General features: G+C 46.7%; 7 protein-coding genes, 1 long non-coding RNA gene and 1 pseudogene across 31 annotated transcripts; 5 read left to right on the top strand and 4 right to left on the bottom strand.

Annotated features, from left to right (window-relative positions):
* Window positions 1-22,538: 22,538 nt before the first annotated feature.
* Window positions 22,539-113,877, top strand: FAF2 (Fas associated factor family member 2). 7 transcript variants are annotated; one of them, XR_005358145.1, is made up of 13 exons: window positions 22,539-22,687; window positions 59,435-59,503; window positions 76,635-76,769; window positions 78,854-78,930; window positions 81,439-81,577; window positions 83,175-83,260; window positions 83,354-83,445; window positions 85,004-85,181; window positions 86,131-86,302; window positions 87,016-87,159; window positions 96,201-96,358; window positions 102,675-102,754; window positions 112,187-112,248. XR_005358145.1 is itself a non-coding variant. In XM_038534698.1 (12 exons), the coding sequence occupies exons 2-12, from the start codon at window positions 26,062-26,064 to the stop codon at window positions 92,782-92,784; spliced, it is 1,323 nt and encodes a 440-aa protein (XP_038390626.1). In that variant the 5' UTR covers window positions 22,559-22,687; window positions 26,000-26,061; the 3' UTR covers window positions 92,785-92,874. The 7 variants fall into 7 exon arrangements, 3 of the variants coding, with proteins under 3 accessions (XP_038390625.1, XP_038390626.1, XP_038390627.1); XR_005358143.1 differs by lacking the exons at window positions 96,201-96,358; window positions 102,675-102,754 and adding an exon at window positions 113,746-113,877 and having other exon boundaries at window positions 112,187-112,359; XR_005358146.1 differs by lacking the exon at window positions 102,675-102,754 and having other exon boundaries at window positions 112,187-112,324.
* LOC111095533 lies at window positions 85,159-92,973 on the bottom strand. The gene is made up of 3 exons (XR_005358147.1): window positions 92,533-92,973; window positions 87,411-87,542; window positions 85,159-85,198 (listed from the first exon to the last, which is right to left on the bottom strand). It is a non-coding gene; the product is annotated as an uncharacterized LOC111095533 (long non-coding RNA).
* On the bottom strand, window positions 93,076-129,833 carry RNF44 (ring finger protein 44). 11 transcript variants are annotated; one of them, XR_005358137.1, is made up of 15 exons: window positions 129,738-129,833; window positions 118,575-118,726; window positions 118,183-118,399; window positions 117,599-117,766; window positions 117,036-117,209; window positions 116,772-116,933; window positions 116,564-116,688; window positions 116,161-116,248; window positions 115,949-116,070; window positions 115,707-115,806; window positions 104,242-104,387; window positions 98,555-98,705; window positions 97,117-97,311; window positions 95,631-95,745; window positions 93,315-95,141 (listed from the first exon to the last, which is right to left on the bottom strand). XR_005358137.1 is itself a non-coding variant. In XM_038534694.1 (12 exons), exons 2-12 carry the CDS (start codon window positions 118,679-118,681, stop codon window positions 98,645-98,647), a joined length of 1,470 nt encoding a protein of 489 aa, XP_038390622.1. In that variant the 5' UTR covers window positions 118,682-118,726; window positions 123,972-126,264; the 3' UTR covers window positions 98,350-98,644. The 11 variants fall into 11 exon arrangements, 3 of the variants coding, with proteins under 3 accessions (XP_038390622.1, XP_038390623.1, XP_038390624.1); XR_005358136.1 differs by lacking the exon at window positions 129,738-129,833 and adding an exon at window positions 123,185-123,923 and having other exon boundaries at window positions 93,316-95,141; XR_005358135.1 differs by lacking the exon at window positions 129,738-129,833 and adding an exon at window positions 123,972-126,264 and having other exon boundaries at window positions 93,317-95,141.
* Window positions 108,265-108,753, top strand: LOC111095531 (annotated as a pseudogene).
* Window positions 129,834-138,285: 8,452 nt separating the features above from the next.
* On the top strand, window positions 138,286-174,393 carry CDHR2 (cadherin related family member 2). 3 transcript variants are annotated; one of them, XM_038534692.1, is made up of 33 exons: window positions 138,337-138,389; window positions 139,763-139,854; window positions 147,820-147,876; window positions 148,141-148,212; window positions 152,516-152,655; window positions 152,775-152,828; window positions 154,244-154,333; window positions 156,392-156,481; window positions 157,074-157,199; window positions 157,271-157,417; window positions 157,505-157,580; window positions 157,669-157,784; window positions 157,905-158,138; window positions 159,155-159,310; window positions 159,397-159,558; window positions 159,775-159,836; window positions 160,098-160,341; window positions 162,381-162,620; window positions 165,170-165,239; window positions 165,388-165,993; window positions 166,773-166,844; window positions 167,525-167,574; window positions 168,955-169,106; window positions 169,244-169,352; window positions 169,444-169,532; window positions 169,978-170,046; window positions 170,154-170,231; window positions 170,314-170,374; window positions 170,455-170,579; window positions 171,108-171,221; window positions 171,304-171,384; window positions 171,584-171,641; window positions 174,115-174,379. In XM_038534692.1, exons 3-33 carry the CDS (start codon window positions 147,825-147,827, stop codon window positions 174,250-174,252), a joined length of 3,933 nt encoding a protein of 1,310 aa, XP_038390620.1. In that variant the 5' UTR covers window positions 138,337-138,389; window positions 139,763-139,854; window positions 147,820-147,824; the 3' UTR covers window positions 174,253-174,379. The 3 variants fall into 3 exon arrangements, with proteins under 3 accessions (XP_038390619.1, XP_038390620.1, XP_038390621.1); XM_038534691.1 differs by lacking the exon at window positions 139,763-139,854 and having other exon boundaries at window positions 138,286-138,389; window positions 174,115-174,393; XM_038534693.1 differs by lacking the exon at window positions 139,763-139,854 and having other exon boundaries at window positions 138,360-138,443.
* A 957-nt stretch (window positions 174,394-175,350) lies between these two features.
* GPRIN1 (G protein regulated inducer of neurite outgrowth 1) lies at window positions 175,351-178,975 on the bottom strand. Its single transcript, XM_038535453.1, is given in 2 exon segments — window positions 175,351-178,438; window positions 178,937-178,975. Coding segments are annotated over 2 exon segments (3,069 nt in total). The 3' UTR covers window positions 175,351-175,408.
* A 16,874-nt stretch (window positions 178,976-195,849) lies between these two features.
* Window positions 195,850-205,021, bottom strand: SNCB (synuclein beta). 2 transcript variants are annotated; one of them, XM_038534689.1, is made up of 6 exons: window positions 204,727-205,021; window positions 203,972-204,101; window positions 201,162-201,203; window positions 200,838-200,956; window positions 196,873-196,962; window positions 195,850-196,501 (listed from the first exon to the last, which is right to left on the bottom strand). In XM_038534689.1, the coding sequence occupies exons 2-6, from the start codon at window positions 204,090-204,092 to the stop codon at window positions 196,469-196,471; spliced, it is 405 nt and encodes a 134-aa protein (XP_038390617.1). In that variant the 5' UTR covers window positions 204,093-204,101; window positions 204,727-205,021; the 3' UTR covers window positions 195,850-196,468. The 2 variants fall into 2 exon arrangements, with proteins under 2 accessions (XP_038390617.1, XP_038390618.1); XM_038534690.1 differs by lacking the exon at window positions 204,727-205,021 and adding an exon at window positions 204,243-204,384.
* A 10,900-nt stretch (window positions 205,022-215,921) lies between these two features.
* Window positions 215,922-219,141, top strand: EIF4E1B (eukaryotic translation initiation factor 4E family member 1B). Its single transcript, XM_038535452.1, has 7 exons — window positions 215,922-215,939; window positions 216,035-216,210; window positions 216,539-216,634; window positions 217,388-217,451; window positions 218,238-218,351; window positions 218,537-218,676; window positions 219,027-219,141. Exons 1-7 carry the CDS (start codon window positions 215,922-215,924, stop codon window positions 219,139-219,141), a joined length of 723 nt encoding a protein of 240 aa, XP_038391380.1.
* Window positions 219,142-221,087: 1,946 nt separating this feature from the next.
* Window positions 221,088-231,597, top strand: TSPAN17 (tetraspanin 17). 5 transcript variants are annotated; one of them, XM_038534684.1, is made up of 9 exons: window positions 221,088-221,344; window positions 224,680-224,730; window positions 224,820-224,966; window positions 225,782-225,952; window positions 227,694-227,819; window positions 228,459-228,506; window positions 229,153-229,269; window positions 229,350-229,411; window positions 229,956-231,597. In XM_038534684.1, exons 1-9 carry the CDS (start codon window positions 221,258-221,260, stop codon window positions 229,990-229,992), a joined length of 846 nt encoding a protein of 281 aa, XP_038390612.1. In that variant the 5' UTR covers window positions 221,088-221,257; the 3' UTR covers window positions 229,993-231,597. The 5 variants fall into 5 exon arrangements, with proteins under 5 accessions (XP_038390612.1, XP_038390616.1, XP_038390615.1 ...); XM_038534688.1 differs by having other exon boundaries at window positions 229,350-229,412; window positions 229,988-231,597; XM_038534685.1 differs by lacking the exon at window positions 221,088-221,344 and adding an exon at window positions 222,158-222,202.
* Window positions 231,598-236,232: the final 4,635 nt, after the last annotated feature.

The following is a 236,232-nucleotide window of genomic DNA, read 5'->3' as shown; positions in this document are numbered from 1 at the left end:
CAGATGGACTGTGAACACTGTGCCCATTGTGACCTCCATAGGCTGTTCTTCTCTGATTCCTGGAGACTTCAGTCTGTAACTGAGACAGCACGACACAGCATATCCACATGTGCAAATCCACTGCAGACCCTCTTCCCACTTTCTCCTTCCTTCTTGAGCCCAACTAATTTACCCATCAGCTGCATTGAGCTCCATGCTCAAATTATATAAGCTACTGGTCCAGATTATTCTGCAACTGTGCTTGCTCTTATACATCATCCTCATTTTTCTACTACATTAATATTAAACATCATCATTAAAGTTCTATTTTGGGCCATGTAGCATTTCTATGTGCTGGAGATTCCCAGTATCTTGACATCTCCATACAAGTCTTTGTAGACCTCTAAAGACAATTCTAGTTTTCTAATTCTCCATTTAACTGTGAAACTCAGTAATGGTCAAAAGACATCAATAGGGATCCCTGGGTGGCGCAGCGGTTTGGCGCCTGCCTTTGGCCCAGGGCGCGATCCTGGAGACCCGGGATCGAATCCCACGTCAGGCTCCCGGTGCATGGAGCCTGCTTCTCCCTCTGCCTGTGTCTCTGCCTCTCTCTCTCTCCTCTCTGTGCATTCTCATAAATAAATAAAATCTTTAAAAAAAAAAAGACATCAATAAATAAAGCTGGGTAAAACATATGGGGCAATCTCACAGAATCTAAATTCCAATTTATGAAGTCTATAGTGAAGAAATTTTTAAAACTTTTTTAAGGGAAAATTTCAAGCGTACATAAGAGTAGATCAAGATTCACATGCTTTGCCGACTGAGCCAGCAAGGTACTCCTATTTTAATTTTTTTGAGGAACTACCATACTGGGTTTCCACAGTGGCTATACCATTTTACATTCCCACTAATAATTTCTTTTTTTTTTAAGATTTTATTTATTTATTTATTCATGAGAGACACAGAGAGAGAGAGACAGACATAGACAGAGGGAGAAGCAGGCTCCCTGCAGGAAGCCCAATTCAGGACTCAATCCCAGGACCCTGGGATCATGCCCTGAGCCAAAGGCAGATACTCAACCCCTAAGCCATCCAGGTGCCCCTAAAAATTTCTTTTTTGTTTTGTTTTGGATTGCTTGATTTTACTTTCAAGGATTGGGGCTTTTATTTTTTTTTTAACTTTTTTCCAACTTTTTATTTTGACATAATTCCAGACTTACAGAAAATTGCAAATAATTCCCATCTGTCTTTCTTCCAGATTCCCCAAATGATAACATTTCATCACATTGGCTTTTATCCTTTTCTCTTCTATTTTTCCCATACTGATGGGGTGTAAATTGCAGGCATGATGCCCTCTTTATCCCTAAATATTTCATAGCTTTCATAAAAATAAAGACATTCACTTACATAACCACTATACAGTTATCAAAACCTAGATATTAATATTGATACAAAACCATTATCTAATCGACAGACATACCTTAGATTTCACCAAATGCCCGAACAAAAGAGGAAAAGAAAATCCCAGATTATGCTTGCAGTATCTGCTTGATCTCTTTTAAACTGGAGCCATTCCTCTCTTGGTCTTTCATGACATTGATGTCTTGAAGATTTCTAACCAGTTATTTTGTCCTTCAATTTGAATTGTCTTATGTGTCCTCATGGTTAGATTCAGCCTAAACATCTTTGGCATTTTTTAATAGAATTTTTTATATAAAACAAAATGGCCCTAGCCCAGCAGCAGGAAGAAAAGTTTTGAAACACGAGTATGTACATCAACGGTGGAAGGCACAGCGGATCTGTTTGGGATGAGGAGTGGGATGGGGGGGCAGCAGGTTACACAGGTCTCAGCTGAAGCCAGGGGGGCAGAAATAAGGTGCGTAGGTCCTAGGGCCCCCTGTGGCCCAGAAGCAGCAGCCAACAGCCCTCTTCTTCCCACCTGTGGCAGGGTTCAGTTGAGCGTGACACAGAGATAGAAGGTGGGCACCTAGCCCTCACCTCCCTGTTTCTGCCTGACCCAGGTCCAGCAGTCACCTTTGTCCTCTTCCATGAGACTGAGATCTTCACCCTCAGCCATGGAGATGGTGCCCTCACTGGATCCTTCAAAGTGGTAGATGGCCACACAGTGACCTATGGGCAATGCCGGTTCCTCCTCAAAATCCTCATCAAATTCCGTGTAGAGCTCTCTTCAGAGCTCTCCATGTTATCCTGTGACCCACTGTTGTTGCTGCTGCTGCTGTCTAGTGGGGCGCTGGCTGGGGGGTCTGGAGGCCTGGTGTGGCGGCCAAGGCTGTTCCCCCAGGTGCTCAGGACCCGGCTCTCGGCTTCTGCCAGCCAAGCCTCATACTTCTGCACTTCCAGTTTCAGCTGTTCAATGTTGTTCAGGGTTTCTGTGATCTGGGGCTCCAAGCTGGCAGGGTCTCCCATCTGGGGTGTCTTCTCATAGACATCCTTCATTTTCTTCAGGGCTTCTCTCTGGTCGACCTTCTTCTGCAGTTCACAATTCTGTTCTTCCAGCTGCTGCACAGATGTGATACTGAGGTCTCAGTGTGTCATATCAGGAAGCACATCATGGCAATTTGTCCAGTTACTGGTGATGTTAACATTGATCATTTGGTTAAGGTGGTATCTGTCAGGTGTCTCCACCACAAAATTACTATTTTCCCTTTTATAATTAACATCCTGTGGAGAGGTGCATTAAGACAGTGTACATTTTATGTCACTCCTAGAACTGTCACCAATTCATTCATTAGGGCACCTGTTGATTTTTGCGTGATTCGGGTGTTGTAATGATAGTTGCCAAATGGTATTTTTCTACTGTCATCATTCCTTATACACTTCTTGGTTGGCTTTCTACTATAAGGAAAACATTTTGTTTGTTCCAGTTTCCATAGTTTCACAAACTCTTCTTTTATCCCATGGGCTGTGATACTTTGCTATCATTATTTCTTTTAGTGTTCAAATTGTCCAAGATCGAGTCAGTGGGAGCCCCTTCAAGCTGGCTCCTGTGTTTTTATGTCCTTGTCATCTCTGAGCACTTTCTTACTTTCTGGCACAACAAAATGTTCCAGGCTTAAGGATAAGCCATTTCTACAAGGACACTTGGTACCTCTGAGTGAAAAATGAAGAAACCAAGATCTGCGTGCCAGGTGGGATCATTGCTATGGCTGCAGTTTCTCCTTCTCCTCCTCTGTCTTAATCTTTATCTGTGGTTCTTTCAACCACAGAACGATAACATCAAAACGCTTTCTCCCCGAAATTCCTCAGTGTCAGCTTTTGCTAGCCAGTATGCAAATTTCCCCAATTGTCCCTTAAATATCATTTTACTGTGAGTTTGCTCGCTTAGGATCCAAGCAAGGTCAACACAGTACAGATAGGTACAGTACTATACACAAATGTGGAGATGATAACAAAGTTAGTACAGTAATGAAATTTTAATTGCAATGACGTAATGTAATGAATGCCAGTGTGCCCGTCCTCCAGCCTCTATTGATAGTCATCAATATTTGGCCAAACTTGTTTCGTCCACACCCATTCTACTGCCCAGTGCTTTAATTCTTTAAAGCAAATCTCACATGGTCTATCAATTCCTGCGTAAGTACTTCTCTGAAAGAGAAGGACGTCTTTTTCTCTCCTGGAATCTAACTACAACATAATTATCACCAATCAAAAAATGTTAATGTTAACAATACCAGTACCAAATTGGATACAAATATCCAATCAGCATTCAAGTTTTCACAATTGTCATAAATTTTTTTGCAGTTGGCTTGTTAGACTCGGGATCTAAACAACGTTCCACAATGCATTTATTATGCTTCCTAGTTCTGTTGGAAAACTCAATTTTATGAAGTAAAATTTATAATCGATAAAGTGCACCCATGTTAATTGTACAATTCTCCAAGTTTTGACAGTGTTCCTATGTAACTACCAGCACACTCCAGATATGAAATATATCCATTACCCTAAAAAGTTCTGTTGTGCTTATTCTCGGTCCCCTCCTCCTGCTAAACACAACTCCTAGCCCCAGGCAACTACTACTTTCTGCTCCCACAGATTACTTTTGTTAGTTCATCCATGTTATTGTGTGTATCAACGTTTCACTGCTGTGTGGAATTCTGTAGTATGACTATAACATAAATTGTGTATCTTTTCACCTGTTGATGGACATTAGAATTGTTTCAAGAATTTGCTGTGGTGCCTAAAGCAATTATGAAAGTTCATGCACAATCTTTGTGTGGACATATTTTCAATTCTCTTGCATAGAAATTTAGGAATGGAATTGTTGGATTGTGTGAAAATGCATGTTTAACTTTATGAGGACCAGCCAAACTGTTTTCCAAAGTGGTTATACCGTTTTACGTTCTCGGATTGTTTTCTTATTGGTGAGTTATGAAGCTTGAACAGGTGGACATCATATAGAAAAAAAATGAACCTCAATCTTTATCTCACACCACACGCATAAATTACCTTGAAATGGATCATAGACCCAGACATAAAAGCTAAAACTGTTAGACTGTAGCTATATCTCACAAACTTTGATATATTGTATTTTAATTTTAATTTAGGAAAAATAAGTTTTAATTTCCATCATGAATTTTTCATTGATTTAGTCATTTATTTTTTTAAGAGAGAGAGACAGTGATAGCAACAGGGAGAGTGAGGTAGAGCACAAGCAGGGAGGAGAGTGAGAAGCAGGCTCCCCGCTGAGCAGGGGATGCTCAGGGGATGCACTGAAGGCAGACAGTTAACGAACTGAGCCACCCAGGTGCCCCAACTTAGTCCTTTAGAAGTGTGTTGTTTAATTTACAAAGATTTGGGAGTTTTACAGTGAATATTTTTTACATGATTTCAATAATTTGAAATTTTATGGGGCTTGTTTTATGACCCAGCACAGTCTATCATATGGTCATGAAAAAAATAGGTATTCTGCAGTTCTGGAGTACAGTAGTTTATATTACATAAGTTGAGGTAGTGGGTCATGTTGTTTGTCTTCTATGTACCTACTGGTTTGCCTTGTAGATGTTTTATCATTCACCGAGACAAAAGTATTCATGTTCTTTTGAAGTTTATTTATTTAAGTAATCTCTACATCCAACATGGGGCTCAAACTCATGACCCTGAGATAGAGTCGCATGTTCCTCTGACTGCTCAGTCAGGCACCCCTGAGAGAGAAGTATTCAAATCTCCAACTGTAATTGTGGATTTGTCCTTTCCTCCTTTCAGTTCTATCAGTTTTTGCCTCTTAGTATTTTGAGACTCTGCTATTAGGTACATGTACATTTTGGATTGTAAGATCTCTTGATGAATTTAATCTTTTACCATGATGGTAAGATTTTTTTATCCTCGGCAATACTCCTTATTCCAATATCTATTTGATCTGATATTAATATAGCCATTTCAGCCTTTTTATGATTAGTGTTTGCATGGTATCTTTCCCCATCCATTAAGTGTGTCATTATTTTTAAAGTGATTTTCCTTCTCGGGCATGGTGAAGCCTCTCCCAAGTGTGTTTTGGCACTCTGCTCTAGATCTGGTTCAGTTTTTCCAACTTTATCTTCATCTCTCCTGGAAAGCAGTGGCCACTGGCAATTGTCTGGGCAACCCAAAGAAGAAAGGAGGCAGGTCAAGAACTGTGAGTTGGTGCAAACTCTGAGTGTCTGCCAAGATGAGGCAGAGGTGGAAGGATTAGGTGAATGGAGATTTACTGGTTTAAATGGCTTAGCTACCTGGCAAAGGCACGCCTCGGAATCCACAATCTCACACGCATACAGTCGTGCCTAACAATAGGAAAGTAAGCTTGATCCTAAATCTGAAAACAAAGGCTGTGTCCAGTACTTGGACAGTCAGACAAATTGGATGGTGAGCTACAAAAGAGTAGTTTGCCTCTTGGAGTTAAACCCTTAGCAGAAAGATGGATTGATTCATCTGACTTGGATCTTGGAATTAAGTTCTTTTTTTTTTTTTATTGGTTTTTTTTTTTTTTTTTGGAATTAAGTTCTGAGGGACACCTGGGTGGCCCAGCAGTTGAGCATCTGCCTTTGGCTCAGGGCGTGATCCCTGGGTCCCAGGATTGAGTCCCACATTGGGCTCCCCGCAGGGAGCCTGCTTCTCCCTCTGCCTGTGTCTCTGCCTCTTACTCTGTGTCTCTCATGAATAAATAAATAATTTTTTTTTAAAAAAATTTGAAATAGGGATCCCTGGGTGGTGCAGCGGTTTGGCGCCTGCCTTTGGCCCAGGGCGCGATCCTGGAGACCCGGGATCGAATCCCACGTCAGGCTCCCAGTGCATGGAGCCTGCTTCTCCCTCTGCCTGTGTCTCTGCCTCTCTCTCTCTGTAACTATCATAAATAAATAAATAAAAAATTTTTAAAAATTTTGAAATAGAGCACCATCATTCTTTTCTTTTCCAGTTATATACTTAGTGCCCCCTGAATTAAGCCCAAGCTGACAGGCATCAAATCAGTGTGATGAAAAAATGTAAAGCTCTCAAACTATGGCAGGAACATGGGCAAATGTGAGTAATGTGTTGATGTGGGGGAGGGGGGGTCCCATTATTATTCTGTAAATTTAGACTTCCATATAGTACAAAGGAAACATTTATATAAAATGTCACTCAAGGGGCAGGTGGCTGGCTCTGTTGGTGGAGCATGGGACTCTTGATCTTGGGATTGTGAATTCAAGCCCAGGATCACTGAAAAATAAGATCTTTTTTTTTTTAAGATTTTATTTATTTATTCATAGACACAGAGAGAGAGAGGCAGAGAGAGACACAGGCAGAGGGAGAAGCAGGCTCCACACAGGGAGCCCGACGCGGGACTCGATCCTGGGTCTCCAGGATCACACCCCAGGCTGCAGGTGGCGCCAAACCGCTGCGCCACCAGGGCTGCCTGAAAAATAAGATCTTTAAAAAAAAAAAAAAAAAAAAAATGTTAGGGCGCCTGGGTGGCTCAGTCAGTTGAGTCTCTGCCTTCAGCTTACGTTGAGATCCTGGGGTCTTGGGATTGAGTCCCACATCGGGCTCCCTGCTCCATGTGGAGCCTGCTTCTCCCTCTCCCTCTGCCTCCCTTTGTCTCTCTCTGTCTCTCATGAATAAATAGATAAAATCTTTTTTTTTTTAATGTCAGTCAACATTAATAAGGCTCAAAAAAAATCCTTCCCCCCCAAATAGAACCAAAATCATAAACTGGAAAATTTTTTTTAAATAAAATAAAGTGACTTTCTTCTTGAAAGCATGTAGTTGAGTCTGGCTTTATTTATCAAGTCTGATATTCTTTGCCTTTTAATTGAAATGTTTAAACATTTACATTTAATATGTTATCTATCTGACTAGGTTAAATCTACTCCTTAGCTATTGATTTTTCTCTCCTCCCTCCTGCTTTTTGTTCTTTGTTTCTTTCTTATTGCCTGAATATATTTTAGGATTCAATTTTACCTCCATTATTGGCTTATTAACTATGCTTCGTTGTGTATTCTTTTTAAAGATTTTATTTATTTATTCATGAGAGACACACAGAGAGGCAGAGACATAGGCAGAGAGAGAAGCAGGCTCCCTGCAGGGAGCCCAATGTGGGACTCTATCCAGGGACTCTAGGATCATACCCTGTGCCAAAGGCAGATGCTTAACCACTGAGCCACCCAGGTGTCCCTCTTTGTGTATATTTTTATTGCTGTTGTTACTTGCTCATTTGTTTGTGATTGCTCTAGGTTTTATGATACACATCTTTAACCTACTGAATTTATTTTTTTTAAATGTAATATATTTCATTTATAAAAACTTGAAAACAGGGCAGCCCTGGTGACTCAGTGGTTTAGCGTTGCCTTCACCCCAGGGTGGGATCCTGGAGACCCAGGATTGAGTCCTGTGTCGGGCTATTTGCATGGAGCCTGCTTCTCCCTCTGCCTGTGTCTCTGCCTCTCTCTCTCTCTGTCTCTCATGAATAAATAAATAAAATCTTAAAAAAAAAAAAAAGTTGACAACAAATGGAAGGATAATTTCATTTCTTCCCTTCCATTTTTTTGTGCAATTTGGTTTTTGTGCATATGGTTTATTTTCTATTTTTTTTAAAGTTTTATTTATTTATTCATGAGAGACAGAGAGAGAGAGAGGCAGAGACACAGGCAGAGGGAGAAGCAGGCTCCATGCAGGAAGCCCGATGTGGAACTCAATCCCGGGGCTCCAGGATCACGCCCTGGGCCGAAGGCAGGCACTAAACCACTGAGCCACCCAGGGATCCCTCAACATATGGTTTAAACCATACACTGTATTATTGACATTTTTATTTAAATAGCTTATTATCTTTTTTTCTAATGTTTTATTGTGCTAAATACACATAACATGAAATTTACCATTGTAACCATTTTTAAGTGTGCAATTCAGGGCATTAAGCACACTCATATTGTTGTGCAACCATCACCACTGTTCATCTCCAGGATTCTTTTCATCTTATAAAATTGAAACTCTATATTCTTTAAACAATAATTCCCCATTCTCCCCTTCCTGCAAGTCTTGGCAACCCCCATTCTACTGCCTGTCTCTATGATTTTGAATACTGTATTTCGTGTAAGTGGAATCATAAAATATCTTTTTATGACTTCTTATTTCACTTAGCATAGTGCCCTAAAGGTCCATCCATATTGTATATATGTTGGAATTTCCTCCCTTTTTAAAGTTGAATAGTATTTCATTGTATGTATATACCATATTTTTCTTATCCATTTATCTTTTGATAGATACTTGGGTTGTTTCCACCTCTTGGCTATCATGAATAATGCTGCTATAAATATGGATATGCAAAATCTATTCAAGACTGTGCTTTCAAGTCTTTTAACTATACCAAGAAGTGGAATTGCTGTATCATCTATAGTTCCACAGCAGCTATACAATTTTACATTCCCATCGATAGTGTACAAGGGTTCCAATTTCCCCACATCCTTGGTAGTGCTATATTTTGTTTGTATAGCAGCCATCATACTGGATGTGAAGGGATATCTCGTTGTGTCTTGATCTGCATTTCTCTAATGTTAGTGTCATATGTGCTTATTAGCTATTTATATATTCTTTGGAGAAATGTCTATTCAAGTTCTTATCTCATTTTTTAGTTGGGTTTTTTTATTTTTGTTGTTGCATTTTAGGAGTTCTTTATAAATTCTGGATATTAATCCCTTATCAGATATATGATTTGCAAGTATTTTCTCCCATTCTGTGGGTTGCCTTTTTACTTTATTCACAGTGTCTTTTGATGCACAAATTTAAAAAATTTTCATGAAGTCCAATTTGTCTTCCTTTGGTGTTAAACCCAAGAAATCATTGCCAAATCTAATGAGAGGAAGGTTTTATGCTATATTTTCCTCTAAGAGTTTAATTTTTTTAGGTCTTACATTGGATCCTTTTTGAGTTAATTTTTGCATATGGTGTTAGGTAAGGGTCACACTTTATTCTTTTGCATGGGAAGGTCCAGTTTTTCCAGGACCATTTGTTGAAAAGACTGTTTTTCCCTATGGAGTAGTCTTGGCACCCTTGTCAAAAATCATTTGAATATATATGTAGAAGGTTTATTTCTAGGTTGTCTATTCTATCCCATTTATCTATTTGTCTATGTTGGCACCAATCTATTTTGATTATTGTAGTTTTGTTGTAAGTTTTGAAATCAAGAGATACGAGTCCTCTAGTGTTTCAGATTGTTTTGGCTATAGGGTCCCTTGAGAATCCATATCAACTTTAGAATTTTTTGTTGTTGTTGCCATGGTTCTCTTCTATTTCTGCCAAAATACTATAGAGATTTTGATAAGGTTTGAATTTACATTGAATTTGTAGATCGCTTTGGGTAGTATTGACATCTTAACATTATTAAGTTTTCCAATCTATGAACACTGGATGTCTTTCCATTTAGGTAGAACTTTTTAAATTTTTTTCCAGCCGTGTTTTGCATTTTTCATTATACACATCTTTCACTTCCTTGGTTAAGTTAATTCCCAAGTATTTTATTCTCTCTCTCTCCCTCTTTCTCTCTCTTTATTTTTTGGGGAGAGTGAGTGGTGAGAGGCAGAGGGAGAGCGAGAATATTAAGCAGGCTCCATGTCCAGTGCAGAGCCCAATTCAAGGCTCAGTCTTACAACCCTGAGATCATGACCTGAGCTGAAATCAAGAGTCAGATGCTTACCTGACTGAGCCACCCAGGTGCCCCTTTATTCTCTGTGATGCTATTATATATACATGGAACTGTCTTCTTAATTTCTTTTTCAGATTGTTCGTTATTAGTATAAAGAAATACGAATGAAACTAATGTGTTAACTTTGTATCCCTATGCCTTCTGAATTCATTTATCAGTTGTAATTGTGTGTGTGTGTGTGATCTTTAGATTTTCTACATATAAGATCACATCATTACAAGCAGATTATTTAGCTAAAGATTCAAGGGCAACTTCTATGCATATTCCTGTGTACTTGATCTTCCTAGCTCCTTCTTTCCAGTACCCTGCCCTGTAAACCCTAGGTACTTCAACTTTTCCAAACTCTTTTCTCTGTCTCCTTGAGTCTTGAGACCACCGGGTTCTGTTTGATTTCCCCTTTCTTACCAGCAATTTAAAAATTCCTTCAGGGGAAACCTGGAAAATCACAGGGCTCATCTTGTTTGTTTCTTTTCTTGCAAAGATCACAGTTCTGTGCTGTCTCTTGTCAATATCTTTTTTTTTTTTTAAGATTTTATTTCTTTACTTGAGAGAGAGGGTGAGGCAGAAAGACATAGAGAAAGACAGAGAGAGAACGAGTTGGAGAAGAAGCAGAGGGAGAAGCAGACTGTTTTTGGGACAGGGAGCCCGAAACAGGACTCAATCCCAGGAACCTGGGATCATGACCTGAGCAGAAGGCAGATGGTAACCTCAGCTGCCCAGGTGCCCCCTCTCTTGTCAATATCTAAAAATTCTAGCACATAGTTTGTTGAGTTTTCTGGTTGTTTACAGTGGGAGGGTAATTTTGAACCCTGTTCTTCCTTCATGGTAAGTGTAGAAAAGTAGGTGATTTGTGTCGGGCAGCCCGGGTGGCTCAGGGGTTTAGCGCCGCCTTCAGCCCAGGGTGTGATCCTGGAGACCCGGAATCAAGTCCCGTGTCGGGCTCCCTGCATGGAGCCTGCTTCTCCCTCTGCCTGTGTCTCTGCCTCTCTCTCTCTGTGTCTCTTCATGAATAAATAAATAAAATCTTAAAAAAAAACAGTTAAGAAAAAAGATTTGTGTCTGTAAAGGATTAAGGGATCATTGCTTATGAAAAGCAGAGTTAATTCTCATTAGAAGATGTGTGAGAGTTAGTGGAATTGCTGAAACTAGATAGAGACCATTTTTTGAACAAAATTTTCTTCTCCAAAGGAGTTGGAGGAGAACTTTCTGCTTGACAATGAAACACACATCCCCAAAGATGGAGACAACATTCTGGGACCCTGGCACTCTTTTTTTTATATTTGATTTATTCATTCATGACAGAGAGAGAGGCAGGGGAGAGAAGCAGACTCCATGCAGGGAACCCGATGTGGGACTCGATCATGGGAGTCTGCCAAAGGCAGACGCTAAACCGCTGAGCCACCCAGGGATCCCCCTGGTCCTGGCACTCTTGTTGCATCCTGGCTGGTGCTAGGTGGGGCACAGGATCCCAGAGGGGCAGAGTAGGAGGATTCCTCCACCGTAGTTGCTGATCTTGGAATTTCACAATTTTCCTGTGACATCCTTTTTTGTTTCTAAACTGCTTATTTCTGCTTTGAAAATTCAGGTCCTCACAGGCCACATGAAAGCTGTAGGGACATCCAACTAAAGGATCTGCCTGTGCTGGGACTCCCTCCTTATGCCTGAGCACTAAGTTGACATTTTCTTCTCTAAGATCTGCAACAGCCTTTCTTGTTCTCCCGACTTTTACTTCTTAACTGCCCCAAAATATAGTCCCACTTAAACCAAAGCACTTTCTCTTCCCGCCTCTCCCCACCTTCCAGAGTCCATATGGCAATATCTAGAGACTTTTCTTATTGTCACAACTTGGAGAGGTGTTACTAACATAGTGAGTAGAGGCCAGAGATGCTGCTAGGCAGCTTATAATGCATGAAACAGCCCCCCCCCCCCTCTCTCTCTCACACACACACACACACACACACACACACACACAAAAGAATTATCCAACTTAAAATGTCAGTAATGCCCAAGTTGAAACCCTGATTTAGAAGCTTGATCAGATGCCACATGAATATTTTTTGCAAGAATATTTCATATATACTGTTGGGAAATCCAACTGCATCATGTTACGTCTAGTTGCCCCTCTGTAATACTAAGATTGATCAACAGATTTAGGTGTTGTCAGCCTGATCCATCAATAATAAAGTTCTCTAGATCAGCTTTTCACCTCAGGTTTTAGCAGCCCTTGTGAGCTTCATCTAAATCGATTACTTTATTTGAGGTTTAAAAATTGTGGTGATCCTATTTTTGTCAGTATCTCTGTATTAGCTGGAAATTTTTAAAATTCAGCTTTAAGTCCAGTGTGGTTCACATACAGAGTCATGTTAGTTTCAGGCATACGATATTGCAATTCCACAATGCCTTATATCACTTGGTGCTCATTGCAACAAGTGCCCTCCTTAATCCCCGTCACCTATTTCACCCATCCCCCTACCCACCCTCTTCTGGTAACCACCAATTTGTTCCTTTTAGTTAAGAGTCTATTTCTTGGTTTCTCTCTCTCTCTTCCTCTCTCTCTTTTTCCTTTGCCCATTTGTTTTGTTTCTTAATTTCCACATATGAGTGAGATCATATTGTATTTGTCTTTCTCAGACTTATTTTGCTTAGCATTATACACTTTAGCTCCAACCATGTCATTGCAAATGGCAGGGCTTCATTTTCTTTTTTTATGGCTGAGTAATATTCCATTTGTATATTCCATTGTGTGTGTGTGTATATATATATATACATATATAGATATATAGATTAGATAAGATATAGATATACCACATTTTCTGTATCCATTCATTTATCGATAGAAACTTGGGCTGCTCTCATAATTTGGCTATTGTAAATAGTGCTACTATAAATATAGGGGTGCATGTATCTCTTTGAATTAGTGTTTTTGTATTTTATAAAGATTTATTTATTTATTTATTTATTTATTTATTTATTTATGAAAGAGAGAGAAAGTGCAGTGGGGAGGGGCAGAGGGAGAGGAAGAGAAACTCCAAGCCCACTCTGCGCTGAGTGCAGAGCCCCACATGGGGGCTCAATCTCAAGACTCTGGGATGACAGCCTGTTCTGAAACCAAGAGTCAGGGCAGCCCCGGTGGCGCAGCGGTTTAGCGCCGCCTGCAGCCCGGGTTGTGATCCTGGAGACCCTGGATCAAGTCCCACATCAGGCTCTCTGTATGATGCCTGCTTCTCTCTCTGCCTGTGTCTCTGCCTCTCTTGCGCTCTCTCTGAATGAATGAATCTTAAAAAAAAAAAAAAAAAAATGAAACCAAGAGTCAATTGCCCAACTGACTGCACCACCTAGGTGCCCAGTATTTTTGTATTTTTTAGGTAGATACCCAGTAGTGTGATTACTAGATTGTAGGGTAGTTCTGTTTTTAACTTTTTATGGAAACTGCATACTGTTTCCGATAGTGGCTGCATCAGTGCATTTCCACCCATAGAGCAAAAGGGTTCTTTTTTCTCCACATCCTCATCTACTCTTGTTGTTTCTTGTGTTTTTCATTTTATTCATTCTGACAGGTGTGAGGTGATATATCATTGTCATTAATTGGAAATTTTTGAAGAACTTTCACTAATTATCAGTTTGGTTACCCAGAAGTAGCAGAGAATGAGTAAATTCTTGATTATTTCTCTTAATTTGCCAGCTTTCAGAAAAAAATGAATTAATATGCTGATAATCTTCAAAAGTGATTATTGAGCTATTTGTCTGTGGGTTGTTGTTTTTGGGTTGGGTTTTTTTTTTTAATGTTTTGATATCATAATGAACTCCTGTACATATCTGATGTGTTTCAATTTGTTGTCAGCCTTATACTTTTTTAAAGATTTTTTTGTATAGAATTTATACATTTAACCACTTACTTGTCTGTGAATAAATTTTCCTGACCTCAAGATAAATTTTAATTTCCCTACTAGTTTTTCTGATAGTCCTACCTTATATGCCTTATTGTTAAAAACTAATAAATGCTTTGTGTCAATAAAAAAAATTTTATTTATTTATTTATTCATTAGAGAGAGAGAGAGAGAAGCAGAGACACAGGCAGAGGGAGAAGCAGGTTCCATGCAGGGAGCCTGACGCGGGACTCGATTGCAGGTCTCCAGAATCACGCCCTGGGCTGAAGGCAGTGCTAAACTGCCAAGCCACGGGGGCTACCCAGCCTTATACTATTTAAGTACCTTTATTTAGGTATAATTGACATACGACAAACTTTACATATGTAAAGTTTCCAATTTGATAAGTTTTGACATATATGTACACTTAGGAAACCCTCAGCACAATAAAGATAATAAATATACCCAATACCTTGGACTTTTGATGCTTGAATTTTCCCATCTTTGGCCCCTTGTAACAATTTGATAGCTTCTTTGCTTTTCAGTAAAGCAAGGTGCTCCTGGCTCATCTTGTACATTTCCTGTCCCAGACTCAAATTAGTTATTTCTTCCAAGAATTCTACAATCTATTAGTGTGAAGTGATATTTGGAAACTATTGTCAGGGTCCCTCAGTAGGTAAGTACTTTTTTATAGGGCTCTTTAGTCAACAGAACTAGGAAATATATATTTTTTGAACTAGAAAAATGCATTGTATTCTTACTAATATTTCTTTTTTTTTTAAGATTGTCATTTTAAGTAATTTCTATACTCAATGTGGAGCTGAAACCCACAACCCAGAGATCAATGGTTGCATGCTCTACTGACTGAGCCAGCCAGGTACCCCAACTAATATTTCTAATTCTTTTTTTATAAGATCATATTTATTTATTCATGAGAGACACACAGAGAGAGGCAGAGACACAGGCAGAAGGAGAGGGAGGCTCCCTCATGGAAGCCTGATGCGGGACTTGATCCAGGGAATCCAGGATCACACCCTGAGCCGAGGGCAGACGCTCAACCACTGAGCCACTCAGGGGTCCCTAATATTTCTTTCTTTTTTTTTTTTTTTTTTAAGATTTTATTTATTTACTCATGAGAGACACAGGGAGAGAGGCAGAGACATAGACAGAGAGAGAAGCAGGCTCCATACAGGGAGCCCGATGTGGGACTTGATCCTGAGACTGCGGGATCACACCCTGAGCTAAAGGCAGACGCTCAACCACCCGTCGTCCTGTCCCTAATATTTCTAATTCAAATTTAATATTACAATGTTTTCACTTAATCTCTTTGATTTGATTTTATTTATTTTATTAAAGATTTATTTATTTATTTATGATAGACAGAGAGAGAGGCAGAGACACAGGCAGGGAGAGGCAGGCTCCATGCTGGGAGCCCGACACGGGATTCGATCCCGGGACTCCCGGATGGCGCCCTGGGCCAAAGGCAGGCACCAAACCGCTGAGCCACCCAGGGATCCCCAATCTCTTTGATTTTAGATGTATTTTTCCCTTTCACTGAAAAATTGGTTCTGATGCATAACATATTCTTTTTACATGTGTATATAGTTTTGAAATAACAATATCAATATTATTACTGACACTGCGATTACAGAGTATCATTTAAGATTTCGTCACTATTCTTTCTGTTCTTAGAATATAACCTATGGAGAATATATAGACAAATCATGTGTTTTAAATTAACCTGAAATTGTTATTTTTCTCTGTAGTTGAGCCACTAACTTCATATACAGTGTCACAGCTTGGGTTCCATAGAAAACATAGCCTGAATCAAACGCTTACTTGTTTGTTTGTTTGTTTTTTAAGATTTTATTTATTTATTCATGAGAGACACACAGAGAGAGGCAGAGACACAGGCAGAAGGAGAAGCAGGCTCTCCGCAAGGAGCCCAATATGGGACTCAATCCCAGATCCCAGGATCACGCCCTGAGCGAAGGCCGCCGCTCAACTGCTGAGCCACCCAGGTGTCCCAAAAGCATACTCGTTTATACTTTACAGGGAGTGCAATCCCAGGGAATCAGGCATGGCAGAACCAGGGAGTGGGGCAGGGAAAGACTGAGGGCAATTACAAGGGTCTGGCTACTGCTTGATAGCAAATGTGTTGCTCCATCCCATAAATCTCTCCTGGGAGAGACCATTTACATGATTGAATCTCAAGATAGCTCACCATAGGGCAGGAAATGGGTCTTTATTTGGCAGATCCCATTTCTTATTTGTCAGGGTTTTGCTCCACCGGGATATTCATTGCCTTGCACTTCTGAGTTATGCATGTGTGGGCACCATGTTGACCTGTGATGTATTGTGCTTCAGTAGCAATAGACAGGCCATAGGGTAGGAGGCAGGAGGCTTGTGGTACATGTATGAGGTGAGGTGCTGTTGGATTGTGTCTGGCTAAGTTGGTCACCAGGGTGGTGACCAGACAAAATTGATGTAGAGTTGGCCACCATAGTAGTGGCTGTGGTGAAACAAGTGGCCAAGAGCCTTGGAGACAGATGAGAATGCAAAGATCTGAGGTAAAACCTAAGAGGTGTTTGATACAATAAGCTTTGTTGTACTGCTCAGTGCTGCTCCTTCCTCTCATTATGTCCAGTCCTGTACACAATATGGGTTCTCTGCCATTGTGGGGACAAAATGCCTTCACTTCTTCCGAGAGGGACAGTGCATGTCCAATCACTTATAAAAATCCCTCTAATGGTTACCAGCCACAACCTCTGTAAAGACTTAAGACAAGTGAGTCAGAGAAATCCAGTACAGCTCTCTGAACCTACATCTGGTCCCAAGGCTGTATGTGATAATCAAAGCATCTTTCCTCCATTACTTGTTCTAGATTCCTTCACTCTTGTCTTAATACTTCAGTTGGCCTGATTGCTTTCCAGTGTACTAACCCAGACTTTCATTTCTGAAGGGTCTGAGCCTTTAGTTGTCTTTCCTTTGTCAAGTTGTAGTTGTTACAATTGCTTACTTTCTGTTATTGCTGGGTATGGAAGTACCCAGAGATGTTCCAGTGAATCCCCCAGCCCCCAGACTTATTCCTCCTGACTCTACTGTGTATAACAGGAACACTGGCCCCTCATTGTCATCAGGGGCCTTGGCAGCCAGTATGGTAGCTCCACCATCTCCAGATCTACAACCTTAAAGGACACCCCAAGGTGTCCAGATGGTAATCAAAGCACCCATTTCAGTGGAACCCACAGTCTGTCCCCTGAGAACCATGCTCCTCCTCTCTGAATCAGAGAGAGCCTGAGATTGTGGGGACAATTTAAATGCATCTGGGTTATTTAAACCATCTGTAAATAGGTCTCCTGCTTTTCTTCCCTTCCCCAATTCTGCCAACTGAGGTGTTGTTTGAACTTGTTCTCAGTTCACAAATCATGTAATTTTTTATGGGCACGGGGTTTTAAAAAGAGCAATAAAATAACTGTTTTAAAGGTCATATGTTAGCAGCACTCTTTCCCCCATCACCCAAAAGTGATGTGGTCCTTCTTTTATCTTTTGATTTGAGATGCTCTAATTAAAGACCATCTCTCTATATCCCACAGACAGTCACTTAATTTTCCCATTTAGTTCCCATGGCTTTACTCCCATAATCATGCCTCCCACCCTATCCATAAGGCCCTGCTCTAGTGATCTAGCCTGGGCTATATATTTACAGACCTTGTACTCTGTGCCTGGTGTAGTTCTTAGCACTAAGGACTTAGTGGTGGCCCAAGCCGTCTTGGCCTCTGTTACCTTCATGGAATGCAGATCTGGGAAATAACAAATAATTAGGTAAACAAGAAAATAGCATCTAGTGGTAAAAGTGCTTTGAAGAAAACATAATATGTTTAGGTCTTCATTAAGCATATAGCACACGTGTGCTGAGATCTGAACGTCAAAAGGGGCCAGCCATGTGAGGACTCAAGGCAGAGGGCACTGCAAATGCAAAATCCCCAAGGTATAAATGAGAACAATGAGGTGAGGTTTGAAAGCAATGAGTTCCCAGTAATGAGGTCAGAGAACCAGTAGGGGCCGGATCACTTAGGGCCTGGTAGGCCACATTAGGGAGCTTGATTCCATTCCAAGGACAATGGGAAGCCAAGAAAGAGTTTTGAGTCGGGGAATGATAGGATCTGATTTCCTTTAGCAAAAAGATTCTTGGGGCACTTGGGTGGCCCAGCTGGTTGAGCATCAACTCTTGATTTCAGCTCAGGTCTTGATCTCATCATCGTGAATTCAAGCCCTTCATTGGGCTTCATGCTCGGCCTGGGGCCTACTTTACAAAAGAAATGAAAAGAAAAAGATTCTCTGGCAGCTGTGACAAGACTGAAGTAGAGAGGGATTAAGAGTAAAATCAAGGAGACCAGTTAATAGGTAACTACAGTGATCCAGGTGAGAGATGATATAGGGAGCTAATAGGGCCTATGTTACTGATACAGTCTACTACCAACTACACACTTTTGGTTCTCTATCATTTCCTGCCTGGTATTCCTGCTATAGACTAGGAGATTCCTGATGCCAGGTCATCCTGAGAACTAAGTAATTATAAGACAGTAACAAATGCATATTGAATCAATCTACATTACTAATTTCTGCAAAGGACTTTAGCATTGACAAAGCCTTTTTTTTTTTTTTTAATTGCATTTATCTGAGAGAGGGAGAGAGCATGAGCAGGGGGAGATAGAGTGGGGGGAAGCAGACTCACCGCTGAGTAGGGAGCCTGATGTGGGCCTCTATTCCAGGACCCTGGGAAAATGAGCTGAGCTGAAGGATTTTGATTCAATAGCACTGCTCCAAGAGGCAGAATAAAGGGGGAAAAATTATTCTTAAAGGAGAGGGCAAGCCACTAATTAATTACACTTTCCATACTTTTCACCTTGAATTTATCAAAAAATCATAGGTTTCTTCCAAGGCCAGCTTCTCCCATGACAAACAGAGGACATCAGGATTCTATTTAGGTCAGAGGGGCAGATTAGCAGCTCATAGGCTGGAATATGGCTCGCAATTATGGTTGACAGAGTGATTTACTTTTTTTTCTTTTTAAATTTTATTTATTTATTCTCCTTTGTTTTTTTTTTTAATTTTTTATTTATTTATGATAGTCAGAGAGAGAGAGAGAGAGAGAGAAGCAGAGACATAGGCAGAGGGAGAAGCAGGCTCCATGCACCGGGAGCCTGATGTGGGATTCGATCCCGGGTCTCCAGGATCGTGCCCTGGGCCAAAGGCAGGCGCCAAACCGCTGCGCCACCCAGGGATCCCAAATTTTATTTATTTATTCAAGAGAGACAAACAGGCAGAGGGAGAAGCAGGTTCCCCACAGGGAGCCTGACATGGGATTCGATCTCGGGATCGTGACCTGAGCCAAAGGCAGACAGATGCTCAACCACTAGGCCACCCAGGAGCCCGACAGAGTGATTTTCTTAAGACTGAATTAAGAAAAAAAAAAAGAAAGAAAAAAAAAGACTGAATTAAGTTATCACCATTTTAAAATGTGGAGATTTTATATGAAGCTCTAAACTTATAGATGCTCTTTCTAAATTTATTTTTAAAATTTTTTAGATTTATTTATTTATTATTTATTTATTTATTCATGAGAGACATAGAGAGAGAGGCAGAGACAAGGCAGAGGGAGAAGCAGGCTCCATGCAGGGACCCCGATGTGGGACTCAATCCCGGGATCCTGGGATCATGCCCTGAGCCAAAGGCAGACGCTCAACTGCTGAGCCACCCAGGTGTCCTGGTGCTCTTTTTTTAAATTTAAATTTTAGGTAGTTTACAGTGCAATATTAATTTATGGAGTAGTATTCAGTGATTCATCACTTACATACAACACCCAGTGCTTATAACAAGTGCCCTCCTTAAATACCCATCTAGCCCATCCCCCCATGCACCTCCCTCCACCAACCCTCAGTTGGTTTTCTATCATTAAGAGTCTTTATGGCTTGTTTCCCTCTCTCTTTTTCTTTTACCCCTTCCCATATGTTCCTCTGTTTTCTTTCTTAAATTCCACTTGAGTGAGATCATATGGTATTTGTCTTTCTCCGACATTTCACTTAGCATAATACCCTCTAGCTTCATTCACATTGTTTCAAATGTCAGGATTTCTTTTTTGATTGCTGAGCAATATTCCATTGTATATATATACCACCTCTTCTTTTTCCATTCCTCAGTTGATGGACATTTGTAGGTGCTCTTTTTTTTTTTTTTTTTTAGATTTTATTTATTTATTCATGATAGTCACACAGAGAGAGACAGAGAGGCAGAGACACAGGCAGAAGGAGAAGCAGGCTCCATGCAGGGAGCCCGACATGGGATTTGATCCCGGGTCTCCAGGATCGCGCCCCGGGCCAAAGGCAGGCGCCAAACCGCTGCGCCACCCAGGGATCCCTGTAGGTGCTCTTTTAAAAATGGGAACTTTTGGGGGCACCTGGGTGGCATTGTCGATTAAATGTGTGATTCTTGGTAATGGCTTAAGTCGTGGTCTCGGGATCATGAGATGGAGTTACGCTCAGGTTGGAGTCTGCTTGGGGTTTCTCTCTCTCCCTCTTCCTCTCCCCCTCCATACCACATGTACTCTCTCTCTCAAATAAATATTTTAAAAAATTAATAAAACTAAAAATGAGAAGTTCTAGGGGCCTGGTTAGCTTTGTCAGTAGAGCATATGAATATTAATCTCAGGATCATGAGCTCAAGCCCCAAGTTGGGTGAAGAGTTTACTTAAAAAAATAAAATAAATGAATTAGCTATAAAAAGAAATGGGAAGTCCTAGCAATACTGATCTTACATGTAAGCCATCAGCTAGGGCTAAAAAGCAGAATCCACCTTTGCACAGAGAATGAACTCTCCAGTTTGCCACATTGTGTTCTCTACACTGAGGCAAATTCTTACTGGTAGATTAAAAAAATAAAATATTTTTGTAACAATGTCTTAATTCAAAGAAAACAGAAAAGTAGACCAAGAAAGGATGTATTTCTTTGAGGAAGTGAAAAACATTCCATGGTTTTTAGTAGAACTACAAAGTTTATCTGTTGAAGGAATATATCTTAAACCAGAATTATGCAATAACTCCAGAGGGTGTATGATTTTACAATCTCTCATCTAGTTTGGCTGCATCCAACATTATCGAAGATATTGAATAGTACTAGGTCTCCTTTGCGGTTTGAGTTGATGTAAAAGGCACATCTGTTTACTTCCAAATTGACCTTAAAGGTCTAAGAAAAATTCAAGGTATTGCTATTAGTTATGCAGCTTGTGCCGACCTGGTTAAGATCTACATGATACAGGCCTGTAAGAAGTGCCCTTCCATCCCTTAATGTAGTCCTCACATAACTAACTTCAGCTTTCAAAGCACCTCTTGTCCTATCTTGCCTCATCAGACCTTTAAAGTGGGTAGGGGTGGGATTCCACGGATGCTGAGCCAGAGTGACTTCCCAGGTACACATACAGGTAGTCTGGGAAAAGCAGACACCAGACCCAGACCCCTCTGCCTTGTCCAGGCCTTCTGGAGGGGGACAGAAGCAGATGGCAGAAGGAAAAAAAAAAAAAAAGTGTAATTGAAAAAGAGATCTAAACAGAGGTGGCAGTTTGAAGGGTCAGGGAAAGTGCAAAGGAAGTCAGACAGTGAAGGGTAGAAATAAGGCAGTGGAAAGGGTGAGGGACTACCTCCAAGGAGATGAGCTGAGGCAGCATGTCTGTCAGTGGCCTCGGGGGAACCCCATTCCACCAATGGCAAAATGGCCCAGAGAGGAGGTGGTTTGTCCAAGGACGTCCAGCACTTTTCCAGGTGGGCACTGGACCCTGAACCCAAGTATCCCGATCCCAGTCCAGGATTTTCCCTCTGTCTATCAAGGGATGTCGGGCCAATGGGCCTGAGGCAGGTAGGGGTACAGTCACCACCTGAGTGGATGGAAAGCTCTGCCCAAGGCTGGTAGCGCCATTAACCGTCAAAGTCTCAGGTGGCCAAGTCCAAACAATCCTAACAAGCGACTCTGAAGCCCCGATTTTCACGTGGCTGAAGCCTTTCACAACTTACAGCTCCAGACGGCATCAGAAATACCTAACCACACTATTCAGGGTCTTTCGGAATCTCCTGAGAGATGGTCAGGCGCTCTTGAAAACGTCATGGAAGGAATCAAACATCAGACGCCCGATATTTTGGAACGGCCACAATCTCCTAAGAAATACTCTGGAATATGGGAGACTATGGGAAAGTGGTTTAGGAAACAGACGAAAACTGCCAATTGGCATTCGGGAATTTCCGGAGCTTCTCGAGGAGCCCTCGGGACCTCTCGGCAATTTGCGATCTTATTCAGGAGCCTTGGGTCTGAGCAGATCCATTCGTCGCCCACAGCGTTCAGAGCGACAGCCTCTCGGCCATTTACGGAAGTGTTCGGGATTGCTCGAGAGTGGCGCCCTCTGACGGCGGGAACTGTCACCACGAGCACCCCGGTGACAGAACGCGCAAAACGCGCAGACGCAGCTGCGCGCCCGCGGCCGTTCAGACCGGACGTGGTTGCTGCTGAGGTCATTTCCGGCGGGTGACGGTGCGGACGGGTCAGAAGCGTAGAGGCGGCGGCAAAATGGCGGCGCCTGAGGAGCGGGATCTAACCCAGGAGCAGACAGAGAAGCTGCTGCAGTTTCAGGTAGCAGCGAGTACTCGGTGCAGGAAATGCCGTCACGGGCTGGGGAGTGGGCCCCTGTTGGAGCCCAGAACCTCCCTCAGATTGGGCCCGAGATTCTCCTCAGATCAGCGGCGGCCCCCTCCCCCCCAGACGCCAACTGCCCTGCTGCTCCCGGCCCCCGAGCCTCTGTCGGTCCTCCGCCTTCCAGCCAGGACTGCGGCCCTCTCATCACCCCTCCGCGGGTCAGCTTCTCTGGTTTCCCTTAGCAACACCCGTTCTCTACCATTCTTCCCAGCCCAGTTACCCGTCGGACCCTCTCCGCCCTTCGACTCTAGTACTACCCAGATGCTTAATCCCCACCGCGGAGCTGGCCTCGTTTCGGGTCTCTGGAAAACCTACCAGGATCCCATGCTATTTCTGCAAATATATATTGATGGCCTCTTGGGTGCCTGGTCCTGTGTTGGGCGCTCTGGTGGGGGAGGTGGCAGACCTGGCCCCCGCCCTAAAGGTGTGGGAGGACACCACCTAAGGAAACCAGGCAACAATTTTAAGTATCAGTGGCTTCTGACGGGGTTTACTACCCTGGGCTTATTCCTGGACTCACGTTCTTGACAGTGCTTGACGTGGGTGGTAACTTGCAGAAATCTGCCTCCTTTTAGTGGTAGTCGTGTTAAGAACTTTTGGCACTAAGCACTTACTTCTGAGTTGGAGAAAACGATTGGAGGAGACCAATAGGGTGGGTAACCTTGGCCCTTTATCACCCTAATGGATACCAGTTTCCTTATTTCTAAAGTACTTCTCGTAAAAATGTCTACCCCCTAAGGATATCGTGAGCTTAAAATGAGTTTATGGATCTATGAAGGGCTTTGTAAACTGTGAAATGTTCCCAAGCGGTATTGCTACTATTCATCATTATTTAACTTAGGATAGAGTAAGTTAGTGGTACACTTTCTTCCGAATATAAAATGTGCTGAATATTCATTAATTTGGCATTATTTACCAAGAACCTTAGTGCTCAGGCACTGCTAGTTCAAATATCATTTATGGAGTACTTACCATGCTGTAAATACTTTGCTAAACACATAACATACTAGATCGTATTTAATACTACAAACCTTGAGATTCATGCTGTTACAAGGCCTATTTTACAGATGAGGAATATGAGGCTTAAGGAAGTAACATACTTAGGTTTCATAGCCAGTAAGTGGTAGTATCAGATTTAAAGCCAGATCCATCTTTCCAGAACCTTTCCTGAGCTCTTGACTTGAGAAATTGAGGACACAGCAAATTAGGATCAGAATGAATTAAACAATAGACAACCGGCTTCCTCTTCTTGGTGGACCACTTATTTCAAAGTTTTGTTTAATTTGGCAGGACATTTTACCCCTTACAGCTCTTTAGGGATAAGGTTCCAGATTAAGTATTCTGAGGTGATATGAATTATGTCATGATATACTTGGGCTGATGCTCCGAAGACATGAAAACGTAGTATTTCTGAGGTACAGTACATGGATACCTCTGTTTTGTCTTCATTGGACGCTTATATTGGTAAGAGGTGAGTAGTAGGTTAAAGTTGTATTAAGATTGCTTTGTGAGGAGTACCTTGATTGGCTTAGTCAGTAGAGCATGCAACTCCTGATCTTAGGGTTGTGAGTTCAAGCCTCACATTGGAGGTAGAACTTACTTTAAAAATAAAACCAAAAAAGTAGATTGCTTTGTGAAATTGGATTTACCAAGGCAAATGCATTTTGCATTTTTGTGTTCTTTAAGCAGTTGCTGGATCAGGTTCATCATTCAATTGCCATTGAACGTTCTTTGAAACTTACTAGATGTCAAGCATTATACCAGATATTTAATGTATTTTAACTCTTAAACCTCTTAACACTAAGGAATTAAGCCTCATTCGTTTTGTTAATGAAGAAACGGATTCTGAGAGATTAAATAACTCACAAAAGTATTAAGTGGCAGAGATTTAGAGATCCATACCCATAATCCTCTAACGTATAACCTACTGTAGAAGCAAGCTAACATACATACGTGAATAATGAGTATCTTGCGGTATATTCGTGCTTATAGTATGCTATGATATAAACAAAGTGCTATGGGAATTTATGGAAGGATAGGAATATTCCTGGAGGTAGGAGGAGGAGAGAAGAGAGGATGACCTAGTAGTTAACCATTTATTTATTAAGTATCTACTGTGCCTTAGGCATGGTGCTTGATAGTTTATAACTATTACACTTAATTCTCAAAATAGCATTATAAAGTGCCATAGATGATAGAGCTGCTCCTAAGTGAGGAAACCGATCTATTGAAGTATTTGCCTAAGTTCATTGAGCTATTAAATAGGATGGAATTAGAATTAGAACTGTAGTGGGTCTGAATCGGACTTTAAGGCTGGGTTCTTTCCACTGTACTTTGCTAATTTTGAAGGAGGAATAGAATTTCAACAGGTAGTAGGCAGAGGGATGCTCAAAGCTGAGGAAATGGCTCAAGCAATGTATGAAGATGGAATAGTGTGGAATGTTTGTTGTGATGGATTGAGAGAATTGGAAGTGGAAAATATGATTGGAAAGGTAAATTAGAGTCAGATTTTGGAGGCCTTTCAAAGCTTTGCAAAATGATTTAAATTTTACTCTGTATACATAGGGAGCCATCAAAGGTTTTTTTCAGCTAGAGAATAGCATAACACTTAAGTTTCAGGTTTCCTTCACTAACGCTTTGGAGTGTGTGCTTGGAATATCCATAGGAGTCAGGACAGAACCGGGTGGTACTGCTAGGCACGAATTCTCAATAATATTGCTTCATTTGATGTATTGAAATTAGCAAAAGTAAAATATTTTAGAAATCTTAGGTTTCCTCTGTTTCATTTTTTTTTTTTTATGACATGTGATTTGACTGGAACTTCCCAGAGTATATTTATCGTGTTTCTCAGACCATTTGATTTTTTCTAAGATTTTTTTTTTTTTTTTTTTAAGATTTTATTATCTATTCATGACACACAGAGAGGCAGGGGGAGGAGAAACAGGCTCCATGCCTGGAGCCCGATGTGGGACTCAATCCTGGGACTCCGGGATCACGCCCTGAGCCAAAGGCTCAACCACTGAGCCATCCAGGCGTCCCTCTAAAATTTTTTTCTAATTATCCTTTTCTTCTGTTTATTTTGGAACCAATTGAATATGAATGCACATGTTTGTTTTAAGCTGTTTCAAATGGAAGAGAATAGGTCTTAAGAGTTAATGCAGATATGGGTAGGGTTACTTTATTGAACCCCATTTTCCCAAATATCCAAATATAACAGACTCCTCTAGTGCCTTGGTTTACTGCTTTTAGGTTGCTGTTTGAACACCTGGAGAAAAATGACATGGACAGAGAGAAGGGACTAAAGGAGCTATATGCAAGGCCAGGAGGAAGAAATGATTCCTTTCTGCTTTTGTATGGGAGTAAGAAATTTCCTTCCCTTCCCTTCCCTTCCCTTCCCTTCCCTTCCCTTCCCTTCCCTTCCCTTCCCTTCCCTTCCCTTCCCTTCCCTTCCCTTCCCTTCCCTTCCCTTCCCTTCCCTTCCCTTCCCTTCCCTTCCCTTCCCTTCCCTTCCCTTCCCTTCCCTTCCCTTCCCTCTCTTTTCTTTTCTTTTCTTTTCTTTTCTTTTCTTTTCTTTTCTTTTCTTTTCTTTTCTTTTCTTTTCTTTTCTTTTCTTTTCGATTTTATTTGAGAGAGAAGAGAGTGTGAGCAAGGGGGAGAGGCAGAGAGAGAAGCAGACACTGCCTAGCAGGAAGCCCTATTGTGGGGGCTTGATCTCAGGACTCTGAGATCATAACTTGAGCCAAAGGCAGATGCTTAACCTATTGAGCTATCCAGGTGCCCCAGGAGTAAGACACTTCTTTCCTTTTAAATGAATATTAAGGTGTGATCTTTGTTCTTTTAAATTATAGAAAGTTAAGCCTGAACTCTGGCCTTAGAGTCAAGCTTCTCATTCACTTTAAAAATCTCTCTTTTTGGCTTCATCTCTTTATTACCTAAAGGAGAAAGAATAATACAATGCTCTTTGTTCATGTATTTAAAAAAAAATCAGAGAGATCAGTTTGAATTTTTTGCCCAGGAATTTGGTATTGTAGAAAAGCCATGAGCTTTGAAACTTGGGGCAAATCGGAATTAGCCTTTCAACTTAGCTTCTGATGAGTTCTGTGACCTTGGCCTTGTTCCCACTTTTTTGAATCTTTTCTTATCTATAAAATGGGGATACTATTACCTAATTCACAGAGATTTTGTTTTTTACTTAAAAAGAAATTTTACTTAATGCATACTTTATGCAAGTCAGCAATGTAAAATTATAAAAGGGTAATGAAATTTCATCTTATTTCCCTCTCCTCTTTCTCGGTTTGTTGTGTGTCTTTGTATACTTTTTTCTTTGTGTATATAGATACACATGCTTAATGTCTAAGTTCTCTTACTCTTCATTTGACTTATTAGTTGGAGCAGATGGCTTCTTTTTCCTAAGATCTGCTCTGTAATATGTCTAAGTATTTTTGTTTTTACCAGATGAGTTGTATTCTTGACAAGAGTCAGTTGTATTGCTCCCAAACCATTGTGTGCTGGTTATATTTGTCATAAAAATATAATACATAAGCCCGTAAAATATCACTGCAAGAGTTTTTATATGAAAACTAAATTAAATTCTTTGGAAAAGATGTATAGGATCAAGTTGCTAAAAAAATTGCTCTTAAGTTAGGTGTGGGCAGGATGGGTGTAAAGATAACTTTGAGAAAAATCGAGAATCAGTATTGTGCACTTAGTGCTTATTAGCAAGTGCTTGGAGTTCTTGCACTCCAAGAAATTAAGTCAGTGATTTATGGATATGGTTTATGCTAGAAAGGCTCCAAAGAATGCCAGTGGACGCATTCCCTAAAGAAAAGGGTAGGCTTTCATCAAAAGATTGCTGCAAAAAACCTAGGGTTTTATGTTTTAAATGAAATATTTAAGTAATGTATGAAATGTTTTTATTCCTCACTTTATGTCACTTTTTAATTGACTAGTAAGTCTTATTCTCATTGAGTAAGAGCTTTTGCTGTCTTTGTCTTAATAGAGGTAGGATCATGTTAAAATTATGAAGGTCAAAAAATTATGAAGGTCAGCACAGCACAGTAAGTTGTTATGAAGACCGGCTATGAAGTAAGACACCTGGATTTGAATCTTAGCTTCTCCAGTTATTAACTTTGTGACCTTGGGCAAGTTACTTAACCTTTCTGCTTTAGTCTCTTCATCTGTGGACTTCCTACTTCATGGGATTGTTTGAGTAATTAAATGTTAATATATGGAAAGCACTGGCAAATATTAAGTGAATGCTAAACATTAGTCATTTTTGGTTTGTAAAAAATTATGGAACAATAAGGTTGTTTTTTTGGTTTTATACAACTAATGTTAGGGATTATCCTTGTACCCAAACATTTATCCCATTCTCAATCAACTTTTTTTCAGTATCTAATATGTGCTAGTATAGTTCTGGGCACAAGATCCAATGGAATATTGAATATAATTCCTACCCTTGTGGGGCTCACATTCTAGTGGAGGAGAGAGAGAAGAGTCAAAATAAACAAATGAAATATATGCTACGTTAGATGGTGATAAATGCTGTAGAGAGAAATAGGGAATTTTGAGGAGGGAGGTGTTTGATTTTATTTTTTAAAAAGATTTATTTATTTTAGAAAGGTAGGGGGAGAGAGATATGTTGCTGAGTGGAGGAGGGGCAGAGGGAGAGGGAGAGAGAAAGTAGACTCCCCAGCATGGTGGGGCTACATCCCAGGACCCTGAGCTTATGACCCGAGCGGAAATCAAGAGCCAACCACTTAATTGACTAGCCCCCCAGGCGCCTGGGGAATGTGTGGGGGTGGGGGTGGGGTGGGTTGGGGTGGGGGGGTGTTTCATTTTAAATAGGATTATCAAGGGAAGGCCTTGCTGAGAGTCTGTCAATTGTGTGAAAACGTACTAAACAAATCATGTGGTACCTAGGGGAAGAGGATTGCAGATACAGGGAATAAGGCATACAAGAGTCCTAAGGCATGGCCTCAAGTGACTTTGTCCAGAAATGACAAGCAGGCCAGTGTGGCTAGAACTGAGGGAGGGTAGAAAGTAGTAGGAGCTAGGGTCAGAGTTGAAGGCAGGGCTAGTTTACAAATGGCCTTGTATTGTGAGGATTTTGGCATTAATTCTGAAGCAAGGCAGATTTTGAGTGATGACAAGATTTATGATTTCTTAGGGTCACTCTGGCTATTTTCTTGAGGATAGTATAAAGAAAAGTAAAGGAGGCATAGGGAGACCAGTAAGGAGATTTTTGCAATAATGCAAGACTGCTTGAACTAGTAGGAAGTAGTTATGAGGAATAGTTGGATTCTGAATATATTTTGAAGGTAAAATGGATGGGATTTTTCTAAGGAATTGTGTGTGAAGTGAGGGAGAAAGTGAGGATATCTCAGATTTTTGACCTAAGTAACTGGAAGTGGAAGAGTCATTAACTGGGATAAGGAAGGCCATGGGAGGAGCATATTTGGGTTGGGGAGTGAGATGAAGTAGCTCAGTTTTGGTCATGTCAAGTTTGAGGTTTCTATTAGACATTGAAGTGAAGATGTCTAAGGGGATATGCTAGTATTGAGTGCAGGAGAATGATCTAGGCTAGCAGTACAAATTTGGAAATTATCTGCATGTAGATAATAATTAAAGCCCTCCAACTGTTTGAGATCATCTGTGGAACAAGAACACAAAAAGAAATTTTGAGATTTGAAGGTGATTTTGTTATTGATGTCAGTTAAACATTTATTGAGTGTTTACAGTTGACCCTTGAACAACATGAGTTTGAACTGCACACATCCACTTATAAGCCAATATTTTTCAATAATTACAGTACTGTAAATGTATTTTTCTTACCATTTTCTTAATAACATGTGCTTTCCACTAGCGTACTTTAAGAATACGGTATATAATATATACATATAAAATATCTGTTAATCAGCTGTTTATCAGTAAGGCTTCTGTTCAACAGTAGGCTGTTAGTAGATAAGTTTGGGGGAGTCCAAAGCTATACTTAATTTTCAACTGCATGGCACTTAGTACTTCTGACTTCTATGTTCCTCAAGTGTCTGCCATATTCTATTCAAAGTGCCATAGATTCATTGTGTCTTTGATTCCTCTCAAAAAATAAATGGTGTAGTTTCTGGTACTGGTGAGTAAACTAGGATCAGTACATAATTTACCTAAGGTTAGTAGTGACAAGCTTAGATCTGATCCAGAAATCTGGATTCTTTCTTCCTCTTTCCTAGCCACTGCCTCTCCAGCCCTCAGTGTTGATTTGTTTTCAACTATAGGTAAGTGAATAGGACCAATAACAGTAGCTATGTGTTAAGTTTTTTTTTGTTTGTTTTTAAGATTTCTTTGAGGGAGAGCATGTGCACACGGGGGGGAAGGGCAGAGGGAGATGGAGAAAGAAGCTCAAGCAGACTCTGCACTGAGCACAGTGCAGACGTGGGGCCCAATCCCATGACTCCAGATCATGACCTGAGCTGATATCAGGAGTCAACCTTTTTTTTTTTTTTTTTTAATTTTATTTATTTACTCATGATAGAGAAAGAGAGAGGGGCAGAGACACAGGCAGAGGGAGAAGCAGGCTCCATGCTGGGAGCCCGACACGGGACTCGATCCCGGGACTCCAGGATCACGCCCAGATCAAAGGCAGGCGCTAAACCGCTGAGCCACCCAGGGATCCCCAGGAGTCAACCTCTTAACTGGTGGAGCCACCCAGGAGCCCTGCTGTGTGGTTGTTTTAAGAAAACAAACTGCAAAGGAAGTCAAAAGTATGGTTCTAATTCTGGACATCATCACTCATAATTCTCTTAACCTCTTCTACATAAAAGTGGACATTTTAAGTAGAAAGAAGAATTCTCAAAGGTGGAAAAGAATAGAGGACAGTTCTCTCATTTCCATACCCTGGAAATACAAGTGAGAAAATGGTAGAATGCTTCAGAGGAAGAATTATATTCAGAAAAAAAGCCAAGTTTCAGTTAGAATATAAAAGTGAAGATGTCCAGAGATGTAGTTATGGATATGGGGGATGTTACTGATATAGCAGACCTTTTGTATCTGTAGAACAGAATCCTAAAAATATGTTACTGGCTCAAAACATGTACTTTGTATGTTTTAATAGCTCCTGGTAGTCTATTTTCAAGGGAGTTTTGGTAGCTCACACTCCAGCCAATAGGATGTGAGAGGACCTGTTTCCCCATATCCTTGCCAGCATTGGACGATAGCTTTTTGAATTTCTGTCAGTATGATTAAAATTTTTTAAGTTTTTGTTTTATTTATTTATTTATTTATTTATTTATGATTTTATTTATTCATTCATTCATGAAAGACACAGAGAGAGGCAGGCTCCATGCAGGAAGCCCCACGCAGGACTGATCCCAGGACTCCAGGATCATGCCCCGGGCCAAAGGCAGACACTCAAACACTGAGCCACTCAGGCGTCCTGAAAGCTTTTGTTTTAATTTGCATTTCTAGTGGTAGTGGTGGTTGTAGTTTTTAGTTTCGGTTTCAGTCAAGTTTGAATAACTAGTGCAAGCACTTGTTTTAAGCTATTTCTAATAGGAAAGAATAAGGAACTTTAGAGACCGTGATTTGCTTTGCAGCCTCTTTTTTTATGTTAGTGTTCCTGGGTGTATGGGAGGTTTGCTTTCTGGCCAAGCTGATTGCAGAATAATCTTATTTTAAGATTGAATCCCATTGTTCCATAAACTTCTGATTACTGACAGATTGAGCTTCTTCTGGCTATTTACAGTTATTGTGTAAATTGCCTGCCTATCCTTTGTTCTTTTGCTGTTGGATTATTTGACATTTTATTATCAATTTGTAGTTCTTTATATTGGTCATGTATAGCAAATATTTTTCATGATATCCTTCATCTTTGATTTTGTTATCTTTCATTTACATTTGTTTAAATTGTTATCAAATTGGAATTTTTTTTCTTTCGGCTTTTGGGTTTTCAGGTTTGTTTTTTTTAAAGATTTTGTTTACTTATTCATGAGAGACAGAGAGAAGCAGAGACATAGACAGAGGGAATAGCAGGCTTCTGGACGGGGAGCCTGATGTGTCCGGGACCACACCCTGAGTTGAAGGTAGATGCTCATCCGCTGAGCCACCTAGGCGTGCCTGGGTTTTCAGTTTTTTTAGGAATGCTTCTACTTAAAAAAAAATAAGCTTCTACTTAAGTTATACAAATGTTCTCATTTGCTTTCTTTGAAATGTTTTATAGTTTTCTTTTTTTTTTGTTTGTTTTTGTTTTATAGTTTTCTTTTTAAAATCAGACCTTTAATCCATGAAGAACTTTATTTTTTGTATGTATAAGAACCTAATTTAACCTTCTTCCACTGGAGATTATAGGTTATTTGAATAATCCATGCCTTCCCCCACTGTGAGTAGTCCTCTTTATCATACTGTATTGTTTCATTAATTTGTCCGCTGGTACCATTACTGAATTAATAACAATAAGCTTTACACTGAGTTTTAATATCTGATAGGATAGGACTCCTTCCCTATTTATGTATTTTTTGAAAAATTATTGGTAATTCTTACAAGCTTTTTACTATGCATGGAGTGGGGCAGAGGGAGAAGGAGACAGAGACTTAAGCAGATTCCATGCTAAGTGCAGAGCCTGACATGGGGCTCGATTGCACCGCCCTGAGCTCACAACCTGAGCCAAAACCAAGAGTTGGACACTTAACTGACTGTGCCGTCCAGGTGCTCTTTATATACATTTAAGAATCATTTTGTGCTGTTGTGGCATTATTGGAATTGCATTAAATATGTGTATTAATTGGGAACTGGTTGATATTCAGGAATATGTGCATCTTTTTAAAGATATTTATTTATTTATTCATGAGAGACAGAGAGAGAGAGAGGCAGAGACACAGGCAGAGGGAGAGGCAGGCTACATGCAGGGGGCCTGCTTCTCCCTCTGCCTGTGTCTCTGCCTCTCTCTCTCTGTCTCTCATGAATAAATAAATAAAATCTTAAAAAAATATATACAATTTAATGGTTTTTGGTATAAAAAGTTGTGGAGCCATTACCACTATTTACTTCTAGAACATTTTCATCATCCCCAAAAGAAAACTGTGCCCATTAGTCACCAGGTTCATCCATGTTGTAGCTTATATCAGTACTACATTCATTTTTATGGCCAAATAATATTCCATTGTGTGAGTAAACCACATTTTGTTTATCTGTTTATTGGGCTTTTGGATTGCTTCCACTTTTCAGCTATTATTATTAATGCTTCTATGAATATTTATATACAAATTTTTGTGTGGACATGTTTTCATTTCTCTTAGTAGTAGAGTATCTGAGTGACTTGGTAACTCTAACTTTTTGAGAAATTGCCAACTTGTTTTTCCTAAGTACATCATTTTCCTGACCAGTAGTGTGTGAGGATTCCAATTTTTCCTCATCCTCACTAACATTAGTTTTAGTATGTGTGCTGCCAAAGCGAGCAGGTTAACTAACATATGTTAATCGTCCATCTTTGTAGCCATCCTGGTAATGAGGAAGTAGTATGTTGTTCTGATTTGCATTTCCCTAATGACTAAAATGATGTTGAGCATTTTTCATATGCTTATTAGCATTTGTCAGTCTTCTTTGGAGAAATACCCAAATTCTTTGCTCATTTTTTTAAAAGATTTATTTATTTATTTATTCATGATAGGCACAGAAATTGAGAGAGAGGCAGAGACACAGGCAGAGGGAGAAGCAGGCTCCATGCTGCGAGCCCAACGTGGGAATCGATCCCGGGACTCCAGGATCGCGCCCTGAGCCAAAGGCAGGCGCTAAACCACTGAGCCACTCAGGGATCCCCTCTTTGCTCATTTTTTTTTTTTAATTTTTATTTATTTATGATAGTCTCACAGAGAGAGAGAGAGAGAGAGAGGCAGAGACACAGGCAGAGAGAGAGGCAGGCTCCATGCACCGGGAGCCCGACGTGGGATTCGATCCCGGGTCTCCAGGATCGCGCCCTGGGCCAAAGGCAGGCGCCAAACCCCTACGCGACCCAGGGATCCCATCTTTGCTCATTTTTTAATTAGGTTACATGTCCTAATAAGTTGTAAGAGTTCTTTATGTAGTCTGATACAAGTCCTTTATCAGATATATGATTAGCAAAAATACTCTCCCATTCTGTGGGTTGCCTTCATTTTCTTGATGGAATCTATTGAAGTTTTACATTTTAATAAAACCTAATTTATTTGTTTTATCTTTTGTTACTTGTGCCTTTGGTGTCATATCTGTATCTTTTGGTGTCTTACATATAAGGTCTGATCTATTTTGAGTTAATAGTTGTGAGGTAAGGGTTTGACTTCATTCTGTTGCATGTGAGTATTCAGTTTTCCCAGCACCGTTTATTTAAAAGATGACTCTTGCCCTGTTGAATGACCTTGGAACCTCAGTTGAAAATCAGTCGACTGTAACTGTGGATTTATTTCTGGACTCTCTCATTTCTATTCCATTGATTTGTATCCTTATGCTAGTACTACACTGTTGACTATTGGCAGTTGTACAACAAATATGAAGTCATAAAGTATGAGTCCTCCAACTTTATTCTTTTTCAGAGTTATTTTGGCTATTCTGGGTCTCTTTCATTTCCAAGTGAATTTTAGAATCATGTCAATTTCTACATAAGAGGCAGCTAGGATTTTGATACAATTGCTGTTTAATCTGTAGATCAATATGGAGATTATTGCCATCTTAACAAATTAAGTCTTCCAATCTATGAACATGGGAAGGGTTCCTTTCATTAGTTTCTCTCAGTAATGTTTTATTGTCTTTTGTGTACAAGTCTTGCACTTCTTTGGTTAAATTTATTCATAAATATTTTATTTTTTTTGATGGTACCGTGAAAGGAAATGTTTTAATTTTATTTTTAGATTGTTCATTGCTAGTGTATAGAGTTTTATATGCTGATCTTACATCCTGCAACCTTATTGAACTCGTTATTAGTTCTATCAGTTTTTTTGTAGGTTTCTTATACCTGAGATCATGTCATCTGTGAATAAAATTTCATTTTTTTTCGATCTGGATGCCCTTTTTTCTTGTTTAATTGCTCTTTTACAATATTGAATATAAGTGGCAAGAGCAGACATCCTTGTCTTGTTCTAGATCTTAGGGAGGAAGCATTGTCTTTCACATTATTGAGTTAGCTGTGTGCTTTATCTTTTTTTTTAAGATTTTATTTATTCATGAGAGACAGACACAGAGAGAGAGGCAGAGACATAGGCAGAGGGAGAAGCAAGTCCCTGTGGGGACCCTGATGCAGGACTCGATCCTGGGACTCTAAGATCATGCCCTGAGCCAAAGGCAAACGCTCAACCACTGAGCCACCCAGGCGTCCCTTGATATGCGCTTTATCAGGGTGAGGAAGCTCCCTTCTATTCCTAGTTTAAGTTCTCATCATGAAAGGGTGTTTTGAGTTCTTAAAAAGATTAAATGAGATAATGCATGTAAAGCCCCTGATGCATAGGCACTGCCCAGGCCTCTCAGTGGGCAGGTCTTTACCTTGGGCAGGTCTCTTTTAGTTAGAAGCTGGGAAAGTGGTCCCCATCTAAGACTCAAGATCTGTGCTAGCCAGCTACTTTAGTCTTACTGTGGCTAGCACATCCTCAACACCCAGAGGAGGGAGAGCATCTTTCTAGTGCCCCTAACTCTACCCAGCTGTCCAGACCTCTCCCAACCCAAATGGGCTGTGATCCTGTTTTGTCCTATCTTAAGACATTGGGTGGGTGGTCCTGGAGAATGTTCAGTTGTATACATGGTCTTATATTTCTGTTTATTTTTTGTGGGAGTATTTAATAAAGGGTGGAATTGAGAATTTGCGAAATTGTTGTCTTTTTTATTTTTTATTTTCTTTTAAAGATTTACTTATTTATTTTAGAGAGTAAGCATGCATGCATGTGAAGCTGAAGGAGGGGCAGAGGAAGAGGGAGAGGATCTCAAGCAGACTCCCTGCTGAGCAGGGAGCATGATGCGGGGCTTGATCTCATCTCACAACCCTGAGATCACGACCTGGTCCAAAACCAAGAGTCAGATGCTCAACCAGCTGAGCACCCCCTGCCGCCCCAGGCACCCTTGTCCTTTTGAAAAATTGGAATTTAATATATAAGATAAATAACCAAAAATATGCTTGAAAGAGTACAAGTCCTTTCAAAAATGATACAGAAAAGATTTTACATGCAGAAGGTTTATTCAAATGTACACAATTAAACCTGTGATTTAGGAATTAAAAGTGTTGACAAACTTTGTAGAATTTCTTCACTTAATTCAAATTTAGCTTACAGTGTTAGTATCCTTAAGCACATTTCCATAAGCTTAATATCAGTACATTGTATTTCATTAGCTTTTACCTAGTCTTTTCACATACAAAATGAGGACATTCCAGTTCTCTCATTTCTTCTTTATTAAATAGGGATTCCTGTATAAAGATTTAATTTCCTCATCTATTTAGTTACACTGAGTTATAGTATGTATAGTAAAGGCAGGATAAAGATTTGATTCTTTCAGTTTTTTACTAGTTGTTAAATAATGAGTTGAATTCCTAGAAGTACTTCATCTAAAAGTAACCAGTGATGTTTTAAAAAAATTATTGATATGAACTCAGGAATTTAAACACATTTAATGTAACTTATTGCCATTGTGCTTTTTGAGGCTCAGATTGTTCCATCTTTGACAGTTGTGAGTTTCTTAGTTTCGCTTCTGATGACTTTTTTTTTTTTTTTTAAAGATTTTATTTATTTATTCATGATAGTCACAGAGAGAGAGAGAGAGAGAGAGGCAGAGACACAGGCAGAGGGAGAAGCAGGCTCCATGCACCGGGAGCCCAACATGGGATTCGATCCCGGGTCTCCAGGATCGCGCCCTGGGCCAAAGGCAGGCGCCAAACCACTGCGCCACCCAGGGATCCCTGATGACTTTTTTTTAATCCTCATGTTTACATAGTTTATTTTTTTCAGAGACACAAAAAAGATTTTCCTTTTGAGTTTGTAAAAACCTTATATTATTGCTCCTAAGTAATTTTGTCATATTGTCATGGCCCCAGTAATCTTTGATAGTTTTTTCTGATGTAAGATGTTTCAGAGTTATTTTCAGTAGATCTAGAATTTCTTTTTTAAAAAAAATTTTATTTATTTGAGACACACACACACACACAGATAGTGATAGAGAGCTCAAGAAGGGAGGAGAGGGAGAAGCAGGCTCCTCGCCGAACCCTGGACCCTGGGATCATAACCTGAGTCGAAGGCAGATGTTTAAGCGACTGAACCACCCAGGTGCCCCTCTTTAAAAAAAAAAAAAAAGAGAGAGAGAGAGAGAGAAAGAAAGGATAAAAAAGATTTTATTTATTTATTTGAGACAGAGCCTAAGCAAGGCGGGAAGAAAGAGGGACAAGCAGACACGACGCTGAGCATGGAGCCTGACCTGGGGATCGATCCCATGACTCCAAGATCATGACCTGAGTGGAAATTTAGTCAGCCACTTAATTGACTGAGCTACCCAGGCACCCCAAGATTTATTTGTTTTTGAGAGAGTAAGAACCAAGAGTGCGTGTGCGTGGGGAGAAGAGGCAGAGGGAAAAGAAGAGAGAATCTCAAGCAAATACCACTCTGAGCGCAGAGCCCAGAGTGACATGGGGAGCCCAATTTCACAACCCTGAGATCATGACCTGAGCCAGAACCAAGAGATGGTCACTTAACACTGATTGTGGGCCCCCCACCACCTCTTAAAAAAGATAAACAGTGATATGTATCACACCCATTTCTCTATCTTATTTATTTATTCATTCATAAGAGACAGAGGCAGACACAGGCAGAGGGAGAAGCAGGCTCCTCGAAGGGTGCCCGATGCAAGACTTGATCCCGGGCCCTGGGATCATACCCTGAGCCGAAGTCAGATGCTCAACTGGTGAGCCACCCAGGTGTCCCTCCATCTTCTTTTTATATCTAATGTCTCCTGGTAGTACTTGCATAGGGTAATAGGGAATTATTTCGCTTTCATATTCCCAGCTGTGTGATACTTTGTTATGTGGGTATATGTAATCTAGCCCCCTGTTGGTGGGCACTTGGGTTATTTCTCATCTTTAGCTATTACAAATGGTAGGGCAAATAAGTAGCCTTATGCATGACTTTGTTTTTTGCTGGTGTATCTTTGGGATAGATTCCTGAAAGATTTCTGAATGCTTATGTATATGCATCTGAGTATGTAACTCTTACTGCCAAATTTTCCTCCCTGAGGATTGTACCATTTTGTGTTCCCACTAACAATGTATGAAGGCCCCTAATAGTCTCACCAACAGAGTGTGTTGTCAAACTCTATAGTTTTTTCTGTCAGTTTGTTGTCGTTTTTCTTCTCTATTTTTAAAAGCTAAATACTAGGGATAAATTGTAAATATTATTTTAGGTCTTTTACTTTGTATATGGTGTTTTATTGCCACATACAAGGTTTTGGGTGTGGTGGGGGCTTATACTTTTAATATTTCTGTAAACTTAGAATTGTTCTAAGAAATAATATCTGGGTTTTTTTGTTGTTTTAAAATTTTATTTATTTGAGAGAGGGGGGAAGCACAAGTAGGGGGAGTGGCAGGCAGAGGGAGAGAGAGTAGGCTCCCCATTGAGCAGAGAGCTCCAAAGTGGGGCTTGATCCCAGGCCCTGGGATAATGCCCTGAGCTGAAGGCAGACACTTAACTGACTGAGCCACCCAGGCGCCCTTTTTGTATATCTTCATGTGACAAATACAGGTATATATGAACAAGTTGGTTCAGGTGTTCGAGTTTGGGGTTATTTCTTCAGAATGGGCTAGGCATCAGTGTTTTTGTACTCCTCTATGTGTTTTAAAGAATATTGTGTTATTGGCAGAGTAGTATAAATTCAAATTATTCTGAAGGGAGGGTTACCTGTACTGCAGATATTCTTTTGGAAGGAAATCTTTGCAGTGGATATTGATAAAGATTAATTTTGTCAATTTTCCTTTGGCTATTTGAGGGTCATTTCACATATTCAAACTCTGATTGCCATTTCTACAATATTTTTGCTTAAAATGGATAGCAAATATATAGTAAAGTAATAGAATTGAAGGTTTGATGTTAATTGCTTCTAGTTGTTTTTTTTTTTAATTATTATTATTTTTTTAAATTTCTATTTATTTATGATAGTTACACACACAGAGAGAGAGAGAGAGAGGCAGAGACGCAGGCAGAGTGAGAAGCAGGCTCCATGCACCGGGAGCCCGACGTGGGATTCGATCCCGGATCTCCAGGATCGCGCCCTGGGCCAAAGGCAGGCGCTAAACCGCTGCGCCACCCAGGGAACCCACTGCTTCTAGTTGTATATGTGTTTTTAAACCACCATTTTAAGAGTGCCAGAAGTGATAAATAGTAGAAATCACTGTGACCACTGCAGTGCATGTTGGCTTTGGATTTTTCCACCAAGGAAATTTTGAAAATTTCTTGTTGTTCCTAAATATGTTTAGAAGAGAAAAATCTCTTCATATCTTCATATCTGGGTTTTTTTTTTTTTTTTAAGATTTTATTTATTCATGAGAGATACAGAGAGAGACAGAGGCTGAGCCACCCAGGGATCCCATCTGGGGATTTTTTTTTTTTTTAAGTATATGTTTTAGTGTGTGTAAGTTCTATTGGAATTAAAGAAATATCACAGGAATCAAAGCTACAGCATAGGGAATATAGTCATTAGAATTGTAACAGCATTGTATGGTAATATGGTGATGGATGGTAGCTACACTTTTGGTGTGCAAAGGATAATGTATAGACTTGTTGAAACTAATGTAACTGTGTGTCAGCTGTGCTTCAGAAAAAATAAAAGTACTAAAGTTGAAGAGAAGTCAAAATCCACTACCCGCAATTAACCCTTCAATCTCTCTGCATTGTCTCTACTGTTATTTTTCCTTTAGACTACTTCAGTAACCTTATACTGATGCTCTTAATTTCAAGTCTCTCCTCTTTAACTTCAACTTTCCTACTTTTTCCAGAATATTTTTCCTAACATTTCATATCACTAAGATTATTTGCTCTGCATTGATTAGAAAGACATAAATCTTTACATCTCATAATCTGATTCATACTTCAGTGTCTAACCTCAAAATTCTATCCTTCCCCACCCTTTTTAAATTTTTTTTTTTAAGATTTTATTTATTTATTTATTCACGAGAGAGAGAGAGAGAGAGAGAGAGAGAGAGAGAGAGGCAGAGGCACAGACAGAGGGAGAAGCAGGCTCCACGCAGGGAGCCCGACGTGGGATTCCATCCCGGGTCTCCAGGATCAGGCCCCGGGCTAAAGGCGGCACTAAACCTCTGAGCCACCCGGGCTGCTAGATTTTTGTTTTTTAAAGATTTTATTTATTTATTTATTCCTGAGAGAGAGAGAGAGAGAGAGAGAGAGAGAGAGAGAGGCAGGCAGAGACACACACAAGCAGAGGGAGAAGCAGGCTCCATGCAGGGATCCCGATGCCGGCCTTGACCTGGGGTCTCCTAAGATCAGGCCCTGGGCTGAAGGCAGAGCTAAACCGCTGAGCCACCCGGGCTGCCCTAAAAGATTTTATTTTTAAGTAATCTCTACACCCAACATGGGGCTCAAACCCACAATCCCAAGATTAAGAGTTGCATATTCTATGGACTGAGCCAGACTGAGCCAGCCAAGTGCCCCACACCCTTTCCCTGTCTATTCCAACCATACTTTCGTGACTTTCTAGTTCCTCTAATGTAACATTCTTTTTCATGCCTCTGTGCCTTCACACATAATCCTCCCTTGCTCTGAAACACTTCCTTTTGCTGATTTTCAGCTTATTTTGTGTTTCCTTTACATTTTCCCTCCCCTGAAAGACTTGATTTGTTAACCACTGGTGTATGGTCATCATCACAACAATACAATTATGTATATGTTATTTTACTCCACAGGGTTATTGAGGATTAGTACTGTGATTTATTTGATGCACTTATTGGTCTATAGATGCTGAATTAGTATTTGTTGGTTACGTTGAGTAATTTACCAGAAGTCTCACTTAACCAGAGAGTTTTTGTTGTAGTTGTCCTTGAGTTTTTTTCTTTGTTTATTAAAGTATTTCCAACAGCATTAAGTACCCCATTTTTAGGAGAAAGGGGAAAACAAAAATCCAGTTAACTACATTCTCATCTTTGCAGCATGGTATAGGGAAAGAACTCCATATTAGGAGCTTGGCCATTTGAGATCTGTATGCTAGTTAATCCTAGGCCTCAGTTTCCTTATCTGCAAAGTGACTCTAATATTTCTAACTTTACAAGGTGGTAGGAATCAGTAAGAAATCACATATTGGGACACCTGGGTGGCTCAGCAGTTGAGTGCCTCCCTTCAGCTCAGGGAGTCCTGGATTGAGTCCCACATCAGGCTACCTGTATGGAGCCTGCTTCTCCCTCTGCCTGTGTCTCTGCCTCTCTCTGTGTGTGTCTCATGAATAAATAAATAAAATTTTTTTAAAAATCACATATTATAGTTTTTGGCTCATAGGTGCTTAAGAGTTGACTCTAAATCCTAGAACATTCTGTTTTGAAACTGAAAAGTAATAAGTTCTAAGATATTAACATTTTGTGATTTGATATAGATTATGCTTATATACACACACATATCTTATGCATGGCAAGTTCTAAAATGTGATTTCAAGTTATTTTGAAACATACATGGGGAGGAAACCGGGAAGGCCAGACTCTCAGATGACTTTTGGAAGATTGGTAAAGTTTGATGTCTTATAATATTAATTGTGAAGAGGAAAATAATATTTTCATGTCTCCCTAACCAGCTTTTCTGCTTGATCCTGAGTAGTGCAGTCACATTAGGAAAGGTTAGATAAGGCCAAAGTGTTTTTGTTCGTTTTTTAGTGGCATTGTGTTAAATTAATAGATACAGGGGTAAGAATTTAGTGAAAGGTTACTAATTTATTAATTTTTTTTCTTTTATTTATTATTTTATGATGGGGGGGGGGCAGAGACACAGGCAGAGGGAGAAGCAGGCTTCATGCACCGGGAGTCTGATGTGGGACTCGATCCCGGGTCTCCAGGATTGCGCCCTAGGCCAAAGGCAGGCGCCAAACCGCTGCGCCACCCAGGGATTCCACTTATTTATTAATTTGTTTTAAAATATTTTCTTTACTTATTCATGAGAGACACACAGAGAGAGGCAGAGACATAGGCAGAGGGAGAAGGAGGCTCCCTCTAGGGAGCCTAATGCTGGACTTGATCTCAGGACCCTGGGATCGCAACCTGAGCTGAAGGCAGATGCTTAACCACTGAGCCACCCAGGCGCCCCGAAAAGTAATTTATAAAAGTAATCAGAACCTTTTAAGCAAGTTCAAGCTCATCTCACAACACTTCACAAATGTCTTTTTATCCCTTTTTTTTAATGTGGCAAAATACATATAAAATTTACCATCTTAAACATTTTAAAATGTACAGTTTAGTCATAAATACATTCATAATATTGTACATCCATTGTCATTATGCATTTCCATGTCTTTTCATCTTGTAGAGCTAAACCATTTGGTAGCCCCCCCTTATCCATGGGAAATACCTTCCAAGACCCCCAGTAGATGCCTGAAACTGCAGGTGGTAACAAATCCTATATATACTGTGTTTTTTCCTACATATACATACCTGTGGTAAAGTTTAATTTATAAATTAGGCACATAACAGATTAACAACAATAATAAACTAGAACAATTACAGCTATGTTATGAAAGTTTTGTGAGTATGGTCTCTCTCAAAATACCTTATGGTACTGTACTTTTTTTGTGATGATGTGAGATGATAAAGTGTGTATGTGATGAGATAAAAGTGAGGTGAATAATGTAGGCACTGTGATGTTGCATTAGGCTATTAATAAGCTTCTGATGACACATCAGAAGGAGGATCATCTGCTTCCAAATGGCAGCTGACTGCATGTAACTGAAAACCACAGATGAGGGGAGATTACTGTACCTATTAAACAATAACTCCCCTTTTTTCCCTAGTGGCAACCATTATTCTGTCTGTATGAGTTTGCTTTAGATACCTCATATAAGTAGAACCATAGAGTATTTGTCTTTTTTTTTTTTAAGATTTATTTATTTATTTAGAGCGTGAGTATGTGCACACACAAGTGGGAGGGGCAGAAGCAGAGAGAGAATCTCAAGCAGATTAGATGCTGAGTGCAGAGCCTCGTGTGGGGCTTGATCTCAGTATCCTGATACCATGACCTGCGCTGAAACCAAGAGTCAGACACATAACTGACTGTGTCACCCCTATATTTGTTTTCTTGTGACTGGCTTATTTCCCTTAGTGTACTGTATTCATAGTTCATCCATGTTGTAGCATATTGTAGGATTTCCTTCCTTTTAAAGGCTTAATATTCCATTGTATGTAGGCACCACATTTAATCTTCTCATCTGTTGATGGACACTTCAGTTGTTCCCACATTTTAGCTACTGTGAATAATGCTGCTGTGAATATGAGTGTACACTGGCAATGTGCTTTCCTTTATTTTGTGTATATACTCAGAAATGGAATTGCTGTGTCATACGGTAATTCTTCTTTAAATTTTTTGAGGAATGCATGCTGTTTTCCATGGTGGTTTTACTATTTTACATTACCACCAACAGTATACAAGGGTTCTAGTTTCTCTACATGGTCACCACTACTTTTTATTTCCTGTTTTTTTTTAATAGTCACCATCCTGTTAGGTGTGAAGTGGTAGCCCATAGTTTGATTTGCATTTCCCTCATGATGTTAAACATCTTTTTGTGGATGTATTGGTCATTTTTATTTCTTTGGAGAAGTGTCTATTCAAATCCTTTGCCCATTTTTGAATCAGGTTGGTTTTTTGTTGTTAGTTTTAAGAATTCTCTATATGGGGGCACCTGGGTGGTTCAGTGGTTGAGCGTCTGTCTTTGGCTCAGGTCATAATCTTAGGTTCCTGGGATTGAGTCCTGCAGCAGGCTCCCCACAGGCAGCCTGCTTCTCCTCTGCCTATGTCTCTTCATCTCTCATGAATAAATAAAACCTTTATTTTTTTTTTTTTTTTAAATTTTTATTTATGATAGTCACAGAGAGAGAGCGCGGCAGAGACACAGGCAGAGGGAGAAGCAGGCTCCATGCACCGGGAGCCCGATGTGGGATTCGATCCTGGGTCTCCAGGATCACGCCCTGGGCCAAAGGCAGGCGCCAAACCGCTGCGCCACCCAGGGATCCCAAATAAAACCTTTAGAAAAAAAAAATCTCTTATAATCTGGATATTAATCCCATATCAAATGCATGATTTGCAAAAACCTTTTCCCATTGTATGTGTTGTCTTTTTACTCTGTCCATAGTATCTTTTGACACACAAATTTTTAAAATTTTCATGAAGTCCAGTTTGTCTTTTGTAGCTTCTACTTTTGGTATAATATCCAAGAAATCATTACCAAATCCAGTGTTGGGAAGCTTTTGTCCTGTTCTAAGAATTTTATTTTAGGTCTTATTTTAGGTCATGGATCTATTTTGGGTTAATTTTTATGTATGTGTTAGGTAAATGAGTGGGAAGAACACATTCCTGTGTTTCTTCTTTATTCTCATACTGTTAACCACATTCACCATACTTCTGACAGCAGATGTATGAGGTTTCCACACATCAAGCAATTCTAGATTCAGTTCAATTCAATTCTGATGCTGTCTACCTGAAATTAGCGTCAGATCCCACTAATGACTCAGTCTTACAAAACTACCCCTTTTAAGATTCTAATCACAAGTCTTCCAGACTGTCACCTGTACTGACCAGCTATAATTGAGGTTTCCATGACCTCCTCTTTGGGGATGATAATTTGTTATAATGGTACATAGAACTCAAGGGAAACACTTTTGTTTACTGGATTCTTACAAAGGATATAATAAAGGGTACAGAAGAATGGCCAAGTGAAGAGATACATAGGGCAAAGTCCAGAGGGGTCCTAAATTTATGAGCTGCTGTCCCTATGGAGTTGGAATGTATTGCCCTCCCGACATGTTAATGTGTTCATTAACTCAGAAGCTCTCTGAACCTTATTCTCTTTGGGTTTTTATGGAGGCTTTATCTTGTGGGTATGATTGATTGTTCGTGCTATTTCTCCCTTCCTTCTCTTGGAGAATGGGGGTTAGGGCTGAAAATTTCAAGCTTTTAATCAGGATGTAGTCTGGTGAGCAGTCTGTATCCAGGAGCCCACTGAGATCACCTCATTAAAACAAAAGATGCTGCTACTATACAGGAAACTCCAACGGATTTAGGATCCCTCTGCCAGGAACCAGGGTCAAAAACAAAATATTAGAACAAAAGATGTTCCTAGTGCTCTTATCACTTAGGAAATGACAGGGGTTTTAGGAGTTCTGTGTCATGAACTAGGGGCAGATAATATATATATAATATATATATATATATATATATATATAATCACAGTAAGGGTCCAACTTCGTTCTTTTCCATGTGGATATCCAGTGTTCTAGCACTATTTGTTGAAAAGACTGTTCTTCCTCACTGGATGATCTTGGCACCCTTGTCAATCAAGAATCATTTGGTCTTATTTACATTGTTTTACTTCTGGGCTATTTTCCAGTTGGTCTCTATGTCTTTGTACCAATACCACACTGTTTTGACTACTGTAGCTTTATAGTAAGTTTTGAAATCAGGAGATGTGAATCCTCTAGTTTTGTTCTTCTTTTACAAGATTGTTTTGGCTATTTGGGGTCCCTTGAGAGTCCATATAAATTTTAGGGCTAGTTTTTCTATTTCTACAAAAAAGTCATTGGAATTTTGAAAGGTATTGCTTTGAATCTCTAGATTGCTTGGAGTAGTATTGACATTTTAACACTATTGTCTTCCAGTCCATGAAAACTGAATTCTTTTCATTTATGAAGATCTTTTAAAATTTCTTTAATCAATGTTTTGCAGTTTTCTTTCACCTCTTTGGTTAATTTTATTCTTTTTGATATTTTTATGTTAAGTGGAATTGTTTAATTTCCTTTTTATATTATTTATATATTTAAGAGCAAGAGATAGAAAGGGGGGTGGGGGGGAGGAAGGTGGACAGAGGAAAAGGGAGAGAGAGTCTTTTTTTTTTTTTTTTAAAGACTTTATTTATTTATTTATTCATGAGAGACCCAGAGAGGCAGAGACACAGGCAGAGAGAGAAGCAGGCTCCATGCCAGGAGCCGGACGTGGGACTCGATCTCAAGACTCCAGGATCACGCCTTGAGTTGAAGGCAGACACTTAACCGCTGAGCCACTCAGGCGTCCCAGGGAGGAGAGAGAGTCTTAAGCAGGCTTCATGCTCAGCATGGAGCCTAACATGGGGCTGGATCTCAGTCCTGACTAAGATCATGACCTGAGTCAAAACCAAGAATCAGTCACTTAACCTACTGAGCCATCTGGGCACCCCTTAATTTCCATTTTATTTTTATTTTATTATTATTTTTTAAGATTTTATTTATTTATTCACAAGAGACACAGAGAGAGAGACAGAGAGAGAGGCAGAGACACAGGCAGAAGCAGGCTCCATCCATGTAGGGAGCGGGACCTGGGACACGATCCCAGGATTCCAGGATCATGCCCTGGGCCAAAGCCAGGCTCTAACCGCTGAGCCACCCAGGGATCCCCTAATTTCCATTTTAGATTGTTCATTGTTAGGGTAAAGAAATGCAACTATTATTTGTGTTGACTTTGTATCTTGCTACTTTGTTGAATCCATTTAATAGTTCTAACAGGATTTTTTTGTTTGGGACTTTTTTGGTGAGATCTTTAGGGTTTTCTACACATAAAAAATTATGTCCCAGTAGATTTTAAACATAGATCTTTAGTCTCAGCTATACCACTTGTTATTCCTAGGTAAGTGTATTCTTAGACAACTTACCTAACCTCTTTAATCCTTGACTTTCTCAGTGGTGAAAATAAGGGCTTTATTACAGTGCCTATTACATAGTAATAGGTGCTTGGTAAATGGAAGCTGCTGGTATTTAATTTGGGAGAGTTTAGTAATTAAATACGAATAATAAAGATCTGAGTGTAAGAGTTTTAGTTATAGATCAGAGACTGAGTGTGATTGCTTCTTGAAGGGACTTTAGATTCCATTTCTCCTGCCACTACCAGAGAGGGCATATTGCTTACTGCATAAAGCAAAGGTATCTGTGTAGTAGGAGGGAGGTAACAAAGATCACTGGTTATTGCCACGTTTCTCTCTAGGAGTAACTGAAAAGTTAAAATATCCATCCCCAACAACCTAGAGCCAACAATCCAATCAGAAGTTAGAGAGTACTTAAATTTCAACTGAGATTTCACATCAACTTCCTACAGTGTCTATTAGTATATAAACAGATGAGAGAGGTGGGAAGAGAAACACTTCTTAGTAAAGCACTCGAGTGACTACACTCGGGTAATCTAGAGTGTTACCGAAGCCCTATCCAAATCGTTGAATGAGACATCTAGTTAAAATACTATGCCATTTATTGTCTGTGATACCTTCTTTGAATCATACTTAAGTGATAGGTCAAGGATTACAGTATTATGGAAGTGGGTTGCCAAGTGGTGTTGCCATCCTCTTGTCTTCTAACTTTGGAGAGGAGATAGTTAGACCAAGGGTGAAATAGGAGAAGGATATAGAATAGTCCACACACTTTCTTCCAATTTCCCCTATGATCTTAGTAGTTAGAGATTGGTTGAGGTTCAGGGTATTTTTTTTTTTTTTGCCCTAAAGATACATATTACCTTCTTATTAATGCTATAAGTCAATTACAGTTTTGCCTAAATTGTGGTAACTAAATGCAGTATTATCCTAAATCCTTAGGAGAGCAATTAATGGAAAGGGAGTTAGCTCTGAGAGGAGGAGGAGGAGGAAGGAAGGAAAGATAATCTTGGAGCAAGGGATATTTCTCAGTTAAGATGGACCTGGATGGACCTGCCCAATAAAGGATTTGTAGTAGCAGTTGACATTAGACATTGGCCCTGGGAGATTAGAGGGAGAAAGAGGTCCCAAAATTAATATCCAGGCAGTAAAATTAACCTTTATATCCATGGCACCTATTTTATCTGGTGGCATCCCAAGTCATCTCAGATGTTAGTAAATCTGGATGTAAACCAGAGTTCTGAAAAGCAAGCCAGTTAGGGGATAAAGGTCAGCAGATTTAGCTAACCCTTATTGAGCGCTTGTGCTACCTGACTTGGTGTCTGGGGTACTTCTACGTAATTTCTTTTTAGAGTTTCAGCATTCTCAACTGATGATGGGTATGATGGCAATATCTATCTCAGAGGATTGTTGAGGAAAATGTAGTAAAAGATGGCTAGCATTCTGACACAAAGTAGGAGTAAATGGTGTAATGAGAAGAACAATATTTAAAGACAAGAGAGGTGGGGTGCCTTGCTGGCTTAGTGGAACGTGCAACTCTTGATCTGGCAATTGTGAATTCAAGCGCCTCATTGTATAGAGATTGCTTGAAAATAAATAAAATCTTTAGGGGTGCCTGCGTGGCTCAGTTGGTTGAGCAACCTACTCTTGGTTTCAGCTTGGGTCGTGATCTCAAACCTTGAGTTGGGCTCCATACTCAGTGAAGAGTCTGAACTTCTCCCTCTGCCCCTCCTCCCAGTCTGTCTCCTTTCTCTTTCTATCTCTCTAAATGGGATAAATCTTTTTTTTTTTTTTAAATGGGATAAATCTTTAAAAAAAAAAAAAACAGAAAAACTATAGAGATAAAAGTCGATTATGGCATAAGAACGGGATTCATTCAAACATTTTCTATTTGCTGAAGCACTTCACTGCATCTTGGGGATACAGAAATAAATGGGTTCTCTCCACAAAAGAAACTTTTCTTTTAAAAATTTTATGTTATTCTTATTTTTTAAAAGATTTTATTTCGGGATCCCTGGGTGGCGCAGCGGTTTAGCGCCTGCCTTTGGCCCAGGGCGCGATCCTGGAGACCCGCGATCGAATCCCATGTCGGGCTCCCGGTGCATGGAGCCTGCTTCTCCCTCTGCCTGTGTTTCTGCCCCCCTCTCTCTCTCTCACTGTGTGCCTATCATAAATAAATAAAATAAAAACTAAAAACTAAAAGATTTTATTTATTTATTCATGAGACACACACACATACACACACAGAGGCAGAGGGAGAAGCAGGCTCCATGCAGAAGCCCGATGTGGGACTCCATCCCAGGACTCCAGGATCACTCCCTGGGCTAAAGGCAGGTGCTCAGTTGCTGAGCCACGCACACGGCCCTCTTTAAAAAATTTTAAATTCCAGTATAGTTAACATATGGTGTTAAATTAAAAAGCAAATTCCTTTGAGTGCAGGGGGAAAAAGGGATACTTGGCTAGCTCAGTTGATAGAGCATGCAACTCTTGATCTTAAGGTTGTGAATTCAAGCTCCACTGGGCATAGAGCATAATTTTTTTTTTTTGAAGGTTTTATTTATTCATGAGAGGCAGAGAAAGAGGCAGAGAGACAGGCAGAGGGAGAAGCAGGCTCCCTGCTGGAAGACCATTGCGGGACTCGATCCCAGGACCCCGGAATCACACCCTGAGCCAAAGGCAGACGCCCAACCACTGAGCCACCCAGGCATCCGGGGCATAGAGCATACTTGAAAAAAAATAAAGCTCCTTTAAAAGTGAGTTACAGGCTTTTGAATTCTAAAGAAATTAATTTGGGAGAGGCTGGAAACCAGTGACTATGGTTATTAAACCAGCATTTCCTCAGCTTCTCTGTTTCACTGTCTTCTATAAGTGCCAGTAGCAAAGCTAATACAGCGTCTCTAGTCAAAACTAGTATTCTTTGTTCGAACAAGGTTAGCATTGCAGAACTCACTTTGGCATTGAAATGAGAATGAATACTGGCTTGAGACATATTTAGTTTTTTGACTCACATTGAAACCAAGCCCTATTTAGTGTAAATTGAAATAGTCCTTTCAAAGTGCATCTTGGCAATATCTATTAAGAACTTTAAAAATTATGTATATTCCTTGGCTCATTATTTTAATTGATTCCTAAAGGGCGAAATTCTAAATACAGAGAAACTTTTTAAGGAAAAATGTTCATTAAAGTGCTATTTTAATAGTGGAAAATCAGAAGCAGTTGTAACATCTGTATGTAAATTGTTTTGGACAATTGGAATATTACAGAGTTATTAAAGTGGTTACGAAGACTAATGTATAAGAGTAATTGATATAATAACTAAGAGTGCTCAAAATTGTATGCATCTAGGAAAGAGGAGTCTCACAGGGAAGAAAATATAGAGAGCTCCTCACCTGGTGACTGTAAACAGTGATATGGGAGATGGGGCTGATTAACGGAAAAGGAGTAGTGGAGGGATTGGTTCCAAGCCAGGAAAGAAAACACCAAAAGAGTCCTACAAAGATCAAAAAGCAAAAGTGGGGGAGGCCCGGGTGGATCAGCTGTTTAGCGCTGACTTCAGCCCAGGGCATGATCCTGGAGACTGGGATCAAGTCCCACGTCGGGCTCCCTGCATAGAGCCTGCTTCTCCCTCTGCCTGTGTCTCTGCCCCCCTCTCTCTCTGTGTCTGTCATGAATAAATAAATAAAATCTTAAAAAAAAAAAAAACAAAAGTGGATGAATTCTTATCAAGATGCATATAGTCTAGCAAAGAGAAGCAAGCCCATTAAGTAGTTCCCTCTATAATTAAAAAAAAAAGTTTGGAATGGAGGTTGAACCAAAACCTGAAATCAGGGGCGCCTGGGTGGCTCAGTTGGCTAAGTGGCGGACTCTTGATTTCGGCTCAGGTCATGATCTTAGGGTCGTGAGATGGAGCCCTGTGTCCGGCTCTAATCAGGGAGGAGTCCGCTTACTCACTCTCTCCCTCCATCCCTCTGCCCCTCCCCCTGCTCTTGCGCACTCTCTCTCTCTAAATAGATAAATAAACTCTTTTAAAAATCCCAGTCCCGGGATCCCTGGGTGGCGCAGCGGTTTGGCGCCTGCCTTTGGCCCGGGGCGCGATCCTGGAGACCCGGGATCGAATCCCACGTCGGGCTCCCGGTGCATGGAGCCTGCTTCTCCCTCTGCCTGTGTCTCTGCCTCTCTCTCTCTCTCTCTCTGTGACTATCATAAAAAAAAAAAAATAAAAAAAAAAATCCCAGTCCTTTTCTTGAGGTGCAGTGAACTGGAAGGAAATACTAAAATGTAAACCAGCTGTATTAATAGCTATTGGAACCACAGGGAAATGTCCCTCTTCCCCATCTTTCTCTAGTTTAATTTAAACTTTCTTTACCTGATTTGCACTAGGTTTGGAAAAAATACAAAACTGAGAAAAGGTAGTCAACTCTATCGGGGCTATGAGTGCAACTGTTTTCAGAGAGTGGGGTGGCAAATGAGTTCAACCATATTTTGCATATGACCTTTTGAATAGATCTCTATCCATCCTACTGGCCAGCATTGAAATCAGGGAGTCCATTAACATATGGTGCATTTAGCATAGAGTGCATTCATCTTTGGCAATCTGTTTGCTTTACCAGGAGTGTCTGAGTGGCTCTGTCAGTTAAGTGGCAGTCTTGATTTCAGAGTAGTGAGACCTGTGCCCAGCTCTACACTCAGCTGGGAGTGTTTCTCTTCTCCTCTCTCTCTCACCCTCTGCCCTCCCCCCACTTGCACTCTCTCTCTAAAATTAACAAATCTTTAAAAAGCCACTTTGCTTTACCAGCAGTAAGTTTTTCTCACAAAGAGATGCAAAATTATTTCAACAGTTTTCCTCATTGTTAGCAAATGACACAATCATTTAAACTTGAGTACATCTTAGTACTTCTCTTCCACCCTGCATCTTTATCATCCAGTCCTTTTGGCTCTAGCTTTACAATATACCCCAAATCTGTCCTCTTCTTTCCCTCTTCACTGCTACCATCCTATTCTAAATTGCCATTCTCTTGTCCTTGGACTTCTGTATAGTCTCTTAGCTAGTGTTTTTGCTCTCCTTCATGCCCTCTGCAATTAATTCTTCATACGGGCCGGAATGACTTTTTTTTTTTTTTTTTAATTTTTTTTTTTTTAACTTTTTTTTTTATTTATTTATGATAGTCACAGAGAGAGAGAGAGAGGCAGAGACACAGGCAGAGGGAGAAGCAGGCTCCATGCACTGGGAGCCTGATGTGGGATTCGATCCCGGGTCTCCAGGATCACGCCCTGGGCCAAAGGCAGGCGCCAAACCGCTGCGCCACCCAGGGATCCCCGGAATGACTTTTTAAAAAATCTACGTATGATCATGACACTTCTACTGGACTTAGAATTAAAGCTCTTGGTTCCTGATTCTCAGCCCTGTACATTAGAATCACCTGGAAATTCCTACTCCCCTCGGAAAAAATTTGTGCCACGGCTATGTACTCAGTGAGTCTGATTAAATTGCTTGTGGAAAAAAAATTAAAAAATAAAATAAAATAAAATAATAAAAATAAAATAAAATAAAATAAAATAAAATAAAATGCTTGTGGTAGAGGTCTAGACTTCTGTAGATTCCCCTCAGGTACTTCAGGTATGCAAGTCAAACTGAGAAATGCCACTCTAGATGAGTGTTCTCCCCTGCCTTCTGAGACCTTATTTGCCAGCTTGCCAAGTTTGTTCTGCATTAGAAGTGTTCTCCCACTTTTGTTTTTTCTTGCTCAAGTAATCTTTCTACTTCAGAATTAGATTTATAGAAAAGTTGGGAAAATAGTACATAACTCCCCATGTCCCCTGCACTCAGTGTTTCTTTTTTTTTTTTTTTTTAATTTTTTTTTTTATGATAGTCACACAGAGAGAGAGAGGCAGAGACACAGGCAGAGGGAGAGGCAGAGACACAGGCAGAGGGAGAAGCAGGCTCCATGCAGGGAGCCCGACGTGGGATTCGATCCCGGGTCTCCAGGATCGCGCCCTGGGCCAAAGGCAGGCGCTAAACCGCTGCGCCACCCAGGGATCCCTTCACTCAGTGTTTCTTATTAACATGTTACATCATTAATTTGGTTACTCTTGTTACAACCAATATTGATACATTAACTCAAGTCCCTACTTTAATCAGATTTCCTTCTTTTTACCTAATTTTTTTTTTTTCCTGTTCTAGGACCCCATCTCAGATACCATATTACCCTTAGTACCCAACTTTCCTTGGGCTCCTCTTGGCTGTCACAGTTTCTCAGACGTTCCTTGTGGTTTTTTTTTTTTTTTTTTAAGATTTTATTCATGAGAGAGAGAGAGGGAGAGAGAGGGGCAGAGACACAGGCAGAGGGAGAAGCAGGCTCTATGCAGGGAGCCCGATGTGGGACTCAAACCTGGGTCTCCAGGATCACACCCTGGGCTGAAGGTGGCACTAAACCGCTGAGCCACCGGGGCTGCCCCACGTTCCTTGTTTTTGATGATTTTGGCAGTTTTCAGGAGTACTAGTCAGGTATTTTGTGGAATATTCCTTAGTTGGAATCTGTCTGATGTTTTTCTCATGATTGGGTGACAGTTATGGATTTTTGGGAAGGAATACCACAGAGGTAAAGTGCTTTTTTATTATATCTTATCAAGGGTACATAATGTCAACACGATTTATCACCATTGACATTGACTTGATCACCTGGTTGTGGTAGTGTTGGTAGTGTGTTGTAGGGTTTCTCAACTATAAAGTTAATCTTTTCCCCTCCTTTCCCGTATTGTACTCTTCTGGAAGAAAGTCACTGCACATAGCTCACACTTAAGGAGTAGAGAGTTATGCTCTGCTTCCTTGAACGCATAGTATCTACACAGTCTTTTGGATTTGTTTTGCACAGGATGTTTGTTCTCCCATATTTATTCAGTTATGTATTTATGTGGACTTCAGGATATTTATTTTGTATTTATGATTATAATCTATGACTGTTTTGTATTTTGGTACTCAGATTTGGCCTCTGGCAGCTCTTTGAGTTGACTCTTCTTGATATACCTCCATCATTATGGGGTTCTTTGGGGCACTTCCTTACTTTTTGGCACTAGGAGATTCTCTAGGCTCACTTGTGTATTTCCTGCCCTAGTCCTAGGATCACCCATTTCTCCAAGGAACTTGGTTCCTTTTTTTGGAGAATGGTTTAGCAACTGAAATTTGGGCATTCTGTGTGCTTGTTACTGGTGTGTGTGTTGTGCTTCTAGGATCTCTGAGCTGATGGAGCAAGTACATATATACACTAAGTTAACTACTTCTGTCTATAACCATTCTGTATTAAACTAAACATGAGTTGATTCAGATGTCTCCAACTCTAATCCATTACCACATAGATCATTCTAGACTTCTTCTGCCCTTGGTTATCTGTAATTTCCCACTTCAACCCTGAGAAAACTGGCTCCCTGCCATCTGTTAACTTAATTGTTCAGTTCCTGTATATGGTATATGTGGGTTTTTTTTTTTTTAGATTAATTTATTTATTCACAAGAGATAGAAAGTAAAGACCTAGGCTGAGGGAGAAGCCAGCTTCCTGCAGGGAGCAGAATGCAGGACTCCATCCCGGGGCCTGCAGGGAGCGGAATGCAGGACTCCATCCTGGGGCCCCAGGATCACGCCCTGAGGCAGACGCGCAGACGCTCAGGCGCAGACGCTCAGACGCTCAGCTGCTGAGCCACCCAGGTGTCCCCCTGTATGTTTATAGATATAGTGGCTTTAAAATTAACACCCAGTGGCAAACAGCTGTATCCACTGGAGAACAGCTCTTATGTGGAGTTTCCTTTGCCTGTAGTCTTACAGACTCCATTCATTTCCACAGGTATTTACATTAGTTCCTTTATGCTTCACCCCCTTCATTGAAGTTGTTTCCATGTATTTATAACATAATTAAATTATTTTGTCGTACGTAATCTGTGTTCCATCTTAGGATCCTCTGACCTTTTAAATGATTTTTTTAAATTTAGTTGCATTAAGATTCACTCTGCTATAAAGTTCTGTGAGCTTTGACAAATACATAGTGTCATATATCCATTTGCACTTGTTGGTTTTGCACTTGTTGTCCTGCCCAGACTACTCTTTCTGCATATTTTTCCATGAATGGACCCTTACCTTTCACCAGCTTTCTGCTGAAATGTGTCATAGTGTCATATATCCATTTGCACTTGTTTTTGCACTTGTTGTCCTGCCCAGACTACTCTTTCTGCATATTTTTCCATGAATGGACCCTTACCTTTCACCAGCTTAGTGCTGAAATGTTAGCTCCTTTTAGAGGCTTTTCCTCAATCCAAAGGAATCCCCTACCCTAAAAGAGTGTTTATTTATTTGCTCTATGCGTGTGATTTGTTTTGGTCAGTCTGCCTCTGGTAGGATATAAACTTAATGAGTGCAGGAACTGAATTTGTATCCTGAGTATCTAGAATACTGGGTCAGTGAACATTTGTTGATAGATAAATAAATAGTCCTGTCCTAGGTGTGTCCATCATTGCATTATTCCTAGTGCATGGTTTTAGTACTCACCAGTAGTGATCAAAAGCAGGCTTGTTCAGTTGGACTTCCAGTTTACCCTGATGCACTACTTACAAGAGTTTTGCATGCAAATTAGGGTATTTCAGTATATTGAAGATATATTGAGCAATTACTGATCTCTCCTATAATGTTTCTCTTTTTCTAAAAAAAAAAAAAAAAAAAGTAAGTGACATATAGTATAATCTCTTGTCCTGGGTAGAACTATATATTACCATGAATTTCCTAGCCTGGCTATACATTAGGATTCATTGAGGAGCTTAAAGAAAAAAAAAAAAAAAAAAGATTCCTGGGCTTCATCTGTGACTTACTGATCTTCAGGAAGATTCTGCAAATTTGTGTTTTAACAGCCAGCTTAACATCTATTCAAAACATTTGGAATTTTAAGCGCCAAGGTATTAGTATGTAATGAGACTTGATGAGAATGTCTAGAGGATTTCAGTTTATAATGACAATTAGGGATCCCTGGGTGGCGCAGGGATCCCTGGGTGGCGCAGCGGTTTGGCGCCTGCCTTTGGCCCAGGGCGCGATCCTGGAGACCCAGGATCGAATCCCACATCAGGCTCCCGGTGCATGGAGCCTGCTTCTCCCTCTGCCTGTGTCTCTGCCTCTCTCTCTCTCTCTCTGTGACTATCATAAATAAATAAAAATTAAAAAAAAATTTTATAATGACAATTACCAAAGCTTACATAAAGGTCTTTTTAATTTGGACTTTTTCTATAACTTTTTAAGTTACTCTGTGCTATAGATATATCCCAGATCTTGCTCTCAAGGAGCTTGTATCCTCTGATAAGGTAATAGAATGAGTATAAATAATCATGGTAGGGGCGCCTGGGTGGCTCAGTGGGTGAAGTGTCTGCCTTCAGCTCAGGTCCTGGGATTGAGCCCCACATCGGGCTCCCTGCTCAGCAGGGAGTCTACAACCCCCTCCCTTCTGCCACTCTCCCTGGTTGTTCTCTCCCCCTCTTTCTCATAGAAAAATAAATTTCTTTTTAGAAAAATAATAATCATGGTAGAAGGTAGAAGATAATAGTTACATAAGAGAGATAGAAAACCATTTAGAGCAGAATGGCCATTCACCCTGAGAAGGTAAAAGTAGTCTAAACCTTTTATTTTATTTTATTTTTTTTAGATTTTATTTATTTATTTGAGAGAGAGCATGAGCAGAGGGGAGGAGGGAGAGGGAGAAGCAGACTCCCTGCTGAGCGGGTAGCCTGATGTGAGGCTTGATCCCAGGACCCTGGGATCATGACCTGAGCCAAGGCAGACACTTAAGTGACTGACCCACCCAGGCACCTGAGTAGAGTCTAATTCTTTTTTTTTTTTTTTTAAGATGATATTTATTTATTCATGAGAGACACAGAGAGAGAGAGGCAGAGACACAGGCAGAGGGAGAAGCAGGCTCCATGCAGGGAGCCCAATGCAGGATTTGATTCCCCGGACCCCAGGATTGCGCCCTGGGCTGAAGGTGGCGCCAAACCGCTGAGCACCCAGGCTGCCCAGTAGAGTCTAATTCTTAAAGAGAATGTATATGAGGAGGGGAAACCCTGGATGTCCCAGTCTTCTGCAAAAAGCTGTGAGAAAACTGGAAGTTAAGAGAAAAGTCGGCAGTAGCCAAATTGAGAAGAGGCCTGGAATGGTCAAAACTAAAGTCCAGACTGTTAGAACTGTGAAAGCCAGTGGTTCTTTTTTTTTTTTTTTTTTGTAAGAGGGCTGGGGAAAGACAGGGATAGAGAATTCTTTGTCTCTACACTTAGCACAGAGCCTGATGTGGGGCTCGATCTCATGACCTAAGTTGGACACTTAACCAACTGAGCCACTCAGCTGCCCCAAAGCCAATGGGTCTAATTAATAGAGCTCTAGAGTAATTAAAAGAGCTTTCCAATTTCAGTTTTGAATTTTGTACAGCCCCCGTGGTGCAGCGGTTTAGCGCCGCCTGCAGCCCAGGGCGTGATCCTGGAGACCCCGGATCGAGTCCCGCATCGGGCTTCCTGCATGGAGCCCGCTTCTCCCTCTGCCTGTGTCTCTGCCTATTTCTCTCTCTCTGAATGAATAAATAAACAAATCTTAAAAAAAAAAAAAAAAAGAAATTTGTTTTTTTTTTTTTAAAGATTTTATTTATTTATTCATGAGAGACACAGAGACATAGGCAGAGGGAGAAGCAGGCTCCATGCAGGGAGCCTGATGCGGGACTTGAGGCTCTGGCTGGGCTGAAGGCGGCGCTAAACCGCTGAGCCACCTAGGCTGCCCCAAAAAAGAAATTTGTACAGTATTTTAAACATAAAAACACTTTTTCCTATCAAAATTTACATATTAGTTGGGTTTTTAAAAAATAAACAATTGCATACCTAAATAATACAAACTTCAGGTTTTTTGTTTTTTTAAGGTCTGGAAAGGACAATCAGTCCAAAAACTAAGTCCCTTATGGTGCACATAAAGGAAACTAAATCTTTTATTATTTATTCTATTTAAATATTTTATTTATATATTCATGAGAGACACAGAGAGAGAGGTAGAGACACAGGCAGAGGGAGAAGCAGGATCCCTGCAGGAAGCCCGACACGGGACTGGATCCTAATCCGGGATCATATCCTGAGCCGAAGGCAGACACTCAACCGCTGAGCCACCCAGGCTTCCCTATTATCATCATTATTATTATTTTTAAAGACTTTACTTATTCATAAGAGACAGGCAGGGACATAGGTAGAGGGAGAAGCAGGTTCTCTATGGAGAGCCCGATGCAGGACTTAATTCCAGGACCCTAGGATCAAGACCTGAGCCAAAGGCAGATGCTTAACTACTGAACCACCCAGGTGTCCTACTAAAATATTTTAGAATTAAATCCTAAGGGGTTAAAGCGTGTCCATGGTTATAGGGTACAGAAATAAGGCGGAACCTCAGGCTCCTGATTCAGAAGTGCATGTTACCACAATATTGTGAGGTTGAGATCAGTCTCTTTCTCCTGCTGCTTGCTGGTTGTTAAGAGGAATTTCTTTAGAACAGAGACTTTATCCTATTCATTTCTGTATGTATCTTTTGGGCATAGTAAGCAGTATATAGAATAGACAATAACAATAGACATTTGTTATATGAAAGGATGGATGGATGGATGGATTTGGCTTTTGTATTAGACCTCAAAAGAAGTCTAGGATTTAGCTTTGTGCAAATTTCTGGTTATTATAAACTTCAGAAGAGATGGCAGGCCCAGGGATTAAATTAAGAGTCATCTGAGTAGAAAGGGCAGTTAAAGACTAAGAATTAAATGAGATTGTGGGTGTGGAGGTTGAGGCACCTGAGTGGCTTAGTTGGTTCAGTGTCTGACTCTTGGTTTTGGTTCAGGTCATGATTTCAGGGTCATGAGATTGAGCCTCATGTCGGGCTCCACGCTTAGTACAGAGTCTGCTTCAGATTCCCTGCTCCCCTCTCAGTACATACATATATACATACAAACAATCTTTAAATAAGATTTCCAGGGAGGGGGAGGTATAGAGAGATGAAAGGACATTCCATGTAGAGGGGTGGAAGACGAGGAGCCAGAGAAGGAACAAAGTGAAATCTGAGAACAGTCCAAGGAGAAGGGAAAAGGGAAAAATACCATAGGGAAATCTAAGTGGGACACCTGGGTGACTCAGCGGTTGGGTGTCTGCCTTCGGCTCAGGGCGTGATCCCAGAGTGTGGGATCGGGTCCCTCATCGGGCTCCCTGTGAGGGGCCTGCTTCTCCCTCTGCCTGTGTCTCTGCCTCTCTCTTTGTGTGTTTCTCATGAATAAATAATAAATAAATAAATCTTTAAAAAAAATAGGGAAGTCTATGAATAACAGACTCAGTTTTACACAGTTCATGTTATAAGGTAGGTTATATGCTAGTAGGCAAAATGATGTAAGTTATTGAAAGGCATTACCTTTTCTCAGGAAACTTGTATTTTTATATTATTATGTATTATAAACAAGTGTTGAATTAAAGAATATTTTGCTGGACCCAGTGGTTGAAGAAATATTTAATTTTTTTAAACTTAAATTTGAGAGGAGAAATTGATTTTAATCACTAGTTATCTTAATTGAAAGCCTTGAAGTTTTAAATGGTAAGAAACTCATTCTTTTGTTCTATAGGAGTAATACCTGCTATAACTGACTAGATAAATTCTGAATAGTGACATTTTTGCCATCTTTGAAGACCTATCTTCAATACTTTTCAATGTAGTTTCCCAGCAGCATTCATAAGTATTAGGGAAATATCTACCTATATACTGTTGGTTTCTCCCTAAGTAAGTTTTTGGTTTTTCCTTCTTTTCAGGATCTGACTGGCATAGAATCTATGGATCAATGTCGCCATACCTTGGAACAGCATAACTGGAACATAGAGGTATACTGGAATTCATTCTGAGCTTATTTCTTTTTTCCTGGTTTGATGAACCAAAGACCACTTTTCCACAGCAAGAATTCTCTCTTCATAGTTTCTTTTTCCTTCAAATTTATAACTCTTTAGTCTTTAAATGTGTAGGAAAGATAAAAATTATGATCACAGTGGACACCTGGGTGGCTGGGTGGTTGAGTGTCTGCCTTTGGCTCAGGGTGTGGTCCTGGGATTAAGTCCCCCATCAGGCTCCCTATGGGGAGTCTGCTTCTCCCTTTGCCTATGTCTGCCTCTCTCTCTGTCTTTCATGAATAAATGAATAAAATCTTTTTAAAAAAATTATGATCAAAGTTTATTATAAAATTAAGGGGCACCTGAGTGGCGTAGTGAGTTAAGTATCTGTCGTTGGTTCCAGTCATGATTCCAGGGTCCTGGGATTGATCCCTATATGGAGCTTCCCCCTCGGTGGGAATCTGCTTCTCTCTTTAAACCCCCCCCCCCCCCCAGATTCTCTCTCTCTCTCTCTCTCTCTCTCTCTAAGTAAATAAAATCTTTAGAAAAGGGCAGCCCCAATGGCCCAGTGGTTTAGTGCCGCCTTCAGCCCAGGTTGTGATCCTGGAGACCTGGGATCAAGTCCCGCCTCAGGCTCCCTGCATGGAGCCTGCTTCTCCCTCTGCCTGTGCCTCTGCCTCTCTCTATCTCTGTCTGTCATGAATTAAAAAAAAAAAAAAAATCTTTAGAAGAAAAGTGTATTATAAAATTTTATAAAAGATGATGACCGAGGATACCCCGTGGCTCAGCAGTTGAGCATCTGTCTTTTGCTCGGGGTATGATCCCGGAGTTCCAGGATCGAGTCCCACATCAGGCTCCTTGCATGGAGCCTGCTTCTCCCTCTGCCTGTGTCTCTGCCTCTCTCTGTGTCTCTCATGAATAAAATAAAATCTTAAAAAAATAAAAGGGATGATGACTGGGAAACCTGGGTTGCTCGGCAGTTTAGCGCCGTCTTCGGCCCAGGGTGTGATCCTGGAGACCTGGGATCGAGTCCCACGTCAGGCTCCCTCCTGGAATCTGCTTCTCCCTCTGCCTGTGTCTCTGCCTCTCTCTCTCTGTGTCTCTCATGAATGAATAAATAAAATCTTTTAAAAAATAAAATAAAAAAAATTAAAAAGGATAATGACCAGATCCCTCTGTGTAATGATCTCCCTCTTTATTTTTTTCTCAGTGGCTCTTTGGAAAAACTTGATTTTTATGTATTTGGTTTGTAACTAAATACCTTAATGTGAACGAACCTCTTATTGCATATTTTATAGTTTATTCTTTTATATTTTCTTGGTAGCTAGCTGTGTCATCTGCAACTCTTGATTTTTTCCCCCATATATAGATCTTTTATTTCTTTTACTTGATCATTGAATTTCTAGAACAACAGTGTCACTTAGTAATAATAGCAAACATTGGCCTCTAATGTTTTATTATCGAGTGTGATGTTGTTTTGAGATACATCACTAGAGATTAGTAAGCTCCATGAGAGCAGAGATTTTTTTTTTAAGATTATTTATTTATTTATTCATAGAGACACAGAGACACAGAGAGAGAGAGAGAGAGAGAGAGAGAGGCGCAGAGACACAGGCAGAGGGAGAAGCAGGCACCATGCAGGGAGCCTGACGTGGGACTCGATCCAGGGTCTCCAGGATCATGCCCTAGGCTGCAGGTGGCGCTAAACTGCTGCGCCACCGAGGCTGCCCCTATTTTTTGGTTTTGTTAATAACTGCTGTCTTCCTAGCATCTGAAACATTCCAGCACATCATTAGGCATTCAATAAATATCTGCCAACTATTTTCCAATTTTAGTATATTCATACGATCTCTGTTGAGATTACTGTTTTAATTATAGTATGTTAATTGAAGAGGGTGCTAGATTTCATAAAATATTCCTGAGTTATATTTAGTTATTCAACACACTTTTGAGCAACTAAATTCTAGGTCTGGCACTATACCAGAGAACAAGATTAATATCCTACTCCCGTGGAGCTTAATTCTAGATAATTTCAATTTGTAATAAATGCTGTGAATAAGATGAGTGTAGAAAATGTCACAGGATCTGAGAGTTATTCTAAATAGGGTGGTAAAGTAAGGCATTTCTGAGGAGGTTATATTTGAGCTGACACCTGAATGATGAATATGAGCATTTGGGGCAGGGAATGTGTTTTAGACAGAGGGAATGAATGATGTTGCTCTGTATGATAATTTTGTGCTATCTCCTTGTTAGATTTTTATTTCAAGCATGTGCTGGCTTTATAAGATGACTGACTTGATAAAATGAATTGAAAAGTGTACATAGCGTAGATTTGAAAGAAAGCACATGAAAATTTATTTCTGCCAATTTTCTTTTAACTTTTTCAAGTTTCCCCCCATCATTCATAATTTGCTATATCTTTCTCTTTTAATATTTTATTTATTTATTTATTTGAGAGAGAGACAGAGGACAAGCAGGGGAGGGGCAGAGGGAGAGGGAGAAACAGACTCCCCATTGAGCAGGGAGCCTGACATGGGGCTCAATCCCAGGACCCTGGGATCATGACCTGAACCGAAGGCAGATGTTAAACCAACTGAGCCATCCAGGTGCCCCTTTACTACATCTTTCTTGATAAGCTTTCTTAGAAGATGCTTTTTTCTCAGAGATTTTCTCTCTCTCTCTCTTTTTTTTTTTACATAGGCTATACAAAGGAACATATCTTCTGCTCTTTTCTGTATCTATTGTTGCCCCTTCTCTTTTTTTTATTTTTATTTTTTTTAAGATTTTATTCATTTGAGAGAGAGAGCTTGTGTACAGGTGGGGAGAGAAGCAGAGGAAGAGGGAGAAGCAGACTCCCCCTTGAGCCCATGATGGGCTTCATCCCAGAACCCTGAACTTATGACCCGAACTGAAGGCAGAGACACTTAACCAACTGTTTCACCCAGGCACCACTTCTTTTTTCCCTTCTTAATAAGTGAGACTTGATGGAGACTGGTTTATTTTATTGTTTATGTGTTTGGTTTATGAAAAGCTCTTGTATTTATCAGCTCCTTTTTTCTGTGCTTTTTTTTTTTTAATTTAAGAAAAATCTAAAAAAAAAACCCAAAAAATTAAAAAAAAAAATATTTTCACACTTCTTTTAGATCTGTACTCTTTTTTTAGCATATTGATTTTTATAGCTTGGTTAATTTATTTGTGTTCTTTCTTGCATTTAAGGTTATGAATTTCTTCTGAAAATATATTTTTAAAGTTTAGATTTTCTTTGACCCAAAAGTTATTTAGGAACATACATGGAATTCCTCATATCTTGTTTTTTTGTTTATTATTTTCATATTAATTTTTCATTTTATTTCATATAGATATGTATTGAGGTTTTTGTGTCTTAATAATGTTCCATTAACGTTATGAAATATATATGTGTGTGTGTGTGTGTGTGTATATATATATATATATAATTTTTTTTGTTTGTTTGTTTAATTCATGAGAGACACATAGAGACAGAAACACAGGCAGAGGGAGAAGCAAGCTCCATGCAGGGAGCCTGGTGTGGGACTTGATCCTGGGACTAGAATCATGTCCTGAGCCGAAGGCAGATGCTCAACTTGACACTGAGCCACCCAGGCGTCCCATGAAATAAATTTGTTTAATTCATATTTTAAAAGAGAAAAATATAAAGTGAAAAACCATGTACCTACCATCCAGCTCCTGAAAGCCAGACATTTTGCAATACTTATTTCAAATTTCTTTTAAACAAATAAGGGGATGCCTGGGTGGCTCAGCGGTTGGGCACTTGCCTTCTGCTCAGGTCATGATGCGGGATCCAGGATTGAGTCTCGAATCCGGCTTCTTCCGGGGAGCCTGCTTCTCCCTCGGCATATGTCTCTGCCCCTCTCTCTCAGTCTGTCTCTCTCATGAATAAATATAAATGTTAAAAAATATATATATATGGATAAAATAATCAACAAAACTAAAAAGAATGGGAGAAGATATTTGCAAACAACATCTCTGATAAAGGGTTTAGTATGCAAAATCTATAAAGAACTTATCAGACTCAACACCCAGAAACCAAATAATCCTGTTAAGAAATGGGCAGAAGACATGAATAGACATTTTTCCAAAAAAGACATCTCAGTGTCTAACAGACACATAAAAAGATGCTCAACATCATTCATCATAGGGGGAATACAAATCAAAACCACAATGAGATACCACCTCACAGCTGTCAGAATGGCTAAAGTGAACAGCACAAGAAACAACAGATGTTGGCAAGGATTTGGTGAACCCTCTTGCACTGTTGGTAGGAATGCAAACTGGTGCAGCTGCTCTAGAAAACACTGGAGATTCTTCAAAAAGTTAAGAGTAGAACTACCCTACAATCCACCAATTGCACTATTAGGTATTTACCCAAAGGATACAAAACTACAGATTGAAAGGGCTACATGCCCTCCAGTGTTTATAGCAGCATTATCAATAGCCCAAATGTCCATTGATGAATGGATAAAGAAGATGGGGTGTATGTATACACACACATACACACACACACACACACAATGGGATATTAGCCATGAAAAAGAATGAAATTTTGTGATTTGCAATGATGTGGGTGGAACAAGAGTGTATTATGTTAAGCAAAATAAGTCAGAGAATGACAAATGCCATATGGTTTTACTCATATGTAGAATTTTTTTAAATTTATTTTTTATTGGTGTTCAATTTACCAACATACAGAATAACCCCCAGTGCCCGTCACCCATTCACTCCCACCCCCCGCCCTCCTCCCCTTCTAGCACCCCTAGTTCGTTTCCCAGAGTTAGGAGTCTTTATGTTCTGTCTCCCTGTCTGATATTTCCCACACATTTCTTCTCCCTTCCCTTATATTCCCTTTCACTATTATTTATATTCCCCAAATGAATGAGACCATATAATGTTTGTCCTTCTCCGATTGACTTATTTCACTCAGCATAATACCCTCCAGTTCCACCCACGTTGAAGCACATGGTGGGTATTTGTCGTTTCTAATGGCTGAGTAATATTCCATTGTATACATAAACCACATCTTCTTTATCCATTCATCTTTCGATGGACACCGAGGCTCCTTCCACAGTTCGGCTATTGTGGCCATTGCTGCTATAAACATCGGGGTGCAGGTTGTCCCGGCGTTTCATTGCATCTGAATCTTTGGGGTAAATCCCCAACAGTGCAATTGCTGGGTTGTAGGGCAGATCTAGTTTTAACTCTTTGAGGAACCTCCACACAGTTTTCCAGAGTGGCTGCACCAGTTCACATTCCCACCAACAGTGTAAGGGGGTTCCCTTTTCTCCGCATCCTCTCCAACATTTGTGGTTTCCTGCCTTGTTAATTTTCCCCATTCTCACCAGTGTGAGGTGGTGTATCTCATTGTGGTTTTGATTTGTATTTCCCTGATGGCAAGTGATGCAGAGCATTTTCTCATGTGCATGTTGGCCATGTCTGTGTCTTCCTCAGTGAGATTTCTGTTCATGTCTTTTGCCCATTTCATGATTGGATTGTTTGTTTCTTTGGTGTTGAGTTTAATAAGTTCTTTATAGATCTTGGAAACTAGCTCTTTATCTGATATGTCATTTGCAAATATCTTCTCCCATTCTGTAGGTCGCCTTTTAGTTTTGTTGACTGTATCCTTTGCTGTGCAAAAGCTTCTTATCTTGATGAAGTCCCAATAGTTCATTTTTGCTTTTGTTTCTTTTGCCTTCGTGGATGTATCTTTCAAGCAGTTACTGTGACCAAGTTCATAAAAGGGTGTTGCCTGTGTTCTCCTCTAGGATTTTTTTTTTTAAATTTTTATTTATTTATGATAGTCACACAGAGAGAAAGAGAGAGAGGCAGAGACACAGGCAGAGGGAGAAGCAGGCTCCACGCACCAGGAGCCCGATGTGGGATTCGATCCCGGGTCTCCAGGATCGCGCCCTGGGCCAAAGGCAGGCGCCAAACCACTGCGCCACCCAGGGATCCCTCTCCTCTAGGATTTTGATGGAATCTTGTCTCACATTTAGATCTTTCATCCATTTTGAGTTTCTCTTTGTGTATGGTGTAAGACAATGGTCTAGTTTCATTCTTCTGCATGTGGCTGTCCAATTTTCCCAGCACCATTTATTGAACAGACTGTCTTTCTTCCGATGGATAGTCTTTCCTCCTTTATCGAATATTAGTTGACCATAAAGTTGAGGGTCCACTTCTGGATTCTCTATTCTTTTTTTTTTTTTTTATAAATTTTTATTTATTTATGATAGTCTCACAGAGAGAGAGAAAGAGAGAGGCAGAGACACAGGCAGAGGGAGAAGCAGGCTCCATGCAGGGAGCCTGACGTGGGATTCGATCCCGGGTCTCCAGGATCGCGCCCTGGGCCAAAGGCAGGCGCCAAACTGCTGCGCCACCCAGGGATCCCTGGATTCTCTATTCTGTTCCATTGATCTATGTGTCTCTTTTTGTGCCAGTACCACACTGTCTTGATGACCACAGCTTTGTAGTACAACCTGAAATCTGGCATTGTGATGCCCCCAGATAGGGTTTTCTTTTTTAAAATTCCCCTGGCTATTCAGGGTCTTTTCTGATTCCACACAAATCTTAAAATAATTTGTTCTAACTCTCTGAAGAAAGTCCATGGTATTTTGATAGGGATTGCATTAAACGTGTATATTGCCCTGGGTAACATCGACATTTTCACAATATTAATTCTGCCATTCCATGAGCATGGAATATTTTTCCATCTCTTTGTGTCTTCCTCAATTTCTTTCAGAAGTGTTCTATAGTTTTTAGGATATAGATCCTTTACCTCTTTGGTTAGGTTTATTCCTAGGTATCTTATGCTTTTGGGTCCAATTGTAAGTGGGATTGACTCCTTAATTTCTCTTTCTTCGGTCTCATTGTTAGTGTATAGAAATGCCACTGATTTCTGGGCATTGATTTTGTATCCTGCCACGCTACCAAATTGCTGTATGAGTTCTAGCAATCTTGGGGTGGAGACTTTTGGGTTTACTATGTAGAGTATCATGTCATCGGTGAAGAGGGAGAGTTTGACTTCTTTGCCAATTTGAATGCCTTTAATGTCTTTTTGTTGTCTGATTGCTGAGGCTAGGACTTCCAGTACTATGTTAAATAGCAGTGGTGAGAGTGGACATCCCTGTTTTGTTCCTGATCTTAAGGGAAAGGCTCCCAGTGCTTCCCCATTGAGAATCATATTTGCTGTGGGCTTTTTGTAGATGGCTTTTAAGATGTTGAGGAATGTTCCCTCTATCCCTACACTCTGAAGAGTTTTGATCAGAAATGGATGCTGTATTTTGTCAAATGCTTTCTCTGCATCTAATGAGAGGATCATATGGTTCTTGGTTTTTCTCTTGCTGATATGATCAATCACATTGATTTTTTTACGAGTGTTGAACCAGCCTTGTGTCCCGGGGATAAATCCTACTTGGTCATGGTGAATAATTTTCTTAATGTACTGTTGGATCCTATTGGCTAGTATCTTGTTGAGAATTTTTGCATCCATGTTCATCAGGGATATCGGTCTGTAATTCTCCTTTTTGGTGGGGTCTTTGTCTGGTTTTGGAATTAAGGTGATGCTGGCCTCATAGAACGAATTTGGAAGTACTCCATCTCTTTCTAGCTTTCCAAACAGCTTTAGGAGAATAGGTATGGTTTCTTCTTTAAACGTTTGATAGAATTCCCCTGGGAAGCCATCTGGCCCTGGACCTTTGTGTCTTGGGAGGTTCTTGATGACTGCTTCAATTTCCTCCCTGATTATTGGCCTGTTCAGGTTTTCTATTTCTTCCTGTTCCAGTTTTGGTAGTTTGTGGCTTTCCAGGAATGCGTCCATTTCTTCTAGATTGCCTAATTTATTGGTGTATAGCTGTTCATAATATGTTTTTAAAATTGTATTTCCTTGGTGTTGGTAGTGATCTCTCCTTTCTCATTCATGATTTTATTAATTTGAGTCTTCTCTCTCTTCTTTTTAATAAGGCTGGCTAATAGTTTATCTATCTTATTAATTCTTTCAAAGAACCAACTCCTGGTTCTGTTGATCTGTTCCACAGTTCTTCTGGTCTCGATTTCGTTGAGTTCTGCTCGAATCTTTATTAACTCTCTTCTTCTGCTGGGTGTAGGATCTATTTGATGTTTTTTCTCTAGCTCCTTTATGTGTAAGGTTAGCTTTTGTATTTGAGTTCTTTCCAGTTTTTGAATGGATGCTTGTATTGCGATGTATTTCCCCCTCAGGACAGCTTTTGCTGCATCCCAAAGATTTTGAACGGTTGTATCTTCATTCTCATTAGTTTCCATGAATCTTTTTAATTCTTCCTTAATTTCCTGGTTGACCCTTTCATCTTTTAGCAGGATGGTCCTTAACCTCCACGTGTTTGAGGTCCTTCCAAACTTCTTGTTGTCATTTAGTTCTAATTTCAAGGCATTATGGTCTGAGAATATGCAGGGGACGATCCCAATCTTTTGGTATCGGTTCAGACCCGATTTGTGACCCAGTATGTGGTCTCTTCTGGAGAAAGTTCCATGTGCACTTGAGAAGAATGTGTATTCAGTTGAGTTTGGATGTAAAGTTCTGTAGATATCTGTGAAATCCATCTGGTCCAGTGTATCATTTAAAGCTCTCGTTTCTTTGGAGATGTTGTGCTTAGAAGACCTATCGAGTATAGAAAGAGCTAGATTGAAGTCACCAAGTATAAGTGTATTATTATCTAAGTATTTCTTCACTTTGGTTATTAATTGATTGATATACTTGGCAGCTCCCACATTCGGGGCATATATATTGAGGATTGTTAAGTCCTCTTGTTGGATAGATCCTTTAAGTATGATATAGTGTCCCTCTTCATCTCTCACTACAGTCTTCGGGGTAAATTTTAGTTTATCTGATATAAGGATGGCTACCCCTGCTTTCTTTTGAGGACCATTTGAATGGTAAATGGTTCTCCAACCTTTTATTTTCAGGCTGTAGGTGTCCTTCTTTCTAAAATGAGTCTCTTGTAGACAGCAAATAGATGGGTCCTGCTTTTTTATCCAGTCTGAAACCCTGCACCTTTTGATGGGGTCATTGCCTTCACGTTCAGAGTTACTATTGAGAGATATGAGTTTAGTGTCACCATGATATCTATTCAGTCCTTGTTTTTGTGGATTGTTGCACTGAACTTCTTCTTAAAGGGGAATTTTAAGAGTCCCCCTTAAAATTTCTTGCAGAGCTGGTTTGTAGGTCACATATTCTTTCAGTTCCTGCCTGTCTTGGAAGCTCTTTATCACTCCTTCCATTTTGAATGAGAGCGTTGCTGGATAAAGTATTCTTGGTTGCATGTTCTTCTCATTTAGGACCCTGAATATATCTTGCCAGCCCTTTCTGGCCTGCCAGGTCTCTGTGGAGAGGTCTGCTGTTACCCTAATACTCCTCCCCATAAAAGTCAGGGATTTCTTGTCTCTTGCTGCTTTAAGGATCTTCTCTTTATCTTTGGAATTTGCAAGCTTAACTATTAAATGTCGAGGTGTTGAACAGTTTTTATTGATTTTAGGGGGGGATCTCTCTATTTCCTGGATCTGAATGCCTGTTTCCCTTCCCAGATTAGGAAAGTTTTCAGCTAGGATTTTTTCAAATACATATTCTGGCCCTCTGTCCCTTTTGGCGCCCTCGGGAACCCCAATTAAACGTAGGTTTTTCTTCCTCAGGCTGTCATTTATTTCCCTTAATCTATCTTCATGGTCTTTTAATTGTTTGTCTCTTTTTTCCTCAGTTTCCCTCTTTGCCATCAACTTGTCTTTTTTTTTTTTTTTTTTTTATCAACTTGTCTTCTATGTCACTCACTCGTTCTTCCACCTCGTTAACCCTTGTCGTTAGGACTTCTAGTTTCGATTGCATCTCATTCAATTGATTTTTAATTTCTGCCTGATTAGCTCTAAATTCTGCAGTCATGAAGTCTCTTGAGGCCTTTATGCTTTTTTCTAGAGCCACCAGTAGCTGTATAATAGTGCTTCTGAATTGGCTTTCTGACTTTGAATTGTAATTCAGATTTTGTAACTCTGTGGGAGAGAGGACTGTTTCTGATTCTTTCTTTTGAGGTGAGGTTTCTTTCTAGTCATTTTGCTCAGTGCAGAGTGGCCAAAAGCAAGTTGTATTGGGAAAAGGAGAAAAAGAGAGAAAAAAAAGAAAAAAGAGAAAAGAAAAAAGGAAGAAAAAAAGAAAAGAAAAAGAAAGGGAAAAAAGGGTGGGGGAAGGAAATCAAAAAGCAAAAAAACAAAACAAAACAAAACAAAACAAAAAAAAACTAACAAAAAAACAAAACGAAAACAACAACAAAACCACGGGGCAGTATCTTCTGTTTCTGTATACTTTAAGTCCCTTGACTTCCCCTGGAACTTGTCCGTCTAGCTGGTCTTCTGGGGGAGGGGCCTGTTGTGCTGATTTTCAGGTGTTAGCACCTGGGGGGGCTGCTCAGCCCCCTGCCTGGTGCAGGGCTTAGTGGGGGTTGTTTACCCCGTGAGGCCCCAGGAGGAACAACCCCAGTGGCAGCGGCCAGCTCTGGAGCCCTGGATTTAGCCCCTGCAGTAACTACAGAGCTCTACCTCTGCAGGGCCTGGAGGCTCCGGGGCGGGCCGCTGATCTGCTCAGATTGGGGCAGGAGCGTCCTTGTGGTCCTGGGCCTTCCCGGCCTCTGCCTGTCCCCGGGGGTAGGCCGGATCCTGGGCTGTGTCCCGGCGCCCTGTGCTCCAGGGCCTGCGCTTGTTGGATTCGCGCTCCCAGCCGCGCAGCCCCCTCCGCGGAGCCGCGGCCCAAGCCCCTCCAGGCTGCTCCCGGGTCCAGCCGTGCGTGCTGCAGCCCTAGGAACCTCGGCGCACTCTCCCGGGGCGCAGTTCCTCTGTTACTTGTCCCAGGGAGCCCGAGGGCACCCCCGCCCTCCTGGGGTCCTGCTCCAACTCCCTGTGAGCCCCTTTCCACCTGGGAAGATTGGTGCAGCTCCTGCTTCTCCAGGACGGGGCTCTCCTGTCCTGGAGACACTCGGCCCCGGCCTCAGCCTGGCTCCTCGTGGGGCCCCTCCCCCTTGGAGGCCTTTTGTTTCTTTATTTCTTTTTCCCCAGTCTTCCTACCTTGATAGAAGCACGAACTCTTCTCACTGTAGCATTCCAGCTGTTCTCTCTTTAAATCTCAGGCCGAATTCGTAGATTTTCAGGATGATTTGAAGGTTTTCTAGGTAATTTGGTGGGGACACATGATTTGGAGACCCTACTCTCCGGCCATCTTGCCCCTCCTCTCATATGTAGAATTTAAGAAAGAAAACAACTTTTCATTGTCTTTTACATTGAAATCGATTGATCTATCTTGCAATTTTTGTTGTTGTTGTTTAGTTTCTTATGAATGGTCTTTTTTTGAAAGATTATTTATTGGGGCACCTGGGTGGCTCAGTGGTTGAGCAGTCTGCCTTCACCTTGGGTCTTGAGATTGAGTCCTACATGAGGCTCCCTGCAGGGAGCCTGCTTCTCCCTCTGCTTATGTCTCTGCCTCTTTCTCTCTGTGTCTCTCATGAATAAATAAATACAGTCTTTAAAATAAAGAAATAAAAAATACTATTTATTTTAAAGAGAGAGCACACATGTTGCCAGCAGTGGGGAGAAGCAGAGAGAGAGACCAGCAGACTCCATGCTGAGTGAGGGGCCTCTCTTGGAGCTCACACCCACAACCCTGATGAGATCATGACCCCAGCTGGAAATCAAGAGTTGGACGTTCAGCTGACCCCTGGGCGCCCCATGAATGGTCTTTTTAATGTAATTAGTAGATAGTTTCACACACAGTTTTTTGAGAGCCGTCACTTTTCTTCAATTATTTTTTTGAGGTATAGCCTTAATTTTTATTTGTTTTAATTAAAAATGGTTTTTGTTGAAGTGTAATTGGTATTTAACATTATATTAGTTTTAGGTATAATGATTTCAGTATTTATATTGCAAAATGATCACCACAATAAGTCTGGTTAGTGGTATCTGTCAACATACATACAGTTGTTTTTTTTTTTAATTTTTATTTATTTATGATAGTCACAGAGAGAGAGAGAGAGAGAGGCAGAGACACAGGCAGAGGGAGAAGCAGGCTCCATGCACCGGGAGCCCGACGTGGGATTCGATCCCGGGTCTCCAGGATCCTGCCCTGGGCCAAAGGCAGGCGCCAAACCGCTGTGCCACCCAGGGATCCCCATACATACAGTTTTTTTTTTTTTTTCTTGTAATGAAAACTTCTAAGATCTACTTTTATCAGTTCATTAGCTCCCATCATCCTTGAAGCCCACTGGCCACTCACCTCTTGCTTTTGTGCCCTGACTCTGCCTATGGAGAAAATATTTGGACATGAGTGGCATTAGGACTCTCGATCCAGTCATCTCTTTCTTAAGTTATACCTCTAGTTCTTTCCTGTGTTGAATGTCCCCCATACTTGTTTCCCAAGAATAAATGGTTCCTTAAAGGCTATCATGAGTCAAAAGTGGAATTGGCAGCAGCAGATTAATATCTGGGTGTCTGCCACCTGCTTCTCCTCCCCACCACCACCCCCATTACTTATGTAGGTATGGTTGTCTTGTAAAAAGCCAAACTGTTGAGTACCAGTTTAAAGAGGAAATCTAAGCACATCTAGCAAGGTAGTGGTGTTAGTTGGCAGTAGGTACTCAGTTCCCTGCCATGTGAAATGCTCTATAGGACTGCTTGAGTATCCTTCCAGCGTGGCAATTGACTTAGTGTTTAACTTGATTCTGTCTGTGTTGAAGACTACATCTGATCTCTCTTTCACCATCCTGGGCTTTGTGCTTTGTGCTGTCTTTGTTTTTTTTGTTTTTTGTTTTTTGTTTTTTGTGCTGTCTTTGTCACTTTTCTTTGTCACTCCCCTTGTCACTTGCCTCCCTAAGGTCCCACTGTAAAGTAATTGATGTATGTTGTACTTTGTAAGGATCTTTGACCATTGCATGATTTTGTAACTTCAAGCATTGATTATTTGGAAAATAGGGTTCCTTGAATTAATACAGATTTCCTAAATGTTACATTTTACTGTATAATTTAATGTCTTAATAACACCACCAAACTCATCAGAAAAGCTTTTAAAAAGTATTAGAAATTGGGATCCCTGGGTGGCGCAGCGGTTTGGCACCTGCCTTTGGCCCAGGGCGCGATCCTGGAGACCCGGGATCGAGTCCCACGTCGGGCTCCCGGTGCATGGAGCCTGCTTCTCCCTCTGCCTGTGTCTCTGCCTCTCTCTCTCTCACTGTGTGCCTATCATAAATAAAAAAATAAAAAAAAAATTAAAAAGTATTAGAAATTGCCAGGTTTACAATGGCAAACAGAAGTTTTCCAAAATTCTACTTTTTGCCTGGAAGATCTAATTTATATAATTGAGCACTATTGCTGTCAGTTGTGGGTTTTAAATAACAGCTTTATTATTGATATGTATTTCACATACCAAAGAGTTCACCTATTTAAAATGTGAAATTCAGTAGTTTTTAGTATATTCATTACCACCATCAGCCATTACCACCATCAGTTTTAAAACATTTTCCCCAAAATATTTTAGAATATTGACATTACCCCCCCCCTGGAAAAACCCGTACCCTTTAAACTATTACCCACCAACTTCTATCCCTCCATGCCCCTAAGCAACTACTTATCTACTTTCTGTTTATGGATTTCCCTTTTCTGGACTTGCATGTGAATGGAATCATAGTTACATGGTCTTTGGTGACTGGCTTCTTTCACTTAATATTTTCGATGTTTATCCATATTTGTAGCATATATCAGTATTGCATCCTTTTTTTGTGTTTACCATTTTAACCATTTTGGGGTTTACAGTTTTGTTGCATTAAGTACATTTATATTGTGCCACCTGACCACTGTCCATTTGCAGAACTTTTTCTTCATCCCAAACTGAAACTCTGTACCTATTAAATGATTATTTCCTATTATCCTCTTCCCCTGCCCTCTGGTAACCACAATTCCGCTTTTTGTCTCTATAGAATTTGGTTATTCTAGATACTTCATATAAATGACATCAGAGGGTATTTGTCTATTTGTGTCTGGTTTATTTCACTTAGCATGTTTTCAAGATGTATGCATGTTGTAGTATGTATCATTTTATTCCTTTTTATTGTCAAATCGCATTCCCTTTTATGAATATACCACAGTTGATAAACACTTGGTTGTTTCCACTTCTGTCCTTATCAGTAATGTTGTAGGGAACATTACTGTACAAGTTTTTGTGGAGATGTAACTTTTCATTTCTCTTGGATGTATTTGCTGAAACCTATGGCAACTCTGTGTTTAACCTTTTGAAGAACTGCCAGACTGTTTCCAAAGAGGCTACACTATTTTACATACCCAGCAGCAGTGTATGAGAATTCCAATTTCTCCACATCCTCCCCAACGTTAGTTAATGTTTTATATTACAGCCTTCTTGTGGGTGTGAAGGTACTGTCTTGTGATTTTGATTTGCATTTTTTCTGATGGCTAATTATATAGAGCATGTTTTTATGTGCTTGTTGGTTATTTGTGCATCATCTTTGGAGAAATGTCTGTTCAAGTCCTTTGGCCATTTTTAAATTGTGTTATTTTTCATGATGAATTGTAAGGGTTTTTAATATATTCTAGATACCATACTCTGGTCAAATACACAATTTGCAAATCTTCTATTCTGTGGGTTGCCTTTTGAATCTCTTGATAGTGTCCTTTGATACACAAAAGTTTTCAGGTTTTTTTTTTTTTTTTTAAGATTTTATTTATTTATTCATGAGAGACAGAGAGAGGCAGAGGCACAGGCAGAGGGAGAAGCAGGCTCCGTGCAGGGAGCCTGACATGGGATTCGATCCTGGGTCTCCAAGATCACACCCACCTTTAGGCGGTGCTAAACTGCTGAGCCACCTGGGCTGTCCCAGTTTTCAGTTTTGATGAAAGTCCAGTTTATCTAATTTATTTCTTTTGTTGTTTGTGCTTTTAGTGTCATATCTAAGAACAGTTAACTAATCCGAGGTCATGGAGATCTTCATCTGTGTCTTCTTTTAAGCGTTTTATAATTTCAGCCCTTATATTTAGGTCTGATGTATTTTGAGTTAATTTTTGTATATAATGAGATTTAGGAGTTCAGGCTCATTCTTTTGCATGTCAGTATCCAGTTGTCCCAGCATTATTTGTTGAAAGACTGTTCTTGCCACGTCAAATTGTGCCTTAATACTCAAAAATATGAAAACTTAGAGAACTACCTGGCATTAGCCACACTGCAAAGTTTAAAATCAACTATCTTGGTTAGAGAGCATATAGGTGGGCACCCTGGGTGGCTCAGCAGTTTGGCACCACCTTCGGCCCAGGGCGTGATCCTGGAGACCCGGGATCGAGTCCCACATCGGGCTCCCTGCATGGAGCCTGCTTCTCCCTCTGCCTGTGTCTCTGCCTCTCTCTCTCTGTCTCTCATGAATAAATAAATAAAATCTTAAAAAAAAAAAAAAAAAGCATACAGGTTCTTAAAAAGACCACCTTCACTTATGACAGTAACTGCAGGTTCAGGAATTTCCCAAAACCATCCTCAGGTTTGATAATTCACTAGAAGAGTTCTCTAAGAGCTATACTTGTGATTACAGTTTATTCCAGAGAAAGGATCTAGATTAAAATCAGCTAAAGGAAGAGACATATAGGGCAGAATTTTGAGTTATAAATATAAAGCTTCTGTATTTCTCTTTCATAGAATCAAAGATTTGTAACATTATGCATGAAGTGTTGCCAACCAGGGAAGCTCACCTTAGCTTCAGAGTCCAGAGTTTTCATTGGGATTTCATTACATGGTCATAAATAAATTTGATTGATCGCCTACAATTGAGTTCAGTGTCCAAGTCAATTGATACTACATTGCCCAAAGTCCCCACTCTAAACTGTATAACTAGTCTTTCTGGGATGGCCATAAGATCTGGTAACAAAAACACTTCTGTCAGGTATAGATTATCTCCCAGAATCCAAAGCCAAAACCAGATCTCATTTTGGGCAGGACCAAATTTTTTACTACACTGGGACAAATACCCATTTCCTAGGGCAAAGTTAAGAAAAGAGTAAGGTTTTGGGGGACATCTGGGTGGCTCAGTTGGTTAAGTGTCTGACTCCTGATTTTGGTTCAGGTCATGATCTCTCATGGTGAGATCAAGTCCTGTGTGAGACTCCATGCCCAGCGAGGAGTCTGCTTAAGATTCTCTGCACCTCCCCCCACTCACAAGCATTTGCTTACTCTCTCTGTCTTTCTCAAATAAATAAATCTTTATTAAAAATAATAATAATAAGGTTTTCCTGAATGTTTTCTGTCAGGAATTATATTGGAATCTTTACAAATGGACATTTCATCAAATTTTCAAATTAACCCTGAGAAGTACTATTCCTTCAGTTTGCACATGAGGAAACTGAGGCTCATAAGCCAGCTGACTATTCTGAGTGGTAGAGCAAAGATTCAGACCTAAGTTACTGTTTCAAAGCCAAGCCCTCCATCAAAGACTGCTTGTGGTGACTGCTCCATTGCACAGCTCCAAGGGCACTTTCTACATTGTATTCTCTTTGGGTGGCTTTCCTTCCTACACTGAAGCACCTTAGATCCCAGCCACCCTAAATAACACATACCATCTGAATAAAAGCAGTTTTGTTTGCTGCATAAATGGGTCTTCCAGACAAGTTTCTTGGACTCCTCTACTGTGAATTCTGGAGTCGTCACCACATTGCCTCCCAGCATAGTAAATTAAAAGTTTATAAAGATATACTCAGGCAGCCCGGGTGGCTCAGCAGTTTAGTGCCGCCTTCAGCCCAGGGCCTGATCCTGGAGACTCAGGATCGAGTCCCACGTCAGGCTCCCTACATGGAGCCTGCTTCTCCCTCCGCCTGTGTCTCTGCCTCTCTCTGTTTCTCTCATAATATAATATAATATAATATAATATAATATAATATAATATAATATTAATATAAAATAAAAAATAATAATCTGCCCTCATTTAAAAAAGAAAGATATACTCATCAGGTGATCTGTTTTGAAACCCCAAGCAATAGTTGCCTCATCTTTTCTTTTGGGTGGATTTAAGTATCACTGAAACTCTTACTACTGTTTTTTCCTTCTCAGGCTGCTGTACAGGACCGATTGAATGAACAAGAGGGTGTACCAAGTGTTTTCAACCCACCTCCATCCCGACCCTTGCAAGTTAATACAGCTGACCACAGGATCTACAGTTATGTTGTTTCAAGACCACAGCCAAGGGCAAGTTATTTTGTAACTGGAGTTTCCCCCTTGTTTATTTTATAAGTCCATTCACGAGGTTGTATTGATCTCTATATGATAGGAGCAAAGGAAATACTCAGAATGTGAATCTGTTAGTTAGACCTGGCACCTTGGCAGATTTATTGGGTTTATCATTTTCTCTTGATTCCTCAATGAATTGTTAGAGTAACTATCCTTTTTTGTTTTATTTTTGTCTTTGCTAGTTATTTGAAGAGTTCTGTACACCTTGTTTTGAGTACACAGTTTTATTTACATATCTAAAAATGTTTGTTACATGTTTAATAGATCTTTCACTATTTCTTTTTCAAGATTTTATTTTTTTAAGTAATCTATACGCCCGACATAGAGTTCAAACTCATAGCCATGAGATCAGTAGTCACATGCTCTACCAGCTGAGCCAGACATCCCTAGATGTTTCATTTTCACTTTTAAGTAAGAGTGTTTACTGGGTTTTTTTGTTGCTTCATTTCACTTAATTTTAAGCTACTTCTGGGAAAGTTATTTGGAATCTTTGTGGAGACCTTGGCCATATCTTTGAAATTCATCTTGAAGGGGTAGTAACTGGGAGGTGATGGTGGTTCCTTTAAATTCAACAGGTTAAGAGTGCTCCATTGTATCTGCTATTTTGCTGTTGGTGATCCAGATAGGAATAAAGAGCCAGTCCTCCCTCTTCAAACTGCACTTATAGTCTAATTAGAAAAGTCAGATATGTATATACTGATAATGAACTCCAGAGAACTTTTTGGAGTTTCTCTTTCTTATTCTTGAGTTATCCCCAATCTCTTATACTTGGATTTAGAATTCCAAAAAGGAGTCTCTTTAACCTTGCAGCAGTTAGAATTTACTCAATTATTGTAACTTTTTTGTAGAGTACTTGACAACATTTTAAAAATGGGAGTTTCTAACTAGTTGTTTTAGGGTATGCTGAAGTAGAAGAAGACAGATTCCTAGAGCAATTATATGACTCCAGAAATTCTGTATATGCCTAATGCTTTGTCAGTTTGTTTGGGCTTGACTCAGTGTTTAGGATCCTAAGGTTAGCCATGAGGCTTCAGAACCCCCTGGCCATAGACACAGGGAAGGTCTCAGTTTAACACAATATGACATATAAGGAAGGCTTTGTAAACTGTAAAGCCTCTGTATATGTTCTAGTTAATGATAACATCAGCAGGGCAGCCCGGGTGGCTCAGTAGTTTAGCGCCACCTTCAGCCGAGGGCCTGATCCTGGAGACCCGGGATCGAGTCCCATGTCAGGCTCCCTGCATGGAGCCCACTTCTCCCTCTGCCTGTGTCTTTGCCTCTCTCTCTGTCTGTGTCTCTCATGAATAAATAAATAAAATCTTTAAAAAAAATCAGTAATAAATATTGCTAAAATAATAATTAGTATTATTACTAAGATTAGCAGCTATATGGGGATTTATAATTGTGGTTAATATAATTATTTCTCTTTTATATACAGATATCCAGGGTAGTAGTATCTTATCTTACCCTGGATAAGATAGTGGTTATCTTTATTGTTATTTCTGTATACCATATTTTATTTTTTTTAAGATTTTATTTATTTATTCATGATAGAGAGAGAGATGCAAAGACACAGGCAGAGGGAGAGAGAAAGAAGCAGGCTCCACGCAGGAAGCCTGACGTGGGACTCGATCCCTGGTCTCCGGGATCATACCCCGGGCCGAAGGCGGCGCCAAACCGCTGAGCCACTAGGGCTGCCCTGTATACCATATTTTAATGTGTAAATCTGAAAAGGAAATAATTGAATATTTATGATTTAGGGAAGCATACTTGTAATTGGATTTGATAACTCATAAAGGTACAGAAAGTGTTAAAGCAGGTTTAATACAAAAATTTATGTGATAAGAGAAAAATATGTTATTAAATGAAAGAAATGAAAGGCAGTTGGTCTTTAAGAAGGTTGATGTGGCCAGGATGAGGGATCTGTATTGTAGAGGGAGGAATCATGTGAAAGAACAAAAAGAGTAGAAACCTGAAGTAGTTATTTTGCAGGGTGATAGGGTTTGAGAGAATTGTGTCTAACTTTGTTTTTGGAATTTCAGGGGCTGCTTGGATGGGGTTATTACTTGATAATGCTTCCATTCCGGTTTACCTATTACACAATACTTGATATATTTAGGTATGTACATTTGTATTTATGTGTTAGTAGCAATAGGGTAGACTTTGGAGCTGAAACATAGACCAGAATAATAAGGTTTGTGCTCTGTCAGTTTTGAATTGCCAATTTGTCATCACATTGAATACTCTTCCTGAACAATCTTTTAATATAATATGACAGTATTTTAAATTGGTCAAACATAACAGATGTTATGAAATGGAACTGTCTTAAATTAAGCCTGTTAAGTAGTCCTGCCTATTATTCTCAAGGTCAGCCTACCTACATTTATCGTTATCTGCCCTCCTCCCACCATCTTTGTCACCTCTACATTCCTTAATCTTCACACCCTTTTCTTTCTAACCACCATTATCAGTAGCTTCACACTCCTTGTAACTTTTACCCTAAACCATCTAACTTCATCTGACTACTCATAATCTCAACAAACTTTCTTGCTTTGAGATTATCCATTTTTTTCCTCTCCCACAACAGTTTTACCTCTCAGACACTCATACATTCTCTGTCCTGGCAATGCATACGTTGCTGACACTGGCACCCTTCTGTATGTATACTCCCTTGATTCACACTTTCACTTTTCTTCTCACTTCCTCCATGTACCATTCAGACAGCTCAGCACCAGGGTCAGGACTAGAAAATATCAAAGGGGCCCAAGTTTCTGTCATATTAGTCTTGGGGCATCTGATCTAGAGCTGAGTAGTAAATGAACCTATACCTAGATTTTATGGAGGAACTAAAATGTTTTATGGGCATCCAGGCCAACAGATGGAGCCAGCATATGTGGTCTGGACCTTGCATACAGGGCAGCGGATTTTCCCCCATATATGGAATAGCTTTGCCTTGTTCTAGAGAGCAGGGGCTGTGGAGGTCAGGACCCAGCAGGTTAGTTGTGAAGGATCAGGTAATATCTTTTACCTTGACTACTTGGTGTTTTAGGAGTCTGCCTGCTTAATGACTTCCTTGCTTTAGCAGTTCATCAATTGGTACTTTTCCCATCCTATTTTATGCAAGAATGGGCACATATAAAATGTTAAAACTAATAAAGACTGAATTGAGATCTCTATTTTTCTTTAAGAGCTGATTGTCCTGAATTGTGTAGGCCATGGAAAGATATTGTAATTAGAAAGAAAGAAGCTACAGCCTTTATCCATTCATTCATTAAAATTTGATAACTTAAAAAGACTAGAAGATAACCGTAAATACTTAATTTCAAAGAAAGTTATCAAAATATCAGTCTTGTAAAGGATTTCTAACTACTCCCCCCACATACACAACTTCTTATATATGTTTTTAATTTCCTATGGAATGTTTGTGTCAGTGAATTTGATTTGATTACTCAGGAGAATTTCTAAATGAAATTGTATGCACATGGGTAATTTGAGGGGCTAAGAAATTGGCTCAAGATTTGTTAAGGAAAGTGTCATAGTTTAGTCACTTTTCTGTGCTGAAATGCCTCATGTATGTGAATATTGGCTTTCCTTGGAAAAAATATGCATGGCATGTGTGACTAATTTTAATGCAACTGTATCATCCAAGCAACTTTAATGTTATGTAGCACATTGACTTACCAAAACTGTCCATTGCCTTCTCTGGAAACCCAAAAGATAAATAAATGATACTATACAAATATGATAAGATAGGCTCTTTAGAAAGAGATATGTGGTATCATCCCTTATCGACAATAGCTGCCAGGTCTCTAAATCAGCCAGTGTACTCTAGATCAGTTTTATAACTTCCTTCATGGATGCCATTAACCATAAATCAGTAAGCAGAATTTTATTGCCCCCTTGAAAAGCAGGTAAATCATGACCACAAGTTCGGGTTTGAAGCCTGTCCATAATTTGAATAGCGTGGGAGTATGCACTAAAAATTCAAAATCCCAGGACAACAGAAAGGAGAGGGAGAGGCAAGTAGGACAACCAGAAAGAGACAGAGCTCTATTCTAGAGCAGTGCTATCCAGTAGAATTTTCTGTGGTAATGAAAACATTCTGTATCTGCACTGTCCAGTGTGGAAGCCACTAACCACATGTGACTATTGAGTACTTAATTGTGGCAAGAGTGACTAAAGATCTGAATTTTATTTTGCATTTTATTTCACTAATTTAAATTTAAATAGCACAAGTGGCTAGTGGCTACCTTATTAGACAGTGCCATTCTAGAGACTCTGGGGGGCACAGCCTGACCTGTGATCTTTTTGGACTGTGTCTTCCTTTCCCTTTTTTTTCTAGTCCTGAATTTTTCTGCAAAAAGCACTCTGGATTTGCTCAGGCCAGTGTTGGAATTTATAAATCCTAGTAGGTTACATTTGTCTTGAACAGGCAATGGAACAACACTTGCTGCTTTGCAGCTTTTTTTGAATAAAGCTTTGCAGACTTTATTCTCAGGTTTGATGGTCCATTCACAGACCATACACCTCCTTTTGCTGCCATGCCTCTGGCTCTGTTGTAGGAATCTTTACAAACTGGCCCACTACAGTAAGCCAATTCATGTGATATTTATTCCTTCCTCCCCAGGTTTGCTCTTCGTTTTATACGGCCTGACCCTCGCAGCCGGGTCACTGACCCCGTTGGGGACATTGTTTCATTTATGCACTCTTTTGAAGAGAAATATGGGAGGGCACACCCTGTCTTCTACCAGGGAACGTACAGCCAGGTCAGTGCCACAAACCATATAGATGCCAATTTATTGATATGGTTCTATCCATAAAGGAAAGCATAGCCCAGCACTGATCATGTCATTCTTTTACTCAAGAACCTTAACTACCTCTTGACTGCTTCCAGAAAAAGAAAAACCAGCCCTACTTGATCTAATCCCAACCTCCTTTTGAGGTCTTTGCTGTATAACTTGTTTCTCCATACCATAGGTTCCAGATAAACCATTTCCTGAACATATTTTATATATTTTTTCACTTCTGTGCCTTTGCTTTTGCTTTTCCCTCCACCTGGAATGCCTTCCTCACGTTTTTTGCTAAATGGAAGCTTTCCCATCCTTCAACTAGGTCATATCACTCCCTTCTTATAAACCCTTTCTGATTGACGTGTCCTACCTGGCCTACCTTGCAGTCTAACTAAAATAGTAGTCTTTTCTTTTGTGCTTTCATAGTTTTTTTGAAAACTTAAAGCAGTTTCACATTCTTCCTTATATCATGGTTGATTATGTTTATTTTTTATCTCCTATACCAGACAGTAATCCCCTTAAAGGCAAAGTCTAAGTCGTCTTTGATCCCTCACAGAATTGAGTAAGGTCATAGGCCATAGACTGAAGGCAGCACATCTCAGTCAACCCAAGCCACATAAACCTTTGATACCTCTTAAGGGGTGAAAATTAAGAGTTCTGTGGGTGTTAGGCATATCTCGAGTTTGCCAAAGAAAAATGTAGAAGTAACACTGTGTCTATAGTCCAAAGGATGGTTCTGTTCTGCAGCCTCCAGTATTCCTGAATCTATCTGGTAAAAAAAAAAAAAAAAAAAAAAAAAACACACACACAAAAAAAAACTTACTCTTGCTTTCTGCTTTGATTCTCCCATATCGGCTTTTTCTCTTAGTTGGTCTCCTCAGAGGCTCTGCTGCCACCCTACTCAACAAGCATTAAGCACCAACGCTAAAGATGCAGTTGTGAATTAAATTGGTACCTCTGCACCCTCTTTGCTATGATCCTGAGGGTAGACCACCATTGGTCATTCCAGAGATACTAATTGAATTGTATTGTGCTGAAGATTATGCAAAATGCAGAAGCATACAAAGGAATCTTGGACACTTGCGTTGTCTTTGAAGATCTTTTAAACTTTGTGCTCTTTAGAATGTATTTGGGTCCCTCAGTCTTGCATCCCTGCTTGGTATGTGGCCTGGGATCAGGCTCATCTTTGCAGTATTTTTTATGTATAAAGATGTTGTAGCTGTAAAGTGGCAAAATTCTCACCTCCCCTTTCATGTGGTCAGATTCTCGTTTTTATCTTCCTTTAGACTGTGGGAACAGCTGACTTTTCTGTGATTTGTTGGGGACCTTTCTTTGTTAGCCTGTCTACTCTCATGTGCCTAATACAGTTTAAATCCTAACACCGAACCTTTTCATTAAAGCTTGTTAGCTTGGACGTTTTGTAGGGAGAAAAATGCCAGGGGTATGAAGGTAGGAGCCCAGAATCTGATTTCTTGTTCACATTTTTTCCTCATTTCTCCTTTTGTTCTCTTAGCCTAAGGAAAAGCTCAAGGCATAGTCGTCATAATAATTAGTGATCTTCTGTTTCTCACAGGCACTTAACGATGCCAAGCGGGAGCTTCGCTTTCTTTTGGTTTATCTTCATGGAGATGATCACCAGGACTCTGATGAGTTCTGTCGGTAAGTGGATTGATTGATTATTTAAATTTTTTTGTCTGCTGATGTTTTGTAGTAAGCAAGTTCTTCTCATATCCTTTTCATCCCTCTCCACAGCAACACACTCTGTGCCCCTGAAGTTATTTCCCTAATAAATACTAGGATGCTTTTCTGGGCATGCTCCACAAATAAACCTGAGGGATATAGGGGTAAGTTGTGTTTCTTTTTCCTCATTGAGATTGTTGAGATATCTTTGAGATAGTCTGGGAAAACACGCCGTTTATTGCATGACTATTCTGTGTTAGACATGTGCTCATTACATTTTATATATTATCATATGTAATCCTCTCAGTAGTCCTGAAAGGAGGGTTGTATTATTTTCCCTTTATGGTTTAGGAAACAGGCTCAGAGAGTTTAAGTGAGATTGTACAGTTAGCAATCTCAGGTCTGTTAGACTCTAGTGCATTCTTTACAGGTAACCATTGCCAGGTTTTATTTTTAAAACATCCAGTCCTATCCAGCAGGACTAATCTAATCGCTTTTAATCTAAATGGCTTTTTACTGAGGAGTTGACTCTCATCATGAGTGATTTTATTTTATTTATTTTAAAGATTTTTATTTATTTATTTGAGAGAGAGAGATAGAGGGAGAAGCAGGCTCTCTGCTGAGCAGGGAGCCCGATGTGGGGCTTGATTCCAGGACTCTGGGATAATGACCTGAGCCAAAGGCAGACGTTTAACCACCTGAGCCACCCAGGCGCCCCCCATCAGCAATTTTAACAGCTTCTTGCACATTGAATTAGTTGGGTACTCGAGTGCTGATAGGGATTCAGAAAGTTCAGATCTTTGCTGACAGTAACTCTTCACTAGAGATAAGTATATTTAGAAGTCAATATAAAGCATACATTAAGAAAAATGTAGTTACTTTGTAGTTACTTGTGTTCAGCAACTTTTGAGTATATACTAGCATAGATACTAAGAATCAAAGATGTTTTGCCTACCTCTTAAAATCTGAATCTTTACTCCTAATTGGTTTTTAAACATCTGATAAATTCATACAGCATGCGTTTTGCTACTCTAATATGGCTTTGGGGATATGGAAGGTAGTTGATAGAAAGAGATATATTTTTTATAGAAGCTTATAAAATATCTTCTTTAAAACCATAAGAAAAACATAAATAAAACTCCTTTATGGTAAAATCCTGCTTATTTGGAAAACTAACTTTCTAAAACCTCTTTGGAACAAAAAAAACTAGCTCTTTTGGTTGGGGGTAGGTGAGGGAGACATGAGGAAAGGACTAAGGAAGGGATTGAGTAAGAGGAAGAAAAGGCAGAAGACAGTGGTGGATCTCATCACCAGTAATAAAAGGCTGAGATTTACAGCCTTATTTTCTTTAGTCCTGATACCCAGTATAGGGGAAAATTATGCTTAGCAGTAGCCAAATTCTTTATAGGTCCTTTTTTACCAAAATGGCTTTGTCCTTGACTTCTGCAGTCTTCCCAAGCATCATTATGACAACCACTCCTGCCAGAATAGTTTATCCTATTCTAATCAAATTACCTGGGAATAGGGACACAAAAATAAAATAAAACCACAGCAAAGATTAAAAAACTAGGAGGAAAAAAGGTATGTAGAGAATAAGTGAGACCTCCTTTCATTCCCAAGTAGGGGAGTAAAACCTTCCTGTCTTGCTCCTTGTGGAAAGTCTAAGAGTTGATCTGGTTCATCCGTAGGGCTGCCCTTAACCTGTTGACTCTTCTTTCTCAGTCTCGCAGGCTTTACGAGAGAACACCTATCCATTCCTGGCCATGATTATGCTGAAGGATCGGAGAATGACTGTAGTGGGACGGCTAGAAGGCCTCATTCAACCCGATGATCTTATTAACCAGCTGACATTTATCATGGATGCAAACCAGACTTACCTGGTGTCAGAACGCCTTGAAAGGTACAGGGGAAGTTCCTCTGAAAAGAGAGAGACCAGCTGTAAATTTGGATGGCTGACCCAGGGCTCCACAAATCCTGACTTACTCTTAGAGGCAACTTTGAAAACCTTACCCATTTAGTGTTAAAATATTTATGTATGTTGACCAAAATAATTCTATCAGATCATCTGTTCTTGGAGATGTGATTCAAAATAAAGACAAGGCTGTATGCTCAAGAATGTATATATCATGTCATTTAGGTGAACCATAATCTAAGGAGCTTAAACGTAAAAAATGTGGAATTATTAAAACTCTTCCTCCCATTATGTAAGTAGTGCACATTAATTGTAGAAAATGTTGAAACCCAGAAAAGCACACAAAAAATTTAAAATCCCCCTGTAATCCTACCACAACTTTTAATATTCTGGTGTATTTTCTTTCATTTTTTTAGATCCATTCTCTCACTCACACCTATGTAGATATATAGTTTGGGGAGAAAATAGGGAGTATACCAGAATGTTACAGTATTTTCTCTTTGGTTAGTAGAATTCTGAACAAGATTTTCTCCATTTTCCAAATATTCTAAGATGCATTTATGTGGTTTTTGGTTTTATGAAAGCAATATATGCAAAAATTCAATAATCCTCCAAAGGGGTATTTAACTGTAAAATACGATCTTGATGATCACTTTTTGGCAATAATACTGTTACTTTTGCTAGAATTGGGAAGAGAGGATAGTTTTACTTGTAAAGTTAAAAGGGAAAGGAAAAGTTTGCCATTTCTTTTTCTGCCATATTAAATTGGTAAATGAGATGGCTCATTCAGATTTTGCCATGCTGTGCTTTGGAATCCTTTATGGTAGTGTGAAATGCTCACCTGTCAAGATTGTTGACCTTTTTACCTCCCCACAAATTTTGGTATAAGAAAACAGAGATTGCTCTTTGCCTTCTCTGCTTTTTGGTCTGGCCACAGGGAAGAACGAAATCAGACCCAGGTCCTGAGACAACAGCAAGACGAGGCCTATCTGGCCTCTCTCAGGGCAGACCAGGAGAAAGAAAGGAAGAAACGGGAGGAGCGGGAGCGGAAGCGGCGGAAGGAGGAGGAGGTGCAACAGCAAAAGTTGGCAGAGGAGAGACGTCGGCGGGTAATGAACCTGTCTTTACTCCTCAAGATTCCCAAACTGATCTTAAGTGTGAAAGGAAAAAAACTTGAAGATGGTGGGATTTGTGGGTGTTTTAATTCCTTGCTGTATTTTTTTTTTATTTTTTATTTTTTATTTTTATGTATTTTTTTTTTTAAAGAAGTTTTCTGTCCAGTGTGGGGCATGAACTTGCAGTTAAGAGTTGCATGCCCTACCGACTGAGCCAGCCAGCTGCCCCCACCTTGCCATTTTTATATTTATTACATTTCCACAAATATTTTTTAAATTTATTAAATCACAACAGTGAACAAAAATCAGGCAGAAAACTCTATTCCATGAAAAGTAAGTACAAATGCACAACAACACAACAAGCAGTTCAAAATCCACAGCAGTAGTTTTTATATCTTAGCAACATTGTTAACTAATTTGGCATTTCATTCATGCTCTTTCATTGTATATTACCACTTGATTACAGCCAGTGTCTTTTAGCCATTCCCTTTTTTTCCAGACAGGTAAATACCCTAACATAGTTAATAAATAATACATGCGATGCAGTAGCACTTTGAATTAGGGTCTTTCTGTTTCTGACTCTTGCCAGGAGGTTTTTCTTATTAGTTATTTATTTTTCTTCTGGCTGCGCGGTAAACCTACATGGTGATAGTATTCCTGTTTCCCTGTTAGAGCCATAGCCTTAACTTTGCTTTGTGTCTGTACAGAATTTACAAGAGGAAAAGGAAAGGAAGTTGGAGTGCCTGCCCCCGGAGCCTTCCCCTGATGACCCTGAAAGTGTCAAGATCATTTTCAAATTACCCAATGATTCTCGAGTAGAGAGACGATTCCACTTTTCACAGTCTCTAACAGTAAGGACCACCTAAGTTGTGTGAAGTGTATGTAAGGTCTGGGCTGTAGATTTGGAAGCTTTTAAGGGCTCTTGAGAGTGTTGTTGGTATATCTGCTGCTCTCATGAACAAGGCAGGAAAGGGTGGGGCAGAGAGAGAAGAGTGCAGTGAACTATTAGAGTCTTTCAGTTCTAGCTGCCAACTTAAAGGAAAACATATTAAGGTTTTCTTTCATCATATTTGAGTTCTGCTAAGAAACAAGTGTAACTTACCAAGAAGTTCCACAAAAGACTTGCACATTAAGTCGATGGGAGGCTCTTCCATGCCAGTTAGCTCACATTGCCCTCAGAATCCCACCAGAACTCCTCACTTCTATCTACGCAGAAAGCTCTGTCTCCACTGATCTAAAAGCACCAGAATTACACATCTGAATATAAATGCATGCAGTTATCACTCTCCCTTTCTATCCATTTAGCCCATAAGAAGCCCCACTTTGTGGAGCTACCTTGTATATCTGATATCTAGAGGTAAGTAGTGTTTGTCATTCCATAGGAAAATAGTTAAAAGCAGAGACTCTTAGAATTCTATCACAGAATGATGGGGCACTTGGGTGGCTCAGTTGGTTAAGCTTCTGTCTTCAGCTCAGGTCATGATCCGGGGACCTGGCATCAGAGCTCTGTGTCAGGCTTATTGCTCAGTGGGGAGTCTACTGCTGCTTCTCCCTCAGTTCTTCCTCCCGCCCCCACTCATGCATGTACACACACGCTCTCTCAAATAAATAAAATCATCTGAAAAATTATCAAATTTTCATTCTTCTAAGATCAGTAGGTGTGTTTTCTTGGTCAGTATACTTCATTGACTGTGTTTCTTCATCTGTCAAATGGGTATGATAATAGGTACTCTAATGAGATTATTTTTATTATTAAATTTGTATGTAAAGGGCTCAACATTGTGCCTGGCTCATAGTGAGCACTTAAATGGTTACTGTTGTTTTGTTGTTTATAACCAAAAGGAAGTGTCTATTTATATTGATAGTTGGTATGTTGTCTTTCCAAATTTACCAACTATATAGTAGATTCTGCCATTTCCCTGATCACTCGAGATAATCAAGAGTAAACTGCATAATAGAAATAAGGATGCACTGCAGTTAAGGGAGGCTGGCTAGCACGTTTTTACTTCTCCTATTTAAATAAAGAGCATCGGACAAGTTGCAGAATTTTTTACAGGGCCTCAGATACCTCACCAGTTAAATGGAAATATAATCTACCCTTTGATAACTTTAAATTGAAGGTATCTCAGGCACTGTTCTAGGCACTCCAGGGGTTTTGCAGATGAGTGAGACTCCTGGAGCTTATGGCCAGTGGGGAATGTGAGACTCAGAGCTAACACAAAGTAAAAAGTTGGGAGGTACCCTGATGAGAGAAAAATGAGTAGCATTCTCATTTTATTTATCTCATTTATGCATTTATTTCTTTTGAGGGAAGGTGTTCATATCCCTAGCTTTGGATTTTTAAATTGGGATGATATGAATGAGCCTCACACAATACATACCATGTAGGTGGTTATTAAATGTTTGTTCCTTTCCCTGGTGTGTTTCCTAACGGTTTGCATTTGGATTTTAGCTTGCAACCATGTTCATTAACAGTTTCACATCATAGTATAACTGACTTTTTTTTTTTTTTAAGATTTTATTTATTCATGAGAGACACACAGAGAGAGAGGCAGAGACACGGGCAGAGGGAGAAGCAGGCTCCATGCAGGGTGCCCAATGTGGGACTCGATCCTGGGACTCCAGGCCCAACGTCCCGGGCCAAAGGCAGATGCTCAACCACTGAGCCACCCAGGGATACCGTATAACTGACTCTTAAGGAGCTTCTACTCCCCAAATTCTAATTGTGTGTGTGAAAAACCTAACAAAAATGAATTCTCTTAAGAGTTTCAGAAGAAAATCTACTAGAATTGTGAAACAGTATAGGCTTCTGGCCTAAAGGGAACCAACCCATTTATTAACTAATCCTTAAAGACTCTTATTTTATTTCAGTTTATTTTTTTAGATTTTATTTACTCATTTGAAAGAAAGAGCATCCACAACTATGGGGGGAGGGACAGAGAGAGAGGAAGAAGCAGACTCCCCACTGAGCAGGGAGCCCTATGTGGGGCTTGATCCCAGGACCCTCAGATCATGACCTGAGCCAAAGGCAGCTGCTTAACCAACTGAGCCATCTGGGCCCCCCAGTCCTTCAAGACACTTAAATAGGTTCTCAGCTTTGAAAAACAAATCTCAGACTGAGAGAAATAGTTAATCATAAGTGGGGACAAGGCTCAGAGATGGGAAATAAGTGTAAAGGAGAAGTCTTTAGTGATGGTATAGGCTTTTAATTTAACATTCGTGGGATTTATAATATAACTGAGTAAAGATTTACAGTTCTTTTATGTTCTTGCAGACTTTGTGTCATGTACAGTGAAATACTCAATTTGCAGGAAGCTCAGTTCTTGATAGTAGTAAAATGCTAAGATAAAAAAGGAAAAACTGGAAAAATCTCTAGATCTCATGAGTGGGGAGAAAAGTAGCAAGCTGACTTTCTGTTAAAATGAATGCATATTAGAGAGAATCCAAATTATACTTAGCCCAGGACTCATTTTTCTATCCATTAGAAACCAAAAGCAACCTCTGGAGGTGATGTCCATTGTCAGTGGTCAACAGAAAATGCCAATTTTATAACAGGGCTGACTATTATCAAGCAAGATTGAAATGGAAACAAAATATTGTTTCACACTATATAAAGCCCCTGTTGGGCTCATACCAGTAAACTTCGTTCAAGTCTATTGATGCATCTTAATATAAGAAAAGAAGGTAAAAAAAAAAAAAAAGAAAGAAAGAAAAGGTAAATGTTAATGGAAATTGCACAGAGAGACAGAGACTCTAAATGAGGTTGATAGATTAAAATATGTTAATTTATAAAATCAAAATATGTGAGTTTATAAAATCATGAATGGATTTAGAGAAGAGGAGCATGGATTTACTCCTTAAGTTTTGGAGTGATATGTTGCCTCTTAAAAGCTCTAAAGAGGTAAGTTTAAGACCAATAAAGGACTGCTTCGCACAAAGGGGACTAAATTTATGTGAGGTACAACAAAAAGAAAATAGGTTCCCTCAAAATAGTAAGGGTAATTTGAGTGTTGTGGGATTGACCTGAAGGAGGTTAGCATGCTATGCCCTTCATAACATATCCTTCAGACTCTCTGGTAGAAGTAGCATGCTAGATAAAGAGGCCCATAGAGTAGATCCAGTGTGCCCGTTCTTAATACATGGCATCAAGAAACAGGGAGCAATAAAGGTGGCCCATTCCATAGGTACCTCACATTTTAAGTTTTAGCAATATGAGTTTTCTTGATGTCACCTTAACTTATTATTAAGAATTTACCTTTATCAGCCTGAGTAGGGTGAGGAGGGCAGTCTCACAGAGGACAAGTGCCCATGAAGGATGTTAGATCATTGACCAAATTTAGGACAGTGTCCACACAGTCCGAGCATGAGCGCAGCCCATGGTGGGGTGTGGGGTGTTAAAGCCAGGACTGGATTAAGGGGGAAACAAACTCATGGTTTTTTGCGTTATATACGAGAAATATAGACATTGATGTGTGTATGTGTATACACATAGTCTCTAGTTTTTTCCACAGAGAGTGATTGGGAGCAGCAACCCCCCAGTAGCAATGAATGTACATAGCACCTGGATTGTGGCTTTTATTTTTTTATTTTTTTATTTTTTAATTTTTTTTTTTCAATTTTTATTTATTTATGATAGTCACAGAGAGAGAGAGAGAGGCAGAGACACAGGCAGAGGGAGAAGCAGGCTCCATGCACTGGGAGCCTGACGTGGGATTCGATCCCGGGTCTCCAGGATCGCGCCCTGGGCCAAAGGCAGGCGCCAAACCGCTGCGCCACCCAGGGATCCCGATTGTGGCTTTTAAATACCTGCCCCCTCTCCCCCAATATATATATGTACCACTGTCCATTAAGAAGAACCATGGTTCCTTGGAGAAATGGCTTATTCCAGAGCTGGGGCAAGAAAACACAAGATCAGCCTAAAATACCTTGTGCTAGAAAGCAAGGAATTATTCAAAAAATGATGGAGACTTGTCACCTTGGATGGGCTCTTCTGACTCCATCTGAAACATTTGAACATTAAAATAAATACTATAACATTATAACCTTCTGAATAAAATAGGAAATCGTGAATCTATGTTAATATAAATAAATAAGTTGAAAGTTTGAGGAACAGAAATCTCTGTAGTCTCAAAGTACCTCCCCACAAGATCTCTTTAATTATAAAAGTAGAGGGACACCTAGGTGACTCAGTGGTTGAGCGTCTGCCTTTTGCTCAGGTCATGCTCCCGGGGTCCTGCAATCAAGTCCTGCATCAGGCTCCCTCGAGGAGCCTGCTTCTCTCTGCCTATGTCTCTGCCTCTCTGTCTTTCATGAATAAATAAATAAAATTTTTTAAAATAATAATTACAAGGAGAAAGGAATGGCTGCGACTGGAGAGGCCTAGCAGTCACCACCTTAATGAAGAGATCAAAATGCACATCATAGGTACTGGGGCAAATCAGAATTGTGCTCCAGCTGGATAGCATACTCTTAGTAGAATGCAGTATCGTTCTAGAACATTCCTGCGAAAGAACCTATCTGGAACCTAATTGTGAGTACACATTAGGGAAATGAAAGACATTCTGCAAAAATAACTGACCAATAATCTTTAGAGGTGTCAAGGTCATGAATAATAAAGGAAAGGCTAAGGATTTATTCTAGACTGAAGGAGGAGACTTAGAAGATGTGACAGTGAAATGGAACACATAATCCTAACTGGTTGCTTGTGCTGTAAAAGGCAGCTAGCAAAACCTGAAAACTTTAATAATAGTTTAATATATATTGCTCTGTCATAGCAATAATGTGCCAGTTAAATTTCCTTTTTTTTGAGAGCTGTATTATGGTTATGTAGGAGATTGTCCTGTTTAGAAAACCTACACAAGTATTTTGGGGGTGATGGGACATCGGGTTGGCAGCTCATTCTTAACTGGTTTAAAGAAAATTCTGAAAAATAAAAAATAAATAAAAAATAAAGAAAATTCTGTGTTCTATACTCTCCACTGTTCAGTAACTCTCTAATTATTTCTAAGTAAAAAAAATTTAGCTTTATATCAGGCAAGTTGTCAAGAAAAAAAGACCAAACAGATGAATCATTCCAGAAGTAGGACTAGCATTGGGCTGTGTAATCACTTAAAAGAGCTGCCCTACGTATTTCCTCTGAAAGGGAAGGACCTCACAGTAGAATTCCAGTGTCATGCAATAATTTCATATCTCAGAGTCATCCTGGAGAGAGCTGGTGGAGATACCTGATTTCATAGTTGTGTTGAGTGCTCCTTTGTCTTTCTCTCACCTCCCTTTTCCTATATGATCTGCAGGTAATCCACGACTTCTTATTCTCCTTGAAAGAAAGCCCTGAAAAGTTTCAGATTGAAGCCAACTTTCCCCGGCGGGTGCTGCCTTGCATCCCTTCAGAGGAGTGGCCCAACCCCCCCACACTTCAGGAGGCCGGACTCAGCCACACAGAAGTTCTCTTTGTTCAGGACCTGACAGATGAATGACATTATTTTTTCCCTCTCCCCTCCTACCCTAATCCCTAAAAGAAACGGAAAAACAAAACAAGAGAGAGAAATTCATATTATTATTATTATAATACAATATTTTTTTTAAAAGACTGCTGCATCCTAAGGAAGGATCAGAAACCATGCTGCCTAAAAGAGTCACCACCTGTGTGTGTGCATGAAGGTCAGCAGTGAACGTTCCCACTGGCAAGCCCACCCTTCCCTACTGCCTCTGCACCACGCACCTTCCAACGAAAGGAGACTCTTCAATCCAGTTATTGTCCCAACTGGGGAAGGGGAAATTCCCACTAGTTCTCATTCATTCTTGCTTTTATGGAAAATAAAAGTGGAAAAAACATCGACCAGCTACTACTGCAGCATCTCCTGAGGACTTGCTTCTCCCACCACCAGAGAAGAGGGAAGAGAAGGCACAGAACAGAGATGTTCCTTGAACTTCCCACAATTTATGAATAACTTCTAAACATTTTTTGTTGCTTTGTAATGACCAAAGGAATGAGGCTGACATAGGTGTTCTTAACTTTTATTTGATAAAAAGCCAATTCTTAAGCCCATGAGTTCATGCCCTGGGCTCCTTAGCCCATAAGAGTGTAATAAAGGTGACCTGGGCTGGTTTGTGCTTATTTTTGCCATTGTCCCTCTCACATTCCTAGAGAGGTTGTTCTTTTTGGTCCAACTCTTGCTGTCCTTTCTTAGCATCTATTGTGCCTCGCTTGGAGTATTGGGAGGAAATCTGGGTTCATTGCCCCACAAAGTCTCTGTACAGATATCCCCATATATGCAGTGTGAACTCTGTGTATACTCATTATACACATAACTGTAGTTGTCCCTTGGAATCTGTACTAGATGGTTATTATGCAATTTGAACCAAAGGATAGCAGCTCTTCATTCCTCTTCTGATGTGTACGTGCTCTTCCTGCCCATCCCTGAGTGTTCCTGAGTTGCCAATCTTGGTGCCTTCCCAAAGGACTAGCAGGGTCAATGGTAGAACCAGCAGAACCCCATGATGGTGCCCTGCCTGTCTCAGTGGGAGGGTGGTGGTGGTGTTGGTTCAAGGATAGAACTAGAAACCTTGAAGGGAGCCAAGACAGAACTCCAGGTGTGTGTAAACTGTTGGAAGGTACAGTTAGTTTCTGATATAGCCACCTGCTGGAAGCAGTTTTTAATCCTCTCCCTCTGTTGCTGTGTTGAGGTAATAGGGGTTTTTAAACTTCAGGATGGATGTCTCTTCTTTGGTTGAGTTTATGGTAATGGGTACATGGGTCATGCCATGTATTATTAACAGATGTCAGCGTGAGCTGGCAAATATTCCAAAGTGTTCTATAGCTAGACTGGTGCAGACTTGTAACACAGCAACCTACTGAAGTAACTAGAGCCTAGCATGCTTTGAGGCCAGGGCCCATATCAAGATAAAACATAACTTGGTAGATTTGCAGTCTCCAAAGGCTTTCTCTCTTGCTTACCTAAAAATCTAAGGGCAACTCTTTTAGGTAGCACTGATGTATGTGACTTCTCCTCTGCATCCCACAGTGGTTGGGGTAAACATGGGTAAGGGATGGGATAAGGAACCTCACAAGGCACCACCTAGGGAGCCTGGGAATTACCCAGTGGTCTTGGCACAGATGTCTAAAACACCATCTCTAGGAAAATTTAATTTAGTTCTGCTCCTGGCTGCCTATTATTCCATTTTGTTTACTGCTGCCTCAAGGCCAGATGAGTGGGAAGTCACTGTTGGCATGAAAGGTATCTGGAATGAATACCAGGATAAAGCATATTCTCTATTCAGCCTTATGTGAAGTCTGCTTCCTGCTTACAACCATGCAAAGAGGAATTTTTCCACATAACTCTGAGTCTCCCTCCCTGTCAAACTCATAGCTGTTTCCCTAGCAGTACACAGAAGGGCAGGATATTAAGGGCCTTCTCTAGGTTGGGTATTGTTTTGGGTGTTTTGCCCACACCTCTTTGGGAAGTTGTAAAACTTTTTCCTTAATTCAGTCTGCATCTTATTCTACAACATGCACTTTATGTCTCTTGGCCTTTCGATACTTGTTCAGTGAAGGAGGTCAGATGCCAGACTATTAAGAAAAAGTGTATGTCGGTAGAGTTCTTGGGATGGCTTACCTATTTACTTTAGGTTTCAGGAAGTTTTATCTGAAGCACATGTTCCTTCCTAGTCTATGTTGAAACAAGCGTGCTTTGTTCAGACTCCATTCCTGTCTCCTTACCGTAGGGCTGCTGCATAGGTGTCATCTCCCTTCCTCCTCCATGAAGGATGAACATTTTGTCACTTAAAGCCAGTACAATCTGTTACTCCCAAGGACCTCGGAACTCAATGGGACCTGCAAGGGAGAAAATACTGAGAAGCTGATCTGCAAGGATTCACTCATTTCCACATCACCTCTGGGTTACTTCAGCTGTTTATCAAACAGCAAGCCATCAACCTAACAAAAACACTTGTTTCAAGTTGTGTTCTGCAGTCCCAAAACTGATGTTGTAGATTCAACTGAATAACATGGGAAATGACCAAACAAAGACACCCAGTTGGAGTCCGTTGAATTTCTGCAGTTAGTGGGGGCATTTCTGGTCTTTTCTTCCACTTCTGCAGAATTTCCTGCAGCAAATACTTTTTTGTGCTTGTTTGCCTCCACTATGATGTTTGGATAAAAAATGAGAATATCTCTTAAAAAATAATAAAATAAGGAACCTAGAATCTTCAACTGAGCAGTCATTATGAAAATTGCTAATGGTGCCAAGGCCAAGGAAAGAGTTTCAGAAAATGACTGTGGGAAAGAGTGATAACCCCCAGAATGCAAAATCGGGAGTATTACCTGGTGCTTGAACAAGGAGCTCCACTTTGCAACTGGTTTTTTTTTAGGACTTGTGAGGAACGCAGCAACAGGAAATCCATCCACAAAGGATGCAGTGTCCCAACTTGTACTGCGCCTGAATAGTTACATGATAATTTACTGAAGAAATCTAGTGTACTTAAAATTTTTTTCATAAAAGTTTACATTGTATTGTAGGTTAACATTAAATGTTTTATAACAAAAGTCTCCTAAGAAGTTGTGGGTCTTTCTGTTGAGGAGAGATGTGGTAGGTATTTTCCTGTGTGTGAAGGAAAGTTTGGGATACATGAGGATAGGAACAGGGTATTGCATCGCTGAGAAGCAAGGAAGAATCAAAGATGAGCAAGGAGTTAAAATTGTGTATTTCAGTGAAAAGAGGCAACATAGCAGACAGACCCAGGTTCAAGTTTGGGCTTATCTGTCCTCAGGCAAGTTCTTTAGTTTCTCCAACTGTAAAGTGTACACCATCTGTCTCAGGATTGGTTTATAGGTTAAATCAAATGTATATGAAGAGCCCAAAACAAGTGTCATTGTTTCCTTTCTCCTTGGTAGTGTGTTTGAAGGAATATTTTCTTGGAGTTGTAACTGTCCGTTTGATAAGGGATGCCATGACTCCTGCTAGAACAGACCTATGTCCTTGTGAATGAGTACCTAAAGAAGAATCACCTTTGATCTAATGAAGTCTGGACTATTGGAGCTCCCCTCCTAAGGTATTTTTACTTGTTTATTGTTTTTGGTTTTTTAAATATTTATTCATGAGAGACAGCGGCAGTGACACAGGCAGAGAGAGAAGCAGGCTCCATGCAGGGAGTCCGACATGGGACTCAATCCCGGGACTCCAGGATCATGCCCTGGGCCAAAGGCAGGTGCCAAGCCGCTGAGCCACCCAGGCGTCCTTGTTTTTTGTTTCTAAGAGGAAATGTGGGCAGCCCCGGTGGTGCAGCGGTTTAGCACCACCTGCAGCCCAGGGTGTGATCCTGGAGACCTGGGATCGAGTTCCACGTCGGGCTCCTTGCATGGAGCCCGCTTCTCCTTCTGCCTGTGTCTCTGCCTTTCTCTCTGTATGTCTCTCATGAATAAATAAAATCTTAAAAAAAAAAAAAAACTATTTAAAAAAAAATGAGGAAATGTCTTAGTTCTTTGCCTTTCTCTTCCCCACTGTCTGACCTTATGCAAAGAACTCATTTCTGTGAGCTACGAATTCCTGTCACCATCAGAGTCTACCCTGTTGCTTATCTGAAGATGTGGGCTTCCATTTTTGTTTTGTTTTTTTTAAATGTAGATCATATGTGTAAACTAGAATGTCTTTTGCTCAGTCTAATAAGTCTGCAAGAAGAGTTTGTTCACCGTAGGTCAGAATCCATTTTTAAAAATGACCACTTCACAATTGATTGTGAGGGTTATGTATAAATTTTTTGCCATCAATTAACAGAGTAAAGGATGATTCAAACTCTGATGCCAGACAAACCTGGTTTCAAATCCTGGCTGTGACTTCAACTCTGTAGGCTTCACTTTCATCATCTGTAAAATGGGTTGTAGCCTTGCAGTCCAGATGAAGTGAATTGCTGCTGCAGTTATTTAGCATGCAATAGATGTTCAGTAAGTTATAGCTCCTATTACTGTTTTCAACAGTCTGTAGCTTGCCCCCTGCTAATAGTTCATCCTAGATACAGATAAAGGAAGGAGAGAAAGGGGAGGGATTAAGTTGAGGCTTTTCTCAATGAGGCAGATAATGCCTGACCTTTTTTTTTTTTTTTTTTTTTTGCCATGCCTCTGGTGGTGTACTCCATATACTTTTCCCCTGATGGAGCCACCAGCCCCTCAAATCTCTCCCTCATGACTATGAGCTCAGCCAACAGAATGCTGAGACTCTCCTGCCTCTGGAGGCTTTACCCCTTTCCTCTTCTGTCTGCCCTTCTTGGTAACTCTCAGAATGATGCCTCAAACTCCCAGATTTCTAACCCTGGTAAACTGAAACCTGATATTCTCTTGAAGATACCACTTCAGGAAACCCTTAAGCAGGTAACTTCATTTTCCCTTGAGTCTTGGAACCAGGGAATGCATCTGTGTTTCTCTTTTGCCACTCTGATGCCCTGTCTTCTAAGACAATGCCCCTGAAGCATATGCCATCTCCTTGGAGTACTTTATCCTCTTCTAGTTGCTACCAGACAGTATTTCCCCAGATGTAGGCAATTGATACTTTCCCCTCCACCAGCTACCTAGGTAACTCTCAACGTCTACATATGTGGATTTCTTAAAATTCTGGTTCTGGTGCTCCTGATTTGACTTGTGTAGCTGCTGAATGTAGTGGAAAGAGGCCTTGAGTCAAATCTGAATTTGAAACTGCCCCTTGGTGAGTGATCTAGGGTGTTTCCTCATCTATAAACATAATGGCAGTGCATCCTTGCAAAGTTCAGGTGCTCTTTCAGTGGGCTGCTCTCTCTGAAGTGCCTGGTGGTGGGTAGATGGATGCTTAGTGAATATTTGCTTTCTTTGCTCCTCTCCCTCCCAGCAGTGCCGTGCTTTGAGTATAGCCTTCACTATGAACTGCTTCACCCTCCAGACCTTAGAACCAAACCCTTGCTGACCACAGCCTTTAGTGCTCCAGTTCCACACTCCCCTCAAGGCCTTTCTGTCCTCACTACTCCTCCCAGTTCTCTTTACTAAAATTCTGTTGGTTTCATGCTCCTCTCCACTACAACCCAGAGCTGTCACAATTCCCAGAGTTAAAGTGAACCATTTGATTTCTCTCTTGTTCTTTATGTTGCAGAATCCTGGCATATATTGCAGCAAACTAAGGAGCCCAGATGTCAGTGCCCACTTTTGTGACCCAGTTCTAGGGAGCCCCTGTGCATTTCTACATAGGCACTGCTCTGTTGTGTCCCCTTTCTCAAATCCAAGCCCACCTGCATCCTCCTCACTCTCAACACATTACAGCCTACTTCCTGAGGAATTTGAGATCTTGTCACAGAACTTCATCCTCTTCCTTTTTCACTTCAAAATTGTTCAGTGACGTTACCTGCTTCTTCTTTCCCTTCTGTCTTGTGGGTGTCTTTTCTTTTAAAGGAGATATAAAAATAAATAAATAAATAAAGGAGATATAATTGACACACGGTAAAATGCTCGAATCTTAGAGTTTTGTAACGCTTAACCTTATGTATACTTACACCAAAGACCAGATGCTCAGTATGTTTAATTATCCCAGAAAGTTACCTTGTATGTCTTCCCAGACTAAAGCTCCTCAGAGAAAACCAGTATTCTGGCTGCTTTTACCGTAGAAGTTTTGCTTGTTCTTAAACTTCGTATGAATGGACTCACTGTGTGTGTGTGTGTGTGTGAGAGAGAGAGAGAGAGAGTGTGTGTGTGTGTGTGTGTGTGTGTGTGAGAGAGAGAGAGTGTGATTTTATAAATTGTTTTTGTTTTTTAGAGAGAGTGCATGAGTTGGGGTGGTGAGAGGAAGGAAGGGAAGATCGAAAGGGAGAGAAAAAAATTATAAGCTGGCCTCCATGCCCAGCTAATCTTGAGATCATGACCTGAGCTGAAATGAAGAATCAGATGCTTAACCCACTGAGGCACCCAGGCACTCCTGTTTTTGTTTTCTTTTGTTTTTAATTAACCTATATACCCCACATAGGGCTCAAACAACCCCGAGATCAAGAGTCACCTGCTCCTTTGACTAAGCCAGCCAGCCATAGATTGTTTTCTTTATTCAGGTATTCCTATTCATGATAGGAAACTTTAGGAAGTGCAAAGAATAAAAAAAAACTAAAAATACATTGTCCAGAGGTATCTCTTGTTAATATTCCATTGTATGTCCTTCCTAGACTTTGCACATAAAAACTTTGTTTTCTACAAAAATAGGATGGCATTGTAAATGTTGTATTGTCTCAGTTTTACATATTCTATATTTGTTTAAATGACTACCCAGCATTTCACTGAATGGATGTACCATAAACTGACCAAAATCCTCTTTTGACATTTTAGGTTATTCCATTTTTTTTTCCTTCAAAGTACAAATTGACAAACATCCCTGTAGTGCTAAAAGTACACATCCATGCTTGTTTTCTCAGGGGGAAAAGAAATCCCTTCTAGAAGTAAAGTTACTGAGTCACAAAAGGATGGAAATTTTACTTTTTTAAATGATTATGTGATTTTCAAATTATATTCCAGAAAAGTGACTACAATTTATATTCCTTCTAGCAGTGTGTGCTCAGTCTCCCATTTGTGTCATTGCCAGAACCTTTCCTAACAACTATCCCCTTTTCAATTGCTTGATTCTCTTCACGTTTTAATCGCTTGAATCTTAAAAAGTCAAGCAAAACCTTTAACCTTAACCTTACCCACAAGTTACCATTCTATCTGCTTTCCTGCCAAGATGGCTTGCACCAGCCTCCACTTCTTTCTTAACCTCCTGTTGATTGAACTTCCATCCACTAACCATCTCTTATGGTGAACTGTCATCTAATTACCGTGTTCATTGGTCTATTACAAGATCTTTGTAAATGTACAGAGCTAAGTGTCCCCTTGTTTCTGGCCCACAGATTGGGGGTCAGATTATGTGAATTTTATTCCGAGGGCCATTGAGGGGCTTTAAGCAAGGGTGATACATTAGATTTGGGTTTTAGACAGCTAATTCTGTCACTGCAGGGAGACTGAATGGGAAGGGGGCAGGGGTAAGAAGTGATAAGATAGAATCTTGGATGAGGAATGGTTTGGGGATGGTGGGGCATTAATGATGGAAATGAGAACTATTTAGAAGGCACAATGATCAGGGAGGACCTGGAGGCTGATAAGACTTGGAGGGTGATGGACTGAGAAATTGAGGATTTCCAGGTTTCTGACAGCTGCATTTAGGAATGGTCACTGGTGCTATTTTAGTGGAGTACAGACAGTATCAGAAGGCTGAAGTAATGAGTGGGAGATAAAGTGGAAAGATTGAATGTAGGCAGCTCTCAGAAAATTTTTCAGTGGAAGGTATTGGAGAAAATAGAACAATCCAGAAAGGTATGAATGAGGAAAGGTTATTTGTTTTAAGTTGGGAGGGACTCCATTATGTGTAAATGTTAAAAGCTATGAGAGAAAAAGGTTGAAGATACATAGAGAAAGATATACCTAGGGTGGTGGAAGGGGTTGGCCTCAGGAGGAAGGAGGGAGCAGAAGTCGGTGTACTTGTAAATTTGAAGGCAGAAGTTGAGTGTCCGCATGTGATGGTATGTTCTGTCAGGTTGGGGATGATGGGGTCAGAGGTCTAAGACTGACATAGATTTGAATTAGCCATTTAAGAGAGCAGGCCAGGGGATCCCTGGGTGGCTCAGCGGTTTAGCGCCTGCCTTTGGCCCAGGGCACGATCCTGGAGTCCCAGGATCGAGTCCCACGTCGGGCTCCAGCCACGGAGCCTGTTTCTCTCTGCCTGTGTTTCTGCCTCTCTCTATGTCTATCATGAATAAATAAATAAAATCTTAAAAAAAAAAAAGAGCAGACCAGAGTATAGAAAGACCTAAGTGGCTTTCTGGAAAAACTGAAAGCCCAGGTAAGATTGAAACCAGAATACATGGTGAGAGTAGACCTGAAAAGCCAGGCACTGTCACCAGTCTATTTTCTTCCTGCTGCCAATTTTCTTTATGAAAACAGAGATCACATGTGGGTATTCAGAAGCTCTCAGCACCCCCTTCACCCCAGGAGAAAGTCCAGCTCTCAGCTTGGAAGTTGGGGACTTCAACAGAGCCCTTTCTGAACTTTATAGCTTTTTGTTGTTGTTGTTGTTGTTGTTCTTCCACATAGTCACACTAACTAACCATACAGATCTCTTGATTGTTCCCTAAACACACCATGCACTTCCTGCCTATAGACTAACACAATTGACAAGAGAAATGATTTAAAAGATATGCAATCAGTTTCTCAAACTCCTCTCTGATTGCCAGGAAAGCAATGCCTAGACCACGTGATTCTGGTTTTCTGGAATCCTATTTGTTTTTTTTTGTTTTTTTTTTTTTAACATGGAATCCTATTTGTAAGACTGGCTTATAACACAGGTACTGGCAAGGACAGTAGATATAAATCATAATTGCATGGTATACCAATTTAGAAACACAGTAACTGCACACACGTGGATCTTCTCAGATAGCTCTTACCTTTTGGTGTCTATATTAAAGATCTTTAGTTTCAAGTAACAAATAGGAAACCCACTGTAGGTAATTTAAGTGTTGAAAGACCATGGGGTAGGTCCCAGAATGGAAAGCCAAATCTCAGAAAGGAAGAGGTCTAGGTCTCAGAAAGGGTAGGTCAGTGGGAGGGTGTTGTCAGAGGTAGAGGACACCCTTGGGATGTCAGGACTTCTACCTTTGGGAAGGAGGAACGTAATTGGTCAATAGATAGGGCTATCTGTGTTTAGTTGCACCCCATATATGGCAGGGCCTTTTCTTTTTAAAAAGTTGCAGGAAAAGTATAAAGAAGAAAATAACCCTTATTTATATTCCTACTACCCCAAATTATTAGTATTTTAGCATATTTGCCTCGAGCTTTTTTCCCCTCGATATACTTTGGTTAAAATCACATAAAATGTTTGTACATTTGCTAATATAAAGTCATTCATGTTCAACAGATGTGACTAATTTCTGGCTGAGCAACCTACCATTGTGTTGAGCACTGAGTGGCAGTGAGCCCTCTGTTGTTCAGAGGGCTTTCCCAGTGCCCACTTCTCTGTCAAGAAATTTGATCTGAGGCTGAAATAACAGCAGAGGCCAATGGATTTGCCCCAGCGTATCAGACTATGGAGGCCGGGCAGGGGATGGTTTAAGGAATTCTCATTGTACAGAAAGATCACTGGGAATGGGACAGGTAACAGTTAATTCACTATGCTGGGACACTGGAAAGAAAGAGAAAGGGCCTGTGCAAACTCACCTGGGCCTTGAGACTGGGGTCAACTTCCCACATGCTTTCCCTCCCAGCAGCTCATTTGTTCACTTATTCAATCACCTGTTGAGAAAACCCTCACTGATGCCTACTGTGTCCTTGCCATTTTGCTAGGATCTGGGAACATGGTGACTGTGATGGCCTTTGGTCTAGTAAAGCAGAGAATGGGCAGCCAGCTGGATTGATCATAACAGGTGAGATGCGTGGGGGAAAGCCATCTGCATGGTGTGCTAAGGAAGCACAGTAGAAGTGTGGCCCCCTGTGGTTTGAGAAGTGCACTTGAGGAGGGGACATTCAAACTGGACTTTGGAAAAGAAGCATGATTACCAGGAGATGTTAAAACATTTGAGGCAACATAGTGTGGTTCAAGGGCAAAGGCTACAGAGAGGGTAGATGGACCTGGGCTTGATCCCAACTCTGCCGTGTATTGACTCTGGGATCTTTGGCAAGTCCTCTCCTATCTCTGAGCCTCCACTTCCTTAGCAGGAATTATGAGGGAAGTAGTAACATTTTTACAGTAAAGAAAACCAAAGGGTCCTGTGAGGGATAACTCAGCAGCATGATGGGTGCTCACAAAATGTGAATGATCTTCCAAGCAGGGCGAACAGCACGCATAGCACAGGGGTAAAAATAGGGCATGTTGGGGAAACCGTGAGAATCTGGAGGTGGCTTAAAGGAAGAAGGGAGAGGCAGGGGCTGACAAGAGTGAGACAAGATTGGGATAACAGTTCTACAGCCTCCATCCCTTCCCAAAGGGAAGCCAGAGAAGGCAGGGTAGAGGAAGGAGAGACACATGGAACCCCATTTCTTTGACATCACCCATCTTCTGGTGAAATGACAAGGGGGGTTTATCTTCAGGGCTGCAACCAGTCTAACTTTAGCTTACCTGTTCATAATAAAGAGAAGGAACCAAGACCTCCTCTGTGGCTGTCATTCCCAGGAAACCCATAAAGGACAAAGGACTTCCCTTTCCTATTGTATCCCAAGAAGTGTATGTAAGGTGGCTGTGGAGCATGGAGGAGGTGAGGGGGGAACAGACTACGGGAGATCTCCGTTAGGGTTTTTCAAATGTGGGTTCTCTGGCTTGGAGAATATAGGAGTGGAATCACATTATTCTGATTCTCCCATTTCTTGCCTGGGCCTAGGGCTAGCCTGGAGCCTCTCTGAGCCAATCCTCAACTCTGGTAGCTGAAGAGTAAAAGAAACACTGGGTTATAAGGGCCTCTGGGACCTGGCCCCTCCCTTCCCCTTCAACTTCATCTCTCCAGCTTCACCCTGTGCTCTTGCCCAAACTCATTCTTGCCTCTGGGCCTCTGCACATTCTGTTCCCTCCTGGAATGCTTTTCTCCTGCCTAGCTCCTTTTCACCATTCAGGTCTCCCTGATCTCAGTGTAGCCTCCTCTGGAAGACCACCTCTATTATCAAGACCCTTGTGATACTTGAAAGTTCTTCTTATATATTGTCTGTCTCTCCTGAATGCCAGCTTCCTAGAGGCAGGAACTTTGTCTCATTCACTGGTGTTCCCCTACTGCCTAGAACAGTGCATGGCTTTGGGCACAAACCCTCAGCCAGCTTTGTTGAATGACTTTATTTAGCACAAACAACATGCAAAACACCCTACAAGGTGTTGGAGACTCTGTAGCAGTGAAATTGCCCTTATAGAGTATGTAGCCTTTTATACCTTCTGTGCCCAGAGAAGAACTCAGAGTCTTGTCCATGAGTATACAGGCTGAGTTCAGAGGGTTTTGAGGTACCAGGGCCAAAGGGGTAAGAGAACATCTGGTCCTGGAGCTCCATCTTCTGTCCAAGGACTTGTGGTGTGCACCCCTTGGAGAGATGTTGCCAATTCTATGGTTATTAAACTGTTACCAACTGTTATTACTGCCAATTCATTCATTCTTCAAGAAATAGCTGCCTTAGGCCAGGCATGGTTGTTGCTGGCAGGCAGAGCTTCTGATAGAACAGCAGTAACCATAATGACCTTCTACGACCCCAACCTCCCACCTACTGCCACACCGTCAAGTAACAGACTATAGCCCAAAGATGGGCTATAACCTAAATAAATATTTTACAAATTTATTTTTCGAGTAAGCTCTGTGCCCAAAGTGAAGCTTGAACTCATGACCCTGAAATCCAAAGTCACATGTTCTACCAACTGAGCCATCCAGGCATCCCAAGATGATAGGATTAAAAAATTGTTTTAAGATTTTATTTATTTATTCATGAGAGGCCCAGAGAGAGAGGCAGAGACATAGGCAGAGGGAGAAGCAGGGTCCATGCAGGGAGCCCGATGTGGGACTGGATCCTGGGACTCTAGGACCACGCCCTGAGCCTAAGGCAGACACAACCACTGAGTGACCAAGCGTCCCTAAAATTTATTTTTTACTTGAGTATGGTTGACATGCAACATAGTATTAGTTTCTAAGTGTACAACTTAGTGATTTAATACGTTTATACATTATGCTATGTTCAATACAAGTGTAGCTGCCATTTGTTGCCACACAATGCTATATCACTGACTAGATTCCCTGTGCTGTGCCTTTTATTTCTGTATCTCCTTCTCCCCTTCACCCATTTTGCTCATCTTCCCACCACTCACTTCCCCTATGGCAACCATCAGTTTGTTCTCTGTATTTATAGGTCTGATTCTGCTTTTTATTTAATAATTTCCTTTTTTAAAAAAAGATTTTATTTATTCATGAGAGACACACAGAGAGGCAGAGAGATACAGGCAGAGGGAGAAGCAGGCTCCATGCAGGGAGCCCGATGTGGGACTTGATCCAGGGACTCCAGGATCACACCCTGAGTCAAAGGCAGATGCTCAACCGCTGAGCCACCCAGGCATCCCAATAATTTTCTTTTTTAGATTCTACTTATCAGTGGAACACTATTGTATTTGTCTTTCTCAGTCTGATTTATTTCACTTAGCATAGTACCTTCTAGGTCCCTCTAGGTTTCCCACAGTGGCTGTACATTACATTACATTCCCAACAACAATTGCTTTTTCTCCACATCTTTCCCAAGACTTGTTTCTTGTCATTTTGATTCTAGTCATTCTGACAGATATAAAGTGATTGTAGTTTTGATTTGCATTTCCTTGGTGATTAGCGATGTTGAGCATATGTCAGGTACTTGTTGGCTCTCTGTGTAACCTCTTTGGAAAAATGTCTCTTCAGGTCCTCTGCCCATTTTTAAATCAGATTGGGCTTTTTTGATGATGAGTTGTAAAAGTTCTTTTAATATATTTTTTTAAGATTTTATTTATTTATTAATGAGAGACACAGAGAGAAAGATTGGCAGAGACACAGGCAGAGGGAGAAGCAGGCTCCATGCAGGGAGCCTGACATGGGACTCGATCCTGGGACTCCAGGATCAGGCCCTGGGCCAAAGGCGGTGCTAAACCACTAAGCCACCCAGGCTGCCCAGAAGTTCTTCATATATTCTGGGTATTAATCCCTTAGCAGATATATCATTTGCAAATATCTTATTTTTGTTTTCTTGATTTCTTCTGCCATGCAAAAAGCTTTTTATTTTGATGTAGTCTCAATAGTTTACTTTTGCTTTTGTTTCCCTTGCTTCAGGAGGCATATCTAGAAAAGTGTTGCTACAGCCAAAGTCAGAAATTACTGCTTGTGCTCTCTTCTAGGATTTTTATGGTTTTAGGTCTTATATTTAGGTCTTGAATCCATTTCTTTTTAATTTTATGATTTTTTAAAAGATTTTATTTATTTAGGGCAATAAAATAAAATCTATTTTATTTATTCATGACAGACACGGGGGAGGGGGGGCAGAGACACAGGCAGAGGGAGAAGCAGGCTCCATGCAGGGAGAGAGAAAAGCAGGTTCCTTATGGGGAGCCCAACACGGGACTCGATCCCAGGACCCTGGGATCATGACCTGAGCCTAAGGCAGACATTCAACCACTGAGCCACCCAGGTGCCCCTTGAATCCATTTCAAGTTTATTTTTGTGCATGGTGTTAGAAAGTAGTCTAGTTTCGGGCAGCCTGGTTGGTTCAGTGGTTTAGTGCTGCCTTCAGCCCAGGGCATGACCCTGGAGACCCGGAATCGAGTCCCATGTTGGGCTCCCTGCATGGAGCCTGCTTCTCCCTCTGCCTGTGTCTCTGCCCACCCCCTTCTCTGATGAAAAAATAAATACAGTTAAAAAAAAAAAGAAAAAAGAAGATTCATTCTTTTACATGTAGCTGTCCAGTTTTCCCAGCATCATTTATTAAAGAGGTTGTCTTTTCCCTATTGTATATTCTTGCCTCCTTTGTTATAGATTGATCATATAATTTTGGGATGATTTCTGGGGTCTCTATTCTGTCCCATTGATCAATGTGTCTATTTTTGTGCCAGTGTTTTCATTACTACAGCTTTGTAGTATGTCTTCAAGTCTGGTATTGTGATAGCACCAGCTTTGTTCTTTCTTCTAACGATGACTTTGGCTATTCAGGGTCTTCTGTGGTTCCATACAGATTTTAGTATTATTTGTTCTACTTTTTTGAAAAATGCTGTTGGTATTTTGATAGAGACTGCACTGAATCTAGATTGCTTTGGGCAATATGGAAATTTTAACAATATTAATTCCTCCAATCCATGAGTATGGAGTATCTTTCCATTTGTTTGTATCATCTTCAAGTTCTTTCATTAGTGTTTTATAGTTTTCAGAGTATGTAGTTCTTTTACCTCTTTGGTTAAATTTATTCCTAGGCATTTTATTCTTTTTGGTGCAATTGTAAATAGAATTCTTTTTTTAATTTCTTTTTCTGCTATTTCATTACTAGTGTATAGAAAGGCTATCAATTTCTGGGTATAATTTTGTATCCTGCCACTTTACTTAATTCTTTTATTACTTTTAGTAGTTTTTGGTGGAGTCTTTAGGATTTTCTATGTGTAGTACAAAAATGATAGGATTTTATTTTTTTTAAAGATTTTATTACACACACACACACACACACACACACACACACACAGCGCAAGCAGGGGGAGCAGCAGAGGCAGAGGGAGAAGCAGGCTCCCTGCTTAGCAGGGAGCCTGACATGGAGTTCCATCCCAGGATCCTGGGACCATGACCTGAGCCAAAGGCAGTTGCCTTAACCAACTAAGCCACCCAGGCACCCCGGAAAATGAAAGGATTTTAATCTGATTCATAATGTCAGCCTTTATCTAATTTCCCACAGGCTTTTTTTTTTTTTTTTTTACTTTTTATTTAGAACTAAATATAGATTTATAGGAAGTTGTAAAAATATTACAGAAAGGCCTGGTGTAACCCTTAGTTTCCCTTAATGACATTTTATATAAAACCAGAAAATTGACATTGATATAATCCAGATTTCACCAGTTTTACATCCACCCATTTGTGTTTGTAGTTGTTAAGTTTCATTATTTTGTATAAATTCATGTAATCACACCATAATCAAGACACAGAACCATTGCATTATCACAAAGACCTTACCCCTTGCTACCCTTATAGTCAGACACACATACCCTTGTTCCACCATCCCTAACCCCGGCAACCACTAATCTATTCTCCATCTCTCCCGATGTTGATAATGTTATAAAAATGGATATATACATATATATATATATATATATATATATATATATATCACCTTTGTGATTGTTTTTTTTTTCACTCAGCATAATTCCTTTAAGATCCATCCAAGTTGTTGCATGGATCAATAGTTCCTTTTTTTTTTTTTTTTAAGTGAGCTCTATACTAACTGTGGGGTTTGAACCCATGGCCTCAAGATCAAGAGTTTCACGCTCCGGCAGCTGAGCCAGCCAGGGGCCTCAAGTTTGTTCCTTTTATTGTTTAGTATTTCATGATCTGGATGGATGACAATTTAACCATTTGCTCACTGAAGGACATGTAGGTTGTTCCTCTTTGGGGTGATTATGGATAAATCAGCTATGAAAATTTGCATACATGTTCTTGTGTGGACATGTTTTCATTTTTCTGGGATAAATGCCCAGGAGTGCTAGGTCATTTAGTAAGTATATGTTTAGTTTTAGAGGAAACTGCCAGGCTGTCGCCAGACTGAAGCTAGCAAAGAGGCTGCAGCAGTCCTTCAAGGGTAGCCAATTTGCCACCCACTGGAGCCGATTCCTCTCATGATTTACCTGGGATTTAAGAGGGTTGCAGATCTAGGAATACCTGAAGCAACCATTTTAAGCTTACTTAGGGGATAAAGAACTATTTGGTCATCTGGATTGATTGGGATGCAATTAATGGACATGGAAGGTGGCTGGGATAAAAGATAGTACATCATTTAGACACTCATCAGTTGAATGGTACAGGGCTCTTCAGAGATGCATCTATGGCAGAGTGAAACCTCTACTGACTTACGATAGATTGTATCAAAATAATTATTTTTTTAAAGATTTTTATTTATTTATTCATGAGAGACACAGAAAGAGAGAGAGAGAGAGAGAGGCAGAGACAGGCAGAGGGAGAAGCAGGCTCCACACAGGGAGCCCGACATGGGACTGGATCCCAGGTTTCCAGGATCACTCCCTGGGCCGAAGGCGGCGCTAAACCGCTGAGCCACCCGGGCTGCCCTATCAAAATAATTATTTAAAAAATACTTGCCAGACTATAGTCCAGAGTGGCTGTATTATTTAATAGTCCCATCAGCAATATACAACAAATGCCTTTCTGTGCATCCTCATCAGAACTTGATATTGTCACTATTTACTATTTTTGTTATTTTTACAGGTATGTAATAATCTTACTGTGGTTGAATTTGCATTTCCCTAATAGCTTATGGTGGTGAACAAATGCAGTATCCTCTTTGCTTTTTTTTTTTTAAGATTTTATTTATTTATTCATGAGACAGAGAGGGAGGCAGAGACATAGGCAGAGGGAGAAGCAGGCTCCAAACAGGGAGCCTGACGTGGGACTCGATCCCAGGACCATGACCTGAGCTGAAGGCAGGCACTCAACTGCTGAGCCACCCAGACATCCCTTTTGTTGAGTTTTGAAGAGTTCTTTATTGATCTGACATGAGTCATTTCTCACACATATGACTTGTAAATTAATCATATAATTTCTGATGAAGTCCAATTTATCACTATTTTTCTTTTATGGATTGCTTTTGGTGCCATGTCTAAGCTCTTTCCACCTAGCTCTAGGTCTTGGTGAAGATTTTCACTTGTTTTCTTCTATAAGTTTTCCAGTTTGTTTTACCTTTAAATCTATGATCTATTTTGAGTTCATTTTTGTATGAATGTCCAACTATTCCAGTATTATTTGTTGAAGAGACTATCCTTCGTTGAATGCTCAATAATTAGCTGGCCATACTTGTGCAGGGCTGTTTCTGGGATCCTTCTTCTGTTCCATTGATCCCTCTGCCATATTGTCTTTTATTTTTTTTTTTAAGATTTTATTTATTTGGGGATCCCTGGGTGGCGCAGCGGTTTAGTGCCTGCCGTTGGCCCAGGGCGTGATCCTGGAGACCTGGGATCGAATCCCACATCGGGCTCCCGGTGCATGGAGCCTGCTTCTCCCTCTGCCTGTGTCTCTGCCTCTCTCTCTCTCTCTCTGTGACTATCATAAATAAACAAAAATTAAAAAAAAAAAAGATTATTTATTTATTTATTTATTTATTCATTCATAAGAGACCCAGAGAGAGAGGCATAGACACAGGCAGAGGGAGAAAGCAGGCTCCATGCAGGGAGCCTGACATGGGTCTTGATCTGGGGTCTCCAAGATCACACCCTAGGCTGAAGGCAGCGCTAAACTGCTGAGCCACTTGGGCTGCCCTGCCATATTGTCTTAAAGCTATACAATAACTCTTAAAATCAGGTTGGGTGATTCTTTTCATTTTATTGTTATTTCAAAGTTATCTTAGCTACTTGTTTGCCTTTTCATATAAATTTTGAAGAATGTCATCTCACAATTTTAAAAACATTTTTGATAGGATTGCATTAAACCCATAGACCAATATGGGAAGAAATCACATCTTTACCTATTGCTGAGTCTTCTAGCCTGAGAACAGGTTTCTCTATTTATATAGGTCTATGATTTCTTTCATCCAGTGTTTTGTCAAATTTTTCAACACGTGAATCTCATGTCTTGTTAGATATATTTCATCTCTTTTGAGTGGTTATATAGCATGTTTTAGATTTTGGTTTTCATATATTTATTGCTACTATACAGAATACAATTAATTTTTGTATATTCATCTTGTAACCTATGACCTAATGAATTCATTTAGTTCTAGTTTTTCTTGGTAGATTCCTTGGGATTTTCAAATTCTCCATGGAATTTTGATAATTTATAGGTTATCAAAGCTACAAATAGGGAAAATTTTCAATCTGCTATGTTTAATTTTATTTCATTTTTCTTGCCTTTTCTTTTGTGCTAAGACTTCCAATATGTTGTTGAATAGGAGTGGTGAGAGTCGGGACACCTGAGTGGCTCAGTGGTAGAGCCTCTGCCTTCAGCTCAGGTCGTGATCCCTGGGTCCTGGGATCAAGTCCCATGTTGGGCTTCCCTGCCATGGGGATCCTGCTTCTCCCTCTGCCTGTCTCTGCATGTCTCTCATGAATGAATAAAATCTTTTTTTTTTTAACATTTTATTTATTTATTCATGAGAGACACACACAGAGAGAGAGAGGCACAGACACAGGCAGAGGGAGAAGCAGGCTCCATGCAGGGAGCCTGATGTGGGACTCAATCCGGGGTCTCCAGGATCACAGCCTGGGCTGAAGGCGGTGCTAAACTGCTGAGCCACCCGGGCTGCCCATATGAATAAAATCTTTTAAAAAAAAAAAAAAAAAAAAAGGAGTGATGAGAGTAGATAGCCATCCTTGCCTTGTTCTAATCTCAAGGGCAAAGCACCTAGTCTTTCACACCATTACATGTTAGTTTGGGCTTTTTGTAGATGTTAGTTTATCAAGTTGAGGAAGTTACCCTCTTATTTCTGGATTGCTGAGAGTTTTTATCATAAATGAATGTTGAATTGGGCAAGGGTTGTTTTTTTGTTTTGTTTTGTTTTTTGCATCAATAAGCTTATGTCTTCTTTTCCATAGTTTTTTTTTTTTTTTTTTTTTTAAAGACTTCATTTATTTACTTGAGAGAGTGAGAGAGAGGGCATGAGCAGGGTAAGGGGCAGAGGGAGAGGGAGAAGCAGACTGCTTGCTGAGCAGAGAGACCTGGGGCTCGATCCCAGGACCCCAGAGATCATGACCTGAACCAAAGGCAGACACTCAACCAACTGAGCCATCCAGGCACCCCTCCATAGGTTTTTTTTAAATACTGAAAAAAAAACTTAAAGACTTCCCTAGTCTTCAGACTAGGGCCCTGGGAACTCTGTTGCTATCACTGGTCTAATCAGCACTTTTCAGTGTGCCCCAGAAAATGCAACTTGAGTATTACACGTAGCCAAACAATCAAATGTAGGAAGTGCTGCTCACAGTATCCATTCCTAGAGGGTTATAACATACATCAGCATAACCAGGGCTCAGAGAAGCCCTGCAATACAGGCTTTGTTACCTTTAGTGTGGAATTTCCCAAACTAACTTAACCCCAGAGCCCTTCTTGACTCCCTTTATGCTCCCATAGCACTTCCTCTGAAACACAATTAGGAAGCCACTCAACTAATTATCCCTTATTTTGCAGTTGATCCAAAGACTGAAAGAGAAGGGACTTGACCAAGGCTACAGATAGTGGCATCACACAGATACCAGGTCCTGGGTCTCCGGACCCCAGCCCACTGCTCCTGCTCCAGACCATATTGCTTTGACATGCTAACAAGTCAGCTGGTATCTCTGCAGTACCATATACACTCATGGGTAAGAGAAATGCAACTGCATCACCAACTTAGTCCCTTGGGTGGTTTTCAGGCCCCTAGCTCCCACTGAGCCTGGTGGTGAGGGACCCCAGTCCATGTAGTCTTAGTATGGCCTGTGGGTAGCAGGGTATGTAATGCAAGTCAAGCCAATCCTGCTGGTGTAGCTCCTTGATCTGCTAGTAAATGGCCTGGGGATGCACCCACAATCCAAATTGGGTCTAACAAGACTCCATCCCAAAAATCCCATTAGAATTCCAGGGAAAAAATGGTTTTCCCATGGAAAGATGCTAAACTACAAGAAACTAAACTAGAGCTACCAAGAAAAATACCACACTGAGGCAGCTCCTTCAAAACAAAGTTGTAAAATGAAGGACATCTTGGTTCTTTATAACATCCCCATGCCCAATCCAGTCATGCTTGAGGCAGAACCTACATCCAGAACTTAAGTGACAGACCAAAATAAGTGACACTTTCCTAAAACCAGTTTGATGGAATCCTGCCACTTGCCAACAGAATCCTACTTTGAGTGTGAAGCACATGGCCCAGAATGTCATGACTAACCTGGCTTGGCAGACCCTCTTGATCAGGAGGTACCCTCAAGGTATCATAGCAGAGAACAATCTTTTCTGCCCACCTCATCCCTAGCCCCTACCCACTCTCAGACTGACATTTACCCCCACTTCCCACCAAAAGAACAGGTAGCCAAAGGCAGCTTGGGCAATATTTGATATACATCATACATTTATTAGTGAATATCCCTCTGAAATCAGCAACAATATTAAAAAAAATAATGATTGCACTACTTGGTCAAGCAGAACTAGCAACTTTCATTTTAAAAAAAGTACAAATCTGTTAAAAATTTCAATCAGTATACACATATATATAATACAACATACTAGTTATGTTAAATGCTACAAACCAATGTGAATCCAATGGAATGGAAAAAAACCACACATTTAAGCTTTAAGAACCATTTTTTTTCTCTATATATTAGCATTTTCTCAAATACATACATGGGAAAAATGAGGTAACTGTAAAATGTGCAAGGAACAGGGCCCCCCAAATTACATATATTTTAATATATATATATGTAATTATATATATATATATATATATATATATATATATATATATATATATATAACCTTTCTAACACAGAACACAGGTGCTGGGCCCAGCCAAGGCTGGGGGATGGTGCCCACTGTCATGCCTAGGCCAGAAGTTGGTAAATAAAAAGAGTAAACAATGACAAGCCCCCACCACAGGAAATCATTGGTAACATGGCATCTATAGCAAGGTCGGCAAATCACAAACATCCTAAATAATTGTTTTATAAATCTTTTTTTTAATGATTTTTTTTTAAATGTCGTGTTTTCCCCCCCAATAGCTGCTCGTTGGAATCATTGCTGCAGCCGACACACAATCCGTGAGCCTGTTTCCGCCTGCCCCAGGAACCTTAAGGATTCTGAAAACCTTTTGTTGGGGTGGGAAGGGGAGGGGTTTGGAGAGGGTGGTTTTCTGTGTAAAACACGTGGGATTTCAACACTGCTATAAATATAGAAACGTCACCTGGAGTTATATACAGTAAGACTTTGGGTTCTCCACGGGGGTGGGGCCAGGGTGATGGGGCCCCATGGCAGGCTGAGGGGGTGCAGGGAGCCAGGGCCGCTGCAGGGAGAACGAGGGTGGTTGGAGCATCCCTGAGGCAGCAGGCGCCAGGGGCTGCCTGCTAGGATGTGCCGGCCCCACACGCAGTTCGTTCAGGGCAGCAACCCCAGCTGGGAGTAGGACAGGAAAGGAATGGGACCAGGAAAGGAAAGGGTGGGAGCTCAGCCAGACTGTATGGGGGCCTCCTCCAGACCTTGGAGGGCAGGGCTCAGGCTGGGAGGGGGCCCCTAGATGTGGGGTCCACGCCCTCCCTGGTCCCTGTCCTCCTGGGACTTCCTTGGAGGAGACTCACCCAGTCAGGTGGGAGATGGGCCCTGGCTGGAGGGAGAAATGCCCTGAAAAGCGTACGGTCCCGGTAGGCTCTGGGGACGTGTGCAGTACAGTGCATGGCAGTTATCAGCTGAGCACAGACCACCCCCCAACCCCACCCATGACTGCCAACCGCCCAGCCCAGCCCCAGCCGCACACATGCATGTAGACCAGGCGGCACCACCAGACCTGGGCACTTGGTCCTGGTTGGTCCCTATATCCCCCATTAAACCAAAAGGAAACAAATTATTTAAAAATCCACACTCCCAAATCCTACACGCGATTTTCGGCCAAATGAATAAACAAAAACTGCTGCTCTTCACGTTCATGCAAAACAACAGAGAGGGGAGACAGGGTGTGTGTCTGGCCCCCTTTCACTGCCAGGGAGGGGTGGCCACCAGGAACAAAGGAGGTCACTCTCCCCTGCATGGCCTGGGCCCCCTCAGGATACATGCCACCCCAGCTCAGGGCCAGTTCCCCATATACTGAGGAGGCTGGCTCTGATATCCTCCAGCCTGGGGGTGGGGCTGGAATGTTGTGACTGGGGTGAGGGTCCTTGAGGGGACCAACCCTCACAGAAGCCTGGGTAAGGCTGGCTATCTGAGTCTGTCTGAGATCAAGGCTCCTGGACTCAGGTCTGGGGCTCAGGAAATGGCCTCATGCCACTCTCTGTCTGCACACCTGTCAGTGCCATCCAGTCAGACGGCATACCATTTCAGTGCAAGAGACCAGGCAACCCAGGATGGAGTCCCCTTTGCCCATCCTGGGGCTGAGGATCTCCCCCAGCTGCACTGGGGGGTGGCGGTAGGGGGGGACGGACGGACCCCTGGCTCCCAGGGCTGGCAGGAAAAGGAGACGAATTCAAGGGCAAACAGGAGGGAGACTGAGTTAGGGACAGTCAGGCAGCTCCGTGGCGGGCAGACTGGCAGGCAGATCGGGGCAGGAGTCTTTGGAGCTTGGCAAATGCAGGGGCTTATTGCAGGGGCTTCTCTCGGGGCTGACCCTGGCACCAGCTCTGGAGATGCAGGCGGGAATGACGGGGCAGGCCTGGGCCACTCCCTCCCCGTCCTCCCCAGGTCCCCCCAACCCGAGCTTCCAGAGCTTCGGGCAGGGTTATCCTGGGCGGCTGTGGGCCTCATTCAGCCTCCCTGGGCACCTCGGAGGCGTCGGCCCGGCAAATGGGACACGTCCGGTTGGCCTGGGGGAGCAGCCACACATCAGGCTTCACTCTTGTCTGTCCTCCACCCCAGCTGGGTCTATTCTGCTTCTGGGACTTGACCCATGAACAGAGCCTGGACTTCTAGCTGACAAGAAGGGAAACCCTCCAAGGTCTACCACCCCCCACCCCCACATAATGGAATCATGCGTTACCTTTAACCACTTGTCGACACACTTGGTGTGGAACTCGTGGTTGCAGGGGAGGACTCGCAGCAGCTGCCGTGCCTCAAAGTCACTGAAGCAGACAACACACCTGAGAGAGAGTATAGAGTGTCACCTCCACAATGATGGCAGGGGAGGGGGGAGGCTCATCGCACAGCACAAAACCCCTGGAGGAAGGGGGCCCCTGCAGCCGCCTGTGCTCACAGAGGGGCAGATGAGGGAATAGTACCCACAGTGTCTGCTCTGACTGATGGCTGTCTGGGTTAAAGCGGTATGATGGGAGCTGCTCAATGTCCGCTTTGGTGAGGCCTCGAGGCTTGGCATCTCCTAGTCGCTCTGCCAGGTTCAGGAGGGCCTGGATACGGGCAGGAGGGGGAGGGTCATTGAATGCTCAGGGCCTGAGGTCCCCTAAGCTCCCACCTCCCAGGACAGTGCTCCACGGGACCTCATAGTTCTCCATCTCCACGTCATCCACATCGAGATCCAGGCTGATGGTGGGCCCCATTGCTGTTGGTGACATTGGCAGCATCGAGCTAGGGGAGGGGAGACAGGTGTGGGGGGCCCAGGGTCAAGGTCAGTAGGTGTAGGGGGTGCAGAGCTGTTCCCGTCTCCCTCCATGAAACAAAGCCCAGAGCTCTGCACCGTTCACACCAGGGACTCCAGTGTTTGTCCCAAGGCATTGTAGGAAGGTGAGAAACCCAGCTCATGAGTGTTGAGTACATGTGGTTTGGTAGGGATGCCAGATGGCTTTAGAGGCCCCAGGCACCGTGTGGGGCTCTGTTGGAGTCCAAATGGAAGTCCCAGGAAACCAGAGCACGTGGCTCTGGGGCAGATGTGCTGGTACTTACAGAAAGTAGGGCAGGAAGCTGGGGTAATACGGTGGCGGGGGTGGCGGTGGGGGTGGCGGGGGCAGTGGCTGTTGCAGGCGGTATCTCTGGGTGCTCAGTCTCCGTGGCATCATGTGGGAATATGGCTACGAGAGGGGTACCAGGTGCAGGTCAGCCCAGTGGGCCTGTCTCCTGATCACCCTAGGGTCTGGGTGGGGTCCGTACTTACCACACCAAAGGATAGCTCCTGGTGCAGTGGATCATGGGGCAGGTAGTGCAGGGGCACAGATGGGGACAGGGCTGGGCCTGGGGCAGAGGTGGAGTAGGTGAAGCTCCCCAGGGGGTGCTGGTCCCCCCGCAGGTCCACATCGTTGTCAAGCCGCTGCAGGGGCTGGAAGAAGCAGGGGTGGGCCAGCCAAAATCAGTAATGAGGGAAACCCTGCCCCCCCACCATGCCATCCCCTATACCATCAAACCCATTGCCCAGACTCACCATACGTGGGTGCTGGGCCTGCAGCGATACAAACTGCCCAAGAGGTGCCATGTGGGCAGGCTGGGGGTGTGGGGCTGGTGGTGGGGGGTGCAGGATGTAGTGGTCACTGGAGATGAGGTGGGGGTAGGCCTGATAGGGCACGGGGAGCTGCTGCATGGTACACGCCTGGATCAGCTGCCAAGAGAGGGAGGGGGTGGGGGCTGTATAGTGTTCTAGGCTCTGCCTATGCTTGTGCTAAGGGCCAGGGGCCATTCCATGCCCTCTGGACCCCCCTATTCTTGCCAGAGGCCACCCAGTCAGGACACTACAGTCCTAAGGCCCACAGTTACAATTCCAAACCATAGGCAGGCACTGGGGTGCAGGAAGGTCCATGAACCGAGGTGCCCTCTCACTATCTGTTAATACACACATGCGTTTCTGGGCAGGGTTGAGGCGTGGAGCTGGGTAAGTGCTCTCACTCTCACAGCCTGGATGGGTGTCATAAGCTCAGCTTGCTTCTGCTGCTGGCCTGTGTCTGGGGTTTTCAAGTAGAGATAGGGCAGGAGGTGAAGGCACACACTCACCGGGGGTGGGAGGCAGCAGAGGGGGTAGTGCTGCCCACTGAACATCACGGAGCATGCTGGGAGCTGCTGGGCACTGCAGCCAGGGATGTGTTGGCCTGTAGGCAAGGGGAAGCCTTGGGTTGTCACCGTGGTGACTGTGTAGGACAGAGGGACGGGTCCCTGGTGCACCTGTGGGTGGAAAGAAACCCAAGAAGTGTAGGGAGGAAAAATGGGCCATGCTGCTGTCCCCAAATGAGAAAGTCCTGCTGGGTCACCTCCCTTCCCTTCCCTAGCTGGGGCCTACCTAGGTACAGACCTGGCTGTACCCCTGCCCCAAGCCCTAGAGGGCAGAAAGAACCCTCTGGGAACTTGGGAGGGGCTTCCAGCTCTACCACTCATCCACTGTATAGTTAGTTCCAAGGAATGCCCTTCCCTTCTCTGCGCCTCAATTTGCCAACCCGTAAAACAGGGCTAAAATGCCTTGATGAACATGCAATGAGTTAATAAGCAAGATGAAGTCAGGATTCTGCTACCTCAGGCTTGCCAGAGGCTGGTGGGGAGGGGCCAACAGGGTGGGAAACAAAGGTGATGGGTGCTCTGCCTACCTGCTCGTGGAGATCAACCATGAACGGGCTCTGTTGGGAGGCTGGGTGCAGCATTCGGGGGCTCCTGCCGGCAGGAGCCGAGGCTCGGTGCTCCTCTACAGGGAGGTGTGGCCGGGGTAGTGGCTGCTGGGAGGGTAAGCGCTCATCCTGGGCAGGCAGGCTGGCCAGGGGGCCCTCGCGGCTGGGGCTGCACCACAGAGAGGAGGCCCCAGTAGGACTGAGGGGAGCCACTCATTCAGAGAGCATGGAGAGAAACCAAGGTCACTACCCACTAGGGAAGGAAGACAGCTCAGGGTCCTGTGCCCTGCCACCCCTGGCCCCTAGGCCACAACCCAGGCCATCAGCCCAGCACCAGGCTCTAAGCTATGTAGGACTAGGAGGTTCCTTCCTACCTTCCCCGGAGCTGGCCCGGGGTACTGCCAGGTCCTACAGAGAATCGCCGCTGACCCACAGGGGCAGAGGGTGGCCACCTAGTCACTGCCAGAGCCCATGGTCGCATCAGGGGTGGCAGTGGGGTGGAGGGGCTGGGCCAGGGCTCACAACCCTAGGAGGCAAACAGATAGACAAACTGAGGCACACAGAAGTCCAATCACTTGCCCCATCAGGGACTACGGAGACAGAATCAAACCTCAGGGGTCTAATTCCAGAAGCTACTGATGTCCACCACACCCCTGTGCTCCAGGTACAGCGTGCACTCTGGGTCTGGCCTTCTTGGCACTGATAATCAGGGACAGGGAGTTCAGGCCTCAGTTTCCTACTCTATGAAATGGGGTCAAGTTCCTCTTCAGGGTTGTGGTGAGTCAGGAGGCTGGCTGGCATGCTTTCCAGGCCAGGTGGCTCCAGTAAGTTCCCTCAGGGTGGGGTCCCCAAAGCTGTAACTTCAACCTCAACCTCCAGGAAGCTGGTAGTTCCTGGAAGGGCACTCCAGTTTCCTCCCTTCCATTGGGTCAGCTCAGGGGGGATTCTTTTTTTTTTTTTTTTTTTTTTAAGATTTTACTTATTTATGAGACAGAGAGAGAGAGCGGGGGGGGGGGGGGGGGGGGGGGGGCAGGCAGAGACACAGGCCGAGGGAGGGAGAAGCAGGCTCCATGTAGGGAGCCTGACGTGGGACTTGATCCTGAGTCTCCAGGATCAGGCCCTGGGCTGAAAGCGGCACTAAACCGCTGAGCTACCCGGGCTGCCCCCCGGGGAGGGGGGGGGGATTCTAATTAAGCCTTCTCTTTGCACTATTGCCAGGTAAGAGGTTCCAAGCCGGTTCCTGTCCTCGGTGGCTCCCAATTCAAGTCAATTTGCTTTCTTTTCATAACAAGCTCCCATAAGTACCTATCCACACGTGACTTGATCTACTCTTCAAGGAAGGCAATGTTAGCTCCCTTTCACAGAAGAGAAAACTGAGGCTCAAAGAGATTGAAAGGACTTGCCCAAGTGTCAAAGCGGGAGGTGAGCTGGCCACAGCCTCTTACTGCACTCTGCTGCCAGCAGGAAGGGTTCCAGAATAAGAGCTTCACAGGAGGGGATGAAGGTAGTGGCCACTGGTGGATGGGTAGGTCTGGCATACAGCCAGGCCTTGCTCTGGGGGCCTAACACAGCCCCCAAGTGGGGCTTGCTGAGAAAAAAGGGGAAGCAAGAACCTCAAGGAGGAAGCTGAGAGGGACAGGGGTGGGGTGGGTCTCTTCCCTCAGGTAGGAGCTGGGGGTCCAGGTGGGATAAGTTGTTGGGGGGGGGGGACCATTTACTAACTCCAGAGGTTGGGATGAGGTCCTGGCAGAGAAAACTCTGGAACCTGTCAGGTCCTGCAAAGCTGAAAGGTGTATCAAATAGGACCAGCCCTTTGCTGTTTCTGCCACAGGGAGGCCTCCTCTGTCCACCCCTTCTGCAACTATGACACCCAGCTTTGAGTACTACCTGCCCACTAACACAGCTAGGGACCCAGTGTACCGTACCCTCAACACCTTGTTCCTTCCTGCCAACAGTGGCAAGAAGACTTCCTCTGTGCTCAGCTTTACAAGCCTGGGCCCTAACTCTCATAAACCAGCCTGCAGGGGAAGCTCTTCACTTAATAGGGCAGTGCCTGGCTGGCCACAGCCAGAAGTGTAAGAGTGGAATTCACACTTCTTCTAACTTGGCCTCTGGCACTTGGCAGAAGAGTAGGCAGGGCCCAGTGACCAGCTTGTGTCCAGCACCTATGTGATAAATGTACACTTGAGAGCCAATCACACACAGTTTGGCAGCAGTGAAGTTGGTGCCCATGATTAAAAACTGGGAGATTACATAAAAATCTGGCCTTTTGTTGAGAGGAAAGAAAAGCAGAAAATGTGGTCCCACTAGATCCTCATTTCTGCTTGGTTCCCCTCATTGGAGCATGAGCTTTCCCTCCAGGCCACCCCAGGCCCATTCACTACCTGCCCATCGTAGGTGACTAGGTTTGTAACCCCTGGTACACATCCTTATGCACATGTGTACACCCACAGCCTTCCTATTCTTGCTGACAATCCAGCCTAGCAAACAAAGGCCAAGAAAGATTCAGAGTAAACCCCTAAATATCTCCAACAACAGACTCCTAGGCCACTCCAGACCTGGGTCACAGTCTTTGAAGGGCTGGAGAACAGGGGCATCTAGATATTCTACCAAATCCCCAGCAGTTTCTACTGCCAAATTTGGGCCCCACTGCTCTAACCTCAGAGATCCTGAGAGACCATAGTCCTGCTGATGAAGAATTTGAATAGTAATAACTATGATACCTCTCAGTGCCACCTTGGGTCCTCACAGCAACCCTCAGAAGTAAGGACACTGAGGGTCAGAATTTGAATAGTAATAACTATGATACCTCTCAGTGCCACCTTGGGTCCTCACAGCAACCCTCAGAAGTAAGGACACTGAGGTCTAAGGTCTGTCAGCTAGAGCTGTGAGTGCACTGGGACACAACCCAGGCAGTGGCTTCAGTGGCTCCTCCTGTGCCAGGCTGCCTTGCTGAAGTCTGGGGGGTGAGGATGCCACAGAGGCCCAGGCACAAGGGATTCTGCTCTGGCCAGCCCCTTCAAAAACACCCATTCCTCAGGAAAGGGATGTGGCAAGGAGCTGAGAAACCAAACCAGCAGACCAAAGGGCTTCTAGCCATAGATGATGGTGCCAAAGTTGAAAAGTGTCAACCCTTGCATTCTTAACACATGATACCCCAATTCTGGCCAGAGTCTCTAGACTTAGGACTGGGCACATCACTCCCCCTCTCTGAGCCTCAGCCTCTTCACCTGTAAAATGGGAATAGCCAAGTAACCACCTCCCAGTGGACTGGAAAGACTGCTCAAAGGCAGAGGTGATTTACAAAACGTGGGTGTGAGTGATCACCATTAGACATTAAGCACTGCCCGTGATTAACCCCTGCAGAGCCAGCTGGATCACAGCCCCCAGTCCCAGGGGAGGGAGACAGGAATTCCAAGGATGCGGAACCCCCACTCTAGCCCCCACAAACACAAGTCAGGTACCACTTCAAGCTCTGCAAGAGAAAGTTGGGAAATATGCCCCCATAGGGGAAAACCCGAGCTGGCAACCGAGGGATCCCTGGTTCTCGGAAGTCGTAGTAAGAACAGAGGTTGCACAGAAGGGACACACCCACTTCACAGTTGAGGAAACTGAGACCCAGAGAAAGGAAGTAACTTGCTCTAGCCCACAAAGCCAGAACTTGTCCTGCCTGGCTGCCACCTAGGCCCAGATTCCCCTAATCCCTGACTCTCATTAGCATCAGCAACCCCAATGACCACCTAATCCCAACTAATTCCAGTCCCCAAAGGGGATCGAGAGTTTTCTGTTTCAGGCACTTATGACTAACCCTATTGTGGAAAAGCTAACGAGGCCCAGACTTGGAGCAAGCAACTTGCTCAAGGTCAAACTGCAAAGGTGACCACCCCCAATTTCTCTGCCTTTCCATAGTCCTCTGTATTGTGCTTCCAAGGAGGTCTGGGTAAATGGGTCTTCAGGGTCCCATCCTTAAATCCAATCTTGCCTGGAAGCAGGCACCACACTTTGCATCCACCCCTTTTTCCAGGAGGCAGCCAACTCCCTACTTCCAGTGCCCCATGCCACTATCTCAGTCTTAGTCTAGGGAACCCCTGCCCGGTCATTTGCCCCAAGGGTATGTTTGCCTGAGAGCCTGAGTAGATTCAGGCAGGATGAGAAGCCCCGACCCCCACAAAGGGCAGACTAGGCCACCACTGCCGGGTAGGCCAGCGTGCTACCTGGAGGTAGTTGAGGGCAGGACCATCAGCCCCGGAACTAGTAGTTCCTGGTCAGCCCAGGCTCCCTAGGTGACCTTGGTCAAGGAAATCTCTCCGTTTCTGTGAGCCTCAGTTTTCACAGCTGTGAAATGGGGGTGGAAACCTCTCCTTCCTAGAAGGCCCAAATAAAGCCAGAAGAAACAAACGCAAGAAACCAGGTGGTCACCTTAGCAGGGGTTGGAAACCAGTGTTCCTGAGGGACCAGTCCCTCCTCAACGCGGGCCAGGCTCAGGTTGCGGGGCTCTGGGGAGCTTCGTCGGCCACCCCTCCCCGGGAAGGGGGCCGAGGTGCAGACACCCCCACGTCCCCCTCTCACTCCTTTGTACCGCACTCGGAAGAACAAGCGGGGGGGGGGGGGGGGGGGCGGGAGTCCAGACTGCGGCGTTGGGGCCAGAGCGCTGTGACTTTAAGAGCCGAGGATCCCGGACCATGTGCTCGGCGTGAGACAAAAGCAACAACAAAGGAAGTGGCGGCGGCAGGGGGAGGGGGCGGCTCCTTCCTCTCCAACCGCAGCACTGAGCCTCCGGAGAAGGGAGACTCAACCTGGGCTTGGGGGGTTGGGGGGAACCTCCTTGATCTCCCTGATTCTAGAGGTCTCGCCGTCCCCACGCTAGACCGCCCGTGATTAACCCCTGCGGAGCCAGCTGGATCACAGCCCCCAGTCCCAGGGGAGGGAGACAGGAGTTCCAAGGATGCGGAAATAGGGAGTTGGAGCTCTGGCCCCTACTCACCTTCGGCCGCCAGACCACACGTTGGCTCCTTTGTTCCCGATCTAGGACGGCCAAGCTGGGCAGTGGGGAGGGGGGCTGCCTGGACCCTTTAAGAGCCCCCGCCCTGCGGAACAATGTGCTCCCCTCCCCACCCCCCGGTCCGGGGGCAGTCCAGCTCCTTCCGGAGCCCTCTCTTTGTTGTCGGTCCGCCGGCGTCTGCCTCGCGAGGCCCACGCGCGGTCTGCCTCTCTCAGCCCAGGCCCTCCGGGAGCGGGAGGCGGCGCAGGACGCAGCCGGGTTTTGCGCAGCTGCAGGCGGCTGGCCCTTTAAGAACTGTCCGCGGCGGCAGCGGAATGTAACAAATCCCACATTTGATTCACAACATTCGAAGCGGCGGGGTCGCGCGTCGGGCGGGAGGGGGACTCGCGGGGACGCGCCGGGAGGTTCCGGCAAACAGTAGCGGGCCACTGCCCGCGGCAGCCCTGCCAAGAGCTCCGCCCCGCGAGGGCTGTGGGAGCCAATCACTCCCCGCGACTCGGCACGTGACTAATGGGAAGCCATCTTGGAAGGCAGATTTTCTTTTAAAACCTTCTTGCCCCCACCTTCGCACTTAAAGTGACCGCAGTCATCACAAGCAAGGGGCGGGGCCACATGGCCTGAGCTAAAGATGGGAGACCCCGGGGTGGCCAAGGCCAACCGGCTGCAACTCGAACTCGCTATGCAAACTCGCGAACCACTCGCGCCTCTGAGGCTCAGTTTCCCTGCCGGAGAAATGGGCTCCCCTAGGAGAGCCGCAACCCGGACTTACTGTGTCATGGTCTTCTCTTCGGGGACGGGGCGCCGCCAGGGACACTGAAGTGCAATGGGACTGGCCTTCGACGGGGCAGGAGCGGCCTCTTAAGCCAGCCCAACTGGGTTAGGAAGGCTCTAACAGCCTTGGGTCGGCAACCTCCCCGGAGATGACGTCAGCCCCAAGAGCTACCGCGCCGCGATGACATCATGGCCTGGCCGCTGTGCATCTCCTTGTTTATACTACGCGGCAGCTTTAAAAAGCTGGGAGGGCCTGGGTTGCCCAACGAACCAATAGCGGGCAGCCCATGCAAAGCAGCTAACGCCTGCCAGGCAGGGGGATTGGTCTTGCGTGCGCTGACGTCACAGAGACACTTAACCGCCCCGCCCCCAGCGTGGCCCGGGAAAGGGGCGGGGAACAGTTTTAAGCCCGAGCTGCAGTTGTCCGCCGCTCTAATAGCTCTCGGCGCGTGGCCAGGAAAGCTTGGCCTCCCTTGTGGAGGGTAACCTGTTTAAGGGTATTGGCGAACTAAGCTTAATGAAGTCTTCGGTTACCTACTCCTGTACTCCTCCCAGCAGCGATGAGATGGAGGGATTACTGCAGCATTTTACAGATGGGTAAAGAGGATCAAAGGGGTCACTCACCCTAGGTCACACAGCTAGAAAGTGTGGCTGAACAGCTGAGCTTCGTTCTCCTTGGCCTTAACACTGGGCCAGCATCATACAAAGTGGAGTATTACCTCCGCATCGATTATTTAAGGAAAAAAGTCAGTAATACTCTAAATATCCAAGAGCTGGGCACGGCCGAAAAGAATGTGTGCATATACTCAATAAACTGGACTCCTCTGCATGGGGCTGCACTGACATAGGGTTACTTCCTTAAACAAGATGCCAGCGCAAAATGTTACATAACATTTGTTAAACCTGTGTATAGGGCTACAGGGTGTGTGTGTGTGTGTGTGTGTGTGTGTGTGTGTGTGGTGTCATTTTCTGTGCTGCTTTGGTGTACTTCATAACCCCAAATTTAAGAATAAAAAAAGCAATTTGCTGAACAGAGTGTAATATGTATCTATTTTTCTGAAAACTGGGTATATACAGTATCTGCACAGAATATTTCTGGAAGGATATACAGGAAACTAACAATTGTCCTTAGGGAGAACTGGACTGGATAGACTTTTTATTGTATATGCTTGTGTACATTTGCTCTTTTTAAAAAATCCTATACCGGAGTGCCTGGATGGCACAGTTAAGCCTCCAACTCTTGGTTTCAACTCAGGTCTTGATCTCAAGAGTTGTGAGATTGAGCCCTGCGTCAGGGTCCATGCTCAGTATGGAGTCTGCTTAAGACACTCTCATCTGCCCTCCCCTCCAAGCTCTAAGATAAATAAATCTTAAAACAAAACAAAACCAACCAACCCATACCCTGTACAATCTGGGTGGAGGCATGGGTGAAGTAAGGGATAGGGGTTAAAGAGTACACCTATCAAGGTTAAAAAAAAAGAGAGAGAGAGAGAAAAAAAAAAACAAAAAACCATACCATATAACCTATAGAAAATTCTAAAGAAATTTACTGTTAAAAAGTATGAGCATTTTAAATCTAAGGCATAAAAACTTCTGTTCCCTTAAAGTCAGAAGTTCCCCTTCAGGAAAAGTATCCAATGGAAACAATCCAGAAGTCTAGGGAGCAGAGATATTCATCCAAGTGTTGTTTAGACCAGCAACAATCTGTTACTGCATGGTGAGTGTGCAGCCAGCAATGCAATGACTGCAGATGGTACCCAAGGGCAGTTTGCAGATATCTAAGCACAGGAGATCAAGTTCAGGATGCAGTACTGCAGGTGTTACCTGCCTACCTCTATCCATGGGTTAAACACTATGTGTGCATGAGAACGAATGGGGAAGTACAGGGTAATGCCTTTCTCTAGCCAACCCCCTTTCACTGGCTCTCACTTCTGACCTTTTATTTTTCCCACCTTGTAAAAGAAGTTAGAAAATCTTCTCTTCGTTGGAAGGTGCTATGTTGTTAAGACCACCCCCTGCTTGCCTGTGTAGGGACAGAACCTGCAGCGGCTCCCTACTGCCTGCCTCTGGAGCTGTGCTTAACAAGCTCCCCCCAGCCTTCCAGGCTCACCTCTCCCCAGTCCTTCTCCCACAACCATGATGGTGCACCCACTGGCCTTCCCTGCCTGACACCTTCCTGCCTGTGCTTAGCTGGATGGCCTGCCTGAGATGCACTCTCTCTTCCTTTCTACCAACCTATTTCTCTTCTCTGTCCTTTGGGGCTCTGTTCCCTCTTACCTCTTTTTTTTTTTTTTTTTATGATAGTCACAGAGAGAGAGAGAGAGGCAGAGACATAGGCAGAGGGAGAAGCAGGCTCCATGCACCGGGAGCCCGACGTGGGACTCGATCCCGGGTCTCCAGGATCGCGCCCTGGGCCAAAGGCAGGCGCCGAACCGCTGCGCCACCCAGGGATCCCTGTTCCCTCTTACCTCTTAAAGGAAGCTCGGAGATCTCTAGCTTGTACTGAACTTCCCCATCTCTTAACTCAGTCCTAGACGTACCCCAACCTTCACTTCATACCATCTAATTTGTACAGAGCCCTGCCACAGTCATTTCACTTTATGTCTTACTCCATTACTCCTGTCTAGTCTAAGGGGATTCAGATTTTTTTTTTTTATTCAGAATTTTTAAGTGCACTGTCATCTAGCCTTCACTGGAATAATGCCTCATTTTATGTGTGACATCTGAGGCTTAAAGAATCAAGTACTTGCCCAAGGCCACAGTGAGAATACCTTACCACTCACACACCCTCAGAATGCAAGTCTTCAGCCACAATCAAGTCATGTACTTCGAAGCCACCAAAGTTCTGACTGTACAACTCTAATTAAAACATCCTTACCACCCATTACCCCTGGCAAAACTCTGCTCAGCCTTTGGGGTTCAGCTCTAAGACTGCCTCCTCAAAGCCTCCCTGACCTGTCTTCTGGCAGTCAGCTGCTCTGAGTTCCTTAATGCACAGCAGGACTATTACCACACTGCATTGGGACAGCAGAAACTATCTCCAAGGGACTGTTCTCCCCCTCTCCTCCCAGCAGGCTCTGGCTCACACTGGATGGCAGATGCCTAAGGAAGAGGCTCTGAGTTTGACTCTCACCTCTGATTCTACAGGGCCAGGAAATCCCTGACCTGTCCTCCGCATGCATGACCTTCTGGCTTACTCCCCTGGGAGACCTTGAGCAAATACTCACAGCCCCTCAGGGTTCCCCCAGGGCCAGAGGCCAGTAACATATCTCCTGATCTGAAAAACCTTCCTGGGCACATGCAGAATCACTCTGAAACAAGTGGGAAGGAGGCCCAATTTCCCCAGGTTTTCAAGATAAGCCAGAAGTCTGGGCTTTCCTGTGAATCCCCTCAGGTTTACCAGTAGGTCTTTTTTGCTTTGGAATCCCAATGTGGTGATGTGGCCTGCACACCTGCTGTGTGCCTCATTCTCATCACTCCACCCTACTTCTCCCCTGCCACTTGAAGACAGCTTCTGTTTTCATCTCACAGATGAGGAAAGTGGTTCAGGAAGTGCCTCTCCTTGCCTAAGATCCCAGAAGTGTGACCCAGTGGGCTCCGGAAGCCACAGTTGGGGGTGGCTCACTCTTATCCACACATCTGCAGTGAGGTTCTGTGGAGAAATTAGGGCTCTAGGGTCTCCTGCAGAGTGTAAGCAGGCCCACTCCTGATCGTCTCACTGATCCTCCCAATGACCTAAGAGTTAGGTGCCAGTATTTTAAAGATGAGGAAATGTATGAGGGGGTATGACTCAATAATCAATGGGCAAACCAGGTATCACATTCTAATCTAACATTAAGTTTGGTTCATGCGTCACAAATGTCAAAACAGAGTCCCCAAGGGTTGCTCAATAATCAAAAGGACAGATATTCCAAGGCAAGAGTAGACCACGGAGGCTCAAGGACTGGTGGATGAGCAGCAGAGGATTCAAACCCCGGTCCCTCCAAGTGCAAAGCACTGGATGTTGCATTCCAGCTTCCATCCCCAAATCTCCTCTTCAGGTGGGAGGGATTCCACTTTGGCAGGATAGGGATTAAGATCATGGATTCCTGCTGGGGCCCTGCCCCCTCCCTGCTCTACCCAAGAACTTGGGACTGCTGGCTGCCTCCATTCCTCCCTCAGGGTCAGGAAGCACCCTACTCCTTTCTTCTAGGACCCCTCAAACTGTCCTCCAGACACAAGGCTAAGTAGCCTTCCCAGGTGGAGCTTGCGGAATACAGACTGAGGGATCACCCAGAGACACAGCACAGCCTGGCAGAGCCAGTTCAGGACTCAGACCTCCTAGCTACCACAGAGCATTGCAGACCTGAGCCCAGAGCCTCACATCCCAGTGTGGGGGTTGATGGGCTCCCTGCCAAGTCCTTTCTCAGGGCATGCCTGAAAGAACTGTGTTTATGCATAAGGGGGTAGGGTGGGGCATCTATAAAGGTGTTCAAGGGCCTGGGGCTCAGGTCAGTGGTACTTTAGTTCTGACTTGGGTCAGTTATTTGGCTTCCCTCCACTTTAGTCTTACCTGTAAAATTAGGGCAATAACACTAGTGACACATGATATTTACTGAGCACTTAGTTTGCACCACTGTTACCTCCTATAGGCTAGTGAGGACAAGCACACAATGATGGTTAGAGAGCCTAACCTGTCTGGGCCTGAAACCCAGCTCTACCTCTTACTGGCTCTGTGATTTTGAGGAAGTCACCACCTTTTTGAGGCTCAGTTTGGCCAGGTGTAAAACGGAGGTGACAACGTCTACCTCAGTGAGTCAACTGTAGCTCTTACTATGTGTGCATCTCTTGCGGTACCTGCCCCTTTCTGGGTCTGGGTCTGCTCTTGAATGTGCGAGTGAGCTTTGCGGGTACGGTGTTGGAAGGGCTCCCCTTTCCGACTCCCTTCCCCCTGCAACTCTGGCCACTGTAACTCCCAGGGTCTGCAACGGTGGGAGCAGGTACTATCACATCACCGAGAGATGAAAAGCAGGGTCTGCATAAGAGCGGGCGCCTGGCAGACCCAGGGAGAGGAGTCCAACCGAATTCCCCATTTTCCCTCCATCTTGTTTCTGTCCTCCTGAGGGCCGGCTTCTTGCCTCCATCCTGCCCACACCACCGCCCTGACCCCCCGGCAGCAGCCCGATTCGAGCGTACAGATCCTTAGGCAACGGAATCTGTGTGACCTCGGGTAAGACACAGACCGTCTCTGGACTCCCCGGCATTCCGGCATCCTAAAAGTTGTATCGACGGCGCTGGGGTGCAGTGGTGTTCCCCGGACCTGCAGCCGCTCCAAAGCAGGGCTCGGAGAGCTGTGGCTCCCCAGCGGCTGGCACAAGGGGCGCCGGTGCAATGTCTGGGACCGACGTTACGAGCCAAAGGACCGCGGCGCCTCTTCAGCTCTCAGTCCCTGAACGCAGGGCCCCAGCTGAAGCCGGAACCCGTCGGAGGGCAGGGGTGGGGGTCGATCGGGTCACGTGCGGGGCGCAAGACACTCTGGGACTTGTAGTTCCCAGGGTGGGGAGCGGGTCCCCGAACTGGGGCACTTGGACCTAGCGGAACGACTGAAGAGCGCAGCACCTCTGGCTCCGCGTCCCGGGGCAGCGAGCTCGGCACTGCAGACGCAGGCGGAGGCCTCGCTGGAAGTTCCTGAGCTACTCTGTCGGCCCGCGGCCGCCCCCTATCGTTCCGTCCTCGCTGGCCTCGCGCCTGGGGCGCACGGCGCAGGGTCCGGGCCAGGCGTTACCTGGAGCCGCGGCTGGGCTCCACCCCAACCGGGCGGCCGGCGAGTCGCTCCCGCTGCAGCCCGGGGTCCCGGTCCCGCTGCGGCCCGAGCGCCGCCCGCCGCGGCCCCCCCTCTGGCCCCGCGCAGTGGAACCGTCCGCGGACCTCGCCACCCGCGCCTACGCCGGCTGCGGAGCTTCACCCCCGCTCCCGTGCGTCTGCGGAACTACCAGGACTGCACCAAGCGCGAGGGCGGGGGGGGCGGATTCAAGGATTCGAATCCTCTGCGGCGCCTCCACCGTCCGCGGGCCACGCCCCTCGGCTTCCGGCGGCAGAGGGCGCGCAAGGGCAAAGCGCCCGGCGTCTGGCGTCCCCGCGGCGCGCTGCTGCCTGCGTGACCTTGGGCGAGTGACCGACTCTGTCTCCTCTGTGGCACCAGGAGCACAAGGCGACTCCGTGGCCGTTCAAAGACCCTTCGCTTCCCAGAGAGTCCGTCCCCCTCCCCCGGCTTCGCACCGAGGAGGCAGGGCCGGTGGACAAACTAAAGACTGGGCTCAGCGGAGCGTGGTTCCCGGCTTTGGCCCCTTCTCTGAGCCTGTCTCCTGGTCGTCGAACTGGGAGCGTTGACACCTCTTTCGAGGGGTTAGGAGACTCCAGAGGCAACAGGACGCGTTGGCCCATCGCTAGAGGCAGCCTGGAGCAGAGCTCGTTCGCTCTCTGCTCGTGCTGGGCATTCCCCACTCCCAGAGGGGATCCTGGTTGCGGATCCTCTTCGCTCGGCGTCCGTGGGCGTCTCGGATTGGCGGGAACTACAACTCCCAGCTTGCCCCGCGCCGCCGGGTCACGTCGTAGTCCCTGCAGACCTCCCCTCGCAGGGGCTGCCCCCGCGAGGCAGCCTTTTCTCAACCCAGGGACTGGCTCCTCTGCCAGTTGTCTGGAGGCCGACTTATTTTTTAAAGCTTCCGTTTGGGGGGCACTTAGGTGGCTCAGTGGTTGAGCTTCTGCCTTCGGCTCAGGTCCTGATCCTAGGTCCCGGGATCAAGTCCCGCATAGGGTTCCCCGCAGAGAGCATGCTTCTCCCTCTACCTGTGTCTCCGCCTCTGTGTGTCTCATGAATAAATAAAATCTTTAAAAAAATAAAATAGGGACATCTGGGCGGCTCAGCAGTTGACCGTTTGCCTTTTGCCCAGGGGTGATCCCAGGTTAGGATCGAGTCCCGCGCTGGGCTCCTTGCATGGCGCCAGCTTCTCTTCCCTCTGCCTGTGTCTCTGCCTCTGTGTCTCTCATGAATAAATAAGTAAAATCTTGAAAAATAAAAATAAGCTTCTGTTTGTTGAGCTTTTACCATGTGCGAAGCAATGTTCTAAATGGTTAATGTAAATTACCTTGTTATTCTTTAAAGTCTAACAATTCAGTAAGGGAAAATCATTATTATCCCTGTTCTATAGATTTGAAAACTGAGGCATTAGTGAAGAGATTTTGCTAGAAGTGGCAGAGTTGGGGATTTCTACTCACTCCTGATACCTGAAGCCTGCTTTCTGCCTTAATGTGGTTCATCTCTCAACAAACATGTTTCTTCCTTCCCCTTCCCTTCATCAGAACTGCATCTACATTAAGGCCTATTTTAGGATATAGTTTGCAGATATACAGTAAAATACACGAGTCTTATGTGTATAGTTTAGTGAATTTTTCGTAAATGTGTATCTCCACATAACTAAAACTCTGATCAAGATCTGGAACATTTTCATCAACCCAGAAAGTTCTCTTGCCCCCTCCAAGTCATTTCCCTCCAGACATAACTATTCATCTATTTCTGTCACTATTTTTTTTTTTTAATATTTATCTATTCATGACAGAGAGAGAGAGAAGGCAGAGACAGGCAAAGGGAGAAGCAGGGTCCATGCAGGGAGCCCGATGTGGGACTCCATCCCCGGACTCCAGGATCACACCCTGAGCTGAAGGCAGATGCTCAACCACTGAGCCACCCAGGTTTCCCTATTTCCATCACCCCATCACTATTGATTAGTTATATGTGTTTAGAACTTTAGATTGATGGAATGGCTGGCTCTGTATTTACAGCCTAATTTCAGTGGTCATCATATTTTTGAGATCCTATCTAAAGTCCAATCCTTCCCACCATCAGCCCCAGCTTTATTGAAATATATCTGATATATGACATTATAAGTTCAACATGTACAATATGATGATTTGATACATGTATATGTTGCAAAATGTTACCACAATAACCTTGGTTGTGGCATCCTTCCCCTCAATAATTACCATTTTGTTGTTGTTGTTGTTGTTTTTTTAAAGACTTTATTTATTCATGAGAGACACAGAGAGGCAGAGTCACAGGCAGAGGGAGAGGCAGGCTCCATGCAGGGAGCCCGATGTGGGACTTGATTCTGGGTCTGCAGGCTCACGCCCTGGACTGTCAGTGGCACTTAAACCGCTGAGCCACCAGGGCTGCCCCTACCACTTTGTTGTTAACAGAGAACCTAAATAAAGCTCTACTCTCATAGCAGCTTTCAAGAATAAGATACAGTATTGTTAACTGTAGTCACATGCTGTACATTAAATCCCCCCTGAACATATTCATCTAATAAGTGAAAGTTTGTACCATTGACCAACATCAATTTCCCTCCTGCCCCAGCCCCTGGCACCCTGGCAACCACCATGTTACAATCTGTTTCTACATATTCATTGCTTTTTTTTTTTTTTTTAAGAGTCCACATATAGGGGCTTATTCCGCATATAGGGGCACCTGGGTGGCTCAGTTGGTTAAGCGTCCAACTCTTGGTTTCAGCTCAAGATGTGATCTCAGGCTCCTAGGATCAAGTCCTGTGTCAGGTTCTGTGTTTGGTATGGAGCCAGCTTGAGATTTTCTCTCTCCCTCTTCCCCTGCCCCTCTCACTTATGCTCTCTCTCACACAAATAAATAAATTATTTACTTAAAAAACATAGAATTAAAAATTTAAAAAATTCCACATATAATGACACCATACAGTATTTGTGTGTCTGGCTTATTAGCATGATGCCATCCAGGTCCATCCATGTTGTCACAAATGGTAGGAGTTCCTTTTTTTTTTTAGTGGCTGAATTAATATCCCACTGTGTATGTATCCCACATCTTTTTTATCCATTCATCTGGACAGTTAGGTTGTTTCCATGTCTCTCCGCTACTGTGAATGATACTGCCATGAACACAGAGATGTCTCTAAATCATGGAATAGTATTCCACTGTATAAATGTACAATCATTTTGAAACTCAATCTTCTGAACAAATGGCCTCTGAGCTCCAGCCTTGGTCTTTCAGTTCCCCCAAGGGTCAGGCTCTTTCTGGAAGGGGGTTTTGTACACACTATTCCCTGTGCCTGGGCTTCCCTTTTTCCTTCTCTACCTAGTCTACTCTGCTCTCATACAGATTATCCCTCTGTGGGGCAGGAAGGCCTGGTCCCCTCCAATCCTGCCAGTGCCCAGCACCAAGCACAGTGCCTGGCATAAAGTAAGTGTCAATCTCTGTCTGTTGAATGAACACTGAAGTGGCGGGGAGGCAGCCCAGGAAGGCCATGCGGCATCAAGTCACATTCCTAGAGGGCTCAGAGACATTATTTTCCATCTCAGAACTCCACTAACTTCACTGAAAGGAAACAGCCGCATGATTATTTTCCCTTATTTTCCTGATGTGGAACCTAAAGCTCAGAGAGAGAGAGTGGCTTTCCTTAGGTCACACAGCCAGGAAAGGGACAGAGCTGGAATGTGCACCTGGGTCTGCGTGGCCGCTATGCCTACCTCTGGGTGGTAGTGGGGAATGGTTGGAGGGGCCTGAGGGAAAGCTCTGGAGGAACTGTCTCACAGCAGAGACAGGAAGCAGGATCTAGTACTCTCAGAAGGTAGACCTGATGGAAGTGGTCAGGGCAGCTCTCAACTCAATGAAACATGTATAGTTGGGGTCATGGAGTGGAGGCCATGTGAGAAGGTGAACTCCCATCACCAGAGGCTTGCAAGCCATGACGGAACAGCTGCTTGGAAAGAGTGCTTTAGGGGGAATGTGTGCCCTGGAAGGGAGCTCAGGGGTCTGGGGTTAGAGAGGAGTTGGTTTCTTGGGTCCCAAATTCTTTCTAGGGTTGAAGGCTGGTGAGTGTCTGACATAAGGGACTGTTCTTGGGCTGGTCCCTTTGCTGTAGAACAGAGTAAGGAAGAAATTTTGCATGCTACTAAGCTGTGTGCAACATGGAGGGGGTGATTGGGAAGTTGAGGAGGGATTGGACACATTCACAGCAAAGAGCTACTCTCAGGGGCGCCTAGGTGACTCAGCCGGTTAAGCATCTATCTGCCTTCAGCTTAGGTCATGATCCCAGGGTCCTGGGTTTGAGCCCTGCATCAGCTCCCTGCTCTGCGGAGAGCTTGCTTCTGCCTCTCCCTCTGCCTGATACTCTCTCTACTTATGCTCTCTCTCATTCTCTCTGTCAAATAAAGAAATAAAATATATTTTTTTTAATAAATAAAATCTTTAAAAAAAGAGCCACTCTCAGCTCAGGCTCTCCAGGTCAACCTCTGAAGTTGTACATTGCGGGGCGGGCAAGGGAGGTGTATGGTACCTCCATGTTGCAGATGAACTAGGGGCAGCTCAGAGAGGAGTGACTTGCCCAATGTCATCCAGCCAGTCAGAGGCAAGTGAGGATTTGATTTCAACTTGATCAATTTCTGAGTACATAGTGGGTACACACAGTAGGTTGCCAGCAAAGATAGGCAGTGAGAAGTTTTTCTGACAAAATTTTAAAAAACCACACACTTAGAACAGTGGCTAGGAAGGAGCCCTGGGTGTGTATCTGAATTTCTATATCATGTGTACATCTGTTACTTGCTCTTGTGCTAAGTGCTTTACTGTATCACCTGATTTTTTTTTATAGGGGATGAGTAACAAAAGCAGGAAAGTTTATGAAAGCAAAAAGTACATTCTCCAGATATGAGAGTGGGTGAGCTCAAGAGAGAGAGAGCTGCGCCTACCTGACTAATCTTTATAACAAACCTTGAGTTGGATTCTTCTGTTATACCCATTTTATAGATGAGGACATTGAGGTTCAGGCAGATGGCCAAGGCCCCCAGCTGGTAAATGGTAGGGAGGGGATTAGGACCCTCGTCATCTGAATCCACATCTTGCCTCTTAGCCTACTTTATAACTGACTGCCTACCTTTGCCTGAAGCTGACCCTGGGCCTGAGGCTTACTCAGATCTGGATTTTCACAGCCCTGAGCTCAGTGAGCTTCTCAGGCTGTATTGTGGCAGGCAGACAGGTGCTACTTGCGACGGGCAGAGCACCGTTGGGCCACACCTGGATCATCCAGATGCTGTCCAAAGGTCTGGCAGGCTAGAGCAACGACTGGAGTAGTGACTGGAGCAGTGATTCAGAGCTGCTGGCCCCAGGTGTCAGAGCAGGAAGGGAGGGAAGGGGCTTCGGTTTGGGGTTTGCCCTACCTGGAGCTGAGCAGAGAGACCAGGCTGACTCCCTTGGTCTGGGGAGGCCTGGAGCTGGAGCCTTTTGGGGAGCTGCCTGCCCTTCTCGGTAGTTAGATCACCAGCGATCCCACCACATCATGACAAAACTAATATCCATTGGAACTCTATGCTGTGTTGGACATTGTGCTTGGGACTTTATTTTTTAAACGACTTTTATTTATTTACTTACTTATTTATAGCATGAGCGTGGGGAGAGGCAGTGGGGGAAGGAGAGAAAGAATCTCCAGCGGACTCTGTGCTGAGCACAGAGCCCAACATAGGGCTCAATCCCACGACTGTGCTCAGGACTTAAAATGCACGACTTCCCTTCAGCTTCACAACCACCTTTGAGATAGATTTCATACGTTATCCACAATTATAGACAAGGGACTGAGGCTTAGAGAGGTGATGTAACTTACCCCATCACAATGAACCTGGCCATCTGGCCCCTGAGCCCAATCTCATAACAACCACTTTTTAAAAACGATTTTATTTATTTTCCACAGAGAGAGGGAGAGAGAGAGAGAGAGAGAGAGCATGAAGCAGGAGAGGGTCAGAGGGAGAAAACCTCAGGCAGACTCCACACTGAGCTCCGAGCCCCATGCAGAGCTCCATCCCAAGATCCTGATGACCTGATCCGAAATCAAGAGTCAGACACCCAACCGACTGAGCCACCTAGGCACCCCTTTTAAAAGATTTTATTATTTTTTTTAAATTTTATTTATTTATTCATGAGAGACACAGACAGAGAGGCAGAGACACAGGCAGAGGGAGAAGCAGGTTCCTCACAGGATCCTGGATCAGAGATCACGTCTCGAGCTGAAAGTGGACACTCAACCGCTGACCCACCCAGGTGACCCAAGATTTTACTATTTTTAAGCAATCTCCATACCCAACATGGGACTTGAACTCACAACCCTGAGATAAAGAGTCACATGCCCCACCAACTAAGCCAGCCAAGCACCCCTTAACAATCACCTTATAATAATCATCGCAAGTGCCATCCACCTCCTGCAGTGTCTGTTCCTTGGAGACACACAAGAGGACATGCCCCTTGGGTATCAGAACTCAAATCACCTTGGCTCCCAGATCCTGACAGTTGGCATGCTCTCTGTCTCCCTCCCCTCCATATCCCTGCCCCTGTGTGTGTGTGTGTGTGTGTGTGTGTGTGTGTGTGTATTCAGTGGGTGGATACTAGACCTAATGGATCCTGTTTTTTTTCTTTGCTTTGTCTGCTTTGAAGCTTATCTTTTTAAAAATTTATTTATGATAGTCACACACACACAGAGAGAGGCAGAGACATAGGCAGAGGGAGAAGCAGGCTCCATGCACCGGGAGCCCGACGTGGGACTTGATCCCGGGTCTCCAGGATCGCGCCCTGGGCCAAAGGCAGGTGCTAAACCGCTGCGCCACCCAGGGATCCCTGCTGAGAAGCTAAGAGTGCAATTCATGACCTTCTGACCAGTAACCAGAACTCAAATATTTTGTGGATTCTCTTTAGGCCTATATTTTTGTTTTCCTCATACCTTTTCCCTTCATCCTGTTTTCTTCATCTTTTAAAGCTTGTTGAAACATATATTTCCTTTCCATTTTTAAAACTGTGCTAAAATACACATAAAACTCACAATTTTACTATTTTCAAATGTACAATTCAGAAGTATTAAGGACATTTATAATGTGGTGAAACCATCCCCACCATCCATCTCCAGAACTAATTTTTTTTTCCAGAACTAATTTCATTTTGCAAAACTACAACTCTGTCCCCATTAAACAACTTACTCCCTCTCCCCCAGCCCCTCTGGTAACCACCATTCTACTTTCTGTTCCTATGAGTCCAACTACTTTAGACACCTTGTGTAAGTGGAATCATACAGTATGTGTCCTTCTGTGACTGGCTTATTTCACTCAGCATAATGACCTCAAGGCTCATCCACCTTGTGGCATGTGTGATAAATTCCTTCCTTTTTAAGGCTGAATAACACTCCATTGTGTGTACACACCACATTTTGTCCATCTATTCATCTGTCAATGGACACTGGGTTGTTTCCACGTTTTAGCTAATGTGAATAAGGATGTTATGAACATGGGTGTACGCAAAGCATGTGTACTTTGATCATCTGTTTTAAATTTAGGGGGTTGTAGGTGGGGGTAGGGAACAAACATACCTAATAAAGTGCCTGACATATAGTAGCATCTAATCTATATCTATTGAGTTGGGCACTGTCCTTGCCCATGAGGAGAGGGCCACCAAAGAAGAGGCTGGTGACCTTGTACTGGGGGTCTTCTTTCTCCCAGATCAACACAGGGATGGTTGGGCCAGCGGCCAGAGAGGGATCTGGGGGCTCAGACCCTACTGGGAGCCCCCAGCACCTGGATGGTATTTAAAGCCAGGGTGGCTCAGGGAGTTAAGCATGTGCCTTTGGCTCAGGTCATGATCCCAAGGTCCTGGGTTCAAGCCCCACATTAGGCTCCCTGCTGAGCAGGGAGCCTGCTTCTCCCTCTGCCTCTGCCTGCCACTGCCTCCTTGTGCTTGCTCTCTCTCTCTCTCTGTTAAATAAATAAATAAAATCTTAAAAAAAAAAAAAACCCAAAGCCAGCCCGGGGGTGGATGAGCCTCTGGGGGAGGGGAGATACCTCCTGAGGGGCTCAGTGAACGGGAATATTAGCAACAATAGGCAGGAGAGTGCATTATTCAAGCTCATGGTTGCCCTCCCTCTTCTCTGAAAACCTCACAGATGCCTCTGAAGCCTCCACGTTTGATCCCTCTCCTCACCTAACCACTCTCTCGCCTTCTCCACAGGCTTCCTGTCACTGAGGCCTCTTCTAGCTGGGAGGGGATGGGGCTCCTAGGTGTCACTTTCTGACTGTTACCCTGCCCACCTCCTGCAGGTCCTCTGGGCTCAGGCTCTGCCAGGCCTTTTCTCCCGTGGCCGGAGCCTCCCATTCCGTGTCACCTCAGTCCTGCCCTCTTGCCCCCTCGCTAGCCATGGTCCGAGCCTGTCGAGGAGTCAGTCCCATCCTTACCATCCTGGGAGGTGTGGTCTCTGGCAGGGTTAATGATTGCTCAGGGGAGGAGGAGATGGTGCCAAAGTCTGCCGGCTGCTGCGCTGTCACAGGCCCCAGAAGGTGCCCGCCGGCGCCCATCCACCGCTTCCACAGCCCCTCTGGGGCACAGGTAGGGACCGCCCAGCCTGGCTGCAGCAGGGGCTCAGGAGACTTCTGGCCAGGGGTAGGGACCGAGTGGGGTTGTAGGGGCTGAGGTGGGCTCTGGGGGTCCCACCCAGCTGGGTGGGAGTGCCGGTACTGGGTTGGGTGGATCTGGAGCAGCTTCCCAGTCTGACAGTGAGGCCTGTTTCCTCTCAGTGCGAGGCTGGTACGACTCCCAGATTCTGATGGCTCCCCTCCCTTCCGAGTCCTGGGGTCATTTGGGCACAGGGAGTTTTCTTCATAGGACAGAAGGGAGGCAGTTCCCTCAGGCAAGCACGGTAGCCTGCCTGGGCCTCTCTCACAAGAAGCTCAAGGGGGTAAAGACAGAGTGACTGGGCTTTCTCCCAGAGCAAGGACAAAGAATGGGGCCCTGACCTCAACTGCTTGGGTTCAGATCTTAGCTCCATCCTGGCTTTGTGGGGCTCTGTAGCTCTTTTGGACCTTGGTTTCCATATCTGTAGAATCAGGGCGGTCACAGCGTGGGAAGGGAGCTGGGGCTGAAGCAGAGCCGAACCTCTGGTCCACCATGGATTTGAGTGCCACCTCAGCCAGCGCTAGGAAGTGTCTGGACTGGGGGCTGGCCCTCAGCTCTGGCTCATTCCAGACTTGGGTGCCAGGTGGAGACTCAGCGGAGAGCCGTGGGCAGGGTAGGCCTAGGCAGGCACTGCGGGGCTGGGGCACCAGATGCCCAGCTCGGGCTCAGGGAACAGTGGGGTCCAACTGATGGAAACCTGTGTGTGAACTCTATGGTTCTTTTTTTTTTTTTTTTGGACTCTGTGGTTCTTAACCTCACCCCATTTCTTAGCAAGGACACTGAAGGGCTTGCCTGGGGAGTGGGGTGCTGGGGCCATAGAGCACAGTGAGTAAGTGTGATTCTGGAATGCAAACCAGGACCCTTTGACTCCATTATCTGTCTGCCGTTGAAGCAGTCAGGGTGATGAACACTGGAGGCACCCCATGGCAGGGAGCCCGGTGCCCTTGGGGTCCACAGCCTTGCACCAGTGCTCCCTGGATGGGCCAGCATTTGCCCATGGAGTCGATTGGAGCCCAGATGAAGGCTCGCCCAGGGACTCCAGGGATTCCTGTTTTTTTTTTTATTTTTAAAGATTTAATTATTTATTCATGAGAGATACACAAAGAAGCAGAGACACGGGCAGAGGAAGAAGCAGGCTCCATGCAGGAAGCCCTATGTGGGACTCGATCCCGGGATTCAGGATCATGCCCTGAGCCAAAGGCAGATGCTCAACTGCTAAGCCACCCAGGCATCCCTAGGGACTCCTGGATTTAAAGCTAGTCTGGATCTAACATTGTGTCCCTTGCTCTTGGATATCACTCTTTAAGCTTCTCTGAGCCTCAGTTTTCTCACCTGGACCCTGGGACAATAATTCCTACAGCTAGAGCACAGCTGTGAGAAGTAAAGAGCGGAAGTGAAAGTAAGTGGTGAGCTGGAGGTGGTAGTGGCCGTGGTGGGCAAGTTAGCTCTTGGGTGGCTTGTGGGTGATGAGGGCCACTTTCCTCTCTGGTCCTTCTGGAGGCCCTGGGCACATCTAGTATCCTCACTCCCAGTCTGGAAGATAGTCTGAGAGCCCTGGACTTTTGGGACCTGTGGCTGGTGCCTCCTCCCACTGGGGCCAAGGATCCAGTGCTTCCAGGGCCAGGGCGAGGGAGCCTCCTTCCAACCAGAGGGGCCTCCCGGGGGCCCTGCATGTATCATGCAGCCAGCAAAGGTTGAGAAGCACCCTCATTCACCTCTGTGCCCCTTTTTGCCCCTTTTCTAAGCAACTTTTTGAGAGTAAGGAAAGTGTGGGAGGAAGGAAGCTAGAATTTCTAGAATGTATAGAGTCCTATTTTTTAGAAGGCAACCTGAGAGATGGAAAAGAGGAAAGAGCCTCTGCATGTGGCTGCATGATATTGGGGCTGAGGAGAGACTGCCTCCTTTGAGCCCAGGCTACCTGGTGTAGCAGAGGACCTGGGCAGATGGTGTAGCAGAAGCTGGGGGTGGATTGGCCAGGGCACCGTGAAGGCCTTTCCCCAGTCCCAGACCGTAGGCAACTCCATTCAAGTCTTGTTCATTTGCAATTGCTCTGTCCCATGCCCCTGCTGGGAGACCAGGAACTTAGAGGCCAGAAGACGGGGGCCCACCAAAGCATAAAGAGTGGCAGGGCACCTGACCAGGCCTTAGAGGATGGAGAGAATTTGCATATATGCAGAAGGCAAGGGAAAGCATTCTGGGTGCAGGGGGCAGCATATGCAAATACCTGGGGGGAGGAAAATAGAGGGTGTGGACTGAGAACAGGAGCATTTAGTGCCACTGGGCCACAGGACAGGGAAGGGGAGCAGCTTGTTGGGAAGAGAAACCCAGGACCCATGAGGACTTAGCCTGCGGGGCCCAGGGGCAGGAAGTGTATCCCTGCAGCCAGCCAGAGCCATGGCAGAGGTTTGTGCTTGGGAGTAGCCATGCCCAGTGAGGGAGGTTTATTCTTGTTCCTTCTCCAGCTCACACGGGCCCTGTTTGCATTTTTCTCAAATGACCAAATCCAGAAATGACACTCTGGACCAAAGAACTTTGGCCTCATTACGATCAAATGAGTGCGTGTGTGTAAAAAGTCTCTAACAAGGGGCCAAGATTGTTTGAAACTCAGGGTGGAGGCCAGAAAGAGCACTGGACTGGGTGGGATGGGAGTCAGAGGGGCGGCATCCAACTTTGCCCCCAGCTGGCTTGGAGACATTGGCAGGAGCCTCATCCTCCTTGAAACTCTGATGTAAAGGAGGTTGATAGCCACCTCTCCCTTCTGGAGGGATGGTCTGGACCAGATGCAGGGGCGAGACTTTGGGTATGCCTTACTCTGGTGTAGAGGGTCATCACTGTTGCTCTGAGTAAGGATCGGAAGGCTTCTTGAGGCCCCTTGAGAATGGGAGGGGAAGTTGAAAGAAGCTTCCACGAGCGATAAGTGTAGCTGGTTATAGGACGGGGACCTCAGTGACCCTGGAGGATGAAGCTAACAGTGAAGGGTGCTCTCCCTCTCCCTTGCCCTTGGGAGCCCTGCAGTGTCTGGGGGGAAGTCTGGCTGATGAGGAAGAGAAAACAAGAAGCTGGGAAAGAGAGAGCACAGACTTCCTGCTTTGGGTTCTGATCTCATTACTGACTGGATGACGTCCCTTCAGCTCCTGGATTGTGATGTGCTGAGGTGAATGGCACAGGGTACAAAGTGCCAGGCATAGCATATGGCCCATCCTTGCCAGCTTCCTTCCCTAGGAGGAGTGGGTCCCCAGGGCAGGAGTTTCCTCTTTTCCCAATTGTACTTTGCTATGGTGAAAAGCACATGTTGCATGCCTGTGGCTACTCATTACTTACTCACTAATTGTCCTATGGCTGCTGAGTCACCTCTGAAGGAGAGGAGGCAGGAGAACAGAAGAGGTGAGGGGTGAGGTCCCAGATTGCACAGCAAGGAGAAGTCAGGGCTAGCTGCATCCAGCCAGTGTAAAGGTGCCTGGGATTTTGCCACATGGTGGATGCCAGCAGCCTACCACCATCACCAGTGTCCAACTCCACCTGTGGGGCTGCTGCGCGCTTGCCGCTGCCACCCCTCCCCCCATGGGCTGCCACCAGCTCCATCTGCCTCTCCACCCTCATCATCACAAATGTTACAAGTGCATCCGTCCCCACCTCATCACCACCACCACCATCATGGCTTCCATCCCCACTGTCATCCCTACCCCCAGGCAAACTGATGTCCTGGTTCCAACCCCACCTCCATGACCAGCTCCAGGAGTGCCTCAGTCACTACATTTGACCTCGGCCACATCAAGCCAGCACCCTCCACAGCACGGCCACCTGTTTCTCACGAGGACTGGGAGTAGCAGTCATAAGGTGAAGATGACCCCACAATAGGCAGAAGGAAGGGATTTGCATTTGCTGAGCACCTTCTGTGTGCTGAGTGCTGAGCGGGCACAGTCTATTCTCATTCATTCCTCCAACCCCTTATGACTCCTTAGGGTTGTCAGTCCCATCTTACAAATGAGGAAATGGGCTCAGAGGAGGGCGCGAATTGCCCAGAGAGCCTCTGTTGCTTCTCTTGAGGGTCTATAAGCAATTTGCATCTCGGGCCTTTAGTTTCCCCATCTGTAAAGTGGATATAGCGGTGCCTATCGTGAGTGTTCTCGTGTCGAGTAGTGCCCAACTCAGTGTCTGGCGCGGAGTAGATCTTCCTTATGTGGTAGCATTAGTGCTCACTGCCATAAGGCTTAACAGCCACCACTTAGGCAGTCCATTGAGGTATTCCATTGAGATGTTGGTGACATCTTTCTTGACCATTCCTTGGTGTTTCCACGCTTAGTTACTTCCATTCTCCATGATCATAAATAGCCACTCGTGATGAGCAATTTGCTGCTGAAAGAGCTTCCTTATTTTAGGTTTGTTGGGTTACCAGGTCAGAAAGGACAAATATTTTGAAGGTTTGGGGTTCACAGCTGAACTGGGTTTTTCCCCTCCTGCTGGGGCCCTGGCAGAAGGTGAAGGTTGCACTCTTCCCTCTGTGCATGGGAGAGACCCCCTCACTTGTAGCTGTGAGCTCCTTTGAGTCTGTTTCTCTGTCCGCAAAATGGGTTGCTGCAGAGATTAAATTACATGAATTTCAAATGTCCTGCCTCCAAAATATCTCACTATTCTTGCCTCTTAGTCTCTGTCACTCCCCTGGTTAAAACCTCGAAATGACCCTCTATTTTCCTTAGAATACAGCAGACCATCCACACCAAGTCTTACAGGGTCAGGTACCGGCTGCCTCTGCCTGCTTCCCTATCCCTGTTTCCCTCCCTGCCCTTCTCTCCCTTTGCTCCAGCCACAGGGCTCCTCTTTCCAATTCCTAGAACACACCCAGATCTTAGTTGACCAGGTGCCATTCTCTCATGTTGACCGGGCAACCCGGAGCAACCTTAAAACAGTGCTTGCTTTAGCAGTGTAGTATGGGACTGAATTTTTTTTCAAAGATTTTATTTTTAAGTACTCTCTACACCCAACGTGTGGCTCCAACTCACAACCCCCATATCAAGAATCTCATGCTCCACCAACTGAGCCAGTGGAAGTACCCCCTGTGTACTGAATTTTAAAAATTTAAATAAGACTACAAGATTTATAATAACAATCAGCTTCTGAGTTTCCTCTTCCCATTATTTTTGTTTGATTTGGCTTGGATTTTTCAGTGTCCATCACTGGTGTACAGGTTTCTACAATTTGTTTTTGTATTTGCCAATTTCCATGGTGTAAATACTTCCACCCTGGCTGATTTCAAGCCACAAATATAATGCCAACCAGCTTGTAAAATTCTTATAGCTATGGCAGTTTTCATTAGCAGCTCCAGCATGCTATGGCATCTGTCTTCCCTTCAATGTCTGATGGTCCTTGTTCATGACTAAGAACAAGGCTCTAAGTCCAGTGGGGTCCCTGGGTTGTGGGGGAACTTTTCTTTTGGAGGCCATGTCATAATGTGACCCAATGGATGCCCCACATTTCAGAATCTGTAGGTCTTTTTCTCTTGAGTGGGTCCATTTTCTCTGTTTTTCATTTCTGGTGGTTGGAGGAGATGCTCTATCATCATCTGCCAGTGCTTTTGGGACGGAGATGGGGGTAAGGGCTGAGAGGGTCACCATTTGGTGTTCAGTCTTTCACTTAGCCACCTGTTTTGCTGTGGTGCCCCACCTCTACCAGGCCTAGTGCCCTGGGGACAGATCTTTCCGATTCAGCCTCTCCAGGAAGTAGGCTCTAAGTATATTTTCTAGTGTGTGTGGGGGGTGGGGTGTCAGCTCCCTCACTGCATGGATGGGGGGAGAAGTATCTGGGAGTCTAATGGCTTCATATGCAAACTTTCAACCAATTTTCCCGCTTTTAGGCCACCCTGCACCTCTGTTTCCAGGAACTTCTAGAACCTTCAATCCTTGGCCTTGCTGGGCTTTTGAGCTGGAACCTGTGGGTGCCATCCCTACTCTGGTTGTTTGTTTGTTTATTTATTTATTTATTTATTAAAATTTATTTAATTTACTTTATTTTTAAAATTTATTTTAGAGAGAGAGAGAAAGTGAGCAAGCGAGCACAGGTGGGGCAGAGGGAGAGGGAGACAAGCATATGCTACACTGGGCAGGGAGCCCGATGTAGGGCTCTATCCAGAACCCTGAGATCATGACCCAAACCTAAAACAAGAGTTGGACACTTACCCAACTGAACCACCCAGGTACCACCTACTCTGGTTTTAACTATCATTAGCTTGATAAGTTGTTCATCTTTCAATTCTTTCTTTTTTTCTTTCAAACTTCTATAATCTACCATCGTTTTAGTGGTGTTTCGAGTGGAGATGAATGCTGATTCCTCCATACTGAATAGGGAGCTTTCTCTTCCACTCCTCACAGATTGTCCTTTTCTTGTCCTTCAGACATGTCACTTCCTCAGAGACTCTGCCCTATGCATTTCCATTATTCACTGCTGTGTAACAAACCACCCCAAGACTTACTGGCAAACAGCAACAGTCATTTATTATATTAGAAATCTACCATTCGGGCAGGGCTTAGACCAGATGGCTCGTTGGGAGGTAGAGCGTCCTTTTTGGGATGGTTTATGCACACAGCTCCCTCACATGGGTGGGTGGATGTTGGCAGTTCACTGGAAGCTCAGTTGGGCTGTTGGCCAGGGGCTCTGTTGGTCATGAGTCTTTTCAAGAGACTGCTGGGGCTTTCTTGTAGCATGGCTGCTGAGTTCCAAGAGAGAGTGTTCCAAGAGACTAGAAGGGGAAACTGCCAGTATCTTGGGGCCAGAGCCTGGAAACTGGCATGGCATCACTGGAGCCATATTCTATCAGTCAGTCATGGGGCCTGCCCAGATGTCTTAATCATAAAACCAGTGGGATTTTTAATTTATGGAGATGACTGTGTAATGACATTGAAAAGCTAAGGCCATTGAAAGATTTTTATTAGAGGAGAGGGCCTGCCATGCCATGTAGGGCCACACGGGGAAGCATTCGGTCAGGACGTGGAAGGAGAGAGGAGAAAGCGTGACCCAGAGCCTTAAAGCATTTTCCATGGGAAGGAAGGTGGGAAGGAGGCTGCAGGTCAGGCAGTGGAGCAAGCTTAGGATTGAATAGTTGGAATAATTTTGGCAGTCTATAGGCGTCGTCCTTAGTCGTCCAGTGCTTGGATCTGGGGTGACTCAGGGCAGGGAGAATATTGACTTGGTGTATGAGTTAGATGAAGGAGGAAGTTGGAGTGTGGGCTCTGGATTGGTTGGTTTGTACAGGAAAGGAGTGTTTGCAGGCAAGTCATCTGCCATCTCTGGGAACCAGCTTGCCTGGGGAAGGTTGGCAAGGTGCCCTGAGATGTTAAAAACCTCATAAATAGAATGAAAACGTAATGAATGTACCAGATTCAAGGGGGGCAGACATAGTCTTCATCTCTTGTTGGGAGTAGAGTCAAAAGGTTTGTAGCCCTTTTTATCTGCCATACTGCCTGAAGTAGCACCTCTTTTATGCTCCTACAATGGCCACATTCCCTTCCTTCATAGCATGAATGCAGCAAGCAGTCAGCACTTCATTTACTTGTTTAGAGTCTTTTTCCCCAAAAAATATTTTATTTGTTTGAGAGAGAGAGCAAGAGTGGGGTGAGGGGCAGAGGGAAGCAAATTCCCCGCGGAGCCCAATGCGGGGCTCAATCCCAGGATTCCAGGATCATGACCAGAGCCAAAGGCAGACACTTAACCAACTGAGCCACCCAGGCACCCTAGGGTCTGTCTTATTCACTAAGCCTTGAGCTCAGTGAAGGCAGCACCTTGGCTCTTTTGCTTGCAATTATTCGCCCAATGCTGGGAAAAAGATCTAGCCTTTAGGAGACGTGCATAAATACCTATTAAAAGAATGAATGAATGAATCCAGGTACCCAGCACATAGCAGGTGCCCAGGAAATGTCAGTGGATATTTAAAATTATCAACCCTCTTATGGCCATGAGAGGCATGAGAGGTGAAGCGGGACATAGTTAGAAATGAAGCTGGGGGGATGCCTGGGTGGCTTAATGATTGAGCATCTGTCTTCGGCTCAGGTCATGATCCCCGGGGTCCAGGATCAAGTCCTGCATTGGGCTCCCTGCAAGGAGCCTGCTTATCCCTCTATGTCTCTGTCTCTCTATCTCTGTGTCTCTCATGAATAAATAAATAAAATCTTAAAAATAATGAAGCTGGGGAGGGAGGTGGCTGTCAGGTGTGGATGGTCTATGGAAGCCCTTTTATGGAGTTTGGGCTCGGGCAATGGGGAGCCATCAAAGGGCTTTAAACAGAGGAGAGAGGTCATCAGAGGGGTTGAGGAAGGATTACTTGGGCTAAGTGAACTGGTTTAAAGACCCAAGGGAGGGAGGCCTGGAGAGGGGCTGAGCCAGGGGATGGGGGAAGGTGGCTGTGAGTGTGGCTACTGTGGGATGGAGGGAAATGCCAGGTTCACCATAGATTAAATGTAGGGCACTCCAAAAAAGGAGAGCCAAGGGTGACCTAAGCAAATGGGTACATCCCTGAGGCAGGAACTTGGGAGGAGGGGAAGGTGGCATGAGGGAGAAGACTTCTGGGTTTTGATTGTCAAGGTTCAGCTCTGGAAGTCATTCTTACTCTGCTATCTCTTTTTCTCCCCCTTGGAGGACCCCATTTTTTTGAATCAGCCAGAGATTGGGGTCATTTTCTCTTGGTTCTCCCATAGCTTTGGAGTCCTTCCCAAACTGACCTGACCAGGTAACCCTCCTGCTGTGGAGCATCTCACAGGGCCAGTGTTCCATGGAGCACACTTTGGGAAAGGTGGCAAAGGCAGCTATTAGATGTGTCAGCAAGTAGGACAAAGGACCCTGTCTACCCATAGAGCCTCTGGATTGTCCTGGTTAAGTCACTGTCCCTCTTTGGGCACCTGATTGTGAAGGATGCTATTAGCTTAGACACTTCACATAGGCAGGGTAGAGTCATGGTTGGGGAAATGAATTCTGGAATCCAAAACTCATGTTCAGAGCACGGTCTTGTCATAGATTCCCTGTGTGCCTCAGGAAAGCCCTTTATTCTCTCAGCCACCTCATAGTTGCAGGGATATCAAGATTATGCATATAACATGCTTAGAGCAGTACCTGCTACACAAGGCCCCTGAATTCTAGAGCCAAGTTTGGGTCATTCTCAAGCTGGAATTCTAGACCAGGCTCAGCTACCCTGCCCACCCCTCTGGGTTCCCCCTCTAACTTGATTCCTCCACCCTGGAACATCTGGAGAGTGGCAGCGGGTGATAGGGGCCCTGAAAGGGTAGTGGTGGGCAAGCCTGGCTCAGACCCTCCCACCAAAGAGAGGGAGGCCTAAGTACAGTTGCCCCTTTCCTGATGCGTCTTCCCTTGGTCTTTTCAGACATAATGGCGTGGCCGTGGCTATCCTGCCTCCTGCTTCTTACCCTCATGGTATCTGGTGGGTGCCTCCCCTCCCCTACCAGAGTAGTACTAATGTGGAGATCCTTGGCAGGCCCTCCAGAAGAGAGGGGCACTGCTTCATTAGCAAACCCCCAGTTCCCATGACCCAGCTCCATGCTTGGCTGCCCTGGGGAGGTCTAGGGAGGACCCCAGGCGGGTGAGCTAGGCTGAAGGTTGGGACTGGTGTGGGCTCCCATTAGGGTAGGTGGGGAGTAAGCTTTACAGGGGCATCTAGGTGTTCCAGTGGTCTATGTTCCTACAGTGGAAGCCAATGTGGCCCCGACATTCTCTGGAAACATGACAAGAGTGAATTTGCCTGAGGACCTACCAGTGGGTGAGTAACCATCCCTGTGCACAGACTGTGCCAAGCCCCTACCCAAAGAGGGCCCCAGGGACTCCCTTATGGGCTGGCTTCCCATAAGGGAGTATTTCCATGGCTCATCATGGGGCAAAGGTGGCCTGAAGGGAGTTTTTTCTAGAAGTTTGTTTTCTCCTCTTCAGCTTTTGTGTCAAGGCCCTCACACAGTGTCAAGTAACCAAGATACCCCATGAGAACATTCCTTCTGTTACCCATCCCATCTCTTGCTGGTGTTTCTGATACCCCGAGGAGAGAGGATCCACCTGAGACCATTCTTTCTCTTCCACCTCTCACACTTGCTAAATTTCCTCCACCCCCTGCTTTTCTCCCCTCTAAACAGGGAGCAGATTTCTGGCTAAAAGACTTTTACACACTTCTTGCCAGAAGTTAATAACAGTACTTCACTTTATTTATTTATTTATTTATTTATTTATTTATTTATTTATTTATGAGAGACACACAGAGAAAGAGAGGCAGAGACACAGGCAGAGGGAGAAGCAGGCTCCATGCAGGGAGCCCAACGTGGGACTTGATCCTGGGTCTCCAGGATCACACCCTGGGCTGCAGGTAGCACTAAACCGCTGAGCCACCGGGACTGCCCCCCAGTGCTTTACTTTAATTGCCTTTGTTTATAGAGCTACTTTCTATCTATGGCAAGTGAAATGGATTTCTATTTACAGCCACAATCTAAAGCTTGCTTTTATTTTATTTTATTTTTAAAGAAAGATTTATTTATTTTTTTAATTTGTTTTTTATTATTTATTCATGATAGTCATAGAGAGAGGAGAGAGAGGCAGAGACACAGGCAGAGGGAGAAGCAGGCTCCATGCCAGGAGCCCGACGTGGGACTCGATCCCAGGACTCCGGGATCGGGCCCTGGGCCAAAGGCAGGCGCCAAACCGCCGAGCCACCCAGGGATCCCCAGAAAGATTTATTTATTTATTTATTTATTTATTTATTTATTTATTTGAGAGAGAGAGAGAGAGAGAAGGAGAGAGAGAGAGGGAGAATGCAAGTGGGGAGAGGGAGAGAAAGAACCTCAAGCAGACTCTACACCGAATGCAGAGCCCAAAGTGGTGCTTGATCCGCTAACCTGAGATCATGACCTGAGCTGAAACCAAGAGTCAGATGTTTAAGTGACTGAACCACCCAGGTACTCCTAAAACTTGCTTTTAAAATAAATAGATTTACATGAAACGATAAGTCAATTAAAAGAAGGATCATAAATAATGAGACACTGGATATGGTAAAGATTGTGGCAGTGTACAAAAGGGAATGAGATTTGGGAAACATCGTTTTGTTGGAAGCCACAGGGACTGAATTCCTAATTCCTAGCAGGCAGGATATGGGTTAAAAAAAAAGACTCTATTCATTGGGATACAGGCTTGGCTGAGCATTACGGACCCCAAATAACAAAGGTGTAAACAAGGTCAAGGCTGATCATTCTCTCATATAGCCATCTGTATCAACAAGTCCAGGGCTCTCTGGGGCTCTGTTCCATTAGACTGTTCTCTGCTCTACACTTTTGGTGTCTGGCATTCTCCTTCCATCTCCAGGCTCTGCCCTTCCCTAGGCTGTGGCCCTCATCCACGTGGTCCGAGAAGGCTCATGTCACACCCTATTCCAGTCAGCTAGAGGAGGAAGGGGCCCCTCAGGCTCGGCCCTTTCTCATAATGATAGGCTCCAGATTTTACACACTGCTCTTTTCACTCACTTCTCATTGGCCAGAACTTAGCCACCTATCCACACCTAGCTGCAAGGAGACCTGGAAAATGAGGTCTTTATTTTGGTTGGCCATGTGCCCAGCTCAAAATCTGAAGTTCTCTGGCTCTGAGAGAAAGAAAGGGTGTGAATATTAGGGGACAATCCACAGTCTTTGTCGTAGCATTGGAATTAGGATCTCAGATAGCTAAAGCTACCAGAAGACACAAGAGACTGAATCAAAGACGGTGAAACCCAGAATTGGCCCTGGGATTCAGAATCCCAGACTGGAGTATGTGAGGAAAGGATGGGGGATAGACTTTGTAGGCACAAAGACCACATACATTTGGGTGTGGTTGCCAGGACAGCAAAATCTGTTTAGGGTTATATTAATAAAGATTTAATGCCCAGGATGAGGGAGGTGATGGTCTCATTACACTGAGATGAGCACCCTGGAAGACTGGGCTGAAGTCAAACTATTTGGTATCTATAAATGTTCTTTGTCCAAAAGAGAAGTAATGTATATATGTTAATGATATTTACATATATTTTCTTTTTTTTATTTTATTTTTTTTTATTTTTTATTTTTTTTATGATAGTCACACACACAGAGAGAGAGAGAGAGAGAGAGAGGCAGAGACATAGGCAGAGGGAGAAGCAGGCTCCATGCACCGGGAGCCTGATGTGGGATTCGATCCCGGGTCTCCAGGATCGCGCCCTGGGCCAAAGACAGGCGCTAAACCGCTGCGCCACCCAGGGATCCCGATATTTACATATATTTTCATAGCTGTTTGGTCATAGATAAAACACACACACAAAGGTCAAACGAATGTCACAAATATTATAACTCAAAGGCCCTCAAGATCTCATTCTCCAGAGTAAGCCTTTGATATCTAAATAAAACAGCTTGAGTTCTCATACTAGTTTCAGAGGCTCCTCCTGTGGATGTTTTTTTCAAGGTTGAGGTTCACCCTTTGTTCTTTCCTCCCTCTCCCTGGCCAGTCCCTGGTGCCATCCAGCCAGCTCCAGGCTTTACTGAAGATCTGAGGAGAAGGGAGGAGATGGTAGCATGAGTCAGGAAGCCATACTCACTGTTGTCACTGGAGAGTGTCCACTCTGGGCCTGGTCAGGTCACCCAAACCCTGCATGTCTCCTCGCCTCCCCAGCCCTGGGGCTCTGACGCATGCTGCCCTCTGCAACCCCCAGGAAACAGAAAACTGATTACTTCATTGTTTATTTTATTTATTATTTTTTTAAAGATTTATTTACTTATTCATGACAGACACAGAAAGAGAGAGGCAGAGAGATAGGCAGAGGGAGAAGCAGGCTCCATGCAGGGAGCCCCATGCGGGACTCGATCCGGAGACTCCAGGACCACACCCTGAGCCAAAGGCAGGTGCTCAACCATTGAGCCACCCAGGCATCCCCACTTCATTGTTTAGAACAGCGCCCCCTCCCTCCCTGGTCCAGACCAAAGGATCTTTTATAACCACAGACTCCTCTCTGGGCTCTCTTTTGGTGGGGGGTCCTTTCATAAACCAAAGGGTGATTTTCTTCTACCTGAGATAAATTCTACAGCTCTTTTACAATGGGAAAGCATTTTCAGTCAGATTTTTTAAAACTTTGTCATTTAGACTTTCTATTTTGAGGTATAATATATGTGCAGAAAAGTGCATTGACTCACAAATAACTATCACTGATCAGGAGATAGGGTGCTGCAAACACCCCCAGGTCCCCTCTCTCGTCCCTTTGGTCACTCCCTGTCCTTTCTCCCTGACAGAAGACCTCTTTTCCTGACACTAACACTGTACAATAGTTTTGCTATGTTAGGCAGGCTTTATATATATATATATATATATATATATATATATATATATATATATATATATATATATATAGTCCCTGGTGCCATCCTTATTTATTTATTTATTTATTTATTTATTTATTTATTTTTGGCTTTTAAATTTTTTATTTTAAGATTTTATGTATTTATTTGAGAGAAAGAGCATGAGGGGAGGGAGGGGCAGAGAGAGAGGGAGAAGCAGACTCCCATGCTGGGCTCCATCCCAGGACCCTGAGATCATGACCTGGGTGGAAGGTGGACACTTAACTGACGGAGCCACCCAGGAGCCCTATAATTATGGTGTTTTAAATACCAGTTTTAGTTTAGTGACAAACATATAATTCTTCACATATAGGGACCTAATATATGTCTTTTATTTTTGTAGCTTTTATTGATTTGTTACATTTAATTTCTTTTTCTAGGCCAACTTAAAAAAAAGACTTATTTATTTGTTCGTTTATTTAGAGAGAGCGAAAGTGTGTGAGCAGGTGGAGGGGTCGAGGGAGAGGGACAGAGAGAATCTTAAGCAGACTCCATGCCCAGCACGGAGCCCAACCCGGGGCTCAATCCTACAACCTCAGAACCATGTTAATGGCCACCAAGGCCAGAGACCTGGGGATTGAGGGGGTCCCAGACTTCTGCACACAGAGAAGACAGGCTCCCTACCCCAGTGGAGCCAGGCTGGTGCCAAAACATGGGGCCGTGGACCATAGGCATTCCGTGTCCCACCTCCAGGTTCCGAGGCCTTCTGGCTGGTGGCTCAGGACCAGGACCAGGACTCTCTGACCTATGGGATTAGTGGCCAATATGCCTATTTCTTCACTGTCACCCCGGCCACTGGTGAAGTGAAGCTGGCCAGCCCTCTAGACTATGAGGTAAAGGGTGGCAGCCTGGGAAGACCCTGTGAGGGGGGCAGGGGGATGGGGGCCCTGCCTGTGCTCCCACTCTGAACAGGGGCTCACTTTCGGCCTCTTCTCTCTGCCTGCCACCGCAGACGCTCTACTTGTTCGCAGTCACCATCTCTGTAAGCGACAGCCACAACAACCCGGTGAGTTGGAAGGGGGAGGAAGAGGAGACTGGTCCTGGGATCAGGGAGCAAGGGACTAGAGCCACTCCTGAGTGTGTCCCCTATCTCAGGCAAGCAGAGAGAGCCCTAGTTAACAAAAACTGAATTTATTTATTTATTTTTAAGATTTTATTTATTTATTCATGAGAGGCACAGAGAGAGAGACACAGGCAGAGGGAGAAGCAGGCTCCCTGCAGGGAGCCCGATGCGAGACTCGATCCCAGGACCCTGGGATCACCACCTGAGCCAAAGGCAGATGCTCAACCACTGAGCCACCCAGGCATGCCACAAAAACTGAATTTTAATATTTATTTTCATCCAAATTATTCTTGTCCTTTTTGGGTCACACAATAATATTAATTTACTTTAATTATGCAAATACATCATTTATATTACAAATATAACATTACTTATATTAATTTATGTTAATACAAATGTTAATAAAAAACAAGTGCTAAATATTTCCCTACCCTGAGCTATTGCTTTCAACTCCCTCTGCTGAACGTCAGTGCTCATTTTTGAAATAACAAGCTTATACTGCTGTGCCCTATGTCTCTGAAAGTTGAGGATTTTGTCTTTATAATAGCTTCTCCAAGCCCCATCCATTAAAAAAAATCATTTTAATGACTTGGATATTCATGAATGCATTCTCTTCATAAACATCTCAAGAGTTGCAGCTCAAGCTCAAGTCCCCTGGGTGATCCTTCCCAGCCCACTCCCAGCCAAAGCGTCCACAGTCACCCTTCTTCCACATCTCTCACTGTGTGTTTACATATTTATGCATCCATGGAAGAAAGATTGTAGTTTTGGTGCATTTCCTGAAACCCAAATGGGATCCCATCTTCCATATTATCTTGAACTTCCCTGTCCATTCAACAATCAGCTTTGGAGCTCTGCCTATGTTTCCTCCTGAGTCCCCTGTTTCTTGTACTATTTTCCATGTAGGAGCATATCATGATGCTATTGCTGGTCTCCTCTGACAGACACTTAGGTTGTCCGCATGCTAAAAACTATGGCAGACAAAGCTAAAATGAACATTCCTATAGCAGGACAGACATATCTTCAATTTTTAAAAAATGACCTAATTATGTCTGCATCTTGCTCTGAAATGGTTCTGTAAACATGTGGAGAGAAAGAGAGAGAGATCAAACAATGACTAAATCTGGATGAAGGGTATTGGGAGTTTTTGTACTATACTTGCAACTTTTCTGGTGTTTGAAATTGTATAAAAAATGAGATTACCCTGAATATTGCCTAATTGCCCGAGAAGCAAAGCCAACTGCAAGTTGTCCCACCAGGAGTTGGAACACCAGGAGTTGTCCCACTCAGACACTCTTCCCTTTTGTCTTCTCAAGCTCTCACATTTTCCAGGCTCACCTGGGCTTTCTTACCTGCAGGTACGGAAGGAAATGCAGGTGATCGTGGAGGACAGAAATGACAATGCTCCCGTTTTCCAGAATAGTGGTTTCTCCACCAGCATCAATGAGGTAACATCTGCTCTAATGGTGTGTGTGTGTATGATACAGGCATCCCAGAAGTTCTTGTCAGTGTGCAAAGGACCAGAGATGGTCAGCAGGGGGTCTAGGATCAAGGAGAAGCACCCCTTAGAAGGGCCCACTGCAGGAACCAAATTGGGGGGAATGTAACCATATGAACAAGAGTTATAGCAACATATTGCAATCAGTCAAACTGGATTAGAATGATTCCAGTTATAAAAGCAAAAATTTTTTTAAGAAAAGGAATTTATTTTCTCATGTATCTGAAAAATTTAGAGGTATACTAACTTCAGGCAAGTTGGATACATGCATTTAAACCATGTCATCAAAAAACAACAACAACAACAACAAAACATGTCATCAAGGGACGCCTGGGTGGTTTGGTGGTTGAGTGTCTGCCTTTGGCTTCCGGCATGATCCTGGGACCTGGGATCAAGTCTTGCATCAGGCTCCCTGTGAGGAGCCTGCTTTTCCCTCTGCCTATGTCTCTGCCTCTCTCTCTCTCTGTGTCTCTCATGAATAAATACATAAATCTTAAAAAACAAAAACAAGAAACAACTGTGTCATCAAGAAGAGATTTCTTAAAAAGAGAGAGAGATTTCTCTCACCTCTCAGCTCTCCTTATCTTGTTGCCCCTATCCTTAGGTAAGGGGCCATTCTCTATTGTGGTGATAAAAGTGTCCCGTGCAGCTCCAGGCTTTGCAACTTGAACGCAGACTGTCTCTTTCTCTGTGGTTCTGGCCCAAACCCCAGAGTTGACTCTCATCGACCCATTTTGGGTCATATACCTATCAACCTAGGGATACGGAATACTTTGATTGGGTAGGTCTACATCATGATCCTTCCCCTTTAGCAAGGGAGGGCAGCTCCACTTGAACGGACTGCATGGGGAGGAGGTTCCCTAATGGTCCCTGAGCAGCAAACACAACACCACTCCTTGATCTTCATTACCATGCGGCTTTGAAAATGTATTTGGTGTGGGGCCCCAAATACACTAAATACACACTAGGCCAGACATAAGACTGATGAGGTCCAGTCAGCCATCTGACAGACTCTGATGGAGCTCATGCTGTGTACCAGGCACTGGCTTTGGTGCTGAGACTATCTGGTAAATAAGGCAGATCTGGTCACATTTTAATGAAGAATATAGATAATAATCAATGAAACATTCAATAAGCAGGATTATTTCAGATGCTATTAAGCTCTATGAAGAGTGTAAAACAGGGCAAAGTGAAAGAAAGTGACCAGGAAGGGGGCTGGTTTAGGTTGAGCAACCAGGAAAGGCTTTTCTGAGTAGGTGACATTTGAACAGAGACCTACATGGCAAGAAGGAACCAACCATGGGATGCTCCAGGAGAAGGATGTTCCAGGTAGGGGAACAGCAGATTCAATGGCTCCAAGCTGGGAATGAATTTGGAGTGTTCTAGGCATATAGCCAGGAAGGTGCTGTGAATGGAGGGTGGAAGGTGAGGAGGAGGTGAGGTGAGAGAGGTGGACAGTGGCCTGACATCAGAGGGCCATAGAGGGAGTGAAGATTGTATTCTAGACAAAATAGGGAAACCATTGGAGGGCTTTTAGCACAAGAGTGATGTGGTCTGATTTATGATTTTCAAAGATCACTTTGGCCACTTTGTGGAAATAATGAAGGTGTGCACAGGTCACAGACAGGGCAAAGGCCTCCCCAAAGAACCTTCCAGCTCTGCAGGGTGCTGTCTGGGATGTACTGCTGTAGGCTACAGAGAGCCCACAGGATGTTTGAGCAGGGGAGTGGCACATCCTGGATTCTGGAATGATTGTGCTTCTTTCTCCTGAGGTGCTCTGCAAATCATAAGCCAGCCGAAGTGGTAGGGAGAGGAAAGGGGGGTAATCTGCTCCCTGCCCTCCCTCCCCCCAGTGGTCTCCAGAGGCCCAGCCCAAGTGAGAAGGAAAAGGGAGCATTGAGTGTCAGGCTCTAGGTGTTATTCCTGCAGTATAATCGGGGACATAAACTCAGGGAGGGGAAATGAGTGCTCAGTCGTGGAAGGGATGGATTGGAGTTCCTCATTACAGACCCTGCCAGTTGGCTCCCTGGTGTTCTCTGTGCTGGCCAAGGACCAAGACACGGGGTCTGCAGGAGCAGTGGTGTACTCCATAGAGCAGGTGAGCACAGGCAAGTCCTGTGGGAATACGGGCCCCACTGCTCCTCATAGCCACCAGGGGGCAGCATCTCCCACACAGCCTGCAGGAACCTTGAGTGTTGGGGTGAGCCCTGGCTCCCAAACCTTTTGCTGGCCCCCTCTGGACCTCATTTGATAAAGCCACCTAAGGAGGGTGACTGCCATGGACAGAACCCTTCTTCCCACCTTCTTGCCTTGGGGCACCGACTGGGCTTTTCCTGAGTTCATGTGGCTTCATGGGGTGGCTGGTACACAGAATAGGAAATCGAGAGGTACAGTGTCTTGTCCAAGGTCACACACACAACAGAGTATGTGACCCAGTTCTTCCGAAGGCATGTTAGCTAGCTATAGCTCCCGTCTACTGAGTGCCCACGATGTGCCTAGCATATACCTTACCTCATTGGACCCTCCTCTCAACCCACTGCTGATATGTCTGAGCTCATTTCCCAGAGGTGGAAACTGAGGCTCAGAAAGGTTAGGTGACCTGGTAAGGGTGGCAGGGCTGGTTAAGAGCAGAGCTAGGACTTGAGCCCTGGTCTCTCAGAGGGGAGCCTGCCCTGACTGCTCTGCCTCAGGTCATCCCTAGCAATGGGGAGAGCCAGCACCTCTTCAGGATCTTCCCCAATGGCTCCATCGTCCTCAATGGCAGCCTCAGCTACAACAACAAGAGTGCCTTCTATCAGCTGGAGCTGAGGGCCTGTGTGAGTAGGGGTGCAGACAGAGGGGGGCCAGGACCATGAGGCTCAGCCTTACGGAGACCTATCTCCCACAGGACTCAGGCGGCCTATACAACAACGTCTTCACCATCCAGTGCTCCTCGCCTGTCTTCCTGTCCATCTCTGTAGTCGACCAGCCAGACCTGGACCCTCAGTTTATCAGGGAGTTTTACTCAGCCACTGTGGCCGAAGATACACCCCAGGTGTGCTAGAGGACCTGGACGGGTCTGGGTGGACACAAGAGGCAGGGAAAGGGTCCGGCACATTGAACCACGTGGTTCTCTGCACAGGGAACGTCAGTGCTGAAGGTAGAGGCTGTGGATAGTGACAAAGGCATCAATGACCCAGTGATCTACAGCATTTCCAGTGAGAATTGGGGTGTTCCCAGGTGGAGGAAGGGGTGGGGGCTCTGCTGCAGCCACTGGAAGCAGTAGCTTCTACTGCCTCTCATCAGACTCCACAAGACCCGGCTGGTTTGCCATCAAGTCAGATGGGGTGATCATGGTCAATGGTTCCCTGGACCGTGAGCAGCTGCTGGAAGAGGATGAGGAGGTGAAGGTCCAGGTCATGGTGAGTGAGGGGTCCATTGCCCCTTTTGCACCCCTACCCTCAACTTCTGACCTTTAATCTCCGTTCTCTCTGATCCTTGGTTCTCTGACCTCTGGCCTCTGGTTTCTGCTCTGCCCTAAGGCCACTGAGACGAAACCCAACATCTATGGGCAGGAGGCCAAGGTGAGCATATGGGTCACACTGACAGTGACGGATGTCAATGACCACCAACCTGAGTTTTACAACTGCAGCCTTCTGGCCTGTACCTTCACACCCCAAGAGGCCCAAGTCAACTTCACTGGCTATGTGAATGAGCATGCCTCCACCCGCATCCCCATTGATAACCTCACCATGGTGGTCTACGACCCAGACAAGGTAGGTGCACCCAGAAAAGGGGTGGCTGGGCAAGAGTGATGGTGGGAGATGGCTAGGGAAGATGGTGGGGAGTGACCCATAGAACAAGGTGCTATGGTGGGTGATTGGTGGTGCTGATCATAAACAGTGTTGGAAAATCAGAGTTGTTAGGTGATATTTGCAAATGTTGGGTGATGTTATACTGGTGTGTAGTTTTGTGCTCAGGGCAGTGCTAGGTGGTGGTGAACAGAAAGGCAGCACTGAGTGAAGGTTAATAGTGGATGCTAGGTAATGTTGAGTGGAGTATATAGTTTTCAGTGGTGTTGAGGAGATGGTGGTGATGGGTACTTGGTGAAGTTGCAGGATGTTGGGGTATTGGATATTGGGGAATGTGGCAGTATTGAGCATAGAAGTGGTTGAGTGAGTGCAAAATTGGAGAGTATTCTTAAGTGGAAATTGATATTGAGAGGTGGGTGAGCTGGGTGGCATTGAATAATGAATACCTATGGATGGTGTTTGGTAGTATGTGGTGATATTGGGTTGGTACCAAATGTGGAGTGGAGGATGGTATTGGGTGGTGGTAGGTGGGTGGGTATATTGAGTTGGTGGTTGGCATTGAGTGAAGCAGAAGGGGTGTGGAATGGAGGGTGGTGTGGGTAATGGGGTGATGTTGGGTGTTGCTGGTATTTGGTGCTGGTATGGTGGTGGACTGTGTTGAGTGGGAGTTGGTAAGGAAGACTCAGTAATGTCTTATGGGAGTGAGGGGAGTGTGTCCAGGCTCTGTCTTTCCAGCCCAACCCAAGAGCCTAGGCACATGGGGATATCTTTTTCTGATGAGCCCACATTTGCAAGGGACAGTGAGCAGCCTAGTTTCCCCAGGGCCCTCTTGTCACAGTGTTATGAGAGCCCCTCTCTCAAGGGACTTCAGAGGGCCGGGCCTCTGATGCAGGAGCCTACAGTCAGGGATTGGGGCAAGACGCAGGTTGGTATGTTGGAGGGGTTGGGGTCTCTGCTATACCATATACCCATCTCCACAGGGCAACAATGGCACCTTCCTGCTGTCCTTGGGGGGCCCTGATGCCGAAGCCTTCAGCGTCTCCCCTGAGCGGGCGGCAGGCTCATCGGACGTGCAGGTGCTGGTGAGAGCTCCTGCAATGGTGGACTACGAGAGGAAAACAGTGATGCTGGTGCAGGTGAGGGGTGCGTGCTCTGGGACGCCAGGGAGCACAGTCCATGGGCACTCTGACCCCAATGCTGCTGCTTCCTCCTCTATCCTCAGGTCATGGCGATTGACTCAGTCAGTGGGAACTCCTCTGTCGCCCTGGTGACCATCCACCTCAGAGACATTAACGACCATAGGCCCACATTCCCCCACAGTTTGTACAACATCAGAGTTTGGGAGCACAGTGCAAACGGCACTGTGGTCACCAACAGCATCCACGTGAGTGACAGGAACCCTCTGGGACTGGGTGGGGAGGGACACGGAAGAGGACCCTGCCCAAGTTTCTGTATCATCTGATGTCGTCAGGTCTGAGCAAGTGTGCACACATGTGTGGGCGTGTGTGACAGGGGACAGCCCTGTCTCCTTAACTGCATGGCTGGCAGTGAGGGACATTTCCAAATCATGTCCCATTGTCTCTCTCTCTCTGCCTCACAGGCCTTTGACCCTGACACGGGTGAGGGTGGCCGCATCACCTACAGCCTGCTTCCAGGGAACGGGTAAGGTCTCAGGGTGGGCAGAGGGCAGGCGGATGAGTGGGGCCTGGGCCCACCTCTCTGCCTTGCAGTGAAACCAGAGCAGGCAAACGTAGGACACTCGTGACATTCCAATTTCAGATAAACAACGAATCCTTTATTTGGTATAAGCAGATGGCAAATATCGCATGGGACATCCTAAAATATTTTTTATTGTTTATCTGAAATTCTAATATAAGTGGGCATCCTGTATTGTTGCTTGCTCACTCCGGCCACCCTGCACAGGGCAGAGATCTTTAAGGTGGATCCAGACTCAGGAATGGTGACAGTGAGGAACAGCGTGCTGCTGGATCGAGAGAAGCAGGCCGAGTACTACCTCACACTGCAGGCCACAGATGGCGAGAACTTGTCGGCCTCCACCACGCTGCACATCATCCTGCTGGACATCAATGACAACTGGCCTGTGGTCAGCGGCTCCTACAACATCTTTGTCCAGGAGGAGGATGGCGATGTCCTCATATCCCTCCAGGTGCGAGCCAACCTGAACTTGGGGGGTGGGACAGGGGCAGGGGACCAAGTCTGGCTCTGTAGTTGTGCTGGCCCTGGATTGGAGTCTGGGTTCTCCTCTGTGGTCCTGAGGAAACCAATCCGTCTCTTAGGACCTCTGTCCCCGCTTTGGAAAATGAGGACAATTGTGGTACTTAGTCCCAGGATCACTAGGGAATAATGAGGTAATGCATATAAAGTGCTCAGCACCAAGCCTAGCACAGAGCAAGCCCTAAAAAACATATTGCTCTTTTGAAATCCAGCCCCTGTCTCATTCCAAACAGGATTTGAGTGACTGACTAAAAAGGTAAAAAATGGGAGAAATAAGGAGAAAGAGAAAACAAGAATTGTATTGCCAATAGGCACAGAGGCAAAGTTAGAACCCAGAACGACACAATTGCTAGGAGGGGGCTGAAAATTCAGTTCTGAGCTTCCTGATGACCAGTGCAAAAAAGGAAATATCAGTGGCCAGGCTGACAGAGTCTATGAGATAAAAATCCACGGTTGGTTCCAGAGGAACACCAAAGACAAGCATCTTCCGGAGTCATTTGAAAGGGAGCCTCAGAGGAAGTGGGAAAGAAACCAAGTCCTCAGAATCACAATCATGTGGCTACTGAGCACTCTTATATTCCTGGGGCTATGAGGTTTCCAGAGCACATTCCCATCCCTAGTATCTTGACCTACTTGTGAAATAGTTGCTCCAATCGTCCCCATTTCACAGAAGGAGAAAACTGAGGCTCAGGAAAGTTAAGTGACTTCTTTGGGCTTGCATAGCCAATAAGCAGCGCCCTGAAGCCAGAGCTTGGACCTCTCTACCCTGAAGCCTGGGCCTTTTCTTCTTGCTCTTTGATACTTCCTCCCTGGTCTGTGGGTTCCTTGGGGCAGGAGCATTTTAGATCTGCTGTTGTAACCATGGCGCCCGGCATGAGCCCTGAGAAGCGCTTGGTGAATTAAATGGACTGAATTCAGAGTGCTGAGAGGTGAACAGACGGGGTCAGGCTTCTGGAAAAGCCATCTCTGGCTGCCTGTACAGGAGGCATTTAATAAACAAGATCCCAATGGAACTGAGATGAAAGAACTGAAGGTGAGGGATGGGCAAGGAGGAAGGGGAAAAGCTAGATTCCAAGCCAGGGTAGCCCAGCTCTGGATTCAAAGCCACATGTCCTGAACACCTGTTGTGCACTAGGTCCTTTCCTGGGCCCCAGTCCTCTCAGATGACTCCACCATCATTGCTGCCCATGTGTGACTTTCAGGGGAAGGATGCCAGAGAGTCACCCAAGGGTGTCACTTGTGCTGTGTTCAAGATAGCACAGGGGATGTGGAGGCCCCGGGTGTATCACTAGTGTGGCCTGGAGTCAGGCAGAGAGGTGTAGAGGGCATTCAGGGTGAGGGGAAGGCATACGCAAAGGCCTGGTAGCATGACCAAAGTGGTTGTATTCTTCATGCTGGATCGACCCCAAAGACAGGCCACGTACACGTACAGGACCCTGGCAGGACAGGAACACACACACATGCACGCACACACACATACACGAATTGGGTGAAGAATGTGCTGTTTAAAAAAAAACAAAACAGCACTGAAGCCGTCACTGTGGGAAGATCAGAATCTTGTTGGACTTCACGCTTATGTTATACTTGTTTGTTTCTGAATTTTGGATATCTGTAATCCACTGCCCCGTGCCTCCTCTCCACTAGAATCTCAGCTCCCTAAGGGCACTGTCTTGGTCATGGCTCTGTGTCAGCGCCTACACCAGGGTGGGCACATGGTTGATATGCAGTCAATATTTGTAGGGTCGATGGCTGACCTCAGTGCTTAAGACCTCAGAAGCTCTTGCAAGCTGTCGATCTGACCCTCCTTGAGGGAGACTGAGGCTGAGAGACTGGTCCAGCGTCCCACTGGCTTTTGGCCCAGTCACTGCCCTTGAGGTCCAGTGCTGGAGGGGGAGGCCCGGCTTCAGGGGAGGCGCAGGGGAGCCGGGGAGCACCTGACAGCTGATGCTGCGATGCTGGTTATCCACGCAGGCTCAGGACAACGATCAGCCCAACACCAACAACAGCCGTCTGCATTTCAGCCTGCTTCCAGGCCCCTACAGCCACAACTTCTCAGTGGGCCCTGATACAGGCATCCTAAGAAACCTGGGGCCCCTGGACCGAGAGGCCATCGAACCTACCCTGGGGGGCCGAATTGTGCTGACAGTACTTGTGGCTGACTGTGGCATGCCTGTCCTCAGCACTGGAGTCAATGTCACCATCAATGTGGAGGTAAGACCTGGCTCAGCCGCGGGCCAGGTGCCATGAGGGGCCCCGTGCTGGGGAGCTCCCAGCAGATAGCCAGCGCCCTACCCCTCCCGAGTCACATTTCTATCCTTGTCACGTTGAGTCACATTTCCACCCTTGGCGGTATGGTGGGCAAGAGAGTTCTAGAATCAGGCTGCCTGGGTTAGGATTCTGGCTCAGTTGTGCGGCCTAGGGTAGTCACTCAACCTCCCTATGCCCTCAAATTCCTAATCTGTAAAATGGTGACAAAAATACCAGAAAGTGAGCTAACAAATGGAAAGTGCTTTGCAGAGTGCCTGACCTGAGGAAGGTACTCAGTGTGTCCAGTCCGCCTGCAGTGTCCCCTTGCATTTTTTTTCCTTTTTTTTTTTTTTTCCTTTTTTTTTTTCTTTCCTCAGTTTGGGAAACCTACAGCCAATAGCATTTTTGGAGCAGATGATCTTCCTTCTGACACATCAGATCGTCAGAAGGTTGGGAGCAGCCTAGCTACATCTAATGGCCATGTCACCTACTTCACTTTGTCTCATCACATAGACATTTTATCATCTCACATCATCACAAGAAGTAGGATGAGTACAGGACAATTGCATATTTTCAGAGAGAGAGAGAGAGACTGCATTCACGTCGACTGTGATCACAGTATATGGTTATAATTGTTCTATTTTATTGTTATTGTTCATCTTTTTCTGTGCCTAATTTAATTTTTTTAGGATTTTATTTATTTTTTCACAAGAGACACAGAAAGAGAGAGGCAGAGACACAGGCAGAGGGAGAAGCAGGCTCCCTGCAGGGAGCCCGACATGGGACTGGATCCCGGGACTCCAGGATCACACCCTGGGCTGAAGGTGGTGCTAAACCGCTGAGCCACCAGGTCTGCCCTGTGCCTAATTTATAAAGTAAACTTTATCATGAGTAGGTATGTATAGGAAAAAAACAGTATACACAGGGTTCAGTACCATCTGTGATTTCAAACCTCCGTGGGGGGTCTTGGAACGTTTCTCCCACAGATAAGGGCAGGAACGACCCACTGTATTGGCTCTAAATATCATTCATGAAGTTCTGTCTGAAACGCTCCTATTCCTCACTACCATTCAAAGGTAAAGAGAAGGGGTGTAAAGGGTGGAGGCGCAGAGGGTGAGCAGCTTGCCTAGGGCTGCAGAAGGGGGTTTTGAACCCAGTGCGTCTGCTTCTTCGGTGGCCACCAGTCCACAGGGCACCACCCTCTAAAAAAGCATTGTAACAAAAGTACACCTCTACAGTGTCCATGATGTGGATGGCGCCCCCTAGGCCTGTGCAGTGCACAGCCTTCATCATCCCACACAGCAGCCCTGTGTCCCACTGGGTTGGGATGTGCAGCTTTCCTACAAGGATCAGAGTGAGACCTCAGGGAAAATGGAGAAACAGAAGCAGAATTAGAACTTGTCAGTTTGTTCAGCTGTCCTCGGGGTGAAGTAGGCCAGGAAGAAGGAAGAAAGCAAAATTGCATTTACTGAGCTAGTGGGTCCTTTTACGCCAACAAACTAAACAAACACCTACAACGGTCCCTAGAGGGGTGACTATGAGCCCTCTTGCAGGTGAAGACATTGAGGCTCAGAGAAGTCAAGTCACATGTGAGGCAGAAGGGAAGCTGGATTTGACTCAGAGCTGTGCTCTTAGCCACCCCAGTGACTTAGGGAGCAGCTGGCCACATGCATTGAGACAGAAATGCTGTGCTGGGAAATCACCATCGGAAAATACATCTAGTTAAGGGGGAGATGGCTTTGTTCTTGAAGATGTCCGTTGAACCATTATTTAGAAAAGTGGAAGCCAAAAGCAGACATCTGTGGGCTGCCCTGGGAAGGTCTGGAAAAGCCAAGGGCACCCCCAGCAAACATCACTGATTGGGGAGGAAGCAGCAGGTAGAGGTGGTTCTGTGCTGTGACAACAGTGGCAGTCTCTGTAGGTGTGGGTGGCCAGGGCTAGAGAGGGAAGGCAAGAACAGAAAACAGTGAGCGTCTGAGGGCAGGACCAGGCCTAAGCCCTGGCAGTTGCCTGGAGCTCAGCATCGTCTGAGCACAGAGCAAATGTCCTGGGGTCAGCTGAACTCAGGAGGGATAGGAGAAAAGAGGGGACAAGGGAAAACTTGGGCCACAGGGCCTTGTAGAAACAGTGGTATTGGTGCCAATAGGATAAATCCAAGAGATGAGGAGTCAAGCTAGGCCAGACAGGGACACTGATAGGGACTCAGCCACCCTTCTGGAAAGCAGAGTCTGAGATGGCTCTGAGTTGTAGTCAGAGAAGCAGGGAGGAGGTGGGGCTCCCTGAAAGTGTATCACTAACTTCAGAGGTCCCGCTGCAGGTCTGTGAGTCTCAGGTGTGTGCCCTGGGCTAGTTCCAGCCTTGCCAAGGCCCTTGTCTCGTCTGTGAAGTGAGGAGCTGCTGGCAGAGAGTCTGTGCCTTGAGTCAGAGGAAACACTAGCTCTCAGATTGGCTCTAGGGAGGCTGAACTGTGGGGCTCCTGGTGTCCCTGGGCTCAGACCTTCCTCTGCCCACAGGACATCAATGATAACCTGCCCATCTTCAACCAGTCTATCTACTCCTTCTCGGTGAAGGAGAGGGACCCAGGTAAGTCCTTCCTGGGCCAGGCCGGGCACTGGGGCTGGGGCCCAGTGAGGCATCTGAGCCCTCCCTGCGGCTCTTGGGGGTGGTAAGGGGAGAGGAAGCCTCCAGCGGCTGGGCCAGGGGTCTCTGTGAAGTCTGCCCTCGTCCACAGGAAAGCTGGTAGGCGTGGTGAAGGCCTGGGATGCGGATCAGACAGAAGCCAACAACCGTATCAGCTTCAGCCTGACAGGGAGTGGTGCCAACAACTTCCTGCTCCAGGGCTTGGTGCTAGAGTCTGGGGGCGCTGGGGGGTTCCTTCGGCTGCCTGCAGATGTGAGCCTGGACTACGAGACACAGGCCTCCTTCTATCTGACACTGAGTGCCGAGAACCCAGATCCCCATGGGAAAGAGGCCAGCGCACAAGTCCTTGTGGCTGTGGAGGACGTGAATGACGAACCACCCACTCTGGACTCAGCCTCGCTCCAGGGCATCCGTGTAGCTGAGAATGGCTCACAGCACGGCCTGGTGGCTGAGCTGGTTCCCCAGGATGTGGATACCATGGCTCAGCTGGAGGTACAGCTTGTGAATACCATCTGTACCAAGGCCGGGGTCAACGTGGGCAGCCTGTGCTACGGCTGGTTCTCTGTGCTGGCCAATGGCTCTGTGGTCATCAATCAGAGTGAGGCCATTGACTACGAGACCTGTGACCTGGTCACGCTGGTTGTTCGGGCCAATGACCTCACAACGGACCCCCGCTTCCAGGCCTACAGTGACAACGGTGAGGCGGCCTGGCCTGTGGGATTGGGTGGGCTGCAGGATAGGGACCGTGGGCTGGGGCCCCAGTCCTTACCAGCTGTGTCACTGGGAAAGTTGTGACATCTCCTTAAGCTTCTGTCCCCATTTTTCCGGTGGCGTTGGGCAGTAGGCTGGCAGCAAAGGCAAAACAAAAACACACATGTAAAGTGTTTAGTGAGGTGCCTGGCACAGAGTCAGTGCTTCACTGATGCTACTGTCTTGTGAGGGAGGGTAAAGAGGAAAGTACACTTCACAGTGCTCACATCCCACCTCGGATTGTGATGGCTAGAATAACCACATTAACAGCGAGCCTATTTTGAGAATTTCCTATAGCCGAGAGCTATGCCAGACACCTTAAAAGCATTCTTTATGTTACTCCCACGCAATCGGTGGGGTAGATGATCCCTATCCAATATTATAAATGAGGAAACTGAGGCACACAGTGGCCAGCTCAATAACCTAGCTTACATGCTAGCAATGTCAGTATCATGCTGTGGTCAGGTGGGATATGCCCCAGCCAGGCTCTGCCTGGCCTGATGCTCTTACTGGATGATCTTGGAATAGGTGCTTACCCTCTCTGAGGTATGGGGAGGATATTCCCTGCCACAAAGTCCAGTGGAAACTGAGCGGGCACCCCAGGCCAGGAGCAGGGCTGGGGACAGTGCATGGGAGACGTTGGGAGGGAGGCAGGGGGGAGCATGGCAAGTCCCCAGGCTTTTTGGTTGGGCCTAGAGGCCAGAACCAGCCAAACTTGTTTTCTAGGAAGCCTCGCTATCACCATTGAGGACACGAATGACAATGCCCCCTATTTTCTGCCTGACAATAAGACTTTTGGTAAGTGGGCCAGGCTTTCCCTCCATACTCTGCCAGGATTTCCTTGGGCAGCTCCCATAGACCCTCCTCAGGCCCCAAGTGGACTATTAGAAAGGAAGGCCTCTTTTTCGCTTCTCAGCCTTTTGGCTAAGATCAAGTGTAGAAAGGAAGACCTCTAATCTCGCCTCTCCCCCAGGGTTTCAACAGGAGAGACCTGATTTTTTTTTTTTAAAGATTTTATTTATTTATTCGTGAAAAACACAGAGAGAGAGAAAGGGAGGCAGAGACACAGGCAGAGGGAGAAGCAGAGGGAGAAGCAGGCTCTGTGCAGGGAGCCCGATGTGGGACTCGATCCCGGGACTCCAGGATCATGCCCTGAGCCAAAGGCAGGCGCCAAACCGCTGCGCCACCCAGGGATCCCCGAGACCTGATTTTTCACCACAGTTCGGCCCCAACTCTGAGCCAGCTTCTCCCTCTCTGGGCCTCAGTTTCCCCGTCTGCACAGTAGGAGTGGCTGAGCTGCTAACTGATGGCTCAGAGGCTGTTATAATGGGGGATTTTGATGGTAGAGGGGCTGCGGGAAGATATGGGGAGACTGCGTCCTGAGCTGGGCTTGTGATCAGTTCTCAGCCAGGTGGGCACTGGCACTAACCCCACTGACTCCACTGATCCCACTGACCCCTTCTTGTCCACACTTGTAGTTATCATCCCAGAACTTGTGGTGCCCAACCAGCAGGTGGCTTCTGTCCAGGTAAGCCCATCATATTAGTCCCAGGAGACACAGGACCAAGGCTTTCAGGCCTTTCACTGTCCCTCCAAATGTTTTAACACTACAAAGGAAATTTATTGGCTCCAACCTATGAAAAGAAAGCCCCAGAATGGAGACAAACACTTGCCTAATTGATAGGGTTAAACTTCATTAATTGTTACTTGGTTGTCATAAAAATTTCATGACTATAAAAACTATTTGCAGGCTAGATTTTTTTTTCGCTACACCACAATTCCAAGTCATACAGACAAATCATAACAATTGTAAATTAAATGAGTTCCTTGCTGATAAATAATTTCCAGAGTAAAACTATAAAAATACTTTTAGTGTTCTATGGTGTCAGACGTGGGTGTGTTTGTTAGAGGGCCCTGGCCGCACCACAGGGGCGGGCAAGGCCTCCCACACAGCCCAGGTGCCCGGGCCTGGTGGGGCCTCTTACTGACCTGGGAGCTGCCTGCCTTTCTGGGGCTCAGTTTGCCTCCGGGAAGAAGCTGTCAGTGAGCCAGGGGGCAGTGATATTGGAAGGTGAAGAGGTCGGGTGGCATGTGTGTGCCCCTCCCTGTGTTGTGGGAAGAGCACAGGTACTGAAGATGGATGGACTGGCCTTCCTCCACTTCTAGCTAAGTCTTCAGCAGGATGGGGTCTCCCTCCGAGCCCCAGTTTCCTCTCATCACATGGGTAGAGTAATTCTCTCTCCAGGTTCTTTCAAGCCTTGAAGAGTCTTCCAATCTTCAGCGAATTACATTTTAATGTCATGAGTCTGGCCATAGCTTGGAGCCATTTTCTTTACATGGACTCATTCTTGAAACTTAAACAACAGCTTTGGCCTCATTCTGAACAGTAGACTCACGGGTCTGTATCTTGGCTATATTTTTCCCTAAAAGGCACTAGAATGTGTAAGAATGTTTGTGCCCTCTCCTCTAATCATTTCATGGTCCCCTAGGGGAATTTGTACTCATTGTCAGTAAACACTGAAATGAGGGATTTAGGGGAAGGCCAGGCACACAGTAGGTGCTCAGGAAATTTGAATGTCCCTAAGTGTGTACATGTGTGTGCCTGTGTGTGTGTGTGTGTGTGTGTGTGTGTGTTGGCAGTGGGTGGGGGGAAGCAAGGCAGGATTTCCACATCAGATGGACTTTGGACCGTGACCCGTTGAGTTAGGGGCCCAAAGGCAGAGACTTGTTCAAATCTGGATTTGCAGAGCAAGCACGCCGTTTAAGGTGTTTGCTAAGTTGAGGTGGCCTAGAAGAGGCTGATAGAGATACTGGGACCAGACTCCTGGGCCCTCTCAGCTGCTGATTCCTGCTGGGGAAGAAAGGGGGCCTGGCCTGACCCCTAGGTATTGTCTATTCTTTCCCCCAGGCCAGAGACAATGACTCAGGGAACAACGGGGCCATTCTGTTCTCCATCCTCCAAGTGGATTTCATCGCTAAGGATGGGGCCATGATCCCTTTCCAGGGCTTCTTCCGGGTCTCTACCTCCTCAGAAGCCAACTTGTTCATTGGCAACATTGAGTAACTGTGGGGAGCCCCTGGATGGGGGGCAGTAAGGGGGCCTCAAGACAGTTCCCACCCTGGGAGGTATATAAGTAGGTTCCAGAGGACTCCAGCTTGAGTTCCAAGACTCAGTTGTGCTCTTCTACCTTCAATAGGCTGGTGACCAACCTTGATTCCACTCTCCAAGGCACCTACCAAGTGACAGTCCAGGCCCAGGACAGACCTTCAGTGGGTCCTGCTCAGGAAGCCAAAATCTCCCTGAATGTGAGTGTTGGGCCCTGCCTCTAGACCCCAATACTCTCTGCCAGCTCCTGCATCCTCTGTGTCTCATCTTCCCCATGTCTTCCTCCTGTAGCTCTTCACTGTGGACCAAAGTTACCGTGTGAGGTTGCAGTTTTCCATGAACAAGGAGGAGGTGGGCGCCAACATGGAGGAGATTACTGCGTAGGTTTGGGGCGCCCAGAGGGGGCTGTGGGGAAGAACAGGGCCTGGGAGTATGGACGGGATGTATGTGAAAACTGTCCTTGACCTACATTTGATTTTGTCCCTGTCTTTGGTCTGTACCTATACCTGCATTTCCTCTCTCAATTTCCTAGGAGCCTAGGGTTGGCTGGGCAGAGAGAGGCCTAAATAGGGCTGCGATGTATAGTTGGGAAGGCTGTGCACTGCACAAGGGCACTCTGCTTGCTAAGTCGTAAACCCAACCCCAGAGGAAGGGGCTGCCTTGTCTAATTTGCACAGAGGTGCTACCTGAATAGCCAATGAAGCTGTCCAGAGGAGGTGCCCCTTTTTAATTCACACAATTCCTAATTCCACTGGTAGAGTCCTGGCCATAGGCCTAGACTAAGGCCCCTACCCCATGCTTCTGTGACATCTTCCCCCTTTGCAGGGCTCTTGTTCAGGCCACCAGGACTACTGTCTACGTTGTGAGCATTCAGGACATAGAATCCACAGTTCGGTGAGTGTCCACAGGCCCAGTGGTTGGAGTGAGGACAAGAAGCAGAAACATGAGGGGCCTCCTGGGTGGTTCTGGACTGTTTACCCTTTACCCCTGCCCCATTCCAGAGCCCGGGGACGCTCTTACCTTGATGCCTATTTTGTCTTCTCAAATGGGTCAGCCCTGACACTTGATGAGCTGAGTGTGTGAGTGGGGCTCCCCTTGGGGTGGGCAGGAAGCTTAGGGAATGCCAATGTCCCTCGGGTCTGAGTGAGGTTCTATGGCCAGGATGATCCGGAATGACCAGGACTCACTGACGCAGCTGCTGCAGCTGGGGCTGGTGGTGCTGGTGAGTGTCAGCATGGCGGAGCTAATGCGGGAGTGGGGGGTGGGGAATGCTCACACCCAACCTCCTTCATACTTCTCCAGGGCTCCCAGGAGAGCCAGGAGTCGGACCTGCCAAAGCTGCTCACCAACGTTATCATAGGATTGGGAGTGGCTTTGCTGCTGATCATCGTGATTATGACCACGGCGCTCATGTGTACCCGGAAGAGGTACTGCTCCCATCTCCCCCTGTATCTCCAACTCCGCCTTTCCCACCATCTAAGACATCTGGCAGGTAGAGAAAGCTTGGGTTTAGGCACCTGGTATATCTGAATTTAATCCCCAGAGACCTGTGGTGACCACTTGAATAGGTCATCTCCCCTCCCTGAGCCTCAAGTTCCTTTGCAGAATGAATGTAACACTAGATTCCTCAAGGCACACAAGGAAGCAGTGTGCATCCTGCCACCAGAAAGATATCTGGCACATACTGTGCATTTCATAAATACTGTCTTTTCCCCTTTCCAATATGTTTGGAGTCAGCAGCCACATCTGGATTTGACTCCAGGCCTTGCCACCGGCCAGCTGTGGCTTTTGGCAAACCATTTTCTTTCTCTGGCTATTACTTGTACCCTCTGTAAAATGGTACTAACACTCACACCTGCCAGGGTGTTGTGAAGTCACACTCTCAGTGCCTGCACTGGGCGCACAGTGGGTGTCCAGAGAAAGTAATGACTCCCCCACCCCCTGGTTCTCTGCAGCTACCGCCGGAAGCTTCGGGCTACGAAGGCTGCCAAGGAGGCCCGGAGGACAGCACCAGGGGTGATGCCCTCAGTCTCTGCCATCCCTGGGACTAACATGTACACCACTGAGCGGTGAGCAGGGGTCAAAGGGTGGGTGAGAGTCTCCATGGAGTGTCTCAGGTTCATAAGTGCTTGAATTAGGCCTTCTCTCCAGGGCCAACCCTGTGCTGAACCTCCCCACGAAGGACCTGAGCTTCGAGTCCCAATCCTCTTCCAGTGACCTAGACCACATGAGGTGAGCAGTGATTCTCACAGCCACTCTGGTCAGTGGTGGTGGTGATGGTGGTAGAGGTGGTGGTGGTGATGGTGGAGGTGATGGTGACAGAGGTGGAGATGGTCATCGTGGTGATGGTGGTGGAGGCAATGGTGGTTCAAGGCCATAGACAGGGAAGACTCGGGCTACTAACCATCGAGCTCCATCATCTCTCCCACAGTCTCAATTCCCTGGATGACAACTCTGTCGATGTGGAAAAGAACGAGGAGAAAATCAAGGCAAGATGGGGGATGAGTTGGTGCCTGGGGCTTCTTGACTTGGGGTCCTTCTTCAAAGGAGTGGGGTTCAGGACAGAGCTGAAGGACCTGCTTCTGACACTGGCATGTCTCCACACCAGGCCATGGGAAGCCCATGGCTTTGGAATGGGGTCTAATTTTTGCTCTTCTACTCATTCACTGTGACTCCGGGTGGGTGACTTCCTTCTGGTTCTCAGTTTTCTCATCTGAAAATGGGGATCAGAATTCTAACCACGCAGAGCTTTTTGAGGATGAAGTTAGAGCAGTTATAAAACCACCTGGCATGAAGTAAGAGCTAAAAAATCTGGTTCCCTCTGTTTATACCCTTTGTATGAAAGCTGGTGGGGTGTGGGGAAGAAATCCGGAGGTAGACATACTCTAGTAAAGGAAAGAAATTAGGCTCAAAAAAAACATCAGTGCCATAATTTGCTCAGTAGGTTAGATGGTTTGAGTAAATCAACAGTTCACACAGCCACAGCCTCACATGCCCATGAAGCATCCCAGCCTAGAAATTCTGACCCAATGGGTAGGATGGGCCTGGGCTCGAGCATGTTGTTAAAACTCTTGGGGTTCTAATGCGAGGATAGAGAACCAGGGAGTAGATCAGCAGGGGGTGGGGGGTATGTGGGAATGGTGCACAGGGATCTGGCAGTGACATTGAGGCCTCCAAATGGGCCCCCAAAGGTTAGGGTCATGGATGGCAATCCAGGACACCAAGCAGTGCTGAAGGCCTTTGAGTGGATGGCTTATCTCTGGTTGAAGATGCTTTGGGGAAAAACTCCAATGAATGTCTGGGGGAACTGAGGAAGAAGAGTTAGAACTTGTGGCCAGGCAGGTAGCCCCCAGTGGAGGCCAAGGCTGACTCTTGGGGAGTGGAGTTGGGGGCCTCAGGTGGGGCTGGACTTGTAAGTTGGGAGGGGTAGAGAGCCTGGGAGAAGAGTCTGGAGAGGAAGAGAGGCTGGGCCACTGAGAGCCTTCAAAAACCAGAAAAGAGCCTGTCCTAGGATGATAGAGGGGTTGCTATATTTCAGAGAACCTGCCCAAGGCTCTGCTGCCTCTCCTCTAACAGTAGGTGGGCCTTGGGGTCTCTGGGTGAGGAACACAGGTGGGGCCTTTTTTCAAGGATCTCTTGGTGCCCTGACTCACCCAAGACCTCCATAAATGTGTGGAAGGTCTGAGACAACTGACCGGTGATCTAATCCAATCTTCACAAGCAACAAAGGCCAGAAGGCTCTGGGTTCTGACCTGCCTGAGGTCAGAAAGCTTACAAGGCAAGGGCAGATCAGAACTCAGGTCTCCTGTCTCCAAGGGCAGGTTGAATTTTCCTAGGCTATGCTGCACCAACAGCTACCACTGGGGAGCCTATGGTGCGGACCCTGGGGAGCCCTGATTCGTCCTTCCTGGGGCCCCTCAGATGTTCCAGTTTACCAGGGACCAGAAGAGCCCTAGTCTGGAAAAAGCCCGTGGAATGCCCTGGAGAGGATGGCGGCTGGGGCTCTGTCCCCTAGGTGTTTCTGTGTTGGTGTAGCTGAGCCTGGGGGATGGTCCACAGGAGGGTGTACTTTTTTTTTTTTTTTTTTTTTAAGATTTTGTATTTATTTATTCAGAGAGAGAGAGAGAGAGAGGCAGAGACAGGCAGAGGGAGAAGCAGGCTCCATGCAGGGAGCCCGACATGGGACTCGATCCCGGGTCTCCAGGATCACACCCCGGGCTGCAGGCGGCACTAAACCGCTGTGCCACTGGGGCTGCCCAGGAGGGTGTACTTGTGAGGAGGTGTGAGCATGTGGCCAGTTGCATGGGGAAGGGAAGAGGAAAGGCAGGAAGATGAGTGTGTGCCATGATAAACTGCAAGTGGGGCCCTGGGAGTGATGCGTCCCTCTGAGGGTGGCAGAGGGAGATGCCAAATTCAACCAGGGCAGCAATCAACAGTCTTTAGAGCCAACAGGACCAGTGATCCAAAACTTGCTCTGCCTCTTCCTAGCCATGAGAGCCCTCTGAGCCTCAGTTTCCACATCTGTAATGTGGGGTATATGATCCCTCCCTCAGCGGGTTCCTGTGGGTACTTTAGGTAACGGATAGACTGCACCCAGCACAGTGCCTGCCTCAGGTGCAGGCGGCAGGAATTGGATTGGACTGACTCCATGGCACAGGACAGTCTGGTATTATTCAGGACTGGGAAGAGCACCAAAGTCCTGCTGTGTCCGTGGATCAAGGCAAAGGCCAGAGTGGACCCCCCCTCAAGCCCACCCCCTCAGCTGAGCCCATCTGCACTATTAGTGGCCATGGCCACCTCTGGGACACAGCTAGGAAACTGAGGCCCCAGGAAGAGCAGGTGGGACCCCAGTTAAGGAACCATATGCCATGGGCTTGAAGGCCCACCCCCATGCCCCTATGGACTGGGGAAATCACCCCATCCCCGCCCTGCACATCTTCACATCTTCCGTCTTCCCCACAGAAGGAGCCCACACACAGTCCGACAGAGCAAGATGGGGAACCTCTGAGTGTGGTGCTGTCAGGAAGGAAGACGGGCACAGGTGGACAGCAGGAGAAGCTGTCCTTCACCAATGCTGGCCTGGACACCACAGACCTCTGATGTCCCTGCCACAGGACCTTTGCTGCAGAGCGCCACATGGGCCCCCACTCTTCTGGTCCACCTTGGAGGATGTCTTGTCACCCCAAACTACACCGACCCTTTTCTGAACACAAGGATAAATTATGCAGCTCGGTCCCCTTCTGCTTGTAGTCAATCACAGCTGACAAGAGTTGGGGGGGAATTTTATTACCAATGTATATTGTGACAGTTTATAGCCAAAAACTGTGGCTGGAGGGCTGGGGACAGGGGTATTGAGTGGTCAGCGGGGAACTCGTGGGGGCTCACAGCACACAGGGACAAGGGGTGGGAGATGGCAGTCTTTAAAGGACAACTGTGGTTGTAGAGTGAGCTCTCTGTCCTGCCCCTAATACCCAAGACCAGCTGTCAGGCTGCCTGGGACCCAAGACCTTCCATGAGCTTCTTTCTGACTGTGATTCCCAGACCTGTCTGAGACTCTCCTTTCAACTGCGCCCCCAGGGCATTCCTGCAGCTGCCTTCCCCTGTCAGGATTTGTGAGTAGGTGTCCAGTGAGGATGGATAGGGCTGGGGGCTGGGCCAGAGGAAGGGGAGACAGGAACTGGGGACGTCTACCAGCATGCAAGACAGTCTGGGGCCATGGGGGCCAGCCCACTGCATGGACACACACTCTCTCCCGGGCACCTCCTATTTGGAGCCTTGTGCACTCAGGAGTCTCACATACCAATCCTTGCACACTTGGGGCTTTTGTACACGGTGTCTCCCGTTCAGGGGACCAGGCGGCCACTGAGGACTCCAGCCTACCAGCCTGGACTTCTCAGGAACCTGCCTCAGCTCTCAGGTGTGGGCCTGCTGAGCAGAGCCCTGAGATCACCCAGTGTGGCCGGGAGGGAGTGGAGCTGAGATCTGGAAGGGGGACAGGGTGGGTGTCAGGGCTGGGTTCCTGGTCTCATGACCGGGAGGGGGCTGGGCATAGAGGGTTCATTCGTGTGTTTGGCGGGGGGGGGGGGCGCGGAGGCCGGAAAGAAGAGGAGAAGGCTGGAGGCTGCCCACCCCTCGGGGCGGGCGGGGGGGGGGGGGGGGGGAACCTCCCACCGTCGAGGGGATCCCTCCTAGGAGCTTGTGGTCAAGAAGGGAGCCTGAAAAGGCTGGAGACCCGGGCGTACAAAAGGGGGGCAGATCACTCGGCCGTGGGTCCGGCTCGGGAGCAGCACCGCGGCCGGCGCACACTCTGCAGCAGCGCGCGGAAGAGGCCAGGCGGGCGCTTGGCGGGGCCCTCGGGGGGCGCGGCGCGCGTGGAGCCGGCACGGCCGGGGCCCGGGCGGGCGGCGGGCGGCGGCGCGGGCGCCCCTTGGCGGCCGTGCTCCTCGATCTGTCGCTCCAGGTGCTTCTGGATGGCCATGCCCAGCACCTCCACCTCCATGGCGGCGCCGTACACCTCCCACGTCATGCCCTTTTCGTCCCAGCTCACGTCGCGCACGGGCTCGGCCGCCTCCTGGGGCGCCACGGCGGCTGCCAGCGCGGAGCCGGGCCGCACCCGGACTTCGGGGAAGGCGGGCGGCGCGGCGGGCGGGGCGGCCGCCTGCGGCGTCATGGGCCCGGTGGCCACGGAGCGCGTCTCGGCGGCGCCCAGCGACACCTGCAGGCCCGCGTCCCGGCGCGAGGGAGGCCCGGGCGCGGGGCTGGGCGCGCGCGGCGCCGCCTGGAAGCTGAAGGCCGGGCCCGCGCCGTCCTGCGGAGACATGGGGCTCACGGCCACCGACACGCAGGCCTGAGCGCCCGCCTGCGTGCCCGCGTCCTCCCGCGGCGGGGCGCTCGCCTCCCAGGACGGCGCCTTCGTGAAGTTGTCGCGAGTCCGCGGCGCGGGCGGGGGTCCCGCGGGCTCGGGGCCGGGGCTTCCGTCAGCCCCAGGGGCCCCCAGGTCTGCCGGGCCTAGGCTGGAGGCCTCCGCGCTGGGCGCGGGCGCGGGCGCGGGCGCCGGCCCCGCGAGGCCTCCGCCACTGGCGGCCCCCGCGGGAGAAGGGCCCGGCCCGCACGGCTTGCCGTCCGACTGCCTGGAGGAGGCGGCCCCTGCCTTCTTCAGGGGCAGCGGGGCCAACTTCCCCGAGGACGAGGGCTCTGCTCTTCTCGGAGGCGCAGCGTCCTCGGCCTGCGCGGGGACCACAGGCTCCGCCTTCCCAGAGACAATAGGGTCTGCCCTTCCGCAGGACGCCGGCTCCCCTTTCTCCCGGGCCAGCGGCTTCTCCTTCTGCGGAGACGCGGCGTCTGCTTTTCCCGGGGAAGCCGGGCCCCCCTGCCCTAGGGGCTTTGTGTCTGTTTTGCCTCCAGAGTTGGGTTCTGCCTTTCCTGGGGCCCTGGGATCCACCTTCGCGGAGTTCATAAGATTCTCTGTTTCCGGAGGCAGGGGATCCACCTTTCCCTCCGGGACAGCTTCTGCTTTTGCCATGGATGCTGGAACTGTTTTTTCTAGAGTCACGAGGGCCAATATTCCTGAAGACACAGAGTCCACTTCTCCAGAGGGACCACCTTCCACCTTCCCACTGCACACAGTGTCCCCCCTGCGGAAGGCCAGGGGATCAGCCTTCCCTGAGGCTGTGGGACCCACCATTCCAGAGGCCATAGGACCTGCCTTCTCTGAGGACAGTGGATCTGCTTTCCCCCCAGTCACTGCCTCAGCTTTTACAGAGGATGAGGGTCCCGCTATCCCCAAGAATTTGGGATGCCCTGGACCGGAGGGCACAGGGTCTATCCTCCCTTTTGATTCAGGATTCACTTTTCCAGATGATGTTTTTGTATTTCCCATAGAAATGAGATCCACCTTTGTGGAGGGCACTGGGTCCTCCTTTCGTAGTGAGACGGTTTCTGCCTTCCTCACAGGCATTGGTTCTGCCTGCCCAGGAGACAAGGGCTCTGGTTTTCCTGAGGGCACAAGATCCACCTTTCCCAAAGAAACTGGACCCACCCTGCCTGAAGACACAGGATCCACATTTGTCAACGATGTGGGTTCCATCTTTCCTGAAAATATAGGATCCACCTGCCCAGCAGACATGGTTTTTATCACTCTCATAGACATGGGGTCTCCCTTTCCTGAGGAGGCATTATCTATCTGCCCCAGGATCTGACGGTCCTCTTCTGTGGAGGACACAGTTTCTGTACTTCCTACAAATGTAGGATCTGTCATCCCCAAGTGAGTAGGCTCCATCCTTACTGAGGACCCCAGAGCCACTGTTCCTGGAGATATAGGCTCAATTTTGCCAGGTGACCCTAGAGTCAGTGTCCCCAAGGACCCAGGATCTGGCTTTCCCGCAGATGCAGAATCTGTGTTTTCTAAGGACCCAGGATCCATCTTTCCTGAGGGCTCAGGATCTCTCTTTCCCAAAGACACAAGCTCTGCCTTTCCCACAGATGCAGAAGCCATCTCTTCTGAGGCCACAGGAAGCTCTTTTCCTGAATACCTGGGCCCCTCCTTTCTTGGGAACTCAGGACCCACTTTGGCAGAGGATACAGGATCCTCCTTCCCTGGGGACACTGTGTCCACCTTGTCAGAGCACACCGGATCTACCTTTCCCAAGGATCCTGGATCCTCCTTTCTTGGGGTCACAGGATCCATCCTTCCAGATGCCATAGGATCCCCTTTTCCCAAGACCACAGGCTCTGTCTTTACTATAAACGTGGGATCTGCCTTCCTCAAGGACCCAGCATCTTCCTTTCCTATAGAAGTGGAATCTGCCTGCTTTGACGACTTGGGATCCATCTTCTCCAAGAACACAGGATTTCTGTTCTCCAAGGATGTGGGCTCAGTTTTCACTGAGGACACAGGCTCTGGCTTCCCAGAGAAAGTGGTTTCTGTTGTCCCTGAGATCAAGGCTCTATGTGTCCCCAGTGTTTCCTTGGTGGCTGCCTCTTGGGGAGGGATACAGGTCAGGGAGGGGCAGGCTGAGCTCCCTCCAGGGCCCTCAGAACAGGAGGTCCCTTCCCCAGCCCCACTGGGGCTGCTGTGTCTAGAATCCATGCCTGGGCTTTGTACAAGGTTGTGCCTAAGGGGTACAGGGCTGGTTTTCTGCTGGGAGGGGCAGCAGTCCCTCATGGCTGGGTTCCCAGCCCCCAGGCTCCCATCCTGTGGGCAGCAGAGGGCTGTGGGCTGAGGTGCTGGGCGGCTGGAGTTCTTTCAAAGAAGCTGGAGCCAGGCTGGGTCTTCAGCACTGCCCAACTGCCCTCATGACCATACTTGTGCCCCAAGTGCTATCTGGTTCTGAAACACAAAGAAAACAGACTCAGACTCAGGGAAGAATCCAGTGCGGAAGAGCCTCTATCTTCTACCTCTCACCCTTTTTCTAGAAGCTGGGTCTCCTCACTGGGTTCTCTGCCCTCATCTGGTCCTCTCCTGTCCCACCATATCACTCCCGTGCTTCTAAAGGTCAGACTTCCTAAAATGGCATTCAAGGCCCTTTTCACAACTTGACCACAGTGGAACATTTTCTTCCCCACAGTCTTTCTTTAAAAAAAAAAAAAAATTTAAGAGAGAGAGAGAGAGAGAGAGAACATGGTGGGAGGGACAGAAGGAGAGAGAGAGAGAGACAGTCTCAAGCAGACTCCATACTGAGCTAGGAGCCCAACACAAGGCTCGATCTCATGACCCTGAGATCACAACCTGAGCTGAAACTAAGGGTTAGACACTTAACCAACCATGCCACCCAGGTGTCCTCACAGTCTTTTCACCTTCATCTACCACCACCCCATGCAGCATGCTACCCTGAGGTTATGTTTTTATCCTCTAGGCCCCAGGTCATAAACTCTGATGCTACAGGGGCCAGGTAGATAATTTAAGTGAGGGAAGCAGGCTAGGTATAAAACAATAGGGGATGGTAGGGAAAGCAGCAAAGCAGAGTGTGCATGCCCTGTCTGAAGGTGGAGCCAATACTCCACTCGCCAAGTAGTGCTTTGGAGAAATGCATCCTGGTAGTATCAGTGAGTAGCAGGAAATCCAGAACTTTAACGTAAAGTTAAATCCTAATTCAAGATTTAAAAAGAAAAAAGAACACTATGTGGGTCAAACAAAGTATGTCTGTAGGCCAAGTTTTGGTCTGTGGGAGGCCCTGGGGAGATAGGAATGGTTTACAGTTGAGGAAGGGACATGGTCTGAAATGCATGTTTTCAGGGACGGCTCCGGGATGGTATGGGGGCTGGCGGAGAGGGGCTAGCCAACCAGTCTTTAATCTCTCGCTCTTCCAGTTCTTCATTCATTCACCCAGCCATCCTCTGCAATAATCTAGATGAGAGCTGGTACAGTAAAGGTCCAAGGGATAGACAGTTGGCAGAATTGAGAGATCTTTGGGGAAAATGACAGAAGCCAGCTGGCTGTAGGGGGTGGCGATTGGGGTGGCCCTCAGGGTTCTGGCCAGGGTTGAGGCGTGCGAGGTAGGAGATCTGGGGAAAAGAGGAGTTGTGTTTTAGACAAGCTGACTGTGCGGTGTCTGGGGGACATCCAGGGAGAGGTTCTGGCAGCAGCTGGCTCTGCGAGCAACTTCATTCCACTACATACCAGCAGCCAGAGTGAGCAGTGTACTGGATTCTCCCTAAACCTGCTCCATCACCATCTTTCCCAAAGCCATCTCACTAGTGCTCAGGCTGAAAGCCCTAGCGACACCCTTGACTTTTCTCATACACCTCACCTCCCATCCATCAGTAAAACATAATGGCTCTCCCTTCAAAATACATCCAGAATCTGGCCACTCTCCTGAGCTGAACTTGTACTACATCTCCCACCTGGATCATCCTGCCTTTTCCCTTCAACCAATACGGTTCATTTTCAACACAGCAGCTAGAAGGATCTTAGTAAGACTCAAGGTAGCTCATCCCTCTTCTGCTCAGAACCATGCAGTGTCTCCCCATCCCCCAACCCATGCCAAGTAAAAGCAAACTGCTTACATATCCCTGCATCTTCTGACCCCATCACTGATCTTGGCCTTGTCTCCTACTACTTTCTCTTGATTATGCTACTTCAGTCACACTGGCTGCCTTTCTGATCCTTGGACATGTGCTGCCTTAGGGCTTTTGCACTGGCTGTTTCCTCTGCCTGGAATGCGTTGTCTTCTAATATCTGCATGGTCTGCTCCCCGGGGCTTTCCCTGACCCATCCTCCCCAGCACTGATTGGCACTCTCCATCCCCCTTGCCTTGCTCAGCTTTTCTTCATAGGACCCATCACCAGCTGATACATTACACAGAGCTTGTTCACTACTTGTGGTTTGTCTCTCCCATTACAACATCAGCTCTAGGCGGATGGGGACTTTGTCGTGTTCACTGATATACCCTCAGGGTTGAGAGCAATAACTGGCATCTAGTAAGCAAGTAGCTCCCTATGCCTATTTGTTAAATGAATGACTGAATGATCTTTCTAAGACATTGGTCTAACATGCCATTCTTTGGCTCCAACCTCTCCTTGCTCTTGCTGGGGAAGTAAATTGGTCATAATCTTTTTGGAAAGACATTTGTCAATTCCTATAAACGTTTACAATGCACGTGGCATTTAGGTCAGCAAGCCCATCTCCAGGAATGGTCTTGAAGATGGAGCCATGGTACACTGGGTACACGAGAATATGGTTGGTGATGAGAAGAAAACCAGGAAGCCAGTTCATAAAATATGGGACAGCCACATGGAAGCCCCAACAGCTGTCAGAATGTGTGGAGTGATGAGGAAAGATGCCCAAGATAAATTAAGTGAAAAAAGCCAGAGCTTGTGGAATTCCATGCATGCAGATGAGAAAAAGGACATATACACATATATGGGTTTATTTATAAAAAGAAAATTTCTGGAGGGAAACACATGAAACTTGTAGCAACTGACTCTGAGAAGTGAGACCAGGGATCTGGAGGTGGAAGAGACCTTTTTTTTGGTATCCCCCTTTGTGATGGATGAAATTTTGATTATGTGTGCATATATTACTTTTTTTTTAATGGGAGAAAAAGGAAACCTTAATGATCCCCATTATCTTTGGGGTCAAGTCCAATTCTATAATGTGCTTCCAAGCCCCTGTGTACTTACTTACCCACTAAGCTTTACCTTTCAGTGCGCATTCCCCCAAAGTCCGTACAAACACACACACGTGCACGCATGCATGCATGCGCTATAACCTCTCTGGGCTCATCCATGGCTTCACAGTATCTTTCACCTTAGCCTCTACATACCCTCTTGCCTGGCTCTCATTAAATGTTCAGGTCCCAGTGAACTTTCTCTGCCCACCAGCTTCATAGGAGTTCCTACGGCTTCTTGTTCTTCCCCTAACCAGACACATGTCACTCTGCCCTTTCTGCCTCTGGACCCCTGCCTAGACCTTGAGTCATGGGATGGGGGTTGAGCTGATACAATTCACCAAACCAGGCTTTGGGCTTATGGGACTTGGGTAGATGGGGTCATCACCATCTTACAGAGGACAATGGGGCACTTGGTTTTGGGAATTGAACTGGGGTGCTTGTGGAACTATGGTGGGGTGGGGGGCAGCTGGCTTACACACCTGGTCGAGGAAGGCCCCTCTGAGGAGGTAGTATCTGAGGCAGCAATGAAAAGGCCAGAGTGGCTGGAGTTGGAAGGGAAGAAAGAAGAGGCAGCTCCCCACTTAGCAGCTCTATGAGCTCAGGCAAGTCCCTTCTCTTCACTGGGGACCTTGACAAAGACGCCCATGCTCCCACGAGGCTGTTGTGAGGATTAGAGATGAGGGGTGTGCAGAGTTCTGCTCACTTTAGGGCTGGACTGAGTTATAAGGAAGGCCTGTTTTTATCTACTCAGCCTGTCAGAGCCCAGCTGTGCTCCCAGGAGGGGGCAGGGGACGGACGGCCCATAGCAGAGGTATAAATTGGCAAAATCTAGCCCTCAGACCTGCTTGTTTGACCCAGAGTGCTAAAAAGAAATTTTTAGGGCAGCCTGGGTGGCTCAGCGGTTTAGCACTGCCTTTAGCCCAGGGCGTGATCCTGGAGACCCGGGGTTGAGTCCCACATTGGGCTCCCTGCATGGAGCCTGCCTCTTTCTCTGTGTCTTTCTTTCTTTTTTTTTTTTTTTAAATTTTTTTAAATTTTTTTATTTATTTATGACAGTCACACACACACACACACACAGAGAGAGAGAGAGAGAGAGAGAGAGAGGGACAGAGACACAGGCAGAGGGAGAAGCAGGCTCCATGCACCAGGAGCCCAACGTGGGATTCGATCCCGGGTCTCCAGGATCGCACCCTGGGCCAAAGGCAGGCGCCAAACCACTGCGCCACCCAGGGATTCCTCTCTCTGTGTGTCTTTCATGAATAAATAAATAGTCTTTAAAAAAAAGAAAAAGAAAAATTTAAAGGCATTAACTGATCAACATTTAAAAGTTAGAAGATTTCATGTGAAAATCAGATTTCCAGATTCTCTTGGAAAAACTAAAATTTGGCAATCTGAGCATGCTTCCTGCATGGCAACAGTCAGCCAGAGCCAAGCAGTGGCTGCCTTCTTGGATGGGGATGCGCTCTTCAATTAGCCATATTCTTCACCCCTCCCTATGGTGTTCTGGACACTGGGGCTGACAGCCCATTGCAATCGATCACTGGATCGTTTTTCTTATAGCCAGTCCCTTAGGCAGGCTATCCCCCTGGCCTATAGCTACCTGAGTTTTGACCCCTGACCTAGATACCAAGAGGGGTTGAGAGGTGACCTCACACACATCAAGCCTTTAGAACGTTTACTATGTGCAGACCCCATACACCTGCCGCGCAGGTGCTGTGTTCTTATTTTCCAAAAGACGAAACAGAAAGGCAGGCATGGCCCAGCTGGTGACATGCCTCTCTTGAAACCCCTCCTGGAAGACATTGGCCTCTTGGTTCCTAGCTGGCAGTTCTCTGACATAGAAGAAGGTGTGGGGTAGGGACAAAGAGCCTGACCGGGGCATTAGAAAAATGTGAGGTCAGCTGCCAGCTTTGTCACTGACTTGCTCCATGAATTTGAGTTAAGTATTTCTTTTTTTCTTTTTCTTTTTTTTTTTTTTGAGTTAAGTATTTCCACACTCTGGGCCTCAGTTTGTGAAATGGGGGAAGGGATGTAGTTACGTATAGAATTGCTGGCCCAGCCCTGGGTTTAAGATCTGCCAAAACGGGATGCCTGGGTGGCTCAGCGGTTGAGCCTTTGTCTTCAGCTCAGGGCGTGATCCTGGAGTCCCAGAATTGAGTCCCACATTGGGCTCCCTGCGGGGAGCCTGCTTCTCCCTTCCCCTGTGTCTCTGCCTTCTCTCTGTGTCTCTAATGAATAGATAAATAAAATCTTAAAAAAGAAAGGAAAAGAAAAAAGAAAAGAAAAGAAAAAAGAAAAGAAAAGAAAAAGGAAAAGAAAAGATCTGCCAAAACACTATTCTCAGAGGCTCTGCTGCTCACAGTTCTACTGGGTGTTTCCTGGCTCCTGAGGGATCCTCCATATCCTTAAGCCACTTCTCCAAGAGGCAGCCCAGACCTGGGGTGCTCCCTCTGTGTGGCCAGCCCTCCCACTGGAACCCAGATCATTGCTCTCCCACTGTGTGCTCAGCCTTGGGCCTAGCGCTCTCAGGCTCATTTTGTCAACTGGACTCCACAATGATTTCATGAGGCGGGTATTATCATTCCATTTCACAAATGAAGACACTGGGGTCAGAAGGAGAAAAGACTTGTCAAGGGCACACAGCTGGTACAGGAGGTTGTAGTTCAAAGCCTGTTGTGTCTGAACCCAAAGACTGGGTTCTTCCTGCTTGTATCAGCTAAGATTTTGGGACAGTCACGCTTGGCTCTTAAAGTCCCTTTCTGCTCTTTGGGGCCGGGCCAAGGGTCCTCCCAATCCCCTGGCCTTGAGGAAACGTGATTGTCCCTACATGCACATACCCACCAAGATGAACAGATGAGCCTGCACCCTTATGTGGCCTGATTGAGGTAAAATACTGAAACGATCCCCTAGGTGTGTGGGCCAGCTCACCTGGCATGCAGAGGAGCATGTAGAACTGCTCTGGATGTCTGTGCCAGCTTAGGCCAGCCTGGGGAGCCAGGACCTGGCTCCTACATTCTGCTTAAGAAGAACTTGGTGTGTATACAATGCAACTTGTATGTGCAGAATGGCCTATGTATTTATGTCTTGTGGGGGCTACCTGGACCCTGTGGGTATGCACATATGCATCACATGGCCTCAGGGTCTCACTCATAGAGCTGGCCTGGCTGTATGCAAGGTGTCTGTGCCCCACTCCTCAGCAGAGCAGCCTCTGTGAATGCTTATTCTGGCCCAGAGACCTGGCCAGCCCTTACCTGTTCCTCTAAGATTTCCCAATATGAAACCAGGGCTGGCAGGCACCTGCAAACACCTCCCCCCATGCGACAAGACCAACAAAGGCTTGCAGTGCTTGCTTCAGCAGGTGTGAGTGTGTGACTGACAACTCAAGTCTGCTGCCCCTCACCCTCTCGGCCCCTTGTCTCCTACTATCCTTGGAGCGGCCAAACCTCCTGCCTAGGGCTGCAGGGGAGAGTCTAACAAAGGGTGATAGCCTACCTTTTTCCAGAAATGGCCCCCAGACCATCCATAGGAGGGCAAGAGTAGACATGCAGGGCTGTGCACACTTGGGCTGAGTGAGTGCAGAGGATGGGCAGTAAGCTAAGAGATGGAGAGTGTGGGAGAGGAAGTGTGTGCCCAGCCTGCTCCACGGTCTAGGGGCACACGAGGGACACCATGAACAAGTGTGAACAGGGACAAGCAGGCCACAGCAGGGTAGCTGTAAGGGTTTTGTGATAAGGGAGTATTGTTGAGTTGAGTGTGCTGTGATAGGCGATGTCTGGTGTGAATGCGTAGCTATGCCTGGGTGTATAGCAAGGCTCCCACTTGGTGTACTGGGTGGGTGCACAGGTGGCTGTGTGTATGAGTGTGATGGAATGACCAAGGGCCACAGTGTTTGTGTGTGTGTGTGTGTGTGTGTGTGTGCGCGCGCGCGCGTGAGAGAGAGAGAGAGAGAGAGAGAGAGAAAGAGAGAAAGAGAGAGAGAGAAGATCGTAGCCTCCTCTGGGAGCGAGATGCCGGTGCGTGAACGCGGTAAGTGTGTGATGGGGTGTGTGATGGTGCCCCAGAGTGGGTACCACACTGAGCGTGTGCGACAGCGAGTGTCAGTGGTGCCGGTGGTTCCAGTGGAGCCACTCGAGCACAGAGCTCGCTCCAGGGGGGTAAGATGAACCAACGCGGGCGGACCCCTTCCCCGCGGTGGCGGGAAGCGCCCCCTCTCGCACAGCCCCGTGGAACAATGCGGCCGCACGCGGCGCGGCCGGCGCGGGGTCCCCGTCCTACACACAGGGCTGGCGGGCCCTCAGGGGCCCTGGGGAGCCCGGCCCCGGCTGCCGGACCCGCCCCCGCCCCGCCCCGCCCCGCCGAGGAGCCTGGAAATGGACATCCGCCGCCCCCGGCCGCGCGCGCACACACAGCCCGGGCTCACGCTGGGCACACGCCGCGCAGGGTGCGCGAGCCCCGCCGCCCAGGTGGTTCGAGGACCCTGGACAGCAGCTCCGGGGCGGCCCGGAGCGGAGGAATGGGGTCGGTGCCGCCCGCCCATAGGCGGTAGCGGGTGCGGGCTGGGCGCTTACCCGGCGGTGCTGCCGTTCCGTCTCCTTGGCGCGCTGCGCTCGGGCTCCGGCCGCTGCCGCCGCCGCCGCCGCCCGAGCGGCCTCGGCTGCCTCCGGCGGGGCTGGCGGGCGCACCCGCGGACTCCGCGCCGCCGTCCCCCGCGCCCGCTCCGCGCTCCCGCCTCGCGCCCCGCCCCGGGCATGCGCGCTGGCCGACTGGCGGCCTCCGAAGCCGGGAGAGGGCGGTGCCGGCGAGGAAGCGGAGGCCAGAGCGAGAGAGGGAGGGGTGCCGTCGCCCCGCGTCCTCACCGAGGTCCCGGGGCTCCTGGGTTCCCCGCCCTCCGCGACCTGGTTCCCATTTCACAGACAGGGAGACTGAGGGGCGGAGCGGCTGCCCATTTGCTGCGCGCGGCTGCGGGCGGGGCGCGCTGCTTGTCAGGTCTCTCACTCAATCCAGCCCCGCGAACACTGTCTACTTGTTTTACCGGGGAGGAAACTGGGACTCGGAGAGGGAGAGGCACTTCTCGAAGGACACGCAGCGCCTGGATAGGGGCCCAGGTCGGCGCGATCTCCGAGCTCCCCCCGCGAGGAAATTTCCCGCCCCCGCCTTGGCCGCACTTCCGGCTTTCTCTCCCCGCCCCCGCCCCTTTGTCTCGCCACCGCCCACGCTCCCGCAAGTTGAGGGGACACGAAGGGGGTGGGAGCGAGGCGCCTTCGATTCCCTCGCTCCCGGCCTCCCCAGCCAGGGTGCCCGCCCAATCTTCGGCCTAGGCAAGCTCGGTTCTCTTCTCTCTGGGTATCCTTGAGCAAATCATTTCACCATTTTTGAGACTCCGTTTCCCAATCTATTAAATGGGACTAGCATTAATCATCTCACAGTGGTCTTGGAAGGATGAAGGAGCCCAAAATAGGTTTTCAGGGGCTTCCAGTTGAATCTGAACTGCAAAGGACATCACTGAGGCCTTTTTGCCTACCCCCGTCCTCAACATTTCTTCGCAGAGAAATCGTCCCTTCCCCTTTGATCTCCCAGAGGAGAACAAATCTGTAATTGCCGAGAGGTGATAAAACCTTCTCACCTGCACCGTGAAGCTACCCATTAAAAATGGTAACAACTAACATTAACGTAACGTTTATTTAGGGGCAGACACCATCCTAAGTTTTTGTTGTGTGTCATATAATTTCAATTTCCAATCACTTAGGAGCAAGTTAATATGTATATCCTCGTTTTTCAGATAAGAAAACAGATTCTGATGGGTTACTTGTGTTCACACAGCTAGTTAATAGTCGAGCTAACTCACATTAAACCCTTAGCTTCTATTCCTCCCACTTACCTGGTGAACCATAAATCTCCGTGATCTTTTAAAAATCCGGGTAGTAAATTAATAAAATCTATCAGATCAACGTCTTCAACCAGCATCCCAGAAAAGTAGAAAACCTCGGGGTGCAGGACCAATTTTCAGCACCACGGACAACGCCCACACAAGGGATGCTTCCTAAGGTTTCAGGCCCTGAAAATTGGTAATTCGCTGCCCACAAGAGCACTTCACTTCACAGTTTACAAACCCTATTCGACATTCAGTGTTTCATTTCATTCCCCCTACAACTCTTCTAGGTAAACATTGTTGGCCCCATGATACAGATGAAGACATTGAATCTTGGGGGAAGTTCACAAGACATGAAAAGTGGCAAGAACAAACCTATGATCTAACACGCTCCCCCTGGGACAGAGTGAGGGTGGATAGGAGTGGAACCAGGGCATGAGTGAGGAAGCTGTGAAGTTGTCCAGGTGAGAGATGATGATGCTTGAACCATGGCAGTTTTTATTGGGATGCGGGGGGGGGGCTGGGTTTGACATCTATTTAGCAGTAAAGTCAACAGATCTTCTTGGTTATGGGTGGTTGTGGCTGTGAAGGGAGAAAGGATTGTTTCCTGTCTGAAGTCCTGTCTTGGGGAGCTGAGTGGATGGAAGACAGATACCCTATGAGCCCTGGGAAAAGAAGGAGCTTGTGGGGCTGCCATGCTGAGACATCTAAAACTGAGCTCTGGAGTGGTCAGGCTGGAGACAGACAAGGTTTCTGATGATGGAAGTCATGAGAGGGGTGTCAGTACGTGAAGGGAGAGTATAGACCAAATAAGATGAGACAAGGGCCCTATGTCCACCCTGAGGAACACCAACATTAAGGTACCAGCTGGGAGAAGAAGACTACAAAGAAGAATGAGAAACAGTAATCAGATAAACCAGGAGAATGATGCCTCAGAAGCCAAGGGGAGAATGGTTCAGAAGGAAAGCAGTTGCATCAGGAGGACAAGATATGGCCTGAGAGATTATCTCTGGACTTGCAAAGAAGGTAATGGAAATTTGATGAAAGCACAGTGAGTGGAGTGGTGGGGGTGGAAGGCAAACTTGGGTGGGGGAATTGATGAGTAAATCAGAGTAAGGAGTAAAGAAAAGGACACCTGGGTAGCTCAGTGGTTAAGCATTTGCCTTCAATTCAGGTCATGATCCTGGGCTCCTTGCTCAGTGGGGAGTCTGCTTCTTCTTTTCCCTCTGCCCCCCCCCCTGCTTGTGCTCGCTTTCTCTCTCTCTCAAATAAATAAATAAAATCTTTAGAAAGAAAAAGAAGTAAAGAAAGCAAGCAGATGACCCTCTCAGCAAATTTGGGGTTGGAGGGAGACAGGCAATATCATAATCTCTACAGAGGGATAGGAGGCTACACTGAGGAGATTTGCAGGCATTTAAATTCCCATGAGAGGGGCCAGTAGTGAGGGAAAGGGAAGATGCCAGGAAGGGAGAACACAATGGCTGGGCCCAGATGCTCAGGATGGAATAAGAGGATGGGATCCAGACCCTTGGGGCAGCTCACAGATCCTGAGATGAAGATTGAAGGAATGTGGTTTATTTGGGAGGTGCAAAGACACCAGCAGGGGAGTGGGGAGGTGACCCAGGAGGGGAAGGCATCCAATATGAGGTGGTTATTAAGTCAGCTATCCCAGTGGGTGGGTGAAGTGGAATCCTGCAGGAAGATTAAGAAAATGGGGTAAATGCACATCTCAGAATTCCCCTGGCTGAGGGTACTGGAACTGGTGTGTTTATATCCCAGCACCTGGCAAATATTGATGAAGAGCTAACCCGTGGAGCTATGTATGTGTTAATTCCCAGGCACTTCTGGCCCACAATTCACAGGGGTAAAGTTGGTTCTAAAGCCCAGGGGCAGATTTTTGACAAAGATGCAGGTACCACCTGTTGGGAGTCTTGCTGGTGGACACAGAAATTGTGAGGGCATCTGAAGGGATCAGAGCTCCAGCTGTGTCTGTTACATGGGCATACTCAGGACCTCTTTCCATCTGTGCCCTTTGTCACACTCTCCAACCACTTTTGTTCTACGGGGAGTTATTTATATAAACATATTTAAAGATGAAAATTTCTAGACAGCAAAACAAAACATTTGCTAAAGCAGAGTGGGAGCTCAAAAAGGGCATGGAAGCTGGCAGTGTGGGTTCAGATCCTGACTTTGCCAGCAACTAGCTGTGTGGCCTTGATTAAGGTATATCTGATAGCCTCAACTTCATCATATGTAACTCAGCTCTCGGAGCTCTGAAGAGGATATAGGAGAAATAAAACCACCAAGCACCAAGCATAGTGTAGCACTCATGGTAGACGCCAGGATTATGGCAAAGACCAGCCCTGTGAACCTTTTTTTGATCACAGCACCTCTATTTTTCCTGGGGAATCACCTTCCCACTCCAGTCCATGTGGTAGGGTAGGATGGGCCTATCAGCTTTTGGGATGGGGAGTGACCTAGGCCTGGCCAACCATTCTGCAGAGATTAGTTCTGGGGTTGGGGCTAGAGCACAAGACCACAGACAGGGCAACTGGCTGTCACACTTTCTTGGAGCTTTGGGGGTTGCTCAATTGGTGGTGTGTCTACCTGAAGCTGCTGGGGGGTGGTCATCTCTGTCTCCATATGGAGCAAATCTGTCTGGGCCTGGGGTTTTGGCTCATCCTGGGGTTTGGGCTCATCCTGTGATAACTAACATGGTCACCACATCCATGTGAGTGTGTGTGCACACGTATCTCGGGTTGGTCTGCTACTGGGAAGCCATACACACTCTTACGCACCAGAAGATAAACAAGTGCCTGCAGCTCCTTGGCTGGCACCCAGGCTGGGGGTGGAATAAACAAACCCAGTGACTTTCTGAAAAGCAAGCGTGTGTGGCAACAGGCGCCATGGAGACAAGCAGACTGTACCAGAGCAGAGACGCAGCCACCCCCCAGCTACACCCCTGTGTGCACCCATGCACGCACACACACACCTCGTGCTCTCTCATGTTCATATGTTCATATCCATTCCATCAAAAACATTCCCCCTGTCACACTCATTCCTGTTTTGTTTGAGGTTAAAGGCTTTTGAGAAAGTCTGAGATTCCCAATACAACAGCATCCACAGTTTTTTAGCTCCTTTGCCTGAGCTCTGGTCCTGGTCTAGGCTGAATTTCAGCAAATCACAGCCTCTAGGGAAGGTGTGTGTGTGTGTGTGTGTGTGTGTGTGTGTGTGTGTGTTTGAGAGAGAGAGAGAGAGAGGAAGAGGGTGGGATCATATGGCAGACAGTGCCATATAAACGTACTTTCTGTAGAGTTCTTATCTTTGTTTCAGAGACACACACAATACACATTCACCCAGTTCTTCAAAAAACACTCATCCAGGGCAGCCCCGGTGGCTCAGCAGTTTAGCACTACCTTCAGCCTAAGGTGTGATCCTGGAAACCTGGGATCGAGTCCGTGTTGGGCTCCCTGTGTGGGGCCTGCTCCTTCCTCTGCCTGTGTCTCTGTCTCTCTCTCTCGTGAATAAATAGATAAAAATCTTAAAAAAAAAAAAAAAAAGAAACACTCATCCAGACCCCCTCCGCACCAAGGCTTGCATGGACACACCTGAACACAAACTCTCAGATATGTATCTATCCTCATATAACCAATGTATAATCCACTATACCCTAAATGATGGTGATGGTGGTAGTGGTGTACCATTCACTGATTGTCTTACAGTCATCATCTTATCACATTGAATGCTTAAGGAAAACCATCTGAGATTGACATTATTGTTCCCATTTTGTAAGTGAGGAAACAGAAGCTCAGAGAGGGTAAGTCACTTGCGAGGGTCACACAGCTAGAAAGTGACAAAGCTGGGAGCAAAACTCCTGCCCACACTATGAGCCCTTCTTTAGTCAGTTACAATTGTGACACCCCATGCATGTGCAGGCGCACACACACGAAAACCCTGCCTCCTCCGACAGCCCAGATAACTGATGTCCATGGGGTCATCTTCCCCATCCCGATCCTCGTACGCGTCACTCCCATGCCCTCACAGCACTGCCCTGATATTCATGAGAGTCCCTAGACTAGGCACCTATGAGCACAGTCTGCAGCCCACATAGGCCCCCTCCCTCCTTCCCTCTCCCCTCCCCCTCCCTCTGGCAGCTGCAGGCCCTGGCCCAGCTGGGGGCGGCCCTGGGATTTGGATGGGTGACTCAGGCTGAATCATGGCCCAGCTGCTCCTTGGCAGCCCTCTCTTCCATTCTGCCCAGAGAGCCTATTTTGAAGGCAGAGGTGGGCCTTGGGGTGGGGATAGGAAGAGAGGGAAGTGGGGGATGGGAACAGTGAACAGGGGCACTTGAGAAAGAGGAATCAGGCACAAGAGGGCCTCTGAGCTGTCCTCTGCTCCCCAGTGGTCTGCAGACGCTCTCAGGCAGCCTCCACCCTTGTCCTTCATTCTTCCAGGGAAGGAGGTCCTTCTTCCTGGACATAGGCCATGGGCTCCCTTTCTGATCCCAGGGCCCGCTTTGGTTGTCCTGCCCCACCTCTTGGCCCTGATAATAATAACAAACCAATATTTACTATTCTAATTGTTCGCTCACATGTTACAGCACTCTACAGTTTGCAAAAACAGTTTTTCGTCAGTATCTCATTTAATTCTCTTATTAGTGCTATGGGGTGAAAATTAGTATCCTCACTTTTGAACTGGGCAAACTGAAGCTCAGAGAGGTAACATGGACTATCCAAGGTCACTCAGTTGGTGAAATGACAGAGGCAGGAAACAAGCTCAGGATTCATGGTCCAATTTGTGGAAGATAGGCATTAGGGAGAGAGAGAAGCTACAGCTGAACATGGTGGGGTATGGTGGGAACATGGTAGGGGGACTGTGAGATGGCATGGTGGGGCCATGGTGGAGGGCATGGTGAAGGCATGGTTGGGGCATCAAAAGGAAAATGGTGGGGGCGCCTGGGTGGCTCAACAGTTAAGCCTCTGATTCTTGATTTCGGCTCAGGTCATGATCTCAGGGCTGTGAGATTGAGCCCTGTGTCAGGTGCCTTACTGGGTGTGGAACCTGCCTAAGATTCTCTCTCTGCCCCTCCCCCTTCAAAAGAAAAGGGGGTGCTGGTGGAGCGGCAGGGAGGGGCACTGTGGACAGTATGGCAGAGGCATTATCAGTTGCTTAGTGTGCAGCAGGATCATGACAGAATTTTTTTCTTTACCCTCTCACTTCATGGGTTATGGAATATTGACACTTTTAAATCTTCTATTCAGTGTTTTAGGCTAATACCCCTAGGCTACCAAATTCAGAGTTGTGGAGTTGCTACTGAGAAGACTTCGCTATGGGGCCTTAGCCTCCTGGAGCCTCAGTTTCCTCATCTGAAAAAAATGGGCCCAGGCCTCTGGCAGAGTAGGGTATTGAGAGGCACAAATGAAATCACACTTCATCATGCCCTTTAGAGGCTGTGAAGGACTTCACAGAAGCAGCTGTTTTTTTACATTTTGTTTTACCTCTTAAAAACCACCCATGGATGCTGGGCAGAGGGCGGGGTGGGCTTCTGGGAGCCTGGAGGCAGTGCTGAGAAGGGGAGTGGGTGACAGCTCCTCCTTCCCCCTGCCTGGGCTTGGCCTGGCCTTCCCCCACCCTCAGCCCAGAGCCAGTTTCTAGGCAACAGGATGGATGCAGGGATGGTTCGGAGGGGAGAGAGCTATAAATAGGGAAGGGAGAAAACAAAAATAAAGTTCCAGAGAAAGCTGTGGAGCCACATTACTAGGGGTGGGGGTGGGGAGACCGGGAGGGAGACAGGCAAACGGGAGGAACACCAGCCCTTCATTGGGGGAAGAGGGCAATTTTCAGACAAGCCAGCCAGCAAAGGCCCTCCGAGTGTGGACATGGGTGTGGAGCAGGGCTGGGGTGGGGTCTCTGGTGCACAGCTGAGCAGGAGGGGGTGATGAGAAATCATGTCTGGTTGGAGAACTAGGGAAAGATCAGAGGAGGAAAGGATTTCAACAGGCAGAGCAGGGGCAGCTGTCCAGTTGGAAGAGCACAGACAGAGGAAGGGAAGGTATGGGTGGGTCAGGTGAGGTGGGGCTGGCCCCACACCTGCCATGTGGCACAGACACGGACAGGTGGGCCCTTCCTCTGCCACAGTGCTGGTCTCCCCAGAGCTTCCTGTGCTAACAACCTCCTTTTCATTCAGGTTTCAGCTCCAACCTTACCTCCTCAGATGCCTGACCTGACCACCGCAATTTAATACCCTCCACCACCCTCTCCTTGTCATAATTCCATCACATCACTCCATTTTATGTTTGCCATAAAACTCCAGGTTCTCTTGTTCCAAGTATTTGTTGACCTATGTATGAGAGGTGAGCTCTGTCAGGCCAGCAACCTGCAGGGTGGTTCCCCGCAGCCCCTCACTTGTGAGAACAGTGCAGGCATTGTTGGAGGGCTAAATGATTGCACACAACACACTCTGGAGACATCCTTGCTCAACACTCCCCTCCTTGCTTGCAGTCCCCACCAAATTGCACGAATGTCTGTGATTTCTGCTCTGTGGCTGCCTTCCACGTTTCTCTCTCAGAGCAAGTTCATATTGGAAAATTCTAAAGGAGGTGAGCTTCAGACTCAGACTTGGGGCTGAATGTGACCTAGGGCAGGTAATTTTGCCCCTCTGGCCTCCATTCTCTCATCCACGAATTGGGGCTTTAGAATCACAAGGAATCCTTGAGGATGGTTTCAAGTAAAATTAATTGAGTCAAGTGTTGGATGCTGGGGACATACTGGGCACTTGAGAATGGCTCTGTCCCTTCATAAGGGAGGAACCTATGAGCTGTATCTTCTCACACGTGTGCCCAATCAGGACTGCTATGGGACACAGGGCTGGCATCTTCCACTAAGGCGTCTGGGCCTGGAATGCATTCAAAGTGACCCTGGCAGATGAGAACGTTGGTCTCTGAGCCAAAAACCAGGTGTGTCGCTTGGCACCCAGGAAGGAGGAACAAACCTCCCCACAAGCCAGATGGTGAACCTGGTTTTGGCGTCTAAAAATGGAGATCGGGTGCTGGTAGTGGGAGGGGAAGTGGCAAACTCAAATTCTTTACCAGTCAGGTAGTTCATAAAAATGAGTGAAGTGGATGAGACGAACATGATAGGGAGGGAAAGCGACTGTCGCTAACCGGAGTCAAATGAGAGAAAATTAAACCTTGTGTTAGCACATTAAACATCTCCATAGGCCAAATTTAACAGGAGGGCCACGACTTTGCAAACCTCGAGATTGTAAATAGTGTCTTAATTCAGTCAAAAGGGTTCTGAGATTCTGGCATCTGCACGTTAATTAAGAGAATCTGGGCCCACCGGTTTGTTCTCCCTACACACACGTCTGCCAGCTGCCTCCTACTTCCAGAAACTGGTCGCACACTGCAAGCCAAGGTGACCCGAGTGCCCGGTCTCCCGCAGCGTTCAAGGCCTACGGGGCCTGGCACCATCTCTCGCCCCCAGCGACTCCGACTCGGGGAAGGACGAAGCGCTAACACCTGGGGGTTGATTAAATAGAGCCAGCTCTTTCCAGCCTTGGGGCTCAAGGCCGAGGCAGCGCTAAAGTCGGAAAGGAGGTCGCACCCGGAGAACAGCGGATGACGTCTTGCGCAGACTAGATGGGGGCCTCTGCGGCAAAACAAAGCGAGGTTCCCGCGAGGGCGGGGGCGGGGGCGGGCCTCTATGGGAGCCGGGTTAGAGAGCCGGGGCGGCAGGGGCGGCCCTAGCGCGGCAGGGCGGGGGCGGGGCCTGTCACCGGCGGGGGCGGAGCTTCGGCGCGTGGGGCGCCTCGACGCGGAGCAGGACGGCTTCGTCCCCGTGCCGGAGGCGGGGCCCTGCGGCGTCCCCGCCCCCTCCTTCCCCACACCTAGGCGGTGTCGGGGGCCCTCTAGTGCCGAACCTTATGTGCTCGGGGCTCCTGGCCGGCTGGCCAGGTTTCCGCGGACCCTCGCCCACCTCAGCCCCGCAAACCTTCTGACGCCTTTCCGGGAGGGGTGGAGCCCGGGTTGCCCGAGCTCTGCCTCCTTCTGAGGCCACTGCCCATTCCCTCCCTCCCGGATTGGTCTTTCCGATGGTCAGGTGTGCGCAGCGGTGTGCGCCTGTAAACGTTCTGCCTGCGCGTCGCAGGGTCTTTCAGGGCCCCCGCTGCCGGTTTCCGAGGGCTCCTCCGCGGCGCGCGTGGAACTGAGAGCGCGCGTGTCTGCACGTGCCGGTCGGCCTGCGTGCATGCGTGTCTGCACGTGCGCGCCTGCCAGGGGGCGTACACTGGGCTGGCGCATAAGGACCGGTGTACGCGCACACGTGGCTGCGCGTGCGTTGTCATCCGAGCCCCTGGTCTGCGGGAGGTGGGAGCCCGTCCACCCTGCAATGCGGCGCCGGGCTTCCGTTGCCCTCGCACCCCCAGCGGACGCCTTGTGGTCCAGCAGGTGGCGCCGGAGGCCACCGTCACGCCTCCTAGCCAACAGCAATTCCCAGCCCGGGGGTAGACCCTCTCCCCCCAAGTCATTCCGGGGTGGTGGCGATGGGGATAGGAGCTGGGGAAACTGAGGCCGGAGGTGGTCAGTCTTGTACCTGGGCTGAGGGTGCCAGGCCCCAAAAAGCCGAGCAGTCTGGGACCCGGAAGCCCGTCGTCAGCCCCCCTTCCCCCCCTCCCCCGCCCCTCCCCCTCCCAACCCTGCCTTGCCTGGCGGCGGCAGGTACAGACAGATTGGCTTTATTCGTGGACACGCGGAGCGGGGAGGCGCCCGGGCCCTCCCACCCAGGACACGCTCACACGGGGGGTGGGGGACTCTCCATGCCACAATCACGACACACGACGCCCGCGTTCGGACTGGGCAGGCTGAGGGAGGGGACATGGCACAGCCTGGCTCCTGGCTTTGGCTAAAAAAAAAAAGATTCTTGGGGTCGTTGTGAGAGTGGGGTGGGAGGCTCTGGGGCTATCCGGGGGGCCCTCTGAGCCTCTTTTGGGATTGTGTTGGGTGGGGAGCCGTCGCTTTCTGTCTTCGTTTAAAAATACGTAGAACATGCTACATCCGCGCAGACGTTGGACGGGATGGGGTGGGGAGGGGGCAACATAGGTGGGGCGAGGCCACCAGCCACGGCCGTAGCCCCGGCCCTGTCCACGCCCCAGGGTTGGACGCGGGAGGGTAGGACAGACAGATGGACAGACACCAACACAGGCTCCAAGGGGGCGCCTCGGAGCAAAGGAAGATCTCGCGTTTGAGGGGGAAGGGGTAGAAGGACAACCCTGGCTCTGGGGGCCTGGGCAGGGGACAGGGAGGGGATTGTGCTGCTGGTGGGGGGCCGTCGTGGACCCTTACGCCTCTGGCTCATACTCCTGATACTCCTCCTGCATCAGAGGGATGGGGTGGAGTGGAGAAGAGCAAAAGAGGAAGGGGTTGGAGACCCAAGTGGCCAGATTCTGGCCCTGAGACTCCTCCCCCTCAAGGAGGAACAGTGCATGCCCCTCTCCCTGGGCAGGGGAGGAACCTGGAAGGTGGGGACAGCTGGGACTTTCCTGGGCAGGGTTGCCTGGGGCCCAGTGCTAGGCCCCATCTGTCCTCCCTCTCTGCTGCCACCTCCTAGGGCCTGGGGTTCTAGAAAATGGGGGTGCCAAGTTCCCTGGCCCAACCCTATCTTACGGGGGACCTCCCACCCCAGCTGGGGATGGTGGCAATCTTCTGGATGCCCAAAGCCCGACCCAGCCCTGCCACCCCTCACCTGGGGTGGTTCCTCATAACTTTCCCCTTCTGGCTCCATCAGGGGCTCGATCAGCGGCTCCTCAGCAGCTTCCTGGGCCACTTCCTCTGGCTGCCGGCAGAGAAGGGACAGGGCCATGAGGGCAGCTGAGGATGCTCCCCAAATTCCTACCCTGGGAAGCTTTAAGTTGATTGGAGGAAGGCTAGGCTTTGTTGGCAGTACAACCAGAATGTTTAATTAAATTGTTTATTTGGAGTGCCTTGGAAGTGGAATGAAGGTATGAGGGGTGAAATCCCCCTAGATCACCATGAAGCTGGGGGTGGCAAGGGGAAGCTGAACTCTCCACATCCCTCTCCTCAGCACCTGGTAGCCTCCTGTACTTCCATCATGTGGACTGGATGGGATAGGGAAATAGTACACTAAATCCCTGATTTATCCCTCCCTGCCTTGTGTCAGGCTCTGCTGGGCATCAGGACCCCAGAGATAACCCTGGAGGCTCCTCTGGGCTGCAGGGAGACGGAAGCTCTGAGACAAGGCTGGGCAGGAGCTCTGAGCTATTCCCCTGCCACCTTCCACCCATCCCTCCCCCAGGGTCCTATGTGGCCTGGTTTCTTCAGCTGTTGCTATTTTAAGATAAGCTGGAAGCAACAGCTCATGGTGTTGCTTGGATGTGTGAGCTAAGACTCTCCCCTCCCCACTGCATCTGCTGCCCAGACGGGTGCAGGCCAGCAGGCACACAAGTAGGGAGGCTGTCAGACACATGGCCAGACACCTGCAGGTAAGCACACGTATGTGCCCAAACACGAGACTGAGCTAGCTGCATAGGGCATGCACAATAACCATGCATGGCTGCACATGGCCATGTGTGGGCTGGCACACTCCTGGACCCTTGAGGGGGATCTGTAGGTAGAGGGGCATACCACCTTCCCATTTTCCACATATAACCACTGTTCCTCTCTGCTGGGCAGAGATAAGAATCTTGGGAGCCTGGGGGGCTAGCCCCAAGAAGGCCTGCCTGCCTGACCACCTCTGTGGTCTCGTTGCCTTACCCCCATCCAGGCAGCTTCAGTTCCTGCACATTAGCAGTGTAGGTGGGCATGGTGAGCACAGGAGTGTACAGCCCCTGACCTGGCTCATTTCCCCTGGTGCACAGATGGGCACACCAAGGCCTAGGAGGTGGGGAAATGTTAGTTTGCCCAAAGCCACCCAGGATTCAAAATTCCAGCTTGAGCACATTGTTTGGAAATGACCCGAATGTCCAACAACAGTAGAACAGAGGTGTGCACTATGGCTCATCACAGGATGGATGCCCCACAGCGAGAGAGGAGAATGGTGGCGCCTCCCAAGCACTTGAATGCTACACGGTTGAGTGAAAGCATCTGGGGACAGAAGAGTGTGTACGTGGTAATAACAATATCTATGGAGTTAAATAATACCTAGCTCATCCATGGAGACAGAAGTCAAGAAGCCATGACCCTTGGTTGGGGAGGCAGAGCCAGGACAAAGGTGAGGTAAAGAAGGCATCCACTCTCAGGGCCAATCAAACGAGACGCCAGAGTGAGAGTCCCCCTCATTTTGTGCCCCAGACACCTCACTCATCTTACCCTAGTCTTGGCCCCGGGGGTTAGGGACTGGACAGAGGTCTATAGCAGACTAAGGTGCTTGTGTTCTGTGTCTTGACATGAGTGCTGGTTATGTGGGGGGTTCGCTCTGAAAATTTCATCCAGATGTGTGCTTTCTGGACGTATGTTGTACTTTAATAAAAAGTTTACTTAAAAAACATCACAGTCTGCCACTAGCTGCTTGCCACCAGGTCAGTCACTTCATCTCTGAACTCAGCTGCCTCAGATGGGAAACGTGATGGTGCAGTCTGCTCTGTAGGAAGAGAGGGCCCCATAATCATGCACGTGAGCAGGCTGAGGGTGAGGACACTCAGAAATGTGCACCCTGCCCTTGCGTGGGTTCCCCATGGCTGGTAGCTCCAAAGGGCTGCTGTTCAAATAGTGAATCCATGATCTTGAACTCCCTTGAGAGGTGTCAGGAGAGCTGGTAGGAAGAAGGAGGCCTGAGAGAAATGGTTCTGTGCAAAGGCCCCTTGAGGCTGACAGCTGAGGCTCAGAGGCTCAGATCTGCCTTTCACTGCACCTCAGATCCCAGCTCGGGGCCTGGCCCTGTGGTGGTTCCCAGCAACTCTGCTGACATATACCTGAGCTTATCCTCCCAGACACCTTCTTAGAGAGGCAGGCAAGTCACTTTACCTCTCTGGGCCTCAGTTCCTTCATCTATAAAATGGACAGGTGGTAGTACCTTCTTCTCAGAGACATTGTAAATATTCAGTGAGTTACTCCATGTAACGTGTCTAGAACACTGCCTGCCCATACAAGAGCTCAATGAATGAGAGCAATCCCTGGAACAGTGATAATAAATGGGAAGTCACACAGCTGGTAAAATGCATATCCAGGCCTTGAGCCAGAACTTCTGAGCCGAGTCTCGGACTTCTCACAGGGGAAAGGATCAGTTGTGTAAAATGCCTGCAGTGAAGGATGGTGTGGGGTCTCCTCCACAGCCCAGTGGATACATTCATGCAGAATGTACATAATCTCCCAAACCAAAAGTTAAAGGAGCCAGGACAAATCTGTGTCTGCCCCACAGAGGCAGTCTGTACTTGTATGTGGACAGACACCCAGCACCTCACAGGAGGAATGTCTGGCAGACTAGAGGCCCACAGAGTGCACCGTCATGGTGCTACACTTCCATGCACACCTGTGGTCACATGAGCCCCTGGGGGCAGACATGGATCACTCATAGGATCACAGGGCCATCATCGCTCACTAAGCACTCAGAGTATGCAAGCCAGGCCCTTTGCATCAGTGGTTCTCAAAGTGTGGTCCTTGGACCTGTAGCATCAGCATCACTTGGGTACCTGTGTGAAAAGCAGACTCTCAGGTCCCATCTCAAACCTACTTAGAAATTCTAGGGATGCAGCCAACCATCTGTATTTTAATCTGACCTCCTGATGATTCTGATGCACTTGTAAATTTTGAGAACCTCTGATCTATATATTATATCTAATCTGCTTAAGAGCCCTATTGTGTTCATTTTCAGTCATATAGGCAAAGAAGCAGGCTCAGAGATGTGAGAGAATCTGCCCAAGATCACATAGTCAGGATCTAGTGGAGTTGGCATTCAAATCCAACTCTGTGGCACTTCAGAGTTCACAGCTCTTATGATGTAGTGTGTCCTAATGAAGGTGTCTGCCTTCATGCACATGTGGGTAGCTACCACCACTCCCCTGGGGGAACGTGCCTGTACAAATATGTGATGCACAACTCACCCTTCCCCCATGGCCCACACTTGCTCATGCCTGCCTCAGGGCTTTTACCTATGCCATCCTACTGCTTGAAATACAATTCTCACATGACTTGTCTCATCCCTTGGGTGTCAGTTCAAATGTCACCTCATCAGAGAAGCCCTCCCAACTATAGTAGTCCCCTTACCCACTCACTCTCTATCATATCACCTTTATCTTTTCTTCATAGCATTTATCCCCTGTCTGAAACCATCTCATGTATTGGCTGACTTTTTACTATCTTCTCCCACTACAGTGTCAGCTCCATGAACCTAGGAACTTATTCACTGTGGCAACTCCTAGAATAATTCCTCTCTAGTATGGATACTTACTGAATGACAAGAAATCAGTGACAAGCAGATGTGGCCCCAAGTGGTGCAGGTCACACTCACAAGCGGGATACATGTATACAGCCAGACCTGGGTCACAGTGACAGGGAGCACCACACTCATACATACCGTGCAAATTCATTCTGAGCTGAGTCTAACAGAGCATTGCAGAACATGAGGCAAAGTGTGCCTCAGGCTGGTTGGGGCGGGGAGGGGGAGAGAGCCTTTATGGGTAGTGCATTTATGGGTGTGCCTGGCACGTGTGTATGTGCATATGTGCATGTGTGTATGTCAAGAGGATAGCTCACCTTCAGATCAGCAGGGAATTCCTCCTTCTTCACCAAGCCTGTGGCTGCCGCAATGTTCCCAGCCCCAGAGAACACAGCTCCTCCCAGATGGGACGCCTGCTCCTTGGTTTTTTCAGCCACTGGAGCAGGGAGAGGATTGGGGAAGGGGGTGGGGGGCTAAGGTGAAGCAGACAGATGCATCTTCTCTCCCTCGTGGTGTCCCAGGGCTTGCCTCTCTCACAGAGCATACTCTCAGGAATCCACCCCCACCGCCCACACTCCAGATCCCAGACAGATCTCCAGCCCGGGGTGAGGGAAGGGGGCTGTGCCCAGCTGGGCTGGTACCTGAGGCCACTCCTTGTACCACCCCCTCTCGAGTCTTGCTTCCTGCAGGGACAAAAAGGAGCACACATAAGGACTCTGAGTTGAGGGAACAGACTCTGGGAGCACTGTGGCTACAGAGCCTCCAGAGGGACTCAGCTGGCAGTGGGCATCCTGGCCCCATCACTGCCTCCTTGGGTCCCCAAATCCCACAGGTGCCCCTCTCATCACTGCATGGAGCCCTCCACACCTGCTTCCTAAGGACTTTGAGTTCTTCCCCACTGTCTGCCCCTCCTCCACCTGAAATGATACCCACACCCTCTGGGATGTTGCCTGGGAGCCAGCAAATGCAAAGCACATTTCCTTGAACTCTCAGCCCAGGGTGAGCAGGTGAGGGTGGCAGTGAGGGTGGAGCTGGGGCGAGGGGTATATATTTGGAAAGGTTCCTCTGGTGCCCTGACTGCCCACATCCCACCTATGGACACTCACACCCAGCAGCACCCCCACTCCATTTCTTCTAAAGACTCTTCTAACTGGGGTGTGAATTCTCCCCTTGTGGCCAAAGTGAGGAGTGTCTCAGGTTTATGACGGGGTCTGAGGGTGGCAGACACTCATGGCACTGGCTAGGTCTTCTCAGAAGGGTAGCTGCTGGGGAGGCAAGATGGCCTGATCTGAGGGGAGGGGCAGGAGCCCTCAGGGTAGTGGGGAGTCTCCTATCTTGAGGATGTGGCAATGCACAACAGTTGTAGACCCCAAAATGGGTAAATGGGTGTCTGCACGGGCTGAGGCTGGTGGAAGAAGAGGACAGCATGGGAAGGCAGGACTCTCCAGGCTATGGCCAGCCAAATTGAGATGGTGGGGTAGGCTGCATGGCACTCCACCATTCCTCCCACTAACATTTGTTGGCACCTGCTCTGTGCTGGGTCTTGGGCCAACGGCTCACTGTCAGATGGGGGTAAGAGAAGAGCATATTTGGTGCCCTGGACCTCAAGTAGTGGGGAGAGGACTTCCAGCCTCCAAGGGGACATGATGGGGGAGGGGCACTCCTGGGCCTTGACAGATGAGGGGTAGGTGGATATGCAGAAAGGAGACTGGGGAGGGCACAGGAAGCCATGCAGACAGGGCACCTTTCTGGGCCTGCACAGAGCACATCAGAGCTGCCTGTGCCTGGAGAGATGGAAACATGGACCGAGGAGAACCATGAATGGCACTGAGTTACAGGCTACAGAAAGCTGAGGCTTTAATGCTTAGGAACTGGGGCCCGTTGGTGGTTTCTGGGTAGGAAGAGGAGCAGGAGGTACCAGGCTAAAGGGAAGGGGTTGCTTTGAGTCCGTCAGCAGGGAGACTGTGTCAGGGTGCCAGGAATACACAGGAGTGAAAGGGCTGGGTCGGGGGAGGCAGGAGGGAGGCCAGAGTTGGGGTGTGGCAGGTGTGGGCTCAAGCCTCTGCCTTGTCCCCATCACCTAGGCCCTAGTTCCAGCCACCCTCGTCTGCTGGCTATTCAACGGCCTCCCTGCATATGGCCTTTCTCCAGAGGCCTGTGGAACCTTCCTATACTGAGGTCAGATCATATCAGTCCCTAGCCTACGATCTCTCATGGCAATTGTAACGATCCTTTGCCCTGGCCAGCAAGCACCCCCCCCCCCCCTTCAAGAGCTGGCCCTTGCCCAGTTTTCTGATCTCATCCATCACCACAGCTTCCTGCCCTCTGCTCTCCAGCTCTATCTCCTTCAGCCTTTTTCTGCTTCCTCCAACTCCTTTCCTCCACCCAGTTCCTTATTCTTTGGGGTTCGGTTCCAATGCCACCTTCTTTGATTACCCTACTGCAGTGGTCCCCATCCCAGTCACTGGATGTCAGATTCCACTATTGGAATGATCTGTATCACAATCAGGAGATTCAGCACCTACTAGCACATAGTAAGAAGTCAATAAATATTTTTCAAGTTACCACAATCCTAAATCTGCCACAACTCTGGGGCAAGTTAATCAGCCCTCTTCCACCCACAGAAAGGATAATCCTGCCTACTCCACACCAGTAAACCCTGAATCACCACCATATAAATTCAGTAATTGTCAGTTTGGGGCTTTGCATCCCCTGATGTGAATGGCCCTGCAGGATCCCTCTCCTTTCACACTTAGGGTGAGAGATTTTAATCACTGGGCCTTTCTCTTCACACAGCTGGAAGCTGCAAGGAGGAGGGACCCAGAGGAGGGACAAAAATAGGCATCCAGAGGCAGGAAGACCCTAAAAGCAGCTCTGTCTGACGTGGCCGTGGCCGTGGCCATAGCCATAGCCGTAGCAGGAAAGGGGCAAAGGGGCAGCCCCGATAACATAGGAGGAAGGACCTCCCAGGACAGGGGTTCTGGAGTCCATAAAGCTTGGCTCCAGTTCCAGCTTCAGATCTCAGCAGCTGTGTGACCTTGAGCACTGTAGTTAAACCTCTGGGAGCCCCACTTTTCTTGGTCTGTGGAATGGGCAGGGCATATGAAGTGAGGTAACGGACGTTAGGGCATTTCCCAGGGTACTTGGTAAAGAGTAAGGGCTCAACACCAGGTAACTAGTAATCACATGAAGAATAGGAAGAAGAAGGCTATCTGCTTTGACCAATGCATGGGTCCTGGCTTTTCATCTGAACCCCACTCTCACCAACTCCCCCCCCCTCCACTGACCCAGGCTTCCTTCAGCTGGCTGTGACCCCTGCTGACCTCGCCCCATCTGCTGACTCATATTCTCCGGCCCGGATGCCTCCCCCGCCAACTCCCTCCCTCCAAAGACCCTGGCCCCACTCCCTCGAAGGACACCCGAACCCTGCTGAGCCTTGCCCCTTGCCCACCGACATAGAGGACGCCCTCCTTGGTCTTCTCCGCGGCCTCGGTGACCCCCTGTTTGGTTTTCTCCGCGGCGGCCACGACGCCCTCCTTGGCCATGGACAGGCCCTTCATGAACACGTCCATCCTGGCGGCCTGCGGAGGGCGAACACACGGGCACCGCTGCGCTGGCCCCGCACCCTGACCCCAGTCCTTCCCCCGGGGACGCCGGTGCCCCCTCGCCTCCCTCCTGAGGCCCGAGCGCCCTTCAGGGCTGGGAGATCCCTCCGGTCTTACCCCCTCCCCAGCGGGAGGCCACAGGGCCGCAGCGAGTCCCAGCGTCCTTGAAACCCGGGGACGCGGGAGGAGCCACTGCCTCGGTCACCCCCGGCCCTGCAACCTGCAGCCCCGCGGAACCCGGGTGCTGGGCTCGGCGCGAAGCCCTGGGACCTGCCCGTACACACACGGCAGGGTCACAAGACTACACACAAACATTCCCCACCGACACGCTCACGTGCACATACAGGACACGCAGACGTTCAAACGCGCACGGACACCCGGACACACACGAACATAGGGGCGCGGGCGCACGTCCACGCGGCCACCCGGGCAGTTGCAGACACAGAGCGGCAGTCGCCCGAACACCCCAGGGCACACGCTGACGCGCACCTGCCGGAGCCCTCTCTCCGTCTCCGCTCCCAGCCTCTCCCCCATCCCGCCCAGTCCCCTCTCCCTCCGCAGCCCCTTCTCCAACCCCGGCGTCCGGGGCGCGGCGCCTCACCTGGGAGCTGGGCCCGGGCTGGGGCTGGGGCTGGGGCTGGGGCTGGGGCAGCGGCTGGCTGCGGCTGCGGCGGGCGGACGCAGGAGCTCGGCTAGGCCGGGCTGCGGTGGGCTCGGCTCGGGATGGATGGGGAAGCGCCGCCTCGCAGGCGTGCAGGTCGGTCGGCAGCAGGCGGGGCGCGGGCCCTGAGCCGGGGCGCAGCGGAGGTGCCCGGGCCTTCGGTGCGTCGCCAGCCACGGATCGCGCCTTGCGCCCTGCTCGCTCGCACGCTCGGGCTCGGGTTCCCGCTCGGGCGCTGCGGCAGCTCTGAGCTCAGCGCCCCCTCTGGCGGCCGCGCCGCCCCCTCAGCCTGACTGACAGGGGGCGGGGAGGATGACATCTCCGCTGATCCCGCTAGCCTCCCAGGCCCGCCCCCGACGCGCCACTGGGGGACCCCTGGGCATCAGACTCGCGTTCTGCTCCCAAAAGCCTAATCGGGGGAGGGGGGGCAACGCGTAGTGCCAAGAGTAGGGAGGAAATATTGCCGGCAGTTGGCTTTGGGGTTCAAATGGGTTTGAATCTCAGCTATGCTTTTTATTAACTGCGGGGCCTTCCTTTCTGAATGCTAGTTTCTTTTTCTGTAAAATAATGGATGATTCGCTCAACGAGTGTTGATTGAGCATATAGACAGGTGCCAGGCAGGTTTGATTCTGGAGACAGTGGAAAAGGAAAAAAAAAGTCCCTGCCCTTGGGGAGTTTACAATGATGTTTGTGTGTGCACAGAAATGTGACATAGGACCGAAAACAAAAGTATCAACACTAAAACCTAACGAGGTTGTTTCAGCTTGTGCGGAGTGTTATGAACATAATGGAATGGTGATGTAACAGAACGACTAGAGGAGGGTACTTGAGAGAGTCCCCAGAGAAGGCTTGTGTGAGGAGGCCAGTGGGAGCAGAGACCCCAGAGAGGCACCCAGGCCAATAGGGGCAAGATCCATAGAGAGGGACCTGAAAGTGCAAAGGCCCTGAAATAGGATTGCGTTTAGGAACAGATGAAAGGAAGTGCAACTGGAGAGCCAGGGGTGAGTGAGAAGGATGTGGACAAGACTGCTTTTGTGTGTGTGGTTATGGTGGGGATTGTCAAATTGCCATAGAATGCCAGGAACACATAAGCCCTCAGTTGAAGCGATGACAGAATTATGCCCCAAAAGCTATGGGATTCCAGAGGAAGGTGACTTTGGCAGCTTAGGGGAGTCAGGGAAGTCTACACAGAGGAAGTGACATCTGCACTGCGTCTCATGGAAGAAGTAAGCTTTTACCTGGCACATAGTCAGAAAGGTTACTTTAGGCTGTGGGTATAGCATGGGCAAAGGCACTGTGGCTGGAAATGCAGGATGTGTAAGTGACAGGTGATGAGGGAAGGAGGCAGCCAGACTGTTTTGAGGGCCTGGGGAAAAAGTGTTCATAGGCCACTGGTAGAGCTGCAAATTGGTGCATGCGTTTTGGAAAGCAGTCTGCCAGTGTTTACCAAAAACATAAATGCATGCACCTTTTGAGCCAACAGTTCCCCTTCCAGGAATTCATTCCTTGGATCTACTCACACAAATTGACAATAATGTAAATGTCCATCTGTAGGGGACTGGCTAGTTAGTCGTGGTGCATCCACCCAGTGAAATGCTATGCTGCTGTTAGAAAGGATGAGCAGGACCTGTGTGTACTGACATGGAGGTAAATCAAGAAATGGTGTGAAGTAAGGGGGGAAGTGCTGAACTGTAATGTGTGGAATTAGTCAGTTTTGATACATAGACATAGTCATATACAGACCCCTTATACACAAATAAATACATACTTACACTTAGATGTACAAAGATCACACCAGCAAGGACCTCCAAAGCACTGTTCACAGTAGTTGCCCCTGGGAACTATCCCCTTCTTTTTTTAAAAAAAAATTTATTTATTAATGAGAGACAGAGAGCACAGCAGAGACACAGGCAGAGGGAGAAGCAGGCTCCATGCAGGGAGCCTGACATGGGACTTGATCCCAGGTCTCCAGGATCAGGCCCTAGGCTGAAGGTGGTGCTAAACCACTGAGCCACTTGGGCTGCCTGGAACTATCCCCTTCTTATGTTTAAGGGATCTTCCACATTCTGAGGCAGGGCCCACCTCCCACTGTTTTCCTAGCCTTCCTAGCTCAGACATGTGGCCTCAGTCCCAGACACCCCAGTCCCAGACTTGGAACCCGAAGAAGCAGATAAGGAGGGCAGTCAGCTCTTGTGAGGACAGGCGGTGTTGGTGGTAGCAGCTCCTACCAGAGATCATAGGTAGCAGAGACCCTACTTCTGGGAGCACCCAGCACCAACAGGGAGGGGTGCATCATCCATATCCAGCTCTATAACACTGTGGGAGTTTTCTAGGGTCTGCTTGGTGGTGTGACTTGAAGCATTATTCCAGGATGCATTGTCTTCAAGGGGGACTCTCTGTCTTTCCTGGAAAGTTTCTGAGCTGCCAGTATTAGATAACAAGATCCTTATCTGCTTAAATTAGCCAGAAGCAATTTTTGTGACTTTTGACAAAGAGCTCCAGAATGTCAAAACAGGTGATGAAGAATCAAGCGGGAGGGAGAGGAGGAAGAGAGAAAGACCACACAAAGGATGTCTGTACTTTCTACTGTAGGAACTAGGAAGTCACTGGATTTTAAGCAGCAGAGACCTAAATGAGATTGGCACTTTGTGGGGCCACATGGAGGTGGGTTGGGGGTATGGGACACAGCCAGATGATGAGAAAGCTGGGGCAGAATTCATAGGAGGGATGATGGAGCCCGAGCCAGGAAGCTGCAGTGAGGCTGGAACAGGGCTGGAGGGACAGTTGGATGTTGTTTAGGAGGTAACTTAATAGGTGTTGGGGAAAAGAGGCGGGGATGAGTTGGGGAATCCCAGGTTTCTGGCTTGGACAGCAAGTGAGAGATGCTGTTGCAAAATTAAACAGGCATTGAGGAGATGGGGCAGCTTCTGAGATGGGGGTGGGGGGGAAGGAGAGCTTATTTGGGACTTGATTGGGGCTGATTGTGTGATGCCTGATAGACAAACTACAGGAGGGTCCAACAGATAGGACATCTGAGCCTGGAGCTCAGGAGGTCACCTGGGGCTGGCTTCAGGTATAGATTTGGGCCATGGTGTACTTGGAAATCTTTAATATGTGGCTTTCTAAGCAGGCAAATACCTTGCTTTGTAGAGGTTGCCCACATCCGTGGTGTGAATTCTCTCTCCGTGGTTGATTTCATTGTCAATGAGATGTCACAGAGCAGAAAACTGGAAAGATATGGGCCTTTTACAGTATTTCCACCATACAGATGAAATAGGTAAGAACAATCTTAAGAGTCTGGATAATAGTAAAATAATTAGAAAGTTATATTTTGAGTATTTATTACCAGTTTTAAACATAATTTACAGGGATCCCTGGGTGGCTCAGTGGTTTAGCGCCTGCCTTCAGCCCAGGGTGTGATCCTGGAGTCCCGGGATCGAGTCCCGCATTGGGCTCTCTGCCTGGAGCCTGCCTCTCAGTCTGCCTTTCTCTCTCTCTCTCTCTCTCTCTCTCTCTCTGTGTGTGTGTGTGTGTCTCATGTATAAATAAATAATATCTTTAAAAAAAAACATAATCTACATGGGGCTTCTGGGTGGCTCAGTCAGTTAAACATCTGCCTTCAGCTCAGGTCATGATCTCAGGGTCCTAGGATTGACCCTGCTTCGGGCTCCTGCTTCTCCCTCTCCCTCTGCCTGCTGCTCTTCCTGCTTGTGCTCTCTCATTCTCTCTCTCTGTGTCAAATAAATACAGTTTTTAAAAACATAATTTATATAACCATAAGTTTATATAACTTAATTTTTAAAAAGATTTTATTTATTTATTCATGAGAGGCAGAGACACAGGCAGAGGGAGAAGCAAGTTCCTTGCAGGGAGCCTGATGTGGGACTCGAACCCCGGGAATCTGGGATCACGCCCTGAGCCAAAGGCAGGTGCTCAACTGCTGAGCCACTCAGGTGTCCTGATATAACTTAATTTTTAATAATGACTTTAACACCTGGCTCGCAAACTCCTGAAACTTTAATAATAGCTCTCATGAGCTGGTCTAAGGCAGCCTGGTACACCACTGGATTGGAGTTATTAGCTTGGAGGTGGTGGCTGGAGTCATGGGGAGGGTGCTATTGCCCAGGAGAACATGGAGAGTGACAAGGAGAGGGTCCAGAACAGAATCTTGAGGCACTGCAACCTTCATGTGTAGCCAGGGGCAGAGAACCTGGCTAAAAGACTGAAAAGGAGCAGCACAGGGAAGAGGAGAAGCTGGAAACAGTGGTAGCAGGGAAGCCAAGAGGATTTGAGGACAGCTGGCTAAATGTACAGAGGAGCCAAAGTGATGAGGATGAGTCCTTGGATTCACAGCAAGTGGGCCATCAGGGACATTAACAGTAGCACAGGGGCTATGGGAGCCCAGGAGGGAAGGGGCACCTATAGAAAGCCTCCAGGAGAAAGTGACATGCGGGCTGGTTAATGAGAAGGACCTTAACAAGAGATGGTGAGTGTTCTCGGCAGAGGATTCAGCAGCTGGAAAAATTCAGAATACAAAAGGAGCAGAAAACAGGTTACATTCTGGACCAGGCAGAAAGTTCATTTGGTTGCTAAATACAGAAGCTTAAGCAAAGCAGGTTTTTATTCTTTCACTTAAAGAAGACCAGTGGTGGGCAGGCCATAGTTGGTTTGATGACTCCACATTCATCAAGAACCTAGACTCCTACCTTCTTGCTCTACCATGCTTAGTATATGAATTCTACCTTGAAGGTGATCTCATGGTCCAAGATGGCTGCTGCAGCTCCAGCCATCATATCTATGCAGAAAGCAAGAGGAGAGGAAGTGGAGTAAAAGAGTACTTGCTGGTTGTCTGTCTCTTTCACAAGGAGTTTTCAGAAGCTAATGACTTCTGCATGTCTCTTGGCTATGCCTAGCTGTAGGGAGGCTGGAACAGTGTGGATATCTAGCTGGGCATATGACTTCCCAGAATCAAAGTATGAGAGGGGGACAATGGTTACTGAGTGGGCCACTAGCATCTCTGTTGCTGTTTCTTTTTTTTTTTAATTTTTAAAGATTTATTTATTTATGATAGACATAGAGAGAGAGAGAGAGAGGCAGAGACACGGGAGGAGGGAGAAGCAGGCTCCATGCAGGGAGCTCGACGTGGGACTCGATTCCGGGACTGTAGGATTGCGCCCTGGGCCAAAGGCAGGTGCTAAACCACTGAGCCATCCAGGGATCCCTCTGTTGCTGTTTCTTTTTACACCCAACTTTCTTATTTTTTTTTTAAATTTTTTTTATTTATTTATGATAGTCACAGAGAGAGAGAGAGAGGCAGAGACACAGGCAGAGGGAGAAGCAGGCTCCATGCACCGGGAGCCTGACGTGGGATTCGATCCCGGGTCTCCAGGATCGCGCCCTGGGCCAAAGACAGGCGCCAAACCGCTGCGCCACCCAGGGATCCCCCAACTTTCTTATTTTGAAAAACTTCAAACCCAGAGAAAAGTTGCAAGCATACTAGAGGGAATAAAATATTCAGAAAAGTTGCAATATTAATATAACGAATACCCCAGTATTCTTCATCTATATTCACCAGGTGTTAACATCTGCTACATTTTTCTTTGTTTCCCTCTTTACATACTGTTTCCAGAAGAAGGCAGCATGGTTACTGGGACACCACTCACCAGCGCAATGGATTTTTACCCTGTGTCACACTGCTGTCCACCTCTTCCCTGTCTCCCCTTTAGGGTGTAGGATGGCAGAGCCCAGGCCCCTGGACCTCTTTCTGGCCAGACCCTAATCCTGTGAGTGCTCAGGGACCTCTCCTCATTTCTATTTTCTCTTCCCCAGGAAAATGGGCCTCTCCATTCAACTCCTTCCTTTCCTCTTCCTAAGAATATACTAAGGAGAACGGTTATTGTAGCTGAGGGGAGGGAAGGATGGGAGAATGTGGGGAGGGGCCAATCCCCACTGGAGCAGCTGGAGCAGCTGGAGCAGTTGGAGCAGAAGGCATTCTTTTAAGAGGATCATGAGGATCCTGGTGATCCTAGCCCTGCCTGGGTTTTGCAAAAATCCAGATGGGTCTTTTTAACTCTGTGTGTGGTGCCTGACATTGTGATGAAACATTTATCAATATTCCTGCTGTCCAGAGGCCTCAGGGTAGTGAGGAAGATGGGCAGGCAGGGTGGGACCTGAAAAGAGGGAGGAATGAATGCTAAATGTTATTTGCACACTTACTATGTCCCAGGCATGGCATCCATTATATCATTAATCCCTGAAATCAATCCTTTAAAACAGGCATTTTCTTTTCTTTCTTTTTTTTAAGATTTTTTATTTTATTTATTCATAGAGACACACACGGAGAGAGAGGCAGAGACACAGGCAGAGGGAGAAGCAGGCTCCATGCAGGGAGCCTGACGTGGGACTTGATCCTGGGTGTCCAGGATCATGCCCTGGGCTGCAGACGACACTAAACCGCTGCGCCACAGGGGCTGCCCTTCTTTTTTTTTTTTTTTTTAAAGATTTTATTTACTTATTCATGAGAGACACAGAGAGACAGATAGTGAGTGAGAGAGAGAGAGAGAGAGAGAGAGGCAGAGACATAGGCAGAGGGAGAGGCAGGCTCCATGCAGGGAACCGGATATGGGACTCCATCCCAGGACCCCAGGATCACACCCTGGGCCGAAGGCAGATGCTCAACAAGGCATCCCTAAAACAGGCATTTTCAATCTTCCTCATACAGATGAGGGAGCCAGCCCCAAAGAGGGGAAATCATATCAGGCCGCTGGCATCTATTCTTCTCAATCAGTATCTCCTGAGTGCCCACTGCATGCCAGAGACTATTCTGGTAGCAGAGATTCAGCAGAGAACAAGATCAATGAAGTCCTTGCTCTTCTAAAACTTAAATTCTAGTAGGAAGCCACAGACAGCCAAAGAACTAGTGACTGAGTAGGATGTCTTAGATTGTGTTGCTTCTGTCCGAATCAGTGATGTCCATTTTGCTAAATCTAAAGGTCAGCTCTCCCTCCTCACTCTGCTGTCTGAGACCTTGCGAAGAGCCAGGCCCTGCTTTATGTACACAGCTGTGAACGAAAGAGGCCTCCGTTCTTGTGTTCTGGTAGAGAAAGGAAGAGAAGTAAAATAAATAAGTAAAATATATGGTGTGTCCGGAGGTGCTATGCTGGGAGGGGAAGTGAAGAAGAGAAAGGGTATAGAAAGTGCTGGAGTAGAGCTGAGGGCTTGAACAGTTTACATACAGTGGGCAGGGAAGGTCTCACTTGAGTTAGGAATCAAAGGCAGAACCTGTGTAAGGTCCTGAAGCAGGCAAGTGTGGTCTATTTTTTACTACAATATAGCTGCCACAAAATGTTAACTCATTTCAGATGTACAACATAGTGATTTGACAACTCTATAAGTTATGTTATGGAGAGTGGTCTACTTTATTTTTTAAAGATTTTATTTATTTATTCATGAGAGACACACACAGAGAAGGCAGAGACATAGGCAGAGAGAGAAGCAGGCTCCCTGTGGGGATCCCGATTCAGGACTCTATCCCAGGACCCCGGGATCATGACCTGAGCTGAAGGCAGATGCTTAACCACTGAGCCACCCAGGTGCTGGAGCATGGTCTACTTTAGATAAGATGGTCAGGGAGGCCCTCTTTGAGAAGGCAACATTTAAGCCCAGCCCTGAAGGACGAGAAGAAGTCAGTCATGCAGACAGTTGGAGGGGAAACGGCAAGGACAAAGGCCTTGAGGCAGGAGCCAATCTGGCCTGTTGGAGGATCAGTGTACTTGGGGCACTGTAAGGCTGGATCATGCAGAAACCTACAGGCCTGGAATTTGGGTCACATTCTGGATGTCCTGGAGGGTTTTAAACAGAGGAGTTAAGTGATCAGATTAATGTTTTAAATGAGTCCTCTGAGGCACATGGAGAATGTTCTGTAAGGAGGCAGAAAGAAGCAAGGAGAATGCTAGGAAGAGACTTGGGCAGTGGCCCAGGCCAGAGACGGCAGGGCTTGCCTGGAGTGGGGGCACTGGGGAGTAAAAGGAATGGGCAGATTCAAGATTTTTTAGGAACAATACAGTAGGATTAGGGCTCTGGAGCCTACAATGGAGAAGTCCTCCACAGATAGACTTGAGATGACTTTGATTAGGGCCCTAATCCCTAATCAAAAAAATCCTCCTAGGGCCAGGGATTTTTTTCCCTAAGGTCTTTCCTTAGTGACCTAACCCCAGACTCCACAGGCTGCTGCATGCTGGAAGATGTGGAAGAAGGTAGGCGAGGGTACTGTGGCTGGCAGGGTTGCTCCATGCCAGGCGCTGGGCCAGGACTCTAAGGCAGCTGAGACCATGCCTGTCACTTGAGGAGGGTCCTTTCTCCCTTTTTCTCCATCAAATATAGATTCATGATCTCTCCCCAAGCCTGGCCCTCCTCCAGTGCTTCCTCTGTCCAAAATTCTTTGATATTCTTCCAATCAGGACGTGGGATTATGTCCCCGTCTTTGAATGTGGGCCTTGGGACACTAATTGAATACAACGGACATGATGCTGTGCCAGGTTTGGAGCCTAGGCCTTAAGAAACTGGCAGCTTCTGCTTCCCGTCTCTTGGGATGCCGCTTCTGGGAACCTCGCCACCATGCTGTGAGGAAGCCAAGTGGCCACATGGAGAGGTACATAGAGCTGTCCCAGCCAACACTCCCAGCTGAGGTTCCAGCTGACAGCTGGCATCCACTGCCCCACTGAGTGAGCAGATGACTCTAGCCCCAGCCTGTAAGCTACTCCAACTGACAGCACTTTGGAGCAGAGGTGACCTGTTCCTATTGAGCATGACCTGAATTGTAGATCTGTGAGCAAAATGGATGATCGCTGCTGTTTTAAGCCACTAAGTTTGGGGTGGTTTTTTATGGAGCAACAGGTAGCTGGAACATTGTGCCCCATCTCTCCAGAGCCTATCCATCACCAAACATGAGGGAATCTTCCTTCTAAACACCTCTGAAATCCATTATGTTCTCTCCATCTTCCATCTCCAGATCTGTCACCTGGACAACTACATTAGCAACCTACTAGAACTCCTCCCACTCACTCTTGCTACCACAGAGTCTGTTTCCTACACAGCAGCCCAAAGAACTTGCTGGAAAACCCAACTGATTACCTCCCCAGTCCATCTGTATTCACTTGAAGCACTCAGTGGCTCTCCATTTTTCCTAAGATCAGGACTTACTATCCTTTCCTCCTTAGGGCATCAGCTACTCTAGTCTTCCTTTTTTCCCTCTAGTGTCCCATGTCCCCTCTGCCCCTGGGCCTTTACACATGCTGCTCCCAGTCCCTGGGATGCCTTTCTCTACCACCTAGTTAACTCTTATTCATGCTTTAGGGGTCAGATCAAACATCACCTCATCCAGGAACTCCCTGGTTGTTCTCAAAATGGGGTTCTTGACCAGCAGCCTCAGGGAGCTTTTTAGAAATGCCAATTCTCAGGCCCAAGCCCAGGGCTAAGGAATCAAATTCTGTGGGGGGGGGGGGGGGCAGGACCCAGCAGCCTGTTTAACAAGCGCTGCAGATGATTCTGATCCATGCACTTGAGAATTGCCACTCTAAAGCCCTAGCTCAGGTCATAGCAGTTATCTTTCCCCACCTGTGAATTCCTTTCCTTCAGAAGTCTGCATTTGTGTTACACAGGTCTTTGTAAGAGTACCTGCTGTCTGGCTCCCCTGGTAGAGCAGAGCTCGGGGGCCACTCACAGCACCTACCCCCATGCCTGGTATGTACCTGGAGCTTAGGGAATGTGGGTTTGGACAGATAGCGACTCTCAGCCTCCAGGTGGTCAAGGGCTTCCCTAGGTGTGGAGGGAAGAGATTGGACCCTCTATAGATCTCAGATCGTAAATGTGGTCAAGGGGAGGTTGAGAAGAGGCCTCAACTCTTGCAGGAAAGGATGCTGCTGAGAAGGCAGGGGAAAGGGTAGCCAGAGCCAGAGCTTTTCCTTCCTCCTTCCCTCTCCTATCTTTTCCCATCCCTCCTGCACCCTGGGGTAGCTCTCAGCTGATTCGTATTGACTACCACACCAGGCCCTGTTTTGTGGACTTTATGTATTTTATATCATTTAATACAATAAATGTCTGAGTTGTATCATTAACATTCCTATTTTACAGATAAGGAAACTGAGACTCTGAGGTTCAGGTACTTGGCCGAGGCCAGGGCAGGGAGGATTTGAACCCAGGCTCTAAAACTGTGGCACTTTCTCCCCAACACTTCACTCCCATCAATGCTGGGTGGAGAAAAGATAAGCCAGGCAGTAAGAAGCAGGAATGCAGTGGGCCAGCAGGGACACATGGCACCTCATTTGCCCTTCCAAAGGTCAGCCTCAGCCACAGTGGATTGTGGACCTATGAGGTAGAGGCCCTAGGGTTGTGGGCCTTCCCAAATTTTCAAGAGCACCAAACATGTAGATATCTAACATATAATCTCCCTGTTTCTAAATGATTATGTACCTAAAAAAAGAAACTCAGATGCTTCCAGAGACTAGATAAGGGCCGGTGTCACTACAGTGGTAGCCAAATGGGTGTGTGAATGGACACTCGAATGCACATATGAGGTCTCTGACCTGGCTATGGACGCTGGCTACGTCAGAGTCCTTGCTTCTGCCAATGCTGGGATGATCCGCTTTAAATTCTAGGCCCATCCCCCATAAGATGTGATTGCACTCAGGGCAGATCTCTAATATCGGCCTTTACCTTTTGGGGGCCCAGCCACCACATGGCCAGCACCACGGGGGTGGTGGCAGGGTTTGTCTGATTTCAGCTGTCCCCTCCTACCTGCCTGCCTGCAGAAGGTGCTCACTAAATGTTTGCTATGGAATGCACAGTGCAAGTTCTTTCTTTCTTTCTTTCTTTCTTTCTTTTTTCTTTTTTTTTTCTTTCTTTCGAGGAGGTGGGAAGGGGGAAGGGGTGAGGGAGGGTGGGAGGGAGGGGATTCCTTTCCTTTCCTACCCTCCCCTCCCTCCCTCTTCCCTCTCCTCTCCTCTCCTCTCCTCTCCTTTTCCATGCTGGCTCCTCCCTATCCCGTGCTCTGGGGCGGTGGGGAGGCGGGAGAGACAGCACAACTGGGTTAAAAGCTAGCAGCTGGGGGCCAGCTGGGGCGAAGCCCAAGCTGCTACATGGCTACTGCCAGCCCTGTAAGTCTGCCCTCCTGCCCCTTGTGCAGCTGGGGACCAGGCTGGAGTGGCCGGCCTGGGGTTTGCTGCTCACCTGGCTTTCTTTCTTTGGTTAGGCCAGGGAGGCTGAGAGTGGAATCCGAAAGTGGGAGGAGAAGGAGGAAAAAAAAGATGAGAAAGAAGGGGCAGAGGGGGCTCTGAATACCCCTGGGGCCCTGCTGTCCCAGAGGGGGAAGGCCCAGGATGGGGGCCCCCCAGGGGTCAAGTTGGAGTTACATCCGCTGCTGAACAGGTAAGGCTAGTGGTGTGGCCTTGCACCTCTTGGACCCAGTTAGTTCCTTCTCCAAGAAAGGTCAGAGCTGGCCTAAGGCTTGGGCCCCACTGGTGCTTCTGGCCTTAACCTAGCTGAGATACTGGGTTAAATTTCCCCATCCTGCCTCAAACTTTCAGGATCACTGACTCCAGTCACCCTGGCCGGGGGAGTTATGCCCAAACCCCATCTCCTCAATTGTCCTTGAAGGGGCAGGACTTCCCTGCCAGCACAGGTGCTGCTGGTGGTGAGCCTGGGAGGGCTCTCTGCTTCCTCCTGGCCTCCCCTCAACCCCCCACCCCCACCCCAGGTGGGCTCTATGGTTCTTTAAGAATGACCGCAGCCGAACCTGGCAGGACAACTTGCGTCTGGTCACCAAGTTTGACACCGTGGAAGACTTTTGGGCGTGAGTATCTGTTGCTCCCAGGGGAGGCTTGAGCCAGGGGCCTCTGAGCTGGGGATCCTTCCCAGACCACACCCCTCCAAGAAGCTGTTTCTTACACAGCTTTTCCAGCCTCCCAGCCCCCATCCCCACCCCCGGGACCTCTCAGCATTTGCTGAGGGCTGGAGTTTGGTAGGTTCTGCTTGTGGGTGGGGGTCACTGGGGTTGGAACATGGGCCCCTCTGAAACCTTCTCCGGGCCTAGGGAGAGAGCCTGGGAGGTTGGAGAAGCCAGAAGTTGACTCTGACTGCTGCTCCATGGCTTTGTGGTCCTGGGAAAGTTCTTTTTCCTCTCTGATCTGGTCACAGCCACAAAATGAGGATTAGGCTGCCTGACAGTATCCATGGGTAATCAAGGGAAGAGATCTGACAGGTGCCCTACAAACCCTAGGGGTGGCTGAGAGTCTGGGTCTCAGCTGGAGGGGTGCCTGACACCCACGCCCTGCCACCAGCAATGGGGCTCTAAAAGCCTCCCCAGAGGTTTGGATGGTCAAGGAAGACTCCCAGGACAAGGTGGGATTTGAGGGTTTGGGTAAATAGGGATGGAATTCCAGGCTGGGGGTGAGGGGGTGAGTGTGAGCAAAGCCTCAGAGGTCTGAATGTGGGCGGAACACAGTGGCATCTGGTAAGGAGTTTGGGGGGGATGGGGTAAGTAGGACCCAGGCCTTAAAAAGTCTATTTTTTCAGCCTGCGGTGGGGGTGGGGGTGTTCTCTCCAGGATGTACAGTCACATCCAGCTGGCCAGTAAGCTCTCTTCCGGCTGTGACTACGCCCTGTTCAAGGTAAGCTCAGCCTCCCCACCCCTCAGGCCCCAAGAGGGCTAACCCTCCTCAGCGGCTGCTGTGTTCCTCCCTCATGGAGTTTGGGGGTGGGGTGCCGCAGACAGCCTTTCCAATCTGAGGACATGCTACACAGAAGCTTGGACAGAGCATCAGGCTGGAGCCCTAGGATATTTAAGAGTCTCGAACGGGGAGGGAGGAGCAGAGGGAACTAGGAAGGAGCCCAGGTTTCTGGCCCGGCTCCTTAACAAGGGACCTGCATCAGAATGGCCTGAGAACACTCGGCTTCAATGTCTAGGCCCTCATTGATGTTCACATCTGGAGGTACTGATGCAGCAGGTGTGTGTGTGTGGGGGGGAATGTGTGTGCTACTACCAGGGTTTAAACATCTCCCCAGGTGACTTCTGTCCGGCCTGGGATGTCTGCCCTTATACACACTAAGGTTGCCCCAGAGGCTTCCTTAATCACCCACATTTGAACTCTTGCTTCAAGGAGCTCTATTCCGCAAAGGAGACAAACCTGTGTGTGTGTATGTATAAATATATATATATATATATGGCTACAAAAGGTGACAAGTGTGGAGGATCAGAGGCTTGCGGGGAGCTCATAGGAGGGGTTGCAGGCCGAGTGGCTGGTGGTAGAACTTGCTTGTTCAGAGGGGATGGAGGCAAGAGGGAACCTGGCCTGTGGAGGCTTATTTAGGGGCCAGAGCACGGCCTGGGAAGGTGGCTGGGCCCTCACTTCCCTTTGAACAGAGGGAGGCCATTGATTTGTCATTCCACATCTTAGGATGGCATTGAGCCCATGTGGGAAGATAGCAGGAATAAGAGGGGTGGCCGCTGGCTGGTCAGTCTCGCCAAGCAGCAGCGCCACAGTGAGCTGGACCGCCTGTGGCTAGAGACAGTGAGTGCGGATGGGGAGAGGAAAGGAGGTGAGGGGTGGGAAGGGGAGGGGCGGGGTGGGGTGGGGTGGGGAGGGTCCCCACTAGAAGAGACTGAGCTGATTGTAGAGTCAGTGGTCTCCCAGATAGTGGGAGCACTCCCTGTGACTCAGGTAGAGCTCTCACTATCCTCTCTTTTTGGCCCTAGCTGCTGTGTCTGATCGGGGAGAGCTTTGAGGAGCACAGCCGGGAGGTGTGTGGGGCTGTTATCAACATTCGAACCAAGGGGGACAAGATTGCCGTGTGGACGAGGGAGGCAGAGAACCAGGAGGGCGTGCTGCACATTGGGTGAGGGGGATCCCTAGCACAGAGTCTCTTCTAGGGGAGAAGGTGAATGTGTGTGCGGGTAGAGGCTTGGCCTGTGAGGGAGACCTCTGGAACTTTCTGTGTCCTCTCCCCCTACTTCCTTACCCACTTGTATGAGGGTCTGGAATCCAGATTTCAAGCTTTTTCTAGCAAGACTCTTCTTCTGCATTAAAGAGTCCTGTTTTGGGTTTCTACCTAGTAAGGATGCACAAAGAGTGATGGTGGCTGGAACCAAGATAGGAATTCTGGTCAAAGGAGGACCCAGGATCCCAGGTTATCTCCAGGACCTGCTGATGACGATCTCATTTCCTCTCCTCCTCCCCCTCCTCCAGGCGGGTCTACAAGGAGCGCCTGGGCCTCTCCACGAAGATTGTCATTGGGTACCAGGCTCATGCAGACACGGCCACCAAGAGCAACTCCCTAGCCAAGAATAAGTTTGTGGTGTGATGAGACCTTGGCACCATTATCCATTCAGCTGCCCCTGAGCCTTTCCCTGCCCTGTGTATGTGGGGGGTGGGGGGTGGGGGGTACTAGACTACAATGGTGATGTAGGGCAGGAGGAGGGGTTAGAGAATGGGGTTCTCCCATGTCTTGGAGTGAATATGAACATTCTTTAACGTGAGTTGGGGCTCAGGCCTAGGGACAGCTCTGTGGTCAGGGAGCCAGCCTGAGGGCCCAGGAAAGGTTGAGGAAAGCCCTGAGTATCTTTGTTTCATCTGAGGGTGGGTTGGGGTGAGTCACTGGGGGGAAGCAAAGCTCAACCAAAGGTGGAAAGATGACAAGAGCATCCTACATTCCAGCACTTACTCTGTGCATACCCCTAGGAAAGGGGCTGGGTGGTCTGAAGGCCATATTCTTATAGGGGGAGGGGGCCCAAGGCTGTTGACACTCTGAAAGCTGGAGCTTGAGGACAGAGTGTGGGGGTAGGGGTGGAGGTGTGGGAGGTGGGTGCTCCTCTTTGGATTACTCTACTTCAAGCCTTTATGAATTGCCTTCTCATCAGCTTTGTAGCCTTGGAGCCTACCCTGTACCTTATACCTTCCCTCAACTGGATGTGGGTCCCTGGAGCAGGCTGTACATCATAAGGGTTGCAGTCTTAGAGGCAGAACTCCATTATCTCACAGAGAGACGTGCGTCCTCTTGCCCTTTCCTCAGCTGTGCCCAGGGATGTCCGGGCCTCGCCTGCCTCATGATCATGGTGATGTGGAGGTGGGTAGGTAGATGAGGTCCTGGTCCAGGAGTGCAGGACAGTAGTGGTTAGTTCTCATAGTTCTGCTTGAGGTGGATTAACTAAAAAGGTGATGAAGGGAAGCCTGAGTGGCTCAGCAGTTAAGCATCTGCCTTCGGCTCAGGGCCTGATCTGGGAGCCCCAGGATGGAGTCCCATATCAGGCTTCCTGCATGGAGCCTGCTTCTCCTCCCTCTGCCTATGTCTCTGCCTCTCTCTCTGTGTCTCTTGTGAATAAATAAAATCTTAAAAAAAAAAAAAGGTTAGTTTAAGCTCCTTTCTGTTCCTGTTCTAAATAAACACTTTTGAACAAAATTAGAATTATTTTTGAGAGTTCTAAAGTTAATATTTGGCCCCCCAAAACCTTAATCTCCTGTCCCCCCTTGAGGGGGTGCTCGTGTGAGACCCCACAGGGCCCAATCAGGCCCAAGCTAGTATGGGGAAAGGGGGAGGAAGAGCCAGGGACAGATTTCAATGTCAGAAGGGTTGGAGCTCAGGGATCCGGTATATGCCCTTAGCGAAACTGAAGTATCAGGGAGCAGCAGGCGCCGCGCTCACAAGACCCAGATGCCACCTGGTCTGAGTTTGAGCCAGCGTAGGTAGAGAGGAATTTCCATTGAGTGAAAAGCGCGTTTGACTCGACGACACTGTAATAAAACGGCCTGCACGTGTGTTAAAAACAGGATCTATATGGCTGTCCCCATCTGCTCATCAGAACAGCAGTTACTCTTCTCCAGGACTCGGCTCCGACAGCAAGGCTGGGGACTGGGGTGGCGCCGGTACTGGGCCTTGTAGGGTAGGAGTAACTGGGGCCGCTTCGTGCCAAAGACTTGCGGTGGTGCCACCATCATCCTTCTCAGGCAGGTCCGCAGGGCGCTGGGGAGGTCCCAGCGGCGGCGGGCGTGCGGGGCGGAGTCAGGCCTGGGGGCGGGGCTCCGGGCCGGGGGCGGGGCCGGTCTGGGGGCGGGGCCCGGAGACGCAGACTTAGGCCTGGGGGCGGGGCTCCGAGCTGGGGGCGGGGCCCGGAGACGCAGACTTAGGCCTGGGGGCGGGGCCCGGAGACGCAGACTTAGGCCTGGGGGCGGGGCTCCGAGGGGACTGAGACGGGCAGGGGCGGAGTCAGGCCTAGAGGCGGCGGGGCTCCGACGGGACTGCGCTGGCGGGGAGCTGGGCGGTCCCTGCGGGGCGGGCGGGGCCCGAGCGGCGCTCTGTGTGGCCGCGGCCATGAAGCCGCAGCCGCCGGGCTAGGCCCCGGGCGGCTCTAGCCCAGGGCGGCCCGTGGAGGGCCGGGCCCGGCCCCGGCTCCGGTTCCCGGGCCGGCGGGCGGCTGCTCACCATGCCGGGCAAGCACCAGCACTTCCAGGAACCGGAGGTCGGCTGCTGCGGGAAATACTTCCTGTTTGGCTTCAACATTGTCTTCTGGGTGAGCGCGGGGTGGGTTCCGGGCCCCGTGCTGGGGTGGTGGGAAAGGAGGTTCAGTCCCCTACTTGGGGGGCGGGGGGGCGGACCGCTTCCTGCCTTAAGGGCTGGGACCGTCACACAACCTCCCTTCTTCCCACGCCCACTCCCAGGACCACTCCGGGGAACTACCCGGGAGGCCCGGATTGCTGGAGGCGGGTCCCAGGCGCCGCGGGGTAGGGTATGGAGGTGGAGTCTCCCGGTAGCTTCCCAGGCCCCGGCAGAAAAAGGGGAGGTGTTTCCCTGAAGGTCCCGGGGACCTGCCTCCTGTCCAGCTCCTTTGCTACTCTGGAATGCGGGGTGTGGGGTGTTCGCTGAGCTCCACCCTGTGAGTCCACAGGGATGAGTGTCTCCGTGAGGGGAAGGGCTGGATCCCCTCGTCCAGCCTTAAGCTCCAGCAAGGCGGGTGGGAGGGGGGCGGGTAGGTCAACCTGCCCCATGCAGCTTGCAGGCTGGGAGCGCCAATAGCTCTAGTCCTCTGCTAGGGGCAGGGTATCTCCCCCTATTGAGGCGTCCTGAGCTGGCCCTGGGAAACAGAATTCAACATTCCACAGCTCACAGAACCGAGGCCTCCGGGAGGTGCTGCCCCTGCCAGAGAAGGGAGCTGCTAGTGCCTCTCCTAGGGTGGCATCTGTGCCACTGGGCTCTGCCAAGTCATCTTTCTCTTCTTCCTCGCCGGTCCCATCTCTCCAAGACTGCTTGCTGCCTCTGCAGTCTCTGTTCCTGCTGTCTTCGTCGAAGTACTAGGCCCGTTCAGTTTTGTTCAACAGGACTCTGGCGCTGCTCTCTACCTATGTACTGCCCATGCAGTCATCCGTGTGTGGTGAGCCTTTTGGCTCCAGTAATGCTCAGCTCCCAAGGGTGTGGGCAATGTGTTGAGAGTACTGATGGGGATGTTTGGAGGTCTGGGTGCAGCAAGCCTACTTCTCTCTGGGCAAGTCACTTCTCTTTGGGCCTCAGCTTCCCTTCCTGGGAGGGGTGATCATGAAGCCCGCCCCTCAGGGTTGTTAGGCAGATTAAATGAATTCTGATTTGTAGTCACACAGCTACTTTGTTATTTATTATCGACATTTTATAGATGAAGGAAGAGGCACAGAGAGGTTCAGTCATTTAACCTAGAGTCACGTGGCCAGTAAGTGCAGAGCCACGGTACCTACCAGTGGGCAGTGGGTGGAGGTGAGGCAGGGCATTTGAGCAAGTCCCTGGATGCCAAGGGGGACAGGCAAGAGAAACTCAGGATTGTTCCAGGCACACCCTCTGTTGCAGGGGAGTGGGGGTAGGGAACCAGAGTGGGAAAGGCCCCAGGGCTGGGGCAGTGAGTTTTATGTTGAGAGCAGTATAAAGCAGTGAGGGCTTCAGTCCTGGATGATGGGTCTGTTCTGGCTTTTGTATGGAGGCAGATCTGTCTGCCTGCGTGGGAAGTGTGAGTGAGGAGGGGCAGAAGGCTTGGAAGTAGGGAGACCAAGGAGGAGGATTGGGGCAAAACTGAGGGAGGGGATGGGAAGTGAGGAAGGCTCCAGGGGAAGTTAGGAGGCTGAACTGGCAGGACCAGGCCACTTAGTGGGCCACAGGAGGGTTTCAGGCTTGGGTTTATGTGGCCAGGAAGAGGTGCCTATCAAACAGGCCCAGAGACTTCTGTTTGTTTTAATGGAAAGTGGACGCTGGTGTTACCCTACTGAGAAGCTACCATCAACTAATACAGTCTAGACTCCTCCAGTGGTGCCCAGCACCCTCTAGGGTCTGGCCCTGCTGCCTGTCAGTTTGTCCCTTATACCACCAAACTGGATCTTACCTCTGGGCTTCTGCCAGCCCCTCCACCTGCAATTTTCTTCTCCTCACTATACTCTCTCATCATTCAGAGCCTAGCTAAAATGTCCCCATTTTCCCTGAGGAAAGCATGCCTCCACCACCCCCAGTCACTCCCTACTGCGTCGCTTTCTTTGGTTTTCTTTAAAGGATCTGTTGGTATCTGAAATGACCTTGTTTGCTCACTGTGGATTTCCCCCACTGACATGTAAACCCCTTGAGGGCAGAGAGCCCATTTGTCCTATTTGCTGATATATTCCCAGTGCACGGAACCTAGCCTAGGACATGGAGGCGTTTGTAGCAGGCAGGTGGACCTAGCAGTCTGGTGCCAGGGAGAGGTGTGGGTGGAGGTCCGGGAGATGCCAGCATATGATGGTGTGGAAATAAGTGTAGAGGAAGAAGGGCAGAAGGCAGAAGGTGGAACCTGGTTGTGTCGGTGGCCATGTACACAGGACAGCTGTGGGAGGGAGGGTGAGAAGGGGCGGTGGGAGGAATGGTGTTCAGTAAACCATGGAGAGGTTCAGAAAGGAGAAAGTCGTGGTCAGTCGCCTGTCTAAAAGCCTTGGGTGGATCAAGTAGGATGAGGCAGGAAAAGTGATGTTTGGTTTCATATCCCAGGTCCAGTGTGGGAGGAGGGAAGGAAAGACATTTTTAGAGAAGAGTACTGCAGTAGGAGGAGCCTGGGGCCAGAGAGAGGAAGGCGTTCAAAGTGGGTGGTCATGGTGGAATGGACTGGAATGGGAGTGAGGGGGAAGAGGAGGACCTTGTGAAAGCAGGTGGGTGGGGATGGTATGAAGAACTGGGGTCATGGCCTTGTGCTGGGGCAGGAGGGGCACTCTCCCTGTGAGATGGATATCCGGGGACCTGCCCAGGCTCAGGCATATGGCCTGGACAGCCAGGGCTCTTCCCAGTAAGTAACTGAAGCAGGATGGTGGGTGGTGCTTAGAAGGTCCAGGCATAACTGTGTGCCAGATGTTTTCAAGGGCATAGCCACCGGCTCAGACTGGAGTGTCTCAACTGGATCTGGCTCACTTCAGGATCCCTTGCCATTCGGGGGTCTTTGCTTGTGAGCTTTGAAAGTAGAGAACAGAGTGGGGCAGCCATCACAGAGTGCCAGAGTAAATGGGATGGCCAGATTGGGAAGGGGCAGAAAGGAGGCCAGGAGCCTGGAACCCAGAACAGGCTTGGTGGGAGGAGAGGCTCAGGAGCACATTGTCGTGGCTGCTGCTTGGCAGGAGTGTCCCAGCCACCCTCTGCTGCAGTTCTGACTTCCCTGAAGGGCGAGGATGGGTTCCATCCTCCAGGCTGTGTTTTGCAGGGGAGGAGCACTGAAATGTGTTCTGGGGAAGTTAGGAAGGACCCTGGACCCCATTTACAGCCCATCTCCCCGCTGGCTTCCTGAAGACCCTGACTACTAGAGGCGGAGGGGCTCTACTGGGGGTGGGGAAGGATGCTGACACTCCAACCCTTAGCTCTTTGTTGGTGCCTCTGCAGGTGCTGGGAGCCCTGTTCCTGGCCATTGGCCTCTGGGCCTGGGGTGAGAAGGTAAGGTGGTGGAGTCAGGGATGGGGCTGCCGTGGGTGGAGGTGGTGGGAGGATCGGCCTGGCCACTTGACTTTGCTCCCTTGGCACAGGGCGTTCTCTCCAACATCTCAGCGCTGACTGATCTGGGAGGCCTGGACCCCGTGTGGCTGTTTATAGTGGTTGGAGGTGTCATGTCAGTGCTGGGCTTTGCTGGGTGCATCGGCGCCCTCCGGGAGAACACCTTCCTGCTCAAGTTTGTGAGTACACCCCCACTTAGATCCATTGGGGACCCCAACCTCCTCCCACTGACTTCTTGAATATAGTTAGTACTTAATAATGGGTAGTTTTATTATTATGTTATTATAGCAATAATCATCAGAATTCTGTTATCTGTATTTATAGGATCCTTTCTGTTGTGACTGAAACCTAGGGGGCCAAGCATAAAAGGGTATTTGTGGGCTCGCTAGGGAAAGCCCAAGGATATGCTGGGTGCCAGTCCATTTGGATCTAGGGGCCACCACAGTGTCACTTTGCCTGGTTTCTCTGTTTCTCTGGTCTGTCCCTCCAGTTGGCTCTATTCCCCATGGGGTGGAAAGATGCCCACAAATGGGTGGAGACTACCTTCATGCTGCCCCTCCAGGAATTCATACTGGAGGCCGAGGCTCTTTCTTCCTAAGCAGTGGAGGACCAGTCCTTGAATTGCACCTCTCTGGTTCAGAGTGACTGTCTCTGGAACAATTTCTGTGGTCCTGGGAGAGGTAGCGCTCTGACGGGTGGGCTCCTGTCACTGGCGTAGGCCCAGTCTCTATCTGGGAATGGGAAAAGAGGTGGAGATGGCTCTCTGCGTGAGCTACAGGAGGTGAAGGAGGGTGGTTTCTCAAAGAAAACAGGGTGATTACCACAGGAAGCGGAATGGATGGGGAGGTAAGAACCGGGCTGTCCTTCGCCATCATAAAACAGTACTAATGGGAGAGAAGTGGGGACTCTTGGCTCTCTTGGGGGGAAGCTTTGCCCAGTGGCACCCCCAGGCCCTGCGTCTCTGACACCTACCGTCTGTATGCCCTCACCCCAGTTCTCAGTGTTCCTTGGCCTCATCTTCTTCCTGGAGCTGGCAACAGGGATCCTGGCCTTTGTATTCAAGGACTGGATTCGAGACCAGCTCAATTTCTTCATCAACAACAACGTCAAGGCCTATCGGGATGACATTGACCTCCAGAACCTCATTGACTTTGCTCAGGAATATGTGAGTCCCGCGCCAGCCCGGGCTACCTATACGTGAGGCGCCTGCTGGGCAGATGTGTGCGAGAGCAAGTTCCCTGTGTTCTGGAATCATTCCCCCACCCACACCCCAGGGAAAAGAGCCAGAAGGCCCCCTGTCTTAGGGGAAGCCAGCTTCTGTGATCCCCGTAGGTCCCCATTGTGCCTAGTTCTGCAGGGACACAGCGTTGGGGAGCAGAGGCCAAAGCCTCCAAACCTGGCAGCAACTCAACCAGGGTTTGCAACACACCTACAGGAGGACATTTGATATAAAAATACAGATTTCTCCTAATAAACCCTGGACCCATAGTATTAGCTGGGTTACATTGCTGCCATTCCCTTTGCTAGTATAGGAGCTCTCTGTTTGCCATCGTCTCTGCCACTCTATTTTATTATACCTGTCAGCCCTTTTCTCTCATTATGTTGTTTGGCCTCCGAACATATTAGAGTTTGAGACCTCTCCCCTCCCCAGAAGCTCTGCTCTGAAACTCCTCTACCTGACTTGTGTGAAGAAGTAGTCAGTGAACAATGCAAGAGATCCCAGGCACCTCCTGCCTGCACCTCCTCCTCCGCTCACACCCACTTCTATGCCACCCACTCTGACTCTGTTCCCACTGGATCCAGAGATGAGCCAGATCTGGTCCCTGCTTTGAGGAGTTCTCAACTCAGGGCAGAAGCAGATGTATTGCCAGCAGTTAGGACATGATCTGTTTGTCATTCAACGCAGACTGGTACAGACTTATTATTGTGTGCCAGGCCCTGGGCCAGTTGCTGGGAGTTCAATGGTGAAAAAAGCTGGGACCAGTCCTCACGGGACGGCAATCTGGAGGTAGAGAGGGATGATGAGGAAGATGGACAAGTGTGTGTGTGTGTGTGTGTGTGTGCGCGTGTGTGTAAAAAATTAGAAATTGTGGTAAAAGCTGAAATGGGGAAGGGTGGAGAAGAGGAAGACCTTGTAGAAGAAGCAGGGTTGTGGAAAGAGGGGTGGATGTTCCCCGCAGGCGTAGCAGGTGCTGAGCAGAGCGAGAGGAGGCAGCAGAGGCCAGGCCATCACTGAGACCTATGCACACAGAGCTGTATGGCCATGCCTCCCTCCCCCGGCTCAGCCATGAGTGCCCACCTTGTGTCTGCACCCAGCTGGTCCCTGGAGGGCTGGCTTTCCTGCCACATGGGTTAAGGCCTGTGCTCCCGTCTCCCCCAGTTCATGAGCTTGCTTCACACTAGCTATTTCTGAGCCTAGGGAGGCAGCGCATGATGCTCTGGGTAGGGGTGACAGGGATCTGGGTGCTGCCAACAGCATTTTTGGAGTGTGATGGGATTGTGGTGAGGGTGACTGGATTGCCCTCCTGTTCCTGCAGAGAGGAAAAGAGAAAGTCTTCATAAAATCTTTGGGGCAAGTGTGGGGAAACCTGGCACAGACGTGGACTTAGTGGTGCCTCTCCTCACGGGACTTGGCCTGACATCCACTTCTCTGGGCACCCCTTCCCAGTACTCCTCTGCTCCCCACAACCTGGGTGGGAGTGTAGTGCTGCCCTGATGGCTCTGGGCTTAGGTCCGGCCTTCCTGTTGGGAGAGGGTGGTGAGGAGGTGACCACCTGCCTGTCTGCCTCCAGACCCCCGCCTAACCCAGCCCTGCCCTGTCTCCTGCAGCCCAGGCCTGTCTCTCAACTGGATGGGGGCTTCTGGGGCAGGCCTGGCTCACCAGGGGCTCTCCTCTTGCCCCTCAGTGGTCTTGCTGCGGAGCCCGAGGGCCTAATGACTGGAACCTCAATATCTATTTCAACTGCACTGACTTGAACCCAAGCCGGGAGCGCTGCGGGGTGCCCTTCTCCTGCTGCGTCAGGGACCCTGCGGTGAGTGGGGCCTGGTGAGGGGGGAGCAAGGCCATTGCAGTGCACAGGCCAAGTGTGGGGGAAAATCTAGCACAGGACTTGCTGGGCTTGGCCCTGCTCTGGGGGCCTTCAAGGCAGTGGGGAGGTCATTTTACACAGGAGTCCTCCTACGAGGCTAAGGAGTTTGTGTCCCTGGGCAGCAGTGAGGCCTGCTGGGGTAGGGGCCATACCCCTTTAACAAAACCCGTCTCTGTAGTGAGCCAGCCGCCACACCTCTGGGCCACTATTCTGCAGTGGTAGGGCCTGGGGATTCTGACCCCTTTATGGCTTTCTTCAGAGCAGAAACTTCTCCCTGTGATATTCCATCCATCACAGTTTATCTGGGACATTTGAGGGCCAGGATTCTTCCCATTTGTGTAACACATGAGCAGGCAGGATTTGTAAACACGAGGCAGCTCGGGCTGGTGTTCGCAGCCGTCTGTCCTGGTGCCAGGGAAAGAGGTAGATGGGACTCAGTGAGCCTCATGTAGGAGTGGTGGCCTGTCAGAGTCCATGGTTCCATCTGCTTCCCCTGAGAACCAGAACTATTGCAGTGCTGGGTGCCTTGGGCCCCTTAGGATACCCCATCACCAAGTTGCTCATTGGCCTATTTTTCCTCAGGAAGATGTCCTCAACACCCAGTGTGGCTATGATGTCCGGCTCAGACTGGTGAGAGGGTTTGGGACAGAGTTGGGGGCACTGGGATGGGAAGAGCAGCCTTCCATAAGCTCCTCTGAAAGGCCTCAGAGATTCTGTGGGGAGGTGGTGCTGAGTCCTAGAAACCATCCAGGCATCTAGGGCTTGGTACTGCCATTCATGGGGCCAATGGACCTGTGGGCACGGACATGTGTGTGCTTGTTCATTCCAGTTCTTTGTCAAGCACCCACTGGCGCTCACACCTGGCATTGCCCTAGGCGCTAGGGATTCATGCTTCTGAGATAGGCAGACAAAGCCCTTGCTCTCAAGGAGCTCCTACTCCCGTAAAGGAAGAAAGACACGAAGCTCATGGATAAATACATATGAACAGTAATGTGACAGTTTGAACCAAGAGCTTGAAAGAAAATAAAGTAAGGGAAGTGATGAGATTGGGACTGGGTGGTCAGGCAAGGCCTTCTGAAGGAGGGGGTATCTGTTCTGAGACTCTGATGACCAGGAGCTGGTCATGATAGAGCTCTGTAGGCTCTGTGATAGAGCTCTATTTAGGCAGCACGTGCTAAGATGGCAGACCCTGGGGTGGGGATGAGCTTAGCAAACTGGACTGAGAAGAGGCCTGTGGGGGTGGGTGGGGCCAAGCCCTTTGCCTGTGTGTCCCCAGGAGCTGGAGCAACAGGGCTCCATCCACACGAAAGGCTGTGTGGGCCAGTTTGAGAAGTGGCTGCAGGAAAACCTGATCATCGTGGCTGGGGTCTTTGTGGGCATCGCTCTCCTCCAGGTACTGCCTTAGCACAGCATGCCCCCTACACCCCTGCCCTGCCAGCACATCTTCCCTCACTTTGCTTCTGTGTCTTACAGATCTTTGGTATCTGCCTGGCCCAGAATCTTGTGAGTGACATCAAGGCAGTGAAGGCCAACTGGTGAGGCTGCCACATTGGCCATGGCCACCTGCCTGGCCTACCCAGGGACCCCCTCTCCCGTGCCACTGTACCTGTGATGGGCAAGGCTGTGGGTGTTTCTGCTTAGACCTGAGCTCCCTATGGGGCTTGAGTGTGGGTGTGCTGTGTGCCCATGGAGAAATCTGTGTGCTGCTGCCTGTCCTGGAGCTATATGCAGGGAGCGGGTGTGTTTCTGTGAGTGTGCACAGGGAACCACTGTCTTGGCTGTTGTGGGTGGTGGGCTCTCCAGGGGCCTAGGAATGGCACAGCTAAGAGGGTATGTGTGGACCAGGTGGGGTGGTAGGGGGCTGCTGTGTCCCTGCTCAAGCTGGGACACACCTCTCTGTGCATGTGGCTGTTAGGGCAGGCTTGGGGCTTGCTGTTGCCTGGGACACAGCCTCATGCAGCTTCAGAGCTGTCTTCTCTACTAGCTATGACCTTGACCCTGCCAGAAGCCCCCTGTGGCCTCAGTGTCTCAGACTTGAAAATGGGTCCAAGAATTTTCTCTCCCTCGCTTGCCTCCCAGGATCAAACATGATGATGGCTACAAACTACTCAAATAAACAAAACCTTGAAAACCACTGGCTTACGCCCACCATCTCAGAGGTTCTATCAGCTGCGGGGCCTCAGCATTGCTGTCCATCTGAGGCCCCAGCCTGGACCCACCCTGCCAACATGTTTTCTTGGCCTGGATAGTGTATACATTTGAGCCAACCTTTAAAACTTGGTATATTTCACGTAGAAGTCCAGATCCAGATCCCCAGCATCTTGTGAAGAATGGCCATGTGGCCACAGGGGCTGTTCAGTGTCATCATCTCCTGGGACATGTGCTTCCCGTTCTCTGAGAACCTGGCCCGTTCTGCTCACCTAAGTGCCCTGCCTGATCCTGTAGGCTGGGAGTCGGCTTCCTCCACCTCTGCAAAGTTCTTCCTGCAAATGCTGCAAGCCTAATGTGGGCCAGGCCAAGATCCAAGCATGGGAATGTGAAGAAGGGGGAGAGGCTGGAGCCTGCCTGGAAGAGGCCATAGCCTGGGAAGAGTCTGGTCCTCCTGGGGGCTGAGATGGGTGCCAGCATACTCAGGAGAATGGTTGAGGGGTGGGATGGAGGTCAGGAAGGATTTGGGAAGGAGGTAGCTGGAAGCCTGAGCTTGGCACCCTCAAGGATAGGGGGACCCAGATTTGGGGGCTGTTGATGGTTGACTCCAAGGCTCACTTGGAATCCAGTTCAAAATCTTCAGGATGGCCTGTAGAGTTGTCTCCTGGACACCAGAGGGCGCACCAGCACAGCATTACCTGGGTCTGGTTTTTTTCCTAGGGCAACTCCACGGGGTACAGCCCTGTGCTGGGTGAGTCCACCCTGCTTGCTAGTTCTTTGGGTTTCAGGGAATTTACAAACTTCTAAAGGGGAAGACTGGCTCAGATTTGGGAAGTCTGGCTGCTGTTCTCAGATCTGCACAAAGAGGTATATGTGGAGTGAGCATTTGTGGATGAAAGGAGAGGTTTGGGCTAAGTGCACAGCAGATCTCTAACTTAGATGCCCTCAGTGCTGGGTGGGTTATAAAAATAAAGTAGGCCTTTGAGTTGTGAGGCCTCTGCAGTGCAACTTTGATTTTTCCCACTATTACTGGAGATGGGACACAGAGTCATTGCTTTGTGATAAGAAATACTTGCATGATTGAGTCTGAGTCGCTAATGGCAACTGGCCTTGAGTGACAATAAGGTGTGGTGGGGATGGTGGCAAAGCACAGATTTCCACCTGAAACTGGCAGCTGTCATTCAGCTGTAGCTAATCGCTGTAAAGCGGGAACATAGAACATAGGTAGGTCTAATGCAAGAAATGTGGAGAGGACAAAAAAGCTAGATTTTTATGTGAAGTATTCTGATTTTTAAGTTGTTGGCAACTAATAAAAAAACATTTAAAACCCTGCTAGCCAAACAAAAGAGGTAGGGGCCCCTGTGCCATCATTATCTCTATGGGACAGTCACCCATGGGGGCCCTGGCGACTCTGCCATTCAGGAATGCTAGGAGCTCCTGCAGCTGGGCAGGGTGTGGGGCAGGTGCCCAGCATCATGGCTCCCAGACACAGGCTGGGTGGTGTCCTCGGGTCTCTGAAAGATAGGCTATGGCTGGTTTCTCCATGCTACAATAAATGCAGCTCACAATATTGTGCATGTGTCCTGTGGTTTCTGATTTTAAATGCTTTCACCTTTCATTTTCCCTCCCAAACCTCACAACACCTTGTGAGGTGGAGAGTATTTTCCCAATGAGGAAATGAGTTCGGGGGGAGTTGCCCACAGCCCACAGCTGAGAGGAGGCCCCCAGATCTGACCCCTCTTGGCATCTTGCACTGCACCAACCCTGCCCTTCTGCTGAATCAAGGTGAAACATGCACACTTGAAGTGCCAACTTACGAGGGGCAGTAAGCTGTCACAGCCCAAGTGTGAGTTGAGTTGAGTACCTGCTTAGGTGTGAGGATGTAGAGAAATGGTCCTGGCTCCAGTGCTGTACTCCTGTGCAGGAGATAAAAACAGGTAGGCACATCAACATTTGTGCTAGCAATATATGCTATGAAGAAAATAAGAGTGATGGCTGGACTGTGACAGTTGGGGTGCCTAGCAGGAGGGACTCCTTGATGGGGTGGTGGGAGAGGCTGCCATCTCTGGGAAGCTCCAGGGGAACAGTGTTCTCTAGATTTGGGTTCCAGTTGCCCTAGAGGCCCTCAGCTGGGATGGGTTTGGCATGAAGGAACCTAGGGTGCTGAAGAGGTGGGAGTAGGTGAGAGGCAGAGAGAAGAGGTAGAACCAGAATATATTTGAAAATGGGATTGATGAGATGGGGGTAGATATGACTAGTAGGAGTGGTTGTGACCCTGGCTGAGGACCCAGAATTCTCCAAAGCTCATTTTTTTTTAATTTTTTATTTATTTATGATAGTCACAGAGAGAGAGAGAGAGAGAGGCGCAGAGACAGGCAGAGGGAGAAGCAGGCTCCATGCACCGGGAGCCCGATGTGGGATTCGATCCGGGGTCTCCAGGATCGTGCCCTGGGCCAAAGGCAGGCGCCAAACCGCTGCGCCACCCAGGGATCCCCATTTCTATAGTATATCTATCTGTCCATCTTCCATTTACCCACTTACCCATCCACCCATGTACTCAGCCAGCCAGCCACCCATCCATCTATCTACCTACCTATCTGTCCATCTGTCTGTCCATCCATCGACTATCATCCATTCAGGTAGGCCCTGGCTAGAGGCTGAGGTTACTGAGGCAGCTCAAACTTGCCCTTGTCCTGGATCCCATAGTCTCTTGGTAGAGGCAGTTGGAACAGTTGCTAGTGGTGTATAATATGTACATGTGACAAGTACGTGGCATTTCATGCTCATTAGAGGCATTTCCTCTCCCCAAAGTGGAACCCAGAGCAGTTCTTTCCTTTGTGCTGAGGAGTCCTTACCCAGAAGGAGATCTCTCCAGATATGTAGAAAACACAGGGAAGCTTATAAGGCCACCCCTTGCCCATCCTTCTAGCTGGATCTCTGGACCTTGGGGACTGAGGTCATCCTCCCACCCTCTGTTTGGGAGGAGTGGTGCACTAGTGCACACTGGTGATGACGGAGGTGGTCATTGTCTGGCAGCCTGGGAGCCTCCCATAGTCCTGGACCTGCATTGTCTAATCAGAGGAGAGCTGCTGGCAGGCTCTGGCATCACCTTGGAGGGAGGGCGTCCCATCATCATCAGGCTACTCCAGATGGGGAACTGGAAAGGAATGTGAGATCCTGGGCTGGTGAGCCCCTGGATCTCCGGGTGAGGAGGTCAAATGGACTCCAGAGGCTGGGGTAGGGTTTCCTCTCAAAAGATGGCCAGTGAGGTTAAGGTGGTGCATTCTTTGGAGGGAACCATTCCCAGTGATCACCAGAGGGCACCAAAGCATAGCCCATGCAGGGTAGCCGAGTTGGTTGTGGACCGGGGGAGGCTGCAGGTGTGGGCATCATTGTGGGGGAGGCCCTTGGGTCTGAGCAAGTCCATGCCATGCTTCCAAAGACCTGGGGGCCCAACCTGTTGGTGCCAAATCCAGGCCTTGCCGCCCTCTGGTCTCTCTTCCAAGGACTCAGAGCCAACAAAACTGCCTGAGCCCACCCTCAGGCCCCTGCAGATGGTGAGCAGGGGGCTCACTTTCCCTAGGAGGTCCCGGGGACATGCTCCAATGCATACACCTTTACTAATTCAACCAGATTTACTGAGCACCTACTATGTGTCAGACACTGCAGTATCAAGATACATAAGGAACAAAACGAAGTCCCCCACCCTTGTGGTGCTCACATACCAGAACCAGTCTTTGGCACAGGGCCAAATAGTGAACATTTTAGGCTTTTGGGCCATACAACCACTCAACTCTGCTTTATGGCAGAATGGAGCTCTTGACAAGACAAACAAATGAGCACGGCAGTGTTCTCATAAAACTTCCTGGACACTGAAATTTGAATTTCATATAATTTCCTTGTGTCACAAAATATTATCCCTCTTTTGATTATCAACTATCAAAAAACATAAAACCATTCCCAGCTTTGGAGCAACATGGAAACAGGCAGTGGGGAGGACTCTCCTGGACTAAGAGCTGCTGACCAACCTAGGAAGCAAGAAAATGCCACCCGGTGAGTGTTCATAATGAATCACTTAGTGGGAAGGATGAGTACTATGGGAATATTAGAGAGAGGTGGGGTCCTTGGGAGTGTGTGGGGTTGGGGTAGGCATTGGTACTAAATGGGGTGGTCAGCAAGTGGTCTCACTTTTTTTTTTTTTTTAAAGATTTATTTATTTATTTATTTATTTATTTATTTATTTATTTATTTATTTATTTATTTATGATAGGCACAGAGAGAGAGAGAGAGAGAGAGAGGCAGAGACACAGGAGGAGGGAGAAGCAGGCTCCATGCCGGAGCCCGACGTGGGACTCGATCTCGGGACTCCAGGATCACGCCCTAGGCCAAAGGCAGGCGCTAAACCGCTGAGCCACCCAGGGATCCCCTGGTCTCACTTTCTATGAAAAAGCGACATAGACCAAAATCTTTATTTTGTTTTTAAAAAGATTTATTTATTTTAGAGGTAGAGGAGAGAGATAAAGAGTGGGGGTGGAGGGCAGAGGGAGGGAGGAGAGAAAGAATCTCAAGCAGATTCCCCTCTGAGTATGGAGCCTAATGCAGCTTCAGTTCCAGGACCCTGAGATCATGACCTGAACTGAAATCAAGAGTTGGATGCTCAACCATCTGAGCCACCCAGGTGCCCCTAATTTTTTTTTTTAAAGATTTTATTTATTTATTCATGAGAGACACACACAGCAAGGCGGAGACATAGGCAGAGGGAGAAGCAGGCTCCCTGTGGGGAACCTGATACAGGACTCGATCCTGAGACTCCAGGGTCACAACCTGAACCAAAGGCAGACGCTCAACCACTGAGCCACCTAGGTGCCCCCAGGCACCCCTAATTTTAATTTTAAATTATTTTGATAGCACAGGTAAAATAGGAACCCAATCTCCTTAAAAAAATAGATGAAGCTGGGGCACCTGGGTGGCTCAGTCAGTTGGGTGTCTGCCTTTCGCTCAGGTCATGATTGAGCCCTGTGTGGGGCTCCTTGCTCAGCGAGGAGTCTGCTTCTCACTTTCCCTCTCCCCCTACTCATGCTCTCTCTCTCTCTCAAATAAATATATAAAATCTTTTTTTAAAAAATGGATGCAACTAAAATCCCTTTAAGTGCCTCATTCTATTCCCCTCCCCTGCCTTCCTCCCGTGTCATCACAGGCTCTGAGCCATAGATCCTTCCAGACATTTTACATTTTAAAAATTTTGTAATCGTATTACATACACATAGAAAATGTTGGGTATCACTGTGTGTGTGTGTTTGAAGTGGCAGGATACTGTCCCTCTCTTGCTTCCCAAACCCCATAACGTGTCTTGTGAAGCTGTTTTGTTTTGTGTGACCATAGGGGTGTTTCCCTGAGTGACTGCTGGGGTGTTTCCCTGCAGGGACAAGCCATGTTTTGCCTCTCTGTCCTTTACCTGATGAATGGTGGATAGTCAAGCTGTTCCCTCTTGGGCTTCACTCCAAGCATCTAATTAGAGGCAGAACCAAACTCTCTCTCCTGGGGTTTAGACTTTATTTTTTTTTATTTTTATTTTTTTAATTTTTATTTATTTATGATAGTCACACAGAGAGAGCGAGAGAGGCAGAGACACAGGCAGAGGGAGAAACAGGCTCCATGCACCGGGAGCCCGATGTGGGATTCGATCCCGGGTCTCCAGGATCGCGCCCTGGGCCAAAGGCAGGCGCTAAACCGCTGCGCCACCCAGGGATCCCGGGTTTAGACTTTATAAGCCAGTGACCACTGCTTCACTGGGCAACAAGAGAAGGGCTACAGAGAAGGGTGGCCCCAAGTCGGGGCTGAGGGCAGACTTGGCCCCAGCAGGTCCCTTCCTGGGCCTGGGGCCTCATTTCTGCTCCTCAGCCTGAGCATTGGCCTGATAGACAGCATTACTGCATCTGGGGGCCTGGAAGCTAGCCAATCAGAGGTGTGAAAGCCGCACAATTAGTCCCTTGGCATTGCCAAGGCTGTTGCTGTGGTAATGCCTACCTGGTCCCCTGTGCAGCTATGCAGACAGATGGGGACATCGGTAACTCTGCTGTGGCCCCAAGTCTAGTCCTTGGCAGAGGCTTAGACACCTAGAGGCCTGGACACACCTGGACACCTGGGTTCTGCTTCCAGGAATGATCCTCTGGAAATTAGCTCTCAGGCTTGCCTCCTGATCAGGCCA

Source organism: Canis lupus, chromosome 4, assembly GCF_011100685.1.
Source record: "Canis lupus familiaris isolate Mischka breed German Shepherd chromosome 4, alternate assembly UU_Cfam_GSD_1.0, whole genome shotgun sequence".
In the NCBI taxonomy this organism is placed as follows: domain Eukaryota; kingdom Metazoa; phylum Chordata; class Mammalia; order Carnivora; family Canidae; genus Canis; species Canis lupus.
Note: the sequence above shows the minus strand (reverse complement) of the source record. Positions and strands in the feature narration are given on the sequence as shown.

Bases quoted from the DNA above. Each gene is read 5' to 3' on its own strand.
- EIF4E1B (XM_038535452.1), top strand. The intron at 216,211-216,538 runs GTAAGGCTAGTG...CCCCCACCCCAG, and splicing joins TTACATCCGCTGCTGAACAG to GTGGGCTCTATGGTTCTTTA. The intron at 216,635-217,387 runs GTGAGTATCTGT...TGTTCTCTCCAG, and splicing joins ACCGTGGAAGACTTTTGGGC to GATGTACAGTCACATCCAGC.
- SNCB (XM_038534689.1), bottom strand. From the start codon at position 204,092: ATGGACGTGTTCATGAAGGGCCTGTCCATGGCCAAGGAGGGCGTCGTG. The intron at 201,204-203,971 runs GTGGGCAAGGGG...TTGTCCCTGCAG, and splicing joins GGAGGGCGTCCTCTATGTCG to GAAGCAAGACTCGAGAGGGG. The intron at 200,957-201,161 runs GTACCAGCCCAG...TCCCTGCTCCAG, and splicing joins GGTACAAGGAGTGGCCTCAG to TGGCTGAAAAAACCAAGGAG.
- CDHR2 (XM_038534691.1), top strand. From the start codon at position 147,825: ATGGCGTGGCCGTGGCTATCCTGCCTCCTGCTTCTTACCCTCATGGTA. The intron at 157,581-157,668 runs GTGAGAATTGGG...GCCTCTCATCAG, and splicing joins AGTGATCTACAGCATTTCCA to ACTCCACAAGACCCGGCTGG. The intron at 159,837-160,097 runs GTAAGGTCTCAG...CACCCTGCACAG, and splicing joins AGCCTGCTTCCAGGGAACGG to GGCAGAGATCTTTAAGGTGG.
- TSPAN17 (XM_038534688.1), top strand. From the start codon at position 221,258: ATGCCGGGCAAGCACCAGCACTTCCAGGAACCGGAGGTCGGCTGCTGC. The intron at 224,967-225,781 runs GTGAGTACACCC...CCCTCACCCCAG, and splicing joins ACACCTTCCTGCTCAAGTTT to TTCTCAGTGTTCCTTGGCCT. The intron at 229,270-229,349 runs GTACTGCCTTAG...TGTGTCTTACAG, and splicing joins TGGGCATCGCTCTCCTCCAG to ATCTTTGGTATCTGCCTGGC.
- FAF2 (XM_038534697.1), top strand. From the start codon at position 22,625: ATGGCGGCGCCTGAGGAGCGGGATCTAACCCAGGAGCAGACAGAGAAG. The intron at 78,931-81,438 runs GTATGTACATTT...CTTCCTCCCCAG, and splicing joins ACAATACTTGATATATTTAG to GTTTGCTCTTCGTTTTATAC. The intron at 85,182-86,130 runs GTACAGGGGAAG...GTCTGGCCACAG, and splicing joins GTGTCAGAACGCCTTGAAAG to GGAAGAACGAAATCAGACCC.
- RNF44 (XM_038534694.1), bottom strand. From the start codon at position 118,681: ATGCGACCATGGGCTCTGGCAGTGACTAGGTGGCCACCCTCTGCCCCT. The intron at 116,071-116,160 runs GTCCCGTGGAGC...GCCCGTATCCAG, and splicing joins TGGAGATGGAGAACTATGAG to GCCCTCCTGAACCTGGCAGA. The intron at 98,706-104,241 runs GTATAAAAGGCT...CTCCTTTAAAAG, and splicing joins TTCTTCTCTGGGCACAGAAG to AAAAGACACCCACAAGACAG.